We start from the raw sequence: 230,829 nt of genomic DNA on the forward strand, positions 1-230,829 counted from the left end.
GGGGATGAAACGTGCAGAAGAGAAGTCGCCGGTGGCGCTCCTGAAGTCAAAGGCCGTGTGCTCTGCTAACATTTGAGTCAACTACAACTCCAGGGCTTTAGTGGGCTTCCAGGGTCAAAGGAGGGTCCCGCTGTGCATCATCCCTGGGATTTTAATGGTCATCCCTAGAAAAGACAAAGGAGGGGATTTAAAATTGGCGTATGTCACGGATAACGTTTAGCGCATTCCAGAAGGGCAATGGGGCAAAAGCCTGACTTACACCTTGTAAAGAACAGTTGAGAAGTGGCCATTGTGGCAAGGGGAGGTCCGCCTTTTAAATAGAGAAGGGAAAATGAAACCGAAGCGCCGAAGCTTGTGTCGGTGAATCTGAAGCGTAGCGAGTCGGAGCTCGTGTCAGAACACCGATGTCACGTGAAGCTTCGAACGTCATCAGGGCTTCACAGAGCGCTTCATCGGTTTGACAGCTGTGACAAATAATGCCAAAAAGACATGATAAAGGTTAGGGGCAGCCACCCGTATATTGTATCCTGGCTGCTAAATTTGCAATAGTTAGAACAGGGATGTTCACACGACCGAGTCCAAAACAGAACTGAACCCGCAGACAGTCAAGATGGCGGCTTTAAAGGCCCGTTAAGGAAGTGACGTCATCTCTGGTCCCCCTGGTGGGACTTCCCGGGAATGGTCTGCAAGTAACTGAGAAAGACAGTCGGCGCACCCCTGGTCGGTGGTGTAATTACCATTACTCAGGCCCTTTTAGCTGCCCCCTACTCGCACGTGTGTGACACGGCGTTTCGTCTGTTTGACAACTTTTTTTTTTTTTGTTCTTTTACTTCGCCGTATTCAATTTCTTGTATTAGGAATTTGTTAAGGAGTGCACAGTGGGCTGGCTGCCTTCGCACAGCGGTGGCAGTCACAGTGTGACGCCATATGGTTTGTACCTCTCGTCATCATAAGCGGTGGTCCTCTCAGGCGAACGCAGCTACACAAACGTGTTCAACGCCACGATCAACTGATCAGCTGATGCTGGTACCTCACTTTCGTATTCGATGTCTGTCTCCTGATCAACTTGCATCAAATTCCAAGTCCAACAAGTTAGAGTCCGATTCCGCGATAACATGTAAAATGTCCATGGCATATTTAGTTTCTCGCCAGATGTCGATGCCATTTCAAAGGTTGTTTGCTCTTCGCTACTCACGAAAGGGAATCGCGGTTAAATCAATAAAGCTACTTAACTTTCCTTCTAGCAAAGAGAGTCAAACTTAAAGGTAAGGACGAGTTTTGTCGCAGTTTACAGCTGATTACCGTCCTCTACCCCTGAACTTCGACAAAAGTCGACATCAGCCCTGATAGAGTTAAAGGCCCGTTAAGGAAGTGATGTCATCTCTGGGCCCGGAATTGGAAGTGACATCATCAAGGGTGCTGGAACCTGGTCTGCAAGTAACTGAGAAAGACAGTCAGCACACCTCGCCACCCCCTGGTCGGTGGTGTAATTACCATTACTCAGGCCCTTTTAGCTGCCCCCCTACTCGCACGTGTGTGACACGGCGTTTCGTCGGTTTGACAGCTTGTAACAATTCGTCCTGCACGCTGACACGAGACGATTGCTACCACTAATCTGTCCTAGGTGACGGCAGATGATAAAAGGACAAAAAAAATAACAGTGGTATGTCTTTCATTTCCTTAAAAACCTTAAAAAACAAAATACTTAAATGCAAAACTAAAAGAAAACAACATGAATCGATGTAAAATAAACATATATCTACAGTCATATGAAAAAAGTTTGCATAATAATTGACTCTCCTTTCAACAAACAGATAACAGTGCTTTGTCTTTCATTTCCTAGGAGTACTGCGGTGTTTTCCGAACAAATTATTGATCTCAATCAGTCCTCATGGTTTTCAGGCTTCACATGGAAGAATTAGATGATGATGATGGTCATGTGGACCTCTGGCCTTCAATTCATCAATGTAGGGACAGCAAGGTGCCCTGATCAGGTGGTGATGATGGTGGTGCAGATTGGCATCACAGAAAACCAGAAAGAGAACAGCAGAGAAAGTAGGGATTAGTATGGATTGAGGAGCCACCATGAATGATAATTACAGTCATATGAAAAAGTTTGGGTTTCATTTCCTAGGAACATCTGAGTACTGCGGTGTTTTCCAAACAAAGATTTTTCGTGACGCAGTATTTAGTTGTATTAAATTAAATCAAATGTGAAAAACTGGCTGTGTAAAAATGTGGGTCCCCTTGTCATTGTGCTGATTTGAATGCCTGTCACTGCTCAATGCTGATTGGTTGGATGAGCTCGTTAAGCCTTGAACTTCATAGACCGGTGTGTCCCATCATGAGATATAAAGGGATTTAAGGTGGTCAATTACAAGTTGTGCTTCCTTCCCTTTGACTCTCCTCTGAAGAGTGACAGCATGGGATCCTCAAAGCAACTCTCCAAAGATCTGAAAACAAAGATTGTTGAGTCTCATCTCAAGATGCTGGTCTGCTTGTGATTCCAAGGATTAATAAAATAACAGTGGGAGGTCGAGCTTTTAGTTACAGGACCCCCTAAACTGTGGAGTGGTCTGCCTGCTACTATAAGAAATGCCCCTTCGGTCTCAGCTTTCAAATCCCGGCTGAAAACTCACGACTTCAGTTTAGCACACCCTGACTAGAGCTGCTGATTAACTGTACAGACTGCATCTCTGTTGTCAGTCATTAGCACTAAAATAGAAGTAACATGATAGTTAGAATTTGTTACTAACCCTCACCTGTTCTGTTTCTCTTCTCAGTACTCAAATGTGGCACTTGGTGCCACTGCCCACCTGCCAAGTTGTTTTGCCTGCCTGAGGTAAAGTCATCCCTGATGGAGGATCACAGTAATTGTGGGGTAGAGGGGTCCTTTCATCAGATTTGCTGGCCCTGAACTATCTCAGCTGTGGAATGGCCAATAGTGGGAGGCAGCTTGATGGTTGAGGTCTCCAGGACTCTCTAAACAAATCCAAATCATATTATGGGATACCATCTACTGTAAAATTCTGGTCGTACTTATAAAATTTTTATTTTTATACTGTATTGAGGATTTGTTCTGTTCTGTGTATTGTGTTGTATTGACCCCCTTCTTTTTGACACCCACTGCACGCCCAACCTACCTGGACAGGGGTCTCTCTTTTTGAACTGCCTTTCCCGAGGTTTCTTCCATTTTTACCCTACAAGGGTTTTACTTGTCTTCTTAGGGAGTCAAGGCTGGGGGGCTGTCAAGAGGCAGGGCCTGTTAAAGCCCATTGTGGCACTTCTTGTGTGATTTTGGGCTATCTATATATATAATTCACTAAGTCCATGGCAAGCAAGACAGCCACGCCCGCCAACTCACAGAGCCCCACCCACCAGCATTTGCCAAGAATGTGTTCATTAATCAAGAACGAAAGTCGGAGGTTCAAAGAAGATCACATACCGTCGTAGTTCCGACCATACACGATGCCGACTGGCGTTATTCCCATGACCCGCCGGGCAGCCAACCGGGTAACCAAAGTCTTTGGGTTCCGGGGGGGGAGTATGGTTGCAAAGCTGAAACTGAAAGGAATTGACGGAAGGACACCACCAGGTGTGGAGCCTTTGGCTTAATTGGACTCAACACGGGAAACCTCACCAGGTGCATGCGACTGAGGCGGTGTGTGGAAAATGAACAGTCAACGTGACTCACAAGTGCATGTGGACTGTACACAGACGAAAGCAATTCAGGTGAGGAGTTGGGGTGCGGACACATGAGCAGGCAGTGCGTACTGAACGATGACTAAGAGATATCTTAAGAAATCGGCAGACTAGAATGGCGGGGGCGGAATGGGCGTCAGACGATCGAACTTGCCTATCTAGAGGATGTAAAAGTCCTAACACGGGTTCCGTAGGTGAACCTGCGGAAGGATCGTTACCAGTTGTGCCGACCTGTCGTTGGACAGTTAGGACCCGAAACCTCTCGGGCCCGCTTCCCCGCCCTATCTCCAGAGTTTCATCTATGCATTCACTTACAGTCGTATCCTCAAACCCACCCCATTTGGACAACTGTGTCTTTCAGGAAGTGTTCACCCATCAATACATAATTATGCGTGGCTAGTACAAAAATTAATTGTATTGTAAATTGTAAGTGATGAAACTGTTATGGCTGCTAAGGGTGGGCTGACTCCTTATTAAAGCCTCACTATTCAGAATGGGATGTCATTAAAGTTCATGGGGTGTAAAGGCAAGCGTCCCAATACTTTTGACAATATGGTGTACAGTGACCGCTTATGTCTCAGCCTGTCTGTGCCAGCGTTAGGGCTGTACGCGGCTTGGGCTGCACACCACAAAGACTTTAGTGTACTCCACAACTCGGGCAATATGATTCTCCTCTTCTCCAGCCCACCCAGGTGAACTTTGTTCCACTACTTAGCAGCAAAAAACAGGTCACTCATTAAGAAAAGGGTTAGAATGAAAAGCTGCAGCCACCGCGGTCCCCCAGAATTGGAGTTGGGTGTCCCTCTGTCATTCCCGTACCTGGCCACACTTCCTAAACCTCCACGCACGGTCGAGCTCCTCTTTTCCAGTAATTAATTTTCCAGTTTCTGTCTCTGCGTCATCTGAAGACAAATAAACCTAAACATACAGTCTTCTTCCTCCTCTTGCCGGCCGGCCGGCGTTTAACATTCTGCGCACAGTAAATAAGGCCGATTTCATATTCTGTTCACACTGCTGGAAGGGCTTTATAGTGTGGAGAAATGTGTCAGTGAGACGAGGAGCCTGCAAGAAAATGGTCGCCTTTCTGGTAGATAAAACAGACCCGGGCGGGCAGCAGCCGTCGTTTGTTCTTAATTGAGTTTTCATGGTCATGTATACAAACGTGAGATGCAGAGATATTACACACTTTCTATTTTTCCGTCTTCTATTTGAAGTGTATGACATGCAGAATGCGCCTTTGTTGGGAGATGTGCTATTAATTGGTTTCTCTGTAGGGAGGGACATCAAAGGCTCTGAACCACGGCACGGCGCCCTTCAGACTTCATACGAATCTGTGGCTCGAGGAAGTCTGCCAGCCTTGGAAGTGTAAATGATGCCTTCAACAATGTGCAGGCCAAGCTGGAGCAATTAGAGAGTCAAGCCAACGAGCTTTAGGGCAGCGACGTGAACGTGACCGAGCGGGGATGCCGGGCTGAAGACAAATGAGAAGATGACGCTGATGCCGAGGAGGTCCTGTGTAGGGCGACCAGACAGCTTCGGAGATTCAAAGGAGGACTTCAGAACACGTCGGAATCACTGAAGACCTGCAAGTGCTTCATGTTAAGGTTTGTACTGACGGGCTCTGAGGGGGTCCTCCGGTCACCTGGTCACTCCGCAAGCCAGGTTCTCCAGAAAGAGCATCTCATGACCACAGACTGGTGGTACTGACGGCTCACATCACGAAGACCTTTGAGAGGCCGGTCCTGGACTATAGGAGTGGTCTTGTGGTAGACCACCAGGACCCACTACAGTTTGCCTATCGGACAAATACTGGAGTGGAGGATGCAATGACCTAAGGCTGGATGACAGTGCCAGGATGATGTTCTTTGATTTCTCCAGCACCCTCAATACCCCCCAGCCATCCCTGTTATGATATGAAGTTGGATGAGCCTGTGGCATCCTGATGATGGACCATCAGTGTGTGAGGCTCAAGGACTGTGTGCCCACCACAAGAAACAGGCCTGCCTTCTTCTCTCTTCAAATCTCAGACTAGAAATCTAACAGCAGGTCAGGTCATCTGCAGTCATTCTGCATTTATTGAGACTGATAAGGGGGATGAGATGGAGGAGAGGAGTCAGGGGGACACCTTTGTTTCTTGATGTAAAAAAGAACCATCTGCAATCTAACATCTGGAAAACCAAGGAACTGGTGATTGACATTCACCACACCAAAGAGTCTCTGTGTCCGGTGTTCATTATTATGGAGTGGAGGTAGAAGTGGTTCACTCATACAAAGACGTGGGGGTCCATATTAATGACAGGATGGACTGGTCTCATATCTCAGAGGAACTATAGAAGGAAGGCCAGAGCTGACTCTTCTTTCTTAGGAGACTGCACTCCTTTAATTTGGGAAATGACGTCCTGCAACTCTTCTACAACTCTGTGACAGCCAGTGTGGTGTGCCGGGCATGGTGACATCACTTCAAGAGAGGACCACCGGATCAACAAACTAATGAAAAGAGTCAGATCAGTTATGGGATGCACTCTTGACCCCTGGAGGTCGTAGAGGAGGAGAGAATGAAAACAAAACCAAGTGCCATTATGACCAACGCTGCACATCCTCTCTCTGGTACACCAACACTGTGGACTTTCAGCCAACAAATTACACAGCTATATAGATAGATAGATAGATAGATAGATAGATAGATAGATAGATAGATAGATAGATAGATAGATAGATAGATAGATAGATAGATAGATAGATAGATAGATAGATAGATAGATAGATAGATAGGAATGGCACTATCTATCTATCTATCTATCTATCTATCTATCTATCTATCTATCTATCTATCTATCTATCTATCTATCTATCTATCTATCTATCTATCTATCTATCTATCGTGCCTTTCATATTTATCATATAGTTCCTTCACATCTACCTATCTATCTATCTATTATATAGTGCCTTTCACATCTATCTATCTATCTATCTATCTATCTATCTATCTATCTATCTATCTATCTATCTATCTATCTATCTATCTATCTATCTATCTATCTATCTATCTATCTATCTATCTAAAGATTCTGGCAATTTAAAAATATAAAGAACAGAAGAGCCGACTGAACGTCACATGGTGTCACCAGGCCCATTATGATGTGCAGCCCCAGTTGAAATGTCATGTTCTCTGCACCATCTTGGATCAGTCCATTCAGGTAAACAGTGATAAGTGGTTTATAAATCAGTAAACCACACACACACCCTCACACACATACACACACACGCACACACACACACACACACACACACACACACACACACACACACACGTAGCTGGCTGTAGTCCTGACACTAATCAAGTGCTTGCTGATGCCTTTCAGTCTGAGCAGCCGCCACATGAGGTAGACCTTCAGTGACTTTCTGCCTGCCTTCTGTATCTCAGCTGGCAGACAGGATGGCCATCATGGTTATCCTGGCTCTCCTCAGGTTGCTGGCTCAGCTTGATGAAGGTCAGGCACACCTTTCTGCCCAAAAGGATCTCTATGTGCGCAGTGGTCTTCAGTGCTGATTCCACGTGTACAATGATCTTCAGTGCTATTTCTGTATAAGTGGTGGTCTTCAGTGCTGATACCTTATGTCCAGTGGTCTTCAGTGCTGTTTCCATGTGCGCAGCGGTCCTCAGTGCTATTTCTGTATGTGTGGTGGTCTTCAGTGCTGGTTCCTTGTCTTCTGTGCTGTCCCGTGCTGATTCTTTGTGCCCAGCTCTGTCAGGCGACATTCCCACCCCCTGCAGCTCTTTTATGGGTAAAGTGGGTTTAACAAAATGACTAGAAGGACAATCAGCTGAACGCTCTGGCCGGCTCTCCATCAGCACCTTTCAGTAACCCCTCTAGAGTGAAGGTAGGCAGCAGCCTGGTACATCTGTTCGTTTTACAGAAGGTGAGGCTGATGTAATAAATTTACATCTGCGGGAAACAAAAAAAGAAGAACCCAAAGTACGGGACAAGAATTGCCAGACGCTCTTCGATTTGGGTTAGTAATGAGACAGAGACGCAGCTCACTGTCACCCGCACATTTCATTTTCCTAACCCTGCCAATTTACTTCCTATCATGCAGGCTGCTATCACCAGAGGGCAAGATTACATGGCAGGCTGACGACTCAAGTCCTCTGACACCTTGTGAGTTGGCGTCTAGACATTAAAGGAAACGCCACGCAGCCCGGTGACGAGCCGATGCCACATGGATTGCAGGCGGCCTGCACGGTAAGCTCACTGCAGCAGCGCGCTGAAGCTCTTGGGATTTAAAGATTCTTTCTGTAATGCAAAAAAAATAAATTAAGTTTCTTCACTCCCTCCATTAAAGAACTCCATGAATCCAAGTTGGGGATTGTGGAGCCGAAAGAATTTGATATGGGACGACATAATAACGCGCAGATTTTCACGTTCAGCTTAAAAGCAGACCAAAAAGAAATATTTGTTATTAAATGGAGTGCAGATTTTATACAATACAATACAATACAATACAATACAATACAATACAATACAATACACTTTATTTTTGTATAGCCCAAAATCACACAAGAAGTTCTGCAATGGACTTTAACAGGCCCAGCCTCTTGACAGCCCCCCAGCCTTGACTCTCTAAGAAGACAAGGAAGAACTCCCAAAAAAACTTAGTAGGGAAAAAATGGAAGAAACCTCAGGAAAGGCAGAGAGACCCTTTTCTAGGTAGGTTGGGCGTGCAGTGGGTGTCAAAAAGAAAGGGGGTCAATACAATACAATACACAGAACAGAACAGAACAAATCCTCAATACAGTATAAAAATAAAAATATTACAAGTGCAGAGCAGAATTTAACAGTAGATGATATCACATAATAAGATTTGGATTTGTTTAGAGTCCTGGAGACCTCAACCATCACGCTGCCTCCCCCCAAATGGCCATTCCATGGCTGAGACAGCCAATCCGATGAAAGGACCCCTCTACCCCACAATTCCTGTGATCCTCCATCAGAAATGACTTTACCTTAGGCAGGCAAAACAACTTGGCAGGTGTGCCATGGCACCAAGTGGCACATTTGAGTACTGAGAAGAGAAACAGAATAGGTGAGGATTAGTAACAAATTCTAACTATCATGTTACTTATGTTTTAAATAGTTTATACCGCTTTCACGATTAGAAAAGGAACAAAAGAACAACACAAGACAAGACAAACCCTTTACTCCTCTTCTGACCCCACTTGTCTAGTTCAGCGTCACAAGGGGGTCACAATGCTGGTAAAATTAAAGACGTGACCCCCCTGTCATATGGGTTGTAGACGGTGGCACTGACCAGAAAGCAGGAGACAGAGCTGGAGGTGGCAGAGTTAAAGATGCTAAGATTTGCATTGGGGGTGACGAAGATGGACAGGATTAGAAATGAGGACATTAGGGGGTCAGCTCAGGTGAGAGCAGGGAGCAGGTTAGGAGACCCTGGAGAGGTGGAGATCTGCTATGGAGAGGAGAGGAATGAATGTCAGTAGGAACAAGACAGAATACATGAGAGGGAGGTCAGTGGAATGGTGAGGATGACAGGAGTAGAGTTAAATACTTGGGATCAACAGTACAGAGTAATGGGGATTGTGTAAGAGAGGTGAAAAAGAGAGTCCAGGCAGGGTGGAGTGGGTGGAGAAAAGTGTCAGGAGTGATTTGTCACAGACGGGTATCAGCAAGAGTGAAAGGGAAGGTCTACAGGACGGTAGTGAGACCAGCTATGTTATATGGGCTGGAGATGGTGGCACAGGAGACAGAGCTGGAGGTGGCAGAGTTAAAGATGCCAAGATTTGCATTGGGGGTGACGAGGATGGACAGGATTAGAAATGAGGACATTAGGGGGTCAGCTCAAGTTGGACTGTTGGGAGACAAAGTCAGAGAGGCGAGATTGCGTTGGTTTGGACATGTGCAGAGGAGAGATGCTGAGTATATTGGGAGAAGGGTACTAAGGATAGAGCTGTCAGGGAAGAGGAGAAGAGGAAGACCTAAGAGAAGGTTTATGGATGTGGTGAGAGAGGACATGCAGGTGATGGGTGTGACAGAACAAGATGATGAGGACAGGAAGATATGGAAGAAGATTATCCGCTGTGGTGACCCCTAACGGGAGTCGCCAAAAGAAGAAGAACTTACACTGTTATGGGATGGTGCAGCACAATGGTTCATATCTATCAAACCACTTGTTTGGTTTTCCTCGCACTCTCCTAAAGATAGATAGATAGATAGATAGATAGATAGATAGATAGATAGATAGATAGATAGATAGATAGATAGATAGATAGATAGATAGATAGATAGATAGATAGATAGATAGATAGATATGAAAGGCACTATATAATAGATAGATAGATAGATAGATAGATAGATAGATAGATAGATAGATAGATAGATAGATAGATAGATAGATAGATAGATAGATAGATAGATAGATGTGAAGGCACTATATAATGGATAGATAGATAGATAGATAGATAGATAGATAGATAGATAGATAGATAGATAGATAGTATAGATAGATAGATAGATAGATAGATAGATAGATAGATAGATAGATAGATAGATAGATAGATAGATAGATAGATAGATAGATAGATAGATAGATACTTTATTAATCCCAAGGGGAAATTCACATTCTCCAGCAGCAGCATAAAAGACATTCCTGTTAGTTTAACTGGCAGTTCTAAATTGCCCTGTTGGGAATGTGTGTGTGAGTGTGTGTGTGTGTGTGTGTGTGTGTGCGTGTGTGCGTGTGTGTGTGTGTAGCAGACCCTGTGATGGACCGGTGCCCCTTTCTTCCTTTGGTCTGTAGCTCTAGGGTGTTGTACCGTGTTATCCACACTGAAAAAAGTATAACATTGATGTTGTTCATTCAACGTAAATTTTCTCTGTCAAGCAACTTAAGATTAGTCATTTAGTGTTGTAACTTGAAATGTTTGGTTTCAGATCTCAATCAAAGTAAAAAAATTTGTTTGTACCAAAGTAAGATATGGTGGAGGGAATAAACGTAGAAATCCTATTTCAGTTAACTTAATATTTTAGTTTGTTCGTGTTTTGTGTTTGAGGGGCCGTTTGTATTTTCTTCCAGACGAACTTTCCAGCATGTTGGCTTTCCAACTGTCAAAAAAGAAGAACAACTTAAAAAATAGATTAAGTATAAAACAAGTAAATTGCACCCAATCACTCTAAATGATTTGCCTCAACTTAAAAATTGTAGGATCAATAAGCTAAAAAGAATATTAGTTCAGATTGAAAATATTAAGTGTGAATCATCACCTTTTTTTTCAGTGCATTATAAATGTAGTGAGAAGTCGAGCAAAATGACCCGTTTTATTGACTAATTCAAAAAGATTACAACATGCAGGCTTTCGAGGCAACTCAGGCCCCTTCTTCAGGCGAGATGCTCTGTAAATGTCTCCGTGTAGAAATGGCAGAAAAAAGGCAGGCATTCAAAACTGAATGTGTTATTTTTTTTTAGGAAATCCTTCAGCATCGCACCCCAGCGGCCGTGTTTTTGTTAGGTGAATTATTCACATAGCAGCCTGTGGGCCATGCCGGCCCCCTTTCGTGCGTCTGATAAGCAGGGGCTCCTTTAAACCTGTCAGTCGGCACCATAAAAAACCAACAGTGTGCCAGCAGATCTTCGAACTCCGCTTCGGCTCATAAAACAGAAGATGTGGTTCGGGCCTCAAAGCCGCAGGATATAAAAAGGCATTCCTGCTCATTGCTCGGGCTGTCACCTGTGAAGGTGTCAATCTCTATGCAAATGAGAGGAGTGTCACATTGATGGGACTTTACCAAGTGTGAGTGGGTAATAACCGGCGGAGCTGCCACAGACCCGACAGAAGACTCGCTTTGTCAGTTAGTAAGGACTCCACTTTTCAGTCCATAATGGCTTTTGTAATAAATTACCAATGTGTAATGAGGGGGCTGACATCTGTAAGTCCGTAAAGGAAAAGAGCCGCCGAGAATCACCTTAACATAAGTCTTCATGGCGCCTGGTAGGTACTGCCAACTGTTTCAGTTTCAATGTGTGTGCTTGTGCAGCACTTCATACCATCTTGTCTCACCTGGCAAACAAGGTTATGCCAGGGTGATTTTTATGTGGGCCACAGTGTGGCATTAAATACCATCCATCCATCACGAAGTTCCTCAGCTTTCCCCTGTGCAGCTGGATCCTGGGAGAACCCAGCATCTGCGTATCAATGGAAACATTTTATCTGCCCTTATTAAATATTCTATTTTATTGCCCTTTGTGACAGATAGGGGGCGCTGTCGATCCCTTGAACCCTCAGACAATGCATCAGACACCAGATAAAAGTCTAAATGATTATTTGTTACAATAACAAATGTGCACAAAGCACCCTTCACTCCACAATACTCAAAAATAATCCAATAAATCAATAAAACAATCAATCCTCCGCTCCCAGCTGCTCAGTCATCCTTCTTCCCAACTCGGCTCGCTGCTGGGATTTCCCAGAGTCCTTTTATATATCATAACCCGGAAGTGCTTCTGATTCTCCAGTCCATGTGATTTCCCAGCACTTCCGGGTAAGGTGAAAACTCTACTTTTTCTTCAGCCCGGAAGTACGTCATTTCACTCTGTCCCTGTGACCAGGATGTACTTCCGGGTTACAGTGCAAATATACAGTGCATCCGGAAAGTATTTACAGCGCATCACTTTCTCCACATTTTGTTATGTCACAGCCTTATTCCAAAATGGATTAAATTCATTTTTTTCCTCAGAATTCTACACACAACACCCCATAATGACAACGTGAAAAAAGTTTACTTGAGGTTTTTGCAAATTTATTAAAAATAAAAACCTGAGAAATCCCATGTCCATAAGTATTCACAGTCTTTGCTCAATACTTTGTCGATGCACCTTTGGCAGAAATTCCAGCCTCAAGTCTTGTTGAATATGATGCCACAAGCTTGGCACACCTATCCTTGGCCAGTTTCGCCCATTCCTCTTTGCAGCACCTCTCAAGCTCCATCAGGTTGGATGGGAAGCGTCGGTGCACAGCCATTTTAAGATCTCTCCAGAGATGTTCAATGGGATTCAAGTCTGGGCTCTGGCTGGGCCACTCAAGGACATTCACAGAGTTGTCCTGAAGCCACTCCTTTGATATCTTGGCTGTGTGCTTAGGGTCGTTGTCCTACTGAAAGATGAACCGTCGCCCCAGTCTGAGGTCAAGAGCGCTCTGGAGCAGGTTTTCATCCCTGATGTCTCTGTACATTGCTGCAGTCATCTTTCCCTTTATCCTAACTAGTCTCCCAGTCCCTGCTGCTGAAAAACATCCCCACAGCGTGATGCTGCCACCACCATGCTTCACTGTAGGGATGGTATTGGCCTGGTGATGAATGGTGCCTGGTTTCCTCCAAACATGACACCTGGCATTCACACCAAAGAGTTCAATCTTTGTCTCATCAGACCAGAGAATTTTCTTTCTCATGGTCTGAGAGTCCTTCAGGTGCCTTTTGGGAAACTCCAGGCGGGTTGCCATGTGCCTTTTACTAAGGAGTGGCTTCCGTCTGGCCACTCTACCATACAGGCCTGATTGGTGGATTGCTGCAGAGATGGATGTCCTTCTGGAAGGTTCTCCTCTCTCCACAGAGGACCTCTGGAGCTCTGACAGAGTAACCATCAGGTTCTTGGTCACCTCCCTGACTAAGGCCCTTCTCCCCCGATCGCTCAGTTTAGATGGCCGGCCAGCTCTAAGAAGAGTCCTGGTGGTTTCGAACTTCTTACACTTACAGATGATGGAGGCCACTGTGCTCATTGGGACCTTCAAAGCAGCAGAAATGTTTCTGTAACCTTCCCCAGATTTGTGCCTCAAGACAATCCTGTCTCAGAGGTCTACAGACAATTCCTTTGACTTCATGCTTGGTTTGTGCTCTGACATGAACTGTCAACTGTGGGACCTTATATAGACAGGTGTGTGCCTTTCCAAATCATGTCCAGTCAACTGAATTTACCACAGGTGGACTCCAATGAAGCTGCAGAAACATCTCAAGGATGATCAGGGGAAACAGGATGCACCTGAGCTCAATTTTGATCTTCATGGCAAAGGCTGTGAATACTTATGTATGTGTGCTTTCTCAATTTTTTTATTTTTAATAAATTTGCAAAAACCTCAAGTAAACTTTTTTCATGTTGTCATTATGGGGTGTTGTGTGTAGAATTCTGAGGAAAGAAATGAATTTAATCCATTTTGGAATAAGGCTGTAACATAACAAAATGTGGAAAAAGTGATGCGCTGTGAATACTTTCCGGATGCACTGTAAATCCTTGAGCCTCCCTGCGGCATCTTCTGGCGGCCCCCATGGTATCCAGCAGGGCTGTGAAGGAAAACTCCAAGGTCCATGATGCCCTGCTGGAATTCGGGTCATCTCCGTGTTGCAGGGAGGGCTCCATCTGTCGGCTTGGGGGTATTGGCCGGGATAAGCTGCCGGCCATATTCCACACCTTATATGTATTTTATCTGATCGTGCGGGTTAGCTCCATGCTCCCGCTTCACTTTGTGAGCCTCTTGAACCCCCAAACCGTCAATAGTTGTGACCAAGATGAGCCAGGCAAATGAGGACATGCATTTTCTCATCTGGGAAACAAGAATTGTTATACCAGGGTGATTTTTTATGTGGGACACTGTGTGGCATTTAATACCGTCCTTCCACCACAAAGTTCTGCAGCTTTTCCCTGTGCAGCTGGATCCTAGATTTCCCTATTGGTAGACCCCGGCACCTGCGTATCAATGGAAAAATTTTATCTGCCCTTATTATATGTTTTATTGTATTGTATTGCTCTTTGTGAGGCACGCCTGAACACTACCAGACAGAGACCATGTCTTTATTTTTCCTCTACTTCGCACAGCACACAGTGCTCCCGCACCAAACACCTCTAAACTCCTGCTCCCACTCCCGACTCTAGCTCCCTGATTGTAGGGAGGCGGCCCCTTTTATTCCCACCCAGATGTGCTCCAGGTGCTCGATGATGCTGTTCCAGCAGCACTTCCTGGAGTGGCGGAAGTGCTGCTCTTGCACCCAGAAGCACTCCGGGCATCCCTTGAAGGGTCTTCCTCCATCTTCCCGGGTGTGGCAGAAGTGAATGGTTTCAGGGCTCTCTGAGGCACGGTGCGCCCCTTGGTGGTGGCCACAGGCCCCAATGGGCTTGGGCCCTCCTTGCTCCTCTCCCGTGGTCCCTTTAAGATGCAGGGCAGTTGCCCCCTCGTGGCCCGGGGGATGTATACACCATCTCCCAGTCCTTCTAGGCATCCTGGCTGGGTCTGTCCCCCAGCCTCCTGTGACACCTTATATATATATATATATATATATATATATATATATATATATATATTTAATCTGATGGTGCAGGTTGGCTCCATGCTCCCGTGTCTTTTTACAAGCCTCTTGAACCCCCCCAAGCGTCAATAGTCATGACCAAGATGAGCCGGGCAAATGAGCACGCACATTTTCTCATCTGGGAAAAGAGGAATTGTTATGCCAGGGTGAATTTTTTGTGGGCCACTGTTCAACTTTTAATACTGTCCTTCCTTCAGCTTTTCCCTGTGCAGCTGGATCCAGGATTTCCTTACTGGTAGACCCCAGAACCTGCATATTGGTGGAAAAATTTAATCCACCATCTGTGACAGTGCGGGTTGGCTCAATGCTCCCGCTTCAATTTGCCGAGCAGCACGCTTCACCTCTTGAACCCCCCCAACCATCGATAGTCATAACCAAGATCCATCCATCCATCCATTATCCAACCCGCTATATCCTAACTATAGGGTCATGAGGGTCTGCTGAGCCAATCCCAGCCAACACAGGGAGCAAGGCAGGAAACAAACACCGGGCAGGGTGCCAGCCCACCACAGGGCACACACACACACACACACACACTAGGGACAATTTTAGGATCGCCAATGCACCTAACCTGCATGTCTTTGGACTGTGGGAGGAAACCCACGCAGACACGGGGAGAACATGCAAACTCCACGCAGGGAGGACCCAGGAAGCAAACCCAGGTCTCCAGTAGCGCTACCACTGCGCCACCGTGCCGCCCCAGTTTAAAATCTTCTTAAATAAATAATCCAATGCAATAATCCATAAAACCAGAGCAAATCCCAGCAGGTTAAAACATCCGCAATAAATCTGTTCCGTTAAGATGAAGTTAAAATCCAATGGTAGGTTTTAAAACTCAAACCCTGGTGCCTCCTTCTTAACACAGACGTCTCCCAGGCTTACCCTTTGTGGAAAGAAAATAAGCCACGGTATTTTAATTGAACAAATGGTGGTCTTTAATAGCATTAATGCTTATCCATTATGTTCAAGTTCTGAATACCAGTTAAAGCAGTCGCCAGTTTTTCATAGCTTGGAAATCTTCGTCCCACTCTTGCCATTCCTTGTGCTTACTTCACACCAACAGGAGTCGGCTCATGTCTGCCGAGCCTCAGTTAGCAAACATTTATCAGAGATCATGAAACTGCCTGTCCTTCCATCCATCAATTGATTTTCCAACCCGCTGAATCCGAACACAGGGTCACGGGGGTCTGCTGGAGCCAATCCCAGCCAACACAGGGCACAAGGCAGGAAACAATCCTGGGCAGGGTGCCAGCCCACCGCAGGACACACACAAACACACCCACACACCAAGCACACACTAGGGCCAATTTAGAATCACCAATCCACCTAACCTGCATGTCTTTGGACTGTGGGAGGAAACCGGAGCATCCGGAGGAAACCCACGCAGACACGGGGAGAACATGCAAACTCCACGCAGGGTGGACCCGGGTCTCCTAACTGCGAGGCAGCAGCGCTACCACTGCGCCACCATGCCGCCCCTGCCTGTCCTTGAAACTCCAAAATATTCCGTACTTATTAAGGCACAGATTTTGTTACAACTTAAAGGAAATAATTAATATGGAAGTATTAAACATACGTGAAACCCACTGTTGGACAACAACATATGTTTTCCTAGCGATAGGATTTAAAGTTAACAGAGCAGAATGCCCACCCTGAACAGACACATACGTCCACATACAATACGATACAAAATCAAGATGACATTCTTCCACACCTTACCCAGTGACGTGCGGTGAGGTTCATGGCTGGCGACTCCTTCAGAGTCAGATCTACAAATATATGAACCCCAAAGAGTCGCTTATTGACCATTCAGTTGGCAGCCTGCACATCGACTTGTATTCGAATAAATTTTCTAATTCTTGAAAACCCTGAGTGAACCAAACGTGACAGTCTACACTTTGTCTGCTGGGTGTCACGTGATCACACCTGAGCCAATGGTTCCTCTCTCTCTCTCTCTCTCTCTCGCTGCGGGATTGTGGGTAATTGTCTCCCATGCTCAGTTTCAGTTGACGTGCCTCACTTGTATAGTCGACATCCGTACGAGCATATACTGTATACCAAACTCCAACCCCCATGTGGCCCTGTGGGAGTCTGAGGCACCACTGCAACCCAGGGGGGTTGCCATCTAACGTCCCAGGTGGGAGTTAATGCTCTGGCCATGCTTGATCCCCCATTTCTCCCAGCGTGGAGGCGTCCCGGCAAGTGGCAAGGGCCCCGGCCACACTCTACTGTACAATGTGTATGTGCAACCAGTCAGGCACCCCATCCAACCCTGGAGTGAGATGCGCTCACACACCCCTGTGCCCAATTCTAAGCCAGCACGTTCTCAAACAATATTATTTAAAATCTACCCACTTAACATTGGACCACTTATCACACCATTACCATCATCACTGGCACCCCGCAGGGCAGCGTGCTGAGCCCTCTGCTCTACTCCCTCTTCACCTACGACTGTATGGCCAAGTACAGCTCCAACACCATCCTCAAGTTTGCTGACGATACCACTATAGTCATCGGTCTGATCACTGAGGATGATGACAAGACGGCCCCATACAGAGGAGGTCACAACTTCTGGCTGAATGGTGCCAGGACAATAACCTCGCTCTCAACATTAGCAAAATTAAGGAGACGATCACAGACTTCAATACGCAGGGGACAGAACACATCCCTGTTTGTATCGGTGGGGATATTGTGGAGCAGATCAGCAGCTTTAGGTTCCTCGGGGTATCCCTCACTGATGACCTTAAATGGTCATGTCACACTGCAGCTGTGATGAGGAAGGCCCACCAACGTCTTTGCTTCCTCGGGAGTCTGAGGAAGGCCCAGATGTCACCTACTGCCTTAAGCAGCTTCTACAGATGTGCTGTTGAGTCCATCCTTGTATGATGCATTATCTCATCTCATCCTGGTATGGAAGCTGCTCAGCTCAGGACCGCGGAGCACCACAGCATGTGGTGAAAACGGCACAGCAGATCACGGGCACACATCTCCCCTTGACCCATGGCATCCACACCACTCATTATCTCAGGAAGAGTGAATGACATCAGATAGGACCCCAGCCACCCTACATTGCCACGTTTCATCCTCCTTCCCCACAGGAGGTGTGTGAAGCCCATCTAGACGTGGACTTCTAGGTATCCGTTTTTGTACGAGTCCTCCATGTTTCCTTTCGCATCCTCAAAGATAGCCACGTTAGGTGAACTGATGATTTCTTAGTCAGCGGACCATGACCACAGTTACATCACGCCTTGCTAGGAAGTTCTCTAGCTTGCCAGGTCCCTGATTTGCCTTAAGTGGGCTTTAGAATGTAGGACGAGATGGCAGGGGGCTAACACAGGTGACGTCACCAAGTGGTGCACCGCTCACAGTGTTCAGAGACAAAGTCTGCCCAGCTGACTAAAAGAATGGAGAAGCATACTTGGAATTGGGACCACCCCAACTGACTGGCTGCTGATGAATCCAGACCTCTGGAGAGGTGGAGGGTCCTTCGTCGTGTTGTGTCTCTGTCTCTCTCACCTCTACTGGAGGTCTACAGTTGTTTTATTTTGGGCCAGCTGTACACACACATCATCTTCGACGTTTCTTTCCAGATTACGCTCTTACTGAGTGATTCATACTGCATGTGGGCGCTGGGAGATTATCAGGCTTCATCTAAAGCCTCGGTTGGCACTCTGTGCACTGTCTGTCACGTGACCCACTCTCATCTGTGGTAGATGTTTCAAAGGTTGTTTTTTTTTAGCAGCCCTGGCGTAGCCGTCAACTTGGTCCTTCCCAAGGGACTGTGTGATTTTGTTTTGAAGCAGAAGTGGCCCCCCCATTTCACACGTCGTGCGACTCCAAGCTGCCACTTGGTCCAAACTGCCCAACAGGAGTGAGCGGGCCGAGATGTGCCGTCAGTAATAATGAAAATGACCTGCTGGATAAGACGAGCTGCTGGGTTCAAGAAGGTGCGACAAGATATTTGGGATCTATTGTAAGAGTAGCAGGTTTGTGTGAACAGCGAGGCTGGCATATGTGTAGACGGGATCAGGTGAGGGTGGGCAATGGGCAGTAAGTGTTCTCCCATGGCATATCCCTTTGGCCCTCCACCTCTGAACTAAAGGAGAAAAGCAACATGGTGTAGCAAGACTACACAGAATTAAAATCAGGTTTGCTTTCTTGACTGTGGTCACTGTACACCATATTGACAAAAGTATTGGGACGCCTGCCTTTACACACACGTGAACTTTACTGACATCCCATTCTGAATACACAGGCTTTAATATGGAGTTGGCCCACCCTTAGCAGCTCTAACAGCTTCATCTCTTCTGGGAAGGCTTTCCACGAGGTGTAGCCATCATACCTTTTATAAGGCACCAGGAGAACAAGCAAACTCCATACAGATGGTGACCCTGGCACTCAGAGGCAACAGTACCCAGCGCTCTGCCAACATGCCACCCTAAAGGTAAAGTCTGAAAAACATATACTGCTCAAAAAAATGAAAGGACCACTTCTTAATCCAAGTATAGCATCAAGTCATTGAAACTTCTGGGCTATTGATCTGGTCAGTTAAGTCGCAGAGGGGCTTGTTCATCAGTTTCAGCTGCTTTGGTGCACTAGAGGGACAACAATGAGACGACCCCCAAAAACAGGAATGAATGGTTTAACAGGTGGAGGGAGGCCACTGACATGTTTCCCTTCTCACGCATTTGGCATTTGGCTACAGTCAGAGACCCTGGATAGGTGGAGATCTGCTCTAGAGAGGAGAGGAATGAAGGTCAGTAGGACCACTAAGACAAAACACATGTGTGTGAATGAGAGGGAGGTCAGTGGAATGGTGAGGATGAGGGGGGTAGAGTTGGCACAGGTGGAGGAGTTTAAATACTTGGGATCAGCAGTACAGAGTAATGGGGATTGTGAAAGAGAAGTAAAAAAGAGAGTGCAGGCAGGGTGGAGAAGAGTGTCAGGAGTGATTTGTGACAGACGGGTATCAGTAAGGGTGAAAGGGAAGGTCTACAGGATGGAAGTGAGACCAGTTATGTCATATGGTCTGGAGACGGTGGCACTGACCAGAAAGCAGGAGACACAGCTGAAGGTGGCAGAGTTAAAGATGCTAAGATTTGCATTGGGGTGACGAGGATGGACAGGATTAGAAATGAGGACATTAGAAGGTCAGCTCAGGTTGGACGGTTGGGAGACAAAGTCAGAGAGGCGAGTTTTTGTTGGTTTGGACATGTGCAGAGGAGAGATGCTGAGTATATTGGGAGAAGGATGCTAAGGATAGAGCTGATAGGCAAGAGGAGAAGAGGAAGGTCTAAGAGAAGGTTTATGGATGTGGTGAGAGAGGACATGCAGGTGATGGGTGTGACAGAGCAAGATGACGAGGACAGAAGGATATGGAAGAAGATGATCCGCTGTGGCAACCCCTAACGGGAGGAGCCGAAACAAGAAGAAGAAGAAGAAGTGTCACTACTGGTAGCATGAGGTGAGCAATACCTGGACCCAACAGAGGTGGCACAGGTAGTCCAACTTCTCCAGGATGGCACATCAATGCGTGCCATTGCCAGAAGGTTTGCTGTGTCTCCCAGCACATGGCATGGAGGAGATTCCGGGAGACAGGCAGTTCCTCTATGAGAGCTGGACAGGGCCCCTCGTAGAAGGTCCTTAACCCATCAGCAGGATCCACCGGTATCTGCTCCTTTGAGCAAGGAGGAACAGGATGAGCACTGCCAGAGCCTACAAAATAACCTCCAGAAGGCAGACCTTTGGTGTGACTGTCTCAGAAACAACTTTATGAGGATGGCCTGAGGGCCCGATGTCCTCTAGTGGGCACTGTGGAGCTCGATTGGCATTTGCCATAGAATACCAGAATTGGCAGGTCCACCACTGGCGCTCTGTGTTTTTCACAGATGAGAGCAGGTTCACCCTGAGCATATGTGACAGACATGAAAGGGTCTGGAGAAGTCGTGGAGAACGTTATGCTGCCTGTGACATTGTTCAGCATGACCGGTTCGGTGGTGGGTCATTGGTGGTATATCTGGGGAGGCATATCCATGGGGGGACACACAGACCTCTACAGGCTAGACAATGACACCTTGACTGCCATTAGGTATCGGGATGAAATCCTTGGACCCCATTATCAGACCCTATGCTGGTGCAGTGGCTCCTGGGTTCCTCCTCATGTTCCGGCCTCATGTGGTGAGAGGATGAAGGAATTGATAACATTGACTGGCCCCCCACCACGCTCACTCGCCTGACTTCAATCCAGTAGAACACCTCTGGGTGGTATATTATGTGTCGGTCCATCTGACGCTAACGCCTGTACAGGAGCTCAGTGATGCCCTGGTCCAGATCTAGGAGGAGATCCCCCAGGACACCATCCGTCGTTTCATTTGGACGTTGTCAGGCATGGGGGGGCATACAAACTACTGAGTATGATTTGAAGTTGCTGCAATGACATTTTCGCCCAATGGACTCGCCTGCCTGCCTGCCTCATCATTGTTTCCCTTTGATTTTCGGGGTGTCCCTCTGCCAGTTGATCATTTTCATTTCCATCCTTTCGTTCCTCACACATCACCATATCAGTCCACAGCTGTAGAGATAGCCAGCAGGACTGAGATCTGATGGGTTTTCAAAGTGCGCCTTTAATTTTTTTGAGCATCCATCCATCCATCTTCCAACCCACTGAATCCGAACACAGGGTCACGGTGGTCTGCTGGAGCCAATCCCCGCCAACACAGGGCACAAGGCAGGAACCAATCCCAGGCAGGGTGCCAACCCACCGCAGATTTTTTTGAGCAGTTTATATAAAAAAATAAAAATAAAATAACTCCGAGCCATACGGTGACACATTGTTTGGTTCCAAATCCCTCACTGTGCGCCATCCGCAGCTTCATCCCGCGACAGACCCATTGAATTCGTTTCCAGCAACGCGTCTTCTGCAGCGGCTGCCTGCTGGCTGGCAGAGTTGGGGCTCAGCTGGAGATTGCCATATGGACCACAGTATATGTAATTAATTGTGGTGATAAATTCTCTGTAATTAGCTGCCACCTAAGTGTTACACACTGCAAACATCTGCTTTAGAAAATTAGTGCAATTTTATTCTCATTATTATCATTAAATTGGTACTAATATTGAAATCAATCACGAGACAGAAAATGCGCAGGTTAAAACGCTGTCAGCGCTCGCTCAGTCGCTCCTGGTGTGTGAAATTTTTCAAGGTGGCCATTAGAAATCTGCTTACTCGGGCAAAACAAACATTTGTTCATAGATTAGCTGAGAATGTGGGGGGATTTGCATGAGGGGCTGGAAGGAGGACAGCAGCTAAATGGAGGGCCACAGTGCGGCACATGAAACTGTGAGTGGCTATCTGAGTGGAGCGCATAAGAAACCATCGTACAGATAAATCGACTCTCTAGATATAAAATCCTAAGTCTAAAAGTGCAATGATTTTATGTGACGTTTTTATGTCGCGCTTTAAATCAGGCTTATTTTAAAACCTACATATACAGTACAATACAATACAATACAATTTATTTTTGTATGGCCCAAAATCACACAGGAAGTGCCGCAATGGGCTTTAACAGGCCCTGCCTCTTGACGGCCCCCCAGCCTTGACCCTCTAAGAAGACAAAAAAATAAAACCCTTGTAAGGAAAAAAATGGAAGAAACCTCAGGAAAGGCAGTTCAAAAAGAGACCCCTGTCTGGGTAGGTTGGGCGTGCAGTGGGTGTCAAAAGAAGGGGGTCAATACAATACAATACACAGAACAGAACAAATCCTCAATAAAAAATTAAAAATTTTTTAGAAGTACGGAGCAGAATTTAACAGTAGATGATATCACATAATAAGATTTAGACTCCTGGAGACCTCATCCATCAAGCTGCCTGCCCCATTTGGCCATTCCACGGCTGAAACAGTGTTGGGCCAGCCAATCCGATGAAAGGACCTCTCTTTCTCACGATTCCTGTGATCCTCCATCAGGGATGACTGTACCTTAGGCAGGCAAAACAACTTGTCAGGTGGGCCGTGGCACCAAGTGCCACATTTGAGTACCAAGAAGAGAAACAGAACAGGTGAGGGTTAGTAACAAATTCTAACTATCATGTTACTTATGTTTGAGTGCTAATGACTAACAACAGAGATGCAGTCTGTACAGTTAATCAGCAGCTCTAGTCAGGGTGTGCTAAACTGAAGTAGTGAGTCTTCAGCCGGGATTTGAAAGCTGAGACCGAAGGGGCATCTCTTATATTAGCAGGCAGACCAGTACTGTGCAAATGTTTTAGGCAGGTGTGAAAACATGCTGTAAACAAAGAATGCTTTCAGAAATATAAATAATGATTGTTTATAATAATAATAATTCTTTGCATTTATATAGCGCTTTTCTCATTACTCAAAGCGCTCAGCAATTGCAGGTTAAGGGCCTTGCTGAAGGGCCCAACAGAGCAGAGTACCTTTTGGCATTTACGGGATTCGAACCGGCAACCTTCCGATTGCCAGGGCATATCCCTAGCCTCAGAGCCACCACTCCGTCCTATTGTTATCAATTTACAAAATGCAAAGTGAGCGAACAAAAGAAAAATCGAAATCAAATCAATATTTGGTGTTCCTACCTTTTGCCTTCAAACCAGCACCAATTCTTATAGGTCCACTTGCACAAAGTCAGGGATTTTGTAGGATTCTAGTCAGGTGTCTGATCAACCAATTCTACCAAACAGGTGCTAATGATCATCAATGTCACACGTAGGTTGAAACACAGTCATGAACTGAAACAGAAACAGCTGTGTAGGAGGCTTCAAACTGGGTGAGGAACAACCAAACTCTGCTACCAAGGTGAGGTTGTGGAAGACAGTTTCATGTCATGACGAGATTGAGCACAGCAACAAGACACAAGGTAGTTCTACTGCATCAGCAAAGGTCTCTCCCAGACAAAGATTTCAAAGCAGACTGGGGTTTCAAGATGTGCTGTTCAAGCTCTTTTGAAGAAGCACAAAGAAACGGGCAACGTTGAGGATCGTAGACGCAGTGGTTGGCCAAGGAATCTTAGTGCAGCAGATGAAGACACATCAAGCTTATTACCCTTCGAAATCGGAAGATGTCCAGCAGTGCCATCAGCTCAGAACTGGCACAAACCAGTGGGACCCAGGTACACCCATCTACTGTCCGAAGAAGTCTGGTCAGAAGTGGTCTTCATGGAAGAGTTGCAGCCAAAAAGCCATACCTCCGACGTGGAAACAAGGCCAAGCGACTCAAGTATGCACGAAAACATAAGAACTGGGGTGCAGAAAAATGGCAGTAGGTGCTCTGGACTGATGAGTCAAAATTTGTAATATTTGGCTGTAGCAGAAAGCAGTTTGTTTGTCGAAGGGCTGGAGAGCGGTACAATAATGAGTGTCTGCAGGCAACAGTGAAGGATGGTGGAGGTTCCTTGAACGTTTGGGGCTGCATTTCTGCAAATGGAGTTGGAGATTTGGTCAGGATTAATGGTGTTCTCAATGCTGAGAAATACAGGCAGATACTTCTCCATCATGCAATACCATCAGGGAGGCGTATGATTGGCCCCAAATTTATTCTGCAGCAGGACAACGACCTCAAACATACAGCCAAAGTCATTAAGAACTATCTTCAGCGTGAAGAAGAACAAGAAGTCCTGGAAGTGATGGTATGGCCCCCACAGAGCCCTGATCTCAACATCCTCGAGTGTGTCTGGGATTACATGAAGAGACAGAAGGATGTGAGGAAGCCGACATCCACAGAAGATCTGGGGTTAGTTCTCCAAGATGTTTGGAACAACCTACCAGCCGAGTTCCTTCAAAAACTGTGTGCAAGTGTACCTAGAAGAATTGATGCTGTTTTGAAGGCAAAGGGTGGTCACACCAAATATTGATTTGATTTAGATTTCTCTTTTGCTCATTCACTGCATTTTGTTGATTGATGAAAATAAATGATTAACACTTCCATTTCTGAAAGCATTCTTTGTTTACAGCATTTTTTCACACCTGCCTAAAACTTTTGCACAGTACTGTATATGTTTGGTGTCATTCTTTCCAGAGTTTATCGAACTTTAATGTAATGTTGTTAGATTGTCAGATTCTTATTCCGTTTTTAAAATTATAAACTAAAATATCAACAACTCGGGTCCCAGAAGACGAGACTTTGTGTCAACAGATTTATCCACGCCCAGGGCCAGAAATAAAAGACAAAGAGTAGATGACAAGGACAGCTGCTGTACAGGCTTTTAAATGTCTGAAGTGCCGTGCGAGATGCAGATTAGCAGCAGCCGATCAGGCAAAGAGGAGGTAAAAAGAAAAACTATTTGTTTCTCATTGTATCACCGTTTAAGAGGGGGTATTGGAGGAGCGGCCGCGTCTCATTTGGAGTGCGTTCAGCGCCCCACTTCACAACACGAGCAGCAGAGATGGAAAGTGGCTGGCGTGTAGTGCAGGCGGTAGGGGTGGGTGCTCATGCAAAGTGAGCAGGGGGTAACCCTTTAATAAGACACATAAATACTTAAACGAGGGGTGACTGAATGTGACTGTGAGGCTGAGTGGGGCATGTGACATACCACATAACATACCAGGGTGGCACACATGAATGTTTAAAATACCTGAGTGGGGCACATTCATTCTTGAATAAAGGACCTCTGTATGACCGAATGGGACACTTGAATCTTTGAATTAAATCTCACTGTATGCCCGAGCAGCAAAACGCATAAAAATATTTTCGGCACATTGGCGTTATTTCATCCACTAGATGGCATCAGAATACTTGGGCTTAAAAATGTAAAGCGGCTCATTACACGCCACCCCAAGTCTGACTCGGGCTTAACCGTAAATTACATGGAATTCCGAGCCCCAGTCACACTTGGGGTTAACGCCAAGTAGGTTTTAATGCGCCTTTTTTTTTTCTTCCTTCCATAATCTTTCTGTTCATCACATTTCACCTCCTGTTCAGTCTCTTTTGATGTTGCTATTTCCTGCTCCCCTCAGCTTTTTTCTACTGCTTGATTTTTGCGTCGCACTCCTTTTCATCCATTAATAAGAAGTCAGGTTTCCATAAACTCTACATCTGCTAAGATCCTCCTGGCGTCTCACTGCATAAATCAAGACCAGCGTTCAATACATGCCTGGAGGAATTTATTTCACAACTGAACATTTTTTACAGCTTTCAGCTGCTCATATTAACTTGTCTGATTCACTGACTTGATTATTTTATTGTACTTATTAAGAGCTGCTTACTTGAAACTTTTTCATTGAATGATCCAATTAAGAAAATCAGGACCATACTAGGACCCAAGAAGACGATTATTACCTGTTATGACTGAGGCATTTTATTTTATTTTTTGCAGGGAATTTCTTTGGACACCTCGTGTATTTTTAACTGAAGGAATCTGATTGAGATGTTTAGTTTCCTCTATCTTCTTTCTGGAGAAACGTATCATTTTTAGCTTCATTCTGCCCTGCCATTTTTGTATTGTGTGCAAGCGCTGCCATTTTGTAACATTTGCATCGGCTGTTACCTAGGTCATCTCCCAGAATTCCCCAGGAATATTCAATGCATGACATCATCGGTGCGACCATATAAAGGTCTTTGGTTGAGGAAAGTACTGCAAGCTCCACAGACAAACACTGGGGTGCCAGCCTGGTCATCCCCATTTAATTCAGTCCACAAAATAAAAAAAAAGGCCGCTGCACATTCCAGTAACAGGAGTACAACAGGAATAATCAAATATAAGAAGTCTGTCTGGCTAAATAAATTGTGTTCTGGTCAGGATAGAAGGAGCTCTGTCCTGCGGTGCAGTCTGTTCCCAAAATAATGCCACCTTCTGGCAGCAGTGGGCTTTATAGGCGGGGCTAAGGAAGGGGAGGAGTCAGTTGCCCTCACTGGGAGGTTGGGAATGACGTCACACATGAGTTGACCACATTCCAATAAACTGAAATGGACGCTTCCGGGACAGTCTTTGTTGTGCTTGCTCTATTTTGTTTCTTGTTTTTTTGCCACACAGCTGCTGTCGCGCCCTCCTGTAGCTTTACATGACTGCAGTCACCCAGCATACTGATCAGATTCAGTGACATACAGTATGCATCAGTTTCACTACCTGGGTCAATTCATGTTGGGTTGGACATGTGTGATATAAATGACAAATCAAACGTAAATGTGATGATCCTACACTCAAGGGCACACACATTCCTGGATAGCACTGCGATGCATGGATGTGTAAATGCCAACAATCACCCAGCTGTATCTTGTCATCCTCCTCTCACATGTCACAAATACTCGGGGACACTCTGCAGATGCTAATTGAGTCTGTTGTAAGTCAGAGTTTTGCAGGCAGTGGTCCAGGGGATCACAGATCAGGCTGCCTGACTCTCACCTCGCCGTGCATATGTAAAGCTCCCCTCACTGCTCTTGGGCTCTGTGGTGCTTAAAAACAGTCACTTAAACCAAATACCATCTTTACATCACACCTCAATGAAGAAGAGCAAACAAATGATTCTGGTTTGCTGGTTACTTACTGAAGACAATCAAAACGCTGATTTGGTTTGCTTTAACACCAGCCCTCTTGTAAAGTGTGACCCTCCTGATGGCCGTCGTCCACTCATCTGCAGACCACCAGCACTTATAAAATTTAACTTGAATCAAATGTTAATGACAAGTCCACAATGAAAAAGTCGACTCTTTGTTTTGACATTCCCTACAAACTCTCAAAAGTAACCATGTTTCCTCTTTTTCAAAAATGTGGCAAATGTCCACTTAGCAACAGGGTTTCTAATAATAAATAAGTGCTGAGCTCGCCAAGTAACAGCCTTTATTGAGAAAACGCTGAGGCCACTTACCTGTTAAAAAAGACATTTTCAATGAGCTATTTGCTCACCTCCACATCTGTCAGAATCTATTATATAGTGCCTTTCACAATTATCTATCTATCTGTCTATCTATCTATTATATAGTGCTTTTCATTATCTATCTATCTATCTATCTATCTATCTATCTATCTATCTATCTATCTATCTATCTATCTATCTATCTATCTATCTATCTATCCATCTTATAGTGCCTTTCACATCTATCTGTCTATTATATAGTGCATTTCCCATCTATCTATCTATCTATCTATCTATCTATCTATCTATCTATCTATCTATCTATCTATCTATCTATCTATCTATCTATCTATCTATCTTCTATCCTATAGTGCCTTTCCCATCTATCTATCTATCTATCTATCTATCTATCTATCTATCTATCTATCTATCTATCTATCTTATAGTGCCTTTCACATCTATCTGTCTATTATATAGTGCATTTCCCATCTATCTATCTATCTATCTATCTATCTATCTATCTATCTATCTATCTATCTTCTATCCTATAGTGCCTTTCCCATCTATCTATCTATCTATCTATCTATCTATCTATCTATCTATCTATCTATCTATCTATCTATCTATCTATCTATCTATCTATCTATCTATTTATCTATCTATCTATCTTCTATCCTATAGTGCCTTTCCCATCTATCTATCTATCTATCTATCTATCTATCTATCTATCTATCTATCTATCTATCTATCTATCTATCTATCTATCTATCTATCTTCTATCCTATAGTGCCTTTCCCATCTATCTATCTATCTATCTATCTATCTATCTATCTATCTATCTATCTATCTATCTATCTATCTATCTATCTTATAGTGCCTTTCCCATCTATCCATCTATCCATCTATCTATTATACAGTCAGTCAGTCAGTCATTTTCCAACCCACTATATCCTAACACAGGGTCACGGGGGTCTGCTGGAGCCAATCCCAGCCAGCACAGGGCGCACGGCAGGAACAAACCCCAGGCAGGGCCTCAGCCACCGCAGGGCACACACACACACACACACACACACACACACACACACACACACCAAGCACACACGAGGGACAATTTAGGATCGCCAATGCACCTAACTTGCATGTCTTTGGACAGTGGGAGGAAACCGGAGCACCTGGAGGAAATCCACACAGACATGGGAAGAACATGCAAACTACACGCAGGGAGGACCCAGGCAGCGAACCCAGGTCTCTTTACTGCAAGGCAGCAGCACTAACACTGCACCACCATACTGCCCCTATTATATAATGCCTTTCACAATTATCTATCTATCTATCTATCTATCTATCTATCTATCTATCTATCTATCTATCTATCTATCTATCTATCTATCTATCTATTATATAGTGCCTTTCACAATTATCTTTCTATCTCTCTACTTTCTATCTATTATATAGTGCCTTTCACAATTATCTATCTATCTTTTATATAATGCCTTTCACAATTATCTATCTATCTATCTATCTATCTATCTATCTATCTATCTATCTATCTATCTATCTATCTATCTATCTATCTATCTATCTATCTATCTATCTATCTATCCACCCCTGGAGGGGCAGAGAATAACCATCAATGGGATCCTTTAGCTGTCCCCTATGCATGTGTATATGACAGGATATAACCTCCAAGTGTTGTGGTACCTTCTGGCAAACCCGATATAATTGAATGCTTGAAAATGGAAAGAAAATGTGCTGCACGTGCAAAACAGGTCTTTGTCAGATTTGTGTCCTCTCGAGGTGACACCCAAGATGTCAGCTCTGCTAGTTATGATGAATCCTGAGAGGAAGAGGTGGGTCCAGGCGGGTGAATCCAGGAAGTGACATCAGAGGTGGAGAGCCATCAGTCTTCCATTCAACAGAGGCAGGAAAGGAGAGACTGTTATCACACAACGCCAACTTATGATTTGGCTGAGAATTACCATCACCTAATCACCCAAGCCTTTAAGCTGTCTCCCATATATATAAAATTTAAGGCACCAACCGGGTCATCCAATTTAATAACCAATCAAAAAATAAACAAAAACATAACTTTGTCTGTAGGCTGCAACATACAAAGAGTAAAGTTTGGCTTCTAGCCATGGGTCAGGGTCAGCTTGCTTGGGAACTCCACCTGGTAGGTTGCTCTTGCTCAAATGACACCCCCTGGAGGGAAGCCAGGGTGGCTATGGATAGGGAAACTGGAAAGGCAGAGTCAGGTGTCCTCACTGAGTGGTTTTTCAGTGTTGTGGGGAGAGAAGGAGATGATAATGTTGATAGTGCTCCAGGTGCTTGATTGCCGTGTTCCTGCTGTGGTACATACGTGGCCCACAGGGGAACAGGAAACCCAGCTGTAGCACCCCCTGGTGGTGCTTGCAGGACCCATCAGGGCTACACCCAACTCCAACTCCCGTGGAGCCCTGCGGGTACCCGAGGCACCTCTCCAACCCAGGGGGGCGGCCATCTAGCGTCCAGGGGGAGGTATTGCACCATTCAGGGCTGCTCCCCCTGAAGATACAGTGCAGTGGCGTCCTGGGTGGGCATGGACGCCAGCCGCCTGACACAATATATATATATATAGTCGTGTGTGTGCATTGGATACAGCTTAAAGGTTCAAGTGATTGTAATTTCCAATCAGAACACAAGATGGCGATCTTTACTAACACCTTATCTCTTCCTCCCTCTGCAGGACAGAAGAGTGAAGGCTTTACCACACTTGACATCACTTCCAGTGTCCGCCCACCTGGCCCTGCCTCTTTCTGCTGGAAATCCTCATCAGCGGAAGTTCTGCCATCTTGCAGAAGTCATTTTTGAAACTTGCAAAGATGTTTTCTTGTCATTTTCAGCTCAGTTACAGCCCGTGTTTTCTTTCAGTTATACTGTGTTTGCCTACGGGTGCCTTAACATTTCACAGCTTTCTGGGTTTTATATATATATCCATCCATCCAGTTTCCAACCTGCTGAATCCGAACACAGGGTCACGGGGGTCTGGTGGAGCCAATCCCAGCCAACACAGGGCACAAGGCAGGAACCAATCCCGGGCAGGGTGCCAACCCACCGCAGGACACACACAAACACACCCACGGGCCAATTTAGAATCGCCAATCCACCTAACCTACATGTCTTTGGACTGTGCGAGGAAACCGGAGCGCCCGGAGGAAACCCACGCAGACACGGGGAGAACATGCAAACTCCACACAGGGAGGACCCGGGAAGCGAACCCGGGTCCCCAGGTCTCCCAACTGCAAGGCAGCAGCGCTACCCACTGTGCCACCGTGCCGCCCAAATATATATATATATATATATATATATATATATATATAAATTATTTGCATTTATGTTAATTACTTCTGCATTTATGTTAATTATTCCCTCTGTATTACTTGCTCTGTATTTGAAATAATACTGTATATATGTATATATGTGTGTGTGTGTGTGTATATATATGTATATATAAAATAAATATTTATGTGTGTTTATATATATCCATCCATTATCCAACCCGCTGAATCCGAACACAGGGTCACGGGGGTCTGCTGGAGCCAATCCTAGCCAACACAGGACACAGGGCAGGAACCAATCCCAGGCAGGGTGCGTGTATATATATGTACATATAAATTAAATATATACATATATATATATATATATATACACACATATATATACATATATACATATATATATACACACACACACACATTATGTATACATATATACACACACACATTATGTATACATATATACACACACACATTATATATATATATCAAGTATACAGCAAGTAATTAACATAAATGCAAGTATAGGCTGCTTAGGCTGCTACTTTTAGAAACTGACATTTTTGAGTCTCTTACTGCACCTCCAATTCCACGATGATCTGATGTTGTCTTTCGTGATCGTAAGAAGCTAACAGATGATCTTTCACTTACCCACCTTGTTTGCCACAATCTAACTCAATTACTTACAAAACATAATCAGATAAGCAATAATTAATTAACAGCCATCAGCTCGACACCGACTGCAGCCGGGATTGCCGATTAAATGCGTAATGGCTGAATCGGCGTCTCTCTGCAGGTTGAAGTTGATTGCGTTCATTATGTGTCACTCCGTGTTTTAAGATTCATTTGACAATGGATGGCACTCGCTTCCATAATTCTCAGATAACGAGACACAGATAGTCCAGAGTACCCTCTAATTTTCCTGCTTCAAGCTTATCTCGGGTCTTTTCTGAGCCGTCTCACGGAGAGTGATTTTCTAAGAAATCATCATTCCAGCAGCAGCAGAGCTACGCTTCGAAAAGACCAATACAGAGAAGAGAAAAAAAAAGATCTTAATCTTGATGGAGGAAAAAGCAGCTTTAAGTATCTCTATGAGTAACAAAGAATTCACTCTCAGAGAGCCTGACATTTATAACTTAATTTTCAAATAACAGTTAAAAGGGGTTATTATCTCGAAGCGATGTCTCTGTTTGACATTTTCAAGCAAGATGCATACAACACTTAAACAGTAAGCTATTATTTATACAAGAACAGCGCCGCAAGATTAAACCAAACAGTACAAGAATTTTTCTCTTGTGAGAATGTAAAACACTGATCTGGGTTAATTTACCACTGGCCACGTACAAACACGGACGGCACCGCGGCGCACTGATTAGCTCACAGGCTTCAGAGTGTTTTGTAGTTAATTCCTGGTATGTCATGCATGTCACCTTTTTTTCTGCTTTTCATCCACAGCATAGTATCCTGCTGCTTAGGTTAATTACGTTTATTCTAAACTGGATCAGGGCAGCTCAGCCCAGAGCAGCGGGTCAAAGCGAACGCTATGCAGATCTGGACACCTGGATTCATTCTTGGTGTTATTCTAAAGCACCACAATGGAAGAATCCACGGTGTAATAAAACACTAAGGTCTGGGTGTCCAGTCCCTCAGAGAAATCTGATTGGTCAGCTTTTCTTTGGTGTGATTGGTCAGTTTGGCTTTGGTGTCGCTAAGAAAGAGGAAGTGCGAGTGTGAGACACAAGTGGAGGAGTAAAGACGCACACTGAGAGAGTCGCCTTCAAAAACGGAGAGTTTAAAACCAGACAGGAAGCAAGATTGGTGCCTCAAAAATAATGAGAGGGTCTGAGAAGCAGGCTTTACGGGAACGCACTCAAGAAAGGGAGTGCCGGCCAAAACGCACACGGATATCAAGGAACGCCTCTGAAGGTACACATAGGGCAAGAGACAGTAAAAGTTTTGGGATTATTCTATTAACCTGTCTTTGACAGGTACAGAGGCCAGTATTAAATAAATGAATACGTAAAAAATAAATGTATTGTGAAATCCACCTTAACACAAGGATACGTGTCTGAGTGTCCATCTGCTTCCTACATCTCTGAGATTCCAACAGATGGTGAATCTCAAACATTGTAATAATGAGATGCATTGCATTTGGCATTCCAACAGATGGTGCATTACACACATTAATCAACAGAGTAACTAACTGCAGCTATCAATACCTATGAGGTCGGCCATGTAACATCTCAACATCATATAACGCCCACTAAATTAATCTTGAAATGCCCATCAAATGTGGCACGGTGGCACAGTGGGTAGCGCTGCTGCCTCGCAGTTGGGAGATCTGGGGACCTGGGTTTGCTTCCCGGGTCCTCCCTGCGTGGAGTTTGCATGTTCTCCCCGTGTCTGCGTGGGTTTCCTCCCACAGTCCAAAGACATGCAGGTTAGGTGGATTGGCGATTCTAAATTGGCCCTAGTGTGTGCTTGGTGTGTTTCTGTGTGTCCTGCGGTGGGTTGGCACCCTGCCTGGGATTGTTTCCTGCCTTGTGCCCTGTGTTGGCTGGGATTGGCTCCAGCAGACCCCCGTGACCCTGTGTTCGGATTCAGCGGGTTGGAAAATGGATGGATGGATGGATGCCCATCAAATGCCCACTGGTTACACTACAGTTAACATGAGGGCTGTGGGAGTCTTGTCTTGCTCAGTGGGCATTTTGTGATTTCCGGGTCCAAAGAAAGGTCACTTTCTTGGTAAGACTCTGCAAAGATAACTGATTTATGAATTAATTTTCTATATTTGTACTCTAGTTGTGTTTCTGCTCTATTTAAACCTTGTGATAAGTGTTGGCCAGTCTTTGTTGAGTTAAGATATTAAACTGAGATCATGTTCATGGGTATGATGTTATTGTTATAGTAAATTATTTTTTATTAATTATAAGGAATTTTCCAAAGCTTTACATCAACATATACAAATAGAGAATCTACATTAATGTGACGTTCTATATAAAATATGATTTGTGTCACATGAGGGGTTTTCCATATAAGTTGTGATTGTTGTCATATGATGGTGTAACCAGTAGGGTGTGCCATTGAGCCCCAGACCCAATTATACCAAAATCAGTCATGGGTTCAATTAATGGATTTTTAATCCACCAAACACAATGTATAATGACGCACGGCCAATAATCATAAAAACAAACTATTTCCTCTCCTTCTGCCTCCTTTATTACTGTACCCAGAATGGCTTCTGGTGACCCGACATGACTTGTGGGGACCACTTCCAGGTTGTTTCAGAACCAAGACAGTACTCTCCCCAACTCCCCCAACAGCACCCTCTTGTGGCATCCAGGGACCCGAACAGGGTGGTACTTCCAGACTCCACTTCCCATGAACCCCTGCAAGTGTCCAAACTGGGAGCCCTCCAGTGAACCACTGCCACCTAATGTATGGAGGATGGAACTGCTCCTGGACTCTGGCTTCTGCTTGTCTATCCCCTGGCACCTTCCATCTTGGAAAAGGAAACCTGGTGGTGGAATGAGGAAATACAGGAGAGTATACAGAGGAAGAGGATGGCAAAGAAGAAGTGGGATAGTCAGAGAGATGCAGAAAGTAGACAATAGTAGAAGGAGATAAAGCACAAGGTGAAGAGAGAGGTGGTGAAGGCTAAAGAAAAGGCGTTTGATGAGTTGTATGAGAGGTTGACACTAAGGAAGGAGAAAAGGACCAGTGGATGAGACAGAAGGAAAGATGTGCAGCAGGTTAGGGTCATAAAGGATAAAGATGGAAACGTATTCACAAGCGAGGAGAGTGTGTTGAGCAGATGGAAAGAGGACTTTGAGAGGCTGATGAATGAAGAGAACGAGAGAGAGAAGAAGTTGGATGATGTGGAGATAGTGAATCAGGAAGTGCAACGGGTTAGCAAGGAGGAAGTAAGGACAGCGATGAAGAGGATGAGGAACGGAAAAGGCGTTGGTCCAGATGACATACCTATGGAAGCATAGAGGTGTTTAGGAGAGATGGCAGTGGAGTTTTTAACCAGATTGTTTAATGGAATCTTGGAATGTGAGAGGATGCCTGAGGAGTGGAGAAGAAGTGGACTGGTGCCGATATTTAAGAATAAGGGGGATGTGCAGGACTGTAGTAACTACAGGGGGATAAAATTGATGAGCCACAGCATGGAGTTATGGGAAAGAGTAGTGGAAGCTCAGTTAAGAAGTGAGGTGATGATTAGTGAGCAGCAGGATGGTTTCATCCCAGGAAAGAGCACCACAGATGCAATGTTTGCTCTGAGGATGTTGATGGAGAAGTTTAGAGAAGGACAGAAGGAGTTGCATTGCGTCTTTGTGGACTTGGAGAAAGCAAATGACAGGGTGAGGAGAGAGGAGCTGTGGTATTGTATTAGGAAGTCGGGAGTGGCAGAGAAGTATGTAAGAGTTGTACAGGATATGTAGGAGGGAAGTGTGACCATGGTGAGGTTTGTGGTAGGAGTGATGGAGGTGGGATTACATCAGTGATCAGCTCTGAGCCCTTTCTTATTTGCAATGGTGATGGACAGGTTGACAGACGAGATTAGACAGGAGTCCCCGTGGACTGTGATGTTTGCTGATGACATTGTGCTCTGTAGCGATAATAGGGAGCAGGTTGAGGAGACCCTGGAGAGGTGGAGATCTGCTCTAAAGAGGAGAGGAATGAAGGTTAGTATTTAAAAAGACAGAATACGTGTGTGAATGAGAGGGAGGTCAGTGGAATGGTGAGAATGAGGGAGTAGAGTTGGTGGAGGTGGACGAGTTTAAATACTTGGGATCAACAGTACAGAGTAACAGGGATTGTGGAAGAGAGGTGAAGAAGAGAGTGCAGGCAGGATGGAATGGGTGGAGAAGAGAGATAGATAGATAGATAGAGAGATAGATAGATAGATAGATAGATAGATAGATAGATAGATAGATAGATAGATAGATAGATAGATACTTTATTAATCCCAGGAGTGATTTGTGACAGACGGGTATCAGCAAGAGTGAAAGGGAAGGTCTACAGGACGGTAGTGAGACCAGCTGTGTTATATGGGTTGGTGACGGTGGCACTGACCAGAAAGCAGGAGACAGAGCTGGAGGTGGCAGAGTTAAAGATGCTAAGATTTGCATTGGGTGTGACGAGGATGGACAGGATTAGAAATGAGGACATTAGAGGGTCAGCTCAAGTTGGATGGTTGGGAGACAAAGTCAGAGAGGCGAGATTGCATTGGTTTGGACATGTGCAGAGGAGAAATGCTGGGTATATTGGGAGAAGGGTGCTAAGGATAGAACTGCCAGGCAAGAGAAAAAGAGGAAGGCCTAAGAGAAGGTTTATGGATGTGGTGAGAGAGGACATGCAGGTGATGGGTGTAACAGAACAAGATACAGAGGACAGAAAGATATGGAAGAAGATGATCAGCTGTAGCGACCCCTAACGGGAGCAGCCGAAAGAAGAAGAAGAAGATAAAATGCCATGAAAGAAGCCAAATTTTTAGGAGTGTGTAATGGCCATTCTGTATAAAGTGTGGTGCGCTTTTAAGGCCGGTCTGTACTGCGGGTGTGCCTTAGGATGTGAGCTGAATGCGCTGATGTTATATATTGCTGGGTGATTTTGCATGAAAGTTACGTTTGCATTAAAACTAAAGCACATCTTGCTTCACAGTTTGGACGCAGGGGACGCGTCTTTCAAAAGGGACACAACTTAAAGCTAATCGCATTTTCACGTGTAGCCGAACAGGATGTTTCTTTTTGTTAAATGTCCACTAAATTAAATTCCTACACTTTTTTCGCCCACTGCGGCTCGACTGTCCGAATTGGACAAAAAGCTTCAAGTCGCGCGGCTGCAACGTCAGTCTTGCAGACATTGTGGCAAACGCGACACCTGACAGGAAAAGCGAGGCGATTCCTTCTTCAATGTGTGAGTTGTTTTTCTTTTTTTGTTGTCGCCGCGCTTATTTAGTGGCCCAGTTTGCCCAGCGTTCTTCGGTTATGCCTGGCATCAGCAGGCCGCCCCGTGGTGCCGACCAGAGGCCGTCAAATCCATTAGGTGACTGAGCCGGTGTTCTAGAACAGGTGTTCTAACGAAACACCCTACCCATCGAAATGATCTACTCACTGATACTACGCATGCGCAGACCAAAATTACGCAACTTTTCTCGAAGCTTACCAACTGTATTTCAGTAATATGTATGCTTTTCTTAGCCTTACTACATTAATGCATTTATTACAGTTTACTGCATAGGTATTTACTGTCAACATTTTATAAATTGTATATTTTGCATGTGTGACTTTTAATCTTGTACAGGCCATTGTATCCATGCACAAGTAATGACCGTCTTGTGAAATCTTTGCATCAGGCTGTGCCTCCTTCGGTAGGATGTTTAGTTAGTGTTATTTATTATAACGATCGATAGATATATGTGTCGAAATAAACTACGGCCTTTCGAGGGTCACTGTTTATGATAGAGAAGCGGCACGCGCTCCTTACCCTCCCGTTACGCCCGCACTTTGAACAGCGGTGTGATTCTTGCAGTCAAATGATACAGCGCCCACCCTGCTGGTCCCGTTTACGAATCCATATGGGCTTCGACAGGCACTGTTAGTGAGACAGTTTATGGACAGTCAGGGACACAAATATCTAGGATTTTTTTAAGAAAAATTCGGGACCCTTATAAACGAAATTTGCGGACGTCTGGTTTGCCTAAAGGATTGGCTGAAAAAATGCCTTGTGTTTATTTGCATAGCCTATTAATTTTCTGGTCATATGTTGCACTGTCAAGTAAAATGTATCGGAGTAAAAGTGGCCATTTGAATTTCAAAATGTAGAAAGGTAAAAGTGAAAGTAGACACTTAACAGAAAGCACCCGGGCACACTTCCTTGCAATACGACTAGTGAAAGGGGAGGGCAGTTGAGGTCCCTTTAATTACATCTGTGGTGGTTTTAATCCGTTTCTGCTTCTATCGTCTTTCCGGCTTATTCCGTAGTATTTTATTCTTCGCCTGATTATTATTTCTGGGAGAATTTTCGAAAGTGCTTTGAAGCAATTTTCAAGGAAGGCGTGTGTGTTTAGCATAAGGCAACACCCACTTTCATTTAAAGTAGTTTATTTACATAAACGAACGAACAACCCTCTTGAATCGCTCAAGTGGGGGCCCGCCCCTTCGTGAACAGTATTAGCATAAAAGCAACGCCCCTTTTCAAGTGCACGAGAAGTGTTTTTCACGGTGTTTGATCGTTTTGGTTTGGTTCGTTTCCTGGTCAATCAGCTGGGAAGTCTGCAGGTTTTTAAAGTGACAAACATGACTTTAGTTAAGTTTTGCCGCGGTTTATCAGACCACAGATGGATGTACTGCTCAAACGGGCGATGCGACACTTCACCAACTAAGGTTTTCACTTCTTGTGCAATTGGCGAAAGTATTTTTTTTAATACGAAAAGAGTCAGTTTGCACGTCATCATCAGGTGGCTAAACCCCCTTGTAGACTTCGCGCCCGTCAGTTTTCTTTTGTCGAGCGATGCGCGCTTAGTTTCTGTCACGTCCGGTTGTGGGAGGCCCGCTATGATCAGATCAGCAATCTGACCTTATTCTGGAAGTGAAACGGGGACTTCCAAACTTCCGCGCTGGTAATGGAAAGCACGTCTCACTCTGAAAGCAGGCAAGGTATGAGCGACGACGCAAAGAGTCGTCCCCGCCGCCTGTGAAGCGTGACAGACATCCGCAACACCCCTGCTCGCCCCCTCCGAGGAAAGGCGGGTTGAGGTCCCGCGCCGCCACAGCCCGACACGAACCCAACATGCAGAAGGCTTCATTCTCCACGAAGGCAGACAAGTAAGCCGATCTTTCTTCCACCATTTAATGCTTTTAAACTCTTTGACACTTAGGATCCTTTTTATAAACTGTAAACATTTAAGACGCGGTGTATTTTGTCCACGGTCAACTTTCAAAAGGAAGAACGGCTGCGAAGTTTGTTTGCTGCTTCTTCTTTCCTTTTTTTCCGGGTGAGTCGCCCACTTGAAGTTACATTTTAGCTAACAGGTTTAAATAGGTAACCAGTTTGAAGCTGGTGGGACCTTCCGTATGTGGCAGAGAAAGGAATGTCGCCGCGTTAGGACTGACGGGTGACATACGTTTGTCCCGAAGGGCCACACTGGTTGCAGGTTTTAATGTCACGGTGAGTTTTTATGAAACCTGTCAAAGCTGGGCGCGAGGCAGGAACTAATTATGGATGGGATGCGAGTACATCGTAAACATGAGAAAGGCGCTATATAAATAAAATGTACAGTGCTATTAAGGCCCGCTTATATACATATTTACAAATGGCATATTCAGAGTGGCAAAGTAACATGTTCAAATTTAAAATAGGCTAAATTACCACGAGTTACACTTCTTCTGGGTGTTCATAAGCAATATAATATGAAGTTCATATAGTCGTGTCAAATATTTCGAAATATTTTAAATGTGTGCCCCAATTTAAATGTTTAAAGTCTAATTGAAAGAGAAATCTGTCATTTTCCACCCTCTGATGGAGGCCAATAGAGCAGTGGATTCCTAGTAAAGGATCACACATCAAAACTTACACTTTAAAATAATCTAAAACAAGACCCCCACTTATGCTTATGTTTAAAATGTGTCATTTGAACCTTCTGGGCTAGTGGCTCTTTGAAGGCTAAGACCACCAGCCTTCCTTAGATATTCCCATTGTGATATGGGTCTGTGATTTTTAACTAGACTTGTCAAGTACTAATCATGTATAGGTAAAGAATCTAATATTAAATAATATCATAGGGTCTTCAATCTTGAAATAATAATACTTTTTACATTTATACAATACAATTTATTTTTGTCGGCACGGTGGCGCAGTGGGTAGCGCTGCTGCCTCGCAGTTGGGAGATCTGGGGACCTGGGTTCGATTCCCGGGTCCTCCCTGCATGGAGTTTGCATGTTCTCCCCGTGTCTGCGTGGGTTTCCTCCGGGCGCTCCGGTTTCCTCCCACATTCCAAAGACATGCCGGTTAGGTGGATTGGCGATTCTAAATTGGTCCTAGTGTGTGCTTGGTGTGTGGGTGTGTTTGTGTGTGTCCTGCGGTGGGTTGGCACCCTGCCCAGGATTGTTTCCTGCCTTGTGCCCTTTGTTGGCTGGGATTGGCTCCAGCAGACCCCCGTGACCCTGTGTTCGGATTCAGCGGGTTGGAAAATGGATGGATGGAATTTATTTTTGTATAGCCCAAAATCACACAAGAAGTGCTGCAATGGGCTTTAATAGGCCCTGCCTCTTGACAGCCCCCCAGCCTTGACTCTCTAAGAAGACAAGAATAAACTCTGAAAAGAAAAACAGTGTAGGGAAAATATGGCAGAAACCTCGGGAAAGGCAGTTCAAAGAGAGAGACCCCTTTTCTAGGTAGGTTGGGCGTGCAGTGGGAGTCAAAAAAGAAGCGGGGTCAATACAATACAATACACAGACAAGAACAAATGCTCAATACAGTATAAAAAATGTGTATGGAGCAGAATTTAACAGTAGATGATATCACATAATATGATTAGAGTCCTGGAGACCTCAGCCATCAAGCTGACTCCCCTATTTGGCCATTCCACAGCCAATCCTATGGAAGGACCCCTCTACCTGATGATTCCTGCGATCTTCCATCTGGGATGACTTTACTTAAGGCAGGTAGAACAACTTGGCAGGTGTGCCGTGGCACCAAGTGCCACATTTGAGTACCGAGAAGAGAAACAGAATAGGTGAGGGTTAGTATCCAATTATAATTATCATGTTACTTATGTTTTAGTGCTAACGACTAACAACAGCGGTGCAGTCTGTACAGCTAATCAGCAGCTCTAGTCAGGGTGTGCTAAACTGAAGTTGTGAGTCTTCAGCCAGGTTTTAAAAAGCTGAGACCGAAGTGGCATCTCTTATAGTAGCAGGCAGACCACTCCATAGTTTAGGGGGCCCTGGAACTAAAAGCTCGACCTCCCGCTGTTATTTTATTAATTCTTGGAATTACAAGCAGACCGGCATCTTGAGATCTTAATGTGCGCTCTGGTTTGTAAGTCATGATAAGTTCAGATACTGTAAGTAAGCTGGACCTTGGATATTTAAGGCTTTATATGTAAAAAGGAGGATTTTGAAATCCACCCTAAACTTAACCGTGAGCGAGTGTAAGGATTTAAGAACTGGAGTTACAGTATGTGTTCATATTGTTCTTGTAATAATTCTTGCAGCAGCATTTTAGATTAACTGGAGGCTGTATATAGCACCTTTCTCATAATTGCACTCCACATGCCTATATTAATGTCCCCCCCCCCCCTTTTTTTTTTTTTGTAAAAATGAGTAACCTTAACCCCTTGTATCCTGTTCAGGGATCAGTTGTTGTGGCCTGAAGTCCTTCTGATCATTTTTGCTGGTATACTTGCTATCGTAAGGGTGCAATTTCCTGCACAAAGCGTGGCCCATGAAAGACGTAAAATATGTGTTTTTTTCAGTCTACAGGGCCAAACAATAAGGGGGAAGTATAAAAAGCTTGAAACAAAAAAGCGCTTGCATAGCTAAATGTCAAGAGGAGTCCAATGATGTATCACACATGTGGGGGTTTTCTCGTACCGGTGAGTCAGGAGATGCCATAAAAAAAAACAAAACAAGAAGAAATTCGTGTGAATGCAAAAAGCTGTTCTAAGAACAATTGTGGTCACTTTTAAAGCCACCCTTTCATTTTAGTTATACCATCTACAATATCTTTAGAAATACAGAAATGGAAATGTACCAACTTTTGATCATCGGGAAAGTTTGGATCAGTATAGCAAAAAATATACCTGTAACTCGCCTGTAGGTTTTATTTCACAGAAGAAAATGAAAGCAAGACGTGTGCTCGTATTTATCAAGTGTTTCAGAATTACTTCTAGGAATTGCACTAAACGTCTGACTAGGATGAGAATTTGTCTGACCCGAGAGTAGGACGTGACTACTATTTATGAAGCGTCCCGTGCCGTCCCAGCTAGGAGTGTGAGCTCATGCTTATGAACGAATGATGTTACGATTGTACAAAACCCCGAACTACAAAATGGCACTCCAGTGCTGGCTGTTCTGTAGTTTTCTTGGAAATCACGATGACATTTTGTAGTTTACTGATACTAGCGCTACAGCTTTACCACAAAGATGATACAGTCATAATAATATTTAAAGTAGTAGTAGGAGGAGAATAAGAAGAAAAAGAAGCAAGGATAACATAATAGGGTAGTTATTGTGTTTAGCTGTCCTTAATTGTTACCACTTCTCAACAACATGAAGATTAATACATGTAATGGACGGCAGGGAGGGGCTAATGTCCCACCCGGGATGGTGCATGATCCCTTTACCTGGATGGGAGGCCACTGTGTTGAATGGCTAAGAAGGATGGCAGAGTATTCCCTGCCTCAGCCAGAAGATCTGGCAAGTGGGTACACTGGCTTCCTGGCAGGGATGGACTAAAGACCCTTACCTGGCTGGGAGGCCATTGAAATGGAGGAACAAGTGGAAGACAACGTATTCGGAGGACAACATTATATAAGTGTAAGGAATTATTATTACCAGTGTGACACTAGAGGTCTCCCGTCAAACCCCGCAGACAAACGTCCAAGACACCAAGTAAAAGCACTTAGAAATATTTTAATTTCTTCTTTTCAATATTGTGCCACAGTAGACACCACTAACACCACCATAAACAAATAAATCAATAAATCGTCCTCTCCTCCCAGCAGCTCCGTCACACTACCACCCAACTCCGGCTCACTTGCTGGGTGTGCACCAGTCCTTTAAATAGTCCTTGACCTGGAAGTGCTCCTGTCCTTCAGTCCATGTGATTCAATAGCACTTCCGGGTCAGATGAAGACTTCTATTTTTCTTCAGCCCGGAAGTACTTCTGTTCTTCCGTCCCTGTGACTTGGGAGTACTTCCGGGCTATAGGGAAAATAAAAATCCCTGCGTCTCACTGCAGCAGCACCTGATGGCACCCACAGCACCCAGCAGGGCTGTGAAGTCGAACTCCATCTCCCATGATGCCCTGCGGGAATCCGGGCCACCTCCATCCTGCAGGGAGGACTCTATCTAGCGGCCTGGATGTGTTGGCCACGATAAGCTGCCAGCCGTCTCTCACACCAGTAACGGCAATACCATGCAGTGAGTACATTTGACTTGAGCATTCCTAGTCTTCATTCTCTTTCTCTGTACATTTACCATTCATTTGCTCAGAGGCTGATGCGCTTGCTGTTTCCTGAGCAGATCTTTCCTCCACCCTAGTGGCCCGCTTCTTCTCTTCTTCCGTCGGCATCTTTTCGCGTTCAGACTGATTAAGTCAGTGTTTGCGTTGCAGTTACTTAGTATGTTTTCCTTAATTTTTCACTTAAGTCTTCAATCTGTCTCAAGAATGATTTAAAATACGAGAGGTAGGGGAAGTGATGGCGAAGGTGGTAGGAATGAGAACAGCACCCGTCATGCGTCGCACAGCCGCCCTGCTGGCTGCTGCCGAGAGCTGATTCTGCAATAAAATAAAAAGAGAAATAACTTGGAGGTCAATCATCACACTGAAAGTGTATAGTAGACGTCACGTAGTGTTTGTGTTCCAAATTTCAGGTCAACAGTTCAAACGTTTTGCAAGCTACAGGTGATTTAAAATCCTGGACAGACAAACGGACAGCCACGGTAGTGTATTATATGTAAAGAAATTATTATTATTATCATTATTCAGAACATTAGCTCCCCAGACATTTTAGTTGGCAGCATCCCTTGGCTGTGGTACGTGTATGGACACATGCAGGGCTTGCTGGGAGCTGTAGTCCCATTGAGCATCCCTATTGGTTTCCATGGGTGACACCGGGGGTGCCGCAGGAATTCATGATCCCTTCCTTGAGGGGCTTCCTACAGGTAACACCCTGGCACGGGAAGTACTCTTGAGTTTCAGATAAAAGGGGCCGCTCTGCCTCACCCAGCGGAGGAATACATAAGATAAAGAGAGAGAAGAGAATAGTTGTGTTTATGCAAAAAAACTACGAAGCCTTTGTGAGGTTTTGTTGTCAACGACTCTTGCAGTTGAACCTGAGACATGTATCTGTGTGGTCGTGTCTGATTTTGGGGTGCTGCCATGCCCCCTACTGGTCACATACAGTAACGAGCACACAGATGGAAAAACTGAGACACACATCCACACACAAACAAACCAAGTGAAAGTAAAGCCCGAGATCAGGCGCCTTTATTGAACAAGAAATGATCCACCACCGTACTTTCAGAAGAATCTCCTTGACGCTTTTATGGCCGCTGGAAAGACCTTGTAAAGCAACAGTTATACTGAAATTAGCCTGTTTGTGAAACTGCACTCGCTTTCCCAATGTTCTTGATCGTCTTCCACTGTGGCCTGTCACACCCCTCTCCTTAGATATTAATAAAGTATCTATCTATCTATCTATCTATCTATCTATCTATCTATCTATCTATCTATCTATCTATCTATCTATCTACAGTGCATCCGGAAAGTATTCACAGCGCATCACTTTTTCTACATTTTGTTATGTTACAGCCTTATTCCAAAATGGATTAAATTCATTTTTTTCCTCAGAATTCTACACACAACACCCCATAATGACAATGTGAAAAAAGTTTACTTGAGGTTTTTGCAAATTTATTAAAAATAAAAACATTGAGAAAGCACATGTACATAAGTATTCCCAGCCTTTGCCATGAAGCTCCAAATCGAGCTCAGGTGCCTCCTGTTTCCCCTGATCATCCTTGAGATGTTTCTGCAGCTTCATTGGAGTCCACCTGTGGTAAACTCAGTTGACTGGACATGATTTGGAAAGGCACACACCTGTCTATATAAGGTCCCACAGTTGACAGTTCATGTCAGAGCACAAACCAAGCATGAAGTCAAAGGAATTGTCTGTAGACCTCCGAGACAGGATTGTCTTGAGGCACAAATCTGGGGAAGGTTACAGAAAAATTTCTGCTGCTTTGAAGGTCCCATTGAGCACAGTGGCCTCCATCATCCGTAAGTGGAAGAAGTTCGAAACCACCAGGACTCTTCCTAGAGCTGGCCGGCCATCTAAACTGAGCGATCGGGGGAGAAGGGCCTTAGTCAGGGAGGTGACCAAGAACCTGATGGTCACTGTCAGAGCTCCGGAGGTCCTCTGTGGAGATAGGAGAACCTTCCAGAAGGACAACCATCTCTGCAGCAATCCACCAATCAGGTCTGAATGGTAGAGTGGCCAGACGGAAGCCACTCCTTAGTAAAAGGCACATGGCAGCCCGCCTGGAGTTTGCCAAAAGGCACCTGAAGGACTCTCAGACCATGAGAAAGAAAATTCTCTGTCTGATGAGACAAAGATTGAACTCTTTGGTGTGAATGCCAGGCATCACGTTTGGAGGAAACCTGGCACCATCCCTACAGTGAAGCATGGTGGTGGCAGCATCATGGTGTGGGGATGTTTTTCAGCGGCAGGGACTGGGAGACTAGTCAGGATAAAGGGAAAGATGACTGCAGCAATGTACAGAGACATCCTGGATGAAAACCTGCTCCAGAGCGCTCTTGACCTCAGACTAGGGCGACGGTTCATCTTTCAGCAGGACAACGACCCTAAGCACACAGCCAAGATATCAAAGGAGTGGCTTCAGGACAACTCTGTGAATGTCCTTGAGTGGCCCAGCCAGAGCCCAGACTTGAATCTGATTGAACATCTCTGGAGAGATCTTAAAATGGCTGTGCACCGACGCTTCCCATCCAACCTGATGAAGCTTGAGAGGTGCTGCAAAGAGGAATGGGCGAAACTGGCCAAGGATAGGTGTGCCAAGCTTGTGGCATCATATTCAACAAGACTTGAGGCTGGAATTGCTGCCAAAGGGGCATCGACAAAGTATTGAGCAAAGGCTGTGAATACTTATGGACATGGGATTTCTCAGTTTTTTTATTTTTAATAAATTTGCAAAAACCTCAAGTAAACTTTTTTCACATTGTCATTATGGGGTGTTGTGTGTAGAATTCTGAGGAAAAAAAATGAATTGAATCCATTTTGGAATAAGGCTGTAACATAACAAAATGTGGAAAAAGTGACGCGCTGTGAATACTTTCCGGATGCACTGTATCTATCTATCTTATCCATCCACTGCCCCCAGGAGTCTCCGCCTGCCTTCCTAGACTTGTTAAGTATGCACAAAAGTTTCAAGAGTTTGTGGAGTGTGGAGCTCAGCCTACCTGTGTGACAATCACCCTTCCAACCCCACTTATCTTCAAGGTGACATGCTGGCACTACTACAGTGCAGTTTGCATGCTTGACCACCTGTGTGTTGGTACTTTTGTTGGCAGCAAATATGTTTATTATGTTATACAGATGAAATGTTAACATGATTTAAATTATCTATATTGTTAATAATTAAACCTAGCAAGGAGCTGGCGCCCCGTTCAGGGATTGTTCCTTCCTCGCGCTGTATTCTTGCTGGGTGCTGGCGCGACACTGGAAGGATAGACAGATAGAATAATTAAACACATACTATGAAGATATTTCACTGTTCCTTAAAAGTTTTGAAGAATCGGAGTTCTAAGCTTACAGATGGCTTAACGTCTATTACTGAGCTGATTGTGTGGCGATTGGGTACTTGGAGAAAGAAAAGGAAGGACAGGAATTGGGGGTTAGTACGTTTGAAAGAGACAGTACTGCTGCAGTAAATCATTTCATCAAAGGTCACGCACGGCGCAGCAAGCATCTTGTGGGACGCTGGAACAATCTCTGAACGGGGCGCCAGCTCGTCACTATCACGGCGCCACCGTGTTCCCATGTTTAATAACATGCTTTAATTGATACAATATGAATACTGAAATGATATCAAGTATACATCTCAGTATTTAAATCATTCAGAGAGCTGTAATATCACGAGTGTCATGGATTCTGTGTCCTGTCGGAGGAAGAGAAAGCCCGTTTAAGAAGCACATAGTGATTCACACACACAGAGCACATAGAAGATCACATACAAAAACAAAAGCATTTAACGTGCTACTTTAATTATGATGGGATTTGAGAAACTAGGAAATTAAACGATTTTAAGATGAAGTTTATAACGTTCTACTTTAATGACAAAGTAAACTACGTGATTAAAGTTGACATTTCAAGCTTTTTTTTCTGACTGTGTTCCTATTTTTTTTCTTTTCTCTGTACTCTAATAAGCTTCCATATGACACTCGGACAGTGGGCTACGACTCGCCTTTTCCTGGCGACTTTGATATCTGACAACTTCTTTTTCATTTCGGGCGCTGTCCGACTTTGTGAACTTGAGCTTTCGAGTTTCTCAGACACGCTATGTCACTCGATCAACTTCCTTTTGTTGATTATACCACTGCTTAAACCAACAAACAGTACGTTTTTTCTTTGCCTCCACTTGGTATTCGCTGAAATTCTTCTATTTCCCCCCGTGCTTTTGCCATTGTCTTTTCAGCTTAAGGGCTATTTATATTGATTTGCATATTTAAAGAGGCGTAATTCTAGGAGGAGTTTGGGGAGGGGCAGCAGGCACGTGCACATACCTTACTTTTCACACTGACCGGGATTTATGTAGCGGAAGAACATGGAAGTTGGTGTTCACACAGAAATATGCGTCTGGATTTGTTTGTGCGTACGAACATTTCCGCTTTTGTCTGTACGCCACATTTTAGTGTGATTTCTACGCACGGCATTATTCAAGAGGCCCCAGTGGTGGGCAAAGTCTGTCCTGGAGGGCCGCAGTGGCAGCAGGTTTTTGTTCCAACCCAGTTACTTAATTAGAAAACAATTGTTGCCAATAATTTAATTTCATGGCTTGTTAGTGCTTTAACTCTGCTTTGTCAGGTCATTCTCATATCCTAGATTTTTTTTTTCCTTTCTAAGGATATCCAAATGATTTGAAAGTCTAAAACTGGAGGAGTAATTCTCAGTCCTTCACTTTTTTCTCATCACTTTCCTTCCAAGTATTTAATTAAACCCAGTAGTGCATGATAAATACACACAGGTGTCAATGGAAACAAGCTTAATGGAGAAATTTTCATCTTATTGCTAATAAGGAGCAACTAAAAACCAAGAATGCAGCTGTTTAAGACTAAAATAAACAATAAGGGTTCAAAATCTTAACGAGCGAGACAACGAAAATGAAGCAGAAGCGTCACTTGAGCAATAAGGGCTTCTTTATAAGCAATTGAAACAACAACAACTCACACTCCAGGAACGACTTTGCCCACCCCAGTTCCAGACTGTGGTCAGTGCTTGACTGACGCAAAGATGGCGGAGTCGCCCCTTAAGAGAAAGCCAGACCGGAAAAGGCGGGGCCAGGAGATGCCACCCCGGAAGTGGCCTCAGGTAGACTGGCGGTCGTCCAATCTGTAGGGAGAAAAGGAGGTGAAGCATTAGGTGACAGTGCCAACCCCTGGTTTGGGGTGGAATTACAACTAGATGAGTTGCCTCCCAAGTGCACGTGTGTAACGGTGTGAATGGATCACTAGGTGTGTGTGTGCTGATTAGGTGAATCGTGGGACTTGATTAATGCTCACATTTTGCTGAAGTCCTCAAAGAATAAGCATTTATTTACATTAGAGTTTTAACAGAAGAGCTGATGACACCCCATACTTACTGCTTCTGCCTACTTTAGCTAGATGAAATGTGTAATTTAATTATTTGGCTTGTTAGTGCTCTTTTTCTCTCACATTAGATATTTCCGACCCTGTAGATTCTAATTTTTGAGAACATTATCAAACATTCTGGGGATCAGAGCCTATTAGTACTTCAGTCCTTTTCTTTTTTTTTCCCCCCATTATTTCTTTCCAAATATTTTGTTGAAACAGATGATGACAAAGCCATACAGATGCACATGGCATAAAGTTAGCTCTTGGTTCACTTGTTATTTGATTGTCATCGTTAATTGGCAGATGGGGAAGGGAAAAACAAGCAATTAGATGTTTAATGCAGCTGTTTCGAAGTTAAAGTCAATTAAATTAAGCCCAAAAAACGCATGTTACACCAGCAGCAATAATTGGCTTCTAATTAAGAAATTGCCTCCAAAAATTAAAAAAAACAAAAAGAACAAAACTGCAACAATGTTACCCTTCCAGGAGTTTCAATGAGAGACACAAAGGTGTCGGACTCACTCAGTTCTACTCCACCTTTTAAGGACAGGCCCTGGACGCAGTGCCAGCCCCATGACATGGCCCACTAATGCACACTCCTACGTACCCGGTCACCCATCACACTGGTCTTGGGTTGGGTTAGGGGGTTGGAAGACCAGACGTGACTCTCAAAAATGTCTGGGGACCACCCGTTAAAACGTGTGTAGTGAATGGCAGCTGTGAAAGGAACAGCCTCAACACACACAAAAAGGTTTTGGGAGCAGCCACCCATATGTTGTCCCTGGCTGCAAAAGGGTGTTGAAAGCGCACTCATGTGCATTGGTTTGAGTGCTGAACTGAACCGACGGGATGTCGAAATGATGGCGGCCATAACCGGAAGTGACGTCGTCCGTGGTACCGGAGGTGATGCCATCTATGGGGGCAGAACCTGAAGTGACATCAACTGTGGGAGCGGAACTGGAAGTGACATCATCCGTGGTATCAGAAGTGACATAATCCGTGGAGGCGGAACCAGAAGTGACATCATACAGGGTTGTCGAAAACAGAAGTGACATAATCCGTGGGGGCGGAACCAGAAGTGACATCATACAGCATTGTCAAAAACAGAAGTGCCATCATCCGTGGGGCAGAACTGGAAGTGATGTCATCCGTGGGGCGGAACTGGAAGTGATGTCGTCTGTGGGGCGGAGCCGGACGTGACCTCATCCGTGGTGCCTGGACCAAAAGCGACCTCATCAGGGTTGTCAGAAATGGAAGTGGTGTCGTCCATGGTGTCAGAACTGGAAGTGACATCATCCGTGGGCTTGATAAACCGGAAGTGACATCGTCTGTGGTGCCGAGACCAGAAGTGATGTCATTGATGGTGCGTCTGGTAGGTGTTCCCGTATCTGGCCCGTAGAGGTAACAGAAGTAGGATTAGTGCACTCTGCCACCCCCTGGCCTGGCAGGTAATTACCTCCACTTACGGTATATACTCACAAATAAATCAGGATTTGATTTTACCGCATAATTTCTGGTGTTTTATAAAGTTGAATACAGAAAACACACGCTATTGGCCCAAGAGATTATGATATGCTAGTACCCACCTGAGAGAGTCACCACGGAGCACACGGCCTTTGTTTTCTATGTGGGTGCAGCAATACGCTGTATCAGCACGTCCTCCTAACCTCTCTTTCTCTATTGTGCCACACAGTAATACTCGCACTATTCTGAAGTGACATTTGCACAGTTTTGTGTTTTTTGTATTTCACACCCTCATACATATTTATCGTAAGAGCATCCGTTATCTACGATGGAGCCATCGATCAGTTCAATTAAATTAAAACTTGTTGAAGTAAAGAAAGAAATTGGTAACTGCGCTGCTGCAACAAAATTTGATGCGTCTGAGAAACTGATGTGGGATTGGAGGAGGCAAGAAGATGTAAAAAAAAAAAAAAAAAAAAATTAAGTGTCACGTTTTTGAACGGACATACAAGTCGGGGTCTGATTTTCTGATCGATTTTTTCAGTTTCAAGACCCGACTTATACGTGAGTATATGCGGTAGTCCACTCGGCTTCCTCCTACTCGCACGTGTGTGACACGGCGATATCCTGCGTTGTGAAAGCTCCGCCCACAGGACTTTTTCCTAAACACCCGCCCCCAGTTCCTCCAGTTCCGCACGTTTTAAGCCACCATTGGGATTTCAGGAAGAGAGCAAAAGAAACTTGAGAGAAAATAAAAAGCTACAATTGCTGTTATCCATTCAGGAGCTCAGCAGCACAAGGTGACTGAAGCTTAATAATGAATTTGCTCGTTGTAACGAGTGCTGCAATGGTGGAAACAGACAGACGTAGAACCCTGCAGCTCCACATGTTTGAGAAGTGCCTCTGTCTGCTATTGTATCTTTCTGTCATTTCAACTATTGCATCTTTATATGACATAACAGCAAGTACAGTTTATATAAGCATTGTGGTCTACGGATACACAAAGCGTGTTCAAACACAGCGGCCATTGTCACGGCATGTTTGCATTTCGAAATGGTAAGGAGAAATTTCTTCAGTTATTTGTTTAGACGTACGGTCAGAAGGTGGATGTCGTCGTATCTCTTCTGTGCATCTCCTGGTGTCGTTAGGCAGATTTGTTGATTCAGGTTTTACAAATCCCATACCAAATGGCACATAACAGAGACGTATGCATTGTGTTTGTCATTCCAACAGTTGGCGCATCACAAATATTAACAGTGCTTTTACAAATCCTATACCAAATAGGATGTAATTGGTTGCTTAAGGTGTGCCCCCCCAGGAAGAAGGTGAGGAAACACTGGATTAGGAGAAGGGTGACCGAGATGGTCAAGATAACTGGGTGATTCTGCCCACTAATTTCAATGCAAGGGAAAACACAGCCGCCACACCCGGACTGGTGACAAGTCGATAACGAACCAAATTTGCAACACAAATTGAGACACAAGCAATGCACGGCCAGTAATCCTTTCAGAACTTGAACTTTTTGTTCCCTTAAAGCTGTCAGGCAAAGGCGAGTCAGTATTCTCAAGGAAATTTATTCTGCCCTCTTAGTATTATTTACAAAAATTTAAATAGTCTGACTAAGCAGAAAGATAAATTCAGCGCATTAAGAAAATGTAATTAATGGGCTTTTTTTTTTTTTTTGCTATTAAAATTGGCCACTCTGGCTCTGTGAAAGCAGACAGTGACATCCCTGTATTAGATTGCTCCGTCTTGTGTATTACATTTTAGCATTTCTATAAATGCGGATTTTATTTTAGTAACTGCAAACTGTCATTTTTAATCAAATGTGTTTTATATACAGTAAATGTTAATAATGATTTCAGTGACATCCTTCTGCTGTTGGGTAGAGATAAACAAACACGGGTCTGATCTGCTGGTGCTTCTGAATATCAAACCCCTAAATGAATCCACCAGTCTGCTCAACCTCCTGTAGCGGACGACTGCAGCTCTCACCCGGCCGGGACGCCCGAACAGTGGAAGGACCAGGGGTGAGCATTTATTCAGGGCATTACCTCTCCCTCAGCACTAGCGGGCAGTCCCCCTGGTTTGCAGCAGTACCTCAGACACCCACAGGGTTCCTTGGCAGTTGGAGTTTGGAGCAGCCCTGCTGGGTTGCGTGTGTACCACCAGGGGGCGCTGCAGGAACTGTTGAGCCGTGTGTGGCAGCACTTCCGCCACACCCGGAAGTGTTGCCAGAAGAAGATCATTGGATGCCTGGAGCACTTCCGGGTGCCCTATAAAAGGGGCCAGAGTCGGGAGGTGGAGGACAAAGCTTGCTGGAGAAGTGGAGGCAGAGAAAGAAAGAAGAGAGCTGTGCTTTTGTGTACTGAGTTTGTGCTGGGGACTGTGCTGTACAGGTGGGAAACGGGGGGAAAGCGTTTCCCATGAGGGAAAAAATCAAAGCGTGTGTGTTGGACTTGTGTCCTGCATCTGTCTGTGTCGGGTTTTGGGGGCAGGAGCACCCTCTAGTGGCCACACTGCGTGCTTCAGGGCATGGCCACAGGGAGATGGTGGGCTGGATTCCCTAAATCGTGGGCTCCTGCCTCTTAGCCAGTACTGTAAACCCCGGCCTTGAGGACTGCAGTCAATTCAGCCAGTGTACAAAAGGGAAATTCAGTTGTTCCTGTCAAGCTGTATATCGTTCCTTTTTCTGGCCAACTTGTTTTTCAATGCCAAGTCCTTCCCTACCCTGGTAACACCTGCAGCATTGCAGCCCACTGCCCTGCCTAGTCACAAGGAGCAGCATTTGTACTTACATCATGGAAGTGACGAGTTGGTAGGCTTTCTGTTGGCAAATCTTTGGACTATGCAAGAAAACTTATGCACTAGTGGGAATCCCACCCAAAGACAGAGTGGGAACAGGCAGAGGGTCCACACTAGGGTCCTAACACCATGAAACGCTACTGCTCACTACTCCTCTGTTTCACTAACTAAGAAAGTAATCAACATAGACGTCAGCATTAACGTTTGCCGTGCACAATATAATGCAAATGTCTCTGTTCTGTGCCATTTGATATGGGATTCGTGAAAGCAGTGTTAGTGTTTGAGATGCACCATCAGTTGGAGTGAAAGATGCAGCTTGTGTGTCTCTTTTGCACTTTATTTGTAACTAGTTGTGCCACCCATCTAAGATAGGATGAAATCTAAATAATCAATGTAGACCTCGGTGTTAACATTTGCTGTACACCATACAATACAGATGTCTGTTTTATGCCATTTGGAATGGAATTTGTAAAAGCAGTGTTAATGTTTGTGATTCGTCATCTGTTGGAGTGACAAAGACAATGTGTATGTCACTGTTCTATACTATTTGGTTTGGGATTTGTAAAAGCCCTGCAGTGGGTTGGCGCCCTGCCCAGGATTGTTTCCTGCCTTGTGCCCTGTGTTGGCTGGGATTGGCTCCAGCAGACCCCCGTGACCCTGTGTTCGGATTCAGTGGGTTGGAAAATGGATGGATGGATTTGTAAAAGCCATGTTAATATTTGTGATGCACCATCTGTTGGAATGACAGACACAATGCATATGTCTGATAGGTGCCATTTGGTATGGGATTTGTAAAAGCAGTGTTAATGTTTGGGATGTGCCAACTCTTGGAGCAACAAATGCAATTCATATGTCTCTATTCTATGCCGTTAAATATGGAATTCATAAAAGCAGTGTTAAAGTGTGTGATGCGCCATCTGTTGGAGTGACAAACAATGCGTATGTCTCTGTTGCACTTTATTTGTAACTAGTTGTGCTACTCATCTAAGATGGGTTGAAATCTAAATAATCAATGTAGACCTTGGCGTTAACATTTGCAGAGCTCTATATAATGCAAATGTGTCTGTTTTATGCCATTTGTAATGGGATTTGTAAAGGCAGTGTCAATGTTTGTGATGTGCCATCTGTTGGAGTGAAAAAATGCAATGCATATGTCTCTGTTATGTGCCATTTGGTATGGGATTTGTTAAAGCAGTGTTAGTATTTGTGATGCGCCAACTGTTGGAGTGATAAACACAATGCATATGTCTCTGTTCTATGCCATTTGGTATGGGATTCGTAAAAGCAGGGTTAATGTTTGTGATGCACCATCTGTTGGAATGACAAACACAATGCATATGTTATATGCACTTTATTTGTAACTAGTTGTGCTACCCATCTAAGACGGGTTGAAATCTAAATAATCAATATGGACCTCGGCATTGACGTTTGCAGTCTAGCTGCTGTGTCCCTGTTACATATCATTTAGCACCAGCTTCTTAAAAGCGCTGCTAGTGTTTGTGATGCTTCATCTGTTGGAATGACAAATGCAGTTCATATATCTGTTATATGCCATTCAGTATGGGATTCGTTAATGGAGTGTTAATGTTCAAGATGTGCCATCTGTAGGAATGACAAAGCAACCGGATGGACACACAGACAGACACACACACAGACTCTCTTATTTTTATTAAGGCGGACTAACTGTGCTACCTGTCTAAGACGGGTTGAAATGTAACTACTTGACACAGATGGTGCATTTGCAGTGCACCATCTATGGGAATGCATTTTTTTTAATACATGTAGTAATAAAATGCATTGCAGTTTTCATTCCAACAGATGGCGCATCACAGAGATTTGTAATAAAATGCGTTACTGCAAATGTTTGTGATGTGCCATCTGTTGGAATTACAGATGCAATTCATTTTATTACTATAAATGTTTGTGATGTGCCCTGTTTTGGAATGACAGAGACATAGCAACCAGATGGACACACAGATACACAGACACATATAATTTTATTAAAGTGAACTAACTGTGCTACTCACGTAAGACGAGTTGTAATCTAAATAAACACAGACCTCTGCATTAATGTTTGCAGTGAACCATGCAATATACATGTCTCTGTTATATGCCATAAGGCATTTGTAAAAGCAGTTTTAATATTTGTGATGCGCCATCTGTTGGAATGATAAATGTAATGCATTTTATTATGATATGTTTATGATGTGCTATATTTTGGAATGACAGAGACAGACCAACCAGACAGACAGACATGCAGACACTTATCCTTTTATTAAGGTGGACTAGCTGTGCTACCTGTCAAAGACAGGTTGAAATCTAAGTAATGGACGTGGACCTCAGTGTTAACGTTTGAAGTGTCACCATCAATTGGAATGTATTTTATAATGCATGTAGCAATAAAACGTTTTGCATTTTTCATTCCAACAGATGACACATTTCATACATTTGTAGTAATAAAGTGCATTACTGCAAATGTTTGTGATGTGCCATGTGTTGGAATAGCAAATACAATGTATTTTATTGTTTTAAATGTTTGTGTTGCACCATCTTTTGGAATGACAGAGACATAGCAACCAGACAGGCACACGGACATTCAGAAACACAGACACTTATCGTTTTATTAAGGTGGACTAGCTGTGCTACGCATCTAAGGCCTTGTTAAAATTTGCAGTGCACCATGTATTGAACATGTCTCTTTTATATGATGTTTGGCATGGGATTTGTAAAAGCAAAGGTAATGTTTGGGATGCGCTGTCCGTTGAAATGAAAAATGTAATTTGTTTAATTACTACAAATGTTTATGATGCACCATCTATTGGAATGAGAAATGCAATACATTGTATTACTACAAATGCTTGTGATGCTCTATCTTTTGGAATGACAGATACAGAGCGACTGGACAGACACAGACACTTTTATTAAGGAGGATGACTATTAAAAGTGTAAGATAACAGAATAGTATACCTTTGTATCTGTTTAAAAAATCACAAGCGCCACTGTGACAAACAAGTCTGAATCAGGTGTCAAGATAAGGTACCAAATAACCACAGGATGCGTGCAGACTGACATAACTTTAAGTTTTATCATCATTTGTCTGCAATATAATTGGATTCTTACTGACAAGACAGTCACATAATAAGAACGGCAGAAGATAAATACAACACTAGACGTTAGGGGTAACGTCAAACGTCTGGTTTAAAAATACGCACACACACAAACACGCCAGTCAAGTGTAGGTTGGTATTTAAGCAGTGGGATAAACTGAAGTTCCCATCGAATGCCAACATGCAGATACAGAGAGTATGGACACTTGGCTCAGAAGGCACCAAACCGGGCACCAGAGAGCTTTGAGGCATTTAGACCATCTTCTGCATTACAATGGTGATGTGCGCACCAGTCAGACATTTTAAAATAAGTAAGATTGTCAAACTTCAACCAGTGTTTTAAATCGTGTTGCTTTTGTGAATGAAGCTATCAAAATTATTAATAGTAAAGCATTTGTAAGATGTTATAGTAACGCCAAAGGTGTCATGGTTACAATTTTATTTCTTTAAAAAGAAATAAATATATTTAGAATTAATAAAAAATGATGTCTGATCAGTTATATAGGCCAACTTTAGTTTTTACAGTCATTTAATACTCGGCTTGATGTACTAATCATCTGGGTTTTCTATATGTGTATGGGGGCTTTCAGACATACTCAGGTACTTCAGGGGAAAGGCCCCTGGTAGTTTTTTAAATATGCAGCACTCATCTAGAAAAAGTAACACAGCACTTGTCAACATTTGTGCAGTCGAGAGCAGCTTTATCAGTTACCGCTCAGCCTCGAGAGAAGTGGGCAGGGTGGGGGAACCGCCAGTGATGTCAGCCTCAAGTGGAAATTTTGCATAATTTTTTTTGGTTAATCATATATTTTTTTTTCTCTTTTTTTTTTTCAGAGAACTTTTAAAAAGTTGTCATCAGCGGGCGTGCCATCCAATGCTGCTCTCGTGTTCAATGTATATATATATTTATTTATTACCGTGAAAATTATTAGCTATATATAAGCAAGAACATTACTGAGGTGGCTCAATGGCTGAAGTCACCAGTGGATGTCTGGAAGATGGCCTCTCTTCTACGCCAGATGAAAATGAGTATCCGTCAGGCTTTCCTCCCAATATCTGTGATGATGCACCGCAAGCCAAATATCTCTGTAGCAACTGCAGCAATATATTAAATAAAGCGCATCAGACACTCTGTGGACATCGCTATTGTCTGGCCTGTCTCAGCTGGCTTATGAGGTAAGGAAGACCTTTTTATCTATCTATCTATCTATCTATCTATCTATCTATCTATCTATCTGTCTGTCTGTCTGTCTGTCTGTCTGTCTGTCTGTCTGTCTGTCTGTCTGTCTGTCTGTCTGTCTGTCTGTCTGTCTGTCTCTGTCTGTCTGTCTGTCTGTCTGTCATATAGTGCCTTTCATCCATCAATCCATCCATTATCCAACCCGCTATATCCTAGATATCCTACATTAACTACAGGGTCACGGGGGTCTGCTGGAGCCAGTCCCAGCCAACACAGGGTGCAAGGCAGGAAACAAACCCCGGGGAGGGTGCCAGCCCACCGCAGGGCACACACACACAATTTAGGATCGCCAATACACCTAACCTGCATGTCTTTGGACTGTGGGAGGAAACTCACACAGTCACAGGGAGAACATGCAAACTCCACGCAGAGAGGACTCGGGAAGCGAACCCAGGTCTCCTAACTGCGAGGAATAGTGCCTTTCATCTATCTATCTATCTATCTATCTATCTATCTATCTATCTATCTATCTATCTATCTATCTATCTATCTATCTATCTATCTATCTATCTATCTATCTATCTATCTATCTATCTATCTATCTATCTATCTATCTATCTATCTATCCATCCATTCGTTCATTTGTATGTATGCTGAGAATCAGCTTGTTAGCATATTGTAGAAATTAAAAGAATGTCCGTATCCCAAAATCCCAAAACAAGCCACGTCACATTTATTTATTCATTTTGAGGTAAGGAGGATATATATTTTTTTTAATTTTATTAATTTTATTGTAATCGCACAACATTCCATACAAGTAGAACAATTTTTACAAAAATAGGATTGAAAACAAATCAGCCCCCACCCCTGAGAAAGAGAGCATGGCCAGCAGAGTAAAACTTAAAGCAAGTAAAAATAAGTAAATCGATGAAATAATAAGTGAATAAAGATAAATGGAGAAGAAAAAGAAAAGGGGAGAGAATCTGCTTCCTCAGTGTTTTAAGAGCGTAATCTAAAATGTTATTTGATGAGATCCTGCCAGGTTTTGAAAACGTTCTCCACAGATCCTGTAAGTGAGAGTTTGATTTTTTCCAATTTCAAATAGTATAAAACATCAATACAATACAGGATGATATTTTATTTATTTTTTTGTTCATTTTTATGTATTCACCATGCTGAGAATCTGTTTGTTTAAACATACTTTAGCAAAGGATGTCTGTATCTCAGAATCGTAACACGGGTCACATCACATGTTAAAAGATCATTTACAAAAACAGAGTTGACATCATTCTTTGTGGGGTGGTACGATGGTGCAGTGGTAGCACAGCTGCCTCATGGTAAAGAGGCCAAGGTTTGTGTCCCCGGTCCTCCCTTCTTGGAGTTTAAATGGTCTCCCCGTGTCATATTATGTGATATCATCTACTGTTAAATTCTGCTCTGTACTTGTAATATGTTTATTTTACTGTTATACTGTATTGAGGTTTACTTGTGTTCTGTTCTGTGTATTGTATTGTATTGTATTGACCTCCTCCTCTTTGACACCCACTGCATGCCCAACCTACCTGGTAAGGGGTCTCTCTTTGAACTGCCTTTTCCGACGTTTCTTTCATTTTCTTCCCTACAAAGGTTTTTTTGGGGATTTTTTGCTTGTCGTATTACAGAGTCAAGGCTTGGGGACTGTCAAAAGGCAGGGCCTGTTAAACCCCATTGGGGCACTTCTTGTATGATTTTGGGCTATACAAAAAATAAATTGTATTGTATTGTATTGTAGTGTATACATGGGTTTGGTGCGACAGTCCAAAGACATGCAGGTTAGGTGGACTGGCAATGCTGTAAATTGGCTCTAGTGTGTGGTTGTGGTGTGTGTGTATTTGTAGTGTGGTTTGTGTATGTGTGTGTTCACCCTGCAATGGACTGGTAGGGTAGACTGTCCAGGGTTTGTTCCTGCTATGCGCCCTATGGTAGCTGGGATAGGCTCCAGCAGACCCCCTGCGACCCTGTTCAGATCTAAGTGGGATAGAAAAGGACTGAGTGACTGACAATTCTATGTGAAGTTGTGCAGTCAACTCTTAGTAAAAATATTATTGCTAATAAAATATATATACATATTATAGTCTAGAAGAAGTGGCCAAGGAGAGGGAAGTCTGGGCATCTCTGCTCAAGCTGCTACCCCCGCAACCCGACCTCGGATAAGCGGAAGAGAATGGATGGATGGATGGATGGATGGATATTATAGTACAGGTCAAAAGTTTTTGAACATCTTCAAATTTAATTATTCAAAATGCAATGAATGACCTACAATGACAAAAAGATAAGCAGTTAATGGCCAGAGGTTTAAACTTCACATTTGGAATTTGTAATTTTCTTTGTATAACCGAAGTTATTCTCCAGAAACACACACAGAGAGGCCAATCTTGAGCCACAAACCCAATAAATCGCAAGTGTCTGCAGTCAGAAGAGCTGAGTGTATTACCCCCATTTTAGCAAGGCTACACTGGTTACCCGTTTCTTTTAGAATATTCCAACAACAACTTTTATTTCTATAGCACATTTTCATACAAATGATGTCGCTCAAAGTGCTTTACAGGATGAAGAAAGACAAAATATATAAGAAAATTTAAATTAGGGAAGACTAATTAACATAGAATAAAAGTAAGGTCCGATGGTGAGTGAGGGCAGAAAAAGACAAAAGAAAACTCTAGATGGCTGGAGAAAAAAAAAAATCTGCAGGGGGTCCTGAGGCCATGAGACCACCCGACCAGCCCCCTGTAGGCATTCTACCTGACATAAATGACCTCAGTCAGTCCTCATTGTATTCAGGGTTCACATGGAAGAACTTGATGATGACGGTCATGTGGACCTCTGGCCTTTAATCCATCAATGTAGGGATAGTAAGGGGTCAGTACGGACTGAGGAGCCACCATGAATGATAATAATTAATTGAATATACAGAGCATCAGGATTAAACTAAAATGAAGCTCTGAGAAAGCTGTGTTACAATAATGAGTTTTTAGCAGTTTTTTAAAGTGCTCCTCTGTATTAGCCTGGTGAATTTCTATCGGTAAGCTGCATTACAATAGAAGGCCGCCTCAGCACTTCTTTTAAGTTTAGCTTTTGGAATAACAAACAGAAACTCATTTGAAAATCTAAGGTTACAATTTGGAGTGTAAAGTGGCAGGCATTCCACAATAGAGGAAGACGTGAGATTATTGAAGGCTTTGTAAATCATCAGCAGTATATTCAAGGCACATCTAAATGGCACAGGTAACCAGTGTAGTGACACTAAGGCTGGTGTGATGTGCTCGGATTTTCTTTTTCTTGTTAAGATTCTAGCAGTTGCATTATGTACTCGTTGCAACTTATTGATGTCGTTTTTGGGTGGTCCTGAGAGGAGTGCATTACAGTAATCTAGTCGACTGAAAACAAAAGTGTGAACTCATTTCTCAGCATCTTGCAATGTTATAAGGGGTCTAACTTTTGTTATATTTCTTAAGTGAAAAAATGTTGTCCTAGTGATTATCATTAGTAAAGCTTTAAATAGACAAGCACCTTCATACATTTCCTAGTGTCTGACTGAATATATTCCAGATAGGTCCTTAAAATCATCAAGCGCCTGCTTGCTCAACTTTCCTGAAGTAATACAAAGAAATATGGAAAAGCAGCCTTCTGTTTCTATGCAACAAAGATTTCAAACAACCTGCCCTTAGGCATCGGTCAGGCCTCTTCTCTTAGGATTTTTAAAAAGCAGCTGTTAGCTTTTTACTGTGTTATATTCATGTTTTTTTATTCTTACTTTTTACCTATCTTTTACCTTAATATAAACTGTTAATGTCGATTGTGTTCTTATTTTAATATTATTCTTATTGATTCTATTTTGCTTTTATTCTTATTGTTTCTTTTTACTATGTGATTTTTGTAAAGCACTTTGAGCTGCATTCAGATATATGAAAGGTGCTATTTAAATAAAATTATTATTATTATTATTATTAAGTCACTTCTACCTCCAGGGGGTGCATTTTACAGAATCTCATTAATTAATTAGATAGATAGATGTGAAAGGCACTATAAGATAGATAGATAGATAGATATGAAAGGCACTATATGATAGATAGATAGATAGATAGATAGATAGATAGATAGATAGATAGATAGATAGATAGATAGATGCAAAAAGCACTATATGATAGATAGATGTGAAAGGCACTATATGATAGATAGATAGATGTGAAAGGAGCTATATGATAGATAGTGTAACAAAAGGCGCTATGTAGGCGCCTGACCTGACACAGATGCACACAGAGACACGTATAAAACTAGTAAAGACTTATTTTCTTCACCCGTGGGCACACGTCTTCCCCGTGACCCACAGGCAATACACAGTCCCAAAGCACAATTCCAACACAGCAACAATCCTTTCTCCTCTACCACCGCTTCTCCTGAAGCTTAGTCCTCCTCCTCCCGACTCTGGCCCCTGAATTGTGGTGGCTGGCCCTTTTATAGCCCACCCGGAAGCATTCCAGGTGCTTGACCACCTGGACCTAATTGCACTTCCGGGTGGGGCCAAAGATTCGTCCAGCCGGGCTGCTGACTCCATGCAGCTCCCCCTAGTGGCCATCCGAGCCCCCAACCAGGCTGTGGAGGACTCCATCTCCCATGGAGTAATCTTACAGGTTGGGGGATCACCGTCCGCCAGGGAGGCTGCCACCAAGCGTCCCGAGGGAGGTATTGAGCTGTCCATGGTTGCTCCCCCGGAACAGATGCAGCAGGGGCGTCCCTGCCGGGCATGGGACCCAGCTGTCCGCCACAATAGATTGATAGATAGATAGATGTGAAAGGCACTATATGATAGATAGATAGATAGATAGATAGATAGATAGATAGATAGATAGATAGATAGATAGATAGATAGATGTGAATGGTGCTATATGATAGATGTGAAAGGCACTATATGATAGATAGGAAGAAAATTGAAAAAGAAAGAGAACTTCAACTTGCCAGTCCCAGTCCTTGTGAGGCGCTATACAGGCGTATTGCTGTTGGTATAAAGGAGCCCCAGTACTGTTTCTTGATACATTTCTACTGAATGATTCATTGGCTGAAAACCCTTAGTGTTGGTGTGTCACAGAGAGGATGTGCAGCGTTGTTCATGATGGCACTTGGTTTTGTTTTAATTCTCTCCTTCCCCGCTACCTCCAAGAGGTCCTGAGTGCATCCCATAACTGAGCCTGGCCTTTTCATTTGCTTGTTGATTCGGTGGGCCTCTCTTGAAGTGATGACACCACACTGGCCATAGAAGATGTGCAGGATGTCACTTCTCACATAAAAGACAAAGATGAGCCTGCCTTTCCCCTTTCTTCTATAGTCCTTTTTTGTCCTGACACGAGTCTAGCCTGTCATTGATGTCGAGCCCCAAGTACTTGTAGGAACGCACCACCTTGACATCCATTCCCTGAATGTAGACCAAACTTAAAGGCTGTTTGGTGTGTCAATAACCAGCTGCCTGGTTTTGCTGAATTTGAATTGCAGACAATTTCTCCAAGTTGTCCCCCTGACTCCTTGTCGTCCATCTTATCCCCCTTATCAGAGCACCCTCTAAGTGCGGAATCATCTGAAAATTTCTGCAGTTGACCTGACCTGCTGTTATATGTCTAGTCTGAGGTGTACAGGGTGGATAGAAGGAGACAGGCCTGTGCCTTGTGGTGCTCCAGTGCTGTTCACACAGTCTCACAAACTGGGGTCTGCCCGACAGACGGTCCATTATCAGGACACCACAGGCTCATCCACCTACATATCTCTGAGATGACCCCTTAACAGAGATGGCTGGGTGGTATTGAAGGCACTGGAGAAATCAAAGAACATCATCCTGACAGTGCTATCCAGAGGGGAATAAGCCTTGTGGAGCAGATGGATAATTGCATCCTCCAATCCTGGCTATGGGCTCTATCCTGGCTGCAGCTTTTAGTTCCAACCCAGTTTCTTAATGAGAAGTCAGTTATTGCTGATGATGCACTTATTCCTTACGACTCACGGGTGTCAAACTCCAGGCCTGGAGGGCCACAGTGGCTGCAGGTTTTCATTCTAACCTTTTCCATAATAAGTGACCAGTTTTCACTGCTAATTAACTTCTTTTCTTTAGCCCTGTTTTAAGGATTCAGTCCCCTGAATTGATTCTTTTCTTCATTAAATGACAGCCAAACAGAAATTAGACGTGAAACAAGCCAACAGATGACCAATTAAACTGGGGATTCAAATTCCAACCAATTTCACTCCAACCAGTTTCTTAACGAGATGCTGATTCTTGTTGTTAATTGAACTCTTCATTTAATTCCATGGCTTGTTGCTGCTCTTATTCTGCCACAGCAGACAATTCCAAAACTGTTGATTGTCTGTTTTACTGAGACCTTCACCCTTCTTTATTTTCAGCTATTGTGTGATGGACACAGGGGAGCTGGTCATGTGGCTACTTGTTTTGTGTCTTTTGTTTGGCTGCTTATTAAGAACAAAGAAACAACTAAGGGGTCTGAGTCACGTCAATTAAAACAAAGGCATAAGAAGTTAATTAGCAGCAAAAACTGATCACTAATTAAGGAGATGGTTAGAAGGAAAACCTGCAGCCACTGTGGCCCTCCAGGACCGGAGTTCGACACCCCAGGACGTGATAGTTTGATGCTTCATTTTAGTGGTCTTGCTTGTTAAGTTTCCCCTCCCTTAATTGCTTATTTCAATCTTAAACAGCTGCATTCATTGTTTTAATGGATCCTTATTAGCAATAAGATGTAAATTACAAAGCTCCCAGCAGTTCTCCATCCAGCTTGTTTCCATTTACATCTGTGTGTGTTCATCATGCTCTGTTTGATTTAATAAAACAATTAATAGAAAAATGTGACAGACTTAAAGTGATCTGTATTAGGCTGCAAATCATTTGGATGACACCCTTGGAAAGGAAAAAAATTACAAAATAAGAACCTAACATTGCAGACTAACAAGCCATGAAATGAAATAAGGTCTGAGATTGGCCAGGATTGTTTTCTAATGAAGCAACTGGGTTGGAATGAAAACCTGCAGCCACTGCAGCCCTCAGGGACCGACTTTGCCTACTTCTGCTCCAATCTTTGCTTATCGGCAAACTTCACCCATCCATCCATTATCCAACCCGCTATATCCTAACACAGGGTCACGGGGGCCTGCTGACTTGTAATAATTATAGTAGATGGGTGTTGGTTTTACACCTGGTAAGAATGTCTACAGGTGATTTGACCTGCTGTCACATTTATATCAGAGGTGCAGGCGATTCTCTTTGCACCAAAAAATAAGCTCCTCACATAATGGCTCATAATCGAGTGTTATTAATGATCTAATATTGTATAACTAGACATTAAGCCCGTTACAATAACGGGCGCTAGAACAGTAGTCCATAAACATTAGTAGGAACATCCATCCATCCATCCATTTTCTAACCCGCTGAATCCGAACACAGGGTCACGGGGGTCTGCTGGAGCCAATCCCAGCCAACACAGGGCACAAGGCAGGAAACAATCCCAGGCAGGGTGCCAACCCACCGCAGGACACACACAAACACACCCACACACCAAGCACACACTAGGGCCAATTTAGAATCGCCAATCCACCTAACCTGCATGTCTTTGGACTGTGGGAGGAAACCGGAGCGCCCGGAGGAAACCCACGCAGACACGGGGAGAACATGCAAACTCCACGCAGGGAGGACCCGGGAAGCGAACCCAGGTCCCCAGGTCACCCAACTGCGAGGCAGCAGCGCTACCCACTGCGCCACCGTGCCGCCCTTAGTAGGAACAGTCTATATTAAATGGCAAGGGACGTTTTACCTCATTAAATTTTTTCCGTAAAATGCCTGTAATTTTCTCTGACAGTAATACTGGCTTTGCTGTCCGTAATATGCGTTTAATTTTCTGTCACAACAGTGGGCAATCAGCATATTCTCCCCAGCAACTGATGTAATGTGAAAAATAAATCTACTTTTACTTTACACTTTACCGGGCCAAGCTTTCTTAATCGCAAATCTGACATCCTCAGAGTGAACACTTGCACAAAAATGGGGAAGCTGGTCTCCGCATCTCAGTACTCGATTGGATTTTTCGTGTTTTCTGTTTTAGGTCTTACCTCATTTACCGAAATTCGATTGGATCTGCCGCGCAATATTTTATAGGTCCCGCCCTCTCGGTCTTGTGTGACGCGTCAGGTGGCCTTTGAAGCAGCGCACCATGCCCCGCGCATGCGCACTCCACCAGAAGACGCGCACACACGGACACTGGACGCACACAGGGGTTTTATTAAAGACGATGTCTTATGTGTATTTTTTGGGTAGTCAAAAGTGAGCATAAATTCAAATAATATGCGTTTCATCCATCATATTAATATATTTATTCAAGGAAATGAAGCTAGCATGGATTTTAGACATTAGATCATTGTAAGTAGTGATGAAGATATCATTTGACAGAATTGTTTTTATTTCTTGTTCAATAGCAGATCAGATAAAGAGTACAATTGTTCCACTAATGGAGCTAAATGAGTATATTATCTTAGTAATTACTAACTGTTCCCCGCGGCTCCAACCGCGTAGTAGTGAAACAGGATAAACCTTAAAAAGCAATCAACAAACCAGTTTCGCTAGCTAAGTGGAGGCAAGTTATGCTCCAAAACACAGAGGCAGACTGACTCGAACGGAGACTGGCGTGTGAGCGAGGAGACCCCTGCCCGGCTCCCCACTCCTGATGCCTCAGTCTCGGATTAGTATGAATAAATCACACCTGCAAGCGAACTCTGACACTCAGCGTGATGAGAAAAGTCGCAAAATCAACCAGAATGTAAATTCTGTAAGTAAATTCTAGAAAAAAAAGATCTAAATCAGTTAAGTCGTTCTCTTGTTCACTAGCTAAGTAGATGTAAGGTATACGCCCCGAGGCTGGCGCGTGAGTGATGAGGGCCCCGCCACCTCTGTTTTGGATTCGTGGAAATAAATCGGTACCACAAGCAAACTATGATACATAGTGTAATGACAGAAGTCGCAAAATCAACCGGAATGTTCAAGCAAATTCTGGAAAAAAAAAAGCCCAATCTAAATCCGTTAAGTTGTTCTTTCATTCCCTAGCTAAGCGGATGTATGGTACTCTGTGAGGCTGACATGTGAGTGATGAGGGCCCCGCCCCTCAGCCCGTTGTGTCTCTCTCGGATTCGTGCAAATAAATCGATACCACAAGTGAACTATGATGCTTAGAGCAATGAGAGAAGTCGCAAGATCAACCGGAATGTTCAAGCAAATTCTAGAAAAAAAACCCGATCTAAATCCGTTAAATAGTTCTCTCATTTGCTGGCTAAGCGTATGTATGATACACGCCCCAAGGCAGGCGCGTGAGTGATGATGGCCCCGCCGCCTCTGTTTTGGATTCGCGGAAATAAATCGGTACCGCAAGCAAACTATGATACATAGTGTAATGAGAGAAGTCACAAAATCAACTGGAATGTTCAAGCAAATTCTAGAAAAAAAAACCCCAATCTAAATCTGTTAAGTAGTCCTCTCGTTCGCTAGCTAAGCAGAGATAAGGAATGTCCCGAGGATGGTGCGTGAGTAAGGAGGGTCCCACACCCTTCCCCTTGGTGCGCTGCATGTCTCTCGGATTCGTGTAAATAAATCGATACCACAAGTGAACTATGATGCTTAGAGCAATGAGAGAAGTCGCAAGATCAACCGGAATGTTCAAGCAAATTCTAGAAAAAAAGATCTAAATCCGTTAAGTAGTTCTGTTGTTCGCTAGCTAAGTAGATGAAAGATACAATCCCCGAGGCTGGTGTGTGAGTGAGGAGGGCCCCGCTGCCTATGTCTCGGATTCGCGGAAATAAATCGGTACCGCAAGTGAACTATGATACTTAGCGTGATGAGAGAAGTCTCAAAATCAACTAGAATTTTCAAGCAAATTCTAGAAAAAAAAACGATCTAAATCTGTTAAGTCCTTCTCTCATTCGCTAGCTAAGCGGATGTATGTATGTGAGGCTGGCATATGAGTGAGGAGGGCCTCGGCCCGTTGCGTCTCTCTCGGAATCGCGCAAATAAATCGGTACCACAAGCAAACTATGATATGCAGCGTAATGAGAGAAGTTGCAAGATCAACTGGAATGTTCAAGCAAATTGTAGAAAAAAAACCCGATTTAAATCTGTTAAGTAGTCCTCTCATTCTCTAGCTAAGCAGAGGTAAGGAATGTCCCGGGGATGGCACGTGAGTGAGGAGGATCCCACACCCTTCCCCTTGGTCCGCTGCATGTCTCTCAGATTTGTGAAAATACATCGATACCACAAGCGAACTATAATGTTTAACGCAATGAGAGAAGTCACAAAATCAACCGGAATGTTCAAACAAATTATAGAAAAAAAGCCGATCTAAATGCGTTAAGTAGTTCTCTCATGAAAAGCGGACAGGCATTGGATTTTATATGTTGGCTGGGATTGGCTCCAGCAGACCCCCGTGACCCTGTGTTCGGATTCAGCGGGTTGGAAAATGGATGGATGGATGGATGGATATAGAGAGGGATTATTGCATATGTGTGTACATGTGTGTGTTTGCCCTGTGAAGGCCTGGCTCCCTGTCCATTTATTGTTCCTGCCTTGTGCCCAAGGACTTGCTGGGAAAGGCTCAGCTGCCCCACCACCCTGCCCTGGATAAGCAGTTCTGAAAATGGATGGATGTTTTCAAGGGCTGACTTCAGATGTCCGAAGAATTAGATTCATGTGATATCCACGTTGTCGACTGGCAAAAAGGGTATCATTTGTCACAAAGAGACGTATCTTTTTATTGTTTATTCTTAATAATAGACTTGCCACGGACTCACCCGCTTTTTGTTTGCACACTTGTCTGTTAAGACAAAGTCAACCAAGCAGAGAAATTCTGATTTATTGAAACAGCACTGGGAAATGTGGCTTCCTCCACACAACATTAACCCACTGCCCTCATTCTCAGCATGTTAAAAAGAAGCGTGTCTGACAGTAATTGCGGTGTTCCCAGTCTCGTTGAGTCAGAGCAATGCAGCATGACGAGGTGCAACAGCTTGAAGGAGACTTATTTGCTTGATTACACAGTGAGATTCTATCTGTGTGGCTATGTATGTTTGTATAATTAATACACAGAAGCGGGTGCTTCCCACAGAATGAATCCTTGTTCCTGATAATTCAGATTAATATGCAGTGACATAGACAGTGCCCTCCATAATGTTTGGCACAAAAGACCCATTTCCTGTTTTTTTCCTTGTTTTTCCCCCTCTCCTCCACAGTTTAAAATTACAAATCAAACACTTCAGACCCGTGATTAAAGTATGTACAGACTTACATTTAAGGGGATTTGCAGACATTTCAGTCACACAACACTTTTTCTACACGGTGCCCCCATTTCAGGGCGCCATAATGGTTGGCACACAGCAATGGTGGGTTAGTTAAAGCCGCTGTCATGTTTAGGACTTTGTTGCATGTCCTTCAAATGCAATCAAAGACATCACCAGGTGCTGAGGGTCATCTCTGGTGATGCTCTGCCAAGGCTCTAAGGCTGCCATCTTCAGCTCCTGCATGTCCCCTTAGGTTTTCTCTTCAGTATATGGAAGGCCTGCACAATTAGATTTAAATCTGGTGACTGGCTTGGTCATTCAAGAATTTTCAATTTTTTAGCTTTGATAAACTCCTGTGTGGCCTCAGCAGTGTGCTTGGCTCATTATCTTGTTGTAGGATGAAGTGGCATCATCAAAGGATTTTGGAGGTACTTCCTGGAACCCGAGCAGCTCAGATGTTTCTACACATCTCAGACTTCACTGTGTCACTGTCATCAGCAGTGCCATCACCACTGAAGAGAAGTGTGCCAGGACCTGTGCCAGCAGGTGGTCTGCGTTTGATCTCGGGCAGTTCCAGTTCATCTCCACACTTTGCTCTCACCATCACTATGATGAGGTTCATCTTTCTCTTGTCTGCTCACCAGACCTTTGCCCAGAATTCTGCAGGCTCCTTGACTTCCTTCTTTACAAACCATAATCTGGCCATCCTGCTTTTGTGGTCTGCATCTTGCAGTGTGGCCTCTGTGTTTCTGTTCATGATAGTCGTCTCTGACACACACACACACATCGGCCCCCTGAAGACCGTGTATGATCAGTTGGGCAGGCGTTGGGGGCTTTTTCTTGACCATCGTGAGGATTCTTCTGTCTTCAGCAGTGGAGGTCTTCCTTGGCCTACAACAACAACATTTATTTCTATTGCACAATTTCATATAGATGATGTAGCTCAAAGTGCTTTACAAGATTAAGAAAGAAAAATATAAAAATAATACAAAGTAACCAAGAATAAAGTAAGGCCAGGCAGGACAGAAAAAAAGAAAAAAAAAAAAAAACAAAATCTGCAAGGGTTCCGAGGCCACGAGACCACCCAGCCCCTTACTGGGCATTCTGCCTAACATCAATGCTCTCAATCAGTCCTCATGGTTTTCAGGCTTCACGTGGAAGAATTAGATGATGATGGTCATGTGGACCTCTGGCCTTCAATCCATCCCTTTCTTGATTACTAAGCCCACCAGTGTGCTCTTTCTCCTTCTTGATATTCCAGACAGTTGATTTTGGTCATCCTAAGGTGTTACTGACGTCTCTAATTGTTTGATTCTTGTTGTTCAGCCTCATAATGTCTTCTTTGACATTCACTGGCACATAAATGTTGACCAATGGCAACTCCAGACTCCAATGGATAGAAGCAGGCCGAGGTATCTTATGAAGCCATGAAACCCACCTGAGGAATCACAAACACCTGGGATGCCAATCATGGTGCCCTGAAATATGGGGGGGTGAACCATGTAGAAAAAGTGTTGCATGATGAAGTCTGTACAGGCCCATCAATGAAAGTCTGCAGTGTGCACTTTAATTACAATGTCTGAATTATTTGATTTGGAATTTTAAACTGCCAAGCAGAGCAGAAAGTCAACAAAAATAATGTGTCTTTGTCCCAAACATTCTGGAGAGCACTGCATATAATGAATTTGGTAAAAATAAGAAACAAGTAAATGTAAAATCAATCAATTAAAAATGCACAAAAAGAACACTGCTTTGAGGTTCTGTATTTAAGAGCATCTTATGTAAATTACACGAGTTGGACGGTAGACACTCAACATGGTGATACATTAAATTGCCCCTCTCCAGATCATTGAATTCCGGTGTTCCAATCACTTCCATGGCCACAGATGTAGAACATCCAGCACCTCGGCATGCAGACAACTTCTACAAACATTTGTGAAAGAATGGGTCGCTCTCAGGAGCTCAGTGAATTCAAGCGTGGCACCGTGATAGGATGCCACCTGGGCAATAAGTCCATAAATTGTTCTTAATCTCAGATGCTGTTTCTGTTGTTTTGTGCCTGTCCGTACTCTTATTACCTGCTCTTGCTCTGCTGATTAAGGGTTTACTGTTCTTATGATGTGCTATTCATGTCTGACTGCCCCTGATCTTCACACTACATGCTTGTTTTTTTTGTTTCGCTCAATATAGCTAGGTGGGGTCTGCACACTGATTCAAGCCTAAGACCCTTGTTCTTCCTTAACCCCTGTGATTTTCATGGTCACACCTGTCAAAACACAGTAGATTCTCTTTTCTTATTTTTTTTATATCTTTTCAGGCCTGCAGATGCAACATTCTGTCTATAAATTGTTTGTGCTTTGAGATGGAATCAGAGATCAATATGGCTGGTAGAAAATAACAAAGCCCAGCGTTTGAGATTTTTGAATGAAATATTGAAGGCATTCATTATAAGCACATTGTCGTTGGAGCAGGAGATGTTGTGTGTTGTAGACATTTAGAGTAAAAAACCCTCACACCTTAAAATTCACCTAAAGTTCATTACAAATTTGCCCATTCTGGGCAATAAAAGGAAAAGAAAAAAAGTGCCAACCGTCAGTGCAGATTTGTTCAGCACAAATGACATAGAAAATATGTTACCAGACAAAAACAAAACCAAATAGTAAAGTGTCTTTTGAAGTGTAGCAAGCTTCCACTAACATTAAATTCATATTATATCCAAACCTGTTAAGTGTACAGTTCTGTCTCATTGTGACACAAAAATTAAACTCCATAGTAGCTCTTTAGCCGTACCATAATTACTAAAACTAAAACTGAAACTAATATATATAAAAATAAAAGTCTTTGTAAAATAAAAACTAAACTAAAACTAAAAATACATGATGAAGGAAAACTAAAACTAAACTGAATTTCCAAGTAAGGTCAGAAAAAATACAGAAATAAAAACTAATATAAAAAGGCAAAACTATGATAACCTTGGAGCAGGCATTGTGGAGGGCACTACAAAGGAACATATCAAAGCTTTGAGTTGTGAGGTGGCCGAACACGGGTTCAAGCAAAGCCGGAACAACTCAGAAAGGTTTGGGACTCCAGCCGGGTAGTCCCTTTTAATTCCTTCAAATTTCACAAACTTAAACAGGTGCCATCTTGTAATACTTAACATAAGGGAAGCAAGAACAAAATCCAAACTACTATAGCGCTTGGTAAGCAAACACAACACCAGTAAGTATTCTCAGAGCTTTCACTTTCCAGAACTGGTCTCATCAAGACAAGACGACTTAATGGAAGCACCCGGTCTTTTTATAATGGGAGGACTGGAAGGGGTGGAGCTAGTTTCCTTCACTGGGAGGTTTCTGAGAGCTGTGGGGAAACAGGGAACAAGTTTAGCGACGGCACCCCCCCTCTCGCCCTGGTGGGTTACCATTTACCTCGAATGAGCCTTCAGACACACATGCGTGACAGAGTCTATAATAATTTACAATTTGTGGCTTTCTTAGACATAATGGGAGAAGTATTGGCATTGAAGGAGTATTCTTACCTTATTGTTAAGACTCTCATGGCCTCTTCTCAAACATCTGAACAAACTGATTTACTTTATTTTGCTGGAAGCATTTAGTGTATTTTCCAAAGAAATGGTGGGAGAACTGTGCACCCTGTACTCTCGAGACACGTTTGTGTGTGGTTATCGTTATTAACATTCTGGCTTCCCACGACCCAAAACTGAATGGAGTGCAAGGTAAATGACTGGACGCCCCATTGTGCACGTTGTGATGAATGGTCCCGCATTTCCTTATAGCAAACGTTAGGACCTGCTGCTGTAGTAATTCCCTTATTTAATCAGATCACCACACGTCTGTTTACCATTGAAATATCTTGTATACTATTTGGGCCCGGTGTTGATGTGCTCCTCTAGTTGGACAATGTACTGTGCTTTATGACATCTAAGAGAAAGAAATACAATGCTCAAGTGTCACTTTGGGCCATGGAATCTGACTTTTATAAATCTCTCAATCATTCACAGAAACAACAACAGCCCGGTATGTAAGAAATGCAAAGAGGAGAATCCTGGGGCTGTGGCCGAGGAGAGCATTCTGACAGCTGACCACGTAAGTGTTCAATTTTAAATGTGCTCTACTGTGTGCTTACTGGGAGACGTCATTACACAATGTTCCACAATTAAAGTCGCTTATGCTTTTTAAACACCAAGTGCATGTCAGGCAGTGGCTTCTGATGAATGCTTTGCAAATAGACAGAAGATACCATGTGATGTTCACTGAAACAGACCTGCCGTGGCTACCTCTCAAAGAGAGGTCCTAGAAAGTTTTACAAATATTTACTCTCTTCTGCCCTACCTGTACTTTCAGCGCCTTTTCTCCGTTTTCTTGTGTGTGTAAACATTACTTCACCGGCACCCCTCTCTCCATTGTGTTCTTGTAAAACCTGCCTCTCAGACTCTCTCATTATTTCTCATAGTTTTATACCTTCCTTCTTTAAAGGAGACTCTCTCAGCGTGCCTCCTGCATCACTTCCAGCCGCTTGATGAACTACAAACCAAGTCTTTTATGTAGAGCAGGGGTCTCCAGCTTCTAAACTGGAGGTCTGTAGTGGCTAATCATTCAAAGCCTTTTTTTTTAATTAGTGAGCAGATTTTGCTGCTAATTACCTTCTTTTGCCTTCATTTTAATGGACTTGTTTCCCATTGGACTGCATGAAATTTGCATGTTCTCCCTGTGTCTGCGTGGGTCTCCCCTCCACAGCCCTTAGACATGCCAGTTAGGTGAGCTGGCAATGCTAAATGGGCCCCAGTGTGTGTGTTCACTCTGAGATGGACTGTCCAGGGTTTGTTCCTGCCTTGCACCCTATGCTAACTGGGATAGGCTAGAGTGCCCCCCCCCCCCCCCCCAAACCACCACCTACGTGGCACCCCACGACTTTGGTCTGGATAAAGCGGGTTAGAAAATAACATGACAAAACAGAACATTAAAAATCAAATGTATTCCCCCATCTTCTACAACTCTGATGGCCAGTGTGGTGTGCTGGGCTGGTAACATAACTTCAAGAGAGGACCACCGAATCAACAAGCTCATTAAAAAGGGCAGGTTCAGTTATGGGACACACCCTGGACCCCATGGGGGGTCATAGAGGAGGAGTAGAGAATTAAAAGAAATATCTATCTATCTATCTATCTATCTATCTATCTATCTATCTATCTATCTATCTATCTATCTATCTATCTATCTATCTATCTATCTATCTATCTATCTATCTATCTATCTATCTATCTATCTATCTATCTATCTATCTATCTATCTATCTATCTATCTATCTATCTATCTATCTATCTATCTATCTATCTATCTATCTATCTATCTCAGTTATAAATTATTGAAACAGTTACATTCCAGAAGTGACGTTTCCCTCATGAGAGATTCTTGTCTTTTTGTTCTTTCACCCTAAAATATTTTACGATGGGGTATCTGATTTATCCCCTGTTTGCTGTAAAAATACTTCTTAGCTTCACAGTTACAAGGCATCAGTACAAGGGTAATACTGTACAAGGACCATCATTTTTATGCATAAATCAAGGTGGACACGTTCCCACCACATGATTGTATATAATTTTAAGTCACGTTTTCATGTTGAGTTTTCACGTTCTTTTTAATTAAAATATAACTTCAAGAGTTGAAAACATGTAACGCCTGCCATAACTGATCTGAAAAACTGTTCTGTGAATTGTTCGCCGATTGCACTTCACACAACGTTTGCATTTTCTCAGGCTGTGATTTTTTTATTAATCATTTATATGGTAGGTACTGAGTCTGATACTGCATGCAAAAATGAAACTGCTCTATTTTTCATAAGTACAGAGATTCTTTTAAAGGGACATTATTTCTTCTAGTGCTTGATAAAAATAAGCACTTGTTTAGTATTTCCTGTCTGGTAAATTCCCTCGTGCTTTGGTTAGTTTTATTGTGTTTACATGATAGGAAATGTCGGTGTACAGCTCAGGTAATTTCCTGTTCTTGCCTTCTGATTATTTAAAGGTAATTTGAGTTACGGTCATCCTGTGTTTTGCTGTATTAGCTTTGTTCACCTGTGTAGACCTCTACATTAAATTTCTACTGCATGTCATTTCTTAACTTGTGAGGGTTTTATTTAAATGAAAACATCAAGTCTGTAGCTGTGCTGCATTAGCTTCACTTTAATGATTGTAACTGTTTACACTATTTGGCAAAATGTGAAAGAGATGCTTTCATAGATAGATAGATAGACAAAGGCACTATGAAGAAGATAGATACTAATAATTCTTTCCATTTATGTAGCATTTTTCTCACTAGCCAAAGCTCTTTAGTGAGTGAGGAGCCACTTCAGCCACCACTGATGTGTAGCACCCACCTGGATGACGTGACACCAGCACACTCACCACACATAAGCTGTTAGATGGTGTAGTGAGAGAGACCACCAATTAGAGGCAGGGGATGATTAGGGGGTCAGTATGACCAGACCTAGTGAGAGCTGGGTGGTCTCGTGGCCTCGGAACCCCTGCAGATTTTGTTTTTTTTTTCTCCAGCCGTCTGGAGTTTTTTTTTTTTTTTCTGTCCTCCCTGGTCATCGGACCTTACTTTTATTCTTTATTAATTAGTATTGCCTAATTTTATTTTTATATTTTTTCTTTTTTCTTGATTTTGTAAAGCTACATCATTATTATGAAAACATGCTATATAAATAAATATTGTTGTTGTTGTAGGCCGTGATGGGAAATTTAGCCAGGACATTGCATTACCCCATACTCTTTACTCTTTGACCCCATAGAGTAAGGGCCTCAGTTTAACTCTCATCTTAGGGACAGTGCCATTTTTACAGCACAGTGTCCCAGTCACTGCACTGGGGCATTGGGATCCACATTCAGACCACAGGGTAAATATTCTCAGCTGGCCTCACTAACATCTGTTCTTGCAGTAACCCAAGCTTTTCCTAGATGGTCTCCCAGCCAAGTACTGGCCAGGCCTGAATATGCTTAGGTTAGATAGACAGATGTAAAAAACGCTGAAAGACAGATAGAGCACTATATGATAGATAGATAGATAGATAGATAGATAGATAGATAGATAGATAGATAGATAGATAGATAGATAGATAGATAGATTACAGTCGGCTCTCCATATTTGCGGATTCAACAAACCATGGATTGAAAAATTAAAAACAAGAAAACACAATCCAGGAAGTTCCTAAAAGGAGAACTTGGACTTTCTGTGTGCCAAGCACTATTCTGAATCCATGCGAATGAAGTGATGTGCAGTCATACCCTGCTGAAGCCTCTCGCCACAGGAGTTTTAATAAAATGGCTCACAGGAGTAAGCTCCTATATGGCAGCCAATAGCTGAGCCACTCTATTGATAGATATGGAAGGCACTATAAGATAGATAGATATGAAAGGCACTATATAATAGATAGCTATACGAGGGGGGACCCAAAAATAACCGGAAATATTTTTAAAACGTGTTTAATTTAATTTTCTTTTAGACACTACAATTAGTCTCCTTCAAAGTACTCTCCATTGGCGGAAATATACTTATCTAACATTTTGTTCCATTGTTCGAAACATTTTTTAAATTCGTCTGAAGTAATGCCCATTAATGCTCTGGTCGTTTCTTGTTTTACCTCTTCGACGTCAGCAAAACGCCTTCCTTTCAAGTCTTTTTTCATCCGAGGGAACAAAAAGAAATCACACGGAGCTAAATCCGGTGAGTAGGGTGGGTGGTTCAGGGTTGTCATACCGTTTCTTGCCAAAAATTGGCAAATGTTGAGAGCAGTGTGAGATGGAGCGTTGTCATGATGAAAGAACCAATCGCCCGACTCCCACAAATCAGGGCGTTTCCTTCTCACACTGCTGCGCAACCTACTTTTACAAAAAAATTCACTGAACACAAGCACAACCTTCCAGACTGATGGCACTTGGCAGACTGACTTGTGAGGAGTGTAACTAGATCGTCCTAGCGGCCCAACCACGTACTACAAGTACCAACCTAACAACAACAAAATTCCAGTTATTTTTGGGTCCCCCCTCGTATATGAAAGGCACTGTATAATAGATAGATAGATAGATATGGTAGGCACTATAAGATAGATAGATAGATAAAGATATGGTAGGCACTATAAGATAGATAGATAGATATGAAAGACACTATTATATAGATAGATATGAAAGGCACTATATGATAGATAGATAGACAGATAGATAGATAGATAGATAGATAGATAGATAGATAGATAGATAGATAGATAGATATAAACAGCACTATAAGACAGATAGTGTGGCGGACGGCTGGGACCTTTGCATGGCCAGGATGCCTCGATGATGGAAGGACCAAGGGAGAGGACATATCCACAACAGTACCTCCCCCAGGATACAAGAGGGCAGCCTCCCTGGATTGCATTGGGGCCTCAGGCTTGGAGCTTGGATACTCAACCCTATTGTGGCCCGTGGTCACCACCATGAGGGCGCCTGGACGATTCCGGAGCCATTGACTGCAGCACTTCTACCACACCAAGAAGCACTGCCAGAATAGAATCTGGGTGCACCTGTAGAGCTTCTGGGTGTCCATGCAGCACTTCTGCCACACCAGGAAGTACAGCAGGAAGATCCTTAAAGAGCACCTGGAGCACAGCCAGGAGCAACATAAAAGTGGCCGCCTCACTCCATTTTGGGAGCCGGAGTCGGGAGGTGGAGGACAGAGCTTGCAAGGAGAGGAGTGGAGATGGCAGAAGAATAGAGAGAAGGAGAGAGAGAGAAAAGGAAAGGACTGTGAGCAGTTGTAGTGATTTGTGTGGTGCTGTAAAGCCTTAAAGAAGAAATTAAAAGTGTGTGCTTTCAGGACTTGTGAGTTGATATCTGTCTGTGTCCAGGTATTTTCACAATCGATAGATGGATATGAAAGTCACTATATAATAGAAAGAAAGAACATTCGTTCTTTTGTTCGTTTGAACTAACTAGCTAACTAACCAGCTTTATTTGTCCTGGGTGAAATTTGGCTTTTTACAGATGCTTTTTAAATAAATACATAACTTGATAGATTAATGAATGTCTATTGTGACCAGTAGGGGACATTGCAACACTCCAACTTCAGATACAACCACCACAACACAAATCCCGGTACAAATAAAAGGTTTGTGTTTACACTTACCTTACACAAAGACCTTGAAAAATCACTACTCCAGTGCAATGCAATTCTTCTCCTTCTCTTTTCCCCTCTCCTTCCTCTCCTTCAGGTGAGCTTTGTCCTTCTTCCACCTAAATAGATGTGGTTGAGTAGCTTCTTTTATGTTGGACCCCAGAGTACTCCAATGCTAGGCCATAGCCTGTTCTGGGTCAGACAGAAGTCCCACAAAGTAGGAGTGATAGATCCCTGCAGCACCCCCTGGTGGTACCCACAGCACTGACAAAGCTGCCCTAAGGGCCTACTGTATCCACACAGGTAGCATAACCCAGGACTGCTGCCACCTATTGTGTTTGGGGAGCGTTTAGGCCTGTCTGGTTGTCTCCCCATGTCCTTCCACTAAAACTGCCCCCCTGGTCAGGTATTGTTCCTTGGTCCGTCTCTGCCAGGATGCCAGGTACCCACTGTCTCTCTGGCATCTTCTGCCTGTCTCCTGGCTGAAGCAGGATGATCTTCAACCTGTTTGTTATGCCATTGAAGGGCTGCCCTCCCATCAAGTTAAAGAACCTTGCCCTACCATGGAAGGGACACCCGCCCATGTGTGCTGTCCATCACAACACACACACACACACACACACACACACATAGATATGGTAGGCACTATAAGATAGATAGATAGATATGAAAGACACTATTATATAGATAGATATGAAAGGCACTATATGATAGATAGATAGATAGATAGATAGATATAAACAGCACTATAAGACAGATAGTGCTATCTATCTATCTATCTATCTACACACTATGGTCTGAAGACACACTAGAATGACTAAAATGGAAGAGAAATTAAAAATGAAAGAAAAGAAAACTTCTGACTTGGTGGTCCCAGTCCCAGTGAGGCACTCTACAGGCGTATTGCTGTTGGTATAAAGGAGGCCCGGTCATGTGAGGATTAATTTTTGTTTTGAAAGCTGCACAGTGTGGGTGGAATGAGCCCTACAGATGCTCTCATGTATTGCAGTTGTCCCAAAGTTATGAAACCAGAACACGGCAGAGGAGTTTCTAATGGGTGTTGTTCCTTTTCTGTTTTTTTTTCCAGTTCTACAATGATGCGGCGATAAACAAAGAAATTTCTGATCTAAGTGTACATTGTGCAAACCAAGGCTGCAACTGGAAGAATACGTTGAAGAATTATGAAGTAATTACTCTATTTTTCTCTTTTATGTTATGTTACAACTGTAAAACACCCACGTTTTATGCGTGTTTGCCTGTGTGCCTGCAATTATTTTCATGACAAAATACACTCTATTGCCAAAAGTATCAGGATGCCTGCCTTTAGACACACATGAACTTTACTGACCTCCGATTCTGAATACAGAGGCTTTAACATGGAGTCAGCTCACCCTTAGCAGCTCTAACAGCTTCAACTCTTCTGGGAAGGCTTTCCACAAGGTGTAGGGTGAGTGTGTTGATGGGAATTTGTGACCAGGAGAGCATTTGTGAGGTCAGGCACTGATGCTGGCTCACAGTCTCCACTTTGATTCATCCCAGACGTAATGTCAGGCCACTCAAGTTCCTCCACACCAAACTCGCGCATCCATTTCTTTGTAGACCTCACTTTATGCACTGGTGTGCAGTCATGTTGGAACAGGAAGGGGCCATCCCCAAACTGAAATTGTCCAAAATGGCTTCGTATGCTGAAGCATTAAGAGTCCCTTTCACTGGAACTAAGGGGCCCAACCCCACACTGTAATCCCCATTCCACTAAACTTTACACTTGGCACAATGCAGTCAGGCGAGTCCCGTTCTCCTGGCATCCGCCAATCCATCACTCATCACTCCAGAGGACACGTCTGCACTGCTGTCGAGTCCAGTGGTGGGCGGTGGGCTTTACACCACTGCATCCGACACTTTGTCTTGCACTTAGTGATGTCAGGCTTGGCTGCAGCTGCTCGGCCATGGAGACCCATTCCATGAAGCTCTCTCTCTACGCTGCACTGTTCTTGAGCTTCTGGAAGTCTGTAGCTATTGACTCTGCAGAAAGCTGGCGACTTCTGCCCACCTCAGCATGCGCCGTCCCCGCTCTATGATTTGACGTGGCCTACCACTTTGTGGCTGAGTTGCTGTTGTTCCCAATTGCTTCCACTTTGTTATAATACCACTGGCAGTTGACCGTGGAATATTTAGTAGCGAGGACATTTCACAAATGGACTTACTGTGCAGGTGACATCCTATCACGGTGCCACACTTGAATTCACTGAGCTCCTGAGAGTGACCCTTTCTTTCACAAATGTTTGTAGAAGCTGTCTGCATGCTGAGGTGCTGGATGTTCTACACCTGTGGCCATGAAAGTGATTGGAACACCGGACTTTAATGATCTGGAGGGGGGTCCCAGTACATTTGGCAATTTAATGTATCATCATGTTGAGTGTCTACCATCAAACTCATGTAATTTACATAAGATGCTCTTAAATTAGCCTCGAAGTTATAAGACCTGGGTTCGCTTCCTGGGTCCTCCCTGCGTGGAATTTGCATGTTCTCCCCGTGTCTGCATGGGTTTCCTCCCACAGTCCAAAGACATGCAGGTTAGGTGCATTGGCGATCCTCAATTGTCCCTAGCATGTGCTTGGTGTGTGAGTGTGTGTGTGCCCTGCGGTGCGCTGGCGCCCTGCCCGGGGTTTGTTTCCTGCCTTGCTCCCTGTGTTGGCTGGGATTGGCTCCAGCAGACCCCGTGACCCTGTAGTTAGGATATGGCGGGTTGGATAATGGATGGATGGATGCTCTTGAATACAGAACCTCAAAGCAGCGTTCTTTTTGTGCATTTTTAATTGATTGATTTTATGTTTACTTGTTTCTTATTTTTGCCAAATTCATTATATGCAGTGCTCTCCAGAATATTTGGGGCAAAGACACTTTTTTTTTTTGTTGATTTCCCGCTGTGCTCCGCAGTTTAAAATTCCAAATCAAACAATTCAGACATTGTGATTAAAGTGCACACTGCAGACTTTCATTGAAGGGCCTTTACAGACTTCATCATGCAACACTTTTTCTACATGGTTCACCCCCCCATTTCAGGGCACCATGATTGGCGTCCCAGGTGTTTGTGATTCCTCAGGTGGGTTTCATGGCTTCATAAGATACCTCAGCCTGCTTCTATCCATTGGAGTCTTGAGTTGCCATTGGTCAACATTTATGTGCCAGCGCAAGTCAAAGAAGACATTATCAGGCTGAACAATAAGAATCAAACAATTACAGACGTCAGTAACACCTTAGGATGACCAAAATCAACTGTCTGGAATATCAAGAAGGAGAAAGAGCACACTGGTGGGCTCAGTAATCAAAAAAGGGATGGATTGAAGGCCAGAGGTCCACATGACCATCATCATCTAATTCTTCCATGTGAAGCCTGAAAACCATGAGGACTGATTGAGAGCATTGATATTATGTAGAATGCTCAGTGAGGGGCTGAGTGGTCTTGTGGCCTCGGAACCCCTGCAGATTTTGTTTTTTCTGTCCTGCCTGGCCTTACTTTATTCTTTGTTACTTAGTATTATTTTTATATTTTTCTTTTCTTTCTTCATCTTGTAAAGCACTTTGAGCTACATCATCTATATGAAATTGTGCAATAGAAATAAATGTTGTTGTTGTAGGCCGAGGAAGACCTAACTGCTGAAGACAGAAGAATCCTCACGATGTCTCAAGAAAAAAGCCCCAACGCCTGCCTGACTGATCATACACAGTCTTCAGGGGGCCGGTGTGTGTGTGTGTGTGTGTCAGAGATGACTAACAGCAGAAGATGTCATGAACATAAATACAGAGGCCACACTGCAAGATTCAGACCACAAAAAGTAGGATGGTCAGATTACGGTTTGTGAAGAAGGAAGTCAAAGAAGGTCAAGGAAGACCTCCACTGCTGAAGACATAAGAATCCTCACGATGGTCAAGAAAGATATCAGTAACACCTTAGAACAGGGGTCTCCAACATGTCGCTCGCGAGCTACTGGTAGCTCGCCACCCCTTTCCAAGTAGCTCACCAAAGGGTTTAATGAATCCTGCATAAATTTGAAAACTTGATTAGTCAAATTAGGGGTTGGCGATCGCCAAGGAAGACCTCCACTGCTGAAGACAGAAGAATCCTCACAATATGTCAAGAAAGACATCAGTAACACCTTAGAGCAGAGTTCTCCAACATGTCGCTCGCGAGCTACCGGTAGCTCGCCACCCCTTTCCAAGTAGCTCACCAAAGGGTTTAATGAATCCTACATAAATTTGAAAACTTGATTAGTCAAATTAGGGGTTGTCGATCTTTCCAAAAAATCATATCATGATCCATTTAACACAAAATCACGATCCACAATCTGAACTGCAATCAATCTCTTCAATGTGGCATACACTTAAAGAGAATATCCGGACTGAAACTCAGCAAGACCTAAGTAACACTTTATTTTAAATATCAAACAAAGTTGAATTCAATTGTTCTCTCGTTCGCTAACTAAGCGGAGTTAAGGAAGACTCCCCGAAGATGGTGAGTGAGTGAGGAAGGCCCCTTAACCACGGCCCGCTGCATGTTTCTCGAATTTGTGCAAATAAATCTGTACCGCAAGCAAACTACGATACATAACGCAATGAGAGAAGTTGCAAAATCAACCAGAATGTTCAAGCAAATTATAGAAAAAAACAATCTAAATGCATTAAGTAGTTCTCTCGTTTAAAGCGGACAGACAGGCATTGGATTTTATATATTATATATTAGTAAACCTTGAAAATAATATGCAGTTAAAGTCTCAACAGCATTCTCAGCATTTCTGGAGCTTAGTAGAGCCAGATAACTATAAGAATTTTCACAAAGCAGCTCTGAAAATGTCTGCTTTGTTTGGGTCTCCATACCTCTCTGTGAGTCTGACATGAATGTCATGAAATCAGAATTTCAAAACAAGACTGACAGACGAACATTTAAATGACTTCATTAGAGTGAACCTGAGTGTCTCCACTGCACCATACACCTCAGTGCCAGTCATCTGACGAACTGAAAAACATATCACACATGCAACTGGACATGTGAATAAAGTGACACGGTGACATGTGACAAAATGACAAATGAATACGTCATATCTGTGGATCTGGAATTGCATTGTTTTGTTTTGACAGCATTCATGTTTTAATTCAATAGTCTGAGATACACTAGAAAATGCATACAGACATACAACATGCACTTGCAGGTGAACTCAATATTTTTTTGTGATGTTTTAATACAAAATGTGAGTTGTGGACACCAACATTTTGTAACTGTTCAGGCAAAACAAGCGTATTCAGTTTGTTTGGATTTAAATAAGCTATGAGAATAAACGTCAGAACATATGAGTAGCTCTCGGCCATTTTCATTTTGTAAAAGTAGCTCTCAGGGGAAAAAAGGTTGGAGACCCCTGCCTTAGAATGACCGAAATTAACTGTCTGGAATATCATGAAGAAGAAAGAACACAGTAGTGGGCTCAGGAATCACATTGATAGATAGATAGATTGATAGATAGATACTTTATTAATCCCAATGGGATCATTAATTAATCATTAATCACAATGGGATTGGTGGGCCAAGGAAGACCTCCACTGCTGATGATAGAAGAATCCTCACTATGGTCAAGAAAAAAAGCCCCAAACGCCTGTCTGACAGATCAGAAACAGACTTCATGGGGGCCAATGCAGACATGTCAGAGATATCTATCAGCAGAAGACTTCATGAACAGAAACACAGAGGCCACACTGCAAGATGTAAAGTACAAAAACAGCATGGCCATGTTACAGTTTGTGAAAAAGGACTTCAAAGAGCCTGCAGAATTCTGGGAAATGGTCTTGTGGACAGACGAGAGAAAGATGAACCTCATCAGTGTGATGACAAAACCAAAAGGAACTGGCCGAGATCAAATGCAGACCACCTCATCTGTGACACATGGTGGTGCTGGGGGTGTTATGGCCTGGGTATGTATGGCTGCCACAGGTCCCGGGACACTTCTCTTCATTGAAGATGGAACTGCTGACGGCACAATGAATTCTGAGGTGTAGAGAAAAACATCTGATCTGCTCGAGTTCCAGTAAAGGCCTCCAAACTCATTGGCCGGCACTTCATCCTCCAACAAGATGATGAGCCAAACACACTGCTGAGGCCACACAGGAGTTTATCAAAGCTAAAAAAATGGAAAATTCTTGAATGGCCAAGCCAGTCACCCAATTTAAATCCAACTGAACAGGCCTTTTATATGCTGAAGAGGAGAACAAGCCCCCAAGAAACAAGCAGGCGCTGAAGATGGCTGCATTAGAGGCTTAGCAGAGCATCACCAGAGAAGTCCTTCAGCTCCTGCTGATGTCTGTGAATCGCAGACTTCAAGCAGCCATTGCATGGTGGAATATGCGACAAAGTTGTAAATATGACAGCAGCTTTAATAGACCCGCCATTGCTGTATGCCAAGCATTATGGTGCCCTGAAATGAGGGGGCTGTGTAAAAACAAAAAATAATAAAATATTGTGTGACTGACATGTATGCAAATTGCCTTAAATGAAAGTCTGCAATGTGCCCTTTAATCCCAAGTCTGAATGGTTTGATTTGTAATTTAAAGCTTTGGAGCAGAGGGGCAAATCGAGGAGGAACGGGTCTTTGTCGTATTATTTTAATCTCTCAGCAACCTAATATTTGTAATGTGTAATATTTTCTCAGTTAAATGTAGTATAAAATAAATAGCAAGCACTGCTTAAAAATGACAAGGAAGAATTTACCATTGAACTACAAATTGGAAAATAATTTTATTTTACAAGTGACAGGAAATTCTCAGATTCTGATCATGGTACCATAGCATTATGTGTAAAACTTATAAAGACTGTTTATTAGCATTTGTGTGGTAATAAATGAATCATTAGAGTTAAGGGTTGCATTGATATGTGATAAAGTGGAGGTGTAGAGCAGTTAGGTGGAGAAAAGGGGCTTAATATGACGATTGAAAGAATGAATCCTGTGGAGCATGGCCCGGACACAGACAGGCGGACACCGATGGTTCACCCAACACACGTTTATTGTACATTATATATTTACAAATAACTGCATACACAACCCAGTACTCCCCCAAAGTCCAGGCCTTCCTTCTCTATGCCTTCCTTAGGTCCGCCTCCGCTCCTCTGTCCTGCTACTCTCCTGACTCCAGCCATCGAATAGAGGGAGGTGGCCCCTTTTATGCTCACCTGGACCTGCTTCAGGTGCCTCCTGATAAGTACCGGCTGCGCACCCGGAAGCACTCCGGGTGTCCCTGGTCTTCTTCTCCCCGGGTGTGGTGGAAGTGCTGAGAGCCAGGGCTCCATAGGCATCAGGGCCGTCGCCCCCTCGTGGTCTGGAGGAGGCGTAAGCCCTCCTCCGGTCCTTCTGGGCGTCCTGGCTGGGTACCACCCCCAGCTGCTTGCCACAATCCTTATTTTGAAATGGGACTGCCCAGTTTGTCCCTCCAGGGCTTCTGCCACGCCAGTCCTGGCATCACAGCTGCCGCAGCATCATTTCATGTCCATGCCCTGGTACAGAAGGCAAATATCACAGCTCCCTTACGAACTTTCCTTTATAATGGCCTCCTGGCCAGGCAAGGCAGCGGGGTCTGCCAGTTCATCCCTCGCTTCATGCAAGGAGGACTCAAAATGTGAACCCTGGTGTCCTCACTTGCAGTGTCTGCAGCACTGCCGCTGCACCACCATGCTGCCCCAGTATAGGTTAATGAAAATGATAACTAATGTGGGGTGGCACGGTGGCGCAGTGGTAGTGCTGCTGCCTCACATTAAGGAGATCTGGGTTTGCTTCACGTGTCCTCCCTGCGTGGAGTTTGCATGTTCTCCCTGTATCTGCATGGGTTTCCTCCCACAGTCCAAAGACATGCAGGTTAGGTGGATTGGCAATTCTAAATTGTGCTTGGTGTGTGTGTGTGTGTGCCCTGTGGTGGGCTGGCGCTCTGCCCAGGGAATTGTTCCTGCCATGCACCCTGTGTTGGCTGAGATTGGCTCCAGCAGACCCCTGTGACCCTGTGTTAGGATACAGCGGGTTGGATAATGACTGACTGACTATTGTGTGTTTGGTGGGCACCCAGATGGGTTTAAAGTGGAGAAGGACAAACAAACTGTAACTGCCTTTACTTTAATATTGGCACATAGACTTATCTTGCTCAACTGGAAGAATCCTAGCCCGCCTCTTTTAAATCAGTGGGTAACTGATGTTATATACTATTTGAAATTGGAAAAAATCGAATTCGCACTTAGAGGATCTGTGCAAAACTTTTTCAACACCTAGCAGGACCTCAGATAGATTTTAGAACATTAGAACACTTTGGACGAGAACAGACCATTCAGCCAAACAAAGCTCGCCAGTCCGGTCCACTTATTTCTTCCAAAAAAACATCAAGTCGAGTTTTGAAAGTCCCTAAAGTCCTACTGCCCACCACACTGCTTGGTCGGTTATTCCAAGTGTCTATCGTTCTTTGTGTAAAGAAAAACTTCCTAATGTTTGTGCGAAATTTACCCTTCACAAGTTTCTAGCTGTGTCCCCATGTTCTTCATTTTAAAGTTGCCGTCTCGATCCACTGGACTAACTCCCTTTATCATTTTAAACACTTCAGTCAAGTCTCCTCTTCATCTCCTTTAATGGCTCAGCTCTTTAAATCTTTTCTCACAACTCATCCCCTGTAGCCCTGAATCAGCCTAGTTGCTCTTCTCTGGACCTTCTCTAGTGCTGTTATGTCCTTTTTGTAGCCTGGAGACCAAAACTGCACACAGTACTCCAGATGAGGCCTCACCAGAGTGTTATAAAGCCTGAGCAGAACCTCCTTGGACCTAATCAATAACATTTTAGAATAAGCATTTATATTGGGGAGAAAAACTCCTTTCTCGCTTTACTACTCTTAACAGTTTGGCTTGGGCTGTTGGCCTTCGTCTCTTTCTCTTGGGTGGAAGTTGATTTGATTTTAGCTTTAAGTTTGACTTGATTGTATGGAATGTTATATGCTTTTAATAAATTTAAATAAAAAAAAACAGAAACGATAACTAATTACTATACATTTACAATGTTCTTCATAAATTTTCCATCCATCCATTTTCCATTCCGCTGAATCCAAACACAGGGTCACGGGGGTCTGCTGGAGCCAATCCCAGCCAACACAGGGCGCAAGGCAGGGAACCAATCTTGGGCAGGGCGTCAACCCACCACACTTCATAAATTATGTAGGGAATTATTTATTGTTAATGTCATCCACAGTATAAAGAGAATTCACTATATAACGTTTGCACTTAGGCCTCATTCCTTGTCTTCTCCATGTTCACACACTGTGGACTCTGATTTCCAACAACATGCTTTTAGAATAGTTGACAGCTGTAAACTGGGTGTGTGTGTGTGTGTGTGTGTGAGTGATATTCTTCATTGAACTAATAATATCTCAGCCAGACCTGGTTGCTGCCAAAACCCCTTGGTTTGCCTGTGACTAAATAGAAAGGGTTTAGCAAGCAGAGAGTGGAGTAAAAACATGAAACGAGCTTTAAATGTTTAAATAAAGTGTTGCCGCCTCATATATATATTTTTTTTTTTTTTTAGGACCACCAAAGTCAGTGTGATTACGCCTTAATTCCATGCAACATTGGCTGCGGACAAATGGTTATCAGAAAAAAGCTGGCCAGTCACCTTGAAAAAGGATGTGTGAACAATATACTGGTTTGTTCAAAATGCTCTCAAAAGATGAGCCCGAGTGAATTTCAGGTAAGGCCGTTGTATTGTCTCCTGATGAGTACAAATCAACAGTTGCTGTAGAACTGAATGGAAGTGGTCTTTATGTAGCCACAGGAGTGCAAGGCAAGTTGTAGCACGGGTACAACACGTGCCGAAAGAAATCTCAGTCCAAAAGTTTGTTTTAAAATATTTAGTGAAAATTTAAAGCAAATAATCCATACAAGAATAAAGAAAAAAGGTTATTACACACGTAGAATAAAAGACAAAAAATTAGGAAAAATGCTGTCTCCTCTAAACTTAGCTTTTCTTGTAAAACTTTAGTTATTTCTATACTTAAAGATTCTTTACTTCTTCTTCTGTATGCTTTAAAAGTACAGCGCAGCACATACAATTAAGTACTTTGTCTTTCATGTTAGTTGGCACACAAAACATGCAAGGCACGGTTTAAAACCATGTGCCCTCTACGCCTTACACATGGCAAGGCTGATCGCTAACTGAGAATAATGTTTAGTCAGTGAGGCTAGAAATAGTTAGAATTTACCAATTCAATTCAATTTATGAGGTGTTATAGGAACCTTCCATAAATTATGCACTAATATTTAGGAAAACATTTATATAACTTAAATAACTAGCAAATGGCTCTTATACTTTACTAATGAAAAAGTCACCATTACAATTTAGAAAATATTGCATGCAGAAAGTAGGGAACCTCAAGCAACTTTATATCTAGCCAAGGTACCTGTCGAATCATTTGCTAACACTTTAGTTTAGAATGTATAGACGTATATGTACATATTGTACATATACATAATTAGGACACTGTAGATGAGAACAGGCCATTTAGCCCAACATAGCTCACCAGTCCTATCCACTTCATTCTTCTAAAAAACATCAAGTCGAGTTTTAAAAGTCCCTAAAGTCCTACTGTCTACCACACTACTTGGTCGCTTATTCCAAGTGTCTATCGTTCTTTGTGTAAAGAAAAACTTCCTAATGTTTGTGAGAAATTTACCCTTCACAAGTTTCCAGCTGTGTCCCCGTGTTCTTGATGAACTCATTTTAAAGTCACCGTCTCGATCCACTGAACTAATTCCCTTCATAATTTTGCACACTTCAGTCAGGTCTCCTCTTCATCTCCTAGAAAGGCTCAGCTCTTTAATCTTTCCTCATAATTCAACCCCTGTAGCCCTGAATCAGCCTCGTCGCTCTTCTCTGGACCTTCTCTAGTGCCGTTATGTCCTTTTTGTAGCCTGGAGACCCAAACTGCACACAGGACTCCAGATGAGGCCTCACCAGTGTGTTATAAAGGTTGAGCAGAACCTCCTGTGACTTGTACTCCACACATCAAGGCTCTATATAACCTAACATCCTGTTAGTCTTCTTAATGGCTACTGAACACTGTCAGGAATTCGATAGCTTAGAGTCCACTACGACTCCTAAATCCTTTTCATAAGGTGTATTCTTGATTTTCCGACCGCCCATTGTGTATTCAAACCTCACATTTTACTTCCAATGTGTAATTCTTTACATTTACTGACATTAAATTTCATCGGCCACAAATCTGCCCAAGCCTGTCTGCTGTCCAAGTCCTTCTGTAATGATACAACAGATTCCAAATTATCTGATAATCCACCTATCTTGGTATCATCTGCAAACTTAACCAGCTTGTTACTTATATTCCTATCTAAATCATTTATATATATTAAAAATAGCAGCAGCCCCTGCTGATCACCAAGGTTATTATAGTTTTGCCTTTACCTTACTTGGAAATTCAGTTTAGTTTTAGTTTTCCTTCATCGTGTATTTTTAGTTTTAGTTTAGTTTTTATTTCACAAAGACATTTCTATTTTATTTTTATATATATTAGTTTCAGTTTTAGTTTTAGTAATTATGGTATGGAGCGCCTAAGGAGTTAGTTTTGTGTCGCAATCAGACAGAACTGTATACTTAACAGATTTGGATACGAGTTTAATGTTATTGGAAACTAAGTACACTGCCTGGTTTACTATCTGGTTTTGTTTTTGTCTGATAAAAACAAGCATAATGTGATCATTTTGTAATTACAACTTGCCTGAAGAAGGGGCCTGAGTTTCCTCGAAAGCTTGCATATTGTAATCTTTTTAGATAGTGTGAGCGCTGAAGTCGAAATCAACAACAGGAATCTAAAACCAATTTTTAATAAAAAACTATTTCTTTATTCTTTTATTCTTGGTGAGTAAAAAAACTGTGAGACTGCCCTGTTGGAGAATGTGGGCAGACTGCAAAAGAAAAAACTGTTCACCCTTTTTATCACCTAGCTTGTTCATTAGCTAAAGAGAGAACAGAAAAAAAACATAACAGTTCAATTTGAGGTCATATATAGATTAGGGGACATATAGGGGAATTTATGACATAGAGGAGTACAGAAAAACACAGCAGTACCAGGCGCCTACATTATCTAAAGAATGTGCCCATCTCAGTACAAACCCATTTTAAGCAGTTTTCTTTAAGTTCATTACATTAGTTATAAAGAGATTACATTCTTATAACTTTAATATCTTCATTAGATTATATTTATTTGATTAGATTAATAATCCTTATTTATTAATTCATAAATGACAATTTTTGTCATATAATTTTAAGCAAGAGTGAAGAAAACGATCACATTGATTCATAATATCACAGGGTGTTCTGTTAATATCAAGAGGTTAGCACTTTCAAATAGAAAAATTAAATCAGTCTCATATTCTGTGTATAAACATAATTCATTTCCTACCTAAATGCAGATAAAATCATATAGAATTATAAAATCATATAGTTCTCTGCAGCATGATTAATACAAAATTCAGTCATTGGTATTTTGTGAGTTAAATACTTATAATCATCTGCGGTGGGCTGGCTCTCTGCCTGGGGTCTGCTTCCTGCCTTGTGCCCCGTGTTGGCTGAGATTGGCTCCAGCAGACCCCCGCAACCCTGCAGTTAGGATATAGCAGGTTGGATAATGGATGGATAGATGGATACTTATAAACATTACAGTTAATAATGTTTTTTCTGTGTTCTCATTAGCCAATAAAAGGTGTCATTTTCCTTGACTTTTCACTACATTCATAATGGCTAACACGGTACAACACCCTAGTACTTCTGAAGTACTGAAACGCTAAATAATTGGAATTGAAAAAAAGTATATCACTCTAAACCAAAGACTTTTATCAAGGTATAAAAACAACTGTGAAATTTGACATTTTTTTATAGCATAACCCTGTAGGTGGACCTTCAGTAATCCGGCACCATTGGGACCCGAGGAGCATCACAGAAGGATCACCTCCTCGTACCGTTAAAATATCACGTAAATCAGTACAAGTTAGATAATAAAGGAAACAGAAACATTAAATGAAAAATCAAGTGAAAGTTTAACAAAGTACTGGATAAAAGGATAGGCAGGAGATTTAGAAAGAGCAGCCAGAGAAATCGTTGAAAGGACAAACCTGAAGTCAGAAGGCTGGAAGACAGAACAGCACAGAGCAATTAAAACAACAAAAGGAAAAAAAGACTCAAAAAATAAGACCGATCGCCTCCTAACTGCCTGATCTTCACACCAAATTCATCACTCACTAATACACAACAGTTGATTTGTTTGTTTTTTTTTTTTTTTTTCCTTTATCCACCAAGGGATGCCGTACATTGATGGCCTCCCTAATTGGCTCGACCCACGTGAAGGATTCCACCAATTGGGGCTGCTGAAACTGTAAGACAAAGGTAGATCACAACAAACACAATGACGACAATTTATTTCTTGTATATCCCAAAAATCACATAAGGAACGCAATCTGGGATGTTTTTGGGGACACTGATGACATCATTTCCGGTTCCAGGCCCACTGATGACTTCACTGCCTGTCACAGCCTTTAAAGCCACCATCTTTACAACCTTAAGTTCAGTTCTGTTTTGGACTCAGACCTGTGAACATCTCACAGTCTATTTACCCAGGGCACAATATACGGATGGCTACACAAACCTTTTTGATGTCATTCATCTATTCTTGTGACAATAGATAGATAAGTGAAAGGCATTATATAGCAGATAGATAGATAGATAGATAGATAGATAGATAGATAGATAGATAGATAGATAGATAGATAGATAGATAGATAGATAGATAGATAGATAGATAGATAGATAGATAGATATGAAAAGGTTTGGGAACCCCTCTGTTCTTTGGATTTTTATTTCTCATTGGCTGAGCTTTCTAAGTAGCAACTTCCTTTTAATATCTGACATGCCTTATGGAAACAGTAGGATTTCAGCAGGAACATTAAGTTTATTGGATTAACAGAAAATATGCAATATGCATCATAACAAAATTAGACAGGTGCATAAATGTGGGCACCCAACAGAGATATGACATCAATACTTAGTTGAGCCTCCTTTGGCCTCTCGACGCTGTCCTCCTATAGCCTTTGATGAGTGTCTGATTCTGGATGGAGGTCTTGTTGAACATTCTTCATACAAAATCTCTCCAGTTCAGTTCAATTTGATGGCTGCCGAGCCTGGACAGTCTGCTTCAAATCATCCCATAGATTTTCAATGATATTCATGTCAGGGGACTGTGACGGCCATTCCAGAACATTGTACTTCTCCCTCTGCATGAATACCTTTGTAGATTTCTTCTTGAGTCGAGCTGAGTCGTGAATTACTATTGTACTGAATTAGCAAGGGTCACGAACGGTTTGTGGAAAGCCTTCTGATGGGTCATTGCTTGTAAGGGGAAAACTATCACCCCTGTTGACAATTGGTGGGGATTCTCCAATGGGGACCCATACCCTCCTACCCCTGACTGACGATCGCTGGCAGTTCCGCAAAGGGGAGTGGATCCTCAGAATGATGCTCCTCCATAATTGTGGCTTGTGATGGCACACAAAAGGCTAAATTGGTTTGCAAGAAAAGAAAGGACTACTGACTTGAGTAAAACCAAAATCAAAAAACACATCATAGTTACAGATAGTAAATGTGTTGTTTATGAGTTTTCGCCATCGACAAAAAAACAAAAATACAGTATGTATACTTTACTTGTTTTTATTTTTTGCAGGAGTTGTTAATTACAGACGTTTGGAGAGCCTAAATAACAAATACATCATCCAAAACCTAGTAAAGCATAATGTTTTTGCAAAACATTTAAATGAATTTCAAGTGCATTTTAATTATTGGCAATGGTGGCTGGCAAACATGAAACATGTTTAGGGCATTTAACATCTGATGCTCCTGCAAAATCATTGTTTCTGTAGAGCAGCATTTACTAAAGCAATTTTGATTGAAAGTAATACACTTCATGCATTTTGCAGAGATAATAACTGTGCCAAGTTTCATTTAGATTGAGTGATTCATTTTCTAGATTTGTGCCCACAGACTCTCATTCTGATTTGCGAACACACACAGACATCATTTGAATAAGCTTAAATTCAAGTTCAGAAATGGCTAAAATGTGTAAATCCATTGCATGCTCAGAAGTTGTTTCAAAATATTTTATCCTAAAGATACAGGCAATAGCATATCTATCTATCTATCTATCTGTCTGTCTGTCTGTCTGTCTGTCTGTCTGTCTGTCTGTCTGTCTGTCTGTCTGCCTGCCTGCCTGCCTGCCTGCCTGCCTGTCTGTCTGTCTGTCTGTCTGTATCTACAGGTGCTGGTCATAAAATTAGAATATCATGACAAAGTTGATTTATTTCAGTAATTCCATTCAAAAAATGAAACTTGTATATTAGATTCATTCATTACACACAGACTGATGTATTTCAAATGTTTATTTCTTTTAATGTTGATGATTATAACTGACAACTAATGAAAGTCCCAAATTCAGTATCTCGGAAAATTAGAATATCAATTAAGACCAATGCAAAAAAAGGATTTTTAGAAATGTTGGCCAACTGAAAGTATGAACATGAAAAGTATGAGCATGTACAGCACTCAATATTTAGTTGGGGCTCCTTTGGCCTGGATTACTGCAGTAATGTGGCATGGCATGGAGTCGATCAGTCTGTGGCACTGCTCAGGTGTTATGAGAGCCCATGTTGCTCTGATAGTGGCCTTCAGCTCTTCTGAATTGTTGGGTCTGGCGTATTGCATCTTCCTCTTCACAATACCCCACAGATTTTCTATGGGGTTAAGGTCAGGCGAGTTTGCTGGCCAATCAAGAACAGGGATACCATGGTCCTTAAACCAGGTACTGGTAGCTTTGGCACTGTGTGCAGGTGCCAGGTCCTGTTGGAAAATGAAATCTGCATCTCCATAAAGTTCGTCAGCAGCAGGAAGCATGAAGTGCTCTAAAACTTCCTGGTAGACGGCTGCGTTGACCTTGGACCTCAGAAAACACAATGGACCAACACCAGCAGATGACATGGCACCCCAAACCATCACTGACTGTGGAAACTTTACACTGGACCTCACGCAACGTGGATTCCGTGCCTCTCCTCTCTTCCTCCAGATTCTGGGACCTTGATTTCCAAAGGAAATGCAAAATTTACTTTCATCAGAGAACATAACTTTGGACCACTCAGCAGCAGTCCAAAGGCGAGACGCTTCTGACGCTGTCTCTTGTTCAAGAGTGGCTTGACACAGGGAATGCGACAGCTGAAACCCATGTCTTGCATACGTCTGTGTGTGGTGGTTCTTGAAGCACTGACTCCAGCTGCAGTCCACTCTTTGTGAATCTCCCCCACATTTTTGAATGGGTTTTGTTTCCCAATCCTCTCCAGGGTGCGGTTATCCCTATTGCTTGTACACTTTTTTCTACCACATCTTGTCCTTCCCTTCGCCTCTCTATTAATGTGCTTGGACACAGAGCTCTGTGAAGAGCCAGCCTCTTTAGCAATGACCTTTTGTGTATCGCCCTCCTTGTGCTGGGTGTCAATGGTCGTCTTTTGGACAACTGTCAAGTCAGCAGTCTTCCTCATGATTGTGTAGCCTACAGAACTCGACTGAGAGACCATTTAAAGGCTTTTGAGTTAATTAGCTGATTAGAGTGTGGCACCAGGTGTCTTCAATATTGAACCTTTTCACAATATTCTGATTTTCTGAGATACTGAATTTGGGACTTTCATTAGTTGTCAGTTATAATCATCAACATTAAAAGAAATAAACATTTGAAATACATCAGTCTGTGTGTAATGAATGAATCTAATATACAAGTTTCACTTTTTGAATGGAATTACTGAAATAAATCAACTTTGTCATGATATTCTAATTTTATGACCAGCACCTGTATGTATATATGTATGTATATATACATACAGTGTATATATATATATATATATATATATATATATAATATATATGTGTGTATGTATGTATGTATATTATAATAAAAAAATCCTTGGACGATACTTTTTCAGAGAGATACTTTCAAGTCCCACAAGACGAGACTTTGTGCCAAGAGATTTACCCAGGCCTTGGGCTGGAAATAACAGACAAAGAGTAGATAACAAAGTATAACGTCACAAAGAATTCAAAAACGTTGGCGAAATATACATGCAGAGCAGGTTAGAGATTATGAAAGTACTAAAATTCAAAGTCTCAAAAAAAGGATAGGAAAGATCACATTAGCGCAAACAAATGAAGATTATTACTTGGTGAAATAACGGAACTACAAAAAGAGATCGAATATATTGTTCGGATTTAAACTTTAAGTTGGAGACTTGTAGATCATCTTCCCGTCTCAATATGGCTGCCGAGTTGTGCTACTCAGTGTGGTCTTCTTTTCAGTCCATTGTGTGTGAGATGCTCCTTCATCATGATGGTGAGAGAGAGCGAGAGGGTGGGGTAAAGCAACCGAATTTCTACATTTTTTTGTCCAAATCCTTAAAACAATAGGCCGTCATGCTACATAATGGCCTCTGATTCAAATAAATCCCAAATAGCCATACTTCAGATCAGTGGGTGGCACACAGTATCTTTCACACCTGCCCTCAAAACCATTTTTAGAGCTGATGATATATATATTGTAAAACAAGAGACACAAATCAGGACAGGGTGGAAAGGGAAGGTGCTTGGCTTTTATAGTTGTTGGGGAGGAAGGGGCGGATCTGTGAGGGTTTAAGCTGGAAATGAGGTCAGAAGGGAGGGTGTGGTTTACGAAGGAAGTTCAGGAACTGGTCAATGTTTTAGCGGGCTTCTGTACACGTGATCTGTAGAAGAGGGAGAAGAGAGGTTAGTGCACTTCGTTAATCTCTGCCTTCATGTTTTGCCCTTGGGAAGCAAGCTAAGGGCTTAACCTAAGATACAGTACATATATTGTAAAAGAGGACAAAACAAAGATAAAGAGTTGGGGCGACATCGAGACCCTGTATATTATAAAGGCAAAAATAATGCAACTTTTCAGCTATATAAACATCACTAAGGACGGCAAGTCTCAAATCGGACTATCCAAGATGGTGACACTTTCTGTTAAATGCCAGGCGGCGGGTCCGGTGGGGCGGACACCAGAAGTGACATCAAATGTGGTGAGGTTGTCAATCATACAATCTGTAGAGAGAGACACAGAAAAAGCATTAAAATACAACTTCACCCTGTGGGGAAGTAACAACATGAATAGAACATCAGAGATGGGCATTCAAGGACTGGTCACCCTTAGAGAAAGAAAAACATTTTTCAACATTGTGGGCATAGAAGATTTGCTTTCCATGGTGTTTGTGCTTTCCATGGCCAATCCTTGAATGAGCAGAATCCAATCAGGAAATGGCCAAGAAATAAGCATGAACCAATCAGAGCTTGATTAGAGTTATCGTTTTCAGTTGTCCACACCACAATACTGACATTGCTTTGATGAAAGCATTCGGCTCTGGAGACCATTTCTAAAGGTCTTCACTCTCAGGGGCCAAAAATGACAGGGTGGTGTGGATGATAAACGAAGACGTAGACAATTGTATGCATTTTTAAATGATAACGTGGTATTGCGAATGGGACCCGTGACGTCGACAAATGAAACTGTTGTGAATGGAGCGCAGCTGACTCTTTAGAAAATGTTACAGACTGTTACAGGAAGCATCTTACTGTATATGTTCTGTGGCTGGGTGTGGGAATGACTGGTCTTACAGACAGCAAAAGAAAGTTTGGGGCCTCACCCGGGTCGTCCCTTTTATTGTCCACGGATAAAAACGAAAAGTAAAAGAAAATAAACGATGCTCTATAGCATGCATTCCGTATGCCAGAAATAACAAACAAGAGGGTTCAAATGCAGCCGTCTCTAGTGGATCTCCGTCCGGCAGTTGGTTAAGCCAATAAATGACGCCTCCTTCTGGGACGGGGTTAATCACTGTCACTGGGTGGCTCCTTGGCGCTGTGGGGAAAGAAGGAGAAGGGAAGGGTTAGCGGCAGGGCCCCCTCTCATCTCGGCAGGTTACTACACACCTCAACTGAGCCTGCGAGGGGGTCCTACGACGTGCCAGCTGCCATCCGCAACTTCCTGAAGTATTCAACAAACTTGAAGTGTTAAGAGCTTTTGATTGGCAGCAATTTCATGTTGAGTCCGCAGACATTTAGCTAATTCAGTTTTACATTTTAGTCATTTTTTTTTTTGAGTGAAGTATTATAAAAGTAATATTTTTTTTTCTCTCCTGTCAAGATTTTTTTTCCCCTCACTTTCCTGTAATTTTGTAATTGATGATATTAAATGTGTTGCTGCTTTAAGAAACCTGCCAGGGTGTCAGAATGAATTAATGTTCCCATAGCCGAAAAATGACTGTGAAAAACCTCCGATTCAGCCAGCTTAGCGATGATTGCCTGACAAGTTGATGAATTAGTAGTCTTCAAGTAGACCGTCCTGGACAGCACCTGTCAACTCAAAAATGTAATACCTTTGGGGAAGTGTGTCTCTTTGACAAAATATATTTTGAAAGTGTAATGATTGTAGCATACATGTGTGCTTGGAACCAACAGAGTTCTTCTTGGCTGGTTTTGTTGGAGTTCTGTGGCACAGTAACCAATATGCTGTAACAAAAGCTCCAGAAATTCTTGTCACCCTCGACAAAAATGAATAAAAAAATGAATATAAAGTCAAAAACCAAATGTGATCCGATATGGATTTGTGCCCAGCAAGCTGCCAACACCTCTCAGTTGCACAGATGCCAGACGCTTTCACGTCCTGTTTACAGACATCATTGAATGTGAAGGCAGGGATATCCAGTTTGTCTCGTGCCAGTGGCGAGTTGCCAGTACAGAACGTCTTTGGGCGTTCCGCCGTTTCTCGTCCATTGCACATTAACATACCAAGCCAGCGGAAGCATTGTTGACTTAAATGCCAGGGATTCACTATGAGAAATGCAGTCCTGTCACGTGATGTCTACCTGTAGGGTGTGTATAAGAAACCGCAAGTGAAAGCCGTTGAGATGGCACTCCTGGTGCATGGAAGTGGTCTGTGCCTTGCTGCAGATGCCACCCTGACAGAAACACATTTTAGTGTTCAGTTGAATCGGCCTGTTGCTCCAAACCCTTTTGGTCTGCTTGGCCATTTCCAATACACCAATTCAATTGGGAGAAGCTGTTGAATATGAAGTATGGGACCCCCCTGTTTTGTATTAATAGAGTAATATATTACTCTATTTTCCCCTTTTGTTTTTTTAATGTTTGTTTGTTTGTTCTTTATTTTGCCTTATACAATTTCTTGTATTAGGAATTTGTTAGTTTTCGCATACCCCTTGGGGTCAGAGCGCAGGGTCAGCCATTGTACAGCGCCACCTGGAACAATTGAAGGTTAAGGGCCTTGCTCAAGGGCCCAGCAGAGTAGGATCTCTTTTGGCAGTGATGGGGATTCGAACTGGCAACCTTTGGGATGCCAGCGCAGATCCTTAGCCTCAGAGCCACCACTCCGCCCCTAATGTGTAGTGTGTAGCCTTTGTCAGAATGCCTCAAATCACACAGACATTCCACTGTTTATAAGGTACTAGCAAAACACCTGCGTTTCGCAGCGGAGAAGTAGTGTGTTAAAGAAGTTATGAAAAAGAAAAGGAAACATGATTGTCAATGCAATTATCGTAGTAGTATCGAGAGTGAATTTGATGACTTGCACCCATTGAGAAAGAAAGTACAAAGGAAGGCGAGAAGCGGTGGAGCAGGGAATGAAAAGCAGAAGTCAGCACCAGGAAGACGTACGTGAGCATGTTAGGAAGCCCAACAATGACAGCCTTGAAGCGGTGGAGTTAAAGAAAAGGCAACAGTCACGAGGAGGGAGACGTGAGGAAGTAAGGAAACCCTACAATGTCAGCCTTGAAGCGGTGGAGTAAACGAAAAGGCAGGAGTCACCAGCAGGAAGACGTGAAGAAAGGCGAACAATAACAGGCTTGAAGAGGTAGAGTAAAGAAGAAGGGAGCAGTGAGCACGACAAACAGCTGAGGAAAGTAAGGAAGCGAGTGAGGAGGCACATGAACGTGGGATGTCGTTAATGTATACAGGTAGTCCCCAAGTTACGGGCATCTGACATACGACTTATGAATGGAGCCACAGCTGCTCCTTCATCTGTCTAGGGGACGCGACACAGGCTCCTCAGTAACTGCTGCTCCGTCATCTTCTGCCTGGGGACGCTGCAAGCGGAGGCTGAAGGGGGGCGATTTCGCTGCTTGCGCAGTGTAGTGTCCCTCGGGTGGCTCCGGCTGATGAATGGAGCGGTGGGAGCCACGCACCATTCATTCTCAGTAGGCGGCAGTGGCCGCCCATTGTCGCCGGGGCCATAGCTACTGCTCGTGTGCAGGACGGAAGTTTGATGGGGCGGTTCACTGCCTGCCCACCATGCCACCACAACTACTGCTCCTGACTGCCCCGTTCGGTCTCGGTGGGCGGCTGGTGATGCTGCAAGCGGTGACCCAGTCGTGGCTGAACGGAGGCCATTGAGGGTGAATGGGGCGGCGGGGGGCAGCATTGTATAGTGTACCTTGGGTGGCTGCCTGTTGAGTGGGGGTTGGTGGTGGGCAATTCACTACCCGCCTTTGTCCGCACCCTGTTCGTTCTCGGTAGGCAGACGCTGCAGGCAGCATACTGTATGCAAGTGGAGGTGACTGTGTGGTGGATCGACCCTCGCACCCCCATTCTTTCTCAATAGCAAGCCTGCTTTGTACTGTTACGTACATAGCAGGAAGTTGTCTCTTCTCAGTACACCAGACCTGCTGACGAGGGGTGCCTTCCTGCTGTGATAGCGTGTATAGTGCTGGGCAGAAGAGCTCATCTTAACCTTTAGTCTTCACCCTTCAACAATGTCTCTGAAACACAAATCTGATGCAAGTGCTGGTGATACAGTGAAGAAGAGAAAAACCATCTCCATGGAAAATAAAGTAGTGTGGGGAACAGCCCGGACACAGATAGGTAGACATCGTTTTAAGCACCACAACACGTTTATTTACAATATTTACAAAGGTGAAACACACACAAACCCAGTGCCGCAGCACCAGTCACCCCAAAGTCCAGGCCTCTTCACAATGCCTCTTTCTCTCTCTTGTGACCGCCTCCACTCCTCTCCTCCAAGACTCTGTCCACTTCCACCTGACTCCAGACATCGAATGGAGGGAGGCGGCTCCTTTTATCCCCACCCGGATGTGCTCCAGGTGCCTCCCGATAATCTTCCGCCGGCACTCCCAAGTGTGGCGGAAGTACTGGCTGCACACCTGGAAGCACTCCGGGTGTCCCTGGTCTTCTTCCCCCCAGCACTTCCGGGTGTGGCGGAAGTGCTGAAGGCCAGGATTCCGCAGGCATTGGGGCGCCTCCTGGCGGTGACCACTGGCCCCTATAGGGTTGAGCTTCTAAGCTCTGTTCCCATGGTCCCCAAAGCCACCAGGACGGTCGCCCCCTCGTGGTTTGGAGGAGGCATAATCCCTCCTCCGGTCCTTCTGGGCAGCCACAGTAGCAATAATAAAAAGTTCAGAGAGAGGTGAAACTCCATCATTCATTGGCAGAGCACTTGACTACAGTCGGTCAACAATATCATTTATTAAAATAATGTACCTGCTCGACTTACATACAAATTCAACTTAAGAACAAACCTACAGTCCCTATCTCGTACCTAACCCAGGGACTGCCTGTATAGGCAGGGAGCCAACCACGTGGTAGATGTGCGGAAAAAGGAAGGGGGACCGGGGGGGCGGCTCTTGTGCGTCTCTGCCATGAAATAAATCGTCTGTTAACGGAAATAAGGAATGAAACCGCCAAAAGGAGAGGTCAGTTCTGAAAGTTCCTTACGGCATAATGGTGAGAACCACCAAAAAGACTATATTTTCGAATGTTCGTTACGGGGCACAACATGAAATGAAACATACTTAACATTTGTAAGTACACTGTAAAGGATGAGCATGGGAAATTTGGGGTTTCCTACGTATATTGAAAATCGCAGAAATAGTGAGGAGGGGTTTCTCCTATCTATATATACAGTTTAGGGGGTATACCCGTTTCCCCTCCTTTGGTGTTGCAATAGGACATGAAACATACCTAACTTTTGTAAGTACACTGCAAGGAATGAGCACGTGGAATTTCAGCTTCCCACCAGTATGGAAAGTGATGAGAATTAGTGATGAGTCAGTGAGGGCTTTGCCTTTTATATGTAGAGATTGTACCTTATAACTTCTCCCCACCTTCCCTTCTGCATTTATAACCTCAGGCAATTAGGTGTAGTAAAAGACAAGCAGGAATTACATTACAGTTTAAATAATGTATTATTGATAATATTCGTAAATAAGTACATTTGAATATTGACAACCATACAACCTGATAAATTTTGATGTGTAGTTTCAGGCGGCACCCAGACTTACTTAAAATGTCTCTAGTTAAGTCCTCATTTGTGGTCAGCTTACTTCAGAACAGGCCGCATGCCTGTCTCAATATGGCCGCCGAGCTGTGCTCTTCATTGTGTTGTCCTTTTCAGTTCAAGGTGTGTGAGATGCTCCGTCATCAGATGTTTTTAAGAGAGAGAGAGTTAGGGAGGGGTAAAGCAAGCAAATTTATAGATTCTCTGTCCAACCCCTACAGCCAATAGGGCGTCGTGGTACTTAAAGGCTTCTGATACAAGCCAATTCCAAACAGCCATACTTCAGACTAATGGGGCACAGAATACCGTCACATCTGCCCCCAAAACCATTTGTTCAGGTGAAGCTTGCCAGCTGGATAGTTGTCCTCCATGCAGCTTGACTGAGACAGTCCTGCAGAGAATCACTTGCCAAACCTAATTTAGGCAACGTAGACCATGGAGGGCCTGCAATTTGCAGGTTTAATGCACTGTATTATCGTGAATTTTGTGAGACCTCCCAGGAAAGTTTATTGGGTTTATCTACTCTTGTCCTTGAAATTTAACACATACATACATACATAGATACACACACATGCACATAGCAATCCTAGCCAGGCAAAGTCTCGATTGCCAGTCACTCCACAATATTCCACAAAGGACACAGATACACACGTATAATTATAGATATCCTACCTAAACAAAGTCTCAAGTGGTGCCAATTGTCAGTCACTCTGCAATATTCTGCATGGGATTCTCTACACAGGGACTCGCTAACACACATGCAGGCGTTGTCACAACACACTTAAAAACTCAGCTATTTGGGTTAGGTGCCACTTACCAACCAAACTATGTCTCACTGTACTTTTACCGCAGTGGTTCTAATTATTAGGGAGTGACCTCAAGAGCTTTCATAAACCCAGTGAGCAAGAAAGCATCAATCTTCCTCACATTTAGTGCCCTTTTATTATTTCAGTCACTCTAGATAAAAGACAACACATAGAAAATATAAAAGCAACGCAGTATTTTGTGAAATGATGAGCCTCAACACAAGACAAAGGTTTGGGGCAGCCTCCTGTGTACTTGACCTTGGCTGCAAAAGGCAAAGTTTTTAGCACAATAGTGTACAGAAGTGAGTCCAAAACAAAACTACCCCATGGAGGAAGAAAGTTGGGTTGTATAGGGAAGTTTAAGGAAGTGATGTTGTTCTCGGGGCCAGGACAGGAAGTGATGTCCTCAGAGCTGTGGTGGAAGAGACATCTTCGTACTCGGGCAGAATTTCCCATGTCTGGTCTGCAGGGACAATATAAGAGATTTGAGTGAACCCCGCCACCCCCTGGCTGGGTATGGAATTCAATTCTTTTTATCTCTGTGACTGGCTCCCATGCGCACGTGTGTGACAATTTATTAATGTATAATAATACCAAATAGAAGAAATTACAAATGAAAATAAACAAGATAGCAAAGTCTGGATAGAAACAGTCTTAGATAAGCTTACAGAAATTCAGAAATGTCAAGAGGGTAGATGTTGTCCTGGACATTGTTTGGCTTAACAGTTTTTGTTATTCATAGTTACGTTTTCTGACATCCAAATCAGATGAACTCACATCTCTTGATCTCTGATGTCACTTTCTACGTTGCCCTTGTCTCATTTTCTTCTTCTTCCTCTTCTTCTCTTTTTGGTCCATTTATGTTAAAATGCACATGTGGGGTTTTGCGACATGTGACACTGCACACATTTGATTAGCTGTCTTGTCCTGTTGACAAATGACTCTGATCAGTGTGTTGGATCTTTTAATTACCCCTGCACTCCTCCTTCGCTCATGTAAACTAATTCTGTAATTCCCATTTCTACGGCATCCGTTCTCTCCCAGGATGTACATTAATTAAAACACGTTGTGTGTCATCTGTATTTATTTCCTGTTCCCAGATCAAAACTGTAATACAAACTGATGCTTGCAGTGCCTGCAATTAAAGTCCTGTAAATTCAGTTCATCTTTGTTTGTTTGAGAAAAATAATTCAAATTTAATATACTGCGAACAGTCTGCAGTTCAAAAATTGAAGAGTTTCCACACAAGGACACACATTTAACTTCTGGAGGTGTGCCATCTGTGCCTGGTGCTTTTCCGCTTGAAAGTAAATCTATAGCTTTGCGACGCTCCTTCTGCGTGGGCACATTATCCAGGTGATCCATCATTGGCAATTCATCGCTGACAATGAAATGTGTTGCCACTGTTTCCCTGGAATACAGATCAGTGTATTGCTCATGCCATCTTGCCATTTACTGATCATGGTGGGTACCACTTGTTTGACTTTGTGTTGAACGAATGGCTGCTCATGGAATCCCGAATGAGGCACGTTACTTGCATTGTGAGGGAGCGTTCGTTATGGCACTATGGCCATGTGGCGCGATTCCCCGAGGGTGATCTGGCTCACAAGATCCTCATTGTTGAGTGCCCGAGCAGCTGGACGCCCACGTAACACTTGGCTGGTCATTTCCGGAGGGTGGGACTGGACCACATGTCTGCCAGGGGGTTCGCCAACCAGGTTCCCGAGTTGTTTCGTGGTATGGTGAGTGCAGCAACAAGCTGTACCAGTGCATGCTCCCCAACCTGACCTGACGGTGATTTGCGCTCCTGTTTCTGAACTCTTTGCATCTGTTTTTCTCACAAGGGGTCCAGCAGTCTTCTTTACACCATGCATATTCCATGTACATTTCCATAGACAGTCGAGCACTGGATGATTTTGCACAGCTGTTGCCAGTAGTCACATAGCGTCTTGCTTTGTGTTGTGCACTGCTGCATACGGCTCACTGGAGGAGCCAATGAAGCTACTTGCTTGGCCTCTGCAACAAGTTCCATTTTAGGCTAGCATCAAATAAGTTCATGTTTGGCCTTTCCCTTTTTCCAAATGTGGAAACATCAGCAAATTAGGTGACATTCCTGATAATTTTTTTTCCATCTTCCAGTCATATCCCATGCTGACAATTGCTGTACTGACCACTGGAGGAAAATTATTAATTTCTCCCACCATTTCAGGTCCCTGAATGTCCAGATACCCTTCTAGGCTCCACTGAAGGTTCCAAAGGAGTGCAGGGCATGATATTTGGCTCCAGCTTGACCACTAAAGGAAAATTATTCATTTCTCCTGCCATTTCAGGTCCCCAGTTGTAGCAAACATACATAAGTGAGTGACCTTGAGGTTGGGAACGATACCACTTATTTGGCAGTATTCACACTTTACTACACACCAGGAAGTGACAGGTGTGTTGGTCAGCAATGTGAAGACTTCCCGTTAATAGTATGATACTTAAAGCAGATCACCAGTTGGTGCCAGCGGTGGGATCTGGAAAACCTCCAGGAAACTTTGCATTTAAGTACCAAGTGATGCAGAGGTTGCAATATGAACACATCTTTAACAGTCATTGTTGATTCTCTTTCATCTTCCTAATGCCGAGATACCCAAAGCAAGATGGCCAGGATGTGATCAGCGCCTGCTCTGGCACTTGCAGTAAGCTACAAAGGAGGGATAGGAGTTGATTCTTATGGATATTGCCAATCAGTTTCTTCATCTTCTTCACAAGAGAAGGCATATAAATACTGAGGATGTTCACAGGGCCTGCTGTCGTTGTAATGCGGATGAACCGGATGTGTTCTGAGCCACCTGCTGGGGGGTTCACTGATGCCAGTAGGCCACTCGCGTATGTGGATTTCACTTTCACCAAACAATAAATCTTTTAATTCTCATGGATATGCCTCTTCATTTGGAAGAAACACTACTTTTCCCTGATGACAACACGAATTAGACGATCTACAAGTTTTCGACTTAAAGTTTAAATCCGAACAATATATTCAATCTCTTTTCGCTGTTCCGTTATTTCACCGAGTAATAATTTCCGTTTGTTTGCACTAATGTGATCTTTACTATCATTTTTTTGAGACTTCCGAATTTTAGTACTTCCATTATCTCTAACCTGCTCTGCATGTGTATCACGCCAGCATTTTTGAATTCTGTACAATGTTCTACTTTGTCATCTACTCTTTGTCATTTATTTCTGGCCCCAGGCGTGGTTAAATCTCTTGGCACAAAGTCTCGTCTCGTGGGACGTGAAAGTATCTGTCTGAAAAGTTACGTCTTGTCCCAGGCTAAAAAGTCTTGTCTCGTCCCAGGATTTTTTTTATTATAATAGAGATATAACCCGAATGAGGCACATGACCAGCATTGTGAGGGAGTGTCAGTTACGGCACTACAGCCGTGTGACGCTTTTCCCTGAGAGTGATCTAGCTCGTAAGATCCTCATTGTTGGGGACCCGAGTGGCTGGACCAGGCCAAGGGGTCGCCCACGTAACACCTGGCTGTGGCAGATAGAGGGTCATTTCCATAGGGTGGGACTGGACCGCGTCTCTGCCTGGGGGTTTGCCAACTGTGATCCCGAGTTGTTTCGTCGTGTAGTGGGTGCGGCAACACGCTGTACTAGTGCATGCTCCCCAACTTGACTTGTCATGATATATTGATGCTCTGTGTAAGAAAGGACAGAGCCGATTATACTTCCTTAGAAGGCTTGCGTCCTTCAACATCTGCAATAAGATGCTACAGATGTTTTATCAAATGGTTGTGGCGAGCGCCCTCTTCTATGCAATGGTGTGCTGGGGAGGCAGCATAAAGAAGAGGGACGCCTCACACCTGGAAAAACTGGTGAGGAAGGCAGGCTCTATTGTAGGCACAGAGCTGGACAGTTTGACATCTGTGGCAGAGCGACGGGCGCTGAGCAGACTCCTGTCAATCATGGAGAATCCACTGCATCCACTGAACAGGATCATCTCCAGACAGAGGAGCAGCTTCAGCGACAGACTGCTGTCACCGTCTTGCTCCACTGACAGACTGAGGAGATCGTTCCTCCCCTGCACTATGTGACTCTTCAATACCACCCTTGGGGGGCGGGGGGGGGGGGGGTAAATGTTAACATTATTCAAAGTTATTGTCTGTCTGTATACCTGCATTGTTATCACTCTTTAATTTAATATTTTCTTTATCAGTATGCTGCTGCTGAAGTATGTGAATTTCCCCTTGGGATTAATAAAGTATCTATCTATCTATCTATCTATCTATCTATCTATCTATCTATCTATCTATCTATCTATCTATCTATCTATCTATCTATCTGTGTTTATATATACTGTATATATAGGGTGGTCCAGATCTAATTATGCAATTTTCATTACGCTATAACTTATTAAGTTTATACATAGAGAACTCACAGCACCTGCCCTGCACATAGAGATTTCACTTAAAATTCTTTTTGTTGCCGATAGATGGCAGCACCTGCCCTGCATTCCAAAATGGCGGGGAGATGGTTGTTAGTCGAACAGTTGCATAATCAGATCTGGACCACCCGCACTCCAAATTTATAGATTTAATTCCTAGTCTTTGTCTCTCTCAAAGCCCTAATAAGGCAATGAGGGTATTCACCCATTTTGAGGGGCTCGGTTTATGGGAACTAGAAGAAAGCTCTTACTGACAAGAGAGTATATTAGACATTAGTGGGACTTTTGAAGAGGCTTCTTTGGTCAGAATTGAGTATCTGGCCTCTCATACCACATCGTAAAAATAAAACATACAGATAAAAAGAACTTTGTGAAATGTGATGGGAAATTTGTGATGGTGTGGGTCTGCTTTGATGCTATCAGCCTTTAGATATTTATTAATATCATAGATGTCATGAACTGCACATACCCCGGATATTGTGGTCAAAACCCTGGTTGCCTTTGGCAGAAAGCTGCACTTTGGTCATAGGTGTACATTTTATTGTAACAATGACATTAAACAAGAAGGGTCATCACTCCCACCTCCAGCCATAGGACCCTGAACGACATCACAGGGCCCTGTGGCTGGAGAAGCCACATAGGGGTCTGCTGTTGGAGGTCTGCAGCCAGACCCATTAGAGAGACAAAACACACACCTCAAAATCATCAAAGAAGTAGCTGACTGTAAACAAAATCAACATTTTACCACGGCCGTCTCAGAAAATGTTGTGGTCTTAATTAAAGGTATTAGTTAATAAGCGCATATTTCAATTACTGAAACAAAGGCGGGAGACGAACAGAACTCCTGTCTTATTTTTGTTCACTAAAATAATTTGCTGAAAGCAGCAACTTAATGAACACCTACATGTGAAAATGGCACCATTTTAACTGATTAGCCATTGTGCTCTCTGTTGTTTGCGACTTGGAGTTAATTGCTTTCAAGATAATAATAAGAATAAAATAAGATTTAAAATGTTGACAAGCAAGGGAATTAATAAAATGCAGAAAATGAAGTGGGTTTTCTGAATTATAAGGAACAGTAGAAGTTGCATGGTGATTCATTTTTGAGACATCGGAGAGACATCTAAAGTGAGCCTTCTGATTAAGTAAACACTTCAATTAACAACAAAGTTGACATTGAATTAGGAAATCATGCTGTTGAAAATCCAGCAGTGATGAAAGCACGGAAGATGGGTGGGCATTCCTTAGTTTATACATGTCTTCAGTGTTGCATAACAGGTGAAGTCATTGTGTTTTGAGTTGTGTTTATCGGCGAAATTCACCAAAGCACTTTTCACAGCAAATATGCTGTGTTCATCGGTGACCTTGTTTGGTGAAAATTTTTTTTTCCCAGTGCCCCATGATGCTTTGTGAGGACCGCATGACATCACAGAGCTGTAGCAGCCATACGCTGAACTTTCACACATGCTTACTGTAAGTTCATTGCCGACGAGGCTGTTGCTGGATCACAAGCATACAAGGAAAAAAATCGGGAGTAGTCTCTCCTCGACTTTCTCATATACTCAGATATGAGGATGGATATTTGAGGAGTAAACTGCAAGACAATGTTTATATGATTATATTTTTATATTATGTACATTAAAGAACCAAATTAACAACATATTGAACAATTATTATAAAAGTAAAGTTGAATAAATGGGACTCTGCAACTGCATGAATAAAAGGTAAAGTACCACTTTCGGTTAACGGAGATAGCTCAAAAATTGATAGAAGTCTACGTTTTTTTAGGAATTTTTTGTTACACTTAATAACATTTTTTCTTGTTGAAAAATATTCAACACTTTTGGGTCATTTTTCCATGGATAAACATAAAGCTAAGGTGGCTACTTCTTGCGAACCCCTGCAAAGCAGCAACTATACACTCACCGGCCACTTTATTAGGTACATCAGTTCAACTGCTCGTTAAGACAAATATCTAATCAGCCAATCACATGGCAGCAACTCAATGCATTTCAGCATGTAGACCTTGTCAAGACCACCTGCTGAAGTTCAAACTGAGCATCAGAATGGGGAAGAAAGGTGACTGAAGTGAGTTTGAACGTGTTATGGTTGTTCACACACCAACATCACTAAGGTTTACAGAGAATGGTCTGAAAAGGGGATAATATCCATTGAGTGACAGCTCTCTGGGTGAAAATACCTTGTTGATCCCAGAGGTCAAAGGAGAATGGCCAGACTGGTTTGAGCTGATAGAAAGGCAACAGTAACTCAAATAAGCACTCGTTACAACTGAGGTGTGCAGAAGAGCATCTTTGAACGCAGAAATCATTGAACCTTGAAGCAGGTGAGCTACAGCGTGTGGAGACCACACCAGGTGCCACTCCTGTCAGCTAAAAACAGGCAACTGAGGCTACAATTCACACAGACTCACCAAAATTGGACAGTAAGATTGGAGAAACGTCTCCTGGTCTGATGAGTCTCGATTTCTGCTGTGACATTCAGATGGTAGGGTCAGAATTAGGCGCCAACAACATGAAAGCAGAGATCCATCCTCCCTTGTATCAACGGTTCAGCCTTGTGGTGGTGTAATGGTGTGGGGGATATTTACTTGGCACACTTCGTGCCCTTTAGTACCAACTGAGCATCCTTAAAATGTCACAACCTACCTGGAGTATTGTTGCTGACCATGTCCATCTCTCTATGACAGCCATCTTCTGATGGCTCCTTCCAGCAGGATAACACGCCAGGTCACAAAGCTCAGATCATCTGAAAGTGGTGTCTTGATCATGACAATGAGTTCGCTGGACTCCAATGGCCTCCACAGTCACCAGATCTCAATCCAGTAGAGCACCTCTGGGATGTGGTGGAACAGGAGATTCACATCAGGGATGTGAAGCTGACAAATCTGCAACTGCAACTGCATGATCCTATCATAATAATATTAATAATAATACATTTTATTTATATAGCACCTTTCCCATGCTATCTGTCAATATGGACCAAAATCCCTGAGGAATGTTTCCATCACTTGGTTGCATCTATGCCATGAAGAATGTCGGCATTTCTGAAGGCAACAGGGGGTCCAACCTGGTACTAGCAAGGTGTACCTAATAAAGTGGCCAATGAGTGTATATCCTCTACGATTGAAGACAAAAATAACGCCTCAGCATAAGAGCAGGGCCTCAACTCCTAACATTTTGAGTTTCATTAGAAATACAGATGGAAGAGTGTCACTAGTCTTCACAACGCCAGACTAGAATGGTGTCGCCATTTGTGTAGGATAGAGTTGCAAATTAAAAGGAGATATTACAGTAGCTCTTCATCTGTATATGTATAACATGGTGCAGCTGTTTCCATGATGCGTGTGACTTCATCTACATCTTCAGCTGTTACGTCATGCATCATTTCACTCACTTTTTGTGATTTCTTTGAAGTATGTGGTAATATTGTATTGAATTGAATTTACCAGTTCTGGCTGACGTGTCAACAAAGCATTGCGTAAATTCAATAAAACCCCTGGCGCACACCGTGTCAAATAATCAAATGTCTTGACTAGTGATGTATGAAATAGACAGATTTCATTTTGCATACATTTTCAAGAAGGCGACACTAAATTTCATTTTGCAGGTGTATAACTCGCTTAAAAGAGTATTTTGGAGGTTGTGAAGGTTTTCTTTGAGTGGAAACCAAGGAATGTTACTTCTTATAGCCACGTTCACACTTCAGTGTTTGTTCATGTTTTTTTTAACGCAGATAACCTGTAGCTCACCACTATAACTATATTATGGTTAGTTCTGGGAGGTATACCGGTTCAAACCGTTTTTTATTTTTGTTATGATATGGATTTTTCTTATAGCGCAATACCAGTTTAAATAGCCTAAACAACGTTCACAAAGTGGCGCAGCGGGAAAATGTTTAAGGGGAGACCTTTTTTCACTGCTACACCGCTAAACACGCTTGCAGCGGAGTACATGTGTTAGTGGAGGTATTGAGCGGTGAAAATGGACAGAGAACATTCTGAAACTGAAGCTGTAGCAGATGATAAAGTTGAACATGATGACAGAGAAGAACTTTTGCCGAAAAAAGGAGCCGTGCCAGTTGTCCGGAGATTTTGGTTTTAAAAGGTCAGATGTGGACCAAATAACTATTTGCTGCAAATGCTGTGGAGCTAAAGTTGTCGCCAGAGGCGGCAACACAAGCAATTTGCTGCACCACTTTAGCCGCAAACATGCTTTGGAGTACCATGAATGTATGGAACTAAGATTGGCACCCTCCACGTCCTCGGGTAAAACTGAAACAGCTAGAGAACACTCGTGTCAGACGTCACTTGTAGACACATTTGCTGGAGGTACTGCCTATGACAAAAAAAGCAAGCGGTGGATCGAGATAACTAACGCCATTACAATCCATATAGCTAATGAGTCAGTGGACAGAGATTGTTAACATTAACAGAAAGTGTAGTTGGTTTACAAAAAATATTTACTCTTTATTCCTTTTCTAAGACATGTTCAGTGCAATACAACTTTTGACAAGCACCTTTGGATATTTTACTAAGTCTAAATGCCTCTTTGGATGGTTAAAAATATGTTGTCAAAATTATAGTTTAAGTTGTTTGCAAAATTTGTTCAATAAAAAGGCTCTATATTTTGACTGCAACTGTCATGCAGTGTGATTCCTTCTCTTCATTAGTGCCACCCCCTTGAAAACTATCACTTTATGGGGCCATGCAAACCTGTATTAATACGTGTGTGCACATTAAAATGTCTTTTCAATTCTCATTACAGTGGAATAGAGCTTTTCTTAGACAGTCTACTGCAGTAATTGCAGTGGAAAATGTGGTTAACTTCCATTCCTGCATGGGGAAAAAAATACCGTTGAATACCGTGAAACTGGTATAATTTTGAAAAATACCGTGATATAGAATTTTGGTCTTACCACCCAGCCCTAATATGCTTATCTTTCACGTCCCCACAAAGGTGCAATGTGTTTGTTAAAAATGTGACACGCTGCATAAGTTTCCACATGAATACACACCAAAAACGCAACATCGTGTATTTTTCCATGTTGCCCCCACCACCACCACCGCCTGTTTCTTGTTTTCTTTGGATATGCACTTTGTAAGTTTCATGGAACTTCTTGTTTCATTTCAATCTCCCACACATCTTTTAAGATTTCATTTGGCAAGATTGTCGTCATAATTGGCAAAGTGGGCATCGCACTGTCAGGACAATCACGATACGCGTCTGACAGCTCAAGCACTCTGTCAGTCTTCGCGTGTAATTCCTTTCAGCGGCCACGGGTAGAAGCATGAATTTCCAGAGGCAAATGGTTGGGCGATCACATCATTCCTTGCTGAATATTTCAGAAATCGCTACATTTATGCCGATGAGCTGAGCATACAGTGCTAAACTCAGCAACACAAAATCTCTAGAGCGGTAGTGTAATGCGTTAAAAAGTAAAGTGCATTATGTAGTCTGATTATCTTTTAAAGTAACGAGTAGCCTAATGCAACACTTATCTTATTAAAGTAAAAATATCTGCTGTCACAAAAGATTTGACAAAGACCCAAAAATAAGGTTTGGGGCAGCCACCCGTATATTATTCCCTGGCTGCAAAATGGAGTCACAAGAGATGTGAATAGGTTGGAGTCCAGAACAGAACTGCCTTGCTGGGAAAAAGTTGGCAATTTTAAGACAGAGGAAGTGATGTCATTTCTGGGGCCAGAACCAGAAGTGATGTCGTTAACCCCGTGACCAGAATGAACGTCATCTGTGGGGTTTAGAATTGGGAGGGGAGGAACCGGCAGTGATGTCATTGTGCCTGGGACCAGAAGTGACGTCATTGAGTTCGGAACTGGAAGTGACGTCATCGGGGCCAGGCATAATTTCCCATAACTGATCTGCAGAGGAGTGAGAGAAAGATTACTCTCTGAATTACTCTCATTCAGGCCCTTTAGCTGCCTCCCATGCGCATGTGTGTGACGCCACGTTATTATTATTCCAGCAGCTCTAGGGCTCAGTCATACAGCCAAGCAGTTAAGAGTTTTCCGCATGCAATCCGGTAACCGACAAATATTAATAAAGCATCAATTTACCTAAACATATTTATTAAATGCTAGGGGACTCTGCCCCCTGCATGCTTCGCTCGCCAACCCCTGTGGGTGGTTGCCCGCTATCTCGTGGCTGAGCTGCTCGAAGGGCATCAGGGTGCCCCTCATTCATTTTCATTTTTTCAACATTCATTATCTGCTCTTGCCGCTGTTTTTCTATCGCCATCTAAAATTCAACGTTCTTGAACAGATAAATTGCTTTTCTGCCTTGCCATTATAACCAACTGCGTCGAAGGGTGAGTTAGCAGCACCGAGAGTGTCACGGGGTGGTCCGCAGAGAGGGTGTGCGCTGTGGAAGTAACGATTGGGTGAGTGGTGTGGAGGGACGTGATCAAGTCTGCATATCGCGGACACAACGGAAAATGATTTTAATATAATCGAGAGATAAGAAAATGATCATAGACGGTAAGCAAATGTTCAGATTCACGGCACCGTTTAATGACGTTGGAGTATTTTGACAAAGGAAAACTCCAGAAGATTACTTGCCCATGTAAACGCAGAGTTTTGAGAAACCAGATTTGTGCCTTAACGAGGTTATTCACCTTAATCTGGTTATGTGTGTGCACAATATAGCTTATTATAAATGGATATTATTGTTCTTTACCATTAAGTACTGTCACAAAAACTAGAGAGAAGAGTCATAAAAAGGTTTGGGGCAGCCACCCGTATAATTTTCCTTGGCTGCAAAAGGGTGAATTCATAACATTGATGTGCTCAGAACGGAGTCCAAAACAGAACTGATGTGGTTAATAGAATATGGCGGCTTTAAAGGCCAGAAAGGGAAGTGAAGTCATCATGGGCAGAAGCGGAAGGATCCTCTTCCATAGGCTCGGACCCAGACGTGATGTCATCAAAGGGCCCGGAACCAGAAGTGACGTCATCAAAGGGACCGGAACCAGAAGTGACGTCATCAAAGGGACCGGAATCGGAAGTCTTTTCGTCCCTAGGTTCTACACCAGAAGTGATGTCAACCAAGGGTCCAGAACCGGAGAAGTGACATCATCAAAAGGACCAGAATCGGAAGTCTTTTCGTCTCTAGGTTGTACACCGAAAGTAACGTCATCCAAGGGTCCAGAACCAGAAAAGTGACGTCATCAAAGGAACCGGAAGTCTTTTCGTCCATAGATTCAGCACTGGAAGTGACATCATCCAAGTGTCCGGAAAGGGAAGTGACATCATTAGGGCTAGGCAGGGTTTCCCGTGTCTGCAGGAAAGCGAGAAAAAAAGGTCAACGCACTCCACCACCCTGGTATGGAATTCCTCTCATCTAGACCCTTTAGCTGCCTCCCATGCACACGTGTGTGACAGTGCATTTATATTTTTTCCTTTTTTTAGCTGTAAAAATGACCACATGTAAAAAAGAGCACATTTGATTTGATTTTCAATTCCATATTTTCATTAACAATATGTTCTTCGTCATCTGGCAAATGTTGATCATTTAGATGTGCGCAATGTTGAGTTAACTTTAAATGTGCCGCACATCACTACATCCTCAAAGACAATGACCTTAAATAGTCCAAGTCAGAGCTTCTCTCCAACATCTTGCTGCATGTGCTGCCTGACGGGAAACGAGCTTCGTGTTTTCTTTAACTTTAATCTTCAAAAGGAGACTACGGGAGTTAATGTCATAAAAATGTTTGATTGTAGATGTCTTGTAATTTGTTAGGAACATAATGTTTGTCCAGAGTACAACAACTTGTGCTTTTTATATTCAGACTGATGGAGAGCTAGTGATTTTTCTTCAGGAGCCCTGAGTTCTTCTTTAGTCCTAAAGCACATACTGATATCCTGAAGGAAAATGAACAACCCTCCTGCTTTGTTTATATGTGTGTTGTCAGCAAGAAACTAGGGATATTTTTCAAAAAGAAAAATATTATCTGTTCCTTTTAATGAAGGCTTCAGCAGAGTACATGTGTCATATTTTTAATCGAGTGGCTGTTGTCTATTTCCTTGAAAAACACAAAACCTGGGTGTTTGGAATATAGAATGTCATTATTGTGCTGGAGCACAGCCACATCTGCATCTTGCAGGGAGAAAATGCTTCCCTGTCTCACATCTGGCTGTCTGGTACAATGTGGCCCTTAAATACCACCTAAAACTCGCAAAATATGGAGAAATACAGTAGATTACGAAAAAAATACACTATATAAGATAAACAGATCGATGTGTAAGGCACTATTAGATAGATAGATAGATAGATAGATAGATAGATAGATAGATAGATAGATAGATATGTGAATGGCACTATATGATAGATAGATAGATATGTGAAAGGCATTATATGATAGATAGATACGTGAATGGCACTATATGATAGATAGATAAATAGATATGTGAATGGCACTATATAATAGATAGATAGATAGATAGATATGTGAAGGGCACTATATGATAGATAGATATGTGAAAGGCACTATATGATAGATAGATAGATAGATACGTGAAAGGCACTATAAGATAGATAGATAGATATGTGAAAGGCATTATATGATAGATACGTGAATGGCACTACTGTATATGATAGATAGATAAATAGATATGTGAATGGCACTATATGATAGATAAATAGATATGTGAAAGGCACTATATAATAGATAGATAGGTATGTGAAGGGCACTATATGATAGATAGATAGATACATAGATATGTGAATGGCACTATATGATAGATAGATAGATATGTGAATGGCACTGTATGATAGATAAATAGATATGTGAAAGGCACTATATAATAGATAGATAGATAGATATGTGAAGGGCACTATATGATAGATAGATATGTGAAAGGCACTATATAATAGATAGATAGATAGATATGTGAATGGCACTATATGATAGATAAATAGATATGTGAAAGGCACTATATAATAGACAGACAGATAGATAGAAAGATATGTGAATGGCACTATCTGATAGATAGATAGATAGATAGATAGATAGATAGATAGATAGACACTATGTGATAGATAGATAGATAGATAGATAGATAGATAGATAGATAGATAGATAGATAGATAAAGCACTATATGATAGATAGATAGATAGATAGATAGATAGATAGATAGATAGATAGATAGATAGATAGATATGTGAATGGCACTATATGATAGATAAATAGATATGTGAAAGGCACTATATAATAGACAGACAGATAGATAGAAAGATATGTGAATGGCACTATCTGATAGATAGATAGATAGATAGATAGATAGATAGATAGATAGATAGATAGATAGATAGATAGAACTTTATGTGTCCCCAGGAGGAAATTTGGCTTTTTACAGAAGAAGAAAACATCTGCCTTAGCAGGCCCACTCCCTCCATTATACAGATTTATTGCTATTGGTATAAAGGAGACCCCCTCATGTATCTTGACCCACTTCTGTTTAATAATTTGATGCCTTAAAGTCCTCAGTGTTAGTGTACCAGAGAGAGGATGTGCAGTGTTGTTCATAATGTCACTCAGTTTTGTTTTAATTCTGTCTTCCACTACAATCTCCAGGGGGTCCAGAGTGTTCCCATAACTGAGCCTGCCCTTTTAATTAGGCTGTTGATTCGGTGGGCCTCTCTTGAAGTGTTGTCACCAAACCAGCACACCACACTGACCATCACAGAGTTGTAAAAGATGTGAAGGATGTCACTGCCCACATTAAAGGAACACAGCCTGTCTTTGATGTGGACCCTTGAGTAGTGACCAGATATGGGGGCTTTTTGGTGCGGCAAGCATCAATGAGTCTCTTTGTGCCATGCCAAGAAACTAAGTTCTCCCCCGACTCCTCTCCTGTTTCATCCACTTTTATCAATACACCTTATAAGTGCAGAATTAACTGCGAATTTCTGCAGGTGACCTGACCTGCTGTTATATTTGTAATGTGAAGTGTACAGCATGATGAGAAGGGGACAGGGCTGTTCCTTGTGGTGCTCTAGTGTTCCTCACAGAGTCTCACAAACTGCAGTGTGCCTGACAGATAGTCCATTATAAGGATACCACAGGTGCATCCAATGCATATGTCTGAGTTTATCCCACGAGTCAACACATCCATAATCAAAGAGGTAAGGACTAGGGAATCCATTCCCGAATGGGTTTATCCATTCCCGGGAATTCGGGAATCCCGCATTTCATTCCTGGGAATCCCGGGCGCCTGGAGATGACACAGTGCACGGGCATCTCACATGTGAACGGTTTTAGAACGACCGACACTTATTTTTAATAAAACTACTGCAATATGTTGACACAAATAAAAGACTAACCTTATCTACAAGCAGTTCATGCTGTCATATAAGTACATGTATCTTTAGTTGCGGTAATAAGAACGTAGAAAGCACAACATGTCCAGCATGCGGTTGTCCAGGCAAGAGCGCACCTTCGTGCAGAAGTACGCCAGCCGCTGAGAAAGCACGCTCTGCCTCCACTGAAGTAGGTGGCACAATCATCAGATACTGATACACTTGTTCTAAACAATGCCCGCGCTTGCCGTTGCTCTGATACACCGCCATTTCAGCTTTTACTGATGCATCCAGTTTCTTGTCATCATTCTGTGATGGCAAGTTTCTTGGCACAGATAATGCGGATGCAACAGACTGACGCATTGCAATTTCAAATTGCTGTTCAAAGCTGTTGTCTGATGAAGTGCAAGCCACCTTAATTATTTTCAACTATAGCTCTGTTATTTCTTGATCGATTTTTACACTTTTACACGCTATATATGCGAGCTTGGCCGTTCCCGTTTTCCCGGGAATTACAGCAGTTTCATTCCCGGGAATGAAAAATGTCTGGGAATCAATGGATTCCCTAGTAAGGACTTAACAAAGCCCCCTCATGCAGACCTACACGAACTGAGATCTTGTCTGTTACCCCAACAATAGTTTTAACTCGAGTCCTTACTCGCTTAGGCGTATCCTGGACAATCCTCAAACGATACTCTGGTCCTCCTTTCTGTCTCATGCACCTCCAGACCTCTTGACGTGTCACTCTGTCGTAAGCCTTCTCCATATCAATGAACGCTGTGTGCAAATCTTTCAGTTTTTCTCGATGATTCTCTGTCAGCTGTCTCAATACAAAGACTGCATCAGTTGTTCCTCTCCCTGGCATAAAACCAAACTGTTCCTCCCCTGTGGTGGTCTCTTCCGTAAGCCTTCTTTCTGTAACCCTTTCCCTAATTTTCACTGTGTGTGACATCAGCTTTATCTCTCTATAGTTTCCACAATCCTAAATATTGCCCTTCTTTTTATAAATGGACTAGCTGTCCCCCGCGGCTCCGCCCACGTAGTAGTGAAACAGGACAAACTTTAAAAATCAATAAAAAAGATTTTAAAAATGTAATATGTATTCAGAAGAATTTGTATGTATAGCTTTCATATCCAAGGGCCTGCGGTGGGTTGGCGCCCTGCCCGGGATTGGTTCCCTGCCTTGCGCCCTGTGTTGGCTGGGATTGGCTCCAGCAGACCCCCGTGACCCTGTGTTCGGATTCAGCAGGTTGGAAAATGGATGGATGGATATCCAAGGGCTTCTTGATATAAAATATTTTTGGTTTTGCTATGAGGGGCAAGGACATATAGGTATCTTGGGGAACTAACTCAGGAGAAAGTGACATAAAGATGACCATGTAAGAAGGATGGCGGGCTAAGATCAACCCCTGCCAACTTGAGTGTCTGTCCCTGGGCCTTGTTAATTGGCATTGCAAAGGAAATCTTCACTGGGAATTGAAATCTCTTGAATTGAAAGGGCATGTCTGTGAAGATTAGAGGAGTGCAAGGGACTAAAACCCTTTCGCCAATGCCACATCAGACCAACTCGAACGGAGGCTGGCGCATGAGTGAGTTCAAGCAAATTATACAAAAAAACCTGATGTAAATCCTTTAAGTAGTTCTCTCGTGGAAAGCGGACAGACAGACAGAGAGACGTTGGATTTTATATATATAGATATACTAGTGGGCTCTGCCCCCTGCTCACTTCGCTTGCCCACCCCCGGGTTTGGTTTACCAGATATACAATTTAAAGAGATTGTCATTTTCATGGGAATTGTTACATATGCATTATTTTCACTTTTACTTTAAAACTTTTGTAAAAACAATACTTGTCCTTTATTTCCAGCCCTGGGCATGGTTACATCTCTTTCTCTCAGGACGTATAACGCTGCTCATGTTGTGAAGGAGGTGCGGCTGAACGCACACTAAGGAGATACCGTTGGATCATCTGCTGTCTTTCTGCTGTGTCTGCTGCTGTTGCGCTGCCTGTCGATCATTTTAAAGCCTGTACAGCTGCTGTCCTTTTGCCATTTCACGTCCCTGCTGCTCGCGTTGTGGGTGGGGGGGGGGGGGGGGGTTGTTGGGGTTAGGGTGGCTGAACGCATGCAAGGAGAAGCGACCGGATCATCTGCTGGCGAACTGCGTGTTTTGCTTGTCACTTGTCGTTGTTTTAAGAGCTGGGAGAAAGTTAATGTGTCTCTCACGGGACTTCAAATTGTCTTCTGAGAAGATCACATCTTGTCTCCCTCCCAAAGATTTTTTTTGATAATAGATATATATATATATATATATATACTAGTCATTTAGCCCGTTACAATAACGGGCGCTAGAACAGTACTGCATAAACATTAGTAGGAACAGTCTATATTAAATGGCAGGGGACTTTGACCTCATTCTTTTTGTTGGTCGTATTTTTCTTTCTTTCAGCCTTTCTTTTGTTGATGTTTACTTGCTGAGCTGACCGTTCTTCGTGGGCTGCCGCCGTGTATTGTGTGTCTTTAATTTTCTGTGACAGTAATACTGTCTTGTACGTCCGCTGGCTTGTATGTCCGTAATATACCTTTAATTTTCTCTGGCGGTAATACAGGCGTGCGCGTCGGTAATATGCCTTTAATCTCCTCTGACAGTAATACTGGCTTGTATGTGGCTGTAATATGCGTCACTGTATTGTGTACGTTTAATTTCCTCTCGCAGTAATACTGGTTTATATTTCCGTAAAACGCCTCTAACTTTCTCTGACAGTAATATCGCGCATCGCACCGTGCCCCGCACATGCGCACTTCACCAGAAGCCCCGCGCATGCGCACTTCACCAGAAGACACACACACATGGACATCTGGACACACACAGGGATTTTATTAAAGAGGATATATATAATACCGTATATACTCACGTATAAGTCGGGTCTTGAAACCCGAAAAAATCGATCATAAAATCAAACCCCGACTTATACGCCCGTTCAAAAATGCGACACTGACATTTTTTTTTTTACGTCTCCTTGCCTCCTCCAATCTCACATGAGTTTCTCAGGCACATCGAATTTTATTGCAGCAGCGCAGTTAGCAATTTCTTTCGCTACTTCAACGACGTTTAATTTAAAACCAGCTTCAAATTTTCTTCTGATCGAACGCTCCATCGTAGATAAGGGATGCTCTTACAATAAAGGTGTATGAGGGTGTGAGGTACAAAAAACACGAAACAGTGCAAACGTCGCTTTGGAATAGTTCGGGTATCACCGTGTGGTCACAATGCATAGAAAGAAAGGCAGTGTACCCCGTGTTTACTCTCTCAGGTGGACGTTAGCATATCTCTTGGACCAATATAGTCAGTTTTCTGCATTCGACTTATACGACCGACATTATAAAATACCAGAAATAATACGGTAAAATCAAGCCCCGACTTATCCACAGGAGAACTTAAATATGAGTATATATACAGAGTGTATGTGTGTGTGTGTGTATATATATATATATATATATATACTGTATATAATACGCTTCTGTGGCTGTCCGTTTGTCTGTCCAGGATTTTAAATCACCTGTAACTCGCAAACCGTTTGAAGTATTGACCTGGAATTTGGCACACATATACTACGTGACGTTTATTATCCGCTTTTGGATTGACGATTGACCTCCAAGGTTATTCCTCTTTTTATTTTTATTTTATTTTATTGTAGAATCAACTCTCGGCAGTGCGCAGCAGGGTGGCTGTGCAGTGCATGAGTACGGGCGCCGTTCTCATTCCCTACCACCTTTGCTGTCACTTCCCCTACCTCTTCACATCTTAAATCTTTTTGAGGCAGATTGAAGACTTAAGTGCCAGCTTAAGTGGAAAATTAAAGAAAACGTACTAAGTAATTGCAACACAAACACTGACTTAATCCGTTTTAACGCGAAAAGATGCCGACAGAAGAAGAGAAGAAGCGGGCCGCTAGGGTGGAGAGAAGAAGTGCTGCTCAGGAAGCAGCAAGCACATCAACCTCTGAGTAAAGGATTGCTAAACGTACAGAGAAAAAGGATGAAAACTATGAATGCTCAAGTCAAGTGTATTCACTGCACGTTATCGTGTAGCGTGCCGTTACTGGTATATATATATATTAGCTGTGTAAGCCTTTGCTGTTAAAAGCCCGGGGTCCTAGAAACTATAAATCATCGGGAAAAAAAACTGAAATGTAGATATGTCAGGTAATTGAAAGGAACTACTGTGGGCATCTCTCTCCTAGGAGGTTTCGTTTTCCCGACGTGTTCGCCTCACTTGTGTATTAGCGGCTAAGCGAGTTTCTGTTTCCTCAGAGGTATGGAGCCCTTACCCCAACTCCACTTCTCACTTCTGGGCCAGACAGACAGACAAACAGACACACTTCCATGCGTATACATTTATATACAGTATAAGATAGATATAATTTCGCTGTTCCTCCACTACTCTGGTGTTCCCTCCTGTTCACAGATTTTCTGCATTCAATCCCACAACACATCTACTCCCTCTTCTCCTCAGCTCTTCCACAATTCTGCTGGTATTTCATCCAACCCTCTTGCCTTTCCATTTTTCATTCTGTTTCACTGCCTCCTTTACCCCCCCCCCCCCCCCCCCCCCCCCCTTATTCTTCATATTGGCCCTTCATTTAAGATTCCTTCTCCAAACACTACCCTTGGATTTTCTTCATTCACGTGCTTTTCAAAGCACCTCTTCCATCTGTCCCTTATGACTGTATGTAAGTTCAGCCTGCTTAGCTTTAAGCTATCCTTACAACCTTTAGCTGTTGAACAGGTGGTTTCACATTTTTTGTAGAACACTCTGGTGGACTTAATGATTGCAAATCATTCAGGTCATTTGGACCCAAAACAAATCCAAAGTGTTACTCCTCTAACATTGAGCTTGACAGTTAGAAGGTTTTTGTGGTCTCAAGTTTGGTTTTATCTTTCCAGGGGGGCATTGTACCAGACATCTTGTGATTTGTTTAGGTGTTTACAAAGAGTTTACAACACCTTAGCCATACTTGTTTAGTCTTATTCTCAGTGATGGTAAAGTCATTAACTGTTTGTAGGGGGGTGAGTGAGAAGACATATTGAGTCCCAGAATTCTTGGGGCACCAACTGGTAACTCCCACCCAACCCTTTAATTTCAAATGAAAACAAAATAAAAAACTTAATAGGTGGACACTGGCACACAAAAACAGTACAGGCTGTGGCCTCTTATCGCCCTCTTGTGGAGGTTTGAGGCAATTACAGTATGGAGTTTTTCCTAACAATTGGCTTCTCAGGTCTAAATGAGACGCACTTTCTGGAAAAGTCTCCTTCTTATATTGTCTAGAGTGGAAGGAGAGGGGCTTCTCAGGCTCTTGCCAAATCCAGACTCCAAAGGGTAGAAGCAAGCCGAGGTATCTTATGAAGCAATGAAACGCACCTGAGGAATCACAAACCCCTGTGACACCTAATGTTCTGAACATGATGGCACCCTGAAATGGGGGTCCATGTAGAAACAGCGGTGTGACCGAAAATGTATGCAAATCCCCTTAAATGAAAGTCTGCAATGTGCTGCACTTTACTCACAATTGAATTTTTTGATTTGTAATTTTAAACTGTGGGAGAAATCCGGGAAAAATGGATCTTTGTCCCAAACATTATGGAGGGCACTGTGTTTATGTTTCCAGAGTGTGTCTGCTTATTCCTGTCATTTTATGTAAAGGCAGCACCAGTCCCAATCCAACAATGATTAAAGACGTCTTTAAGAAAACAGTAACTGCTAAAAGCATAACAAATATACTTTTTAATGAATTCCCTTCAGCATTATTGTTTGCTCAGGATATGACTCTCTCTTGCTGTCTGTGTTGTTCATCTCTGATGATCTGAAGTTGCGATTGCAGTGCATAAGGCGCCCACCTCCCTTGTAGTCCTCTTAAAATCTTTCAATCTTTGTCACTGTCACTGTATTGGCCTCATATATTGATTTTGTGTCTAGTGTGCATGCCGAAGATTAGTAGAATCGGCCTCTAAAACGTCTCATTTTTACCCATAGAAACATTCTTGTGAAAAGGCCCAAGTGAAGGAAAAGAAGCCTGCAAAGGAAAAGGTAAGATGAGCGGACGCCTTGACAAGATTGTGCCTCTGATGGCCTTTTAGCATCATTTTTACATCAGTTTTTACCTGCATTATTATCAATCTTAAATTAAATATTGTTTTTTGTATCAGTATGCTGCTGCTGGAGAATGTGAATTTCCCCTTGGGATTAATAAAGTCTATCTATCTATCTATCTATCTATCTATCTATCTATCTATCTATCTATCTATCTATCTATCTATCTATCTATCTATCTATCTATCTATCTATCTATCTATCTAATGTTGTGATCCTGCCGACTACTCTTAAATTAATATCTTTAACATAGTGCCTTATCTATCTATCTATCTATCTATCTATCTATCTATCTATCTATCTATCTATCTATCTATCTATCTATCTATCTATCTATCTATCTATTTTAGGGTTATTGTGAAGATAGTCTGCATGTAACTTTTTCCTTCTTAAATTTGTTAGTGATTTCTTGTGACAATTATCAGCATTAGAAAAGGAAGACTTTAATGTTAAAAAGTTTGATTGTGTCTGAATTATTGCATGCATGATGAAAAATGTAGTCTAAATACAGCATGAGTTCATCTTCATCATCTTAATGTGGATCATTGATTTTTACTTTTAATTTTCCCTGAATATCTGGAAGATATTGGCAGAATTTGTAATATTTGTATAATATTGAAATGTGTAAAAAATACAAATTTGAAAGAAAAAGATAGCGTAAATTTAAATTTATAATGCAGCAATATTTGAGACGTTAGCAAAGAAATGGGCACTGAGAAGGACTTCACTACATGCTTCATTATAAATATTTTTTTGGCCAAAGTAGTATAACATAAAAAAAAAAAAACAAATCGGGAGTGGTCTCCCCAGAGTGCAGGCAGGGTGGAGAAGAGTGTCAGGAGTGATTTGTGACAGACGGGTATCAGCAAGAGTGAAAGGGAAGGTCTACAGGACGGTAGTGAGACCAGCTATGTTATATGGGTTGGAGACGGTGGCACTGACCAGAAAGCAGGAGACAGAGCTGGAGGTGGCAGAGTTGAAGATGTTAAGATTTGCATTGGGCGTGGCGAGGATGGACAGGATTAGAAATGAGGACATTAGAGGGCCAGCTCAAGTTGGGAGACAAAGTCAGAGAGGCGAGATTGTGTTGGTCTGGACATGTGCAGAGGAGACATGCTGGGTATACTGGGAGAAGGGTGCTAAGGATAGAGCTGCCAGGGAAGAGGAGAAGAGGAAGGCCTAAGAGAAGGTTTATGGATGTGGTAAGAGTAGACATGCAGGTGATGGGTGTAACAGAACAAGATGGATAGGACAGAAAGATGATCTGCTGTGGCAACCCCTAATGGGAGCAGCCAAAAGAAGAAGAATTATGTACATTAAAGAACCATCAACAACAAATCAAATCAAATTAATAATATATTAAATAATTATTATAAAAGTAAAGTTGAATAAATCAGACTCTCCAGCTGAATGAATAAAAGGTTGGTGGCCCAAAATAGCCCAAAAGTTGATAGACATCTACGTGTTGCACCTAATACTTGTATGAAAAATTTGGTTGACCTAAGTGAAAGCGTACTCAAGTTATCGTGTTTACACACACACACACACAGACAGACACACAGACATGGTGTCTCAGGGAGATCTAAAACATTGAGATTCATCAAAATCTCGAAATGGAGTTTTTGGAGGATTCCAATACTTTCCCATATTTTCCCTATAGATAGATAGATAGATATAGATATTATACTATACTTCATATACGAGAAAGTCAGGGAGGTCTGAAACATCAAAATTCATCAAAATCTCGACATCAAATCTTTGGACAATTCCAATACTTTCCCTACACGGGTACTTCATATATGAGAAACTAAAAAACAAAACCCAGACACTTTTGAGTTAGGGGCAGCATGGTGGCGCAGTGGTAGCACTGTTGTCTTGTAGTAAGGAGACCATGGTTCGCATCCTGGGTCCTCCCTGCTTGCAGTTTGCATGTTCTCCCCATGTCTTCATGGGTTTCCTCCCACAGTCCATAGACATGCTGGGTAGGCAACACTAAATTGGCCCGTGTGTGTGCTTGGTGTTCATGCGTATGTGTGTGTGTGTGTGTGTGTGTGTGTGTGTGTGTATATATCTGTGTATTTGCCATGCGATGGACTGGTCGCCCTGCCCAGGAACTGTTCCTGCTTTGTGCCCTGGGCTAGCTGGGATGGGCTCCAGTACCCCCCTGCACCTCTGGTCTGGATGAAGTGGGTTAGACAATGATTGGCTTTTAAATTATTTCTTTTTCTTAAATAGTAATTGATGTTTCTGCTTTGCTTGCATTATGTAAAGCAGGGGTCTCCAACTCTGGTCCTGGTGTGCTGCTGTGGTTGTCATTCTAACCTTTTTCTTAATTAGTGACCAGTTTTTGCTATTAATGAACACTTTTGCCTTAATTTTAATTGACTTGCTATTTAAAACTCTGACCTTTTAATTGTTTCTTTTTTCCTTAATTAGCAGCCAAAAAATAACAAGATCCAAAACAAGTCGACCCTTGACCAGCTAACCTGCATCCACCATACAACATCTGAAATGAAGGAAGGTGAAGGTCTTAGTAAGGCTCATCTGCGCAGGTCCATAAAAGATTTTGATGAGAGTCTTAGAAAAAAGAAAATTAACAGTTTTGGAAATGTCTGCTGTGGCAGAATGAGCACACCGACAAGCCATGGGATTAAATAACAGGGTTAATGAACAACAAGAACTGGCTTTTGATTAAGAAACTGGTTGGAGTCTGAGACCCTGACTTAGCTGGTCATCTGTTGGCTGTCATTTCTGTTTGGGTGCCATTTAAATAAAAATATGAAGCAATTCAGAGGTCTGAATCTAAAAAACACAACTCAATTGAAATGAAGGGAGAAGAAGTTAATTAGCAGTAAAAACTGGTCACTAATTAAGAAAAGGGTTAGAATGAAAATGTGCAGCTGCAGTAATGCTCCATGACCGGAGATGGAGACCCCTGGTGTCACAATTTACTGAAATCCACTTGGCCTTATAATGTTGATATGTTACTTGTTATGATCATCTTTCTAAACAAAATGCAATTTCTTATATTCTATAGAACCGACCCTTAATGACAGCAAAGAATAAGGACCAGTGTCGCTTCTGTGAAGTTGGCTGCACCTTTAAGGTGAGTTTAGAGTTCCTGTGACATGTGGGAATATTTGCTGTTTTGTTAATTTGTTGTGCATATTCATTTGGCAAGTAGTCGTTACTTGAAGTACTAGCATTTGAGACGATTTTATGGTCGATTTATTTGACAAAACATAAAACTGGTATTAAAACCCTAAACTTTCCATCCATCCATCCATCCATTATCCAACCCGCTATATCCTAACTACAGTGTCATGGGGGTCTGCTGGAGCCAATCTCAGCCAACAGTAGGGCGCAAGGCAGGAAACAAACCCTGGGCAGGGCGCCAGCCCGCCGCAGGCATGCACACACACACACACATACACCCACACACCAAGCACACACTAGGGACGATTTAGGATCGCCAATGTACCGAACCTGCATGTCTTTGGACTGTGAGAGGAAGCCCACGCAGACACAGGGAGAACATGCAAACTCCACGCAGGGAGGACCCTGGAAGCAAACCCAGGTCTCCTTACTGCAAGGCAGCAGCGCTACCCACTGCGCCACCGTGCCGCCCCACCCTAAAATGTATCCTATTAAAATATCTGAGGAACCCACCTCTGAATGGTGTGGTTAACATTCACTTTGCTACATCTCTATATATACAGTATATAAAATCCAACATCTTTCTGTCTGTATGTCTGTCCGCTTTTCACGAAAGGATTACTTAACAGATTTAGATCAGGGCTTTTTCAATAATTTGCTTGAACATTCCGGTTGATTTTGCAACTTCTCTCATCACGCTAAGTATTAGAGTTCGGTTGCGGCGCCGATTTATGTGTGCAAATCCGAGAGACAGACTGTGGACCGAGGGGAGGTGGAAGCGGGACCTCAGGAGTAGGGAGCCGGGTGGAGGCGGCGTCCTCCTCACTCACGCACCAGCCTCTGTTTGAGTCGCTCAACCTCTCGCCACATGTTGGACCGCACCTTTCCTCTGCTTAGCTAGTGATACCTGTTTGTTCAGCAGATATTATCTTCTAGAGCAGGGGTCTCCAACATGTCGTTCACGAGCTACCGGTAGCTCGCAACCCCTTTCCAAGTAGTTTGCGAAAGGGTTAATGAATCCTACATAAAACTGAAAACTTGATTAGTCAAATTAGGGGTGGGCGATCTTTCCAAAAAATCATATCACGATCCACAATCTGAATTGCAATCTATCTCTTCAATGTGGCATACACTTAAGAGAATAGAGAGACCTAAGTAACACTTTATTTTAAATATCAAACAAAGTTGAATTCAATTGTTCTCTTGTTCTCTAGCTATGCGGAGTTAAGGGACACAACCCAAAGCTGGCGAGTACCACAAGTGAACTCTGATACAGTGCATCCAGAAAGTATTCACAGCGCATCATCACTTTCTCCACATTTTGTTATGTTACAGCCTTATTCCAAAATGGATTAAATTCATTTTTTTCCTCAGAATTCTGCACACAACACCCCATAATGACAACGTGAAAAAAGTTTACTTGAGGTTTTTGCAAATTTATTAAAAATACAAAAACTGAGAAATCCCATGTCCATAAGTATTCACAGCCTTTGCTCAATACTTTGTCGATGCACCTTTGGCAGCAATTACAGCCTCAAGTCTTGTTGAATGTGATGCCACAAGCTTGGCACACCTATCCTTGGCCAGTTTCGCCCATTCCTCTTTGCAGCACCTCTCAAGCTCTTTAAGGTTGGATGGGAAGCGTCGGTGCACAGCCATTTTAAGATCTCTCCAGAGATGTTCAATCGGATTCAAGTCTGGGCTCTGGCTGGGCCACTCAAGGACATTCACAGAGTTGTCCTGAAGCCAGTCCTTTGATATCTTGGCTGTGTGCTTAGGGTCGTTGTCCTGCTGAAAGATGAACCGTCGCCCCAGTCTGAGGTCAAGAGTGCTCTGGAGAAGGTTTTCGTCCAGGATGTCTCTGTACATTGCTGCAGTCATCTTTCCCTTTATCCTGACTAATCTCCCAGTCCCTGCTGCTGAAAAACATCCCCACAGCATGATGCTGCCACCACCATGCTTCACTGTAGGGATGGTATTGGCCTGGTGATGAGCGGTGCCTGGTTTCCTCCAAACGTGACGCCTGGCATTCACACCAAAGAGTTCAATCTTTGTCTCATCAGACCAGAGAATTTTCTTTCTCATGGTCTGAGAGTCCTTCAGGTGCCTTTTGTCAAACTCCAGGTGGGCTGCCATGTGCCTTTTACTAAAGAGTGGCTTCCGTCTGGCCACTCTACCATACAGGCCTGATTGGTGGATTGCCGCAGAGATGGTTGTCCTTCCTGAAAGTTCTCCTATCTCCACAGAGGACCTCTGGAGCTCTGACAGAGTGATCATCTGGTTCTTGGTCACCTCCCTGACTAAGGCCCTTCTCCCCCGATCGCTCAGTTTAGATGGCTGGCCAGCTCTAGGAAGAGTCCTGGTGGTTTCGAACTTCCTTCCCAAATCATGTCCAATCAACTGACTTTACCACAGGTGGACTCCAATGAAGCTGCAGAAACATCTCAAGGATGATCAGGGGAAACAGGAGGCACCTGAGCTCAATTTCGAGCTTCATGGCAAAGGCTGTGAATACTTATGTACATGTGCTTTCTCAATTTTTTTATTTTTAATAAATTTGCAAAAATCTCAAGTAAACTTTTTTCACGTTGTCATTATGGGGTGTTGTGTGTAGAATTCTGAGGAATAAAATGAATTTAATCCATTTTGGAATAAGGCTGTAACTTAAGAAAATGTGGAAAAAGTGATGAAACGCTGTGAATACTTTACGGATGCACTGTACATAATGCAATGAGAGAAGTCGCAAAATCAACCGGAATAAAAGTAAATAAAAGTAGCTTTCAGGGGAATAAAGGTTGGAGACCCCTGCTCTAGAGATTGTTAAAGAGTAACGTTTGACGTTTTGAGAGAGAGATCAGAGCTACGTGTTGATTTAGAGGGCACCTGCTCACTGGCAGAGATATCACGGCCACGTGCTCTTCTCTCCACGCGGGGGGCGCTCTCCTGTCAGAGCTGAACTCGATCAGATTCAGTGCCGACGTTTGACATTGGAGCGTACCTACCTTACGCTTGTTCAGAGATACCTTGCCAACCTTTTACATTTTTTGGGAAAGAGATCACAGCTACATTCTCGCCCCTGATAGCAAAACCAAAAATATTGTATATCAAGAGGCCCTCAGATACAAAAGCTATCAATATAAATTCTTCTCAATACAAATTATTACATTTTTTTTATTGATTTTTAAAGTTTGTCCTGTTTCACTACTATGCGGGCGGAGTCACGGGGGACAGCTAGTGTAAAATATAAAGAAATGTACTTTGACAAAGCCAATAACACAAAAGCAAATAGCTATTAGCTAAACAAATCGGCCTGATGGACTGAATGGTCTCCTCTCATTTGTCAAATTCCTTATGTTCTTATGTGTAACAAAAACATGTAAATACCAAAACGTCAACATAAATGCAGTAGGAAATGTATATCTATCTATCTATCTATCTATCTACTATCTACGACTGTACTAATGCAGATTTAGCAAGAATGGGCGGCTGCCATCAGTCAGGATTTGGCCCAGCAGTTGATGGACAGCCTGCCAGGGCGACTTGCTGAGGTCTTGAAAAAGAAAGAAGGGCCAACACTGCAAATATGAACTCTGAGCATAAACTTCATGTTGTTGTCAATAAAAGCCTGTGAAACTTCTGAACTGCTTGTAATTCTACTTCAGTGTACCAGAGAAACATCTGACAAAAAGATCTAAAAACACTGAAGCAGCTAACTTTGTGAAAACCAACACTTCATTCATTCTCAAAACCTTTGGCCACGACTGTACATGGTCCCCCTGAAAAAAGAATAGATGGCAAATACATTTTAAGGTAATATGAAGACCAGGACAAGAAACAGTCAGTCAGTCAGTCATTTTCCAACCTGCTATATCCTAACACAGGGTCACAGGGTTCTGCTGGAGCCAATCCCAGCCAACACAGGGCGCAAGGCAGGAACAAACCCCGGTGTAGGGTACCAGCCCACCTCAGGGCACACACACATCAAGCACACACTAGGGACAATTTAGGATCGCCAATGCACCTAACCTGCATGTCTTTGGACACGCAGACACAGGGAGAACATGCAGACTCCACGCAGGGAGGACCCGGGAAGCAAACCCGGGTCTCCTTACTGCGAGGCAGCTGCGCTACCACTGCGCCACCGTACCGCCTGACAAGAAACAGCAAAGAAGCCAATGCAGGGTAAGCTATATCCATTTTAGAAGACTGTCATTTTCATGCTACTTCAGACATCATTGTCACCACATGTCATATATTGATCCTCCGCTTATTTCATTCTCATTCCTCACTCTAAAACAGAGTCATGAGTCACTCACTCCTTGCTTACTTTTGTAAAATCTCATGCCACGCTCTAGCTGTTGCCAATTATAGCCACTCTTGTATTAAACTTTACTTCCATGCGGTATTGCTCAAATGATTAATTTAGGTTTCAGCCTTTTTAACATTAATAGTTTAGTTGTATATGGTTTTAACTACTCTGTCATGATTCACTTGCATCCTTCTCACTTCTTGTTGCTGTCTTATGCATTGAACTCATAAAACTCTAAAAGAAGAATGTCCATCCATCATCCAACCTGCTATATCCTAACTACAGGATCACGGGGGTCTGCTGGATCCAATCCCAGCCAACACAGGCAAGGCAAGGCAGGAAACAAACCCCGGGCAGGGTGCCAGCCCACCGCAGGGCGCACACACACACACAATAGGGACAATTTAGGATCGCCAATGCACCTAACCTGCATGTCTTTGGACTGTGGGAGGAAACCCACGCAGACACGGGGAGAACATGCAAACTCCACGCAGGGAGGACCCAGGAAGCGAACCCAAGTCTCCTTACTGTGAGGCAGCAGAGCTACCACTGAGCCACCGTGCAGTTACGGTAAAATAGAAATTGCAGAGGCCCATTATAGGAAAGCAAATCAAAAATGCAGTCTATAGTTTAATCTCCTCTTCTATAGTAAAAATTTCAAGTTCTCTTATTGTCATTGCACTTACTGTACAATGAGATTGATATGCATACCCCATTCATGTCAGAAGATGTCATCCACCTGAAGCTAAGCATGCCTGTGCCTGGCAGGTTCTTGGATGGCAGACCATTTAGGAAAAGCTTGGATTACTGCTAGAAGAGGTGTTGCTGAGGCCAGCAGGGGGCCCTTACCCCTTAGTCTGAGTGTGGGTCCCAATGCCCCAAGTGCAGTTACGGGGACACTGTGCTGTGAAAATGGTGTCATCCTTCGAGGTCCTGACTCTCTGTGGTCCTGAAAGATCATTTGGCATCCTTCGTAAAGAATAGGGGGTATCCTGATGTCCAGGCAAAATTCTCCTCCATGGCCTAGTCATTCTGCCCCCCCAATCATCCCCTGTCTCTAATTGGCAAAGTATCTCTCACCCCTTCACCACCTAATAACTCATATGTGGCCCAGAAATGGCTGCCATCACATCATCCAGGTGAATGCTACACATTTGTGTTTGGTTGAAGTGGCTGCCCACTCACTACGTATAAAGCGCTTTGAGTAGTGAGAAAAGTGCAATATTAATGTAAATAATTATTATTATTACCCCTACCAGAGCAGTGCAAACACAATAGACAAGGAAAGAGAGTACATACAGTATGTAAAATAAAGTGACTAGAAACAGGAAGGTGCACAACACTATTTAATGGCAGATATTGCAAAATACAAAAAGGTAAATGCATACAGTAGGTGTCCGAGAGGGGGCTAAATTGAATTTTATATAAAACTTTTCATGAGATGGGTCATAAAGAAGGCAACTTTACCATCTGTATCATTGAACCTTTCTGTTTTCCAGTTGTAAAAAATTGTAATATGTCCTGATCGTGGTAAACGCTTTGAGTAGGTGGAAAGTCACTCTGTAAATAAACCATTATTATTTTCAGAACAGTATTGTCCAGAGATTAGTATGAGGGTAAACCAAAAAGTAAAGGCAATTTGAAAATTGCACGGTAACAGCAACGGATAGAAGCTGGCGCAATACATCACATTCTCAATGGATTATGGGTCATTAAAACACACAGAGTAGAGCATTCTTCCATTGGTCTAGTTGAAACCAAGGTCAGATAAATATGGATGCTTCACTGCGGGACTGCACCATTGTCAAACAACGCTGGGTAGTGAGATCTCTCTGGGCTGAGGGAGTGGAACTTGTTGAAATTCACTGAAGGATGTTGGCTCAGCACAGACGTGAGAACAGCTTGACTCAATGAATGGGTAGAAGAGTTTAAAGCAGGAAGAACGAGCGTAACTGACGAAGCTCGATCTGGTTGACAATCAACATGGCACACACAAGCCCACATTGAGATGGCGAATGGCTTCATCACAAAAGACTGACAGATTACGTTGTCCGCTGTTACTGAACTATTGGATATCAGCTGGTGGGTCTGCACCCGTCATAGTGCAGGATGACTTGTGAGTACCATAAAGTTTATGCAAGTTGGGTACCCAGATAGCGTATTCATCTGCACAAGCCAATGTTCTTCTGTGAATTTCAGCAGGTTCCACTCCCTCTGCCTAAAGAAATCTCAACTACAGCGTGTTGTTCAACGATGACCCAATCCCTCAGTGGAGCATCCATGTTTATTTGATCTTAAACTATGAGTCGTGATCCAATTTCGGTCTCAGGCAGTGTGGAGATTCATAATTGTGTTTAATGGGACAGTGTCGTATATGGCTGGCAGAGTGTTTCACAATGTGTTTAAGCAATCGACCTGCAGTGGCAGATCTCCAAGGGGGAACCTGGGTCGACCGTCACCAATGATTCTGCCAAAAAGGAAAAAACCCCAGTGACAAAGGGGTGACTGTCATCCTCTCCCCTCACTGCTAATAGGTACTCCCTTGTTGCTAGGGTTTCCCCTTTGGAGAATCACTGCTGACAGTTGGCAGAGAGTTTTGGTCACAAAGACACTAAGAAGGCAAAAAATTGGGTCGCAAAAGAAAAAAAAGTTTAAGAAACACTGATCTAGATTAATGGCAAAGTGCTGTGCTGTGTGTGTGCTCGAATTACCCATAAGCCATTGTGAATGTGTTGTATTGCATTAAATTCTATCCGTTGCAGTTACCGTGACAATTTTAAATTGCCTTTACCTTTTGATTCACCCTCACACAATCTGGGCGTGTAATGCCTCAGAGATCAGATTTAACCCAAAGACAGAAAGATATGCTGGGTAAAGCATTGAGCTTTAAACCTTATGTTTGCTGGTTCAGTTCCTGACTTAACTTGCCTGCACTCCAATAGTTTCTAAGAAAAAAGGTAACGTGAACGTTTTTAGTATATTGTCCTAATAAAAACAACAATATACATATTAATATACATTGTAAAAGCCACAAGAGCAAATAGAAAGGTTTGGAGGGTCCACCCCATATATTATCATGATGCAGCACAAAAAAAACGTAAGAAGAGAGTAAACACAAAGGACTGAGTCAAGGCAATGACTGACCGCAGGATGAAGGGTTCAGTTTTTATAGAGGCAAGGCAGGAAGAGGCGGGTTTAGGTGGGACTGACGTCAGCAGGAAGGTGTGGTCTGGGAACTGAAGTGGGCGGAGCTCTAGTTGGGCTTCTCTTCTGGTGTTCTGTGGAAGAGGGAGAAAAGGCATTATTGCAGTTCATCAGCCCTTTCGTTAAGCCCTGAGACTGCCTCCAATGCGAGTGTGTGTGACAACATCAAATTTTGAAAATAGGATCTATTATAAAAGATAATCTTGAGATGAGCCGAGACTATTGGCAAAAGATTTTTTCAAGTTGGTAGAGGGGGCCCCACCCTCCTGTCAATCATTTCCGGTTAACGGCCCACGCCCGCAGTCCTCTCACGTCTCATTCATGTGAATGCTTTTGTCAGACACACAGTTCCTGCACTCTCAGCTCTTCTTTCCTCACTTTAAGTTCCCAATAAAAGAAGACTCATTATTTCAAAATCTTATTGAAGAATTTAATCCCGAAGGGTTATCAACAGAAGAAATGAGTACACAGGTGATCCTAGCACCAAGAAATGAGGAAGTCAAACGAATTAACGCCAAAATTGTCAATCGGTTACACGGCAAATTGGTTAAATGCGTATCAATAGACTCTGCTGAAACAGTTGGTGGTGATGGTGTGGAAGATGAAAACATCAACTTACAATATTACGAAGAATATCTACAACCGTTAACACCGTCTTGTCTTCCACCGGCCGAATTACTGTTGAAAGAAGGATGTATCGTAATGTTATTGCGTAATTTATGCCTGAGTGATGGGCTATACAATAGGACAAAATTAGTTGTATTCAAAATTGGTTGATCAATTCTGACATGTAAAATTTTAAGAGGCAACAATTGATTACATCTCGTCTGAAGAAGGGGCCTGAGTTGCCTTGAATGCTTGCATATTGTAATCTTTTTAGTTAGCCAATAAAAGGTGTCATTTTGCTTGGCTTTTTTCTACATTCATAAAGGCTAACACGGTACAACACCCTAGTACAAAAGGCAACAAGAAAGGTAATGTACTAAATCTTCAGGGGATAACATGAGACACCAAAGGAGATCTTGATATGCCATTCATGTTAGAATAGCTTTGCTATGACAATTAACAAATCACAGGGACAAACATTCGAAAAAGTCAGTTTATTTATTAGAGAGAAAGAAACGATATACTCTCAGGGGCATTTATACGTTGAGTTGTCACGATGTAACTGCAAACACGGAATCAAAATTCAATGTGATATTGAGGAAAAGTTAATTCCAAATATAGTGTTTACTGAAGTTTTACAGTAAAAGTGTACTTTTAAAAAAAGTGTGTAGCAGTAGGGGGCACTAGAGCTCCCTTGAACCCACAGATACCACTCCAAACACCTGGTAAAACTATAATTATTATTTATTTTATAATAATACTGTGCATAAAGCACCCTCCACTCCACAATACACATACAAGTACACTATAACCAATAACAATAATCAATCCTCCTCTCTCAGACACTTCGCCACCCAGCGTCTGGGCTTTCCCACAGTCCTTTTACATTCCCTGACCCGGAAGTGTTTCCCATCCTACAGTCCATGATTCCTTATCACTTCCGGGTCAGATAAAAAGTCCTTTTCTTCAACCTGGAAGCACGTCGTTCCTTCTGGTCATGTGATCATGACGTACTTCCGGGTTATAGGGCACATATAATTCCTTGAGCCTCCCTGCAGCGTCCTCTGGTGGGCCCCACGGTGTCCAGCAGGGTTGGGAATTAAAACTCCATTGTCCATAATTCCCTGCTGGTCTTCGGGGCACTTCCATGCTACAGGGAGGGCTCCATCTAGCGGCCTGGGGGTATTGGCCGGGATGAACAGCCGGCTATCTCCCACAAGTATTTGCGTGTTAATTTCAAAGCCAAACAGAACGAAAACATATAACGCAATGAATACTTCTAACGCAACATGAAACATAATTTTCTTTCAATTTATTACGTTGTACTGTTTTTTAATATGGTTAATTACTCGCTGTAATGTAAAATAGTTAGGTCTGTTATGCATATGTAACAATTCCCATGAAAATAACAGTCTGTTTAAATTGTACATCTGCTTCCCCATTCGTGAGTGGCAGAGCCATGAAGGGGGTTGCGCGTAGCGCCCACCTGGTGGTTGGCAAGCGAAGTGAGCAGGGGGCAAAGCCCCATAGTAAACAAAACTATTTTAATTAGTTTTTATTCTTATTAACTCTTTTAGGGCTCATTTTTTTTCCTTTTCTCCCAGGGCTGAATAAAAAAAGCACACAAAGCAGTGGTGTCACACACAAATCAACATAAAATACTTATTTGTAACAAACATCACTCTGTTTTATGTTCTATGAGCCTCTGCCGTGTGAAGATTCATAGACTTATTATGTACTGTTTGTCTCATCACTTATAAGCTGAAAGGCACTTTCTGGAAAAAAATAAAAGTTACCTGTCTTTCGTTTTCAGTTTCCAGCTCGCTTGCATCCAAATCAGAGTTTGATAAGTCAGAGTCTGATTCAGTAATAATAGACAAAAATAAATAAATAAATAAATAATACACACAGAGTGTTTTGCTTTGTGCATTTGTTTCGCTCTCTCGCCCGACATCGATGCCATTCTAGACGTTGTTTACGCCATTCACACACACGCAGGGATTCAATGTAAGCCGCGAGTGCAGCGATTATTTATTTTAAAAAGTGGCCTTTTGACATGAGCCGTGGACCCGCTAGGAACTTGAATGAAGTATCTGAAATCAGGGGCTTTGAAGTTGACCGTCTTGATATTCACCCTTTCATGTACTGTTGAATCAAGGAGTCAGCAGTGCAGAAAAAAAATCCATTTTTGTTTTGTGTCATACTTTCTTTTTTCTTTTTTCTCCTCACTCTCCAGGGAAATAAAGAGAAGACCAAAGAACACGAACACACGTCACTTGTACCTCACCTCCAGTTACTACTTCAGGCATTCTACAGCGTAAAGTCTTCATTGTTCGCCAGCCAGGCCGGTGCTAATGGAGATGATGGCCACTTTGTGGACGTCCAGCATAAACTTAATCAACTGGAGAGCACTTTTGACTGTCTGAACATGCGGACCACACCTGAAATGAATGGAGATTTGGAAGTGGATAGCAATTTACATTCTTCAAATTCAGATGGCGCCCAAAATCAAGATGATTTGAATCGATGCCAAGTGAAGCTCGAAGAGCTCGCTCAGAAAATTCAAGTGTATGAAAATATTGTCACGGTCCTGAATCGAGAGGTGGAGAAAAGCCAGATGACCATTGCTGCCTATGAAAATCAGAATAAAACCGATCAAGACACCATCAAAAAGTTGGAAGCTGAGGTACCTAAACCGGGTGTTGGCTGGGATTCAGTTCACATTGTCTTCAAAGCAATGCAATGTTATTTTTAATGGCTGTGATAAATCTGTTCATTTGTATTGTACGCACATAAGCCCTCCAGGCCTATAAATATTCTACTCCTGATTCCAAAGAGTAAAAAGAGTTTGAATACAGAAGTAACAGGTAGACATTTTCTACACAGAAACAAATAGCAGGCTGGTGGCGGATATTTTAGTGAGATGTACATTGAGTTGAGGAATGCATTGTTAATTTGAGTCATTTATTGCCTCTTGTTATATTTCTATTATTATAAAGCAGAGGCGGTGTTTTTCTAATGGTCTTTTTGGATATTATTTCAGCGTATCTTAAGATTTTTTGTGAACACAGTAAATCCTCACAATCTGCGAGATACACTTACCCTCTGTTTATAAAAAGTGTAACCCATTCCGTACCACCCGTGGTCTAATCGTGCCTATTTGTGGATAAGGTCCTCACTGTGAGCCGCGGAATGGGGTTGGGGAAGAACATTAGGGGGGTTTATGTAAATCTTTATGAAGGAGAAAGAAATCATACAGGCCTATCACGAACGAAACAACGAAACGGGAGACTGAGCAGTAACAAGGCCCTTAGGTGTCCGGGTCTGCACATGCACCACACAGAGAGGCACGGCTAAGCCGTAAACTGTAAAAACAAAATTTGAGAAATGTCTTTCCAGACGCGAGTCCATGGAGTAGTAGGACCTCTTCTTGTAATGGTGGCAGTTATATCTGTTTTACCTCAGAAGGGGAGGAGTTTAAAGAGGCTATTCGCTTACCTATTATTTATTTACCTGTGCACTTTCTCTGCTACCCGTCAAAGATGGGTGGAAATCTAAGTAATTAATGTAGACATCAGCGTTGACATTTACAGTATGCCACGAAATGCGTATGTCTCTGTTATATCCCATTTATATGGGATTTGTACAAGCTGTGTTAATGTTTGCGATGTGTCATCTGTTGGAATGATAAATGCAATGCATTGTAGTACTAGAAATGTTTGTGATGTGCTATATTTTAGAATGATAGAAACACGGCAACTAAACACAGACACATATTCTTTTATTAGCTGTGCTCCTCGTTTAAGATGGGTTGAAATCTAAGTAATCAACATAGACCTCAGTGCTAATGTTTGATGTGCACCATGCAATGTTTATGTCTCTGTTATATGCCATTCAGTAATGGATTTGTAAAAGGAGTATTAATGTTCATGATGCACCATCTGTAGGAATGACAGAGGCAGAGCAACTGGACAAACACACAGACAGATACACAGACACTTGTTCTTTTATTAAGGTGAACTAGCTATGCTACCTGTCTAAGATGGGCTGAAATCTAAGCAATCAACGTAGACCTCATCATTAATGTTTGCAGTGCACCATGCAATGCAGATATCTTTGTTATGTGCCATTAGGTACAGGATTTGTAAAAGCAGTGTTAATGTTTGTGATGTGCCATCTGTTGGAATGATAGATGCAATGCAGATTTCTTTGGTATATGCCATTCAGTATAGGATTTGTAAAAACAGTGATAATGTTTGTGATGCTCCATCTGTCAGAATGACAAATGCAATGCATATCTCTGTTATGTGCCATTCAGTATAGGATTTGTAAAAGCAGTGTTAATGTTTGTGATGCGCCATCTGTTTGAATGACAAATGCAATGCATATCTCTGTTATGTGCCATTCAGTATAGGATTTGTAAAAGCTGTGTTAATGTTTGTGATGCGCCGTCTGTTGGAATGGTAAATACAATGCATATGTTTTTTATATGCCATTCAGTATAGGGTCTGTAAAAGCAATGTCAATGTCTGTGATGCGCCATCTGTTGGAATGAAAGATGCAGTGCTGATTCTCAGTTATATGCCACTCAGTATAGCATTTGTTAAAGCGGTGTTAATGTTTGTGATGCACCATCTGTTGGAATGACAAAAGCAATGCATATCTCTGTTATATGCCATTCAGTATAGGATTTGTAAAAGCAGTATTAATGTTTGTAATGCGCCTATCTGTTGGATGATAGGTGCAATGCAGATGTCTTTGTTATATGCCATTCAGTATAGGATTTGTAAAAGCGATGTTAATGTTTGTAATGCACCATCTGTTGGAATGACAGATACAATGCATATGTTTTTTATATGCCATTCAGTATAGGGTCTGTAAAAGCAGTGTTAATGTCTGTGATGCGCCATCTGTTGGAATGACAGATGTAATGCTGATACTCAGTTATATACCATTTAGTATAGGATTTGTAAAACGGTGTTAATGTTTGTGATGCACCATCTGTTGGAATGACAAATGCAATGCAGATATCTTTGTTATATACCATTCAGTATAGGATCTGTAAAAGCAGTGTTAATATTTGTGATGTGCTATCTGTTGGAATGACAAATGCAATGCATATGTCTGTTATGTGTCATTCAGTATGGGATTCATTAAAGGAGTGTTGATGTTTGTGATGCATCATTTGTTGGAATGACGGAGACATGGCAACCGGACAGACACACCGACACTTCTCCTTCTATTAATTTAGCCACATCATTATTCATCATTGCTTATAAGCTTAACCTTTGGTTTTTGGGTAGCTGGGACCCTCCATTTCTAACACTCCACCGCTGTGGTGTGACAGTGCAGTGCTTGTTTGTCTAGAAGTGACGTGATTTCAGTTATGAACAGCAGAGACCCTTTGTTAAAGTAACCCAGTGATTTTGCACTATTTTTATACTGCCATTAATTCTGGGTTTGAATTTATTAGACGGGTTGGATCTGATTCTTCTTATATGTTGGTATTAATACATTTGTGTAACAATGATTAATAAATCATAGCAAAGATATTAGAGAATAGTTAATAATTAATATTGTAGTAATAGAAGGGAATTCCTTCTAATTGCTTTCGCTAGCAGTAGAAGCAGATGTCTGGCAGAGAAAAGGAAAGATGAATTAATGAAGGTCTTTAAGTAAAAAGGTTACACACAGTAAATATGAGGCCAGCAGAACAACTTGTTTTACATAAAGCAGAAACGAATGAATAACTAAATGAAATTAGATTTGGGCACAACTGGTCGAGTTTGCAGTGCTGACTTGTATTTTTTTTTTTTAAATATCTTTCCCGTGATGCTATGGATTTTTTTCGGGAGAAGTGGGTTTGGCAGGAACAAAAAAAGGAATTTTACGGCTCTTTGAAAGCTACAGTATGGCGAGGGTCACAACATAAAGAGCCAAAGCATCGGCGAGACTGATGAGAAAGATGATACTGTATTTAAAGTCTGCATGATAATGAACGGTACGTGGAGTCCAAACAGAAGGCGACGTTAAGTAGTGGAACCGCGTGCAGGTGGAAGAGCCGTCCCTTTGTGTGGAATTAAGAACGCATCTATTCAAACGCCCGGCTGCGTGATCAGAATCTGATTAACCGCCGTGCCGGCAATTATGCTGCTGTTCAGTTTTTTAATGTTTGCGTTTTGAGCCGGCTTTACTCTTGTTTGTAAATGATTTCACATTCCGCTCCACCGTGCCACCCCCATGCCGAGACCCCAGTTGCTTCTTTCTTTCATTCCTGATCTCACACAATCTTCTGCCTTTATGGCGGTAGTGTATATGCGCTAACCTTTAAACTACTCATTCTGAAACTTTCTGTAGGCCAACTTACAAATATTACATAATCTTTGGTAATAAAAATGTTCAATAGTGCTGCAGGGCTATTGGAATAACTTATTTCGACAGATTGTTTTAATATGACGCCTCTCATGGTCTTAACACGACCCTGAGCAGGCGAAAAGCAAAGTGGTATCCTCTACCTCATATCATATACATTTGTTATTTTGCCCTTTTATGATTATTTTGCCTACTAAATAGTTTTTATTTTTTTGTGATCTCATATTGTTCAGTGATGCAGGTTGGGCGAGATGCATCTCAGTGGGCCTTATGCTGTCTGAGGAATGTGAGTGTTAAGCCCTAACAATTGAGAAAAGGAATGAAGAAGCAAAGTTTAAAAGAAGAGGGGATCAGAGCAGAGTTTACATGGGGCTGCTTTCATCCGAGCCCCTTCTTCCGAGACAGTGGATGTCGTCCAAGTGATTTGTAAAATGGTCTTTGTGCAGAGTACATTATTGGAACCACAGGATAATGGAAAATTAGTGTATAGTTTAGAATGGAGTTGGCAGTATCTCGTGTGCCTCTTGCCAGCAGCCAACCATGATTAAGAAAAAGAGGCCACTTGGCAAAATATTTTTGTCAGATATTATATTGTGTTTAAAGAATGTTGGACTCTGATGCTCCTGCTCTTTTTCTTGTTTTCAGGTCAGTCTCTTAACAAATTCTGAAGACATGAGACGGGTTTTATAAAGTGAAAAGGGCAATGACGTGCTTTACTATTGAGTCGCTTGATGTTGCCCCCCTTTTATGGGGGTTTTATCACATCTTTACCACATCAAAGGCAGCTTAAGAGGGTTTATGCGATAAATGCACGTCTGAAGATGGCGTTTCTGCCTGGTATTCTGCCAGACAGAGCCTGCAACGTTTCAGAGAGATGACATTTGTGGTCGGCCGAGGGCAAAAGTAAATGTTGGGGAGCCAACCCGGCCATCCCCATTTATATTCATCCATCCATTATTCAACCCACTATATCCTAACTACAGGGTCACGGGGGGGTCTGCTGGAGCCAATCTAATATTCTAATAAGTCCCATTTTCTAACTTTAGCTTGACTCCCCTTCGTACGTCTGACTCAGCGAGACTAGTTACTTAAAACCACAAAAGTCCACCGGAGTGATTGACGGAGCTGCACGATATTTTTTCCCGTCTCTAACTGCACTCGTTTCCCCAAGATGAAACCCCCCGTTGTCCCCACCCACTTTTAGACACAATTCATTCACAGCTGTCTCCAGATGTAGACCAGGGGTGGCCAACTCAGATCCTGGAGAGCCGCAGTGGCCGCAGGTTTTCATTCTAACCATTTTCTTAATTAGTGACTGGTGTATTGCGACTATCCATCCATCCATTATCCAACCCGCTATATCCTAACTACAGGCTCTGCTGGAGCCAATCCCAGCCAACACAAGGCACAAGGCAGGAAACAAACCCCGGGCAGGGCGCCAGCCCACCGCATGGCGCGCTCACACACACACACACACACACACCAAGCACACACACTAGGGACAATTTAGAATCTCCAATGCACCTAACCTACATGTCTTTGGACTGTGGGAGAACACCAGAGTACCCAGAGGAAACCCACGCAGACACGGGGAGAACATGCAAACTCCATACAGGGAAGCGAACCCGGGTCTCCTAACTGCGAGGCAGCAGCGCTACCCACTGCGCCACCGGTGCCGCCCCCCATTTATGTTCGATGGCATTAAAACGGAGCACCACAGCAGCCTCCAGTTAATGTGGGGCCCCGACTGGTTCTGTAGGTTTCTTCAGGTCACAGAGGAGCGACGTCTCTCTGGTTCGCTCGGTCGTGAAGTGACGCTTCCTTCCAGGCGGTCGTCCTTTTATGGCTCAAGGGGCGGAGTCAGTCGTCCTCACTGGGTGGTTTCTCGGTAATGCGAGGGCAAAGGAAGACAACACAGTTAGCGGCAGCGCCCTCTCTTGATCTGGGTTGGTAACTACATACCTGGGGGGAACCCAGAGAGTGACGCGCATGCGTGACGCAATTCAGTAACTTCAACTGAATCTCGTTCAGGCGTATAAAACAACTAGCAAAATACCCGCACTTCGCAACGGAGAAGTAGTGTGTTAAAGAAGTTATGAAAAAGAAAAGGAAACATTTTAAAAATAACGTAACATGACTGTCACTGTAATTGTCGTAGGCTTATTTAATTTAGGATTGAAAATGTCGTGTATGAGAAATGCTCGTTTTTAGGATGTCGGGATCTCTTTGTAAACGACGTCTTTAGTTCTGCCCTCGGGCTGTAAAATGACCAAGCTTGTCTGCTGAGCTTACTCTTGAGCCATGTGAGAAGCCATCTTGTGTCAAGTCAATGGCGAGCTATTTTTAGAGTCTGGCCCTGTGACTTTTGTATTGTCATAGCAAAGCAGAGACCCTTACTGGAAATTGGAGGCGTTTGAATTGGAATGGGAGGTCAGAGAGATGGTATGAGAGTGGATGTGAGGAATAAATCCAGTCTCCCCTGAGCCAGTGCCAGTGAAGACCGTTGCTAACCTTCAATGAGGATTTGATCAGAAGCCTGGTGCCGTTACAGAGTTTTGGTGGTTGTAAGTTTCGTGGTGCGCTGACCTTCAAAAGTGGAGTATGCGGAGGCCTGCCCGGAGGATTAAGAGTGTGAAGAAACTCTACCGGATAGTGCACCGCATCCTCTAGTTCTACAACAGAGTCGACAGACTTATATGTTTTTGTTCCGGAAGTTAGTTGTTGAAGTAAAATGGTGTTTATATGTGAAGTCAAGTCATTTTTTGGTGTTAGAATAGCTCTCTCCCTCAACCATGAGACGCCCTTTTCATGCAGATTTCATAGGTTGGGGTAAACATTTTCAATAAGTGTTTGTCAGGTATTCACCAGGACACAGAGATTGTTAGGAACATTGATTTTTACAGTTCTGTTCAGTTAAATTGCCAGCACCTATTTTGACGAGGAGAGCATTGAACTCTCTACTTTTTTGTCACAGTTCGAGTAAACCCTCATGTTTATTCTTAAGGTAAGAACGTTGGTCTTAGGCCATTAGGCCATGTCCTCAAAGGTGGCACAGTGGTTGTGCTGCTGCTTTGTAGTAAGGAGACTGTGGAAGATTGTGGGTTCGCTTCCCGGTTCCTCCCTGTGTGGATAGCGCTTTGAGTACTGAGAAAAGCGCTATATAAATGTAATGGATTATTATTATTATTATTATTATTATAAGGTATGAAGACTTCAGACATGCGGCACGTGTTCCTCTTGGGACAACTGGTAAGGTCTTCTGGAAGTCTCCAGCCAGCAAGACTGTCAAGCCTCCCATCATTTTTGTCATGTGTCTGATGTCTTGTAGGGTCCTGTCTAAACCCTCAGCGCCTGCACTGTGTGCCATAGTGCAGTCATCCCATACAATGAGCTTACAATCTCGCAGCGCTTGTACCATGGTGCTCTGCTTGGATATGTTACACATGGGGGAATCAGTATGGGTGAGGTTTAGCGGCAGCCTGAAAGAAGAATGAGCAGTCCTTACACCCTGAAGAAGAGTCGCAGCAATGCCAGAAGAAGCGGCACCTATAGCAATGTTCCTTTGTGGAAGATGTGAAGCAAGGCCAACAATAACAGGCTTGAAGCGGTGGAGTAAAGAAGAAGGGAGCAGTGAGCACGACGGACAACTGAGGAAAGTAAGGAAGCGAGTGAGGAGGCACATGAGCACGGGATGTCGTTAATTTATACAGGCAGGGAGCCAACCACGTGGTAGGTGCGCGGAAAAAGGAAGGGGGACCGGGAACGGCTCTGCCATGAAATAAATCCTCTGTTAATGGAAATAAGGAATGAAACCGCCAAAAGGAGAGGTCAGTTCCGAAAGTTCCTTACGGCATAACGGTGAGAACCACCAAAAAGAAGACGTTATATTCTAAAGTTCATTACGGGGCACGGTGTGAAATGAAACATACTTAACGTTTGTAAGTACAGTGTAAAGGATGAGCATGGGAAATTTGGAAGTCGCAGAAATAGTGCGGAGGAGTTTCCCGTATCTATATATACACTTTAGGGGGTACACCCGTTTACCCCCCCCTTGAGTGTTGCAATAGGACATGAAACATACCTAACTTTTGTAAGTACACTGCAAGGAATGAGCAGGCGAAATTTCAGCTTCCCACCTGTATGGAAAGTGGGAGAATTAGTGAGGAGTCAGTGAGGGCTTTACCTTTTATATGTAGAGATATTGGGAGTAAATATCTAAAACTAGATTGAGTAACTCACAAACCCCTCCAGCTTGAATGATATACAGTCCTATGAAAAAAGTTTGTGACCCCCTCTCAGCCTGCATAATAATTGACTCTCCTTTCAACAACAAAGATAACAGTGGTCTGTCTTTCATTTCCTAGGAGTACTGCGGTGTTTTCCGAACAAAGATTTTTAGTGACGCAGAATTCAGTTGTATGAAATTAAATCAAATTTGAAAAGCTGGCTGTGCACAAATGTGGGTCCCCTTGTCATTGTGCTGATTTGAATGCCTGTCACTGCTCAATGCTGATTACTTACAACGCCAAATTGGTTGGATTACCTCGTTAAGCCTTGAACTTCATAGACCAGAGTGTCCCATCATGAGATATAAAGGTATTTAAGGTGGTCAATTACAAGTTGTGCTTCCTTCCCTTTGACTCTCCTCTGAAGAGTGACAGCATGGGATCCTCAAAGCAACTCTCCAAAGATCTGAAAACTAAGATTGTTGAGTCTCCTGGTTTAGGAGAAGGCTACAAAAAGTCATCTCAGAGGTTTAAACTGTCAGTTTCAACTGTAAGGAATGGAATCAGGAAATGGAAGGCCACAGGCACAGTTACTGTTAAACCCAGCAGGTCTGGCAGGCCAAGAAAAATCCAGGAGCGGCATATGAGCAGGATTGTGAGAATGGTGACAGACAACCCACAGATCACCTCCAAAGACCTGCAAGAACATCTCGCTGCAGATGGTGTATCTGTACATCGTTCTGCAATTCAGCACAATTTGCACAAAGAACATCTGTATGGCAGGGTGATGAGAAAGAAGCCCTTTCTGCACTCACACCACAAACAGAGTCGCTTGTTGTATGCCAATGCTCATTTAGACAAGCCAGATTCATTTTGAAACAAAGTGCTTTGGACTGATGAGACACAAATTGAGTTATTTGGTCAAAACAAAAAGCACTTTGCATGGCGGAAGAAGAACACCGCATTCCAAGAAAAACACCTGCTACCTACTGTCAAATTTGGTGGAGGTTCCATCATGCCGTGGGGCTGTGTGGCTAGTTCAGGGACTGGGGCCCTTGTTAAAGTCGAGGGTCGCATGAATTCAACCCAACATCAACAAATTCTTCAGGGTAATGTTCAAGCATCAGTCACAAAGTTGAAGTTACGCAGGGGTTGGATATTCCAACAAGACAATGAGCCAAAACACAGTTCAAAATCTACAAAGGCATTCATGCAGAGGGAGAAGTACAATGTTCTGGAATGGCCGTCACAGTCCCCTGACTTGAATATCATCGACAATCTATGGGATGATTTGAAGCAGGCTGTCCATCAAATGGAACTGAACTGGAGAGATTTGGTATGAAGAATGGTCAACAAGACCTCCATCCAGAATCAGACACTCATCAGAGGCTATAGGAGGACAGCGTTGAGAGGCAAAAGGAGGCTCAACTAAGTATTGATGTCATATCTCTGTTGGGGTGCCCACATTTATGCACCTGTCTAATTTTGTTATGATGCATATTGCATATTTTCTGTTAATCCAATCCAATACAATACAATACAGTTTATTTTTGTGTAGCCCAAAATCACACAGGAAGTGCCGCAATGGGCTTTAACAGGCCCTGCCTCTTGACAGCCCCCCAGCCTTGACTCTCTAAGAAGACAAGGAAAAACTCCCAAAAAAACCTAGTAGGGAAACATGGAAGAAACCTTGGGAAAGGCAGTTCAAAGAGAGACCCCTTTCCAGGTAGATTGGGCGTGCAGTGGGTGTCAAAAGAAGGGGGTCAATACAATACAATACAGTACAGTACACAGAACAATTTCTCAATATAGTAAGAAATAAAAAATATAAATTTTAGAAGTACAGAGCAGAATTTAACAGTAGATGATATATCCCATAATAAGATTTGTATTTGTATAGAGTCCTGGAGACCTCATCCTTCAAGCTGCCTCCCCCATTTGGCCATTCCACAGCTGAGACCGCACTGGGCCAGCCAATCCGATGAAAGGACCCCTCTCTCCCACGATTCCTGCGATCCTCCATCTGGGATGACTTTACCTTAGTCAGGCAAAACAACTTGGCAGGTGGGCCATGGCACCAAGTGCCACATTTGAGTACTGAGAAGAAAAACAGAATAAGTGAGGGTTAGTAACCAATTCTAACTGTCATGTTACTTATGTTTTAGTGCTAATGGCTAACAACAGAGATGCAGTCTGTACAGTTAATCAGCAGCTCTAGTCAGGGTGTGCTAAACTGAAGTAGTGAGTCTTCAGCCGGGATTTAAAAGCTGAGACCGAAGGGGCATCTCTTATAGTAGCAGGCAGACCATTCCACAATTTAGGGGCCCTGTAACTAAAAGCTCGACCCCCCACTGTTATTTTATTAATCCTTGGAATCATAAGCAGACCGGCATCTTGAGATCTTAATGTGCGCTCTGGTTTGTAAGTCATGATAAGTTCAGACAAGTAAGCCGGACCTCGACCATTTAATGCTTTATATGTTAAAAGAAGGATTTTGAAAAATGCCCTGAACTTAACCGGGAGCCAGTATAAGGATTTAAGAACTGGAGTTATGTGTTCGTATTTTCTTGTTCTTGTAATAATTCTTGCAGCTGCATTTTGGATTAACTGGAGGCTGTATAAAGAACAGTTTGAACATCCAGTGAACACCGCATTGCAGTAGTCAATCCTACTAGAGATAAATGCATGAATTAGTTTCTCAGAATCCTGTTTATTTAAAAAGCGCCTTAATTTCCTAACATTTTTAAGATGGAAGAAACATGTTTTGGACAACTTTGTAATATGCGCTTTAAATGACATGCTAGAGTCAAAGATAACTCCTAGATTGCGGGCTGATTCAATAAACTTAATGTCACTGCTGAAATCCTACTGTGTCCATAAGGCATGTCAGATATTAAAAGGAAGTTGCTACTTTGAAAGCTCAGTCAATGAGAAACAAAAATGCAAAGAATTACGAGGGGTACCCAAACTTTTTCATATGACTGTATGTGGCAACTCGGATAGAGTCAAAGGTATACACTGAAGTTTTAAAAAGTCACAGAATAATAAATAGACATGTATCTTGCTTTTGATTTGAAAGTAGAACCTGCCATCTTAATAGGACATTTTTAAAGAAGCGGCAAATGGCTGTTGAGTTCAAGAGAAAGCGTGTGCTGCAAATTAAAGAAAGTCAACACCGGCACCATGAGACATTTAAATGTCATTTTAGCTTTCAGAAGGAGCTCTGAACTTATTATAAAAAAATAATATGCTGTTTGGCTATCTAACTACATATAACAGTGATTACATTAAATTACATTTATAATTCTATGGGGAAATTTTAATGGATATAGCCGTGGCCAAAAGTTCTGAGAATGACCCAAGTGTTGGTTTTCACAAAGTCTTCTGCTTCAGTGTTTTCAGATCTTTTTGTCAGATGTTTCTATGGTAGACTGAAGTAGAATTACAAGCAGTTCAGAAGTTTCACAGGCTTTTATTGACAATGACATGAAGTTTATTTGCAGTGTTGGCCCTTCTTTCTTTTTCAAGACCTCTGCAATTCGCCCTGGCAGGCTGTCAGACAACTGCTGGGCCCAATCCTGACTGATGGCCGCCGCCCATTCATGCAGAATCAATGCTTGGAGTTTGTCAGAATTTGTGGGTTTTTGTTTGTCCACCCGCCTCTTGACCACAAGTTCTCAATGGGGAGTTTCCTGGCCATGGACCCCAAATTTCAATGTTTTGTTCCCCGAGCCACTTAGTTGTCACTTTCGCCTTATGGCCTGGTACTCCATCATGCTGGTCACCAAACTGTTCTTGCATGGTTGGGAGAAGTTGCACTCCGAGGATGTTTTGGTCCCATTCTTTATTCATGTACTCACACCTGCCTGCTAACAATCCAGAGGAAGCTCTGTACTGGTGGTGCCCCAATCCTGAGTCGTGAACATCGAAATTTTGGGTCCATGGCCCTTAGACTTTCTCGTATACTCCGATATGGGGATGGATACTTGAGGAGTAAACCACAAGATAATGATTATATTTTTATATTATGTACATTAAAGAACCATCAACAACAAATCAAATAAAATTAATAATATATTAGACAATTATTATAAAAGTAAAGTGGAATAAATCAGTCTCTGTAGCCGCATGAATAAAAAAGTACCACATCTGGTTAGCAGAAATCGCCCAAAAGTTGATAGAAATCTACATTTTGTACCTAATATTTATATGCAAGATTTGGTTGACCTAAGTGAAAGCACACTCAGGTTATCAAACATTAGAACACTCTAGACGAGAACAGGCCATTCACCCCAAAAAAGCTCGCCAGTCCTATCCTCTTATTTCTTCCAAAAAAAACATCAAGTCGAGTTTTGAAAGTCCCTAAAGTCTTACTGTCTACCACACTACTTGGTCGCTTATTCCAAGTGTCTATCGTTCTTTGTGTGAAGAAAAACTTCCTAATGTTTGTGCGAAATTTCCCCTTAACAAGTTTCCAACTGTGTCCCTGTGTTCTTGATGAACTCATTTTAAAGTCACCGTCTCGCTCCACTGGACTAATTCCCTTCATCATTTTAAACACTTCACTCATGTCACCTCTTGATCTTCTTTTGTTTAAACTGTAAAGGCTCAGCGCTTTTAATCTTTCTTCATAACTCATCCCTTGTAGCCCTGAATCAGCCGAGTTGCTCTTCTCTGGACCTTCTCTTGTGCTGTTATGTCCTTTCTGTAGGCTGGAGGCCAAAACTGCACACAGGACTCCAGATGAGGCCTCACCAGTGTGTTATAAAGCTTGAGCAGAACCTCCTGTGACTTGTACTCCACACATCAAGGCGCTATATAACCTGACAGTCTGTTAGCCTTCTTAATGGCTTCTGTCTAACAGTTAATAATAATAATATTTATTTGTATAGCACATTTTCATACAAAAAAGTAGCTCAAAGTGCTTTACATAATGAAGAACACTAAATAAAAAAAATATAACAACATAAGAAATTAAAATAAGACAATATTAGTTAACATAAAAAAGAGAGTAAGGTCTGACGGCCAGGGTGGACAGAAAAAACAAAAAAAACCTCCAGATGGCTGGAGAAAAAAATAAAATCTGTAGGGGTTCCAGGCCACGAGACCGTCCAGTCCCCTCTGGGCATTCTACCTAACATAAATGAAATAGTCCTCTTGTGTCTAGGGTTCTAACAGAAGGACTTGATGATGATGGACATGCAGACTTCTGGCTTTTAATTCTTCACTGTTGGAACATCACGGTGCTTTGAGTAGATGGTGAAACAGAAGAGAGAATAGGGGTTAGTACAGATTTTAGAGCTACCATGGATAGTTATAATAATGAATTGGATATACAGAGTATCAGGATTAAATTACAGTGAAATTATGAGAAGGCCATGTTAAAATAATGTGTTTCACCAGTTTTTTGAAGAGCTCCACTGTATTAGCCTGGCGAATTCCTATTGGCAGGCTATTCCAGATTTTAGGTGCATAACAGCAGAAGGCCGCCTCACCACTTCTTTTAAGTTTTGCTCTTGGAATTCTAAGGAGACACTCATTTGAGGATCTGAGATTACGATTTGGAATATAAGATGTCAGACATTCAATATATAAGATGGGGCGAGATTATTTAAGGCTTTATAAACCATAAGCAGAATTTTAAAGTCAATCCTGAATGACACAGGTAACCAGTGTAGTGACATCAAAACTGGAGAGATGTGCTCGGATTTTCTTTTCCTTGTTAGGATTCTAGCAGCCTCATTCTGCACTAGTTGCAAACGATTTCTGTCTTTTTTGGGTATTCCTGAGAGGAGTGTGTTACAGTAATCTAGTCGACTGAAAACAAACGTGTGAACTAATTTCTCAGCATCTTTCAATGATATAAGAGGTCTAACTTTTGCTATATTTCTTAAGTGAAAAAATGCTGTCCTAGTGATCTGATTAATATGCAATTTAAAATTCAGATTACAGTCAACAGTTACCCCTAAGCTTTTTACCTCCGTCTTGATTTTTAATCCTAATATATCCAGTTTATTTCTAATAGCCTCATTGTATCCATTATTGCCAATCACTAAGATTTCAGTTTTCTCTTTATTTAATTTGAGAAAGTTACTATTCATCCATTCTGAAATACAAGTCAGACATTGTGTTAGTGAATCAAGAGAATCGGGGTCATCAGGTGCTATTGATAAATACAGCTGTGTGTCATCAGCATAGCTGTGGTAGCTCACGTTGTGCCCTGAGATAATCTGACCTAACGGAAGCATGTAGATTGAGAAGAGCAGTGGACCCAGGATAGAGCCTTGTGGAACACCATATTGGATATCAGGTGTCCTTGAGTTGTAATTACCACAACTAACAAAGAATTTTCTCCCTGCCAGGTAGGATTCAAACCAATTTAAGACACTGCCAGAGAGGCCCACCCATTGATTAAGGCGATTTCTAAGCATATTATGATCAATGGTGTCAAATGCGGCACTCAGATCTAAGAGGATGAGAACAGATAAATGGCCTCTGTCTGCATTTACCCGCAAGTCATTTACTACTTTAATTGTTAAAAAAAGTTGTTTAAAAGTTGTTAGCTTAGTGTCCATTACGACTCCTATATCCTTCTCATAAGGTATATTCTCGATTTTCTGACTGCCCATTGTGTATTCAAATCTAACATTTTTACTTCCTATTTGTAATTCTTTGCATTTACTGACATTACATTTCATCGTCTACAAATCTGCCTAAGCCTATCTGCTGTCCAAGTCCTTCTGTAATTATATAACAGATTCCAAATTATCTGCTAATCCACCTATCTTGGTATCATCTGCAAACTTAACCAGCTTATTACTTATATCCCTCTCTAAATCATTTACAGTATATTTATTAAAAAATAGCAGCGGTCCCCACATTGCCCCCTACTGGTCACCACTCTTAACGTCACCCAGTTCTGATGAGGTTCCTCGCACCATCACCCTCTGCTTCCTGTGTCTGAGCCAATTCTGCACCCATCTAAAAACATCACCCTGAACTGCCACTTCTTTTAGTTTGATGCCCAACCTCTCATGTGGCACCTTATCAAATGCTTTCTGAAAGTCAAGATCAATAATCTCATCTGCTCCACTTTGGTCGTATCCTTTTGTTGCCTCCTCATTAGCATTCCAGCATGTTAGTAAAACACGACCTCCCTCTTCTGACCCCACTCTGACTGTCCTGTCCTTGCCAGGTGTTGCTCAATCTTATCCTTAATAATTCCTTCCATTAATTTTCATGTGATGCACATTAAGCTTACTGGCCTATAGTTGCTTGGTTCTGCCCTGTCACCCTTTTTATATAACAGGATGATATTTGCCTTTTTCCAGTCCTTCAGAATCTCTCCAGTGCGCATTGACTTCCTAAAAATATGTGTCAAGGGTTTACATAAACACACACACACAGACAGACACACAGACATAATTCCAAAAATTGTATTTTCAAACTCAGGGAGGTCTAAAACATTGAGATTCATCAAAATCTTGAAATCCAATTTTTGAACGATTACAGTACTTTCCCGATGAGAAAGTAAATCGGACTCTGGGAAGTCTAAAACATCGAGATTCATCAAAATCTTGAGGTCATATTTTTGGACAATTACAATACATTCCATGTACTTCGTATACGAAAAAGCAAAAGACACATTTTAAGTTTTGATTTGAAAACAGAAAGTGAGGAACGAGTACAATGTAATGGTCTCAAAGTGTGGTCAGATCCCTGCCTTTCATAAATGTTATTTCCCACATACAGCCTCCCCATTGATCTCCTAAACGTCTTTCTGCAGGTTTCAGAGCTGCAGAGTTTGCTCCCCATGAAAGATCTGCTCATCAATGCTCTACACGTGCGGACTGCAGCACTAGAAGAGATCTCCTATGATGGAACATTCATTTGGAAGATCTCAGAGCTGAATCGGAAGATGCAGGAGGCTGCGTCTGGGAGGGTCAGTAATCAGTATTCTCCAGGTAAGCAGTTGATTATTTGCCATGTAAAAAACTTTGCATTGCAGGAGCAGGTTCTCCTCCATTTTGTTTAGCTAATTTTCTGAAATCTATTTTGAAGTTTCTGGTATAAATTGCTTTATACAACATGTACAATTAAATTGTTAGTATCCCAAAAATGAAAAGGAGTTACTGATAAATAAAAATGGCAAAAGAAACATACAATATAAACAGTGATAATTATAAGATGTGTAGAGTACAAGTCACATGAGGTTCTGCTCAGGCTTTATAACACACTGGTGAGGCCTCATCTGGAGTACTGGGTGCAGTTTTGGTCTCCAGGCTACAAAAAGGACATAGCAGCACAAGAGAAGGTCCAGAGAAGAGCAACTAGGATGAGTTATGAGGGAAGATGTCAAGAGCTGAGCCTTTACAGTTTAAACAAAAGAAGATCAAGAAGTGACATGAGTGAAGTGTTTAAAATTATGAAGGGAATTAGTCCAGTGGATCGAAACTGTTATTTTAAAATGAGTTCATCAAGAACACGGGGACACAGTTGGAAACTTGTGAAGGGGAAATTTCGCACAAACATTAGAAAGTTTTTCTTTACACAAAGAACGATAGACACTTGGAATAAGTGACCAAGTAGTGTGGTGAGCAGTAGGACGTTAGGGACTTTCAAAACTCGACTTGATGTTTTTTAAGGAAGAAATAAGTGGAGAGGACTGGCGAGCTTTGTTGGGCTGAATGGCCTGTTCTCGTCTAGAGTGCTCTAATGTTCAATAACTTGAGTACACGTTCACTTAGGTCAACCAAATTTTGCATACAATTATTATGTACTACTCTTTCAGGGCTGATGTCGACTTTTGTCAAAAGGAGGTTGATGATGGTAATCGACTGTAAACTATGACAAAACCAACTGTTATGTTTTAGTTGGACTCTCGTTGCTAGAAGGAAAGTTAGACTCATTGGTTTGACCGAGATTTCCTGCACTCATGTGAGTTGCAAGGTGCAAGCAACAGCAAAAATGGCACTGACATCTGGCGAGAGATCAAAGTGAATGTGTAAAGCAAAATACTTTGTGGACGACGTTTTGGATATTATCTCTGAACTGGACTATGACTTGTCAGACTCAGATTTTGATTGAAATCAAATGTGAGGTTCCAGCTTCAGCTGATTGGTCCCCAGATAATCGTTGTACTGAGAATGTTTGCCAGGGAGGACTGCCACTTAACAATGATAAGAGCTAGAAACCACATTGCAATGCACTGCGACTTTGTCCCAGCCACGCAAAGACAGCCTGGCATCAAGCCTGACGCATATTCTTGGTAAACTGGCAGTTACAGCATGCAGCAACAGACGTTTTATGTTGATTTCTGTGTGAACCTATTGTTTTTCAGAAACTATGTTTTCCATCCATCCATTCATCCATTATCCAACCCGCTGAATCCGAAAACAGGGTCACGGGGGTCTGCTGGAGCCAATCCCAGCCAACACAGGGCACAAGGCAGGAACCAACCCACCGCAGGACACAAACAAACACACCCACACACCAAGCACACACTAGGGCCAATTTAGAATCGCCAATCCACCTAACCTGCATGTCTTTGGACTGTGGGAGGAAACCGGAGTACCTGGAGGAAACCCACGCAGACACGGAGAGAACATGCAAACTCCACGCAGGTAGGACCCAGGAAGCGAACCCGGGTCTCCTAACTGTGAGGCAGCAGCACTACCCACTTGCCACCGTGCCGCCCAGAAACTATGTTTTTTGGAAAAATATTCAGCCCTCAAAGAGTTAAAGGAGATGAAGAGGAGACCAGACTTAAGTGTTTAGAATAATGAAGGGAATTAGTCCAGTGGAGCTTTAAAAAGAGTTCATCAAGAACATGGGGACAGAATTGGAAACTTGTTAAGGGGAAATTTCACACAAACATTAGGAAGTTTTTCTTCACACAAAGAACGATAGACACTTGGAATAAGCGACCAAGTAAGGAAGTAGAGAGTCATAATGATAATATGTTTTTATTTATATAGCACCTTTCCCATTCTCAAGGCGCTTATTTAAACAGCAAAGTATACTGTATGTAACATTGGGTACAAATATTTTCTGCATAGAACATTAAACAGATACTCTAAATACAGGAATACAATACATTAAATAGAATAAAGGAAAAAAGTGAACCAGATTAAAATACTAAGTTCAATAGTCAAAGAAATTCCTGAAAAATTCACGTTTGTGATGTAACACACACACATAAAGGATGCTGAGCATCTGCACAGGGAGCTAAACTGGTACAGTTGAGTTTGAAGTTGTTTTTTAAAGGATCAATGGAGTCAGTTGATCTCATTAATTTCGGGAGGTCGGGGCGCTACATACAGCTGAAGTCCCTGCTGTCACCCATAGATTCAGGTGAGTGTGGGGCACAACAAGATTGCCAGAATCAGAGGACCTTAATGGGTGAACAGGAGCCCAGTACAGGATGTAGTCCGGTGCAAGGCTATTTGAAGTGTATGTTGTTAATAGAATAGAATGTAGAAAAGGCGCTATACAGGCGCCCAACCTGGCACAGAAGGACACAGAGGCACGTAATAAACCAAGGACTTTTATTTTCTTCTTCACCTGTGGGCGCACAATACACAGTCCCATAAGCACTCTTTTCCACACACCAACAATTCTTTCTCCTCTCCCACTACTCCTCCGCAAGCGTAGTCCTCCTCCTCCCGACCCTGGCTGTCTGAGTGGTGGTGGCTGGCCCTTTTTATATCCCACCTGGAAGCGTTCCAGGTGCTTGATCACCTGGTCCTAATTGCATTTCCGGGTGGGGCTGAAGATTCGACCAGCCGGGCTGCAGACTCCATGCAGCTCCCCCTAGCGGCCATCCAAGCCCCCAACCAGGCTGTGGAGGACTCCATCTCCAATGGAGCCATGCGCCAGGTTGGGGAATCATCATCTGCCAGGGAGGCTGCCACCAAGCATCCCGGGGGAGGTATTGAAGTGTCCATGGCTGCTCCCCCGGAACAGGTACAGCAGGGGCGTCCCTGCCGGGCATGGGACCCGGCTGTCCTTCACAAGAACTAGGGGGCTTTGCTCGCCAACCCCTGGGCGGGCAATACATGCTAGCCACTTTGTGGTTCTGCCGCTCGCGTAGGAGGATGCGGATGCACAATTTAAACAGATTGTTATTTTCATGGGAATTGTTACATATGCATAATAGAACTAACTGTTTTACATTACAGCGAGTAATTAACCATAGTAAAAAACAGAAAAAAGTAATAATTTGAAAGTAAATTGTGTTTCATGTTGTGTTACACGGGTTTTGTTTTGGTTCTGTTTGGCTTTGAAATTAACATGCAAACATTTTTTAAACTTACACTTGTACTGTAAAACGTAATAATAAGAAATTGGAGAACAACATTGCAAAGTGCCATCGATCTCTTTGGGAGTTGTAGCTGAAGTGGGTTTTATTTATTTATTTTATTTTTTAATCTGACTAGGGGGCTTCGCCCCCTGCTCGCTTCACTTGCCACCTCCGGGTTTGGTTAACCGGAATATACAATTTTAGAAATTGTTATTTTCATGGGAATATTGTTACATATGGATTATTTTCACTTTACTTTAAAACTTTAGTAAAAACAATTTTTTGAAGTAAATTTTCATCAAAATCGTATAGAATTTTGATTCTGTGTTTGGACTCTCATCGTGACAATGCAACGTATAACTGCCCGTGAGTGAATTTCGTTTCTTTCTCTCTAATAAATAAACCGACTTTTTCAAATGTTTGTCTCTGTGATTTGTTAATTGTCTTTGCAAAAGCTGTTCTAACGGGAAACTGTATAAACGTTTTATACGAATGGCATATCAAGATCTCCTTTGTTGTCTATTGTTATCTCCAGAAGATGTACTACATTACTTTTCTTGGATACGTCCTTCTTTCTACAGTAATTTGGCTGGTGGAAGATCGTACGGTGTTAACAGTTGTAGATATTCTTTGTGATATTGTAAGTTGATGTTTTCATCTTCGGCACCATCACCACCAACAGTTTCAGTAGAGTTTATTGATACACATTTGATCAATTTGCTGTGTAACCGATTGACAATTTTCACGATAATTCATTTGACTTCATCATTTCTCGGTGCTAGGATTGCCCGTGTGCTCATTTCTTCTGTTGATAACCCTTTGGGATGAAACTCTTCAATAAGATTTCGACATAATCGTCGTGTTTTATTGGGAACTTAAAGTGAGGAAAACTTAAAAATTTATAAGAGCTGAGAGAGCAGGAACTGTGTCTGCCAAAAGCATTCATCGAATGAGAGGTGAGAGGACCGTGGGCGTGGTTTTCTATGGTTGAGAGGAGGGCGGGACTTGAAAAAAGTCTCATGGCCAAAGTCTCATCTCGCGGGACTTGAAAAAATCTCTTATAAAAAGTCTTGTCTCGTTTTATATAATAGAAAGATATATATTTAAATTGAATAGATAAGAATAGAATAGAATGTTATTAATAGAATACATTCAGTCCTGTAAGACACAGGAAGCCAGTGAAGGCGAAGCAGGATGGCTGTAATGTTCTCGCTGTTGCTGGTTCATGTAAGGACTCTGGCAGCAGCGTTTTGAATCAACTGGACATGTGATATAAGATTAGAAGAGATGCCTGCCAGTAGGGAGTTACAATAATCGATGTGGGTTAAGATAAAAGCATGGACAAGTGTCTCAGCATTAGAAAAGGAGGGGAAGGAGCGAATGCGGGATACAGTAGGACTTTAGGGACCTTCAACACACAACTTGATGTTATTTTAGAAAAATTTAGTGGAAAGGGTTGGTGAGGTTTGTTTGGCTGAATGGCCTGCTCTTGTCTACATTGTTCTAATACTGTAATACATTAACTTTTAGTATACACTCACTGGCCACTATATTAGGTACACCTGCACAACTGCTTGTTAAAGCAAATATCTAATCAGCCAATCACAAGGCAGCAACTCAGTGCATTTCGGCATGTAGTCCCTGTCAAGACCACCTGCTGAAGTTCACACCGAGCATCAGAAGGAGGAAGAAAGGTGATTTAAATGACTTTGAACGTGGCATGGGGCTGATCAGAATATTTCTGAAACTGCTGATCTGCTGGGATTTTCACACACAGCCATCTCGAGGGTTTACAGAGAATTGTCCGAAAAAGGGAAAATATCTGGTGAGCAGCAGTTCTCTGGGCAAAAATGCCTTGTTGATACCAGAGGTCAGAGGAGAATGGCCAAACTGGTTCGAGCTGATAGTAAGGCAGCAGTAACTCAAATAAGCACTCGTTACAACCGAGGTGTGCAGAAGAGCATCTCTAAAAAACACAACATGTCGAATGTTGAAGCAGATTGGGGGGGGGGGTGGGCTACAGCAGCAGGAGACCACAGTGGGTGCCACTCCTGTGAGCCAAGAACAGGCAACTGAGGCCACAATTCACACGGGCTCAGCAAAATTGGACAACTGAAGATTGGAAAAACGATGCTTGGTCTGATGAGCCTCGATTTCTGCTGCGACATTTGGATAGTAGGGTCAGAATTTGGCATTAACAACAACATGAAAGCCGGGATCCATCCTGCCTGCCTTGTATCAGCGGTTCAGGCTGCTGGGGGTGTAATGGTGTGGGGGATGTTTTCTTGACACTTTTTGGTCCCATTAGACCCAACTGAGCATCGTTTAAATTGTATTGTTGCTGCCCATGTCCAGCCCTTTATGACCACATTGTCCCCCATCTTCTGATGGCTCCTTCCAGCAGGATAGTGCGCCATGTCACAAAGCTCAGATCATCTCTAACTGTTTTCTTGAACGTGACAATGAGTTCACTGGACTGAAATGGCTTCCACAGTCACCAGATCTCAAACCAAAAGAGCAGCTTTGGGATGTGGTGGAACAGGAGATTTGCATTATGGATGTGCAGCCGACAATTCTGCAGCAGTTGTGCGATGCTGTCATGTCAGTATGGACCGAAATCCCTGAGGAATGTTTCCAGCCCCTTGTTGAATCTACGCCAGGCGGTTCTGAAGGCAGCGGGGAGTCCAACCCGGTATTAGCAAGGTGTACCTAATAATGTGGCCGCTGAGTGTTTGTCACCTGTAGTATACCACTGCATGTTTTCTTGTAGCTTTTTCTCTTAGTGGTCCTCGTTTTCAATTGTGTGCCATTCAGCTTGTACACTTGGTGTTTGCTGTTCAAGATAAAAAGGGGGATTCGCTACTTGAGAGGTTGGCGTGATTCTGGTTTATGCAACTGCAGTCACTTGGGTCGTTTGTGCTGTCATTTATATTTTAACAAGCAGGCACCTCTGTAATTTCTGTGCCACTTTGTCACAATATTTTTTACCAGTTGGCTCATTATTTTGAGCTTTTCGGGAAAAAAAAATTAACACTAAGATTACAAAAACATTCCTTAGTAGTGTTTTAAATCACCTTGGGCTAAAAATACTTCAGGATATTGTGCTCACTCAAAGGTAAGACGCTAAAGCCGTGCAATTATGGAGTTCCACTGAAGAGAAGCAGTAATTGTCGGCAGCTCCTACACTGGCAGCAAATGGGTGATTAAGGACTGGAGCGGGACACGTTGAAAACGCTTTTACGGGTTGTTCTGTCAGCGCTTTGACAAATAAGCTTTTTCAGCACGAGCACAGGAGGCACACAGAAAAACAAAGGGAATTAGAGAACAAAAGGAAAGAACGAAACTAAAACCGGAGACACGTTTCCGGGTCAAGAGGTCCAAACCGAAAGTCACACATGTGACGTTGTGCACACGGCTTTCTGGAGAGCTTTGGTATTCGCGGATCTGATAAGGAACTGATTTCCCAGCCGTCCTTTCATCCTGACGTGTCTCTTAAGTACAGGTCATGACCTCAGAGGCCACGCCCCTAGAAACGTGGGAATGCAGACCTGAAGAGGGAATTAGAAAAGGCTTACCTAGGAACCGGCACACTAATGGAAGGTTAAGATGTTTATAATTCTGTTTCAGAAAATGCTAACTAAAGAAGAGTCTTAAACCACCAGCATATGTGAAATTCAAATATGGCCAAACTACTTTAGGTCCCACCACACTACTTGGATCTCTTGTTTTTAGAGGTCAGATTCTGCATGGGATTTTAACGCTTTCAGGACGGACGTCGGCTTTTGTCGAGATTCAGGGGTAGAGGACGGTAATCCGTTGTAAGCTGTGACAAAACTCACCGTTACATTTTCATTTGACTCTCTGTGCTGGAAGGAAAGTTAGCTTTGTTGATTTGATCTCAACTCTCTGTGTGTGCAGAAGTAGTAGAGAGCAAACAACCTCTAAAATGGCATCGAGATCTGGTGAGAGACCAACAAGAATGCACAAAGCAAAATACTTTGTGTACTTTGTGGATAACATTTTGTGTATTATCAGTGAATCGGAATCAGACTTTTCAGACTCCATTTTCATGCAACGTTAAGTGAGGTACCAGCATCATCTGATCGGTCCCCAGCTGACCGTGGGTGCTCAACATGTTCGTGTCGCTGATGTACCCCCTGGCAACGTTCGCCTGTGATGGCTGCTACTTACGATGACAAGAGGCACAAACCAGATTCCATTGCACTGTCAACGCTGCCCACCCACTATGTGAAGAGAGCCATGTGGCCGGCATGCCACGTATTTCCTGCTGGCCATCGAGCCAGCCCCGAGACGCCGAATAAGCACAGACAGCAGCCACAGCAATGTTGATTTCTGTGTGAAGCGTTTGCTTTTTGTGCTTTCCAGACAAAATGTGAGTTTTTTTGGACAAAATATTCAGCCTTCAAAGAGTTAACCTCGTTTTAACAAATTATTTATTGTTGTTTTTGGGACATTTTTGTACCTCCACTTTTTCACACCTGCATTACACTGGTCAACAAGCATTTTGCTACTGGGATTCTTTCACTTGTACTGGATTAAATTCATTTTTTTCCTCAGAATTCTACACACAACACCCCATAATGACAACGTGAAAAAAGTTTACTTGAGGTTTTTGCAAATTTATTAAAAATAAACAAACGGAGAAATCCCATGTCCATAAGTATTCACAGCCTTTGCTCAATACTTTGTCGATGCCCCTTTGGCAGCAATTACAGCCTCAAGTCTTTTTGAATATGATGCCACAAGCTTGGCACACCTATCCTTGGCCAGTGTCGCCCATTCCTCTTTGCAGCACCTCTCAAGCTCCATCAGGTTGAATGGGAAGCGTTGGTGCACAGCCATTTTAAGATCTCTCCAGAGATGTTCAATCGGATTCAAGTCTGGGCTCTGGCTGAGCCACTCAAGGACATTCACAGAGTTGTCCTGAAGCCACTCCTTTGATATCTTGGCTGTGTGCTTAGGGTCGTTGTCCTGCTGAATGATGAACCGTCACCCCGGTCTGAGGTCAAGAGCGCTCTGGAGCAGGTTTTCATCCAGGATGTCTCTGTACATTGCTGCAGTCATCTTTCCCTTTATCCTGACTAGTCTCCCATCTCCACAGCATGATGCTGCCACCACCATGCTTCACTGTAGGGATGGTATTGGCCTGGTGATGAGGGGTGCCTGGTTTCCTCCAAACGTGATGCCTGGCATTCACACCAAAGAGTTCAATCTTTGTCTCATCAGACCAAAGAATTTTCTTTCTCATGGTCTGAGAGTCCTTCAGGTGCCTTTTGTCAAACTCCAGGCAGGCTGCCATGTGCCTTTTACTAAGGAGTGGCTTCCGTCTGGCCACTCTACCATACAGGCCTGATTGGTGGATTGCTGCAGAGATGGTTGTTCTTCTGGAAGGTTCTCCTCTCTCCACAGAGGACCTCTGGAGCTCTGACAGAGAGTGACCATCGGGTTCTTGGTCCACCTCCCTGACTAAGGCTCTTCTCCCCCAATTGCTCAGTTTAGATGGCCGGCCAGCTCTAGAAAGAGTCCTGGTGGTTTCGAACTTCTTCCACTTACGGATGATGGAGGCCACTGTGCTCATTGGGACCTTCAAGCAGCAGAAATTTTTCTGTAACCTTCCCCAGATTTGCAACTCGAGACAATCCTGTCTCGGAGGTCTACAGACAATTCCTTTGACTTCATGCTTGGTTTTGTGCTCTGACATGAAGTGTCAACTGTGGGACCTTCTATAGACAGGTGTGTGCCTTTCCAAATCATGTCCAGTCAACTGAATTTACCACAGGTGGACTCCAATGAAGCTGCAGAAACATCTCAAGGATGATCAGGGGGAAACAGGATGGACCTGAGCTCAATTTGGAGCTTCATGGCAAAGGCTGTGAATACTTATGTACATGTGCTTTCTCAGTTTTTTTATTTTTAATAAATTTGCAAAAACCTCAAGTAAACTTTTTCACGTTGTCATTATGGGGTGTTGTGTGTAGAATTCTGAGGAAAAAAATGACTTTAATCCATTATGGAATAAGGCTGTAACATAACAAAATGTGGAGAAAGTGATGCGCTGTGAATACTTTCCGGATGCACTGTATGTGTACCAAATTTCAGGTCAGTCGGTCAAACGGTTTGCGAGCGACAGATGATTTAAAATCCTGGACAGACAAATGAACAGCCACAGTAGCATATTATACAGTATAAGATAATTTCAGTTAGTCTTTCCAGCTACATTTATAGTTTCGTTTATTTTTAGTTTTTTCTTTTCAGTTTTTTTAATAATAGTTTCAGTTTTGATTTTCGTTTTCATTAATTATAATAATCTTGGTCTTTTCATGTGTTTCTGATTTTTTTTGTTTTGTTTTCCTTTTTTTTTTAGCTTTCTACACTGGAAAATATGGATACAAAGTGTGTATGAGGCTTTACCTAAATGGAGACGGTGCAGGCAAAGGAAAATTCATGTCCCTCTTCTTCGTAATCATGCGGGGCGATTACGACGCTTTAATTTCATGGCCTTTCAAGCACAAGGTAAAACATGGAAAGATTCTCCTTTTTATATAAATATTTGATTTGAAAAATACAGTATATGGGAGATGTCTTATTTAGCCGATTAAAATAAATAACGAATGCAGTACTTTTAGTGAGTTTGTGTTTTAAGGTACGTACGCTTCATCCATTCAAGAGAATGCGGTTTGTCTGGAATGCAAAATCCCAGTCATAAGTGAAAGAATGAAAGAGCTCAGTCAGCCCAAAATGAATAAGAGCCGCTTTATGGACTGCGTCCAATATAAATATGTGTAGGCCTCTTTTATTTTTGCTCAGTGAACAAAAAAAAAATATTCCTTCCTTATACTGCTTTCATCTGATTCTTTGAAATTCGGAGTGGCATACTGATGCAATAATTAACTGAGTCACCGCACTTCTTGGATCTCAGTGTTGGAATCAAGACTGGGAAGTGCAGGGCGCATTGGCAAAACCTTCATGTTCTCCCTTTAGTTTCTCCAGGTGCTGAAATTTACTTTCACATTTACATTTACATTTATAGGGTGGCATGGTGGCACAGTAGTAGGCACTGCTGCCATGCAGTAAGGAGACCAGGGTTCGTATCCCGGGCAAGTCCACTATATGGAGTTTGCATGCCCTCCCCGTGTCTACATATTTTTCCTCCCACTGTCCAAAGACCTGCAGGTTAGGTGAACTGGTGATGCTAAATTTGCCCATGTGTGGGTGTGTGTGCCCCTCTTATAAGCGACTGGCACCCTGTCCAAGGTCAGCTAAGACAAGTTCTAGCACCCCCACAACCCTGGTCTGTATTAAGCAAGTTAGAAAATGAAATGAAAATGATGTACTTTATTAAACTCTAAGGGGAAGTTGTCTTTTCATATGACCTTTGGGGGTCAGAGTGCAGGGTCATCCATTAAACAGCACCCCTGGATCAATTTTTAGGTTAAGGGCCCAACGGAGGCCTGTCCCAGCCTCTGCCTCTTGGCACCCCCTCGATGCTGTTGTCTGAGTGTCCCGCAGGGTCCGAAGCGTTTACTTTGAAAAAATTAGTGTGTTCCAAGCAGGCCCCCCCCCCCACCGCCGAATACTGCAGCTAGGAATAATGGAATAAGACTCCGGTTCTATTTTGTGGGTTTTCTGAACCGGGGCCATAATTAAGGAGGACTGCTGGGGGCATTCGTATTGCGCCGCTAGAGGTGAAATTCTTGGACCGGCGCAAGACGAGCGAGAGCGAAAGCATTTGCCAAGAAAGTTTTCATTAATCAAGAACGAAAGTCAGAGGTTCAAAGACGATCAGATACCGTCGTAGTTCCGACCATAAACAATGCCAACTGGCGATCCGGTGGCGTTATTCCCATGACCTGCCGGGCAGCCAACCGGGAAACCAAAGTCTTTGGCCAGATTGTTACACTTGCCACCACCAATCATCGTATCTCCATTCTGTGGTCCGCCAATCGTCGTATGTCCAGTCTGTGGTCCGCCAATCGTCGTATGTCCAGTCTGTGGTCCGCCAATTGTCGTATGTCCAGTCTGTGGTCCGCCAATCATCATATCTCCATTCTGTGGTCTGCCAATCATCGTATCTCCATTCTGTGCTCAGCCAATCGTCGTATGTCCATTCTGTGGTCTACCAATCATCGTATGTCCAGTCTGTGGTCCGCCAATCGTCGTATGTCCAGTCTGTGGTCCACCAATCATCGTAGGTCCATTCTGTGGTCCGCCAGTCGTCGTATGTCCATTCTTTGAACTGACTCATCCCCATTGCCGATGAGACCCCCCACTGTTGTGTCATCCACAAACGTAATAACAGCATTAGAGATAGATAGATAGATAGATAGATAGATAGATAGATAGATAGATAGATAGATAGATAGATAGATAGATAGATAGATAGATAGATAGATAGATAGATAGATAGATAGATAGATAGATAGATATTGAAAAGCACTATATAATAGATAGATAGATAGATAGATAGATAGATAGATAGATAGATAGATAGATAGATAGATAGATAGATAGATAGATAGATAGATAGATAGATAGATAGATAGATAGATAGATAGATAGATAGATACTTTATTAATCCCAAGGGGAAATTCCCATACTCCAGCAGCAGCATACTGATAAAGAACAATATTAAATTAAAGACTGATAACAATGCAGGTATACAGACAGACAATATCTTTGTATAATGTTAAATGTTAACATTTACCCCACCGGGTGGAATTGAAGAGTTGCATAGTGTGATGGAGGAACGATCTCCTCAGTCTGTCAGTGGAGCAGGACGGTGACAGCAGTCTGTCGCTGAAGCTGCTCCTCTGTCTGGAGATGATCCTGTTCAGTGGATGCAGTGGATTCTCCATGATTGACAGAAGTCTGCTCAGCGCCCGTCGCTCTGCCATGGATGTCAAGCTGTCCAGCTCAGTGCCTACAATAGAGCCTGCTTTCCTCACCAGTTTGTCCAGGCTTGAGGCGTCCCTCTTCTTTATGCTGTCTCCCTAGCACACCACCACATAGAAGAGGGCGCTCGCCACAATCGTCTGATAGAACATCTGCAGCATCTTATTGCAGATGTTGAAGGACGCCAGCCTTCTAAGGAAGTATAGTTGTCTCTGTCCTTTCTTACACAGAGCATCAGTATTGGCAGTCCAGTCCAGTTTATCATCCAGCTGCACTCCCAGGTATTTATAGGTCTGCACCCTCTGCACACAGTCACCTCTGATGATCATGGGGTCCATGAGGGGCCTGGTCCTCCTAAAATCCACCACCAGCTCCTTGGTTTTGCTGGTGTTCAGTTTGTAGGTGGTTTGAGTCACACCATTTAACAAAGTCCTTGATTAGGTTTCCTATACTCCTCCTCCAGCCCATTCCTGATGCAGCCCACGATAGCAGTGTCGTCAGCAAACTTTTGCACATGGCAGGACTCCGAGTTGTATTGGAAGTCTGATGTATATCAGCTGAACAGGACCGGAGAAAGTACAGTCCCCTGCGGTGCTCCTGTGTTGCTGACCGCAATGTCAGACCTGCAGTTCCCGAGACGCACATACTGAGGTCTGTCTGTAAAATAGTCCATGATCCATGCCACCAGGTATGAATCTACTCCCATCTCTGTCAGCTTGTCCCTAAGGAGCAGAGGTTGGATGGTGTTGAATGCGCTAGAGAAGTCCAGAAACATAATTCTTACTGCACCACTGCCTCTGTCCACGTGGGAGAGGGATCGGTGTAGCATGTATATGATGGCATCCTCCGCTCCCACCTTCTCCTGGTATACAAACTGCAGAGGGTCGAGGGCGTGGCGACCTGTGGCCTCAGGTGGTGAAGCTGCAGCTGCTCCATGGTCTTCATCACATGTGACGTCAGAGCGACAGGCTGGAAGTCGTTCAGCTCACTAGGACGTGATATCTTTGGGACGGGGGTGATGCAAGATGTTGTCCAAAGCCTCGGGACTCTCCCCTGTTCCAGGCGCAGGTTGAAGATGCGCTGTAGAGGACTCCCCAGCTCCGTTGCACAGACCTTCAGCAGTCGTGGCGATACTCCATCTGGACCCGCTGCTTTGCTGGCACAAAGTCTCCTCAGCTCTCTGCTTACCTGAGCTGCTGTAATGTGGGTTGGGGTAGACTCTCTCCTATGCTGGTATCAGCATAAGGATGGTTGGAGGGTGCAGTATTATGAGGTGAGAGTGTGTTAGGGTGGTCAAACCTGTTAAAAAAGTTGTTCATCTGGTTTGCTCTCTTCACGTCTCTCTCGATGGTGGCACCCCACTTCGAGCTGCAGCCGGTGATGATCTTCATCCCATCGCACACTTCCTTCATGCTGTTGTTCTGCAACTTCTGCTCTAGCTTTCTCCTGTACTGCTCCTTCGTTGCCCTGAGCTAGACTCGGAGTTCCTTCTGCACGCGCTTGAGCTCATGCTGATCACCGCCTTTGAAAGCCCTTTTCTTCTGGTTCAAAAGGCCCTTGATGTCACTTGTAATCCATGGCTTGTTGTTAGCATAGCAGCGTACTGTTCTTACTGGAACTACGATGTCCAAACAGAAGTTGATGTAATCAGTAGTGCAGTCAAGAACCTCCTCAATGTTCTCACTATGTGACCCCTGCAGGATATCCCAGTCTGTAGTTCTAAAGCAGTCTCTCAGAGCCTGCTCTGCTTCAGGGTCCACTTCCTGAATGAGCGTGTGGTTGTAGGTAGGACCCTCACTCTTGGTTTGTAGTGAGGCTGAAGCAGAACCAGGTTATGATCTGCTTTCCCAAGCGTAGGCAGCGGGGTGGCGCTGTATGCGTCTTTAACGTTTGCATACAGTAAGTCAATAGTCCTATTTCCCCGGGTGTTACAATCAACATACTGGGAGAAGGCAGGTAATGTTTTGTCCAGCGTCACATTGTTAAAGTCTCCAGCAATTAGCACAAGTGCCTCGGGGTGCTGCATTTGTAGTTTAGCAACAGCAGAATGGATGATGTCACTCGCTGTCTCCACATCCGCCCGAGGAGGGATGTAAACAGTAACAACAATGACGTTTCCAAACTCTCTGGGCAAGTAATAGGGACGCAGACTTAACGGCCAACAGTTCAATGTCCCTGCAGCAAGTGGAGATTTTAACGTTTACATGTCCAGAGTTGCACCATCTTGTACTGACATAGAGTGCGAGTCCACCTCCTGTGTTCTTTCCGCAGTTACTTGCGTCTCTGTCCGCTCTAACTGTGCTAAACCCGGTTAGCTCCACGTTAGCATCTGGGATGTTAGTTGTTAGCCACGTTTCAGTAAAACACAACAAACTGCGTTTTCTGTAGGTCCTGACATTTTTCACCAGCACAGCCAGTTCGTCGATCTTATTTGGTAGCGAGATCACATTTCTCAGGATCACAGAAGGCACCGAAGGTTTGTATTTTAGAGCTGCACGCAGCCGTCCAGTCGTGAGCCAGCAGAGTGAACAGAAGCAGAACAGAGAAGAAGCAGGTTTAGATAGATAGATAGATAGATAGATAGATAGATAGATAGATAGATAGATAGATAGATAGATAGATAGATAGATAGATAGATAGATAGATAGATATGAAAGACACTATACAATAGATAGATAGATAGATAGATAGATAGATAGATAGATAGATAGATAGATAGATAGATAGATAGATAGATAGATAGATATGAAGGCACTATATAATAGATAGATAGATAGATAGATAGATAGATAGATAGATAGATAGATAGATAGATAGATAGATAGATAGATAGATAGATATGAAAGGCACTATACAATAGATAGATAGATAGATAGATAGATAGATAGATAGATAGATAGATAGATAGATAGATAGATAGATAGATATGAAAGGCACTATACAATAGATAGATAGATAGATAGATAGATAGATAGATAGATAGATAGATAGATAGATAGATAGATAGATATGAAAGGCACTATACAATAGATAGATAGATAGATAGATAGATAGATAGATAGATAGATAGATAGATAATAATAATAATTCTTTGCATTTATATAGCGCTTTTCTCACTACTCAAAGATAGATAGATAGATAGATAGATAGATAGATAGATAGATAGATAGATAGATAGATAGATAGATAGATAGATATGAAAGGCACTATACAATAGATAGATAGATAGATAGATAGATAGATAGATAGATAGATAGATAGATAGATAGATAGATAGATAGATAGATAGATAGATAGATAGATGAAAGGCACTATATGATAGATAGATAGATAGATAGATAGATAGATAGATAGATAGATAGATAGATAGATTTGAAAGGCACTATACAATAGATAGATAGATAGATAGATAGATAGATAGATAGATAGATAGATAGATAGATAGATAGATAGATACTTTATTAATTTATTACTTTATTAATTCCAAGGGGAAATTCACATTTCAAATATTTAGGTAAGAGCAGGCTAAAATGGGAATGCTGGTGACATGAGAGTCACGTGAAACATATGGAATGTAGAGGTCTGTTATGAAATAAATCAAATCCCCTCTGGGTTAAGAATTGATTGCTTTGAGATTCTTTAAAGAAAAATGATATTTGTCGAATCAACTGTTTTGACTTTTATCTCCATTCATTTTTTTTTTTTTTAGGTGACTTTTTTCTTAATGGATCAAAAATCACCGGGAACATGTGATCGATGCTTTTCGGCCAGACCTTAAATCAAGTTCATTTCAGAGGCCTCTAAAAGAAATGAATGTTGCGAGTGGGCTGCCCTCTCTTTTTCCCGCTGTCAAAACTTTCATCTCCCAAGCACGCCTACTGCAAGGACGACACCGTTTTCATCATTGTATTGTTTGATTTAACCTCATGAGAAATTACTAACATCGTATTTTTTTATTGCACCACAGGGATTGCATTTTTATGGTGCACCAGGTCATTTTGGTGGTTTTGAGTATATTACTCGTTCATTAAAAAAAAAACGCTTGGACTACATTTTGCTTTTTTATTTTCAAATTACGTGGTATTGTGAGGCCTTTACCTGCAGAAACATTCATGCTTTGAGGGTCACAGGCTCTGTCTTTCAGGGATTACTTTTCTTAAAGGATACATTTGGCATTTTTCAAGTCAAACTTATTTCATCACAAACATGGCATCTGGACTTTGAACTGTGTGATTTGATGTGCAAAATTGTGTTCTAAAGTGAAACATTTTCTCTAAATTTTAAAAAATACACTGAATTTTACAGTGAACCCCTATGAGGCTCAAATGGAAAAAGAAAGCTTAAAATTTACCAAATATGTCTTCTTTCAGTTAAAGAAAACCGTGTTCCCCATGTATGAGGGGGTACCCAAAAATAACCAGAATTGAAAGAAAAAATTATTTAAATCATTTTTACTTACTCAAAGTTTAGTCTCCTTCAAAGTCCTCTCCGTGTGAATGAATGCATTTGTCTTCAACGGTTTCCTCACTGGGTGGAAACATTTTTTGGAATCGCTGAAGAGGAACGTTGTCCTGCAGCGATTTTTCTTTCACTTCCTCCACGGTACAAAAACGCTTTTCTTTGAGTTCTTTTTTCATGCGTGGGATCAAGAACAAGTCGCACGGAGCAAAGATCAGGCGAGTAGGGAAGGTGGCAAGAACTCAATTCCGAAATCTCTTCAATAGTCCAACGACGATCTTCGTAAATTGCATTGCGAACTTTTTCAACATTTTCGTCATTCCTAATTGTAGAAGGTTGGCCAGATCATGGTTGGTCTTCAAGTGACATTTCCCCTCGTTTGAAACGTGAAAACCACTCGTAGACCTGCATTTTACTTAAAGCTTCCTCTTTAAAAGCAGTTTCAAGCATCACTACAGTTTCAGCAGCTGTTTCCCTAAGAAAAAGTAAAATTTCTTTCTTTATGATCAGCCCGTCACAAAAATCGCATAACACGTTTTATAAGCACCAAGAAAAACCGACACAGAATGGCGTACGAACAACACAGAGCAACGGCACTTGTTGTAAGTATGCTACTCCAAACGGCGAAATTTGCAGATGGCGTACGAACAATACAGAGCAATGGCATTTGGCAGACTGCCACAGAATACTGTAAGTGTGCCACACATAGAGGTGAAATTGGCGACTAAGTCGATGTTGCACGTCAGGTACAGATTCCGCTTATTTTTGGGTACCCCCTCGTATCTTCATGACAACTGAAGGGATCTGGACGTAATCGTTTTATCTCGTGTTCCTGGTACTTTGTGAATTTCCCCTTGGGATTAATAAAGTATCTATCTATCTATCCATCCATCCATCTATCTATCTACTACTTTTCTCGAGGTAAGGATACATTTTCTAGTCGCTTCTGTGAGTTTACATAGATGTAAATTAAAGCAAAACTGGCCACGTGGCATGAACAGTTTACTGTGATTTGGTCTTTAGAGAGGAAACTGCAACCTGGGAACTGAAAGGTTAGCAGAAGAAGATAAGCATTGATGTCGAGCGTAGAGCTGGTCTTCCTTTAAAATGGTGGAATCTCATAATATTGGTGTTCTTTTTTTTTTGTTCACCAATGACACGTACAAGCCTTTTTACCAAGGTGTGTGCAATCACAACACGCAGCTCCATGCTTGGTAACGTTCTTGGCTTTAAAAATGGACATATTCAGTCAGTATTTATGCCCCATGGCCCCATAGGATTCAATATAAAACACCAGGACTGGCTATGTATTTTTTAAAATGTATAGGAATCGTTTAATTTTTGATTGTTAATTTCTTGTGGAAAATTCATGTGTACCATGTGTTCACGCAAGCATGTCAGTGATATCACCCTCTGCGCTCATCTGAGTTCATAATACAAGTCTTTGACAAGAAAGCACCACTGCCGCTGATAATTTCCACTTCCATTCCCTCCACAGTGCCAAGGAAGACGCCCAGTGAGGGCAATTGACTCCACCACCCCGTCCAGGCCCCACCCACCTATAAATCACAGGTCTGCTGAAGAAGTATAGAGCACACGGCAGGACGAGCTCTTATATTGGTGACTGCACAACGCCTTATTGTCAAGACTGACGACTCTTTATTTTCTGTTTTGCGCCACTGGGCACCTGTTTCTTTGCTATGACTTTTTGTTTGGTTAAATGTTGAACGCCCAGGATGGCAACCCCAAACATTCATCACTGGTCGTTCCTCACTCAACCACAAAATGTTTGTGAAGAAATGACGTGGAAAAATAACAAACATAACCTTTACCGACGCTATATGTTAAGCTGTGTGTACCACTTTATTTTTATATATATATTTTGAAATGTTAAGGCTATTGTGTAAAAAAAATATTCTTTTCAGTAAGATTACTATTTTAGATACCCTACTCTTATTATTTTAAAATATTCATTGAACTAATTTACAATATTTCGATGTTGCTTTTATGAAGGTTTACAAAGTCTTTATTTAATGCGGTAGCATGAATGCCCTTTGCTTTTAATTTGTAAGCATTTTCCAGCATACAAGTTTGACAAAACTGCCTAAAACGGCTCATTCTGCGTAACACCAAGTACCTTCACCACGGGCACGTCTATAATCAGCCTAAGTGTTTTAACACACACAGCACACACACACACACACACAGTCTTTGGCTGTTCAGAATGTAATTACCTTTTGATGGTCGTGTAAGTTTGGCAATTTCCATATGCTTCAGCTTTTACATTTCTTGGATTTTATATACTGTATGAAAAAAATCATAAAATTATGTAAATAACTCTATTTAGACTGCGTCTCCTCACTGAACAAAAAATCCATTCATTCATTCATTCACGATGGTTCAGATGATACAAATCAGATGTCTTCTTTAAGTAGTCTCCGAACAAGTGACCATGAGCTGTCAAAACTTCACATGTCCCACGTTTCCAAAAAATCCATGGGTCAGGTCAGTTACAGCAATTTTCTTAATTTTTTTTTTTGGACTCATGACCCACAATTTTTCCATGTAGAGTGCGTTCGTAGGCATTTTGGGGTTGCCACCCTGGCAAGACCGAGTACATCGTCAAAGCAGGAACCACCTTGCTAAATCGAGCATGAGCGTCAGAGTCGGGGGATACCCCCTTTGATAAATCGAGTGCGATCATCAGAGTTCGTGAATACCCTCTGTGATAAACTAAGTGTGATTGTTAGAGTCGATGGATACCCCCTTTGATAAATCGAGAGCAGTCGTCAGGGTCAGTGGACACCCCCTTTGGTTAATCGAGCTTGATCGTCAGTAGTCAGGGTATATCCCTTTTGATAAATCAGGAGTGATCATCAGAAATCAGTGGATACCCCCTTTGATAAATCAAGTGCGATCGTTAGAGTCGGTGAATACCCCCTTTGATAAATTGAGCACAAGTATCCGGTTAATCGAGTTTGATTGTCAGTAGTCAGGGTATATCCCCTTTGATAAATCAGGAGCGATCATCAAAATCAGTGGATACCCCCTTTGATAAATTGAGCACAAGTGTCCGGGACAGTGGTTACCCTCTTTGGTTAATCAAATTTGATCGTCAGTACTCAGGGGATATCCCCTTCGATAAATTTTAGGCGCGATCGTTAGAGCCGATGGATACCCCCTTTGATAAATCGAGTGCAGTCTTCCGGGTCAGTGGACACCCCCTTTGGTTAATCAAGTTTGATCGTCAGTAGTCAGGGGATATCCCCTTTGATAAATCAGGAGCGATCATTAGAGTCCATGGATACCTCCTTTGATAAATTGAGCGCAATCATCAGAGTCGGTAGATACCCTCTTCTTATAAACTGAGTGCAGTTGTCTGAACTTTTGTCCCCTCTTGCTCAATCCAGCAAGTCATGACCCAATGGTTGGGAAACACTGATCTGCAGACTTTTCTTAAATTCCATAAGATATTTGTGTGTCCAAAAATGAGTAAGAGACAGATTTATATCAGCTTCTAACCACTCTAGGCGCTTTCCCTCTGCAGGAACTTCTCTCAGTGACTTTTTAGAAACTCAGGAACTTTTGTAGCATTCCTATCACAGGAACTTGGGTCATTTGTTGTTTCTCGTAGGTAGTTCCAGGTACTTTTTTTAGCTTCTGTTCCAGGTTATGTACAATTCATTGAACCACGAACTAGCATGGGTGGTATTGGGGCAATGAAATGTGCTTATTAGTTGACCACAAGCACTGGGGCCATCATACAAATCTATTAGTAGTTTGGACTTTGGAGAGTCCTTGATGAAGATGGAGTGCCGCACTTCGCACCACATCCCTCCTCACAGCCGCCTCTTTGGTGCACAGGATTGGTGCACTTTTTCTGAAAATTCGGAAGCAAGACCTCAAGACATCAGCCCAGGAAAGCTAAAGCTTGACTGCAAATGGGGCTTCCAACAGGCCTGTGATCCAAAAATGGTAACAAAGTGGCTTGCAGACAACTATTGGACAGTATTGGAGTGGCCACCATAAAGCCCTGTCCTGAATCTGTGGACTGAACTGAAGAAACGTGTCAGAGGAAGAAGGTCCACGAACTTGACGCGATTACACCAGTTCTGTCAAGAGGAAGGAGCCAGAATTCTGGTGAAATATCGTATGAAACTTGTGTAAGGCTAACCTCAGCTTCTCATTCAGGTTAATCAATTTAAAGTCAACACCACCAAATCCTAACTTGGTGTATGGAAACTTCTGACCCACTGAAAATCTGACATAGTGATTAAAGCTGTCAGTCTCTTAGGTCCCATCCACACTACCATGATTTCATTTAAAAACAGAAGAGTTTTGTCTCCGTTTTCACCTTTCGTCCACACTAGTCCAGCATTTCCATCCTGCAAAAATGAACACTTTTGAAAATACGCTCCAGAGCCGGATACTTTCATAAACACAGTGTAGGCATTGTAAAGTGGACGAGCAGAAATAATACTCTAATCATCCTCTGATTGGTTCATGTTTATTTGTGATACTCTCCTCGCTCTCTGATTGGTTTGTGTTTATTCGTGATACTCTACTCGCCCTCTGATTGGTTCGTGTTTATTTGTGATACTCTCCTCGCTCTCTGATTGGTTTGTGTTTATTCGTGATACTCTACTTGCCCTCTGATTGGTTCGTGTTTATTCGTGATACTCTACTCGCCCTCTGATTGGTTCGTGTTTATTCATGATACACTACTCTCCCTCTGATTGGTTTGTGTTTATTTGTGACACTCTACTCACCCTCTGATTGGTTCGTGTTTATTCGTGACACTCTACTCACCCTCTGATTGGTTCATGTTTATTTGTGATACTCTCCTCGCTCTCTGATTGGTTTGTGTTTATTCGTGATACACTACTCGCCCTCTGATTGGTTCGTGTTTATTCGTGATACTCTACTCGCCCTCTGATTGGTTTGTGTTTATTTGTGACACTCTACTCACCCTCTGATTGGTTCGTGTTTATTTGTGACACTCTACTCACCCTCTGATTGGTTCATGTTTATTCGTGATACTCTCCTTGCCCTCTGATTGGTTCATGTTTTTTTGTTATACACTACTCTCCCTCTGATTGGTTTGTGTTTATTCGTGATACACTACTCGCCCTCTGATTGGTTTGTGTTTATTTGTGATACACTACTCGCCCTCTGATTGGTTTGTGTTTATTTGTGATACTCTACTCGCCCTCTGATTGGTTCGTGTTTATTCATGATACTCTACTCGCCCTCTGATTGGTTCGTGTTTATTCGTGATGCTCTGCTCGCCCTCTGATTGGTTTGTGTTTATTCGTGATACTCTCCTTGCCCTCTGATTGGTTCATGTTTTTTTGTTATACACTACTTGCCCTCTGATTGGTTTGTGTTTATTTGTGATACTCTACTCGCCCTCTGATTGGTTTGTGTTTATTCGTGATACACTACTCGCCCTCTGATTGGTTTGTGTTTATTCGTGATACACTACTCGCCCTCTGATTGGTTTGTGTTTATTCGTGATACTCTACTCGCCCTCTGATTGGTTTGTGTTTATTCGTGATACTCTACTCGCCCTCTGATTGGTTTGTGTTTATTCGTGATACTCTACTCGCCCTCTGATTGGTTTGTGTTTATTCGTGATACACTACTCGTCCTCTGATTGGTTTGTGTTTATTCGTGATACACTACTCGCCCTCTGATTGGTTTGTGTTTATTCGTGATACACTACTCGCCCTCTGATTGGTTTGTGTTTATTCGTGATGCTCTACTCGCCCTCTGATTGGATTCTACTCATTACAACGCCTCATTCCTGTCTTGCTCACCGGTCACAGAAGACAAAAACTATTCCAACCTAGCAGGCGTAGACGGGTTACTGTCCAAGGCACTTGTTGTGCTGCTTACCTGTATTCGACTAAATTGTGTTTTGCAAAGTTTGAATGCTGAATTTATACGGAAAAGTATCACTACAGTTTAGCGATAAATACCATGGCTGGCAGTGTTACTGTTGTAGTGAAAAATTCAGATCCCAGTGAAAATCAGATTGTAAATAACTGAGTTTGACAGCCTTTACTCGATGTTTATTACTTAAACTTAATCTGTTCAGTAAGGAGGAGCGCATTCTGCTGCAAAATTCATAAGAAGGCGCGTAACAAAGTGACGGGTGTAGAATGGAGTCGAGCTTACAAGAATACGAGACAGAGAGAGAGAAAGAAACGAAAACGCAGTGCAGTAAAGTGAAGCTACAGACACACACACACACGCACATTTAGTTATTTACTGAGTTCATTTTATAAATGTTGTTTGGTACAAGATGCGCTGTGATTGCCTCAGACTGTTTTTTAATCAATGATCTCGCGACTGATCAATCGAGCTAAACTCTTTGTTTGAAACAACGCTTTTAACGTTTGCGTCGTTTTCAATTGCAAGATGACCGTTGCCAGTGCTGACGACTGTTACTTTCAACTGTAATCAGCACATTGACGTGACATGGGGGAATATTTTCTGCAGCACCTTTAATGATTTCTGTCTTTTTCTATGCTATTAGAGTCCTAACACGTGACTTGAGAGCACATAAAACACATGGGAGATTGGATTTTCTCGGGGCTCTGAAATTTTCACTACACTTTCAAGGATTGTTCCGCCCGATGTGTGTATGCCCAGTGGAAACCCAGGTCTGCGTCACGTGCGTTTTTGGGCGTCGCAGTATAGATAAAAATACTTTTGTAAATGATGCAAAAATGGCAGTATGGGCAAAGATTCCATCCATCCATCCAGCATCCAACCCACTATATCCTAATTACAGGGTGGAGCCAATCCCAGCCAACACAGGGCAAGCAAGGCAGGAAACAAACCCCGGGCCGGGCGCCAGCCCACCGCAGGGCAAACACACACCAATTCAGGGTCGCCAATACACCGAACCTGCATGTCTTTGGAGTGTGGGAGGAAACCCACGCAGACACGGGGAGAACATGCAAACTCCACACAGGGAGGACCCGGGAAGCGAACCTCAGGTCTCCTAACTGCAGCGCCACTGTGCCACCGTGCTGCCCTACACGTGAGTGGATTTATAAAATATGTTTTGTACAGAGCACAATGACATATTAAATTATATACAGTGCATCCAGAAAGTATTCACAGCGCATCACTTTTTCCACATTTTGTTATGTTACAGCCTTATTCCAAAATGGATTCAATTAATTTTTTTCCTCAGAATTCTACACACAACACCCCATAATGACAACGTGAAAAAAGTTTACTTGAGGTTTTTGCAAATTTATTAAAAATAAAAAAACTGAGAAATCCCATGTCCATAAGTGTTCACAGCCTTTGCTCAATACTTTGTCGATGCCCCTTTGGCAGCAATTCCAGCCTCAAGTCTTGTTGAATATGATGCCACAAGCTTGGCACACCTATCCTTGGCCAGTGTCGCCCATTCCTCTTTGCAGCACCTCTCAAGCTCCATCAGGTTGGATGGGAAGCGTCGGTGCACAGCCATTTTAAGATCTCTCCAGAGATGTTCAATCAGATTCAAGTCTGGGCTCTGGCTGGGCCACTCAAGTACATTCACAGAGTTGTCCTGAAGCCACTCCTTTGATATCTTGGCTGTGTGCTTAGGGTCGTTGTCCTGCTGAAAGATGAACCGTCGCCCCAGTCTGAGGTCAAGAGCTCTCTGGAGCAGGTTTTCATCCAGGATGTCTCTGTACATTGCTGCAGCCATCTTTCCCTTTATCCTGACTAGTCTCCCATCCCCACAGCATGATGCTGCCACCACCATGCTTTACTGTAGGGATGGTATTGGCCTGGTGATGAGCGGTGCCTGGTTTCCTCCAAACGTGACTCCTGGCATTCACACCAAAGAGTTCAATCTTTGTCTCATCAGACCAGAGAATTTTCTTTCTCATGGTCAGAGTCCTTCAGGTGCCTTTGGGAAACTCCAGGCGGGCTGCCATGTGCCTTTTACTAAGGAGTGGGCTTCCGTCTGGCCACTCTACCATACAGGCCTGATTGGTGGATTGCTGCAGAGATGGGTGTCCTTCTGGAAGGTTCTCCTCTCTCCACAGAGGACCTCTGGAGCTCTGACAGAGTGACCATCAGGTTCTTGGTCACCTCCCTGACTAAGGTCCTTCTCCCCTGATCGCTCAGTTTAGATGGCCGGCCAGCTCTAGGAAGAGTCCTGGTGGTTTCAAACTTCTTTCACTTACGGATGATGGAGGCCACTGTGCTCATTGGGACCTTCAAAGCAGCAGAAATTTTTCTGTAACCTTCCCCAGATTTGTGCCTCGAGACAATCCTGTCTTGGAGGTCTACAGACAATTCCTTTGACTTCATGCTTGGTTTGTGTTCTGACATGAACTGTCAACTGTGGGACCTTCTATAGACAGGTGTGTGCCTTTCCAAATCAGATCCAGTCAACTGAATTTACCACAGGTGGACTCCAATGAAGCTGCAGAAACATCTCAAGGATGATCAGAGGAAACAGGAGGCACCTGAGCTCAATTTGGAGCTTCATGGCAAAGGCTGTGAATACTTATGTACATGTGCTTTCTCAATTTTTTTATTTTTAATAAATTTGCAAAAACCTCAAGTAAACTTTTTTCACGTTGTCATTATGGGGTGTTGTGTGTAGAATTCTGAGGAAAAAAATGAATTTAATCCATTTTGGAATAAGGCTGTAAGATAACAAAATGTGGAAAAAGTGATGTGCTGGGAATACTTTCCGGATGCACTGTACTTATTACAATATCCATCCATTATCCAACCCGCTATATCCTAACTACAGGGTCACAGGGGTCTACTGGAGCTAATCCCAGCCAGCACAGGGGACAAGGCAGGAACAAATTGCAGGCAGGGTGCCAGCCCACAGCAGGGCACACACACACACCAAGCACAATTTAGGATCACCAATGCACCTAACCTGCATGTCTTTGGACTGTGGGAGGAAACCCACACAGACACGGGGAGAACATGCAAACTCCACACAGGGAGGACCCGGGAAGTGAATCCGGGTCTCCTTACTGCCAGGCGGCAGCGCTACCCACTGCGCCACCGTGCCGCCCGGGGAGAGATTGTTTTTCTTTAAAATGAAAACTTGGTAGCATGGATGCCAGCTGTTCAATCATCATTTTGGTGAAACATTCTTACAGAAATTGAGTAGATACACTGATTGACGTAATGCATTGTATCCTGCAGGGGCCACTTGCGCTGTGGGAATGTCTTCTTTTTAGAAATGCACCTCATAACTTAAACCTGTTGTGACGATGCGGGTTCTGTGCCATCTTGCTTTTGGCAGCTCTTGAATCCGACACCATCGGTACTGTCACCGATGAGCTAGGCAGTGAGGCACAACAAAGCAAGGGGATGGTGCAAAAAAGTGCAAAGTGCTTTTATTAAAACAACAACAATCAAAGTGTTCAAATAAATAGTGCAATGCAGCTCAAAAATCTTTAAATAAATAATCCAATAAAACAAGTGAACTGGTGAAGGTTAAAATCCAATAAATAGAAAAATCCTTTTTAAAACGATGTTGAAACAATGGCTGGATGCTGTCCCGATAGATAGATAGATAGATAGATAGATAGATAGATAGATAGATAGATAGATAGATAGATAGATAGATAGATAGATAGATAGATAGATAGATAGATAGATGAAAGGCACTATATGATAGATAGATGGATGAAAGGCACTATATGATAGATAGATAGATAGATAGATAGATAGATAGATAGATAGATAGATAGATAGATAGATAGATGAAAGGCACTATATGATAGATAGATAGATAGATAGATAGATAGATAGATAGATAGATAGATAGATAGATAGATGAAAGGCACTATATGATAGATAGATGGATGAAAGGCACTATATGATAGATAGATAGATAGATAGATAGATAGATAGATAGATAGATAGATAGATAGATAGATAGATAGATAGATGAAAGGCACTATATGATAGATAGATAGATTATTAATCCCAAGGGGAAATTCACAAAGCCAGGTATGTTTGTCTACTGGCGGCTCTCCTGTTTCTCCTCTACAGGGGAGTCGCCTTACCAGTAAAATGCAGCTCCCTCTTTTACTGGTCCGGTAGCCCACCGATCCCTGGCTATGGTGGGCTCCAACCAGACCGAGACTTGGGTTTCGTTCCCCAGCGGCCAGGACGCTCACGTTGGGGCTCAACACGTCCAAAGCCTCCTCGACTTCGCTTCCTTCACTGCAGTGATGGACCAACCTTCTCCCGGTCACTGCTGCGCCAGTCGAGCGCTCAGCAGGAGTGACCAGTACTGTCGGCCCTCAGTGTGCTGGCCAAACAACACCAACAACAACATTTATTTCTGTCGCACATTTTCATACAAATGATGGAGCTCACAGTGCTTTACGTGATGAAGAAAGAGAGAAAAGACAAAATAAATAAGAATTAAAATAAGGGAACACTAATTAACATAGAATATGAGTAAGGTCCGATGGCCAGGGAGGACAGAATAAACAAAAAAAAACTCCAGACGGCTGGAGAAAAAAAATAAAATCTGCAGGGGTCTTGAGGCCATGAGACCACCTAACGTAAATGACCTCACAATCAGTCCTCATGGTATTCACGGTTCTCATGGAAGAACCTGATGATGACGGTCATGTGGACTTCCGGCCTTCAATCCATCAATGGAGGGACATCACGGTGCTTTGATCAGGTGGTGGTGGCGCAGATCGACATCACAGAAAACCAGAACAGAAGAGAGAGTAGGGGTCAGTACGGATTACGGAGCCACCAGGAATCTATATTACTACACCACAGTTTTGATTTATGCATGGACGCATCGAAACGCATGTGCACTGCGCGGCAGCGCCCCAGAGTCAGTAGGTGGCACCCAAACACCACAACCCACAGTCAAACACAGCGGCCTCCCAGAGTCAGTAGTATGTATGTGCCAGCAGTCTGTGTGGCATGTTTGAATCACATAACAGACTTTACCATGCCTACGACCTGTGAACTAAACCTGAGGTGAAGCGTGCACGCCAGGTTGTACAGCCGCCCGAATGCGACCGCCCACACCACCGCATATACGACGACACAGCCATAAAAAAACAAAAACGAGACTGCATGAAGAAAGACAATAACAGAAGTGCGTTGGAGTGAACTGTCCCAGGACGCACCCACCCTCCATGATGTTTCATCACGCAGCGGCTTCCCACCGAGGCGCATACGTACTGCACCGTGGCGCACGCCCCAGAGTCAAACGCAGCGGCTTCCCAGAGTCAGTAGGTGGCGCCCACACAACACAACCTGTTCAGTACACTTGCTCTAATCCACTGTGCCAGTAATATATGATATGTCATCCATCCATTATCCAACCCGCTACATCCTAACTACAGGGTCACGGGTGTCTGCTGGAGCCAATCCCAGCCAACACCGGGCACAAGGCAGTTACAAACCCCGGGCAGGGTGCCAGCCCACCGCAGAGAAATAATAATAATAATAATAATAAATCAAAAACCCACAGAGCTGATCTCACCCAAGGTAAGCCTGACCCGGGCAAACGGGGGGGGGGGGGGGGGCTTAGAGGATGAGTTTGGTATTAAAGTTACCACATGACATTCCATAAAGTGGTGGCTTGTGGGTTGAAATCCCACTACTGACACCTGTGTGCCCACAAACAGGTCAACTCACCTGCCATGTTGGAAAAGACAAAAGAAATAAAGCTGCACTTCACCTCATGTTGGAAGTCGCTTTGTGTAAAGCCAAAGCAAGTATATAATAATAATAATAATAATAATAAATCAAAAGCCCACAGAGCTGATCTCACCCAAGGAAAACGGGGGGCTTAGAGGATTAAGTTGGGTATTTTGCAAGTCGAGGTTATTTTGCCGTTTAGCATGTGAAGTTCAGGTCCAAAGTTAAGCGTTTCCCATGTAAATTTTTAAGAAATTTTGTCCGCTCTCAATCTTCACAATGGGAGGCTAATGGGGCACCACTGGAAAATAAAAGCCTAAAAACGTACCGATGAAGCGGCCAAAGTTTTGATATCAGAAAACGTGCCTTCTGTGCTTTCAGACAGCAGGTTTGTGACAATAAAAGGAGGAGGAGGTGAGGAGCAGGCTCTGACACAGCGCATCGCCGCACCCGCCACATGACAAACCAACTCAGCATCCCAGATTAGGGAACTGGAAGTAATCGTTTATAAGCACATAGTACTGGTACCGTGTTTCTCGAGGTTAAGGTTTTCGCCTGAATGATTTCCCACACAAACATTGAAATAAATCAAAGCCAAGCCAAGCACATGGCAGGAAAACTTCAATGTGATTTGGTCTTTCAAGAGGAGGCCACGCCCCCTGGGGGAGTGGTTATCGCGCAGGAAGCCTACAAGTGCTGAGCGGTCGCACATGGCTGGGCTGATTTTAAAATGGCGGCATCTGTTGTTGATGTTCCAGAGTGCCCGGTCGAAGAGCTGTTTTACAGGACGTGTGTTACACTTCAGCCGGGGTTCCCTCTATTCTTCTTTTATGTTCCTTTCATGTATGCTGTGCTTTGTGTTCTCAGCCTTGCTGAAGTTCCATGTGGTTTGTGGGTGGTTCCCCAAGAGGCGGAGCCACCTGCCAATCACCGCCAGGCACCGCCCCCCATCCTCTAAATCCACACCTCCTGGTGGTTCATTTCAAACGGGCCTGAGAGTTTTGTTTTGCTGAGTTTGCTGGTTTTCTCTGTTTTATTTATTTTTATTCCACCTTGGTTTGGATTTCTGGAATTTGGGTGCCTTCTGTGCTTTACGGAGTTTGCTTTTGTTTCTTGTTGGAATAAACCTTTTAATTCCATAAAGTCTGCGGTGGGTTGGCACCCTGCCCAGGATTGTTTCCTGCCTTGTGCCCTGTGTTGGCTGGGATTGGCTCCGGCAGACCCCCGTGACCCTGTGTTCGGATTTAGCGGGTTGGAAAATGGATGATAGATAGATAGATAGATAGATAGATAGATAGATAGATAGATAGATAGATAGATAGATAGATACTTTATTAATCCCAGGGGGAAATTATGGACGGATTCCATAAAGTTGTAGCCAGCATTGTGACAAACCCAAATCGTCGCCATTTTACACGTCACGTTGGCAACTCTCTCGTTTCAGCTGACGGTCGTGTGGCTTCTCCGTGCAGACGGAGCAATTGAGTAACGTGTTTTGAGTTTTATTTCCGCTCTGTCAAATCGATATCTTTTTATAAGTGTATTGTTGTCCAGGTTTTCCAGAACATTCAGCCTCACCCAGGATCCGTGTGCCAATATGTCTGCCTGGACGCCACCTTGCAAGTTAACACGCGTCACGTGCTCACCAACATCCTGGTGAAGTTAGCGGGAAATTAGAAATGTGTGCCAGCCAGTTAAGTCTGGGATCTCACTCTGAGACACTTCAGGCACTGGCATCCATCCTGGCAGCTCTTGGCATGAGGCTGAACCAAGTCACAGACACAGACACTCGTACTGCGCCATCTTAGTGTCACCAAGTCTGACACACACACAGTCACACTGCGCCATCTCAATGTCACCAAGTCACACACACACACCTACTGGGCCATCTTAGTGTCACCAAGTCACACACACACACTACTACTGGGCCATCTTAGTGTCACCAAGTCACACACATACAGTCATACTGGGCCATCTTAGTGTCACCAAGTCACATACACACACTCCTACTGGGCCATCTTAGTGTCACCAAGTCACACACACAAACCTACTGGGCCATCTTAGTGTCACCAAGTCACACACACAAACCTACTGGGCCATCTTAGTGTCACCAAGTCACACATCTACTGGGCCATATTAGTGTCACCAAGTCACACACACACACACTCGTACTGCACCATCTTAGTGTCACCAAGTCTGACACACACACAGTCACACTGCGCCATCTCAGTGTCACCAAGTCACACAGACACTCCTACTGGGCCATCTTAGTGTCACCAAGTCACACACACACACTCCTACTGCGCCATCTTAGTGTCACCAAGTCACACACACACTCCTACTGGGCCATCTTAGTGTCACCAAGTCACACACACACACTCCTACTGGGCCATCTTAGTGTCACCAAGTCACACACATACAGTCATACTGGGCCATCTTAGTGTCACCAAGTCACACAGACATTCCTACTGTGCCATCTTAGTGTCACCAAGTCACACACACACATTCCTACTGGGCCATCTTAGTGTCACCAAGTCGCACACACACTCCTGGGCGATCTTAGTGTCACCAAGTCACACACATACATTCATACTGGGCCATCTTAGTGTCACCAAGTCACACAGACACTCCTACTGGGCCATCTTAGTGTCACCAAGTCACACACACACTCCTGGGCGATCTTAGTGTCACCAAGTCACACACATACATTCATACTGGGCCATCTTAGTGTCACCAAGTCACACAGACACTCCTACTGGGCCATCTTAGTGTCACCAAGTCACACACACACTCCTGGGCGATCTTAGTGTCACCAAGTCACACACATACATTCATACTGGGCCATCTTAGTGTCACCAAGTCACACAGACACTCCTACTGGGCCATCTTAGTGTCACCAAGTCGCACACACACTCCTGGGCGATCTTAGTGTCACCAAGTCACACACATACATTCATACTGGGCCATCTTAGTGTCACCAAGTCACACAGACACTCCTGCTGGGCCATCTTAGTGTCACCAAGTCACACACACACTCCTGGGCGATCTTAGTGTCACCAAGTCACACACATACATTCATACTGGGCCATCTTAGTGTCACCAAGTCACACAGACACTCCTACTGGGCCATCTTAGTGTCACCAAGTCGCACACATACTCCTGGGCGATCTTAGTGTCACCAAGTCACACACATACATTCATACTGGGCCATCTTAGTGTCACCAAGTCACACAGACACTCCTACTGGGCCATCTTAGTGTCACCAAGTCACACACACACTCCTGGGCGATCTTTGTGTCACCCAGTCACACACATACATTCATACTGGGCCATCTTAGTGTCACCAAGTCCCCCACCAATCCACCTCTTTGGGATGTGTGAAGATAAAACACAATGTGGGCAGTGCCCAGGCCAGGTTTTAAACCCACTGTGCCACAGTACCACCCGACTCACAGCCAACAGGCTCAGACTTTGTTTTTGAGCTGAGACCCCCCCACTGCCCCCCCGTTTAATTTGCTGTTTGCTGTGCGTTTCATACAATCATCGCCAACAGCCACTATTAGCGTCAGAGGGCACGGGCATCTGTTTTACCAGCACATTTTTGCAGATTTTCAGACGCTGAGACAATTGCCGAAGACATTATGTACCTAATTAAATTATCCGACTCCGGGTGGCAGATCTGCTCCAGGGGGTGGCCATCTGCAGTAATCTCGCCGTTTGCAGGTATCGATTTCTTTCTTGTGTGTTCATTTTTCTATAATTCGCTATGAGCAAATACACGCTGGGTGATGAACATCGCTAGGGTTGTGGCGCACGCTGCCACGCTTCACATCTATTAAACCCTTCACTTTTAACCCATTCGTCCTTTCCAGGGTGGTGGACACCAAGTGTCAATGTTGGCTGCAAGAGGGGGAAAGCAGGAACCAACCCAGGAAGGGGCTACAGCCCAGCACAGGGCATGGCATTTGTTAAGTCGCTGCAGCTGGCAGCACAAGCGCTAACCACTGGGCCACCAGTCAGATCAGTCTTATGGTAGACGTGGTGGGAGACGAGGGGGTTTGGGACTGAACCCCCTTGAAATGTACAGTAATGTGCAAACGTCTTAGGCATCTGGGAAAAAATGTGGAAAAGTGGGAATGCTTTCAAAAATAATGAAGTGAACAGCCAACTAGTGAAGCACATGGAAGCCCCTCCAAGACCCCCAGATTCCCACCCCCATGGTTGCATGCATGCATTGCCATTTTGTATCCTGCACTTGACGCTCATCAGTCTAGCCACAGGTACACGTGGACCCCCGGTCACATGCATTTCTTCATCCCATGGGTGGGTATCTACTATCAGGGGATTCTGGGCACACACACAGAGGCCAGTTATGGCAAGGGGCCAAGAAACCCCCCCTCGCAAGATGAAATGATGGGAGTAACCACGCATCAAAATGAGTAAAGGGGAAATCATGTCCCCGTGGCCAATGAAGCAATCAAGTCTAGCAGCGAAATCAAAAGAGAGAGAAATATCACACTGCATTAAATGACTCGGTGCCAGCGTGTGGCATCGTCAAGTCTCGGTTAAAGAGGCCTGTGAGGGTCTTAATTCAGCTTTACTCTGTCGCTCGTGCTTTCCGTATCTTGCACACGGTGCTCACATGGCACTGCTCTTCTGTTTTTCTTCGTCTTACTATTATGGTGTCTTCATCATGTCATTGGCCTCTGCCATTTGCTTGACACTCGGCAGATGTCACTGGCTTTCCTATTATTATTACTATTATGGTTTTCTTTGTCACATCATTGGACTCTGCCATTTAATTCACACTCGGCAGATGTCACTGGTCTTCTACTTCTTGCTTTTATACTGTTCTTTGTCACATCATTAACAGATTGTAATTGGAGACGGCAGTACCTAGGAGGTCAGTCACATAACACCGCAATATCGTGAAATGCCCATTTTGTCAGTCATGAAATGCCCATTGCTTGCCCGGTTACACTATGGTTAATAGGGTGGTGTGAGGGTTATCTGACTCAAAGGCATTTCTGAACATGGAGCACAAGCATGTGTAGTAATAAAATGCTTTGAATTTGTCATTCCAACAGCAGACACATCACAAACATTTCAAATAATAAAAATAAACTTTGCATTTGTCATTCCAACTTATGGCGCATCACAAACATGCGTAGTAATAAAATGCATTGCATTTGTCATTTCAGCAGATGGCACATCACAAATATTAATACTGATTTTACAAATCCCATACTAAATTGCATATAACAGAGACATATGAATTGCATTTCTCGTTCCAACAGATGGCACATCACAGACATTTATAGTAATAAAAAGCATTGCATTTACCATTCAAATACATAATACATCACATATATTAAAACTACTTTTATAAATCTCATGCAAAATGGCATATAATAGAGACATAGGCATTGTATTTGTCATTCCAACAGATGGTGCATCACAGACATGTGTAGTAATAAAATACATTGCATTTGTCATTCCAGCAGATGGCACATCACAAATATTAATACTGATTTTACAAATCCCATACTAAATTGCATATAACAGAGACATATGAATTGCATTTCTCATTTCAACAGATGGCACACCACATACATTAACATTGCTTTTACAAATCCCATACTAAATTGCATATGACAGAGACACATGCATTGTATTTGTCATTCCAGCAGATGGCACATCACAAATATTAATACTGATTTTACAAATCCCATACTAAATTGCATATAACAGAGACATATGAATTGCATTTCTCATTTCAACAGATGGCACACCACATACATTAACATTGCTTTTACAAATCCCATACTAAATTGCATATGACAGAGACACATGCATTGTATTTGTCATTCCAGCAGATGGCACATCACAAATATTAATACTGATTTTACAAATCCCATACTAAATTGCATATAACAGAGACATATGAATTGCATTTCTCATTTCAACAGATGGCACACCACATACATTAACATTGCTTTTGCAAATCCCATACTAAATTGCATATGACAGAGACACATGCATTGTATTTGTCATTCCAGCAGATGGCACATCACAAATATTAATACTGATTTTACAAATCCCATACTAAATTGCATATAACAGAGACATATGAATTGCATTTCTCATTTCAACAGATGGCACACCACATACATTAACATTGCTTTTACAAATCCCATACTAAATTGCATATGACACAGACACATGCATTGTATTTGTCATTCCAACAGATGGTACATCACAGACATTTGCAGTAATAAAATGCATTACTTTTGTCATTCGCACACGTGCCTCTATGATGAGATGAGAGGCATTCCTGCACCAGTAGGCTCACCAGACTGTAGATATTAAGAGGTGAAAGGGTGAGAGAGATAGATGGGGGATGATTAGGGGGCCAGAATGACCAACCTGTGGGACAAATGAAATCAAAAGAACAGCAGATTGCCGTCTCGGGCTTTAGTGATGGTTTTTTGTGCTGTTAGGTCACGAGGATGGAGCCCCTGCGCTGTGGGGGGTGCTCTCATCATAGAAGGACCCCTCCTTCTGGTGACCTCAGAACTTCAAAGGTGACAGACAGGAAGGGGCGGAGTCAGCTGGCCTCACTGGGTGTCTTCTCAGCACTAAGGAGGGAAAGGAAGAGGACAGGATTAGCACCAGCACCCCCTCTCGTCCTGGGATGGTATTGCATACCTTAGATGACCCTCTGACACGCATGCGTGACAACATATATGTACACATTAGGAAGATTTTGTTTCATTTGCATGTTTAATTACATGACTTTTTATTATGACTTTAAAATTTTTTCTCACATTAGATAACTGAGAGTTGATGGCCTCCTTTGGACCGAATGGCCGACTCTTGTCTACCTTTTATATTTTTTACGGTCTCTGAAGGAGAGGCAAAGCAAACGTGTAACTGACCTAAAGGGGGCAGCATGGTGGCTCAGCACGTGTCATTTCTCACACCCTGGTCCGATTTAAGGGGTACATTGTGCCCATAGGCAGCCTCGATTGAAGGGCCCAAAAATCGACATCTAAAATAGAATCCCTCTTTAAGATTTGCGCAGTCGAGTCTAAAACTGAAATTGACAAGCGAAGGGAACTGACGAGCCCCCCCAGGGTTCGGCACCCGATCAATTAACAAGTGGGGGGATTTGTCCCCTTGGAGATCGGCATCCCTGTGATTGTATATAATAAGACTTCTTCTCGCATCCTTGGGCATGGTGTCCCTAGGCTGGTGCCTACTAAGCCCGTACTTAGAGCTGGCATTTGGAGACCCCCACACCTGGACCTCATGTCACTCTCCAGCTAGTGTGCCCCCTTGTGGAGTTTGTATGCTCTCCCTGTGTTCTTGTGTTTCTCACCTGTAGACTCCAGAGGCACACTGTTAACTGGCACGTCCAAACTGGCACACAGCCTGCTGGCAACAGCTCTGCTCCTCCACAGTCCCGATCTGAAAAATGAGGGGCTGAGAAAGCAGGGAGAGGAGCGGACTGTTGATTGAATTCTACAAACGTGTCTCCATTTGTGAGCGGCAATCCCCTGAGGCGCCCGCCGCATCTATTAAAAAGAAACAAAAAATGGAATTCTTGATAAAAGTCCACATCTGGATCAGCAGTGAGCCCGACGCCCCGGAAACATCACATCTGCAGAGCGGCGGAGCCCCTCGGGTGGTGAAACGCCTTAAATGCACATTAAGTGGCAACCGTGGAATGAAAACGAGCATTAAAAGGCCATCATCATTTACTGAACTGAGACACGTGCGGTTTGTCTGGCGGCTTTGGGGGGCTGCCGTTGGTGTGGGTCCCATTGGTGGCGCATTGTCTTGATTATATTTACTTTAGTTATGCTGTGTTGGTTATTTTTATGATGGTATAGTGGTGGGGTGGCACAGGGCTACATAGCGCTGCTGCCTTGGAATAAGGAGACCAGGGTTCAAGTGCTGGGTGCTCCCCATGTCTGCATGGGTGTCCTGCCATAGGCCGGGGGACATGCGGTGCTAAACTGGCCCCCTTCTCTGTCAGTGTATTTGGAAAAGAATAAATAGAGTCAGCAACTTCTGTGTCACAACTTCAAACTGGATCTGTGTGGGGGTCCCTGGGTGGGCCCAGTAATGGACTGGCATTCTGTCCAGGACTCCCATGTGTGTGATGGTACTGGGAGAGGCTGCAACCCGCCTTGACCCTAACGTGGAGTCACCATACTGAGCAGTTCATGCAACGCCATGAAAAACAACCAAACGTCGATTCTTACGTTTCATCTCCAGCTGCCTTAAACCTGCTTATGGCCGCTGGGAACATCTGGAAAACTCAAATAAAATCTATCTATCTATTATATAGTGCCTTTCATTATCTATCTATCTATCTATCTTATAGTGCCTTTCATCTATCTATCTATCTATCTATCTATCTATCTATCTATCTATCTATCTATCTATCTTATAGTGCCTTTCATCTATCTATCTATCTATTATATAGTGCCTTTCATTATCTATCTATCTATCTATCTATCTATCTATCTATCTATCTATCTATCTATCTATCTATCTATCTATCTATCTATCTATTATATAGTGCCTTTCATTATCTATCTATCTATCTATCTATCTATCTATCTATCTATCTATCTATCTATCTATCTATCTATCTATCTATTATATAGTGCCTTTCATTATCTATCTATCTATCTATCTATCTATCTATCTATCTATCTATCTATCTATCTATCTTATAGTGCCTTTCATCTATCTATCTATCTATCTATCTATCTATCTATCTATCTATCTATCTATCTATCTATCTTATAGTGCCTTTCATCTATCTATCTATCTATCTATCTATCTATCTATCTATCTATCTATCTATCTTATAGTGCCTTTCATCTATCTATCTATCTATCTATCTATCTATCTATCTATCTATCTATCTATCTATCTATCTATCTATCTATCTATCTATCTTATAGTGCCTTTCATCCATCTATCTATCTATCTATCTATCTATCTATCTATCTATCTATCTATCTATCTATCTATCTATCTATCTTATAGTGCCTTTCATCCATCTATCTATCTATCTATCTATCTATCTATCTTATAGTGCCTTTCATCCATCTATCTATCTATCTATCTATCTATCTATCTATCTATCTATCTATCTATCTATCTATCTATCTATCTATCTATCTATCTATTTTATAGTGCCTTTCATCTATCTATCTATTCATCTATTATATAGTGCCTTTCATCTATCTATCTATCTCTCTATTTATCTATTATATAGCGCCTTTCATCCATCTATCTATCATATAGTGTCTTCCACCATCTACCTATCTGTCAGTCTGTCCACCAATGCCCTCCTGTCTGCCCCCTTTATTCTCTCTCTCTCCTGGGCTGTTTGATGTTGAACACCACAGGCCATCCCATCATGTCAGATGTGCGTCTCTTAACCCCTCACCAGCTCCTCCTCGTCTCCAGCGCTGCTCTTTCTTTCATTTTGGCTCTTGCCGATTTTAGTAAATCCTTTTCTGTTGGCTTTTCTAAATGCGTCTGATCAAGAACACAATTAGTTGTGATCCCGGGGGTCTTGTGGGTCTTTACAAAATTTACTAAGCAAATATCTCACATGTCATAGGAAAAAAAATTGATAAAGATCACTGACTGGCAGTAGCATTTGGAATGGATTTTACAAAATTAATGTTGACACGGGAGGAGAAAAAAAAAATAAAATCCTGAATGCAGACCTGCCGTCACTCCGCTCGTCTCTCTGGGTTGGCGTTTCCTTCTGCTGTGTTTTTCAGACAGGCCTTTTGCTGTTGAAAATGAGGATGGCACCCCTAATGACACTGATGGTAGACGACGACGATGATGAAGAAGAAGTCACTGAGAGATCTTAAAGATAGATGACAACTTGTGGCAAAGTTGGCATCCCATGACAGTACCTTGTTTAAAGTCACTGAGCTCTTCAGTACGACCCGACGTCTGTCACAGGAGACTGCGTGGCTGTGTGCTGATCTGATGCACCTGTTAACAGTGAAACGCCTCAACTCGTTGGGAGGTCCGTCCACATACTGTGCCTTCAGCCATACGGTGCACTTTCAGGTGTCCTCTACTCGCACAGCCAGTGCAACAAACTTCTTTAATGTGTTGTTAGACTGGGTGCCATTTCTCATCTATTCAGAGGTTTGAGTTTGTGACTTCAATTTGACTTGAAAATTAAACTAATCGGAACAAAACAGATAACACTGTAAAGATCATTGACAGCCTGTCTACCTATCTATCTATTATATAGTGCCTTTCATTATCTATTTTATAGTGCCTTTCATATCTATCTATCTATCTATGGAGTGGTGGCTCTGAGGCTAGTGATCTGCACTGGGAGTCAGAAGGTTGCCGGTTCGAATCCCGTAAATGCCATTAGGGATTCTGCTTTGTTGGGCCCTTGTTGAGCCCTTAAACTGCAATTGCTGAGCGCTTTGAGTAGTGAGAAAAGCGCTATAGAAATTCAAAGAATTATTATTAATAATATAATGCCTTTCACATCTATCTATCTATGTATCTATCTATCTAATGCTGTGATCCTGCCGACTATACTAACATTAATATCTATGTATCATATAGTGCTATTCACATTGTCTATATATTATATAGTGCCTTTAACATATTTATGTATTTATTATATAATGCCTTTCATATCTGTTTTATTATATAGTGCCTTCCATATCTCTCTATCAATCTACCTATTATATAGTGTTATCATATAGTGCCATTCATATCTATTATATAGTGCCTTTAATATTTATCTATTTATTATATAGTGCCTTTCATTATCTATCTATCTATCTATCTATCTATCTATCATATAGTGCCTTTCATGTCTATCTATCTATCTATCTATCTATCTATCTATCTATCTATCTATCTATCTAATGCTGTGATCCTGCCGACTATACTAAAATTAATATCTATGTATCATACAGTGCTATTCACATTGTCTATATATTATATTGTGCCTTTAATATATTTATGTATTTATTATATAATGCCTTTCATATCTGTCTTATTATATAGTGCCTTTCATATCTCTCTATCAATCTACCTATTATATAGTGTCTTTCATTATCTATCTATCTATCATATAGTTTCATTCATATCTATTATATAGTGCCTTTAATATATATCTATTTATTATATAGTGCCTTTCATTATCTATCTATCTATCAATCTATCATATAGTGCCATTCATATCCGTCTATTATATAGAGCCCTTAACATTTATCTATTTATTATATAGTGCCTTTCATATCTATCTATCATATAGTGCCATTCATTTCTGTCTATTATATAGTGCCTTTCATATCTATATATCTATATTTATCATATAGTGCCTTTCATATCTATATATCTATATTTATCATATAGTGCCTTTCATTATCCATCTATCTACCTATCTATGTCCTGTTGAAGACAAACGTTTGGATTTCACACAGTTATCATATCTCTGTGAAACACTCTAATCGTTCCCGTGGTCCCCAAAGTCCCCTCTGTCTATTCCAGTATTTGTCATTCATCCAGAAGTTTTTCCGCTAACAATCGATTGTCTCCTTTCTGCTGATAACTTTGATTTCTATGGAACACCTTCCAGGTCTCTTTACCCTTCAGATTACCTTTACTGTTATCATCTGATTTTTGTCTCAGTCCGTGCTGTTTGCTTTTCATCGGGGACCTGTCACGTCCCTCAGGTCTTACTGTCCAATGATCAGGACTTTATGTGGGCAGATCGTCTGCACCTGGGTGGCCTGGCAGTTCATCGAGATGTTCTTGTAGACCTTGTCAAGCAGATCCATGTGCTCTGATGTCGACTGGAATCACATGAGCCTTGTGTTCCACAAGCGTGAAATCTCAATCTCGAGGTCTTTGAATTTGCTGAGTTTTTCCACCGCTATGAATTAATGTTCACATCATCTGGAGCTGTTGTGTCGATGAGTAGGCATCACCTCTTGTTTATGAGGTCCAGTTGGATGGCTCCAATATTATGGTCGATGTTCACAGCCTTATTGTACATAATGGTGGCGGCTCCTTTCTCAGTGGCATTTCAGGCTGGTGATCAGGCACCATGAAGCCAGGCTCGTAGAACTGAATGTCACCAGCTGTCTGATTGTGTCAATGAGTGGCACTGGGCACCTGGTGACAGCATGACTGGTGGGCTCTTCTTGCTGCTGGCATATCCTACACTTGCTGTCAACATCCATCTTGAGAATATTCTTCTGATGATGGTTAGTGTGTGTTAAGTGCCTGACCCTGAGCTGCCATGACGAGACCCTCAGCCCAGAGCCTCGCAGCCATTCAAAGGTCAGTTTCAAGTCGACATACTGGAGATGTTCGATGTCTGCCTGTAGAACTGACCACTGAGTGAAGCTTTCCTGCTATTCTTGACGGCCTCGATGATGATGATGATTGCTGCTGTATCATTGGCTCGGTATGTGAAGTTCAGAGGTGAAGACCGAAGTTTTTGAAGGTTTTTGATGTGAACTCCGTGGTCGTAAGCACAAGAGCTCGCTGCCTACTAACATGTTAACAAACATGGAACATCTGGCCATTAAGCCCTCGCCTCTGTGCCTCGACTTACTTTACCGCTTCTCCGACGAGCCGCAGTCTCTCATCTGCCTCCCTAATTAAATTGTTAATTTGCTGCTGCTGTCAAAAAGAATAAAAATTAGAAGGTCAGCAGGATACTAAAACAAGGCTTTGAAATCCAAAGGCGCACACTCAGCGCCACGCAGACGAAGCGCGAATCACCAACGGAGCCGCACAATCGGCCCGTGCAAGGCGCGCCATCCGCTTGGTGTAAAGCGCCCTGACTTGTCACTTTATAAACGCAAATCAAGAGAATTACTCGGACGGCCTGCCGCCATACTGGGATTCAAACGAAACAGCCGAGGCATCCAAACGCTTTGTGTTACAACAAAACCGCTAGTGCCGCGCGCCGGCCTCTGATAAACGAAACCTGCCGAGTGACCTTCTCGGAGAGGCGCAGGGCTGAAAGGGAGAACCTCACGGAGGCAACCGGAGCTACGGATGGCGTCCTAGCAAAGAAAGATTCATTGGCCGTAGCAGCAAGAGGGACATCAGCAGGAGACGCAGACTACAAGCAGGTGTCGCCTTTCTCTATTCTGACTTTGCCACTCGTTGAAAGATATGGAAGAAGATGATCCGCTGTGGCAACCCCTAACGGGAGCAGCCAGAAGAAGAAGAAGATGAAGAAGACCTCTTTTCGCTTTTCCGCGTTTTCAGAAACAGCAAAAACGGCGCTTCTCGTCTTCTGTGAATCATCTGCACCCTGACCTGTCCCACGTGTGCACACCGGTGACCTCTCTGGACGCCTGCACTGGAGACCCTCAGACGTACTGCGGGGTGTTTGAGCACCTGGGGTCGTCCAATTAATATAGTGCCTTTCACATCTATTTATGCATACCTTAAATTATAGATTTTAGTTTTATCCATTCTACAGTGCCGTTTTGATCTATCTATATGAATTGTGCATATTTTATAGTGTCTCTCATATGTATCTAATTATTTACCAATTGCACCGTGCATTTCACATCTATCTATTGTATAGTACCTTTTACATTTGACTATCTAGCTATCTACTGTATGTACAAATCTTAAATAGTATAGTTAACATTTATCTATTATATAGTGCCTTTCACATAAATCTATTACTTTTTATTTTTATAGTGTCTTTCATCAGTAGAGAAATATTCACCTATTATAGAATGCCTTTCTCATCTATATACTTTATATGTGTCTTTTTCTATCTTTCTGCCTACCTATCTATCCATCCATCATCCAACCCGCTACATCCTAACTACAGGGTTTGCTGGAGCCAATCCCAGCCAATACAGGGCGCAGGGCAGGGTGCCAGCCCACCGCAGGGCACACACACACACCAAGCCCACACTAGGGACAATTTAGGATCACCAATCCACCTAACCTGCATGTCTTTGGACTGTGGGAGGAAACCCACGCAGACACGGGGAGAACATGCAAACTCCACGCAGGGAGGGCCCGGGAATCGAACCACAGGTCTCCTGTGAGGCAGCAGCGCTACCCACTGCGCCACCATGCCACCCCAACCTATCTATATATTGTATAAAATGCCTTTCATATATTCCACTTCATATCTAATTTATATACCGCATTTCATATTGACTAATCTGTTTTATCTGCTCAAGCTGCTGCCCCCGCGACCCGACCTCGGGTAAGCGGAAGAGGATGGATGGATAATCTGTTTTATATAGTTACATACATATCAGCATATCTATTAAATACTTCCTTTCATATCTATCTTTACATATTTATTTATTTATGTGTACCTTCAGTGATATGTACAATATCTTTCACATCTATCTTTGTGCAGTTCACAGCTATCATTTATTTCTATAGTGCCTTTCATATGTATCTCGTTATTCACATATTGTATAGTGCCCTTCATATCTATTTTACATAGCACTTTTCATATCTACCTCTCTGTTTTATGTAGTTCCTGATATCTTTATACTGCATTTATCAATTATATACTGCCTTTCTTATTTATTTATTTAATATAGTGCATTCCCTATCTATTATACAAGGACTTTCATGTCTATATATCCATTTTATACAGTGGCTTTTGTATGTATCTATTATACTGTGACTATTGTGTCTATTACATACTGCCTTTTTACATATATAGTATCTTTGTTTCTATCTATGTAATATGTGGACAATGGAAATCATTAATGTCTAGAAAATAGGATACTAGCAGATAAAGAAAATCTGAACTGAGCCTGGGGTATTGTGTGCACATTGAGAGTCCATTTAAAATCAAAACCCATTGGGAATTCACAAATTTATTGTAATTTCTTCATGGTTATTTATGAAGCCTGGTATTGGTCTAAATAAATAGTGAATCTTTATGGAACCATAATATGGTTAACCCATCTCAGCAAAGACTTCTAAAGCAAACTCTATCTATCTATCTATCTATCTATCTATCTATCTATCTATCTATCTATCTATCTATCTATCTATCTATCTATCTATCTGTCTATCTGACAGATAGTGGCAGAGGAGAGTAGTCAGGTGGAGAACTCAGTTTCTTGGTACAAAGAGAATTGTCTGCATCATCACATCAGCAAAAAAAAAAATTCTCTGGTCTGATGAGACAAAGATTGAACTCTTTGGTGTGAATGCCAGGCGTCACGTTTGGAGGAAACCAGGCACCGCTCATCACCGGGCCAATACCATCCCTACAGTGAAGCATGGTGGTGGCAGCATCATGCTATGGGGATGGGAGACTAGTCAGGATAAAGGGAAAGATGACTGCAGCAATGTACAGAGACATCCTGGATGAAAACCTGCTCCAGAGCGCTCTTGACCTCAGACTGGGGCGACGGTTCATCTTTCAGCAGGACAACGACCCTAAGCACACAGCCAAGATATCAAAGGAGTGGCTTCAGGACAACTCTGTGAATGTCCTTGAGTGGCCCAGCCAGAGCCCAGACTTGAATCCCATTGAACATCTCTGGAGAGATCTTAAAATGGCTGTGCACCGACGCTTCCCATCCAACCTGATGGAGCTTGAGAGGTGCTGCAAAGAGGAATGGGCCAAACTGGCCAAGGATAGGTGTGCCAAGCTTGTGGCATCATATTCAAAAGGACTTGAGGCTGGAATTGCTGCCAAAGGTGCATCGACAAAGTATTGAGCAAAGGCTGTGAATACTTATGGACATGGGATTTCTCAGTTTTTTACTTTTAATAAATTTGCAAAAACCTCAAGTAAACTTTTTTCACGTTGTCATTATGGGGTGTTGTGTGTAGAATTCTGAGGAAAAAAAATGAATTTAATCCATTTTGGAATAAGACTGTAACATAACAAAATGTGGAAAAAGTGATGCAGTGTGAATACTTTCTGGATGCACTGTAGCTGGATGGATAATGGATGGATGGATGGATATGCAGTATACTTAATAAATATATATATATATATATATATATATATATATATTTTAATACACTCAATGGCCACTTCATAGGCACACCTTGCTAGGACCGGGTTGGACCCCCTTTGTGTAGATTCAACAAGGTGTCAACAAAGTCCACATTGACACTGATGGCATCACGCCATTGCTGCAGATTTGTGATACGTGATTCATGATGCGAATCTCCAACTCCATCACAATCCAAAGGTGTTCTAAGGGATTGAAGATCTGGTGGCTGTGGAGGTCTTTGGAGTCCAGTGAACTCATTGAAACCAGTTTGAGATGATCTGAGCTTTGTGACATGGTGCATTATTCTACTGGAAGGAGCCATCAGAAGATGGGGACACTGTGGTCATAAAGGGCTGGACGTGGGCAGTAACAACACTCAGGAAGGCCGTGGTATTTAAACAATGCTCAGTTGGTAAAGTGTGTGAAGAAAATACCCCCCACACCATTACACCATTATAATTTTTCGGAGCGCTTCAAGATGTGGGTTATAAGTAGCAACGAGGGTAATGCGGTTCTTGTTGTCTTCACTGTTAATATGCGGACTGTTCGTTTCTTTGTATTATCACCAATCAGGTCTCGCGCCTGTATATGTATTGTAGTTCGGTCTCTTGTTGTTTATGTATGACGTCGTCGCGTATTTTAAGGTGGACTGAACAATAGCTGAGCGCATGGCATGTGGAGTAATATATGCTGAACGTAAGTAGCAAACCTTTTGCTTACGGCCACACCAGTGTGAATGTGCCCGATCTCGTCTGATCGCGAAAAGTAAACACACGTGGGCTCGATCAGTACTTGGATGGGAGACCGCCTGGGAAACCCGACTGCTGATACCTTATTTTAAAGAGCGTATGTACCTTTCAGTTCTTCTCTCTTAGTCCTTTGACTTTTATAGTAACATTTTTGGGAAAAGCAGAATACTAAAGATGCTCTGTATACTGCATCTTTGTTTTTATATTCCAGAAGGTGGTCTCTGGGTATGGCAGTAGCTCTTCCTATTTGAGTGTCTGTTGTTTTGGGGGTATAACTGTCTGAGGCGGCACGGTAGCACAGTGGTAGTGCTGCTGCCTTACAGTTAGGAGACCTGTGGTTCGCTTCCCAGGTATTCCCTGCGTGGAGTTTGCATGTTCTCCTCGTGTCTGCGTGGGTTTCCTCCCACAGTCCAAAGACATGCAGGTTAGGTGCACTGGCGATCCTAAATTGTCCCTAGTGTGTATGTGTGTGTGCCCTGCAGTGGGTTGGTGCCCTGCCCGGGGTTTCTTTCCTGCCTTGCGCCCTGTGTAGGCTGGGATTGGCCCCAGCAGAGCCCCGTAACCCTGTGTTAGGATATAGCGGGTTGGATAATGGATGGATGGATAGATGAAGTGAAGACAGAAACAGCAAGCCTGTTGCACTGTTTCAATCAATGGTGTAAGGATCAGGAGGGGGAGGATGTAAAAGGTGACAAGATTTAGAAGGCTGTAATTCAGCAAAAAATATAGAAATATTTTTTTACCAATCCGGTTATTTTTGTGTCTCACCTCATAGTTTGCAAAATTTCAATGGAACACTTTATTGCATTTAGTGTGTCGGCAGCGACATTCGTGTCTCTGGTGACTCTTCCTATGAAGTCAGTAAATGGACTGGGAGAGCATGGGGGGGTCAGGAGGTCACTTTAAAGGGGTGTGTGGCGCTCTTGATATTTCAGCAAAAGGATGAAGGTCCAAGTCTTTAGAATCCTGGTGCTCCCTGTTTACGAGACATGGCTGCTATCCAGTGACCTGAGATGAAGACTCGACTCCTTTGGTGTCTCTTCAGAGAATCCTTAGGTGCCGCTGGTTTGACTTTGTGTTGCTCATGGAGTCCCGAATGAGGCACATGACCTGCATTGTGAAGGAGCGTCTGTTACGGCACGTCCTTATTGCTTTTACAAGTCGTTTATTTAACGTTCTGGAGGACCAGATATGTTACATGTATGTGTTATTAATCACACACACAAATCATCAAAATAATGATAATAATGGAGAATTCAAAACAGTCTGTAGGTGTTTGCTAATGAAGTACTTTTAGCTACTATGGATTTTTAAAACAAGCGGGTGGGCGAGTGCAGACGTGAGTACAGTTTGTAGATTTGCTTACTTCAAGGTGACAAGTGGCCGCTCCTCACACTGTAAAAAATATCAGTAAATTTAATGATAAAAATACTGTAAAAGGTGAAAGTAAAATACCTTTTCTGAAAAAAAGGAAAGTTACCTTATGTTCCACTGAAAATTACCTGTATATCTTAAGCAACTCATTTCGTTATTTTTTATAGCCAAGTTCTGTAAAATCGATATTTTTCCACCTTCAAAATATGCTACATACCATTTACTAATACATTACAATTACACTGAAAAAATCTCTATTAATTTTACAGTGTAAAACTATTAAATAGAGAAGGTAAACAACTGGAAAATGACAAAGCGCTGCTTCAGTAACACCAAAGTGATATTTGCATAAGGACACGCCCCCTTTTACCTTATTGTTCCTAGTAAACCGCATACCTTTGAACAGTAGGGAAAAAACTTCAATAAAGTTAGCTTATTTTTCCCTGTGAGCTGAAGGTTTATTATTGAGGTTATGGAAGCTGATTTATGGTGGGTTGTATTCAATAAGCTGGACCACCTGTAGGACACCAAACACCACAAAGGCAAACTTTACTTCTCCACCAGACAATGTGACAGGAACTTCCTTAAACACTGAATTGTTTTCAATGTGTGTAATTAAATAGTACGTGTTTGCTATCGGTTGCTGTTACTTTACTGATACAAACTTTATCTTGGGTTTTGACCTTGACAGTATACTTACTAATGGTTTATTGATTGGCATATTTATTACAGTGCATGGACTTGTGGTTATGGTTAAACATTCCCTTCTGTTGGAATGTGTTGTAAAGAAAAAGGTTATTTATTACAAAGGTATACTGTAGGTCTAAAAATACTGTCACCTTATTTATTACGGTAAAATTCTGGCAACCCAGCTGCCAGTTTTTTTATCATAATTTTTGTAGACCTAAAAATAGTAAAATAAATAAAAGTAAAAATAAAATAAAAATAAATAAAAAATAATAAAAAAGTTTCAGGAACTGTAGGTCTGACATTGTGGTCAGCAACACAGGAGCGCCGCAGGGGACTGTACTTTCTCCGGTCCTGTTCAGCCTACATACATCGGACTTCTAATACAACTCGGAGTCCTACCACGTGCAAAAGTTCGCTGACGACACTGCTATCGTGGGCTGCATCAGGAGTGGGCAGGAGGAGGAGTAGAGGAACCTAATCAAGGACTTTGTTAAATGGTGCAACTCAAACCACCTACACCTGAACACCAGCAAAACCAAGGAGCTGGTGGTGGATTTTAGGAGGCCCAGGCCCCTCATGGACCCCGTGATCATCAGAGGTGACTGTGTGCAGAGGGTGCAGACCTATAAATACCTGAGAGTGCAGCTGGATGATAAATTAGACTGGACTGCCAATACTGATGCTCTGTGCAAGAGAGGACAGAGCTGACTATACTTCCTTAGAAGGCTGGCGTCCTTCAACATCTGCAATAAGATGCTGCAGATGTTCTATCAGACGGTTGTGGCGAGCGCCCTCTTCTACGCGGTGGTGTTCTGGGGAAGCAGCATAAAGAAGAGGGACGCCTCACGCCTGGACAAACTGGTGAGGAAGGCAGGCTCTATTGTAGGCACGGAGCTGGACAGTTTGACATCCATGGCAGAGCAACGGGCGCTGAGCAGACTCCTGTCAATCATGGAGAATCCACTGCCTCCACTAAACAGTATCATCTCCAGACAGAGGAGCAGCTTCAGTGACAGACTGCTGTCACCGTCCTGCTCCACCGACAGACTGAGGAGATCGTTCCTTCACCACACTATGTGACTCTTCAATTCCACCCGGGGGGGGTAACCATTAACATTATACAAAGTTATTGTCTGCTATACTTGCATTGTTAATCAATCTTTAATTTAATATTTTCTTTATCAGTATGCTGCTGCTGGAGTATGTGAATTTCCCCTTGGGATTAATAAAGGGTGGCACGGTGGCGCAGTGGTAGTGCTGCTGCCTCGCAGTTAGGAGACCCGGGTTCACTTCCCGGGTCCTCTCTGCGTGGAGTTTGCATGTTCTCCCCGTGTCTGCGTGGGTTTCCTCCCACAGTCCAAAGACGTGCAGGATTGGCGATTCTAAATTGGCCCTAGTGTGTGCTTGGTGTGTGGGTGTGTTTGTGTGTGTCCTGCAGTGGGTTGGCACCCTGCCCAGGATTGGTTCCTGCCTTGTGCCCTGTGTTGGCTGGGATTGGCTCCAGCAGACCCCTGTGACTCTGTGTTTGGATTCAGTGGGTTGGAAAATGGATGGATGGATTAATAAAGTATCTATCTATCTAATACTGTCACCTTTTTTTTTATGGTAAAATTCTGGTAACCCAGCTGCCAGTACTTTACCATAAATTTAACATTATTTTGTTTACAGTGCTCAGTGCTAACAATGACTCACATGTTCCTTGACCGGCTTTTCTTTTTCACATTTCTTCATTGATTACACACACAGGCTGTGCAGACAGAGAATGACCCCAGTAGTGGCGGCGATGTTTTCTCTGCCTAAAATGCCTTATCAGGAGAATTTTTTAACACAAGGAGGTCAACGTTCAGTTCTAATAAAGCCAACTGATCCATATTTTGTGAATCCAATGATGGATGAACCTCGAACCCCACAGACAGGGCCGTCTTAACGTATGGGCCCCACAATGTTTGATTAAAACGGGCCCGCACCACTACTTTGCCCAATGATGCTGGTAAGATGGCCCTGCCCATTGGTTAAAAACACCCTGGACTTTAAGATTTGCGCAGGAAAACACACAGAAGTACAATCTGGGCTGCAGGTTGGCGTTTACCAGAGGTAAACGAACGCGAATGTAACGTCATACTGAAGTCAATGAAGCGCCACAACAAAACGCAACTTCGGCGCCGAGGTCACTCAGAGCGCATCCCTCTAACTAAGATGTGACGCCCGTGTGGATCTCAGTCTTTTCAAATTACATTTCACTTCAGTTGTCCCCGAACGCCTGTCTTTTTTCGCTGTTTTGAATTCCGTGCCACTTTCCCCGCTCGCTCACACACACACACGGTTTCCTCAACGTTTTGTACTTTCTTTGCTCGCGCTTGCCCTACGCACACGTTTCAATGGTCGTCTCATGCTCTGTTTGGACATTCTGTTTTTTTTATTATTTTTTATACTTATTTTTCACGCCTACCGCAATCCCGCACACCTCGCCTCGTGGGAGCCCGAAGCCCCTCCGTGTTACTGCCGCCGCGCTCTGCTCTGCTGTGCTGTGCTCTGAGTTTCTGACTTCCTGGCTGCTGCTGATGACGGGCCGGTGTTAATTACATAAGCAAAACGTAAATGATTCGCGGGAAAAAGCAAAAAAAATGGCGACGCGCAGAAAGTGAGAGCGCAGAGTTAGCGGCTCCTCGGCTCGGGGTTCAAGAGAGAGAGAGAGAGACACACGACGAGGAGACGCGCGATTAACGGAGAAGCGAGGCGGTAAGAGGAGGGTTGGGGTGCGCTGGGCTGGGGCGCCTTCAGACAGACTTGTTGGGAGGGGGGAGGCACGAAGCACCAAGCGGCGCGAGGGTCTCAAGTTGGTGTGAACTTACGGGGGGCTACTGACTTGCCTGGCTCTCGGCTAGCTTTGCCGCGGCAATTTCGTTGCTTAAATTGCGAAGCTGGGGGGACTGGATCGGGAAAACAATTTTAAAAAATGTCAAAAAAAAAACCCCGCCGCATGTGCATCAGTGAGGTGGTGACAGCTCTTCATGTGTCAAAAGTGACAGTTAACCCGCCAGCCGGCATACGGTGACAGAGCTGCACGACAGTGGGGATGCACAGCCCGCTTGCACTGCTGCAGACGTGTTCGTAACGGGACTCGTGCACACTTGTGCCGGGTGAGGAGTCTGTCACGTTAGCCCAAAGCCAGTCCCCTTTTACCGCCCGGGGCCCGCCGCCTTCCATGCTCAGTGCGGTGTAAGAGGCGGTGAGTCAGACACACGGAGTTGGGGGAGCGACAGGCAAACCTGAGAGTCCGGGAAAGAACCGCAAGTTATGGGACGGAACTCCTAGGGGAATTCGGCATCCAGGACCCCAGATGGAGGAACTGGACACGTGTAACCATGGCAAACGCAAGCGCAATGAAAAGGGGGGACGGGACAAATGAAAATACTTTAAAAAAAAAAAAAAAGAATGAAACTGAAAGCGGAGTGGGGCCTTTTGAGCATACACAGCATAAACAGATTGGCAAAGAAAAACACAAATAAATGAATAAAATCTGTGTTACAATTTGGACCAACAGAGCATGAACAGCCATAGGGTGGTCTGTAGTAATTATCTGCATGCGATTTCTTAATATTTCAATATTTCGTATTATGTTATATGGTATAAAGCAGCTCATGCAGAATTCACCCCTGATGAATGAGATGGATAGATAGATAGATACTTTATTAATCCCAATGGGAAATTCACATTCTTCAGCAGCAGCATACTGTTACAATAAATAATATTAAATTAAAGAATGATAATAATACAGGTGAAAAAACAGACAATAACTGTGTATAATGTTAAATATTAACGTTTACCCCCCCTGGTGGAATTAAAGAGTCGCATAGTTTGGGGGAGGAACGATCTCCTCAGTCTGTCAGTGGAGCAGGACGGTGACAGCAGTCTGTCGCTGAAGCTGCTCTTCTGTCTGGAGATGATACTATTTAGTGGATGCAGTGGATTCTCCATAATTGATAGGAGCCTGCTGAGCGCCCTTCGCTCTGCCACAGATGTCAAACTGTCCAGCTCCATGCCAACAATAGAGCCTGCCTTCCTCACCAGTTTGTCCAGGCGTGAGGCGTCTTTCCTCTTAATGCTGCCTCCCCAGCACACCACTGCGTAGAAGAGGGCGCTCGCCACAACTGTTTGATAGAACATCTGCAGCATCTTATTGCAGATGTTGAAGGAAGCCAGCCTTCTAAGGATGTGTGAGGCGCTATAGTTGGATGTAGGTGGGGTGCAGAATTCAGGCACTGGTGGGGTGCATTCAGAAAGTGTTCAGACCCCTTCACTTTTGAAAATGAATTTAACCCTTTAAACCCGGCCTCATTTATGTCAGTTTTCCGCTACTTTGATTTAACTGGCTAGAACGTCATCAGACAGTCAGTCAGTCATTGTCCAACCCACTATACCGCTATATCCTAACACAGGGTCTCAGGGGTCTGCTGGAGCCAATCCCAGCCAACACAGGAACAAATCCCGGGCAGGGCGCCAGTCCACCGCAGGGCACACACACACACACACACCACGCACACACTAGGGACTATTTAGGATCACCAATGCACCTAACCTGCATGACACGGGGAGAACATGCAAACTCCACGCAGGGAGGACCCGGGAAGCGAACCCGGGTCTCCTTACTGCGAGGCAGCTGCGCTACTCTGCTGCCCTTAACGTCATCATTGTTCACTTAATATTCATGTTCTGCACCTAAAAAGTGAAGGTTAGACATTTCTCTTTCAGACTTTTTACACCAGGAGAATTAGTTCTGTTGTACACCTACAGTACGTTGTAGCAGAATAAGTTGCAAAATTCAGTAACGTGTTTACCAAACAAACACACCTGAAATGTTATTTCTATTTCCATAGGTGTTAGAATAAGCTAACAAACATTATAAAACCCAGAAAAAAATGCAATGAAATATATACAAGTAATATGTTTATTACAAAAAAGCATTTCTCCGCTTTTACTGTTTTCAAAATAGCATACGGATCCATTACTGAAGACTAATGGCCTATGTGTAATGTTGAAGGGCAGATCCTGCTGAATCAAAATATACACTTGGTAAATAAATTATACTGTCTATCCAAAGTTACAAATTGAATAACTGCAAGATGCAGAATCTTCCTTTATTTTTGGTCAAGTTGTTTTTGCAATACTGTAAACAGAAAGTGGAATGTGGTGTCATTTCAAAGTTTTCTCATTTAGCAGACTCGGAGGTTCTGCCTCCTGCTGGCTTTGCTCGCCAGCCCCCGGGCGGGCGCTACATGTTAGCCACTTCACGGATCTGCCGCTCGTATATGGAGATGCGGATGTACAATTTAAACAGATTGTTATTTTCATTGGATTTGTTACATATGCATAATAGACCTAACTATTTTACATTACAGCAAGTAATTAATCATATTAACAATAGTTAAACATAATAAATTGAAAGAATTATGTTTCATGTTGCGTTAGAGGTAACCATTGCATTACACGTTTCCATTCTGTTTGGCTTTCAAATTAATATGCAAATTCTTTTTAAACTTACACTTTTACTGTAAAACTTCAGTAAAAACAATATTTGGAATTAAATTTTCGTCAATATCGCATTAAATTTAATTCCGTGTTTGGACTTTCATCCTAACAACGTAAAGTATAACTGCCTGTGAGTGAATATCCATCCATCCATCCATTTTCCAACCCGCTGAATCCGAATACAGGGTCACGGGGGTCTGCTGGAGCCAATCCCAGCCAACACAGGGCACAAGGCAGGGAACCAATCCCGGGCAGGGTGCCAACCCACCGCAGGACACACCAAGCACACACTAGGGCCAATTTAGAATCGCCAATCCACCTAACCTGCATGTCTTTGGACTGTGGGAGGAAACCAGAGCGCCCGGAGGAAACCCACGCAGACACGGGGAGAACATGCAAACTCCACGCAGGGTGGACCCGGGAAGCGAACCCGGGTCTCCTAACTGCGAGGCAGCAGCGCTACCACTGCGCCACCGTGCCGCCCGTGAGTGAATATTGTTTCTTTCATTCTAATAAATAAACCGACTTTTTCGAATGTTTGTCCCTGTGATTTTCTATGTCCTTTTTGTAGCCTGGAGACCAAAACTGCACCCAGTACTCCAGATGAGGCCTCACCAGTGTGTTATAAAGCTTGAGCAGAACCTCCTGTGACTTGCACTGCACACATCAAGGCGCTATATAACCTGACAGTCTGTTAGCCGTCTTAATGGCTTCTGAACACTGTCTGGAAGTTGACAGCTTAGAGTCCACTACGACTCCTAAATCCTTCTCATAAGGTGGACTCTCGATTTTCTGACCACCCATTGTGTATTCACACCTCACATTTTTAGTTCCTATGTGTAATTCTTTACATTTACTGACATTAAATTTCATCGTCTACAAATCTGCCCAAGCCTGTCTGCTGTCCAAGTCCTTCTGTAATGATATAATTGACTCCAAATTCACTGCTAATCCACCTATCTTGGTATCATCTTCAAACTTAACCAGCTTGTTACTTAAATTCCTATCTAAATCAATTATTTATATTAAAAATAGCAGTGGCCCCTGCACTGCCCCCTGCTGGTCACCACTCTTAACGTCACCCAGTTCTGATGAGGTTCCTCACACCATCACTCTCTGCTTCCTGTGTCTGAGCCAATTCTGCACCCATCTAAAAACATCACCCTGAACTGCCACTTCTTTTAGTTTGATGCCCACCCACTCATGTGACACCTTATCAATATGCTTTCTGAAATTCAAGATAAATAATCTCATCTGCTGCACTTTGGTCGTATCCTTTTGTTGCTTCCTCATAGAATTCCAGCCTGTTAGTAAAACACGACCTCCCTCTTCTGACCCCACGCTGACTGTCCTGTCCTTGCCAGGTGTTGCTCAATCTTATCCTCTTTAATAAAATCCCTGTGTGCGTCCAGGTGTCCGTGTGTGGGTGTCTTCTGGTGAAGTGCGCATGCGCGGGGCACGGTGCGATGCACGATATTACTGTCAGAGAAAATTACAGGCGTTTTACGGAAATACAAACCAGTATTACTGCGCGAGGAAATTAAAGGCACACAATACAGTGATGCATATTACAGCCACATACAGTACAAGCCAGTATTACTGTCAGAGAAAAATAAAGGCATATTACCGACGCGCATGCCTGTATTATCGCCAGAGAAAATTAGAGGTATATTACAAACGTACAAGACAGTATTACTGTCACAGAAAATTAAAGACACACAATACACGGCGGCAGCCCACGAAGAACGGTCAGCTCAGCAAGTAAACATCAACAAAAGAAAGGCTGAAAGACAAAGAAAAATACGACCAACAAGCAGAATGAGGTTAAGGTCCCTTGCCATTTAATATAGACTGTTCCTGCTAATGTTTATGCACTACTGTTCTAGCGCCTGTTATTGTAACGGGCTTAATGACCAGTCCTTAATAATTCCTTCCATTAATTTTCCTGTGATGCACGTTAAGCTTACAGTTCTCTAGTGGCTTGGATCTTCCCTGTCATTCTTTTTATATAACGGGATGATGTTTGCCATTTTCCAGTCCTTCAGAATCTCTCCAGTGTGCAGTGACTTCCTATAAATACGTGTCAAGGGTTTCTATCTGCACTCGCCAGCCCCCTTAAGAACTCGAGGGTAAATCTGATCTGCTCCTGGTGATTTGTTTGATTTCAGCCTATTTAATCTCAGCAGCTCTTCTCCCTTTACAATTCCCAACTCTCTCAGTACCTCCTTTAGTAGTCCCGTTATCCTCATGCTAACTTGTGAAGACCTCAGAAAAATGTAAGTTTAGGGCATCCGCTATTTCACTGTCTGCAGATGTTTGCATTTAGGAATGATGAAGGCAACTGTGTTCTTGGGAACCTTCAGTGTTGCCAAAATGTTTTTTGTAGCCTTCCTCAGGTCTGCACCTTGACACAATCCTGTCTCTAAGCTCTGCTGGCAATTCCTTCAACATCATGGCTTGGTTTTTGCTTATCTGCTGGACCTCCTGTAGACCGGTATGTTGTTTTCTTAATCGGTCCAATCGCTTCGATTGACTACAGGTGGAGTCCTAACAGGGTGTAGAAACATTTCAGCAGTGATCAATAGAAGGGGATGCACCCAAGCCAGATTTCATATGTCATAGCAAAGGGTGTTCATTAACACAAAGGGTAACATCTTTGTGTTAATGTGGTATTTCAGTTTTTTTATTTTTTTAATAAACTTGCAAAGATTTCTAAAATCCTGTTTTCACTTTGTCATTCTGGGTATTGAGTGTTAACTTGATGAGAGAAAAAATTAATTGAAATCGAATTTACCACAGGGCTGCCTCATAACAAAATGTGAAAATCGCGAAGGGGTCAGAAGACGTTCTTAGTCCACAGTATACATCTTTGCTATGGTTACATACCAACTGGGCGCAGTTTTCATGCAACACAATTATTTAGATACGGTGCACAGCTGTAATGCTAAATATTTAAGCAGATAGTGGATGTGGGTATGATTCCAGTTTTTGTATCTTAAAGATATTGGCAATTAATGTAATGCTCCATAATTGTGCAGATATTGGAGGCAGGCGTAATACAACACAATTTTCAATAATAGTGGGCTTGGGTACGCTTCTGTCTTTTGTACTTATGCAGGTACTGGGTACTGGCTTTATGCATCTCAGGCAAGCAGATACTTTGATATGGGTATGGTGCCACCAAAGCTATTTAGATCAGATTAAGTCAGCAGACAGATTTGTATAAAACTATACACTTACTGAATAGATGAGTAATGCGACTTATTGTATTTAGACAGTGTGTCGGGCAGCCGGGTCCCATGCCCGGCCGGGACGCCCCTTCTACATATGTTCTGGGGCGTTTCAGTACCTTCCCCAGGACGCTTAGTGGCAGCCTCCCTGGCACTGCTCATCATCACTTGCCTAATGCCATTGTGGTGGCAGAATCATGCTGTGGTGGCACAGGGACAGACAGACTGGTCAGAATTGAGGGAAGGGTGAATGCATTGAAATACAGAGAGGCACAGTAAGTAAAGAAAATCTGCTCCAGAGTGCACACCACCTCAGGCTGGGGCAATGGTTCACCTTTCAGCACAGCAATGACCCAAAGCATGTAGCCAAGGCAATGGTGGCTTTGAGACAAGTCCCTGACTGCCCCCAGCCAAAGCCCACACTTAAATCCCATACAACATCCATGGACAGACTTCAAGACGGCGGTCTACAGATGCTTCTTATCCAATCTAATGGAGCTTGAGGGGTATCTGTAAGGAACGATTGGATACACTGGCCAAATCCAGGTGCCCCAAGGCTTGTAGAGACTTACCAAGAGGTAAGTCAAAGGTGGAATTGTGGTCAAAGGTGCTTCTACAAAGTACTGAATTAAAGGTCCGAATGCTTCAATGAAATGAGAGATTTCAGTTTTTGATTTCTAATAAATTTTGTTAGAAATCAGAACATTGTCATTATGGGTATATTGAGTGTAGATTGATAAAAAAGGCAAATTGATCCATTTAAAATTAAATCTACAAGGGGTCTCAATACTTTCAGAATCCATCCATTATCCAACCCGCTATATACTAACTACAGGGTTACGGGGGTCTGCTGGAGCCAATCCCAGCCAACACAGGGCACAAGGCAGGAACAAATCCCGGGCAGAGCGCCAACCCACCACAGGGCACACACACACCCACCCACACACCAAACACGCACTAGGGACAATTTAGGATCGCCAATGCATCTAACCTGCATGTCTTTGGACTGTGGTCGTGCCGCCTCAGACAGTTATACCGCCAAAACAACAGACACTCAAATAGGAAGAGCTACTGCCATACCCAGAGACCACCTTCTGTAATTTAAAAACAAAGACAACAAGAACCGCATTCCCCTCGTTGTCACCTATAACCCACATGTTGAAGCGCTTCGAAAAATTATAAAAGAACTTCAGCCAATGCTAAACAATGACGACATGCTGAAAAATGTATTTCCAGAACCACCACCCCTCCTGGCATACTGACACCCACCATACCTGCAGCCCGTAATTGTCTGAAGATCCCTAAGTGAACCAACAGATAATGGCACATCTCCCTGCCTATGGAAAAGATGTAAAATGTGTGCTCATATTTATGATACAGACCAAGTAGTTATACCACATTGCCGACTAGAATGTCGCATAAAGGGATCATTCTCCTGCAGATCATCTAACGTGGTCTGCCTAATTCTCTGTATGAAATGTCCCGACCCTGCACTCAACAGTTAGGTCCATAAATATTTAGACAGAGACAATTTTTTTTTTCATATTTTGGTTCTGTACATGACCACAATGAATTTTAAATGAAACAACTCAGATGCAGTTGAAGTGCAGACTTTCAGCTTTAATTCAGTGGGGTGAACAAAACGATTGCATAAAAATGTGAGGCAACTAAAGCATTTTTGTAACACAATCCCTTCATTTCAGGGGCTCAAAAGTAATTGGACAAATTAAATAACTGGAAATAATATGTTCATTTCTAATACTTGGTTGAAAACCCTTTGCTGTCAATGACAGCCTGAAGTCTTGAACTCCTGGACATCACCAGATGTTGGGTTTCCTCCTTTTTAATGCTCTGCCAGGCCTTTCAGTTGCTGTTTGTTTGTGGGCCTTTCTGTCTGAAGTTTAGTCTTCAACAAGTGAAATGCCTGCTCAGTTGGGTTAAGATCAGGTGACTGACTTGGCCATTCAAGAATTTTCCACTTCTTTGCTTTAATAAACTCCTGGGTTGCTTTGGCTGTATGTTTTGGGTCATTGTCCATCTGTATCATGAATCAATTTGATGTCATTTAGCTGGATTTGAGCAGACAGGATGTCTCTGAACACCTCAGAATTCATTCGGCTGCTTCTGTCCTGTGTCACATCATCAATAAACACGAGTGTCCCAGTGCCACTGGCAGCCATGCACGCCCAAGTCATCACACTGCCTCCCTCCACCGTGTTTTACAGATGATGTGCCATGCTATGGATAATGAGCTGTTCCACGCCTTCTCCATACTTTTTTCTTGCCATCATTCTTGTAGAGGTTGATCTTGGTTTCATCTGTCCATAGAATGTTTTTCCAGAACTGTGCTGGCTTTTTTAGATGTTCTTTAGCAAAGTCCAATCTCGCCTTTCTATTCTTGAGGCTTATGAGTGCCTTGCACCTTGCAGTGCACCCTCTGTATTTACTTTCATGCAGTCTTCTCTTTATGGTAGACTTGGATATTGATACGCCTACCCCCTGGAGAGTGTTGTTCACTTGGTTGGCTGTTGTGAAGGGGTTTCTCTTTATACCATGGAAATGATTCTGCGATCATCCACCACTGTTGTCTTCCGTGGACGTCCAGGTCTTTCTGCGTTGCTGAGTTCACCAGTGCTTGCTTTCTTTCTCAGGATGTACCAAACTGTAGATTTGGCCACTCGTAATATTGTAGCAATTTCTCGGATGGGTTGTTTCTGTTTTTGCAGCTTAAGGATGGCTTCTTTCACCTGCATGGAGAGCTCCTTTGACCGCATGTTGTCTGTTCACAGCAAAATCTTCCACATGCAAGCACCACACCTCAAATCAACTCCAGGCCTTTTATCTGCTTAATTGATAAGGACATAACGACAGACTTGCACACACCTGCCCATGAAATAGCCTTTGAGTCAATTGTCCAATTACTTTGGAGCCCCTGAAATGAAGGGATTGTGTTCAAAAAATGCTTTAGTGGCCTCACATTTTTATGCAATCGTTTTGTTCAACCCACTGAATTAAAGCTGAAAGTCTGCACTTCAACTGCATCGGAGTTGTTTCATTTCAAATTCATTGTGGTAATGTACAGAACCAAAATTAGAAAAAAGTTGTCTCGGTCCATAAATATTTATGGACCTAACTGTATGTGGGAGGAACTGGACAAACACTCCACCAGAGAATGAATTTCCACAGGTTCCACATCAAGCCTGGCAACACGGATGTCCATGTAGCAGCCCAGTACAACAGCCATGGACATTGTGAAAGGGACTTTAAAGTCACAGGGCTTATGGGCAACTTCAGAACACAGCAGGAGAGAAAAAATTGTGATGTTAAACTCAGTCTAAAATGTGACACATTACAACATGGTTTGAATAGAGACAAGAGTCTTATGGCCAGATATGAGGATTGTTTGTTTGTCTCACGGACTGACACAGACAACCTGACTACAGACCCTCATTGTATGGAAAAACTCATCCACCTCGAAAGTCCGCATATTGTAATCTTTTTAGTTTGCCAATAAAAAAAGGTCATTTTGCTTGACTTCTCACTACATCAGAAACTTCAAAAGACTTGGTTGGACAGCTATCTTTTCCAAAGACCTTGATCATGTATTGTTCTCCTCTCTTGCTAAATGAATCTTAGCCTGAAGAGGTCTATTAATTTTTTACATATAAGATCTCTCACGTAAAGGTTTTCCAGTGTTGTTATCTGTCCTAGTGTGTATTTAAACACCGGGACCTCCAGTTTCTGTATGACATCTTGCCTGAAGAAGGGGCCTGAGTTGCCTCAAAAGCCAGCATATTGTAATCTCTTCAGTTAGCCAATAAAAGGGGTCATTTTACGTGACTTCTCACTACTCTTAGGGAAGAAATTCAGGCAATATGTCTGTCAGAGACCAGACAGTGCTCATCACCTGCCCTAATACCATCCCTAAAGTGACGCATCGTGGTGGCAGCATCGTGTTTTGGGAGTGCTGAGACAGGAAGACTGGTTAAAATTGAGGTGGGGGGGGGGGTAAATGCAACCGATACACAGAGAGGTTCTCGGAGAAAGCCACTCCATGCGGCAGAATGCATGTGACCCCAGATTGGGGTGACTGTTCGATTACCTGAAGCTTACACTTACAGTGGCCCCAGACTTAAACCCCACAGAACATTACTGGAGATGACGGTTTACCGACGCCCCCCGATCCAATCTAAAGGAGCTTCAGAGGATCTGCCAGGAAGGATAGGATAAACTGCCCAAATCCAGGTGTGCAAAGCTTATAGAGATTTACCTAAGAAGACTCAAACCTAGAATTGCTGCCAAAGGGACTTCTATAAAATACTAAACTGAGGGTCTGAAAACATCTATGAATGAAAGATTTCAGTTTTACATTTTGGGTAAATTTGCAAATGTGGAGCTTCACTTTGTCGTTATGGGTTGCTGAGAGTAGGTAGATGGGCAGTATGGTATTTAAAGTCAATTTAAAGTTAAATCTGTAGCATCATAAAATGTGCAGAAAGTGAATACACTGCACTTGACAGTGCACTTAATTCTACTCCGCAAAAGAGAATGCTTCACAATGGTGTAGACGTTGGACAGAAGGAGAGGGGCACCACAGGGCTGGTGGGCATACTCATTCAGAGAAAGCAGAGCATTTCTGAATGCCAGCCGGCGCAGCATTCTTTGCTCTTTCTAATAAGTGTGTCTTCTAAACCTGTTAGCTCATCTCCTCATATGGGATGTGAGAATGAGCGATTTGTGTTCAGGCACAGGACGGTTTTGGCAGCTCTTTCTCAGATTAGCCGAGCGGTTGGCCACAGGCTGATTCTCTTATGACTGTCTGAAAGCCTCTTTTTTTTTTTGTTTTGTTTCACGGATCATGTAAAGGCCGGTGAAAGCTGTAAAAAGAGGCTGATTTGAACGAGGTTTAGAAAAGAGATGCTGAACAACCAGTAGAGTGCTTTCCAGCTCCAAATTAGGGTACAACTTCGGGCAATGCAACTTATTATTTATTTATTTTATTTTTGCATACCATGCTTTCTAGTCAGTTAATGCATGCTTTATTCCTGTGTCACCTACCAGTGATCACTTCGTAAAGCTGTTATACTTTATTATAACTCTAAACCTTTTGGGATGGCCTGATGTGACAGTGGTCAGAGCAGCTGCCCACCTCCCAGTCCTGCATTTGAATCTCAGGGCACCGTCGGCATAAAACTTAAATCCTCTCCCTGTGTCTGTATTGGATTTTATCCTAAAGATATGCGTTTGAGGGTAATTAAGTATGAGGGTGTGAGAGCCTCTGTCCAGCAACCAAATGGAGTTGCTTCCTGCCTTGTGCCTAAAGCTGCCAGGGTATCCCCCAGGTCTGGCAATCCTGAATTGGATGAAGTAGGTCTGGAAATTTTGATGAATGGACATAAATTACTCGGATCACCTTGCCTAATGACTGCACTATAGCCATCTTCTAAGAAAGTATTCAGCATATTCAAATTTAAGTCGTCTTCTTCTTTCGGCTGCTCCCGTTAGGGGTTGCTGCAGTGGATCACCTTCTTCCATATCTTTCTGTCCTCTGCAACTTGTTGTTCTTCGCCGTAGCCCAATTTCCGCCGGCACCCTGTTGACTAACAGTACTGGTGGCGGTCGTTGTTAACCCGGGGCTTGACCGATCCGGTATGGAAATTTGTATTGTTATCCGCCTATTGATTTGGCAAAATTTTACGCCGGATGTCCTTCCTGATGTAACCCTCCCCATTTATCCGGGCTTGGGACCAGCATGAAGAAACACACTGGTTTGTGCATCCCCTGTGGCTGGGTTTTCTTAATCATTGTTGCTATCTATTCGTTAATTTACTTAATCGATGAAATAGTTAGTCAAGCTTAATATGACTGACCTAAGTAGCAGTTCTGAAGTTTTCTGATTGGATATGTGGAGCTTCTTTCATACACCTCTAATAAAGAATGAGTCTGAATCTTAAATCTAGCCTTTGGTAGGCTTCTGCCAATGATGCCTGAAAAATAAAATGTACATGATCTGCATTATACAGGTGGGCTGGCGATTACAGACTGTATGTGACTTTACGCCTTGTGACAGGTGGCTGGGTCCCATGCCCCTTCTGTATATGTTCCAGGGGAGCAGCTATGGGACGCTTGGTGGCAGCCTCCCTGGCTGACGATGGTGCCTCAGTTTTCCGCAGGGTTTCCTGGGAGATGGAGTTCTCCACAACCCTGTGGGGAGCTGGGGTGGCCGCCAGGGGGTGCTGCATGGAACCAGGAACCCACCTGGACATCTCTGCAGCCCCACCCGGAAGTGCAATTAGCCGCAGGTGATCAAGCACCTGGAGCACTTCTGGGTGGGCTATAAAAAGGGCCAGCATCCACCACTCAGGAGCCAGAATCGGGAGGAAGAGGACGAGGTTGCCTGGGAGGAGTGGTGGTGCCAAGGTGGAGAGAAGAAGTGTTGTTTGTGGTATATTAAGTGCTTGTGGGACTGTGTAGTGGCTGGAGGGATTACGGGGAAGACGTGCCCTCCAGTTGAAGAAAAATAAAGAAACTGTTTATTTTACACGTGCCTCTGTGTAAGTCTGTGCCGGGTCGGGCGCTATATAGCGCCTTTATTACAGCCTCTATGAGCCAACAAAAACATTTTTAAAAACTATTGCATTTTACTTATATCTTGGTGTTGATGGTATGACTACTGTTCCTTTGACCAAAAATGATATGATATACCGTACTCACTAGTGTAGTGTTATGTAGGGGAGCCTGAGAGGATAGATAGATATGAAATACACTATATGATAAACAGACAGGTACTGTATAAAAGGCATCATATGATAAACAGATACATAGAAATGAAAAGTGCTATATAGTAGATAGATATGAAAATCACTATATGATAGATAGATCAATCGATAGATATGAAATGTTGTATATGATAAATAGATACTGTATAAAAAAACACTATATATAACAAACAGACAGGTACTGTATAAAAGGCATTATATGATAAACAGACTCTTAGAAATGAAAATCGCTATATAGTAAATACATATGAAAAGACTGGTTTAGTGTTGGACTTGTGCTGTACACGTGGGAAATGGGGGAATGCGTTTCCCACGAGAAAAAGGAGAAAAATAATGTCCTGAACTTTGGTCCCACATCTGTCTGTGTCAGATTTGGGTGGCAGTGCACCCCCCGGTGTTCCACAATAAATATATATATATATAATATATAATATAGGGTGGCGCAGTGGTAACGCTGCTGCCTTGCAGTAAGGAGAGCCGGGTACACTTTCCGGGTCCTCTCTGTGTGGAGTTTGCATGCTCTCCCCGTGTCTGCGTGGGTTTCCTCCAACAGTCCAAAGACATGCAGGTTAGGTGCACTGGCGATCCTAAATTGTCCCTAGTATGTGCTTGGTGTGTGGGTGTGTGTGTGTGCCCTGCGGTGGGCTGGCGCCCTGCCCAGGGTTTGTTTCCTGCCTTGCGCCCTGTGTTGGCTGGGATTGGCTCCAGCAGACCCCCATGGCCCTGTAGTTAGGATATAGTGGGTTGGATAATGGATGGATGGATATATATATATATATATATATATATATATATACATATATATATATATATATATATATATATATATATATATATATATATATATATATATATATATATATATATATATATATATATATATATACATCTGTGTATATATATATATATATATATATATATATACATCTGTGTATATATATATATATATATATATATATATATATATATATATATACGTCTGTATATACATCTGTATATATGCTGCGGTGGGTTGGCACCCTGCCCAGGATTGTTTCCTGCTTTGTGCCCTGTGTTGGCTGGGATTGGCTCCAGCAGACCCCTGTGACCCTGTGTTCGGATTCAGCGGGTTGGAAAATGGATGGATGGATGGATCTATATATATGTGTGTGTATATATATATTTTCTTTAGCCTTCGCCACCTCTCTCTTCACCTTGTGTGTTATCTCCTTGTACTCTTGTCTACTTTCTGCATCTCTCTGACTATCCCACTTCTTTGCCATCCTCTTCCTCTGTATACTCTCCTGTATTTCCCCATTCTACCACTAGGTTTCCTTTTCCTCCTTCCTCTGTCGAGATGTCACACCAAGCACCCTTCTTGCTGTCACCATTACTACATCTGCTGTAGTTTCCCAGCTGTCTGGTAATTCTTTACTATCGCTCAGTGCCTGTCTCACCTTCTCCCTAAACTCAACCTTGCAGTCTTCCTTTTTCAACTTCCACCATTTGATCCTTGGCTCTGCCCTCACTCTCTTCTTCTTCTTGATCTCCAGCGTCATCCTACAGACCACCATCCTATGCTGCTTAACTACACTTTCCCCTGCCACCACGTTTCAGTCTTCAATCTCCTTCAGATTGACTCTTCTGCATAGGATGTAATCTACCTGTGTGTATCTTCCTCCACTCTTGTACGTAACCCTATGTTCCTCCCTCTTCTTAAAATACATATTCACCATAGCCATGTCCATCATTTTGGCAAAATCCACTATCCTCTGACCTTCTTCATTCCTCTCCTTGACACCATACCTACCCATCACCTCCTCATCTCCACTGTTCCCTTCACCAACATGCCCATTGAAATCCACTCCAATCACCACTTTCTGTCCCTTGGGTACACTGTTCATCACTTCATCCTACTCACTCCAAAAATCTTCTTTCTCACCCATTGCACACCCACCTTGTGATGCATATGCACTAACAACATTCATCATCACACCTCCAATTTCCAGCTTCATAATCATTACTCTGTCTGACACTCTTTTCACCTCCAAAACACTATTGACATACTGTCCCTTCAGAATAACTCCTACTCCATTTCTCTTCCTATCCACACCATGATAGAACAATTTGAATCCACCTCCAATCCACCTGGCCTTTCTCCTCTTCCATTTAGTCTCTTGCATGCACAATATATCAGCCTTCCTTCTCGTCATCATATCTGCTAACTCTCTCCCCTTACCAGTCATACTGCCAACATTCAAAGTTCCTACCCTCAGTTCCACTCTCTTTACCTTCCTCCTCTCCTTCTGCCTCCGGACACGTCTCCCTCCTCTTCTTCTTCTTCTTCGGCCAACAGTAGCCCAATTTCCGCCAGCACCCTGTTGGCTAACAGTACTGGTGGCGGTCGTTGTTAACCCGGGGCTCGACCGATCCGGTATGGAAATTTGTATTGTTGTCCGCATATTGATTTGCCAAAATTTTACACTGGATGCCCTTCCTGACGTAACCCTCCCCATTTATCCGGGCTTGGGACCAGCATGAAGAAACACACTGGTTTGTGCATCCCCTGTGGCTGGGTTTCAGCCACCACAGTGTATTATCTTATAATAAATGTTTCTTGCCTTCTAACATACAGTACTGTGCAAAAGTTTTAGGCAGGTGTGAAAAAATGCTGTAAACAAAGAATGCTTTCAGAAATATAAATAATGATTGTTTATTGTTATCAATTTACAAAATGCAAAGTGAGCGAACAAAAGAAAAATCTAAATCAAATCAATATTTGGTGTTCCTACCTTTTGCCTTCAAACCAGCATCAATTCTTATAGGTCCACTTGCACAAAGTCAGGGATTTTATAGGATTCTAGTCAGGTGTCTGATCAACCAGTTCTACCAAACAGGTGCTAATGATCATCAATGTCACACGTAGGTTGAAACACAGTCATTAACTGAAACAGAAACAGCTGTGTAGGAGGCTTCAAACTGGGTGAGGAACAGCCAAACTCTGCTACCAAGGTGAGGTTGTGGAAGACAGTTTCATGTCATGGTGAGATTGAGCACAGCAACAAGACACAACGTAGTTCTACTGCATCAGCAAGGTCTCTCCCAGACAAAGATTTCAAAGCAGACTGGGGTTTCTAGATGTGCTGTTCAAGCTCTTTTGAAGAAGCACAAAGAAATGGGCAACGTTGAGGATCGTAGATGCAGTGGTCGGCCAAGGAAACTTAGTGCAGCAGATGAAAGACACCTCAAGCTTATTACCCTTCGAAATCAGAAGATGTCCAGCAGTGCCATCAGCTGAGAACTGTCAGAAACCAGTGGGACCCAGGTACACCCATCTACTGTCCGGAGAAGTCTGGCCAGAAGTGGTCTTCATGGAAGAGTTGCAGCCAAAAAGCCATACCTCCGACGTGGAAACAAGGCCAAGCGACTCAAATATGCACGAAAACATAGGAACTGGGGTGCAGAAAAATGGCAGCAGGTGCTCTGGACTGAGGAGTCAAAATTTGAAATATTTGGCTGTAGCAGAAGGCAGTTTGTTCGTCGAAGGGCTGGAGAGCGGTACAATAATGAGTGTCTGCAGGCAACTGTGAAGCATGGTGGACGTTCCTTGAACGTTTGGGGCTGCATTTCTGCAAATGGAGTTGGAGATTTGGTCAGGATTAATGGTGTTCTCAATGCTGAGAAATACAGGCAGATACTTCTCCATCATGCAATACCATCAGGGAGGCGTATGATTGGCTCCAAATTTATTCTGCAGCAGGACAATGACGCCAAACATACAGCCACAGTCATTAAGAACTATCTTCAGCATTAAGAAGAACAAGAAGTCCTGGAATTGATGGTATGGCCCCCACAGAGCCCTGATCTCAACATCATCGAGTGTGTCTGGGATTACATGAAGAGACAGAAGGATGTGAGGAAGCCTACATCCACAGAAGATCTGTGGTTTGTTCTCCAAGATGTTTGGAACAACCTACCAGCCGAGTTCCTTCAAAAACTGTGCAAGTGTACCTAGAAGAATTGATGCTGTTTTGAAGGCAAAGGGTGGTCACACCAAATATTGATTTGATTTAGATTTCTCTTTTGTTCATTCACTGCATTTTGTTGATTGATGAAAATAAATGATTAACACTTCCATTTTGGAAAGCATTCTTTGTTTGCAGCATTTTTTCACACCTGCCTAAAACTTTTGCACAGCACTGTATATTGGTGTTTGCTGTGAAAGGTTTCATGTACAAAAAAATAATTATTTAATAATTGAGCTTTTCATTTTCTGCAACCTGAATTCAGGTCACCATTGCCTGCTCTACTGTCAGCATCCGAGACCAAGCAGGACATTCTCAATCCGCCAGCGTGTCACACAAGTCACACTTTGACAGTGACAAAAAGCTCAGGCAGGCTGCCACATAAAACTCGGCCATTGTCTTTGGTGTAAAACTCCCATGATCATTTGTAGCAACACAAATCCATTTTAAGTTTTTGAAAAGCCCTCCTAAGATGATTTTACCACTCAGTTAACTGATGGCTATCTATTGTAACTGCTGATGCCTTTTAACCTCGTCTTTAATCATTAACTGTGCACTATTAGTCATGCTGTGGGTTTTCAGTGAGCAGTTTACCGTTGACTTTGCTGAAGTTTCATATCCATTTTTCAGTTATTTAGGCTGTGGTTTAAATTTTGAGATGATTCAGCTTTCATGTACTGACAGAGGACGCAAAACGCAAAGAATTGTGAGGTTCTCGGGACGTGGAGGTGCAAACTGACTTTTTGATGTTTCTCAAGCATTATACTGCTATAAATGTCTTGCCTTTGTGAGTGTTAACGGTACCATATTTTATTGAATGATGGTGGAAAGAATTTGCTGGTCTGCGCCTCCACAATGACAACCCTTATTTGGACTCCTGGGAAAAGAGGACTCCATTATGCACTTTGACATTGACCAGTTTTATTTTAACGCATGAAGCCAGTGCAGGGCCATCTTAAAAGCATCATAGGCCCCCGGGCAAAGTAGTGTGCTGGGGACCCTGCTTTGATAGTGTAGAAGATTAGCCCGGCTACAGACAGACACACTGACCAACAATGTCCAGAACACACACGTTTATTATTCTTTCGCGCAGCACAATGCACAAACCCCAGTAAACTCAGTCCTTTGTTCTTTTCTCTGACCGCCTTTACTCCTCTCCCATAAGCTCTGTCTTCTTCCTCCCGACTTTGGCTTGATTGCTGGAGTGAGATGGCCTCTTTTCTATCGCACCCGGAAGTGCTCCAGGTGCTCCTCGATCAAGTTCCGGCAGCACTTCCGGGTGTGGCAGAAGTGCTGCAGACCACGGCTCCAAAACTGTCCAGGCGCCCCCTGGTGGTGGCCACAGTCCCATGCAGGGTTGAGATTCTAAGCTCCAATCCATCCATCCATCCATTTTCCAACCCGCTGAATCCGAACACAGGGTCACGGGGGTCTGCTGGAGCCAATCCCAGCCAACACAGGGCACAAGGCAGGAAACAATCCCGGGCAGGGTGCCAACCCACCGCAGGACACACACAAACACACCCACACACCAAGCACACACTAGGGACAATTTAGAATCGCCAATCCACCTAACCTGCATGTCTTTGGACTGTGGGAGGAAACCGGAGCGCCCGGAGGAAACCCACGCAGACACGGGGAGAACATGCAAACTCCACGCAGGGAGGACCTGGGAAGCGAACCCAGGTCCCCAGATCACCCAACTGCGAGGCAGCAGCGCTACCCACTGCGCCACCGTGCCGCCTCCAATCCTGTGGCCCTAATGTAAACCATGGGGGCTGCCCTCTCGTGTCCCGGGGGAGGTACTGCTGGTGACATGTCCACTCCCCCGGTCCTCTCCTTAAAAGGGTGTCCCTGCCAGGCAAAGTCTCCAGCCGTCTATCACAATAGTAAAACAAACATACATAGGCATCAGAAACATCATGGGCTCCTGAGGCCCCCAGCCAGTGCCCATACTTTGAGACAGTCCTGAGCCAGTGCCCATCCGGGAAGCACTGGATGCAAAGCATGAACTATAAGTGTTCATGGTGCCACGTCCCTGCAAGGTGCATTCACTCATGGCACTAATTTAGGGTTGGCAGTTGAACTGACGCACAAGTGTTTGGGATGCGAGAGGAAAGGGGAGTACCTGAAGAATGACCCACACAGGAAATAATTTCTCTACTATAATAAAAAAATCCTGAGACGAGACTTTCTCAGATAGATACTTTCAAGTCCCGTGAGACAAAGACTTTGCGTCAAGAGATTTAACCAGGCCCGGGGCAGAAATAAAAGACAAAGCGCAGATGACAAAGTAGAACGTCGAAAAGAATTCAGAAATGTTGGCGTGATACACATGCAGAGCAGGGTACAGAAAATGGAAGTACGAAAATTCGAAAGTCTCAAAAAATGAATGTTAAAGATCGCATTGGCGCAAACAAACGGAAATTATTACTCGGTGAAATAACGGAAGAGCGAAAAGAGATCAAATGTATTGTTCAGATTTAAACTTTAAGTTAAACTTGCAGATGGTCTAATTCATGTTGCCATCAGGGAAATTTAGTGTTTCTTACCAATGAGAAAGCGTATCCATGAGAATTAAAAGATTTGTTGTTTGGTGAAAGTGAAATCCACATACGTGAGCAACAGAGACGTGAAGTGGCTGGTGCGTAGCGCAAGCCATTGGCGAGTGAAGCGAGCAGGGAGCGAAGCCTCCTAGTAATAATAATAATAATGTATTATTCTTATTATTATTTACTTTTATATAGCACTTTTTTCACTGCTTAAAGCACTTCAGTACTAATGTGTAGCATCCACTTGGGTGATGTGACGGCAGCCATTTTTCCGCCAGTACGCTCACCACACATGAGCTGTTATGTGGTGAAGTGGTGAGGGAGAGAGCCAGTTAGAGACAGGGGATGATTAGGGGGCCGTGGTGGGAAAATTAGCCAGGACATCAAGATATACCCTGCTTTTTACGAGGGATGCCCAGGGATATTTTATGACCCAAGAGAGTCAGGACCTTGATTGTATGTATCCTCTCGAAGGACAGCACCATTTTTACAATACTGTGTAGCCATTACTGCACTGGGGCATTGGGGTCCACATTCAGACCACAGGGTAAGCGCCCCCTTTTCCAGCAGTTTTTTTTCCAAAGTGGTCCCCCGTCCCAGGCCCGAAACATGCTTAGCTTCAAGTGGGTGACCTCTTCTGACATGCAGGTGGTATGGCTGCTGGCAAGGGTAGAACATTCAAACTCCATACAAACAATGACCAAATCCTCTTATGTGATATCATCTACCCTGCTCTGAACTTCTATTGCATTATTATATTGCACTGAGGATGACTTGTGTTCTGTGCGTATTGTATTGTATTTAACCCCCCATTTTTTGATACCCACTGCACCCACAACCTACCTGGAAAGGGGTCTCTCTTTGAACTGCCTTTACCAAGGTTTTTTCCATTTTTTTTCCCTACAAGGGTTTTTTTTGGGAGTTTTTCCTTGTCTTCTTAGAGAGTCAAGGCTGTCAAAAGGCAGGGCCTGTTAAAGCCCATTCTGGCACTTCTTGTGTTATTTTGGGCTATACTAGAAATTAATTGTATTGTATTTGCACCAGAGACTCTACAGGTGTATCACTATGCCATCATAGTTAAATGCAGTATACTGTAAGGTGGCATAATAATAAGTGCTGCCAATTGTGCAGGTGTGAACTTCATTGCGTATGTGAAGTTTGCACATTTTCGCCATGTTTCTGTGGGTTTTCTCCAGGTTCTCCCACATTCATTCATTTTCTTCCGCTTATCTGGTACAGAGTCGCAGGTTTAACCATCTTAGAAGTTCCTTTCCATATTGCCACACTTGCCAACGTATACTGTGTGACCCCCAAGGTGTTCCCAGGTCATCTGGGAGATGTAATTCATCCAGCAAGTCTTGTTACTTCCTGGGGTCTCCACCTGGCTGGTCATGCCTATAAAATCCTCCAAAGGCTGGCATCTGGCAGGCAAGTGTGTCAGATGCCCGTATTGCCTCAAATGGCTCCTCTTGATGCGGAAGGTCATCAGCTCTACTCTGAACCTCTCCCAGATGTCTGCGCTTCTCTCCTTATCTTCCTCCCACATCCCACAGATTGAGTGTGACGGAATACAGTAGATGCATACATGAATGGGCCTCATGATGGATTGGCACCCCCTCCAAGGTTTATTTCTGCTTTGCACCCAGTGTGAGAGCCCCCCACAACCCTGAGCTGGATCAACTGGTTTTTGAGAATATTATAAGGTAATGGTAATTCTTGGTTTAAAGATGTTACAGTACTTTACAGTGGGGCTTTAAGAGTTTACTTTTATTCAGTAATTGGTGCATAATGCAAAGAAAGCCTTCAGTAATTCAGGCTGTGTTGCAGTAAGTGACTAATGGAGGCATTACAGGCAGCTTCTATATTAAAGTGGTTTTATTTGTGTTTATAAGCCCATTTAAAAGCAAACCAAGGTTTTTGTTTTTTTAAGTCAATGTTAGCAGACCAATAAATACATATAAATAATCCCTATCCCAAAGTATTACCAATATAAAGTGCAAGAATGTAATAATAACTGGATTTCGGGGGACTGGAACAGGGTACCAATCCATCACAGGGCCAAGTCATCTGATCACCATGTCTTTGGAGACGTGAAAAGACAATTTGATTACTCAGAGGAATGGCCATGTAGATAACGAGTGAACGTGCGGCGTGCACAAAGATAGGGACTTGAACTCAGGGCCCTGGATATATGAGGCTGCAGCACTTGCCACTGTGATACTGCACAATACGACACAATGCAGATAGGCATCATATGGATAGAATTTGAAGGAGCACAACACGTTTGCAATGGCCTATGGGTAGTTCAAACACGCAGCGCTCAGCCATTAGTCAAGCTGAAGTCAAGGTCAGTTGAACATGGACACTCCACTGCAGGATCACACCGCATCAGAGGGGGTAGGAGCATTTAAGACTGGATCCAGGAAACTGCTACTTATGCAAAGAGTTGTGAGAGTCTGAAACAAACTATTAAGACATGGAGTTGAAGCAGAAATCATGACAACCTTTAAGAAGGACCAGGATGAGATATGGGGACAGCTTGGCTATTAGCTAAACAAACAGGCTTGATGAACAGTGTGGTCTCTTATTGTTTGATAAATTTCTTATGATCTTAAGTTGATTGGATTTGGCTGACAATTTTATCTTTTTCATCAATTTAAAGATTTTAATGCATACAGAATTGCAATTGATTTAAGTTGATTTTTGATTCAGTTACATTATATACTATATTGGGTACCGGAAATGGTGACAAATTTCAGTACTTAGTATGGTATTGAAATCTGAAATTTTGGTATCGTGACAATCCTATTTTCAACACCAACAAAAGCACCTTAAACTCAAACCTATACTGGACAGCCTGCCAGTGAAAGGAGGCCAAAACAGGAGTGAAGTGTCTCACGGGGGTCCCTGTAAGTATTCTGGCCACTGCATTTGGCACCAGCTGCAGATGACCTAAAGAGGACTGACTGATACCAAAATATAAAGAATAACAGTAGTCCAACCAACTAAAGACAGATTATCTATCTATCTATCTATCTATCTATCTATCTATCTATCTATCTATCTATCTATCTATCTATCTATCTATCTATCTATCTATCTATCTATCTATCTATCTATCTATTAGTGCCATTCACATCTGTCTATCTATCTATCTATGATAGATAGAAAAGAAAAATCTGCTTCTGTGGGCCTAGCTACACAGGTTTGTATCTCTATCTGCCAGGTTAGGTGGCTGACCACTTGCCTATTATTATGTGCCACTTTAATGTGCGCCCTCTTAGACCACCCCTTTCTCTAACACCCACCCCTTTGTCCCTGGCATCTCTTAATAGCACCAGTAAAATGCTTGCCTACACCTTTAAATCCTGACTCTACCCTCAATATCCCTTTGGCTGTGATGTGGTTTTACTTAATCTCAGAATGACTTTTGGGTTCAGGGTTAGCTATATACAATCAATTCTCGTTATCGTTGAGAGTTACATTTCTTAAAAACCCAGCAGATAATGAAACGGCGGATAGATAAATCGATAGATGATAGTGAAGCTTTTATAAAAAATGGAGTTAGCTTCCAGCAGGATACCAGCTTGGGGGTAGGACCAAGGGCAGAGATGGAATCGGTTGGACATTCCAGGCCTCCACTCTCATCCTTCGAGTCTTGGTACTGATCCTTAGGCAGGTTCATCAAAGGAAACCTTGTCTCTATCTATCTATCTATCTATCTATCTATCTATCTATCTATCTATCTATCTATCTATCTATCTATCTATCTATCTATCTATCTATCTATCTATCTATCATCTGTATAATGTTGTGGTCCTGCTGACTATACTAAAATTTATCTGTATGTCTGTCTGTCTCTAGATGTGAAAGGCACTATATGATAGAGAGATAGATGTAAAAGGCACTATATAATAGATAAAATTAACTATTTTTTGTTTCCAGGAGGAAATTTGGCTTTTTACAGAAACTCCTTAAATAAATAAATAAATATGTCAATGGATATACAGTGTATATACTATATACTATCTGTGTAAACCCGAGCTTCTGGAAGCTATTGAAATTGTCAAAAAAAAAACTGAAATGCAGAGTTGGCAGTTTTGTTTTGTGGATGTGCTCGCCCCCCTTGTCTATCAGTGGCTAAACGAGTTTTTCTCTGACTCGCTAACTCTTGGGGCCGCCTTCCCGCCTCTTTGAGCTTCATGCTGTAGCCACACACTTATTTCTTCTTCTAACTCGTTAACTTGTGGGTCGCCTTGCCAGCTCTTTGAGCCTCATTGCTGTAGCCTTGCACTTCTGGGCCGCCTCACACTTCCGGGCTGGACAGACAGACACAAACACTTCCATGCGTAGACGTTTATATATAAGATATCTTAATACATAATTCGCCTGCCTCCTCACTCACTCACTCACGTCCGTCTGAAGCCGAATGCGCAGTCGCCTTCTGTGCAGCTGCCCGAAAAACCTTACGAGACCGACATCCAACCCCAACATCGCGACAGGCGGTGGATTTACGGCCGCAAAAATTCAAAGAGAAAGGCGACTTAGATTAAAGCTCTAGAGGCCTGAAAGGCAAGTTCGACTACAGCTCGAGGCCTAATTACGCATTCTGATTCAATTATGCATTCATTCAATACAACTATATCAGGTTTGTGGTGCTTATACTTATTACTATTCCATATTGTACTGGAACATTCACCATTCAATATTATACTATAGGCCTGGAAAATTCATCAACTAACAGTACAAGCCTGTACAGTAATGAGTAAAGCGGACTACAACCATTATAAAACAACTTCTTTGTTACTTATCATTTGTTCTTCATACAAAACTGACACAAACTCGTGCCCGTTTCATCTTACGTTGTCGAAAAGGGCTCTTTGTCTAGTATATACATATATAATAAAATATACACAACAGAGTGACTGAAAAAGAAGACAATTAAAAAAAAAAAAAGAAAATTTCTGACTTGTCAGCCCCAGTCCCAGTGGGGCGCTATACTGGTGTATTGCCGTTGGTGTAAAGAACCCCCAGCTGCATTTCTTAACCCACTTCTGCTGAAGGATTCATTATCTGAAAGTCCTCGGTGTTGGTGTGTCACAGAGAGGATGTACAGCATTGTTCATAATGGCACTCAGTTTTGTCTTCATTCTCTCCTTCACTATGACCTCCAGGGGGTCCAGAGGGCATCCTGTAACTGAGCCTGCTTTTTTAATTGTTTTATTGATTCGGTGGGCCTTTCTTGAACTGATGTTACCAGCCCAGCACACAATACCAGCCATCACAGAGTGGTAGGAGATGTGAAGGATGTCACTTCACACATTAAAGGAATGCAGTTATCAAGGGAAAAAGAACATGCTCTGCCTTTTGCTCTACAGTTCCTCTGTATTATGAGAGCAGTTCAATCTGTCATTGATATGGACCCCCAAGTGCTTGTAGGAGTGCACCACATCTACATCCACTCCCTGATTAGTAACTGGACCATAGGGGCTCTTTGTTGCAGTGAAAGTCCATAACCAGTTCCCTGGTTTTGCTGTTGTGAAGTTGCAGACAATCCTTCAAGTTCTCCCCCTGACTTCTCTCCTCTGCCATACCCCCCTTATCAATGCACCCCATAAGTGCAGAATCATCTGAGAATTTCTGCAAGTGACCTGACCAGCTGTTATATTTATAGCCTGAGGTATGAAGAGAGGGGCAGACCTGCCTGTTCCTTGTGGTGCTCCAGTGTTGTTCACAGAGTCCTTGACCCTCACAAACTGAGGACTGCCCTGACAGAGAGTCCATTCTCAGGACCCATAGGTTCATCCACCTGCATATCTCATAATATCAGGAAAAGATTCTAAATATCAGGTAAAGATTTCAAGGCGAGAGTTTTTGACTACTTATTTAAACAGTTCAGTATGATTTGTTTCAAAAGTAATAGTCCAGGTTGTGCTGATTGTGGCGGGCTAATCGGTCTTAGTCGTTACTGCAGTTTCAATTCGATTTAAATGGTTTGTTTGAAATAAGAACAGTGTAAGCTACTTGTTAATCACATCTTGTAATTTGCTATGTTTTTGTTGTAATTTTTAATTAATGGTTTGTTAGAACACTCTTCAGCATGACTTGTTTCCATCACCATGCATCTTCTGACTTAGTTGAAACCTTTTAACAGGTGCTGCAAACCAACACCTGGCAGCTCCTGGCCTGAGGGCACAGAGTCCAAATATCATTGTAGTACACATACTGAAATGCCAAGCCTTGGACTTGTCTGTTAAAAAAAAGTGCCATGCCAAGAGTAACTTCTTTTTTTGCTTTGGTACATTTCAGCCTCCTATCTGTTTGGGTGTATGCTTACTTTGCTAAGGACACTGGTCCGTCTCAGTCAGGCAGAGTTTCATGGTGGCTTTGTGGCCCACAGTTTCACTTTGCAATCTCATGAACCTTACTTTTTGAGTTTGGATGCTGTCTTCCTGGAATTTTATTCGGTTATTGTTAATAAAAAGTCCCTCCAAGAACTTCAGTTTCTCTCCAACAGTCAAAGATGGCGGACATTATAAGTTAGTGGTTAGGGTATGGTTAGGGCAGGTCTTCGTGCTGTCCAGTTTTGATGAGCCTGTGCCCACTGCAGCCTCAGATTTTCTATTTTCAGCTGACAAAAGTGAAACGAGACGTGATCTTCTGCTCTTGTAGTTCACCCGCCTCAAGGTTCGACGAGATGTGCATTCTGATATGCTTTTCTGTTCACCACAGTTGTACAGAGTGGTCATCTGAGTTACCGTAGCCACTCTGTCATCTGACCGCCTCTCAGAGACTAGGCGTTTCTGTCCACAGAGCTGCTGCTCACTGGATGCTTATTGTTTTTCGTATAATTCTGAGTAAACTCTAGAGCAGGGTTCTCCAACACGTCACTCGTGATCTACCGGTAGTGGTGGCTCACCAAAGGGTTAATGAATCCTGCATAAATTTGAAAACTTGATTAGTCAAATTAGGGGTGGGCGATCTTTCCAAAAAATCATATCACGATCCACAATCTGAATTGCAATCTCTCTTTTCAATGTGGCAGAAACTTAAGAGAATATCCGGACTCAAATTCATCAAGACCTAAGTAACACTTTATTTTAAATGTCAAGCAAAGTTGAATTCAATTGTTCTCTCGTTTGCTAGCTAAGTGGAGTTAAGATACCCACCCCGAAGCTGCCGAGTGAGTGAGGATGGCCCCCCCCACCCAGATCTTGGATTTGCGCAAAAGCGAACTATGATGCTTAGCGAAATGAGAGAAGTCGCAAAATCAACCAGAATGTTCAGGCAAATTATAGAAAATAACCCGATCTAAATGCGTTAAGTCGTTCTCTCATGAAAAACAGACAGACGTATAGACAGAGAGACATTGGATTTTATATATTATATATTAGTAAACCTTCAAAATAATGTGCAGTTAAAGTCTCAACAGCATTCTCAGCATTTCTGGAGGTTAGTAGAGCCAGATAACTAGAAGAATCTTCACCAAGCAGCTCTGCAAATGTCTGCTTTGTTTGGGTCTCCATACCTCTGTGACTCTGCCTTTTCTGAAATGAATGTCATGAAATCAAAGTTCAGAACAAGACTGACAGACGAACATTTAAATGAAAACAGAAGAGTGAACCTGAGTGGCTCCACTCCACCATACACCTCAGTGCCAGTCATTTGACGAACTGAAAAACACATCACACATGCAACTGGACATGTGAATAAAGTGACACAGTGACATGTGACAAAATGACAAATGAATACGTCATATCTGTGGATTTGGAATTGCATTGTTTTGTTCTGCCAGCGTTCATGTTTTAATTCAATAGGGTGAGATACACTAGAAAATGCGTACAGACATACAAAAGGTAACTAAATATTTTTTTGTGATGATTTACTGCAAACTGTGAGTTGTGGACACCGACATTTTGTAAATGTTCAGGCAAAACAAGCTTATTCAGTTTGGGTTGAAATAAGCTATGAGAAGAAACATTAGAAAACATGAGTAGCTCTCGGCCATTTTCATTTTGTAAAAGTAGGGAAAAAAAAAGGTTGGAGACCCCAGCTCTAGAGAGTGTTATGTATGAAACTCCCAGGAGATCAGCAGGTACAGAAATACCCAAAGCAGCCTGTCTGGCACCAATAATCACGCCATGGCCAAAATCACTGAACACACATTTTTCACCCATTCTGATGTTTGATGTGAACTTGAACTGAAGCTCCTCCCCTGTATCTGCTGGATTTTATGCATTGCGCTGCTCATGCATGATTGGCTGATTATATAATTGCACGAATAAGCAGATGTTCCTAATAAAACTTCTCAGTGAGTGCATATGCTTAGGTTTCTTACAATCTGGACCTTTTAGAGAGAACTTGTATATAAGTTGAGAGTATCTCGGCCTGAGTCTGAGTCATGTCCTGGCTGCTTAAATGATTTTTGTCCCGCTTTATTGACTGCCACTGTCACAGCTAATAATGCCGTATATTTTGATTTTTCTAGTAACCCTAGTGGTTTGGAAGTAACATATTTGCTGTGTTTTCTATCTCCATCATCAGAGCTTATATTTCATTTGGAGAGAAATTTTTCTTTTTTTCTCCAAACTTGGCGTTC

General features: G+C 42.9%; 1 protein-coding gene and 1 pseudogene across 1 annotated transcript; both read left to right on the forward strand.

Moving 5' to 3' along the window:
* Positions 1-38,680: 38,680 nt before the first annotated feature.
* Positions 38,681-169,204, forward strand: LOC114657700 (TNF receptor-associated factor 1-like). The gene is given in 13 exon segments (XM_051932303.1): positions 38,681-39,016; positions 56,999-57,340; positions 72,709-72,793; positions 78,948-79,046; positions 87,451-87,612; positions 122,948-123,001; positions 126,102-126,170; positions 136,576-137,025; positions 152,724-152,901; positions 162,625-162,773; positions 168,862-168,885; positions 168,887-168,976; positions 168,978-169,204. Coding segments are annotated over 12 exon segments (1,674 nt in total). The 5' UTR covers positions 38,681-39,016; positions 56,999-57,131; the 3' UTR covers positions 169,083-169,204.
* A 28,833-nt stretch (positions 169,205-198,037) lies between these two features.
* Positions 198,038-198,156, forward strand: LOC127529262 (uncharacterized; annotated as a pseudogene).
* The last annotated feature ends 32,673 nt before the right edge of the window (positions 198,157-230,829 follow it).

This window comes from Erpetoichthys calabaricus, chromosome 9 (genome assembly GCF_900747795.2).
Source record: "Erpetoichthys calabaricus chromosome 9, fErpCal1.3, whole genome shotgun sequence".
Taxonomy (NCBI): domain Eukaryota; kingdom Metazoa; phylum Chordata; class Cladistia; order Polypteriformes; family Polypteridae; genus Erpetoichthys; species Erpetoichthys calabaricus.